The sequence below is a fragment of the Cygnus atratus genome, chromosome 25 (genome assembly GCF_013377495.2).
Source record: "Cygnus atratus isolate AKBS03 ecotype Queensland, Australia chromosome 25, CAtr_DNAZoo_HiC_assembly, whole genome shotgun sequence".
Classification (NCBI taxonomy): domain Eukaryota; kingdom Metazoa; phylum Chordata; class Aves; order Anseriformes; family Anatidae; genus Cygnus; species Cygnus atratus.
Window position 1 is genome coordinate 3,087,410 of NC_066386.1, and position 224,775 is coordinate 3,312,184.

Consider the following 224,775-nt stretch of genomic DNA (forward strand, 5'->3'; position numbering starts at 1 on the left):
GGGCAAGAGCCCACGTCTGGCGTGTTGCTAACTCCGTTTCAGTTGACTCAATGATTGTAAGCATCTGTATTTAAGTCCGTGACTCCCTTTGTATCGCTATGGGATGTAGGCGCTGCTGCGGCTTTTTTGTCCTATGTAAAAGTGAGCGAGTGGGCGACATCCCCACCCAAGCCATCACCTCTTCCACCCCTCTGGCTGCAGCACCACAGCTGTGCTTGACCATCCCAGCCCCTTACCTCTGGCCCTCTCCATGTGGTTCCCGAGGGACACTAGTGCCAGGAGCCAGCCCTTACCTGCAGCTCCAGCGAGCGGCCCCTGCCCCGGGTCCATCGGGGGTGCAGGGGGCCTGGACAGCCCCGTTCCCCCCCCCCAGCACCTCCCGCTGCCCCCCTCCAGCAGCCCGAGCCACGGCCCCAGCCCCGACCCGCCTTCAGACCTGGGCCTGGGGGTTTCCGCGAGCAGCTGGACAGACCGACCCACGGCTTTCCCTTTACTCCACACACATCTTGGTCTGAAAAGGGTTGAAACCGGCACGGATTCAAAAACCATGTTTCTGCACTCAAAAGTATGCTTGTTAAGTGAACTGCCAGTGTCAGACTGCCGTGGCGGTGGCAGTCCCGCGTCCCCTTCGTGCGCTGGGGAGGAGGGCAGGTTTGATCTCAGTGTATCATTCTAGCTTAGCTTCCTGTCTGTGAATGTCCATAGTGTATTGTGCGTTTTAACAAACTGGTTTACACTGTTGCCGTAAAAGTGAATTTGGAAATAAAGTCATTACTACAAGAAATGCCGCCTCTTTCGCATGGGGCGGGAGCATGGAAACGCCTGGGGAGCGGCAGGGAGCTGGTGATGGGCCCACATGGGGACTCTGGAACATTGGGGCTGGGTTTTGGCTGCACTGCGGGGAGCTGAGGGTGGCAAGCACACGTTGTCCATGGTCCATGACAAACCCCACCATGGCCAGCAGCATCCCCGGGGTGCCATGGACCGGGACTGACTACAGCTCTGCCCATGGGTAGTGGTGAACACTGGGGTTTTTCAGAGCCCACTTCAAATCCGCAGTGACACCCTTTTTACCAATTTCAGCCCGTATCCAGGGCCTTGCCCATCGTGTTTCTAGCTTTTGCTGCCCAGGACCCTCCAGCTGCCGGTACTTCGGAGGCCATAAAGCAGCCCCAAAGGGCCTTCAACCGCTGCAAACCTTCCCAAGGGCACCGCCGCTTCGTGCGGGTCAGAAACCCCGAGTTTAATGCCTGCAACCAGCACGGCTGCCAGTGCAACTGCCGGCTGCCACCATTTGCTTTTCAGATTGGATTTTTCCTCCTCCATTACTTGTAAATAAACGGGTAATGCACAGGTCGCTGCCTCCTACTCCTTTGATCATCTGGTGAACAATCACCCCGCAGCTTCCTGTTTCCCAGCCACACGGGTGACCAGGAACAAAGAATGGTCTCTTAGCTTGGAAATTTAAGAGCATCCAAGGAAGTCGCCTCCCACCTCTTGCCGACATTCGAGTGTCGCAGTAACAGCCTGATTTCTACAAACCCTACCTGGGCATGACTTAACACCAGCCAGTTAACCCTAAACACAAAATAAAAGCCTCACCCAGCCCCAGGCGTTTACTGGCAGCCGCGGGGCAGACCTCGGTTCTCCTGGGCTCTCTCAGGGAAACGCCACCAAGCCCTGGTCCTGCTTGATCTGATAACAGCGCAACGCCTAAATCCAGAGATCGCACGGAACAATTCCTCTTTTCACTCCTTGACAATAACTGCTGGGAAATAATGGTGTAAAAGAAAAAAGAGGCCATTCACCCAGGCCGTGGGAGGGAAGCGGCTGATCGGCCCAGGGCTGGGCTGAGCGCACCGAAGGCTCCCTTCCACCCCCCCAAGCCAGCGTTTCACAAACACACTTTGCATAGAATATTCTGTTTTAATTTTTTTTTTAATCTTTTTTTTTTTTTTTTTATAAGCACATTTGTGCTTTGCCAACAGAATCAAGACATTAACAAAGATCAGCTTCTCGGAAGAAAAGCATTTCTATATAACAAGGACATTACACAGCTCAAAGCAGGAAAAGAAAATATTTACAAAATACAAGGTGTTTTTTGTGGTTTTTATAATGCTAAAAGGGTTATTCAGAATTTTCAACCTTATAAATAGAAAAGCACTTATGCGGAGGGATATGGTAGCATTGTTTTTTGTTTTTTTTTTTTAAAGAAACGATGACGTATCCTTTAAACTAGAACAGAACCAAAAACACTAGATAATGTTGAAAATTGTGAAAACCCCAACCATTAAGCAGTTTAGCTACTATTTCTTTACGATTACAAAATGGAAAAAAAAATATGTCCTTTGTATTTTTTTTCCTTTTTTTGGTGATGTGATTATACATAAGACAGGCACAATGCTAGCAACAGGACAGGGACCAATAGCCACACCGTCGGGATCAGAAAGCGTTACAGATGGGAACGGTGTGCGGGATCCGGGAGTCGCTGCGGGTGCAAAGGGCCGGGGAGGGAGGGACGGGAGGAACAACAGCGAAGTTGGTTCCAAAATAAAATACCTGTCAGGAGGTGGCGTGTCAGACCAGACTCGGAAATGAAACAGAATCGACACGTTTCTCGGACCGTGCGTGGAAGTGGAGCGAAGCAGTGGTGACGGATCCCCATCCCTCCCAGCACGTCAGCACCGGCGGGAGCTGCCCACCCACCCGATAAAGCGCCGCTCTTCCCTCTCTTTTTTCCCCTTCTCTCTGAGACCAAACCCACCGAAAGGAACCATCCCAGCGCCTCGGCCTTGCAACCCAGACTTGCCCAGCCCCGCTCCTGCCATGGGACGCTCCCTCGACCCGCAGCTCTCAGCGGCTCCTCAGGGCCGCAGCCCAGAGCTGCCCTGACCCAACCTTCCCAACCCTGCAGGGGACACAAAGGCAGAGCTCATAGCGACAGCCACAGACCCGCATCTCCCAGCCGAGAGCTGCTGCTGGCCTCGGCCAGCGACCACATCCCCGAAGGGAGTCCGTAAGTGCATGGCGCGTCCTGCCTCTACTCGCAGCACCCGGCCGCACCATGCGGGGGGCTCTCCCCTCCCCACCTTCCACCCCGGGTAACAACGCGAGGTGTGAACAGGGCTGTGCCCGAAATCCCTCTCCTCCCACGTGGAGCTGTGCGTCAAGCAGCTAAAAGGGTCCTTCCTTTTCCCCGGCTGAGGCAGCGGCCAGGGCTCGGCACAGCCGGCGGCTGCTCCGGGACCAGGAGAAGGAAGGAAGCGGTGGGGGGCAGCCAGGGGCAGAGGGGGGGTCGGGGGCTGTCACCGCCCCGGGACACCTGGAACCACAACCTGTGGTAGGGCAGCGCCGGAGGGTAGCACTGCAGGGTGGGCACGCTGCACGTGAGGACAGACAGACAGCTAGTGAAGGTTGCAATCCCAAGACATCACTTTTTCACCACTAATTTCACTCCACTAAAACCTTTCAGGGAGGGGGAGCGGGTTAAGAGAAAAAGACACCCTTTTGCTTGAGAAAAACTATCCCCGAAGTCCGCTAGTCAGCTAAATCCTGTGCTCTAGTTTTATACACCTAAGAGGGGAGGGGAGGAAAGAGGGAGGGGGACTGGTGGGCTGCTCCCCTCCCGAGGCTTCACTCCGCTGGGAGGAATCTGGGGGCTCTCATTTGTGTGACAAGGAAACATGGAAAAAAAACAAAAACAAAAAACAGTTTCTAAACTCCTTAAATTCACTAAAAACTGTGAAAATTCCCGGCAGGATGTTTGAATATCAAACGCAGATTTTGGAAGCTTTAATGCCAAGAGTTAGTTCTGTGTGTTGGTTTTGCTCATGTCTTCCCGTATGTCTCTATCTGTGCGCTGGCCGCTGAACTGCTGCGGAGGAAGAGGAGGAGGGTGTCGCCAGGGGGGTTCGGCTCTTGAGGCTGGCCAGGTTGGGCAAAGCAGAAGTGCCATCGGTCTCCCGGGAGGATTTACTGCCCGATGTGCGCCGGGTGCAGCGCGACGACCGGTCTTGGGGGTCGGATTGGTCCTCGCACTCTGTCCTGGGATCGTACGACAGTGGGAAGGTGCGCCGCTCCCAGGGCAGCACGGCCTAAAGGGAAGAGACACCAGGCTATGGAAAATCCTCCGGACAAACTCTTCTGCTCCCCCTCTGTGCGTGACTCCGGCTGCCCGCAGCGGCGGTTGAGGTGGGCAGCTCTATGGGGCAGGCTTAGTCTCGCCCCGTTAGCAGAGCACGGAGAGCAGGACCTTCAGCACCCGTGGTGAGGACGCAGCAGCCGCCAAACCGAACCCACCGCTGGTGGGCAGCGGGACGTGTTCCAGCACGGGACGGCACTACGCTCTACCTCCCGTCCAGCCGAGCCTTCGGGCCGAATTCCCCACATGCAGCTTTCCAAGCTGTTGCCCCACAGCGAGGGGAATTAACCAGCCAAGTCTGAGCACCGGATTTACCTCCACGCCTCTGCAGCAGTCGCTGCAGTGCCACCGTGAGCAGCACGGCGCTAGCGCCAGCAGCCACGGCCGGGACCTGCACCCACCTGCTCGTCGAGGCCGGCCTCGGGCGTGGAGCAGCGCGTGTCCTCGCTGGACAGAAGCCGCATGGAGTCGCGGGACAGGGGCGTGAGGGGGGCAGAGAGCAGTTCGGGACTGATGGGACTGCGCGGGGAGTGGGTGTGGGACAGCTCCGAGTGGGAGTGGCAGCTGCCCACGTCGGGGGATGCCGGCTGGGGAGTCGAGGGGTTCCCCAGCTGGGGGGTCGTCCGTCCGTCTGTCGATCTGTAGGACCTGAGGGAGGAACAGATCCCAGAGTTCGATTTCGGTCCCGTTACAGGCACCCAGCCCACTCTCTGCCACCCAATGCCACCCTTTGGTCCCTTCCACCATCCCCGCCTCGGGAAGGCCCGTACAACAGGGAATGCTGCAGGAATTCGGTGCGTGCACCAAGAGGGAACGTCACAGCCCCGAGGTTGAATCCTCCAGGCCCATCCGCACCCCGTCTCCACTGCCTCGATGTGGCACTGCAGCGCTGATGCTGCTCTCCTAAGGAAACTTGTCCCACACAGCTCCTACGCCGCGAGTGCTGCTTAAATGCCAAAGTGAGAAGGCCCCTATGAAATCAGGTGTGTTTTTAGCAGCCCCTCCAAGTGTTTCCAACATCATCCACACGCCACCTGACACCTCACAGGTAGTTCAAGAACCAACTGTAGTGAATTGGTAACGCTGAAAACGCACCACATTCAACTGGTGGGCACGGGAGGAGCACGGTAAAAGCCCTAGACTTCAGAAGATTTAAACCAAGAGGTAAGAAAGCTTGAGCAGCTACAGAGATTCCCTGATAAGAGACCCAAAGGCTGCAAACAGAAAAGCCCATCTCACGCCTCCCTATCTGTAGGTATCTTACCAAGATGAATTCCAACAGCAAGTGGATCAATCAAGGATGGCTAAGGATCATACTTCAAAATTTATCTGGGCTAAAATGTTCATCAGAACACAGAAACCCAGCCCAAGTTGCACTAACAGCATAGCTACACCTGCAGCAGGCTATATGGAAACACGATGTGCTGAGTCAAGATGCCATTAGAAGCTGCTACACAAAGAAAAACAAACCGATCTGTTACGTACACGAGGCAGGAAGACCACAAGATGCTCAGCAGATCTGCTAGAGCGGGTCACTTCAGAGAACGACATTTCAGAGAAACCGACTTCACCCCAATGTGTACTGCCGTTACCTGGCCCAGGAGGCCACAGGTGAGGAGGAAGAACAGGCCGAAGCACAGCAGCACAAGTTCCTGGGCCGTGAGGAGGAGGCCCTCAGCAGTTTCTAAGGACCGAAGCAGCTGCAGCAAACAGCCCCAGCATCAGCCCAGGCTGGCCACGGAGGACCAAGCAAGGATCCTGCCGAGGAGCAGCTCGGGATGTGGTGAACGCCAAGCTGAGCTCAGCACAACTCACCACCAAAGCAGCAAACCACATCCTCGGCTGCACCGAGGAACGCGGCCAGCGGAACAGGGGCACCTACATCCCCATCCCACCCTGCGGGGTCCTGGGGACGCCTGAGAGGGTCCCAGGATGGTCACGGGAAGCAGAGGGAGCTGGGCTGGCTCGTTTTGGCAGAGAGGTGAAAGCAGGATCCAACTGCTGCCTTCTGTAGCAGCAGCAAAACCTGCTTCCCAAGTGGGGGCAGCCCTGCTCCAGCCACCACACAGGTGGGGGAACTTCCATCCTCGGAAACATTCACGCCATGTTAGCCAAACCCACGGCCAACCTGATTTTCAGCCCTGCTTCAAGACAGAGGCTGGACCAGAGACCTCCAGAGGGCCCTTTTCACAAGCATTTCTACACCTGCACGATGAATTCATTTCAGTGACCTAGTCAGGACACCACCTTGCACCAACATCCCTACAAGAGGTTTTTAGAGAAGAAGAAAGTTAGGGTGAAGTACTAACAGATGTGAGAAACTGGCTGAAGAAGTTTGCAGACAAACACCAAAATGTCCCACGCTCAACCAGCGCCGGGAAATGCAGCTGCAGATGAAGCGCAGCAGCAGCAGAAATGGAGCTTGACAGACGCAACCTTTGCATTTGCTGAAGTCCTGCACGACCACACACCCCCGACGGGGCTGATCTGAAACCACAGCTATACCAAGAAGACCAGTGCATGTCGCAGTTGCACTTCGGCAAGAATTTCTGCCCAAGAGCAGAGTGGTTCAAGGCCAAGGCATCGGAAACCAAATGGAAAGGAGCGAATGTCATCGTAAAGCTGCGTAAGAGATCAACAGCTGGAAACTGCGTGCAGTTTTAGACACCCACTCACAAAAAGAGACTGCAGCACAGCAACAAAGCGTGAAGTGATCAGAGGATTGGAAGGACACGTATAAATGGAACACCAAAACAAAGTTGCCGAAGCTATCGAGCAGCGATGTGATACGCAGCACAATGCTAAGCACAACTGCTCCGTGTTCCTGTTTAAGGATGCCCAGCTCAGCCCGTTTGTTTTTCTCAGGATTCCTGAGCTGGCACTCAAGCCTCCACTCTTCTGGAGCCGTGAAAGCAAAATCCAAACACACGATGCAAGAGTTGCTTGTCTGCAACTTCACCGGTGGGTAACTTACCCCTGAGCTGAGCCAGACCCTGTCCCACTCCTACAGGGGCTCCTCCAGCTGCTCTTGAACATGGCGAGCAACCTTTCTGATGCCAGCACAAACTTTCAACCATTTTTATCCACCAGCCAGTTTAACAAAGCCTGATCTGTTGGAACAATGCCTGGGCCGAGGGAAGCACACTGCGCCCTCTGCCCGAGCGCTGCTGACCCCGGGACACCCGTGCCAGTGCCCCGCAGGGACAGCATGCCGACAGCGTACCTGCTGCCCCGCCGCTGCGGGGGCATGCTCGTGCTCCAAAGCCACCGGGCCCGCTCCATCTCTTCGCATTTGCCATGCCGAGCAGCGAAGGCCGAATCAGACAAGTCCTCGATCTGGAAAGGGAATGGTACAGGGCTTGGTCAGGGCTTGCTTATGTTAAACACACAGCTACGTGCAGTTCTTCCAGCATTAGCTACAGCATGAGCTTAAGTGTTGATGTCTGGAGGGAGGCAGGTGCCTCAGTGAGTGAGCAAGCACCTTGTTAAACTGAGTCTGCATTGCTAAGGAAGGGATTAAGAACTGAAAACCAAAGGAAAGCCATTTATCCCAGAGCGAGCGCACTCACACAGAGGTTTAAGGAAATACCATCGTAGCAGTTTAGCTAAAATAATAACTACAGCAGCGTGACTGGTCATGATTTCTTGATTAGACTATCTCCATAAAAGATTGCTGCCCAGAAAGGTCTCCTGACAGCAATTAGACCTCAAATTCCGCTGTGCCCAGCCAGCTAATCCAAGTTCTGCCCTATCACCCCATTTCCAAAAAGAAACCAACACCAGAAGGGCTTCTGCAAAGTTAGTTGTGCCCTTTTGTTGCCAAAAAGTAAAAGATTGCACCTCTCGGCTGACGTCCCTGGGTCTGTACCCTTCCGGTACCCACCACCGACACAGTTAGCTGCCCTCAACCCCATCCCAAGCTAAGTGGGACATAAAGCAGCTCTCACCTCCTCGTTGTCTTCATCAGGGCTCGCCTTCAGAGTGCCGATATCCACTTCACGCCAGCTGCAACACACAAAGTCAGACTGCAGTCAGTCACGGGCACGGCCGAGCACATGCCCAGCACACCCCACCACCACCTTTTGTGGGAGAAGAAACACAAGCCTGGCACAATGAGAGAGACATCCTGACTCAGCTTTAGCCACATTTATCTACCAAAATCCCCCCCCGTGGTACCAGACAACAGTTTCTCCGCTTCCTGCGTTAGCCTGACCCATTTTGAGCACATTTTTTCCATAGGAAGCAGGCGGTTTGTGCGCACTGAGTGCCCACGCAGGAGATTTGTCCTTCCTCACTTGGCTGAGGAATGGGCAACGCAGCTCCTGGCCTCCTCCCGCTGCAGCCCTTCCTCACTGCCCCTGCCCAGCTCCCGGCGCTGCTCTGGCAGCACGGCCGGAGCCTGCGGGGGCAGAGGAAGCAGAGCAGATGCTGCAGCGTTTCCTCCTCTTCCTCTGGCCCAGCAACAGGCTCCCTCCCTGCCCTGCACTGAAGCGGGCCTGGGAAGAGGAGGGAGACCCAGAAAAAGGCTGCAGGAAGGAAGCAAGCTGGGAAAGAGAACTGGAAAACTCGAAGGGAAAAGAGGGACTAGAAGCCAGGCAGCTTGGCTGAAGAAGCTGCACCAGCTGCAGCCAAGTCAGCACACCCCACAGAACGCTCAGGTGCACAAAACTGCGACCCAACTCACCCACGGCGTTCGTCCAGGATCATGTGAACAAGGGCTGATAGCTCACCTCCTCGCACTTAGCTCGGGCAGAGACTCCCAATTCCCACGGCTGCCTCTGCTCCTGGCCACAGCCACCCTCAAGACCAGCCCCCCCAGCCCAGGGGACCTGGGCACACCCGGGTGTGTGCAGGGCCGGGAAGCACCCAAACCTTCAGCTCACTGCGCTCAGCAGCTTCGTAGCGGGGCAGAAAACAACCAGAATGACTTCGGGTTGCTCGGGGAGACGTGAGCAGGGCAGGCGGCTTTCATGCACCACGGACGCTGAGACAACATAGTCCCTAACTCAGCCCAAAGTCTCTTTCAGTGATATGATCCAAATTTTCTCTTACTCTCAAGGAGGAAGGAAGCCCCTTTCCTCACCAGCCACTGGAACAAGCCCTAGGCTTAATTTGAGGCCTAAGAGGTGCGCGGTGAAAGCAGGCGGCCCCCCCTCGAGCTGGGGCTGGGGCACGTACCTGGGTGTGAGGATCTCTTTGTACTGCAGCTTCTCCACGCGCGTTGTTGCAGCGACAGACATCGGGATGACAATGTTGTTAATATCGAAGGAGCTCTCCCCTCTCCTCCTCCTTGGCTGCTGGAACGTAAGGACAAGAACAACGTGAGGAAGGGTTGCAGGTTTTGCCGTGTTGAACCATTGACACAAAAAGGACGTGGCCTCACGAGACATGGTCTCCTGCGACCGACAGACCCCAAAGCCAACAGCAATTTGTGTGGGCACAGAATTTGCCTACCGCCTGCTGGAAGCCCTCTTCCCCCACGGGCGCAGGGCAACCAAAGCCCTTGGTTTGGAAGGCACGAACAAGGACGAGGCTGCGGTGGCCCTGCGGGCACTGCGGCGAGGTGAGCAGGGGCTGCTGAGCTTCAGCCGCCATCTCCACCCTGCCGCCACCATTCCCCCTCCTGCCACAGCCATGACATTGATCCGGCTGAAAAGCCAAGCCAGCAAAAGATGAAGAAAAGCCTCCTTTACTACCATCTTACTGCTTTAACACGATCCTATTCCCTCCTACCAGTGTGAAGGGGGTGCTGAGACCACGGGGACAGTGAAGGACCACGCGTCTGGATCACAGCCCCATTCCTTGGGGCACTGCAGGGACCTGCCACACGATGCTGTGGCAAAGCAGGAACGGGAAACAGCCAGCCAGCAGTTCATCCTGGGTTTTGACAGCTGTACTGAGAACCTAACAGCTTCCATCTGCATCTTACTTCTGACTGGAATAGATTCTCCAAGACAGAAATAAGCTACACACTTCTCTATTTAAACCGGGCTGAACGCTGGGTGCCCTCCTACCATCTGTCTATCCCAAAACCTCCCCCAGACCTGTGACAGCAGCGCTGCCGGCACGGCGACGTGAATCTTCCCGGATCAGCTCGGCGTGCTGCCTCCCTGACAAAGTTACCTGCACCTCCACCGATCCCCGCGGCTTTTTGGGCAAAAACACGCGGGAGCCCAAGCGCAAGGGACCCGCCGCGGGAGCTGGATGAGGATGCGAGTGGGTGGGCAGCTGCCATCGCCACGGTTCAGGTTCCTCGCCCTGTTTTTCAGCACATTCCTGGTATTAGGGTGGTATTTGGGGGTGCTCTGAGCTGTGTGCACAGCCCCTGGGAGCCGAAGCACGAAGCTGGGTGCACCCCAGCAGGCTGGGCACGCTGTGCTGCACCGGGGGGCTCTGGTAGGGCCAGCACACCCAGATGGGGTGAGGACGTCCTTTTTTACATCTGTTCCCTGATCCAAGAAGAACAGCAGACCCTTCCCCATGTGGAATCGTATTACCAGATGCTTTTACGTCCCCAAGCAGCAGTGTTCCTGTATTACACTCGGAGCTCAACCCACACTCGCTGACAGCACTTTGCTTAGTTGCCTCAATCAAATTTGTATTGAATTTGGTAAAACACAACAAGGAGCATCATTTCTGAAGCAAAATCTGCTGGGGAGCCATAGAAGAAAATGAAGACTGCGGGCGAGACTGCACAGCCCAGCTGCCCCACGGAGCGTTAGGGTGCAGCACGCTGCGCCTCCCCTCACGCACACACCTCTCCGTTCAATCCAGCCCATTCCACCTCCCCTAAGGAACAAATCTGGGGGCACTGATTTCGTGGCAAGGTTCTGCACGCTGGTAGTTACTGCAAAACCACTAAACCAGACCCAAACCTTGGCCTGCCTTACAGTAACTCATGCATACACCAATAGCTTCGGGCTTTTGGAACGGCACAGGAGGCTTTTTGGGGCTGGGAAGAGTTGCTGGACTTTTGTGATCAGCAGATTTGTTTAATTTGTCATCTGTTTTCAGAATCGACACTCCACTGAGATTGAATGGGGAAGCCTGTAACTCAAAGCTGCAGCCTCAGCTCGTCTGCAGACTGCAGAAGACAGACTTTATAAATCCTAATTTCAACACGAACAGGCACAACCATGAATGCAAAAAAATAGCACCAACAACCGCTTCTCCAAAACAAATATAGATTCTGCTTATCACACTTGTTCAATTCTCCAATCTATACTACAGTGTCAAAATCTGCCAGTGCTACGAACCGAGAAGAGTCTCCGGAAGGAAGCGAAGGAGTTTTAGAAACCAGCTGCAAGGACGCAACGTTAACAGCCTGCCCAGTCCGCTCGGGCAGTGAGGGGTGGCACAGGACTACCTGGCAGGGCTTCCCCTCGCCCTTCAGTGGACATTTCTGAGGGCATCATTCCAGCTGCGAGGCTGTCAGTACCGCTCAGTAACCTCACTTTTCAGAACGGGTTTATGAAAAAGCAGCAAGAGAAGCGGAAAGCAAGCCCGAGAGAAGCGCACGAAGCACAACGAGATGGCATCCTGAGACACTACAGCTGCGGAGAAGAGCTGTCCTCTTCTCCAGAACACCTAGAGCGTTCTAGCAAAGCTACCATGGCTGGCTGGGTTCTTCGGCCACCCCGAGCTGGCATCACTGATGACACAGCTGATGACGCAACAGCAAACGTGTGTTGGGCAGGAACCCAGCTGGGAGCTGGCAGAGCTCGGAGCAAGGACCAGGGCACGCGGTGGACTCTGAGCCCGCATGGACAGATGCCTCCTACCCGCCCCATGTCCAGCCTAGGCTGTGCCACAGAGAGGGGCCAGGAGCTTTCCTGAGCCACCTTCAGAGCTCAGAGCAGGGTGGAGCTGGGGTCCTGCTCACTGATGACTTTCAGACACCGCTCCATAAAGGTCCCAAATCCCGTCATCCTTCTGGGAGGCTGAGCAGATCTCGGAGGACAATACGAGTTAAGCAACTGCTGAAGCTTGTGTCCAAGTGCAAGCTGAGGTCCCAGCCACCACTGATCTGCCCCCAGCCCCATTTCCAACCCAGCACACACACAACAGGCTGTGAAGGGGAAGACATCCCAGTGGAAGCACTGCTGTAGCAGCAGCAACACGCTGCTGGTGCTCAGCTCTTCTACTCTATTTTTTCCTGGCATCCACAGACAACTTCAGAAACCAAAATCCGGATGTGGAGCAAAGCCAGGGGACTACTGGGAACAGCAACATTTACCAGCAGCTACTGAACTAGCAGTGAACCTATAATTGCAGCTGACTGGCTCTCTGCACAGCCAAAGTCAATCCAGGAGTGCAGCAAACCCAAAGCCAGAGCAGAAAAAGCGCCAGCGACCCCACCATCAGCTGAACCAGCGGGTCCAGCGAGGTAAGAGCAACACCGAGCCCTCAAGTCTAGTTGGAACAGCTCGAAAGCTGAGCCATGCCGTGGCGGAGAGGAGCTCAGAAGCCTCTCCAGATGGGCAGCGGATACTTACGGCTGCGTTGGAGGTGCCCTGTGAGCTCGTACTGGCAGGGGCAGAGCCTTCCGAGGAGGTGGACAGTTGCCGTGCTATAGGGCTGTGAGGGGCAGGGGTTGCAGCCGCCGACAAGTAGCTCGGGCCACCGACGTCCGCATGATGCTTCAACACTGCACGGGGAGGGAAGGAGAAAACAGAGAGAGACGTTAGCAACAAAAGGCTGGGGGGGCTGGGGGCAGAGAAAAGGACCATCTGCACCAGAAATGGCCAGTGCTGAGGAGCACTGCAGGAAAGAGAAGCGTCTTCTGACCGCAGCTGCCAGCCTGCCAGGCCCTGCGGGAAGAAGCAGTTAGAGCACACGAGGCGTCGCTGCGGTGGTGACAAGGCCCAGAAGCAGTGCGTTCCCCCCTTCTCCGAGGCCGAAGGGGGAGAGAGGCTGGGTATGCAGCAAAGCCCAAGCTCCCCCCGAGAGACCTGGCCGTGGGAGCCTACCTTCACTCCTCTCAGATGAGCAGTCTCGCAATCGCTTTTTGTCATAGGCAGGAGGCTGGACAAGCGAGCGCTCTGGCGCTCTCTCGGCCTTGGACACGGCCGTAAAATCGTCTAAAGCCGGCCTGTGTGCCTTGTCTGGTTGGATTTTTTGATGTGAGCGCTCTGAGGAGGGGAACAGAGAAAGAGCTATGAAACGCCTGTTTTCACCTCTCTTTCTGTCGGCACAGGAGGCTCGGGCAGGACGTAGCAGCTCCGTGAATCCAGCCGGGTCGGGCTCAACGCCGTCCCGGCCCCGGGCAGCCGCGCTGAGCTGAGCGGTGGCACTGCCCGCGCCGGGAGAGCTGCGTGAGCACAGCCTCGGGCTGGGCGAGGAGGGGTCCCTACGAACCGGGACCACCTCACCATCCTGCACACGTTTCACCTTCAGCCCTGGCCTCATCCCCGAGGGCTCAGTTTGAAGGGCATCCTCCTCTCTCCTGCCAGACTGCACTGCTTTTGGGTATGAGACCGGGGCGATGTTTCTGCACGCGGCGGGGACGAGGGGGGGACACTTACTGGCTGCAGTGAAGAACGAGTTCACCAGCTTGTGGCGGTCCTTGCGAATAGGGTCGTGCAGGCTGCTGGTAGGCATGGGGGCTCTGTGCTTGAGCGAGAGCTTTTTGGGAGCTTTGATTTTCTCGTAGGGTTTGTTCTGCCACTGAGATTTCAACATGCTCTGGAAGTGCAGGCTTGTCGGCACGTCTGCAGGAGGACACAAAACACAGCGCTCACGTTAGCTGAACGATGCCCCAGAAATACCACGATTGTCCCCCAGTCCCCAACAAACACGGCAGGCTTTCACTGCACAGCCCGGGTTTGCCTTCCTCGTGCTCACGGAGGACCTGCAACGTTAGGAGCCAGCTTTTCCAACCTGCAGCTCTGTGGGAGAAGCACGTTATCACAGACTTCACAGCCCAAGTACATCCTGGCAGGGGAACGAAACCTTTGTCAGGAAAGCCACGTGTCTCTACCACTAGCAGGTATCTCGTGTTGCCATGTTCTGTTCTGCTCAGATCTGACTTCCAAGAAGCCCAGTTATCTCAGCACATCAAATCTAGAGAAGTACAGGCTGGAAGAGAGAAATTCAGCTTAAATCCTCCATTTCAGGTCAGCCCAAAAGCCAGCCAAGCACCGTGGAAGTTAATCTGCCTGATGTGGCATCTCAAGCACCTAGCGAAAGCTGCGCTAAGCGAGCACACTCCAGAGGCTCCGGGTGAAAGCAGCCACGCCGGGGCTCTCCCCAGGCAGGGCTGGGTCACTCAGCCACCCACGAGCACGGCAGGCTCCACTCGTCCTCAGCACACCCCCACGGCCCCATCTTTGCCCCTAACCCTCTTGCCCAGCACCCGGAGTACCTGGCCCCATGTAATCCTGCCTTCTCACAGCCAGCACGTGCGTGCTGTCCGGCTGCGCAGCCGGCAGACGCTGCTTTTGCCCACATTCCTCAAGCTTTGTTTCACCCCAATCCCACGCACATGTGCACCGCTGACCTTAGCTGAAGGATGGAAGCTAATGAGATTATTCAGTGCTGTGCTTGGGCGGACAGCCTGAGCCATACGGTAGTCTATAAACACCACTAGCTGGACCAGGAGGCTCCCCCAGGCTCAGGAGTGCCACAAATAAAACCTTCCTTTCACACCCAGAGCTTCAAACCTCCCATCTGATCACCAAACGCTGGTGTTGTGCATCTCTCTGCCGAGCCCCAGCTCTCTTCTGTGCGCCCAAGGGGCCAAAATCCCAGCTTGGAAAAGCATTAAAACCTTTCAGGTTAACAAATTCACGTCTCGGTAGTTCTCTTATCTTCTCCAACTACCCCATAAGATCGCTGTAGACCAGCACGAGGTTTGGCATCCCACCCATCCCTCTCCTTCCTCAGCACAGACCAGGACAGCTCGGTGCTGGCTAACGCTGCTGAAAGCAGGAGCGAGAAGCACGAAGACGAACACAAGCAGTACAAACATCCCTCCCCCAGGTCTCACGCGACGTTTTCATGGGGATTTTGAAGGAACCCTGCTCGGAGATGAACTTTCCCGGGCCCCACAGCAGCAATAAAGCTCCCTGCGAGGCCTGCAGAGGGGACACCGCAGCGATCACGAGCTGCCCTGGGATTTGGAACTCCATCTCGATAACCTCAGAGGGCAACCTGAAGGGATTGAAGCCCTGCCGATAGGTTCGATGGCTGATACTTGAACCCCTTCACAATTTCCCAATAGTTCCAGGGACTGGAAAGCCCCAGCAGAGCTGGGACAGGCAAACAGGACAGCGGGAGCTGGCAGAGCTCGGGCTGGAGCCTGCTGTTATTAATAGGGGGAACTTGACTCTCAGGAAAAAGCCAGGACAGCTGCGTTTAGAAGGCTTGGACAGCTAAAGCTCTGGTTTGGCCCCATTTGTTTGGGAAGGAGAGGTGATCACGGTGCGACGACAGCTCTTTGGCCACCACCACTGTTTGCAGAGACACGTCCCGAAGAGAAGAGAGGGTTCAAACCCCCTGATTATGCAGCTAGCAAGGTTCAAGAGCAGGATGCTGCAGCCTCTGGGAAAATGGCCTCTTTGCTAATCTTTTGCTTTCTTCTGGAAACCCATTCCCTGCACAGCAGCTCACACGTCTGCGGAAGGACGGGCCAGGTTGGGAGGGAGGAGAAAAAGGAAGACAAACCGAGAGCAGAAAAACGAGTTATCTGCCGCGTTTTCTCTCTGTCCTGCCGTCAGCGCTGGTTGCAGCGGAGCCCGCGCAGCGCCGGCGCCGCTCCTCCTGCAGCGCGCTGCAGGCTGCCCGGGGACCGGCAGATGGCAACCGCGCCGAGCCCGCGCGCCGCGGCTCCCATCCTTCCCACCAAGGTTATTACATCATCTGAAAATTCCCAGCTAGAAATCAGCCGAAGCAGAAAAAAAGAAAGCAAAGGGAAGGGGACAAAGCGGGTTAAGAGCCACCCGAGCCTCCCCGCCCGCCCGCCAGGAGAATTAAAGGAGCTTTTTCCTCCTGCAGCGCCCGGTGGTTTTGCCCTTGGCAAACTGCACCCGAGAGCTCCGGCTGCTGGAGGAGCCCCGGGGACACTCAAAGTGAAAGCCAGCACATGCTCCCGGCTCGGAGGCCAGCCTCCGGCTCGCAGCCTCCGCCCTGGCGGAGTCGAACCGATCGCTCTCGGGGTGAGCCCCCAAAATCCGCAGGGGGGAGCGCCAGCAGCAACCGGCGCTGCCACTCGGCGGGGAGACACCGTGACGACTTCAGGCTGAGCGCTTCCCCTGCCTCGCTGGGAAGGTAGCCCCAGCCCCAAAAAGGAACCCTAGCAAAACTCTATTAGGCACTAGGGAATAATCCAAGTGACTCCGTCCCCGGCTCTGAGAGGGAGGCAGTGAAGGCACTTCTGTGCAGACCTTTGAAGCTTTGAACGCTCTGGTTTTAAACACAAAGTTTTTAATCTCATGCAGCCAGAAGAGATCTTTCATCATGTGAGCTGGCTGCGGCTGACCCTAATAAAATGGATGAGGATCTCCTGGTGGCCGTGATGCAATGGTTTGTAACAGAGCTTCTCAGCGCCTCCCGGGGTGTCACAGCCAGCACTACAGGCAGAGGATTACCGGTGCTGCGCTGCAGGAGTTCAGCACATTCAATTCCTTGAGCATTCCTTAACACAGGGATGTTTCTTAGGGGTGGGTGGGGACTTAGTTTTTAAAAATAGCCCAAATTTATTTATTTTTTTCAAGTCTGCTTTAAACACAGGGCTCCTGAAAGATGCCAGATTAATTGTTCCCAGACACGCCATGCATTTCCTACTGTTGCACAAAGTTTGCACAAAGCTGGAATTTAGCTCTACACACACCAACCCTGTGTCTTAACCCAGACCAAGCACTTCTCATCACCAGCAGCAGGAGCGTGCAGCTCCCTCTGTGCGGTACCAGTGGTGTCTTACACCCCGAGCAGCCAGCCTCTCCTAGCAAGCAAAGCGACTGCTGTGATCTGTTTAATTCCTGGCTCTCCTGATAGAAGTGCCAGTTCGTGGCCCTGTATTCTGTGATCAGAGGGAAAAGATGACAGGAGGACACCAGTTTCCTGCAGGGCAGTCATTTTTGGTCAAAGCAGCAGCTTGTTTTTAAGGTGGCAACTTAGGAAGAAGACAACTCTGGAAACTACAACTACCACATGCAGGGAGAAGTCCCTGCGCAACGCGTGTGAATGCCCCACAGCCAGGGTTGGCGAACTACTCCTCTTAACGATGACTAACCTTGAAACCATAAAGCAGGGAAATGAGCATCCTAATGGGAACATCCCTTCTTGTACCCTCTGACCCAGCTCAGCTCGTTTACGATTCCATACAAGGTCAAAGAAGTTTTCTGTGACTTCAACCAATCCACAAGTAATTTTACAGAGATGAATAAATTCTGCAGAAGCCAATATTTCTCAACTGGTTTGTAATGACACCAGCCCGAGGGCCAGTTCCCAGCGTGGACTCGCAGGCTCCAGTAAGCGCTCTGCTCCTAAAACCACTTGCAGATGAATGAGCTCGGTCTTAACGACTGCGCCCAGCAGCTCTGCGATTCCTCTGGGTGAAGGGCAGCGGCGCAGGCTGGAAGAGCAGCCTCCAGGGCCCTGCACATCCCTCGTCTCCCATTTCAGGCCCCAGTCCTACCGTGGGTGCTGTGCTTACCATCTGGGAATGATAGAACAGGATGGATGCAGGAGTCCAGCTGGGAGAGGCGCTCCAGCAGCGGGGCATCGTACTGGATTTCCAGAGTCGTCGAGCTTCGGGTGCCGCACAGAGCGCACGAGGGGTTCACATCGCAGCTACATCGCACCAGGCTGTTACGGTGGACCTGGGAAGGGCACAGAGAAGTTCAGCATATCAGAGGTCATGTTTCTAAGGGCTCTGTTCACATGCTCCCCTTTGACAGCTCATGAAAAAAGTCCTCAAGGCTCAGTTTTTTTTGTAATACCCGGCAGAAAATCCACTGACTTAGCCCAGACTCAAAGACGGATGCTTTTACCCCATGTAAACAAACCTGAGAACTACAACTCGCCTGCGCAGCTGAACATCTACTAGGTTTGACTAAAAGAGTTTATCTAGGTTGAAAAACGCATTTATAAAACCATGAGGCAGCACAATTTCGTTGTCAGAGAGGAAAACCGCCTTTTTCTAGTTCAGACAAGTCAGAGAGCCATCATTACGCCAAGAGCTGGCACCTATAGGGATGTCTTTACAGAGTGAAGAGTGTTTTTCCTTTTGTTTTTTAACGAGGACAGACTTCCGATTCACAGATTTATAGACTTCAGACTTCCCTTACATGAAACCACCGTGGCACGGAGGCACAACTGGATGTAAAACCCATACAGAGACAGCAACCAGTGAATCCCTGTCAGAAGGTAAGGATGCATCAAATTAGATCCTGTAAAAGCCTGGTCTGAGTCTAGCGTTATTCAAATAATTTCCACTAATGACTTGAATGATGGAAGAGAGAATACCCTGAAGGCTCAGCAAACAACACCAGAACTGGGAAGGGCTGCGAGCACCTTGAAGGAAAGAGCTGCAATCCCAGGCACGGTTACAAATTAGAGAAGTGATCTCAAATAAATCAAACCCAACTCACTACGGGCAAAAGCACCAGGCAGGCACTGCTGCGACCCGTGACGAGGAGGAAGAGCCAAGTGAGCAGCAGCTCTGCCCAGAGGATCTTGTGGTGGTTATGGATCAGAAAACGAGCATGAATCAGCAGTGTCGTACCATTACTGAGAATTAACACCCCACGGGGCTTTATAAACAGGATGGCTCTGCGAAGTGAGGTAATCCTGCCTCTACTCGGCGTTACTCATGTGCGGGCTGGAGGGCTGCGCCCAGTTCTGGGTGCACATTTCAAGAAATGCATGCACCAAACGGAGGGAAACCAGAAAAAAAACAACAACAAAAAGACAAAAAAATCCAAGAACCACGTCCTGTGTGGAGGAACAGAGAGACCTGTGTTTGTGTAGTGCACAGATGACAACATTAAGAATTACCACAATAATTTGCTATGAGGAAAACTATGAGGAAAACTGCTGGAACAAGGCTTGGAGCTGACCAGTTTACACCAGGATTTGGACTACTGGTAATATCTTTATCCAGTCCTGTTCCACAAGACCGATCCCGTTCCCAATCCATGCAGGCTACAGAGCCTCTCCCCCTTTAAGCCTCTTTTCTTTTCTACAAGCCATCTCCTAACTTGAAGAATATTTTATCTTGAGTATCTGGAAGAGTCCACACAAATCCTTTGCTATCTGGCACTTCTTCCACTCCTTGGAGTTGCTCTTATGAACCAGCTCTGATAATCAAATGTACTTGAGGAATGCGGTCAAGAGCTAACTTAGAATTAACAGACCTTCCTCAAACAGCAAGTGCACAGTCAGCACGACCTAAGGGATGGCAGATAGTTCGTCAGCTTCAAAACATTGAAAATCTCACAAGCAGTCGGTGCAGAGGTCCACCAGAAATACCCCACGTTAACTGGTTACTCCTTTGCTGTTTTAAGCTAACTCAGCTGGCCAAGAATCTCTTTTGCTCAGCAGAAGGATGCTTTTTGGGCTTTCTCTCTTAAACTCTAGCTCCTGCAGAGTGAAAACCCCTGAAACTTCATGGTAATGAAGTTTGACTTGAAACACTGACTCAAAGGTAAGTGAATTTGAGCCATCTATGGTTCTGCAATCATAAGAGCACAAATGCACAAAAAAAAGTCCTCATTCCCTCAATTTCTTACCATCTATCCTCCAACTGACAGTTTATGACATTCCTAAGGGAGGTCAAAAATGAATGAAGCGTGGCCTTTCCTCACACAGGGTGCTCAGGGAATAAACTGTATTTCCACTGAACTGAATCCTGCATATGGGCAAGGGAGGACTATGCAGAGAAGAGTACAAATTTAAAAAAAAAAAGAAAAAAAAAAACAACAAAAAACAAAACCAGGAAAGGAACAGAGTCACAGCATTCAGCGATTGCCAACCCTAAGTAGCAGAAGAGAGCAGGGTCACTTCTGCAGGCCTTTGCAAGACATCCCCCGTACATCTGGACAGACAGCTACGGTTTTCCTCTAAGCGAGCAGCAGCACGTTCTTGGGTCTGTGTTAATTCCTGTTCTCAAGGTAAAGGTTTCCTGATACCTGACTTTCCAAAGGTTCACTTAACTGCTCAAGCTTTACCACGTTAAACTACCCAGCCTGAAGTTTACCTTAGGCTGGTTGGTTTTAGAAAAGAAAACCTCGTGTCAGAATTCGGCATCTCCCCTCCACAGTGACAGCTAAGAGAAGTCTCCATCAATTAAGAGCTTCTCCTTCATTTCTCCTTTACTTTTCAGCCTTTGAAGCCTCACTGACTTGTTTTTCCTCTCCATTTTTTCCCCTCTCCATAACCACAAACATTCCCAAAGCAGGGAGACCTCTTTGTGGAAATAGTAAAAGCAGGGGGCCAACACATCAGGAGCTCACCAGGCCCTTGTGTGTGGAGCTTGTGCTACATGCTGCAGCAAAGGAGGAAAAAAAAAAAAAAGGACAGTACTAACCTTTTTGGAAAGGGGCATAATGCTGCTAGGCCGAACAAGCCGTCGCTTCTTACAGCTCAGTACTGGGCGAGTGCGAGCTGCTACACACGTTCCATCAGAAGATGAAGAAACCATGTTCAGTCGTTGCTTTTTATGCAAGAGCTCCTCAGCTTCCTGGCCATCTCCCTGAGCGTGTTCTGCCAGGCCAGGCTGAAGACTGCCCAGGAAGAGAAGAGAGTAAGAAAGACGAGCGTTATTCATTCAGCCATTCCGCATGACCCAGCAGTACCAGACAGGGTCGAGATTCAGACGTTAGCAGGGTTAAAAGCACTGCAGTTTCACAAGGCAGGAGTCTTATTAAGCCAGCTCAAATTTCTGCTTTTGCTTCGGTCACTTTCCACATTCTCTCCCACCTCTTAACCTTTGACCAAAAAGCTTTGGAAGTTCTGAACAAAAAACAGTTCTTAAAGCCAGGCACAGAGCAAGCTCCCCAAAAGCCACTCTTGCCACAAACAGCTTTAATCCTAGAATTCATCCTTCCCCAGAATTACAGTTCAGGGTATCTTAAGCCTATAGGTCCTCGTGAGTTTAAGTGCTAGAGAGCGCAAGGCAGAGACCTTGCAATTTTCTAGTAAAAATAATAAGCCTAGATGTAAACTCGATTCTGATGCATACTCAGGAACTGTACCTCTAACAATTCTCTGCACCTTTTCAGTGTCACTGCCATGCTACTCTTCACCTTTCTGTTCCACACACAAAGGAGTTTCCTGTCCGCATGTGGTAACCCTACCCTGCCGTGGCATCAATACACCATGCCACGCACGAAATACCAGTGCAGCTCCCCAGCTACAGAGCCTTTTCATGTATATTCTACAAGTGCTTCATTTCTAAAAATGCAAAACATTAAAGCCCTGCAGTCTAATGCTCTGTAGTTCAAAGGCTACAGGCATATAAAGGGCCCTGTCGTAGCCTGCAGCGTTTCAGCTGTAGCGATGAGTTGGTCAATCAGTATTTCTGCGCTGGCTCACGCTGCAGCATCCTGCCCAAGGTACTAAGCAAGGGCAATGGTGCTGGCAGCACTTCTCTAGCCAGTACAGAACTTAGGGTTCAACCCTGAAATCATCCTGTAGCACAGAAGTTCTTTCGCTTGTTTGTATTTACGCACTTAAAAGATTTTCTTAACAAAAACAACCTGGAGAAACAAAGGATTTCGAGAATCCTATTCCCAAGGAAATCAATGGGATTTGGGCTCCTCTGCATCTTCAGAAAAGCAGGCCAATGGTTTACAGATTTCTGCAAGCTAATTGCAAGCAGGCCTCGAGTATCTTTGAATCACACAATTTGCAAGTGTATTAAAAATACCCATAAAGGAACAGTTTTGAACATGCTCACTGCACAGTTGCCTGCAGGGCTTGCTCATGTAAACACAGCTCTGTTCAATACCATTTTCAGAAAAACAATGCAGCATAAAACCTCAAGCAAGAGATCTCCTCCAACGCTGTTTCCGAGCACGATCTAGTACCAAACATTTTTTTTTTTTCCAAAAAGAAACCATTTATACCATTACCCACCCAATTACTACCAACCAGCACATTACAGGCTGGCTTGCAATCATAAAAATCAGACTCTATCCGTAACACACGAGCAGCTTACGTGTTAATAACTCCATTGACAGGTCTTGGTGCTCCACAGGGCTTGGCGGGATGGGATTCAGGAGTACTTGAAGCAGAAATCCCCAAGTTCTCTAGTGGCTGGGATCCAGAAACACTCTACAGAAGGATGAGAAAAATGATAAATAAATGTTTAGAAATATTCTGAAGTAGCTACCACTCTTTAATTCCTAGTTTCTAGCTGAGGTTTCTGCACTGTAGCTACGGGCTTCCGAGCAGAACTTCAAACCAAGGATTTAGGAGTCAGTGTGAACAGGAGACCGGGGATGTAAGGACTTTGTGGGGAGCAGCTCTGGCAAGAGGATGGATACACAACAGCGCTTTCCATGTGAGAAACAAAGGCTTGCAATTCCCCTCGGGCGACCGCTAAGGAGCATGAAAGACTTCGGCTGAGTTCCTTAGGGAGATTTTAGGATTTTGTCTCAAAGTGCAGAGAAGTTCCTAACCACCTGCACAGCTCGCAGGCTGCTTCTCGCGTCGGACGGCGTGCTGCAAGCCACGGAGCTGCAAGCGCCTGCCTCAGCACTTTGGGGGAAAACGGGCGGCAAGGAGAGTGGACTTGCACAAGTCAATTTGCATTTTAACTAAATACCTGTGCCAGCACGGTCCAAACAGCACTTTGCAAGATCTTTTAAATTAAAATGCACCCAGGCTGTGGTTTTGGGGTGTACGTGGGCCAACTCTTTAAAAGTGCCGGATACACACAAAGCTGGAAACACCTTTGTGAAGAGGAAAGCAAGTACGAACTAAGCTGAAGGCACAGCCCTCTCCCTCCTGCCTTGGGTGTGAAAAGCAGACAAACCCTCCCAAGCTACAATGAGAGGCAGCTACTGCACGGCTCCAGCATGGAAATATCGAATATGGCAAAGCTCGTGCTGGCCTGCAAGTGGCAAAAGAGGGGGGACAGTCACTGTCACCTCCCTGCACACGCTGGCTTTGTGCCTCCTGCCGTAGCATCCCCGCTCTCCACCCCGGCTGGTGCCAGTGAGGTCTGGCACATCCTTGCCCTGCCACGAGGCTCCCCCAGACACATCCTTGCAGCCCCGTCTTTGCTTTCAGACACGCTCCTCCTCTTCCCCAGGGTCGAACTTGCTTTCTTCCCTCGTGTAGCACTTCCTACACTCGCTGCCAGTGTCTCTCTAGCTGGGCTTTCCCCTTTGTGCACCCAAGGGCGGTGGTGCATTTCAGGCACTAATAAAAAAGACAAAAGAAAAAGGGCTGACATCTATCCAGGTGTCCGGGCAGCCACCCTGCCCGTCCCAGGCTCCTTCTCAGAAGCATCGGTACTGGCCTCGATTAAGTAAACCTTCCCTGCAATCACTCCTCAACCCCACAAACAACCTGCATCAAGCTACAGAGGTGCTGGGCCACGCACAGCGTAGCAGAGACCTGGTTCAGCCAGGGCAGAGCCATTTCTGACGAGGCAGAGAACTTCTGCCCGCTGCCTGTTTGAGGAACTTGGCTGGCTTTTCTGCACTTCTGCTAACAAAAAACACATTTCTCCTGTCCGGGCTGATGGGCTCGTCTGGTATTCGGCCGCCCCAGGCACGGGTCGGACGGGGCTGGAAGCCTTACGCAAGCTGAACGCTGCGCCCCGAGGAGGTGAAGCAGGGCGAGAGCCGTTCCCCTCGGCTCGCAGAGCCTTGGCGAGCCCGTGCCATCACCCGACACCTCCGCTGGAGGCAGGGACGGCGCGGGAGGGCGGGTGCACATGACTCATGAGCTCTTTTGAAACAAGGCTATTTATTTTCTCCTCCAGGAAGGGCCTTAAAGGAGGAAGCTCTTCTCTGGAGTGGTCTCTGGCTTGGTTACTCGAGATAGGAATACGGGGTGAGCCGCCTTCTGCAGAGGAGCTGCAAAGTGTCAGTCCAAAGTCCCTTTTATCAGTCACACCGCAGGCTCTCCCTATCGCACTGGACATGGGCGTTCCCTAACCGGGCTCTTGCACGACCAGCTCCAAGCACGGAGATCTCCAGCCTTCAGACTCTGTCCCCAGCTATCCCTGGCCGCACCTCCCCGTGCCACGCGCTTCTCCAGGGCTGGCAGGGCAGCCAGGCTGGGATCTTCGCAGCAGGACCACGGCGATGCTCCACGCCGAGCTCTTCTCCAGGTTCTGGGGCTGGAAGTCCAGGTCTTCGGGATGCCTGGAGCTTTTAGGCTGGTCAGATAGAGCTTTACGCTCCTGCTGGCTGCACGTGAAATCAGGAGCCTGCAGAGCACCTCTCCCAGCAGCACAGGATCCACTCCGTGAGCATGTGCTGGGAGGTGGGTAGTCATGACCCAGGACCAGAAATGTCCCTCGCATTCCCAAAAACACAGGTTCAGACCCTCACCTACTACTAGACAACTCCCCAGTGCATGGCAAAGTCCTAACAAGACATCCACCAATATCTTCTCTCATGTATTATTAAAATTTCAACTGCGTCCCCTCGCTAGCAAGTCCAGCAATGAACAGATATCAACGCTGAGTTATTTCTTCAGGGCTTCACGTTATTCCCATCTTCAGGCAAAAACATTTAGTGACCTCCTGGGCTTCCAGTTCCGAAGTGGAAGTTGACAATGGACCCTTCCAAGCCTGCTCTGTAAAGCCTTTCCCTCCACTGCTGGTATGATTAATTCCTCCTAGGGATTATCAGTCATATCCTACATATCGAGCTGATGCCCAAGGACACACATCCTGGATTCACGTTGGCCAAAGGAGTCCCAGGGGTGGATGAGACCCAAAGGTGAAGAGCTGGGCATGAGATGGAAGGTATTCCCTCCCCTCACCCTGCGCTGCAGACCGCTTCCGCTCTCCGAGCCTGAACAAAAGAAAAATCTAATTGTAAGCAGCCCGAGGAGTGCCAAAACGATAAGCACCTCTCCAGCAGAGGCCTGAGCTACCCTTCCAGTAAAGTGTCCTAATGCACCAGGAATGGTCTCTGGGCTAATCGCCGGCTCTGAGCAGATCAAGGCTCTGACTCAACACCCCACCCTTATGAGCAAGTCTAATTAGGCACAAATCCTCCTGCAGGAGGGCGTAAAAGCTGGGTGCCTGCAGGCAGCCTTTCTGCTGGCTGACGCCTCCAGCCCCGCTGGAGAAGCGGGCAGCTCGGTGCCACGCACACCCACCAGCAGCCACGTGTGCAGGGGAAGAAAGAGTCCATTTCGGGAGGAGGCACCCTCCAAGGAGCAAGGACAGCTGCAGAAGGAGCTGCAAGAAGGTGCCAAGCATTAGCTACTACTGCTTTACTTCGTAGTAACTAAGCCTGCTTCACGCAGACGTTCTTTGCTGCTCTTGGTACCTGTTACTTGTGTCACTGCTACCTCCAAGACCTGCAAGAGACCGGATCTCTGTAGTGCTAGTGCTCCAGCAATAAAAATCCCTGTCTAAAGAGCTTCTGTCCCAGGGAAAGGGATGAGAAAGGGGGCAAAGCAGGAAATGAGTAAACACAGCAACAGTGAGGTGGCTGTGAGCAGGAAAAACAGCGCTGCCCGAACAAGCATTTTCTTTCCTCTTCACCAAACCTGTGGACATTTTCTATTCTATACATACAGAGATGTACATCTCTGGACAGTTCCTGTTCTATACATACAGAGATGTCTAAGACAACCTGAAAAAGGACAGCGTGGTGATTTTAAGTATAAGGAAAATGTCTTGAATCTGTAGGGACAAAGTCAGAAGGGACACAGTGCTTCCATCTACAGATTCCAGGCTGAAAATATACCCGTATCATTGGATAAACATCCTGATTTAGACAGATAAGGAAGAAAATTTTCTACCTTATCATTGTTAAATTTGATTATTCGTCTCCGTTATCAGCCTATTTACAGGTCAGCTCCCAAACAGCAGCCAATCCACCAGCGCAGGAGCGTGCTATTTCCGAAGAGAACCGGAGCACGCTGTCCCAGCCTTTGTTTATTATTCACTGAGTGCTTTTTGGGTTAAAGCATGGACGGGGGGGGGGGGATGACAGACGGACATCACTGTTCAAAACCAGACACTGCGTAATGCTTCTGTTTCAATCATGATCTGTGGCGGCCCTGCCATCGTCGCTCTGCAGCCTCCTGTTGCTCTTGCGGCGCGGCTCTGTTTCCATCTGAAGCACCATCGGTCCTGAGCACAACCTGCTCGTTGTACCAATTACACTGAGCTTTTTGGGGCTGAGCTAATCTGCTAATTAAAGACTTAAATTCCAAACACACATCTGAAAGGCAACGTTAAGCAAGGGGACGTTTCATTACAGTCACTTGTAATAACCCCTCACGGTGCGCTGTTAATCAAAAATTTCACAGCATTTCGTGTTATCGCTCAGTATCAGAAAAACCCCGACAAAGTCTCACCAGCGACAGGAGGAAATACTTGAAGTACAATTTTACGGTCGCTTTCAGTTAATTTTTTTCTCTGTATCAACTACATTGAATACTGGGCTGTGAAACCCAAGCACTCCCATCGCAGTGAGGTGTTGCTTCTCCCCATCAGGGCAGGGAAGAAGGAGCTCTGCAGCCTGGCAGCAGGAGCTGGAGCCAGGCAGGGACCACCCTTCTTCTCATACTACACCGCGACTTCAAAATCCTCCATTTTAATACGTCGGTGTGTCCCGCAGGATCAAAAGTAATCACAGCCAGAGCAAACGGTACGATCAAGCCTTTACTCTGTGGCCTACATTTCTGCATTAAATAATAAATACCTGGCACTCCACATAGTTTCCAGTGCATCTCCCTGCAATCATTAGTTCCCTTTCTAAGGGGTAAAGCTCAGGCAGATTATTAATAGTCACATCTTCAGAAGCCTTTGCTAATTGTGCTGCTCTCAGTTTGAGGTACTGTTGCTAGAGGGAAAGGATTAGTTAGGATTTTTAAGTTTCATAAAATGCTAATGCATGTTACAAAGGTACCCCAAGGAACTCTGGGCTAAAAGGTGTTTAAATCGTATCGTTCATTAACCCCGAAATAAGCCGGGAGGGGGCAGGACCAACAGAGGGGGCAGGACCAACAGAGGGGCCATGGCCACGTGAAGCCCTGCAGGGGCTCCTGCAGGAGTCCTGTGGTTCGAGCATCCCTCCCGGCTCCAGGAACGCGGAGCGCCAGGCCCCCAGCATCACCCTGCTGCTGGCACTTACCAGCCGGTCAGCCCCGGGCTCCAGCTTCACTTCAGCACTAACGGGACGGGACGCATCATCTACTGCAGGATCGGGGGGTGATGCTTCACCGAGAACTATCAGCCCCTGAAAGAGAGGGAATGGAACAGGAATTAACTGCGGATCCTTCGGGTTCAGCAGGGAAGCTGCGCATCCTTCCATCCCCCAGAAAAAAAAAACACAAACTAAAACCACTGCAAAGCGAGGTTTGCATTCCCCCATTTTTCAGACGTGATGCCAAACCGAGTGCCCTGCTGGATTTTCCTGACATCGGAGCTGGACTCGGATGGGGAAGGAGGGTGGCAGAGGACAGATTGCACGCCTCCAGCCCATTAGGAGCAGACACCGAGCTCCCTTCTCGCCCTTCCCCTCCTCCTGCACGCTCGCCGGCTGGAGGTTGAGCGAGCTGCACGCCAGCAAAACCAGCGAGAACCTTTTGCTGTAGCACAGAGCAGGAAACGGCTGCTTTAACAGCACCGAGTGGAACTCGCCGCTGCAGCCGAGCAAACCATTGTGAGCGGGTGCCAGAAATCTACAGGCAGACTCGTAACTCAGAGCAGATTTTTTCAAAGAAGTGATATTCACAAAATTCAATAAGGGAAGAACAACACTGATAAACAAGCCCCTGCCATAAAGCTAGCGGGACAAAGCGCGGTGGCAGAGCACTGTTTTATCGGGCCTCACATATGCTGTCCTGTTTGTGTTTCACTCCAAGCGAAGCTCACTCCAGCGGCAGGAGGACTGCTTTCTCACCCAGCGACACAAAGGAAAATAAAATCATTACAATTATGCCTATTCCCAGCTATACCATACCAAAGCAGGCTAAAATGTGCGAGGGATGACAGTCAGGAGAACCTAAAGGCCATGAATATGGCTGGGGACAAGCCATGCCGGAGTTGGACAGAGCAGTCATTTGGGAACCTCAGAGGTTGCCCCGTGTGTCCAAGGAAAGTCAGCCTGAAAGCAGACCCAGGCACATTATCTGGAGAGGAAAGGGCTGCAAGTCATCCCTCAAAGTCCTCAAAACCAAATCTTGCATGTAACAATGACCGAAGCCACAGCACGTGGCCACTCAAATCTCTTGTAAGGTTGATCCTATGCCTTGACACCATCTTCTGTACAACACGTCCGTAGCTTTCCAGAGACACCGTGGTGGCTCATCATTCAGGGATCATTTATTTAAAAATAGATCATTCATAAACTAAATACAACTCTTCATGGCCTCGGCAATCAGGAAGCAGCCAGCTTCTAGATAAACATGACAACAATTTTCTATAGTTTTCTGAGATCCCAGAAGGCTGTTTAGTAGATGAGAGAGGCTGGAAGACTAAAATCAATTAAATGCTGCTGTGCTGTTCTTGTATTCCTGGAAAAATCCCTCTCGGAAGCACCCATCACACTCTGCTACCGCTTCTCGAACCATCCTCAGGTGTGCTGCAGAGGTCGGTCGTCCCCGCGTGTCCAGTGTAGGAGACAAGGGACACAAAAAGGGGAGGAACCGGGACTAAATGCAAAATTGGCAGCGAGGGAACCGCTTCCCTTTGACGCTCCGGAAAGCGCTCGGGCTGCGTGTTTGCTCAGAGAGAGAATGAGATGGGGAAGCGTGCGCATCGGGAACAGGAACAGCCACCAGGGACTTCTGCCTTCAGACAAAAGGCAAGAGGACGAAGCAAGGCGCCCGGGGGCTCAGGATAATACAGGTAGATGTTGAGAGGCATGTCCCTGTGCTGGGGATTTGGCTGCACTCTCCTGCACGATGCCCACGGTGTGCACAGCTTTGGTCCCCGTCCAGCGCCTGCCTTGCACGAGCCCACCGCCCCGCAGGCTGGACGGGCTCTCCGCTGAGGAGCCGGGCTCTCTGCTTTGAAGATAACTAAATCTCCGTTATTTGCACCCGTCTGAATAACAGACAGGAGTCAGAAGGGCAACATCAAACTTTCAACTCCCTTTCAGGCCAGGGAAAGCCACGGTGCTTGGCGAGTTATTCCGAGCTCACGCAATGCTTGCTTTTTACCAGCATCCTCCAAAATAAACAGGAATAATGAAGAATTCATTCGCGCAGCTCTCGGATGCAGTTTCAGCTGAGGCTGGCAGCTTCTGCCAAGGGACCAGGGGGGAAGGAAGGGGGCTGACCCACAGCAGGACCCTTCGGAAGAGATGGAGAGTCCCCAGCAATGTTGCTCGTCATGCTCTGAGCCCGACACCACCGCACTGACGTGGCAAGCTCGTGTGAGCACCGCCGGCTGCTGCTCCTGCTCGTGCCCCCCTTCCCAGCACACGTTCCTCTGCTATCAGCGGCTCCAGCCCCAGCACGGCCCCACGGGGCTGAAGGCTTGGAGGGAGCAGAGTGAAACCTTCCTGGTTGGGCTGGGAGAGAGTCGAAGCGGGGTCTTCTGCAGGGGCGACGAGCAAAACAAATCGTTGAAGGTCTTCAAGGAGTCCTGGTCATCGTATTCCAGCCAACTCCTGCTACACAAAACTCCTGCAAGAGCCCTTCATCTTCATGTACCTCATATTCTGTGTAAGAGGGAAACTCACGAGAAAAGAGACATGGGAGAGGGCAATTGCTCTCCGTTCCTTCTCCAACAGCGAGCACTTGCCACCCACACATGCGGGGAGGTGCGCAGACTTGATGGGGGAACTGGCATCATCCTGCACCCCCTCCAAAAACAGCCCAAGGAGGCACATCAGTGAACGGAGACAAAAACACCCCGTTACCTTCGTGGACATCCAGTCCCTTCAATTAACCGCACGCACGCTTCAAAACCAACACAAAATCGAAGGCAGTAAGCCCGCTCTTTGTAAGCAGCCAAAAAAGACAGCACTTGACGCCGAACTGTGCACACATGCCCCTGATTTCTTGTTTTCCTCCACACCCCGTCAGGCTCTGACCAAAGTGCTCCCAATGTGCTGAAAACACAATTAGTGCCGAGACGCCGGGCAGCGACGTACCCTCAAAACAGAAGGTTGTTTTCCACTGCCGTGTCCTTCCCTTGCTTTGACAAAGCAACGCGCCCTGCTTGCAAGGGTACACCAGGATGGAAATTTTAACATACAGATGCAATAAAACCAGAAAACGAATAAAAAGGAATAGCAAGTGTGAATGTTTACAGAGGCTACATCTTAACCTCCTTATGTTTTAGGCCAAAATGGCTTCGGTTAAGTTATGCTGACCAAAAAAAGACGGTGTCTCCAAATTCTTTAACTCTTGCCCTTGTACAGTCTGAAGTCAAGCCCATTCAAAGACTCCTGCGTTACTGAAGTGTGTGTTTATTTCCTCATCTTCTCTACTTGCTGCAAGCTGATTTATAAGTCTTACTCCAAGCTCCTCGTTGACAAAACCTGAACACATTTGCCAAGGCATCCTTGAGCTCAATGACACCGACACAACGACAGCTGGGTGCAAGCGGTGATCTCCATGAAGACAGGGCGTGTGATTTCTGCTTTCCTGTGCAGGCAGGACAGCCACCATCAGATCCTGAATATCTGAACTCTTTTGCCACAGTAACTGGCAGGCTTAATCTTGAATTCACCCATCAGGTTACCGCAGTTGAGGAGTTTTCGTTTGAGCAAACGAAAAGATGACGACAAGCTGTTTTCCAAAGCCTCAGATGTACTTTTCAACTTTGACACAATACTGTGATGTTCTCCTTTCAGACCCAGAGACTGCAACCTTAGATAAAAACATATGGGGTGCTTGTAGCCATTATCAGGCCACTTCACGAGTCTGTCAAATTGTCAGAACCTGGGGAAAGCACCGAATCTTCTACTTCATTAGATGAGCTTCCCCATTTCCTCCACTATTCAACTTTTAGTAAATAAATGTTTAGCCATTTTGTATTTGATACTTCAAAACCACCTTGCAAGCCTGCTTTCTTAAGACAGAAGGGATAAGGATTCGTTCTGATGCTGCTTTGTTGATTTGACGTCCCAAGTGCTTCCCAGAGCCTTCTCCTCTCCTCTCCTCTCCCTGATGTATTCCCTTCAGCCAGCCGGGCTCCTCCACCTAGTCATTTACAGCCCTCACTCACCCCATCAGCCTGTTCTTCTGCATAGCTGCATAAAAGACCACAGTTTTCCTCTCCTGCCCGTGCCTCTCTACCCCTCTGGAAGTCTCCCTCCCAGCCATCCCCAGACCACCGTAAATCTCGGGAAAAGAGTTCACCAGACACTGAATTCCTGAGGATCTCTAAGTTGATGCAATACCCAGATCCTTCTTGCCACAAACTCCAGACATTCCTCCCTCCAAGGCCTGACATTTAGACGTGCGCGCCTGGACAAGTCTTGATAACGATTCCTTCCTCATCCCCTTCTCTGCTCTCCCCCGCTCTCCTGCCATCTGAGAGCAAGTCTGAAAAAAAATTCTTTGCACAGAGAAAGGTCAGCACCTACAGTCTTTTTTTTTTTTTTTCTGACTCAATTTTAAGCCTGTGCTCTGTGATAGCATCTGAAGCTAACTTCCTCCAGAGTCCCCTCCCTTCCCCAGTAAGCCTCTGGTCGAGCTGTTCCTTATCCCCAACTTCAGATACTCCCAAAGACAAAGAAAGGTTAAATGAATCGAATAAAAAACAAAGACTGGAGTGGTGGGCGAGTGCAACACACGTGCAAAAGCAGTAGTTTTGTTCGGAGCCCAAAGACTGGCTTTTAGGTGAGGAATTGCTCTCTTCATGTTACTGTATGGAACCAGGGAAAAGAATTGCACTCAGCCCATGCCAAATTGCATCACCATTAGTCACAGCCGTGCAATGTGCTTTTTGAGATGCGGGGGGGGGGGGGGGGGGGGGGGGGGCGGAACTGCATCACACTCTGCATACACACTCCCCACTGCGGTGAAAGGGAGAGCCGTTAGGAGACAGGGCAAAAATCACACGTATCCAAACAGTCCTCACCTTGTTGGCTCTAATCTGCTTGTAAATATCCGTTTGCTGCCGGATTCGGTATTCCAGGTCCGAGACGTGGGCTTGGAGCCAATTCCAGCGACTGACGATGGCTGCACGGTCTGCTGCCCATCTCCACTCTGCCCTTCGTCTCCTGGAAAAACAGACAGGGGAAGGGGGGATTACTTTGAGTGAGATTTTAATTCTACAGCCCACAGAAAACCCAGCAGAACTGACAGCCAGATCAAAAGCTACATGCTGAATGGCACGACTGATACCATCTAGCCACCACTAATAATTATCAGCCCAACTACAGACGTGCTGGAAAAGCCATGCCTCCGCAGAGCGATATTAAAACAACTTTTGGTACCCAGTGATTGAAGTTCTGCCTATGCAAGCGTTAAGGTTTTATTCCATGCTCAGCTGAACCAGCAGCTCCAGTCCTACCTGGCCGCATCAGCCAGACCCACTTTGCCAAGTCTCGAAGAAATAACACCCACCTGCCCTCCCTCCCTAAGCTTATCCCCTTTCAAAGCACCTCTGGCATCAGTCACAGAATAGGCTCGAACACCAGCACAAACCGCACGCCCACAATTAAAGCACTGCGGCCAGTCTCACAACGCATCATCGTTCAGTTTTAAGAGAGCATCTACTATTTGGAGGCGAGCAGCAGAGCTCACAGCGCCTTGCACAAGCTGCTCCCCTGCACGGAGGTGTTGCACAGGAAAGGGGGCAACGGCAAACTTGCTTTCTGCCTCTGATGGCTCGACCGAGCAAACGAAGCCAGGAAGAAAAACAGAAATTACCAAGTGAGCTGCACCTCCCGATCTCACGGCTGCACGGGGGAACCCACATGCTTTGCAACCCTTGGCTGATTGCCCACCTTCTTTATCTCTGCTGCGACCACAAAATACGGTTCAGCAGGAGCATAAATATGCTTTCGCTAGCATGTGGACTACAGCGTCGCATTTTAGAGTCAACTGCTACAAAAACGCCCTTGCTCCCTGCTACCGAGCTCCAGGCAGAAATAAACACAAAGAGGCAAGGGACACATAAATCCACGGCTCCGCTCTCCTACATTAGAAGCCATAATATCATGAAAATGGATCACAAGCATCCTGATTCTGGTGGATAAATACTAAAACTACCCAAAAAGAAAGAAAACCACAATATGATGCAGAAACAAGGCAATGGCAGAAGCGCATGCATGAATCCAGTGTTGCCGCACAAAGCCTTTGCCACATCTGGATGTCTTAGAATAAGGAATTAGTGACCAAATAATTCCCTTTTCCCCCCATCCCTTCCTCCTACAGCATTTTTGGCCCTGAGCATCTTGTCTAGGCTGGAGCACAGCCACCCGACCGCCCTCCCACCAGGCAGAGGAGCTCCAGCGAGGTCCAGGTTTTTCTTCCCAAACTACCCCAAGTCGCCTGCTGCTGAGATTGACCTGTTTGGAAGCTGAGACCAGCCATGAGAGCGAAAGCAATACGTGGTAAATGAGATTTATTACCGAAGCACTGCAGAGACTGTACGCAACAGCAATAATCAAGTTCTTAGAAAAATCTGCACCTCTGACACATCTGCCCTTGTTCAGGCGTGCTGCTACCAAACGTGTCCCCAAGAAAAGCACCGGGGTGACTACGAGTTTCACATCAGCTAAGCAAAATACCCTGAAACGAAGGAGTTGGCTCCTTCGACCTGCAGGCGAAACCCACAAATTCAGAGCAAGACGCGTTCTCCGTATTCTTGCTGGGCTGGTGGAGCATGCGGAGGGCTCAGCGGTCGCCGGCATCACCCCATCACAGAGCTCGAATCCAGATCCCCATCCCAGTCAGGCTTTATTCTGTTCCACGAGGGATAACACTGCAGGAAAGGCAGGAAAGGGGTGGCTGGGCACCAGACCTTCTCCCTCCTCCTGCAGGGAGCTGTCTCCAAGCATTGCTGGGAAGGCAGCGCCGCTCCGACTCCGTCGCCCACGAGACCGATGTCATTTTTGGAGCGTCGTTTCCCACAAGACTTTCCAGAGCACGTTACTTCTCCGCCAGTGACGTTTCAGTGAAATTCTACCACACTCTCATTTCAGAAGCAGAGGCCAATTTGACTGGAGAAGAGTTCTTTTTTTTGACAAAAGGCATCCTCAGCATCTGCAGGTAAAACCGACTGCACCAACATCCCCAAAGTTTGGGGTTCTAAGCCCGATCTCCGCAGGACTGTGCTTGCTCGCTGGGGATCCACCTTGGGAGTATTTTTTTAAAAATCAGGTAGAAGAAAGGTTGAAAGCTGCTGAGAGCACCTCCGAACTGCTTCCTCCCCTGGCTTTCCTCTGCAAGGCTATGTAGCATTGTACAGGTGCTTTAAAGCCCCCGTGCCTGCTGGAACAACGTTGTCCTGCTCCGTTAAGTCTCGCTCTTATTTCCATTACACAGAAATCAAGATTAAGGGTGAAAACCACCCAGCGCCCATTTCGGTTCCTAGGCGGCACGGCGGTGTGAGCAGTGGCAGAGCCACTCTTTGTTTCACCTTAAAAGCAGGACACATCCTACCCCAGAAAAACCCACTGGATTTAAACCAAAAATAAACCGAGAAAGCGAAACGCGGGAACGTCTGCTTCATCCTCTGCCACCCCGCAGCACAGGTGGAGGAGGGGAAGACCCGTAACGACGGCTCAGCCACACTTTCCAAAACAGTGCCGGGCGTAGCGTGGTCCCTCTATATTTAGAGTCGCGCCTTTTCAGAGCCTGCTCCATTACTCCCTCTGCTGCAGTGTAGATCTTTTCCTCCTGTAGATCAGCTTTTGGGTACGCGGTTTGTAGCTTCTTTAGTTTGAATCTCTATACAAACGCCTTGCAAAGCAGTATTTTCTCGGCTAGCACTAGAAAGTAGCAACCGAGCACAGAACAGAGTGCTGGAAGAAGTCACGGGCAGTCACCCCAAACCTCAGCCGGACACCCAGCTACTGGGGGCAGGGAAACCCACTTCCTTTCTTTCGAAACATCAGGGGCTTTGAAATGATGACTAGTAGAAGGGTTCGCTCCACCTGCCCCAAAATGGGGCTGAATGAAGCTGAAAATGAAGGGAGAAGAGAGGCAGATGGCTCTGACCGTGCTGCGTGGCTTGTCCTGGGGGTAGACGGTGCCGGTGAAGGTGGTGCGGGCAGCGCCGTGAGCAGCTCCTGCATCCTCCAGGACAAACTCCTCCTCGTGCTGCTGCGTGGGCACTGCTTTGGGCGAGAGCACGTGCAAAGCTGGCTACAGAGGACGACGCAGGACAGCCGTGCAGCCTCTCCAGCTCAGGACACGGCCACGGGACAGAAAAATGATTTAGGGGCTTGATTCTTTAAAAATAAATACGTTCCCAGGTAGGCTTGTTCCCCTGGTGGAGGCCGTGACGTGTGCAGGGCTGCAGCCGTCTGACGGCGCGCACGCAGCTGGCGTGGCACTCAGCTTGACCGACAAGGACAGCGCGGGGTGAGCCGAAGCAGGTGGCGCCGCCGGTAAATTGCGTGTGCCGAGCTGGCAGCCGGGAGCCGACACGTGCCCGGGTGGCGCAGGCAGAGGTGGAGGAGGAGGAAGAGTGGCGGAGGAGGAGGAGGAGCGGCAGAGCCAAGCTAGAAAAATGCTTAGAAATGCTACGCCGTGTCCATGGGAGGCTGGGGGCCTTCGCCCATGGACAAAGGCCTCCGACCCTGCCCATCTGGGGTAACAACGACTCAAAGCCCCGACAAGGTGGCAGCAGCCCCCCCTGGGTGGCACCGCGCTGCTGGACGTGCGGGGATGGGCACGGCCTCTGCCTTCCCTGCGGAAAGGCTTTGGAGAGCTGCAGGAAGCAAGTTCTTCAACATGCCGAGTCCTCAGATTGCTCTGATTAAAGCACGGGGAGCAGCTGAGGGATGGAGGGAGGTAAACATTTCATCTTAAAAAAAAAAAAAACACAGCAGTTAAATATGACTGAAGAAAGGCAGCGGGGGGAAAAATCCCGTGTTACATCAGCGCAAGTCCTTGGGATGGGCTCCAGTCCTTCCCCAAGCACACAACAGGCAGTTGTGGGTTCAATTCAGTGTCCTGAACAGCAAAGAAAAGCTCCCGAAAGCAAACACACACACACACCCCTGGGGGCAGGTGCTGCTGCCCTGTATTAGGGTCCCCAGATCCAAACCGTGGTGCTCGCGGCCAGCCCCGCTCGCTGCCGCCCGGGGTTTCGGCCATTTCAGACCAGGGCGTGAGCCCTGCTTTGTTTGGTTTTTAAACAGGCGGGATAAATACAGCCCTGCCAACGAACACAGCCAACACCTAGGTCAGCGCGCTGCCGTCGGTACGACCTGTGCTAGGTTCAGTTGTCTCAGCAGCTGCGGTGCCGTAAAAGCCGGACGAGCCCCGTGGAGATAAGCACCAAGGAGCACAGCCTCCGCCTGTAGGGCTTAAACCGAGGTAACCGACACAAATTGAGCTGCAGCCGTGCACGAGGCAGTTCTGGGTGAATTTGCACAGGGATCTCCCCCACAAAAGGCACATCCATGCCCTCTTCCCCCAAGCAGGAGGCTTCACGCGCTGCCTTAGAGGAAATTAAGGCCCCGTGAGAGTTCCCTGGTTCCCCACAAGTCTGATGAGATGTGTTTGCTCTGCTCCTCCTAGACCTGGGAGAAGCTGTGCTGCTCCACCTGCCCAGCCACCGGCCGTCCATCAGTCCGGCTTTCCTTCGGACGGACCCACGCTGCCAAATGCCACCGGAGCGCAGGGCAAGCCCCACAAACCTCAGGAATTAGGGATGAACGGAATTTTCTTCACCAGGAGATGCCCTGCAAAAGGCCCGGCTGCAAAGTGACCAGAGCAGAGCCGCCAGCTGCTGCTAAACCGTCCCGGCGACACAGAAAAGTGAAGTAAAAGGATTTTGGACGGAAAAGTTTCCTGCTGGAGGGGAACCACAGCTAACAACCGCTTACAGGAGGCAGCATCCATGACGGAGAAGCAGCCACGAGGGTCTGGAGGGAGATTGCTTCACCACCTCGAGCCCAAATCATCCCGGTGCTCCGTGAGGGATGTGTGGAAATGCTGAAAAACCTTCACACAGCCCAGGGGGGGTGAACCAGCCCTGCTGGGACCGAGGGCAGACCAGGGAGAGCTTTCTGCCAGCAGGCACCGGGCCCGTGCCGCGGGCACGCGGTGGGTCGGGCCGGGTCGGGTCGGGCAGCACCATGCCGGCCTCCCCCTGCAGCTCCCCGTGTGGCTGCTCCCCTCCTCCACTTCCCCCTGGCAAACACCCAGGGGTTTTCTGTCCCGAGCTGCAGTTGTTCCCGAGGCGGAGGCCACGCTGTATTTGCTCTCCCCCTTCCCACGCAGCTTTCGGTGGAAAAAAATCGCCGAAGACAAGGCCTGGGTCAAAGCCCCGGAGTCCGAGGCCTTCTCCCGACGCCGGCGCAGCCTCCTCCTCCTCCTCCTCCTCCTCCCGCCAGCACACGCTGGCAAAGGTGTGAGCTGCTTTCACGTAGCACGGGCATTTCCTGAGTAAGACGGTGAAATATCTGCCCACCGAATGAGGCCTCGGTACCGGGAATCGAGACCTTTGTGAGACATTTGCCAAACCCACGCTGGGGGCCCCGCTCTGCCAGCCCTGAAGGTGCTCCCAAAGCCCTGCACGCGCGGCCTGCCTGCTCCCAGCTCCGCATCCCCCTGCCAAAATGCTCCAAGGAGCACTCGGTGCCTCCCCGAGCACCAGCAGTTGATGCAATTCCCTGCTCCTAACAGAGGCCGGGTCCTGCTGCCAGCCACGACGACAGCAAACAAGCAGGGACGCACCAGGACCACGTTCCTATATCCACCTGGGCTCGTCAGCGAGGACAAACCCTGCCAGCAGACCACAAAAAGCAGCTTCAAATATGACAGTTGAAGACACTCAGCTGTCAGCTCTATTAAAGGGCAAATTATCCGTATTAATTCTGCGTGCTTTCCCTGCGTTACCTACCACAAGGCAGCAGCCCCAAGGCAGAATTCAGCAGTGCGAAGGCAGCGCAGCGCTTCGTGTCCGTACTGGTGCAACGTCTGCTCCTGAACAATAGCAGGGTGCCTCCAGAAACCTCGTGGTTAAATCAACTCATTGCTTCACAGCATTAAAATCTGGTTAAGAACAATGTTTTACCATCCACTTTTTTGCTTTTTGAGAGGCTCAGCTGCCAGTACTGACAATGCTGTAAAATATGGGGACATTTGTTGTAGGGCTCCAAGCTATGGACACCGTTACTGACGAAAAGACAGGACGAGGCCAGGTAAAAAGGCCAGCGCTCTGCTCACGTACGTTTCAGACAGGAGCCATCCAAGCACCATCCTCCAAGCACTGTAAACAACTTTTTCACGTGCTCTCCGGATCTTCATTTGTGCCTCACTGAAGGGAAGAGATTTGCACCCAACTGGGGTGCCGCTTTCCAGCTTGCTCCCGTCCCCGTATACTCCCCACGTCCACTCCATCCCCCCCTAACAGACCACTGGGCTTTTATACTTTCCTAGACTGATACTAAACAAGATCTATGGGTGGAGCAAGAGTTAAGCTCTGCCAAATGCACCCGCACAACAGCTCCAGGGGAGGAAGAGAAAAACCCACCAGCTCCCCAGAACAATCTCCTGAGCCCACCCTAACGTCTCTGCCTGCGAAGGAGCCAAAGCGAACAATTTGTTCAGCTCAACGCCCGCCCCCGCCCCATGGACAGAACCACGGGCTCTTCTATTCACAGCGTGCGCTCGGCTCTCAGCTAAATCCAGCTCAACCCTCAGCCCGCTTCATTCATTCCCGGATTCTGAAAAACCCGAGAGGCTGGGAGCAGAGAGTTATTTCCACTGGTCCTTGCCGGAAAAAACCCCGCCGCTCGGAGGACGTTTGCGAGCACAAATCCTACGGCGTTTTGCGCAGGGATGCCAGGCTGCTGCCCCAGGGAGAGGGCAGCCCTGGGCGGCCGCCAGCAACCCGGGGCCGTGCATTATTTGCATTCGAGCACAGCCGATCCCAACCGCCCCGCTTTCTGGTGCCGAGGAACCATCCAAAGAGCTCCAGCAGCCGCAACATGCGACGCTTTGTCTGCAGGGCAACCAGCGCCCCGATCAGGATATGAAAGGTTTGTTTTGGCATCTCCGGTCCGGTTCTACTAAAAAGAGGAGAAAAAAAAACTGGCCCAGGCCAGCCATTAAAAGATGCTTGAAGTCCTGCATAGGAATTACGGCGGGACAAGCCCGCACAGCCTGCAGCAATTAGGCACAGCAGAATCCAGATTTCTAACACCCCACTTGAGGTCTCCGGTACGGAGCTGCTGGGCTCAGTGGCACCGTGCTGGAGCTGGTGCCCCGTGCTGGAGTTCAAAGCCCAAGCCTTTGCCCCTGGGCCACTCTCTCCTGGCACTTTCTCTCCCCCAAATCCCTTCCTAGCAGAAGTGCAGTGCAGCCCGCGGATCTAAGGAAACCCTCAGAGGGTACAAAACTCAGTCCACAAACAGCTCTACAGAGGGGAGAACAAAGGAGGGAAATTAAAAATACCAGAGTGAAGCAGCTGCCGGGGGGGGGGACGACAACCTTCCCAGCCCTTCCTGCTGCTTACTACCACGTTTTACTGAGATTCAGGACAATTTTAACTGCTTTAGAAGCTGTGGAACAAAAATATGCTCAAATCCACTCTTCAGGAATTCGGTTCTCCCTAACATAAGAAGTCACAGGATTATTTATCTTGTTGAACATCATAACCGTCTGCATTCCTCAGTATCACGCTTACCTTAACAAGTTTTATACCTCTGAAGTGCAAATGGCTTCAAAAACAGAAGCAAAAAAGCACCTATTGAACTATCCTTCCCTTAAAAGTAAGACTTTGAGAAAAGAACATGCCATGTAAGAGACATCCCAGCGAGCTGGCAGGGAACGAGCCAGTAAATTCGATGGAGATGCACACACACGGAACAAACACCGCACTCAGTTTCTCTCCAAGAACCTGAAAATCATCACTTTCTTTACCTCCTGGTTCAGAGCAACGCTGCTGGCTGGTGAAACGCCACCCGCATCGCTCTTAATTTCAGCTCACACACACCTGTGCCGCAGGAAACGCAGCCAACACCTCTCGGGTCCGAGGCCAGCAAGATGACAGGGCGCAGGGTCGGTGGTGCCAAGTCGCTGCCACGTCTGCGTGAGCCCCTCTCTCGGCCCCATGAGCAATCCCAAACGGGAAGCACGAACCCAGCGGGGAGCACGCGGAGGCTTTTGCCGAAGCCTGGGCACGGGAGGCTGGGTGCCTCCAAAGGGCAGAGCGCATCCCTTAGCAGGGGCTGGTTTTAAGAGCTGGAAGGATGCAATAAACCTCTTCTGTTTGGGTGGTGACCCTAATTTTAGGGTCATTAAAGCCACGCTGGCAGAAGGATCTGTGGGATTTCAGACGCCAGCTCCCGAGGTGGGTCTGTGCGTGGTGTCAATGTGTTCTGGCAACAGGACAGCAGCTCCGTCGCGCCCAGCTCACCTACAGCTGAGCCAACAGGAACCAAACCACGGCCGGGCATTGGTGGGCAAAAGAATGGACCAGGTCCCAAGGCAAGAAATATTACAACAGCCTTGTCCCCCGTGCCATCCCAGCAGCGTGACCAGCACACAATGGGGTGCCCCAAGGAGGACGCCTTCCAAATACAGACACGGGAGCCTGGTGCCGGTGCTCCTCTTAGCAACCCTACCTCATCCCTTCCCCAAAGATCACTGCAGAGAGGATCTTCCCAAAGTCCTTGACCCCCCAAACCATCGCACACACACAGGTGTGACCCCAACAAGCTCGTTCCGGTTCCTCTGAAGCTCCTGCTGCTCCATCACCCCCCAGATTTGCTCAATTTCTTCAGCTGTCTCAAGGTGTCACCTGCTTAAAATTAGAAATAACGCCCTAATTCTCAATTAAGAAAATCCCAGTAAGACCCCTAATCGTAAAGGGCTCTGATGTAGCATATTGGGTAAACTATAAAAAGATTTCAACTAAACGACCGTCATACCCTCATGATTTTATTTTCCGTCGGGTTCACAACCAAGGCATCAGTTTGGCGGCGTGCCGATCAGAAGTGAAACAGCACGGCCCAGCAGAAGGCTCTGCCTAGACTCAGAACTGGAGTTCAGATCTTTTTTTTTGTCTGTCTCAGTCTCCTGAATGCTTTAAGATCTTTGCTGAAATTCCTCACGCCGGTTGCCAGGGCTAGGTTTGAACTTCGGCGATATTTCCGATCCAAGCGCCCCAGATCTTTACGCTATGACATTTATGTAATGCCCCAAGCATTTATTCAGCTGACTGTCTGAAAAACATCCACTGCAAGCTTTAGCTGCTCTTCAGCCCTTAGCAGCAACAATTGTTCTGTGACAATAGCCTCAAACTCCCAGTTTATTCCTCTAGGCCAATGCAAGGACTTGGGCTCCTGGCTGAAAGCTGCTTCGGCTCCCGCTCGCTACGGGGCAAGATGGGGGGGAGAAGGGGAAGGTGGTAGGGGAGCAGCCTGGGGACAGGGGGGCAGCCAGAAAAGCGTGGACGTGAAGGGCTGGCTGGGCTCACCAGCAAAAACCGACTCTCCAGCTGCACAGCAGAGCAGCCAGCTGGAAAATACCATGTTTGTAAGAGAATTTATTGGAGCGCTTTTCCAATATAGCTCTCCCCATGCTCACGGGCAGCTACGCAGGCACAGCGGCCAGGAGAACAGCCAGCTCGGTCAGCGCACAGAATGTGCCTGATCATCATCGCACCAGAAAACGCAAGGCAGTTCGTTACCCCCGGCGGCTAAAGCCAGGAACGAGGAGGTAAGAACACACCGCATGTGAAAGTCTGTGCTGGTATTTTTTTTTAATAACTGGAAAAGTTTTCTCCGACTGCAGCGCGCTGCTAAGTTCATTGGTAATTTTTCCTTTTTAGCTCTAATTAATACACCAGTCCCAGTCATACCGACTAAGCACCGCAATGCCTAAATACCTAACATAACAGGATGAGCAAGCTCACAACATGCTTCTTCCAGGAACGTATGCTCCTTTTTGGTAAGCGTGGCCCTTTATCAGCGCTGTAATTTTGCTTACGACAGCTTCCCAGCAGGTCTGGATCACCCAGGAAAGCACAATCGTTACCTTTTTAGACCCGTATTTTAGTTGTATTTCTTCCATTGGAAAGCAGAGAGTGACAGAAGCTCTATCCCCATGCAAATCTGGCCCTTGTTTTTCCTCCTTCAGGTTACGAGTGCCGTTTCACTACGAGATTCACAACCTGCCTGTTGGGAAACGCAGCAGCGAGGGACTGGCACCTCCTGCTCCTGAAGCAGAGGATACAGTAAGTGGTAACGGAGGCGCTTTTACCATCTTCGCTGATGTATCACGAGCACGACCAGCAACAACTGCAAAAATTCAAGACAATGGGTTAGATTGCTTTCAAGTAAGAGGTCCTGAACTACTCGGCCAATTGCAAAGATTGCAGTTCCATCCTAAAACTGCTCGCTGCCGAAGAGCACCAGCGCAGCACGCGCAGGCAGACGTACTGGTGAAGAGCACAAGCCAAGCATCCCCCAACACATCCCCGGACAAAACCGGTGTCTTCTCCAGGGAACACGAAGAAACGAAAAGCTGCACAGGATGGATCTGACTTTTTGGACCTCTGTCAGCTAAGCTTCCCCGAAATTAATGCAGTCACAACTCCAAAGAGAAGGAAGGGGGTGCTCAGAGCCTGAAATTCTCCTAACGAGAGTAAGTGCATAACAGAGAGGAGACAATCACAGCCCAGAGTAAACCGTTTGAAAAGTTACTACACTTGTTCAACAGCACAGCCCTTTGTGTGTGTGCAAATAGAGTAGTTTGGTGTCAAAATGGGGGAGCGCTCACGATAGACCATTAGTGGCACAATCCCTGGGGAAAGGAGAATAGAGACTATGCAAATCAGGAGCTATTGTTAAAAGGGAAAATTTATTTCACATTCCTGAGCAGCAGTGTTCCTGGAGCATAACAATTGGTGAGGCCCTTCTGCTGAGTACTGCACATTTTTATGCTCCACAGTAAATCAATATTCCATAATACAGAAACTATGTTAAATTATTGCCAGTGCGAGGCCGGCAGCTCCGAGCTCCAGTTGGTGAACAGCCTTAATACAACGCTCTATCAAAACAGGACTTATCTGGGACATGCTCTTCATTGATTAGAAGAGTTTACTCAAGGCAGAAGTGATGGAGTTGTTCTCCAGGATGCTCAAACCTTCCAGCGCACCGTAGTGAGAACAGCACAGGCAGAGACAACTCCATCCGAGCACGTGGGACTGCCTGCCGTCACCTCGGGGTTGCAAAGCCTTCCAGTTGAGCAGCACCAGCACAACCATTTTGCAATCAGGCACCTACAAAGAACTCTAATCTTGATGTGGGAGCTCCCTGGACGCCCACGCCCCAGCTCTCCTTGCAAGACGAGGGGACCGCGGGGACCGCTCCTTCAGCAGCTGCCACGAAGGGTGCCGCAGCACGGGCTGCAGCCACCTGCCCGAACTGCTTCCAAGGAAGCAACTTCTGATCCTTGTCTTTCCAAGGAAGCTATTCCTGATCCCTGCCCTTCCAAAAAGGACTGCTGGGAGCAGTCCAACCAAAACGTGTTTGTGTTTTCCTCTTGGCAGAGCCAGCAGACGGCGCAGAGTCTTCCTCTTCACCTCCTCTCCCCCATCCACGGCACTTTGCAAAAACCAGAGAGTGACGGAGAGAAGGGAACGAATGGCAGGGTGCACACCGCTTCCAGCTCTTTCCTTTTTATTATGCAGCCGTAGGACCAAAGGTCAAAGGGTGTTTTGTCATGGATTGAGGGGAGGGGGGTGTCTTTGTTCAGCTCCACAGGTTGTGGCCCAAGATCAAAACGGGACTTGGAAATAAGCGCCGGCGCTGAAGCCGGCCTCTGCTGCAGGCCTGGGAAACTCCTGCACTCCCGGGATGAGCTCCCCGTCCTGAGCAGGAGGAAAAGGAGAGAGCTTGGCAAGTAAATCTCAAAATGCAGAAGCCTAACGTGAAGCCTGAGTTCACAAACGCAGCTCTGAGCATCACAGACGTAAGCTCTGCTCTGCACCTGAAGCACAAAAGCCCTGAACCCTTTTCACAAAAGCCTGTTAAGAAGCTTTCCCAGTCCTTCCTCGTTGCCCATTAAAGCAAGCAGGCTTTGAAATTCAGCAGCAGAAATCTAGAAAAGATTTGTTTGGACCATGCAGTGACATTAGAACAATACAGGTAGAAGCCAAGAAGGATTTCCAGCCAAAGCAGAAGCAACGAGAAATGCAGCTCAAACGGGGCGGCTGGGCAGGGACTAACGGCAAACCAGGAGATTTGGGGGCACGTGGGAGCAGCAAACAGAGGCAGCACGGCTGTGGAACAGCCTCAGGGGGTGAATTCACACGTGGGGTGCAGCCCCCAGGCCCCCACCTTCCAGGGGTGATGCACGAGGCAATCTGCTCAGCACCCACGGGGGGCGAGCTCTGCCGCAGGCGTGCGGCTGCAGCTCATGCCCGCTCACTTGGGGGCTTGCCCCGATTTCCAGGCCTTCAACCTAAGCAACAAGACTTCAAATATGTATTTCTGGAAGGTCATCCCTCCAAAGCACGAGAAATAGCAGGCCTGTTAGGAGAAGAGGACACCCGCCGAACGCAGCTTCTGACACCCCGTGGTAGTCGCGGTGCTCTGCCCCAACCTGCACAGGCGCGGCCAGAGGCGGCCCCCAGCAGACCAAGACGGCCTCTTTGGTCTAAAATAGAGCAAGGGTACAGCTACACGTCAATATCAAATCTGAAGGTCATTTAGCCAAGGGAAGGGGCAAACGTGCTACTTCTGGCACAAAACCAAGAGAAGTTTCCTCCCTCAACCCCTCCGCGTTAACGCAGGAATAACACAACACACTTCTGGCCTCCCGTCCTTTACCTTAGGAACAGAGTAAAATAATCCTGGCTAAAGGTCTCATGGACAGTACGGGAGCATGAAAAAGTCCAGAGAGAAATGGAAAGAGAAAAAAGGAGAGGGAATGATGGGAGGCTGATGTGAATCACGCTGTGTTGGGTTTTGCCTGAGCCACAGGGAAACGTGGCACAGAGCATTTAGGGGTAGGGGCAGGGGGGCTGCTGCTGACTACGGCCCCGTGGCAAACGGCACTAGAAACGGAACATCAGGAGGCACGAATTAAGGCATTATGAATTAAGGAATTAGCAATTACGGTCCACAGAAAGGTTTTGCGGCAGCGGATCAAATCCGAGAGCGATGACGTGGGGGCAGGTGCTGGGGCTGGGGCAGAGAAACTGGGGACAGGGAGCTTTGTGCAGAGCCGCCTGTCCCGGGGTAACTGAGGATGGCCAAACTGCAGCACGCTCAGGCTGTGAAAATCGCGTTTTATTCCCATTAGGAGAAGAAAGGCACAATCTGCATTGTTCGACCATGTTAAACGCCTTTTGTAGCAGACGCTGCGGCGTACAAAGAACTGAAGGAACAGGATTCGCACTCAGGCGGGGGACACAAAGAGCATCTCCGCTTTCCAAGGAAGGACTGAGCTCCAACCAGGTCCAAGAACCTTCCAGAATGGCAACTGGCCACTAACGAAGGTCACTAATGAAGGGTTTTCAGGGGACTTCCCAGCTCAGCTCTGTGCAAACCGACACATCACGTCAGTTCCCTCCGCTAGCACTTGTCCCCCTTTTGGCACCAGCAGGCGTCTGCCAACACCCCTGAATTTCTCAGGCATTCCTGGCTCCTTTTTTGCAGTTTTTCCACCCAAGAGCTCAGTTAATGAAGCTAAAAGTCACCCTGCACGGTCCCACGAAGCACAGCTAAGAGCCCCTATTTCAGCCCTTACCATCTTCCGAACCCCTCCGCCAGCAGCAATTAAAAAGCCAGCAATTTCTGCACTTCCAACAACTCACCGACTCACCCAGCACAAAAATCTGCCCCGTGCCGGACCCAAAATCAGGAGCTCCCTGCAGCTGTCCTGTGCCTCCTACACCAGCCGCCCTACCCCGGGACGAGGAGTCACTGCTGTGACGTGCCTTTTCCCCATAACACCTACAACACAGATTCATCACCGGCTTCAGTGGAAGCTGGCGAGTCCAGGCGGACAAGCTAAGCAGTAACGTCTGCACTCTGCGCTGGGGCAGCCTTGGGTTTGGCTTTTGAAGGCGTTTGGGATGTCCTCGCTCGGCCAGGCAGCAATGAGAGCGGGTACGGTGCTGCCTGCAGCCCCGAGCACGGGATCAGAGCCCTTCTTCTGCACGTCCTTGGAGAGCAGCAAGGCACAGCGGCGATCAGAGGTGGCGAAGGATGCAGCTGAAAATGCCTGCGTGAGCTGCTAGGAAGGAACTGAGACAAAAAGGGCCGAATGCTCCACTTGGCGAGCGAGCTGAAGGCTGCGAAGCGAGTCGTATCGGTCGGCATCCTCTCCTCCACCCCTGCTGTACGCGCTGCCCTTTGGTACAAGGACAAAACACGCTCGGCACCAGCGGTTTGGAGGGAAAAGGGTGGGGGGAAGACTCGGTGCCTGTGCTCCACCTGTCCCCCGGACAGAGGACTTCAGTCTCGGTGCTGTCAGGGCTCCGTCCTTCAACAGGACTCAATGCAGTGTAAAACAAGTTCCTCCCCCCAAACATAGTTTTATCCACAGGAGGCCTCTGCTACTCGCTGTGGGCTGACAAAGGCCTTAATGTTCAAACTTACAGATACCCTATTTATTTTCCTGAAAAGAGCATGGGGTAATTCAAACCCTGGGAGAGCGTGCATGCCTTGGAGGGAGAAGGAAGCGGGAGCTGAATGAGCCTGCAGAACTCTTTTCTGCGGCGCTAAGAGCTGGCGATGCTAACAAACGGTGGAATTCCTATGCACGCCGTCCAAACTGCAAATCCCTCTGTGCCCAACGAGGCCAGGGCTTGCACCGATCGCCCTGGGAGCCGCAGACTGGAAGCCTGTCACGGCTCCGCGGTGCCGCCTTCCCCAGGGCTCGGCGGCGCGGGCTCCAGCGGTGGCAGCTCACCGGTCTGCTGCTGGCAGCCAGCACCACGTCCCCCCGATGAAAGGAGCACAGCTGGGGCGTGCTGAGCGCCCGCAGCCACAAGGGACCAGTGGGCATGGACGTGGCAGGGCAGCTCAGCAAGCCCAGGTTGCTCTTTAACCAGGTTGCTATTTAGATTGCTGCGATAACGAGCTTCAAAAGTAACATCCCGCTAAAAGCCGCCCGAGGACGGGCAGCTTGCACATCACGAGGTTCCCGTTTTTGCTTGATGGCAGATTTCCCCCAGAGGTTCCTTAAAAGGTTTCAGATGCAAAATTTCCTTTGGGTGTCCCTCTAAGGGCCAACTTGGTGGGCGCTCCTCTGCTCAGAGCAAGTTCTCGACACCAGAGGTTCTCATGAGCGCAATAAATTCTTAACTGCGGCATTCCTGCAATCACCGTTTATAGCGTGTTTGCATCTTCAACACAGCAACAACCATTCTGCAAAGCTGATAAAAAACTGGCTGCACTAGTTTCCAGGTGTCCAAGTCCACTCCGAGTGTCCCCAAGGGGGAGGTGGGCACCAGGGCAGGCTTACGCAGGTGTGGCACCGCCCGCTCCCTCCCTGAACTTTCCTGTCTCAGTGGTCAGAAAACCCACTTCGCTTCAGCCCAGTAGTTCAGCCAAAGAACACCAGCTTCAGATCGGCACCTAGCACAGAAATTCCCTCCATCCTCCAGTTCAGACCGTCCACAGGGTTACGCGGCCAGACTGAAGCAGACCACCAGCACATCTCAAACCCCAAATACAAAAGCAGAGTCCTCTTACGTTTCTCCTAACCTTGCTACGGCTTTTCATAAGACAACGCTGCCAAAAAAAGCCTATGGAGGTTTTAGTTCAGTACATAACAAAAGTTTATAACGTTTTTTATTTCAACTGCTCGCACACATCCTGGTCTGCACGTAACGGATCCTTAACTGACTTCCATTCTGGACTGCAATGAATGGCACAGAAATAAGCGATGTGATTTCCGAGCACTCACTGAAAACTTCTCCGGCTGGAGAAGCAACTCCTGCGTTTCCTCTGCAGCTCTTCTGGTAAGGCATCAACATCCCACGGCGTCCCGCTAAACGCCGTACGTATTTGTGCTGCCACCTCCTTCGCTGCTCTTGCTGTGCCGGGCAAGACGCTGCCTCCCTCCCCTCTCCCTGCCCCGGCTGCTCAGACCACAAACCACTCTCCGCTTCCACCGACGAGTACAAACCCCTTGCTGATGTGCGAGTGAGATCCAAACTCGTTAGCTGTCACTCCCTCTATCCACGACCTATTTACATCTCTAAACCACATTTTGCTGGTACTGAATGGTTATCGGGTCCCACCAATGCCTGGGACAGGCTTCAGAGGGTAAAATCGGGGTAGTGCAGATCCAACTACGTGAAGTCACAACTGCGCGGCCACGTTTCCTCTGCAGAGCCAAAATGCACCAGCCCAGAAGGTTTAGAGAAGAGAATAACCGAGGAGAGATACAGAATTAACTCCAAGTAGGAGGAGATCCACATCTGACCAGGAATAAAAGCGAACGCACAAGATCAGGGCAAGAAGCTGACTGCTGTGCGTGCAGCTGTAAGTCCACGGTGAATTATGGGGGTCCTTGTATATGAAGCTATTACTGCTTCCCACAGGAAAGCCCTTCCTTACGGAGCAGGACATTACAGCTGTCCCACCACAGAATCCCAACCGATGGCCGAATCCTGGTGGCTGCAGCGTGGCCGAGGTGGTGGGGAGGAACCCACGGACACACTTTGTTCAGCGGTTTTTTGTCTCCTTGCGCTCCATTTTCTTTCCTCAACGTCTCAAAAAAAAAAAAAAAAAGGCTACAACCATCCCTCTCCTTTAGTAATCTTGAATATATTTGTTAGCACACCTGATGTACAAGAGGAAGCGTATGATCCGACCTACAGCCTACATCCAGCCTACATCCAGCTGTTTTTGCCCCCTTTTTTTTTTTTTTCTTTTTAAATACACCTCTCCCTTCCCCCAGAGCTCTCATTCCACAGCGACCTTGCCAGCGCCTGCATCAGAGACCGGCCAGTAATTAGGGTCAGAGGAAGCGGCACCGTTTCATGGATGCATTTACTGAGAAAGCCCCCAGGCAGCGGGGGCAAGGAAGCCCAGGAAGTTCTCAAAATCCTGCCATCCCTTCACAGCCAACCTCTGCCTGCGTAACGTTCAATTATCAGGAAAAATAAATGACACAATTTGGAAGCAAAGGAACGGAGATCCTTGCCCCCAGATCCATGACGTGCAGGACAGATCTCTTCCCCGCCGCAGGCAGGATGCTGGAAGCTCTGTGCCCTCCTCCCTCCCCTGTTTTTTTCCTTTTCCACCCCAAAGAGGAAAGAGTGGAAGATAGCACGTGCTCTCCTGAACCAATCCTGCCACACTGCATTCTTCCCCTATGTGCACGCCACCGTCCGGCCCTGATTGCGTTGAGCATTTTCCAACGATTCAGACAAGGCATGAGATTATTCAGGCTCAGCAGCACTCTCTCCCTGCTGGATGGGATGCTCGGTGGGGCCTACGGTCCTGTACCAGAGCACACCGACTGTGTCGAGCTCCCTCCTTTACCAGGTTCACTTAGAGGGAAATTTGGGGAATTTATGGCTATTTACTGTTCTTCTGGATACAAGAGAATGGTGGCACTGTCGTGTGCTCGACGCTTACCCCTCCCAGAGGCTGCTGCTGGCCTTCTGCAGAGCTCGACGCCAACTGCAGCAGATGCAAGCCCTAATCCCGATGTGAGAAAGGCGAGAGCCCGACGGCACGGGGCTGGCTGCTGCGGCCAGCCGACAGGTGTGGATTCGGGAACCTGGCCTGGTGACAGCGCCTCAATGCTCCCCTTCATACCGGGCATTTCTGGGACAATGAAGTCCCTGTCCGCCGCTGCGTAAATCAAGTTCCTCTTTGTGAAAGTTCAGTTCCAGCAAGTCGCAACCCCGCTGCAACCCCAACCCCACCCCAGGACTTGGAGGGACAAACCCAAGCTCCAGCGCCTCCGCTGCCCTCGAATCCTGTCTCGTTGCTGCTGGAAAATTCTCTGTACGGCCCTGGCTTAACCAAATCCTTGCAAATTCAGAGCTTTATACGAGATCCAAGATCCCCGGCGATCCTCAAGGGCAGTTGCCAGGCCTGACAAAGTGGGCAAAAAGGAAGAGGAAATAAGTCTGGGCACAATTCAAACATTCGTGCGCAGCCATCGCGTGAAGAGGTTGTGCAAACGTGTTTCAGAAATAGGTCAGAGAAACGGGAAAGCAAATGGAAGACAGATGGCACCGCAAAAGGGGAGGCAGGAGGAAGAGGGCAACGGCATCGAAGCCAAGAAAGAAGCAACCGAAGAATTCTTCAATGAAGTCCCTGTTTGGTTTCACAGCCCCGTGCTCCGGAGTTGACAAGTAGTAGAGATGAAGCAGGAAGCCCATTTTGCTTCATGTCGGGGGGGGGGGGGACAGGAAAAAAAAAAAATCAAACCACATCTCTGAGCACAAGGCACTGTTCACCTCCCAGAATCTCAAACTCGGAGGTGTCAACGTCTTCCCGGGAACGGAGCCAAAGTGCGCTCATAATTACGGACTAAAGGACGGCATAGATTTAGGGCACACCACCCTCCATCGCCAGCAAAATCCCGCTGGTGTCAATATAACCTTTGTGCAAACTTCACGAGCCAACTGCGACCTGCGTGCGGTGCAGGAAATTATGAGGGCGGCGTCTGTTAGCTATCTGTCAGAGAGGGGGAGGCCTCAGCGCTTAATCTCATCTTCTGCCCTAATCCAAATATATCCCTTTGCACTGAGCATGGCAGAACTGCGACACGATTTCAGTAATTTAGCTCTTTTGTTCTTCCGTTAAGTTGTTTTTACAAGTCTAAAGCTCCGTGTATGTAAAAAAAATATATATATATCTCTTCTTAATGTTTAATTTTTTAAAGGTAACTCTTGCTAAGCAATCAGAACAGTTCGTACACACAGGAGACAAACCACATCCCGGCTGATTAGCAACTGAAAGGGAAGACTGAGAACAGGAGGCATTTTGAGTAATTCCTGCAGAAACACGAATCTAAATAAACCTTGATTGAAGGAACAAAAAGTGGTAGGACATGGCGCTGACAGAAGATGGCTTACTGCACCAGCAGCGGGTGAAGGCTGAACACGCTTAGCGCTTCTGTCCTGATTTAGCGGAAACAAAAGAACATAAACCAGAATTACAGAATTGGGATTTTTTTTTAAACAAGGGGAAAAAAAACGCTTTTGAAGGACTTTCTGATCGTTCAGGATGAAGACCGCTCTGTTAGAAGAAATAACCAGCGATCCACCCACAAGCAAGACTAAGTCGAGTCTCGGTGTTAACAGAAACTGCCAAAAGCCACCGCATCTCGATTTCAAATCCGAGCTCTGCTCAGATGGCACGGGACAACAAGATCCCATCCACGAGCACTTCGGCTTGCCACACGGCTTCCCAACTCAACAGGCAAGGGAGGAAACAAGAACCGACGGCCAAGAGATCAAACTAAGCAAGTTCAAGCCAGAAGAAACGAGTAAATCATCACTCCTACAATTCCTTCCTTCTCTATGTGACGTGAGCAATCCCATTGGGCCTTATAATTTAAGTATACGGGGGAAAAATACTAAAAAAATGTTTATGACATCGTTTCTCTGAGCTTACTTTCCTATACCACCGTTCTCTCCCAGTCCTTTCGTCTCCCTGCAGCAGCTCCTGTCCCGACACACGGCACCGCTGCGTTCGTCTCAGCCTCGTCTGCTCCCGGGACACGGCTCTCCTCTGCCTTTTAAGACCAGTCACCGGAATATCAGGCAGCGCTGTCCATACACGCTGCGTGCTCACGGAGGGAGCAGTCAAGCTGAAAATATTTTCAGTCCTAGCAGTGTGTCCCAGCAAGTACAAGAAGTATTAAAACATTCGGCCGCGCTAGCTTTGATGTGGTATTCCTGGGAGAGCGAGCCAAGTGTTTGGATCATTTCATGGAATCATCTTCGTCGTGGAGGCTTTAATCCAAGGATTTCATTCTAGTTTCCATTAAATTCAGCCCCCAAAGGTACAGAGCGCAGCTCAGCAGTCACCATCCATGCATCTGGCAGCATGTAGGGCTGCTACCGAAAAAAACCACTCTAAGCAAGAGATGGTCAGGAGCAAGCAGTCCTCCAGCAGCTGATTGCTTAACAAGATCTTCCTGGAAACATCTCTTAAGAGACCGAGGTCACAGAACCTGAGGGTGTCTGATCTCCTCCAGGTGGTCTCAGCAGGGAGATTTCAACATGAAGCCAGAGAAGAGGGAGGTGCAGACTTGGAGAAGCATTTCTTCCTGCAGCCGCTTCTAACGAACAATCCCGGTGCTGCACCAGAGTAGCAGGCGTCCTCCCCAAGTCACAGCCAAAACTAAATGAATCATAAACCAAGAAAAGGAGCAAACAAAGTGTCCCAGCTCCAACTCAACGGAGGATCTGATTCCTCCATGTCCGTGGTTAACGGCAACATGGCCGCGGTGCGCCAGAGGGCTGCTTCCTACACCCAGCGGTCAGTTGGAACCCACGTACACACAGCAGCCACCACGAGCACCGCGCAGATCCTTCACCCCGGGCTGCAGAAATCAGCCAAGAGCAGAATTTCACTGCCTCCTCCTGGGAGCCAGGTTTTGGGGGCCAGCTTCGCTGGGAAGAGCTTCTCGAGGCAGTCCCAGCTTCCACAGGATATCCCCCAGGAGAGGAAGGAGATGACACGGTTTGAACTTTTAGACAAGAGTAAACATGCTGGAAACGTAACCCAAGACGATTTTGGAAACCAGAACAAACAACAAGTACCCGAGGCAGAGGTCGCTCGCATCCTGCCTGGGGCTCAGCCGAGACGGGCAGCGAGGGATGAGCGGGCAGCCCACCAGCTGGGAACGGCTCCGGCTCTGCTCCCTCCTTCACTTTCCCCTTCCCCTCCCAACAGGGAGCTTTTCCCTTTAAAAAAAAACTAAAATTAAGCACCTCTCTCATCATTTCACGTAGCAGGAAAAGAACAGGCTGCGCCCATTTTCAGCTGTTATTACAAAAAACACAGAAAACCAGAAAAAGTTCCAGCAGCGAACCTTCCTACATCTGCTCCCCAGGCACTTCGGGCCAGACTTGGCTCAAAGGTACAGAAAGTAGGATGAAAAGGTGGGGGGGAAGGAGAGGGTTAACAAATGTCAAACTTCGTTATGCAGCGGTTCTGTTCAGCCACCTACTACTCAGAGATGAGGAGTGCTGACCCTGTTTATTTTCATCTTTCCAAGTCTTCACAAGCTCCTGCAAAACCTCTGCATGTCTTGAGACAAAGTGGGCAAATCCCGGGGCAGCGAACAAAGCCTCCGATCCTCCTTTCTCCATTTCAATGCTTCTCCTCGCCACATTCTTCTTTTGTAGGACAACGTCCCCCACTTCAAGATCGAGGAACCATGATTGCTTCAAAGCAGCCAAGAATCCTGGAGGAACTATTCCGGGCTTCACAACGCTGGTGGGAATACGGTCCGTAGTGAATGAGGCTTCAAAAAGCACCCCGTGCCCTCTTCCTCTTTCAACTCCCTGAAATAAGGCTTAAGAGGAAATCTGCCAAGGCACCGAAAAATAAGGCCACCTGTTCTGCTAAGTGAACGAAAGGAAGCAACAATAACCCGCTAGCAAAAGCACAATGACGAAGGTTTTTCAAGCTCTGCTGCAATGCCGAGGGAGCCAGGAATGTTTCAAGGACTTGCACCCACGTCAGGTCCTCCCTTCCCGGGAAGGAAGCGTCCCGATGCCGTCCCCTTCCCCAAGCACAGAAGAGCGGGGCAGCCTCCGGAGCTCTCCCCAGAGGTGCTTTCAGAGTAATTTTGTTTATTTCGTTTATTTTGCTTACCGCGTTCAGTCCTTTGGCTGGCTGAGATTAAGTAGTCATCGGTGGGAGGGCAACACAGGTAGGGCAGCTTCACCATTTCTGGTGGTCCCTGAGCAGAACAGGGTGGCAGAGGAGCTCGTTGCTACCTCAGCCATTTCACCAGGAACACCACCGGTGCCATCGGCCCCGCTACCACCCAGGTGAAGACTCACCAGATGAACTAATTCGGCGCTCCCCCAAAGCAGAGGCTGCGATGTGGTCGCTGGGTTTCTGCTCACATCACTAACGTGGGTCATATCCAAAAGCGACTGGAGTTCTACGCTACCCAGAGGAACCCTCAACTGCAATTTTTGGCCCCCTTTGCGAGCCCTCCCTGCAACTTGCTCGCAGTCGACGTAACGCCACAGCCGGCCAGGAGCCTGCAGGGAGCAGTGCAGCCAGCAGCCTGCTCTCAAACCCCAGCAAATACTAGCTAGAAGAAAGTTTTAGGCTTCACTGCTAGGTTAGTTCATGATTGTGGGGTGCTTTCAGGATGAAAACACTACACGTGCTAAGCGTTCTCATCAAGCCTAAGGAGAGCAGACTTCGCTCCAGAAGAGATACTAGAATCACATCTACACGAATTAAAAGGCTTGGAGTCCTTCCAGAGCAGCTCATTCTGAGTTTGTCTTTCTACTTGCTGGTACACAGCTACACGGATATCTGATTTTTGTAGGCATGGCACAGAAATCCAGAAAGCTGAGTTCCAACCCTAAAACTAGATAAATAACACCAAAAATATTCCTGCATGGCAGAAGATCATCCTGAAAGCCGATTTTTTCCTGTAGGATACCTGCAGATCTCCAAGAGCCTCAACTTCACCGCCTATGAAGTTTCTATGAAGTTTCTCTGACCTCCATGCTCAGACACCACAAACCAACCATGAGAAACTTCAGGGGGAAAAAAATGCCCTATAGAAGGCTGGAAAAGCTCTAGAAAGTTTAAACAGGAATATATTGATATCAATATTAAATATTTATATACTATTTATATGTGTAACAAGTTTCAAAATGAGATTCAGACAAGGAATTTCCAAGCTTAGCCAAACAGCATTGCAGCTTGATGGAGAGCTACAGTAAGGTGGTTTTCTTTAATGGGATATCTGAGCCCAGGTCTCGCTCCCTCTACCTGAGAAAGCTTTTAGGGGAATTTCTGGAATTGAGTTTATTCTTTAATCAAAAGTTTATTTTCTTTCGGATCTCGTAGTACATCACGTGGTCCTCGTGTGTCAGAAGTGAAGACAACGCTCCTAGGACTTTACATTTTTCTTCCCTTAATGCAAAGCAGCCTGGCTGGGCTGCAGCTCTCATCCTTCCTGCTGCTGTTTCTTGGTCTCCAGATGCTGGTGCACTGCTCCTAGCACCTCGGAGCGATGGAGCACAGGCCACTTGGGCAGTGACACCTCCCTGCCCCCCTCCTGCGTGTTTCATGGTGGGGATGAATGCCAGTGCTACCCCAGGCGCAGGTGGAGAAGGCAGAAGGCATCGTGGGAGGCTGAGCACACCCCGCAACACGCACGGTGGCTACAGAGCTCCCCAAATAACAGACGGCACTGTCCACCCTATAGCTCACCTTGGTCTACCAGTACAACAGTCAGAGCGCAAATCCTAGGAGCAACACGCTAAGTAAGACAAGGGAATCCCGCAGCATGCTTCCAGCGCTAGTCGGATGAGAACCTGGAGCAGAGGAACGTGACCCCAGAGGGAAAATTTCTTACTCAATGCTATCAGTCAGAGCGTGCCTTCAATTTAACACGGGGGGACATTGTCCAGTGACCTCCCTTTAGCTCTCACACCATATTATAATACATATTACATATACTAGAACACCAGGTACGCTAGCTTTGCTGGTGTGCATCAACATTCCCAAAACAACAGCCCCTTAAGTTTCAACTTAAAATACCCTACCACAGAAAGCATAAGCCTTATTTTAGCTGACAAGCATTTTGTTGGTTACAGAACCTTTCAGCGTACACCCAGTTCTCAGACAGCGCCCAGGAAGGCAGCTTGGAGCCCTTCCAGCCCCTGCCAGTGCCTCGCACTGCAAAAGGAGAAACGTGTGCACCGCAGGCACCTCTCGAGCAGAAGCTGAGCTTTCTCGGAACAGCAGAGGACAAAATCCACCAGCAGGATTTTATCTGTGCCAGGAAGACAAGAGGCAGATGTGTGCGATTGCCCAACGCTTTTATTTGTTAATCCGTTCAAGAGAAGGATTATATTTAACGTAAGAAAACAGCGATACCTGCACATCACCACCTCAACTTGAAAGTCTGAAATCCCGTGGCACGGGCTGGAGCTGCCTAGCGGAGTCAGGACAGCTCACACCCTTCAACAAGTCAGCACAGATCGAGCAGGGCAGAGCACGAACGGCGTTCCCTGACGCACAGTGCTTGCCTCCTGCCCTCTCCCATCCCAAAGCGACGGAGACTTCATCCTGAAATCAAAAATGCACCAGGGCACAAACATGCACGGCTACTGCAGAGCAGCTGGCAGGCTGCAAGCTTGGTGGGAGATAAATCAGAATACAAATGTTTCACGTCTGAATCCCAAGTCCGTAATTCAAGCCTTTGCTACTGACAGAGGGAGTCATCCTTAGCCTAATGAGAACAAGAAGATGCTCAAATATTTACAATTACAACAAAAATAAGCAGGCACTGAGGCTACAAACCACAGCTGCAATTGTTACCAAGACACTACCACCAATTTTCCTGGAAAGGAGGAAAGGGCGTGTACTAGTAAAAAAAAAATACACTACAGCTTTTATACGTTTTCATACGTACTTCGCTATGAACGGCAGACTTAATCCAGGTGCTCACAAGACTAGTCAGGCACAAGCCCCTACAAAACAGCTTCATGAGACTCTGGTGTTTTAAAGAAGAGCTGTGAAGCCAAGTCTTTTCCAAACAGGACGAACACAAGTAGCATGAAGTCTTTCCCATCTAGATTCTCAGTGGTCTAATAAGGGAATGAAAAGACTCCCATGAAGGTTTTCCTTCCGCAGCACGCTGGGAGTCTCTTTCCCCTGAGTTGCTGAGTTGTTTTCATTTGTTTTGTTTTTAAAATCTATTTATTCTGCTTTTTGAAGCCCCTGTGTGCACAAAGTAACTGCAGCAGAAGAAGTAGGGGGCTGGCTCTACCCAACAGGTTCCATTCCTGCTGGAGAAAGCGAACGCATCGCTTTAGGGTATTTTGGCAAGGCGCAAGCAGGAAATAAAAGCAATTTTAAGAATGATCGCAAGCACTTTCAGCCATATGAAATCATCTTCCCAATGGCAGCGTCCAAACCACGTGCTTTGTGCTTCCTGCAGAAGACAAATTCACGCCGTATGCACGAGCACGCTCTTCCACACAGAAATCACACACTACAAGTTTAAGGGGTGTTTTAAATTAGCCACGTACGCTTGATTTAAGACTCACTTGAGAGGTTTTCCTACAAGAGCACAAACCACGGAGTTCATGACACTCTCAGAAAGCAGCACGAGCACCAGAGGAGGGGAGCAGCACCGGGACGGGCTCGCTGCTGCTCTACAATTCCCTGCTCTTTGCACATAATTGGACTCCAAGGGCCTCCAGCCCCAAGTTTGGGGAGGAAACCCACTTCTGATCAACCCCGACATTAACCCCCCCCACACACGCACACCCTCACCCACACGCTTTCCTTTCCAACACTGGCTCAAAGAAATGTCTTTTGGTACGTTCAGCTGTGCCGTCTGCCGCACACAAGAAAGCCATCGCGAAGGGAAAGGAAGGACAAAAGAAGCTAAAACTTGACAAAGATTTCATAAACGTACCCAAGTTGTTTCAATGACCAAACAGACCAAGAATTTGGACTGCAAGACGGTAAATGAAAAGGTGTCACCTGAAAGCACAACGGGAAAGCCGCGTGCTCAGCTGTGCAAGGAGCTGGCAGCAAGAGCGTGTTTGGACCGAGCATCCTCAGCTGTAGCGACCTTCCCTTCTTTCTTCTTCAGGAGGAGAGAAATCAGAGACAACAACTGTCATAGCACTGACATCAAGGAGTCTACTCCATGCTGTGAATTCTTTGGAGGTTTGGGTCTTGGGGAAGGGGGCTGTTAAAACAAAATGCATTGCCACCGATTTCCAGCAGCCCAGCACACCGCATACTTCCCAGCTGCGTGGGAAACTCCCGTTGTAAAAAAGGGAGCTGGGGAGGATACACATGCACAAACCCCCACATGGAAACTCAACTGCTGCAGAAGGACCGGGTGTTTTGTTACACCTTCCAGGAATTCTGTCTCCAAGGACCTGTAATAAAAACTTCACGAAACCGCTCCACTGACAGCCTCCTCCCACAAATTCCCACGCACAGAACACCCTGGGCTTTCACAACCACCGACTGCACCAGATTTGGTGATTCCCAGGCAAAGCAATGGGTAAATCATCAACCCCAGCTGAATGCCCTCCAGAAAACACCAGCCACGCAGCAGTTTTATTAACTCCGATTTTGACAGGGAACATTTCTTTTCGTTGACATCTTTGCTTCGGTCTCCCAGGAATTTAAGAAAGGTCCAGTCTCGAAGCGCCTTTTTCCCAAAATTAGGGCACAGATATTTGGCGGAGATGGCACCTGAGACTGAGAAGAGCAACGACTAGATCATTTTTTGATTGGTATGGCTCCCAGGAGGATGCAGAGAAACAAAAAACCTAGTTCCTTCAAAAGCATCAGAGCAGTAACAGAAAAGGGATTCGGAAAATAGACAATTTTAGCAGAAGAACGTGTTATTAACTGGCACATAGCTTAGCGATCGCAATAAAAAAGATGAGAGCTGCAGTTTAGGTGATCTGTTTTAAACTGTACACAGCTTCTGAGCAAGGAGGTATGTTGTGCCATGTAGCAGCACTGAACTTGGCTGGCTTCCCTTCTCTCCAAACAGCAACACAGGAATACTGCTCCTCACCAGAAGACGGAAAACACTGGCACATATTTTCGGAGACACCTGCTAAGACCGGAGAAACTCGCACCGAGGGCAGCCGAGGTGGCCACGCGAGCCTCGCCCAGCGTCACGAGGCCAAGGGAAGGTGACAACACCGTGACTGACGCTCCAGATGCCACCACGCTCGCTGCTTTCTCATCCCAACAGCTGCCTGCACTTTCTCAACCTGGTATAAACACAGTTACACAACCAGCAGAGATGCTTCGTGTTCACCGGGGACGAGTTACAAGAGGGTGGTTAGCTACGTTCTGTAGATGAAGCCTACCTCCCAGAGCAGCATTTTCCCTTTATTTCTCCATGGAAAGAATAAAACACCGCAAAGCCCACTTGGGCTTCGGTCAGGAGTTATCGATACTTATTTCACTTCAAAAAGAAACCTCTGCAAGTAAACCACACCAACTATTCCTGCTAACTGGCTGCTAAAGCCTCACCCTGGAGGAGGAGTTCAGGCAACTGGCATGCTTGTTACGACTGCAGAGACATACCGACTATGTACCCTCTTCTGTTTTGAAGTACACCACCAAATACTTCAGGCTCCAATCTGGAGGGGAGGAGGTGAGAAAAAAAAAAGAATAAGGCCCACAGAATGGGGAAAAAGCAGCAGTTAGAGGCTTTGAGAAAAGCTTTCCCCTCCAAGCCAGCCAGACTGATACAGAGTGCTCCAGACTTCTTCGACCTTCACAAGAAGACAAAGAACTCATGATTTACGTCCCTCGAGATACAACCAGAATTCACAAAGGAGCTGCAAGAAGTGTTCTGCGTTATAAATGAAGTCCTAGACAAGCTGGTAACTGCAGTCAGTTTGGTTTAATAAGAATCTGCAACCGCTTAATTCCACCTGAAGCAAAGCCTATAGGCTGTCCTCTGCTCATTGACAAGTTTCATCTATAAAAGCTACTTATAAAGCAGCTCTACGCTTTTGCCACAGCAAGGTATAAAATTCAGATGAAATACTTGCAGTGCAGAAGCGGAATGCTGCGTTACATGCTGCAGTGTCCCCAAAAGCACGGTAACACGCTCTGACACTTGGAGCTACGCGATCCAATATCCAAAGGCTGTAGGAATGGAAAGGACGAGTCTGACAATAAGACAGTAAAAGAGGTCTTAAGTGATTCCATCTCCCGCTTTGTTATGAATTTGACCAACAGTCAAACAGCACCTACCCCAAACACACTGACCGCAGAGCAGCTTCTAGGAGACATCCCTATTAAAGGCTGTATTCGGCTACTACCAGGATTTCCAGACAGCACGAAATACCGCTCCACCAGCGGCTTCCTGTAGAGATTGCAAGTTCCCAAGAACTTCTCAGACCCGGGCAAATGATCTCCAGGCCTGTGTGCAAAGTGCTGCTGAAAACAAATTCACGCAGATGCACCACTTGCTAGGCGAGTTTTGGGGAAGCTCGGCTGCGTGGCTGGGTTTTTTTTTTGTACTTTGAGGGGTGGGGGCTCACAGGTCTGTCTTCGACTTCAGGTAGAGGCGAGGTGAAATGGAAGGTGGCTCAGGTGAGATGCAAACAGAACGGGCTACGGCAGGGCTGTGCTTTGCACCACACCGGATCTGATAGCAGCACTTACCAAAAAGTGATGGTGAAGGGAAACCTCCGCATTTCTGAAAGCTGCGAGTTACAAATAAGGAACACTTGCCAGAACTTCACACGAGACAGCGTAACTCCTCCAGCAGGCTCCCAAACAAACCAAGAATTCAGCCACATTTAAATATTTTGCTTACTCTTACCCACAAAGTTCTGACAAGTTTTAGAAGAGATGTTAAACCTCGCGACTGAAAATTTAAAGCAACCCCTAACAAACATGAATGAAACCTACCACAAAGAGCACATCTTCCTCATCAGCTTTCCTCTGGTCTTTTAAAGCACAAGGAAGGCTACAGGAGCACGGCCACAGTCCAACACAACCCCCTCCTCTGAGCAATAAAGTTATGGACATGTAGAGAACAAGACCAGACTGTGGATGTGAAGAAATAAAACAGGTGGTATTTTTGGTGCCGTGGCTGTACTATGAGGAAGTATCCATGCACACAAAGATTTTGTGTTCAAATCCTCAAAATACTCCTGCTTTTACCTATTACAAATACCTCGCTTCCTGCCCTTCCCCAAACCTGCTTTAATAAAGTTATATTCTCACGGAATTAGAAGAGACTTCGGATCCCCTCCTTTCTGGCACTGAACTATTTCTGTAAGTAAGGAGATCGGGGCAAGGGCCTCAAGAGTAAACTGCTGGGATAATAGTAAACACAGAAACTTTTTAACAAAGTTGCTGGTATACCACACACGCTGTGTGCATACACACGCTGTAAGACGCCCAGACATCTTTCAAGGTTTTCATAGGTCACTATAAATCCCCATACAAGTTGTTCAGAATTCCCTACGGTTGAAAAAAAACCATACAAACAGCTAAAAAAAGGACTGTGTGTAAACATGTGCAGGAGAAAACAGGACTATTTTACTTTCCAACAGTCCGACTCAACTGCTGTTCGGTAAGCTTACTGCCTGTCGCATTTTTTTCCTATGGCTCCGGGTTCCTGCAGCCCATTTCTGACTCCAGCGCTACCTGAATTCTCCGTCAGCCTCTCAGCTCTTTGTTGGTCTATTTACACATCTCCGCGTGGCTACAGCACTTCAACTCATTAAGCTGCTAATGATTAACACAATCCTGCAAAAAGGCAGAAGGCTTCTGATACTACATAAAAAAAGATACACAGAAGTATTAATTTCATCTCATTTAGACACAAAGATTCACCGTCTCACTCGGCAAAGGCAAGATGCTTTCCACTGCATCTAGGCAGCCAGAAAGAGCCCAAAATAATGAGTTCACAGCCATATTTCTGGTTTTCAAGTAGACAAATTCCACGGCCTGAAAGAATAAATTGCCGTCTTAAGCAATTAAGCAGCACTTCCCATCCACAAAGTGCATTCTCCTCTGGCGTCACTGAACTGTGCGCTGCTTTCAAACAACTCAGCTGCTCTTAGTAAAAAAAAAAAAAAAAAAAGCAAACAGCTTCCTTGCTGGCAAGGTGAACGGCTGGAAGGATCTTCCCTCCTCAAGGACAATGCGGGTCGGTATCACGCAGACGTGGCAGGTTTGCCGCTGCTCCCTGTTGTTAATGCAAACAGGGGAGGCCCTGCCTCCAGCGCCGGAGCGAGGGCTGCCCGTGGAGGACAGGGAGCTGCAGCCACGCTGGAGGTGGCCGCGGCACCAAAGCTGGGAAGGACGGAGCGCAGCCGGTGGGGGAAGCTCCCCTCGTTGCCACAGGCATGGTTCTAGGCTCACCGACCCCTTCTCCCTCACTCATCCAAGCCCTGCGAGCAGTACCTCTCCGAAGCAGCAGGCTCTCACAGCCTCCCAAAGGCTGGCCTCCCCCCGAGGATGGGTGTCCGCACCTCACAGCCTCCCAAAGGCTGGCCGGGTGTCCCCATCTCACAGCCTCCCCAAGGCTGGCCTCCCCCGAGGATGGGTGTCCGCACCTCACAGCCTCCCAAAGGCTGGCCGGGTGTCCCCATCTCACAGCCTCCCCAAGGCTGGCCTCCCCCGAGGATGGGTGTCCGCACCTCACAGCCTCCCAAAGGCTGGCCGGGTGTCCCCATCTCACAGCCTCCCCAAGGCTGGCCTCCCCCGAGGATGGGTGTCCGCACCTCACAGCCTCCCAAAGGCTGGCCGGGTGTCCCCATCTCACAGCCTCCCCAAGGCTGGCCTCCCCCGAGGACGGGCGCCCGCATCGCGCCGGGCGCAGCGATGCCCACGGCCGAGCTCGTAGGGACACGGCTCTGCTGCCCGCCGCATCCCACGCCATCGTCAGGGGAGTACGAAACACAGAGCACGAGGTGGAAAGGGAAGGCACAGGAACAAGAAGTGGTGAGAACACACCAAGGACCATCTTTTGGCCAGAAATAATTCAGTCCTTTCTTATCTGTAACGGTTTGAAGACGAGAGGCTGTTATCCTGCCATTCCACCCGCGTTTCTCAGAGCCACCCTGGGAAATGAGCGGCTATGGGCACAACATATTTGCACCCCCCTGTCACTCTCCCCCCCCAAAAAAGTGGTTTAAGTCACACATGCTGTTGGCAGCTCCACTAGAAATTTGTTTTGCTTGGATAGCTTTTGCCCAACCCTTTCAACCAGGTTCAGCCAAGACACACTCCCTGCTTCGGGACTTTAGAAAGACGAGATAATGTTTACTCCATGCTAAAACACCAGGCACGAAGCAAATGTTTCGGTACAGAAAAAGCCTGGTTCCACCTCCTGAGCAAACCCCCTTGCAGTCCAAGTCCTTGCTGAGTTTTTTGAAGGATCTCAAGTTCAGACTAATTTTATTTGTATCCTGTGTGAAGTCTGTAGGAAATATCCAGCGAGTTAGTAGTTAGAAGAGGAGTAAAAGCAAGCCGTGCATTCACACACACCTACTTTAGCCCTGAGTATTGGCCTGTTGCTTTAACGTGGATCTCCTGCAATCAACACAACGTTATTTAATATCGGGCTCCGATTCGCAAGAAGAGATTCTTCTCGAAGACAGGATATTTATAGACGATGTTGTGATTGGCAGCATTGAAACATCTAGTAAGAGAGGCAGAGCCCCCATCATTACCCCAGCCCTCCCCAGTTTTTCAAAAGAAAAAAAAGCCAGATCAATCTGATCAGAAGAGTTTTGAAGGAGAGCTTCGAAGATGTGTTTGGTTCAGGAGGGTTCAGTTTGGTTTTCGAGGCTTTTGGGGAAGAGGGAGCGAATGGAGCACTACGTACCTTCTAGACACTACCTTACAAGAGTTGTACTTTTCAATAAGAGTGAAGGCTCCACACTTTTTAATTTCTTTCCAAGCAAAAGCAAAGCATGTCACATTCACATGCCTAGAAGCCAGGACAAGAGCCAAAAAATTAAGCTGCGGCAACATTCAGCCGAGCAATCTACGAGCAAAGGCAGCACATGAAAATAGTTTGCATTACTGTCATCTTCCAGATCTTAACGCTAGACAAAAATTTAAAGAGCTTCACACAAAACAGAAAAGAATACAGATTCTCCTTCTATTGAGACTTCCAAAATCTGCTGCAAACAATGCTGTCGGGCTGACGGCAAATTCAGTCCAAGGCCCGATGCACGATCGCGCTACGAAGAGGCTCGTTGGCCATCACGGCGAGTTACGGGGCCGAACCTGAGCCTCGCTGCTTCAGGACACCGCTCCCCTGACTCACGTCAACGTTATTTGGACATGTCAGAAGAAAGCCTGACACACATGGTCCTTTTTCAAATGCATTCAAGAACTCTGAAGCCAAGCATTTCACAACAAAAGCCAACACAAAACTAATTGTGTCAGAAACAAAGAGCAATCGCTGCAAGATGACTACACAGCCTCCAAGGGTCCAAAGGGCCACGCGGTCTGAAAGCCAAACTATTACGCATTTTCCCCTCCCCAGACCTCGAGGACTCCCAGCTCTGGAAGACACACGACGATGCTTTTTTTGTGAGTGTAGCTGGAGCAGACCGGAGCAGGAACCAGAGCGGCCGTGCGGTCTGTGTGTGCGCGCCTCGGTCAAGGGCTACGGCGCTACAGCAAACGCTAGCAGCAGTGGGGTGTTTTAACCTAAAGAGAGACAGATCTTGGTACAAAGGGAAATTTTCCCTACAAAATTGTCATCCCATCTCCTGCCATAAATGTAAGGAGGTTAAAACTGATAGCAGCCAGTGCTAAGCTAACAGGCAGTTACAAAGATGCGCTCCTTTTTTTTAATTGAAGCAAGATCATTACTTGTTTTTCTTACATTCTCTAAGACATTTCTGGGAGGCAAGAGGAGACCCTTCTCTGCACAGCTCTCCGCCCCCATGCGTGTCAAAAACCGATCACAGGTACGACGGAGACGACAATCCTGGAGGAAATCGGGCACCTGCTGCTCTTCGCGGCACAAAGAGGAGGGGTGCTGCCCACTTGCTCCTCTGCACTGGGGAAGACAACAGCATAAGTAAACCCTGCTAAGTCGATAATCGCGAATTCGCGAATTCTCAGAACCTCCTTTATCTAGGCGGGCATCAGCTCGATAAACAGAGAGAGGTGCTTTTGGACGAGTTACGCTCAGAAATGAAGTGAGACGCACGGGAGCTCCATTACTTCAATTAACGCTCCCGTTTGTACCAGGTCAGCAGTTCTCAAGGGCAGCCCGGACAGGCACAGACACATCCCCGTATTTCCTGTCTGACCAAAATCCCCAATCTCCAGACAATAAGCATCAAACTCACTTTACAACTCCAGGCAATCTCTTACACCACCACAGGGAAAAACAAAAAAACAAAAAAAAACACAGTTTATGGGAGGAGAGGCTTCACCAGGATAGGTATTCTTAGAAATTTTGTTTTCAGTCTCCCAAAATGGGAGGGAGATTACACAGTTTCCTCCCGAGCCTAATAAATTTCAGCAAAAACAAATATTTTTCCAGTAAGCAAGCCCCAGAACAGGAAAATTACTTTATACGCTAGTTTGACGAGTTGAGAAATTCAAACACCTACATCAGAGCTGCTCAGAGCAGGAAAAAATCCTCCTAGAAAACTCCAAAGGGAGGAGGGCAAAAAGTTTCCATTATATAAGGCAAGCATTTAACGTAGCCAAGTGCTCTGGGTGCAGATGGCTGGTAACGAGCAGACAAGAACGAGATGAAAGTGATTTTGAGGAATGCCGCAACATCAGAGCAAGACAATAACGAGAGGATTCCTGGGGTGGATTCACCGAGTAGCGCTGAGCAGCAGCAACGCACTCTCATTAGCGGGGAGCATTTTGTCGGTGCTACGAGATTTGGTGCTACAAGACTGCAGAGGTGACCTTCCCGGTGCTGAAGTCTTGCAGCCGTTCCTCGATGCACCCATCACCACTAAAAGCTTTGGGGAATTTATACCAGAGCCTTTGCACGCACAGCAGCACTCAAGAAACCAAAGTCTTCCATGCGTTTTATCATCTTTAGGAGGTGGGTCGCTGAGAAGCTGTCGGATCCCATCGCTCTGAGCTGTGGGAAGGGTGGGAAGAGGAGGGAACCCCGAGGACTGCGCTGCTTCCATCACTCGGCCACCAGCTCCAGCAGGGGGGACGCCCGCCCCGATGAAGCGGCTGCAGGGGCTACCCAAGGGCGAAGAGGAGGAGGCAGCAAACACGCAGCTGCTGCCCACGGGGAGAGGGAAAGAAGGCCATAGACACTCGGTATTCCAGCAAGAACAACTGAGCACTTTCAGTAGTTCTTCATACAACCACCAGAAAGCTTAACCAAGTCGTTTGCCTTTAATTCATCGCGGAAGAGCGCCGCCGTCCTAGCACACAGCTCACTCGCTCTAACGCGAGAAGGCAGAGTAAGCGAGTCCATTTGCAGAGCAGCTTCATCTGCTCGGGGCTTACCTGTTGCCAGCCTGGCCGGGCATTTGGTTTCAGGCGTTTAACATAACCAGAGCACGCCTGGTGACAGCGCGCCGACGGGGGAAAATACAGCGGGTCTGTGCCATGACAACTCGGCCGGGTTACAAAAGCTTTCCCCCCGCAGAGGACACTATTCTGAAAATCGATGCTGCTTTGGCAGCCACGACACGGGAGGATTACCTGCACAAATAACCAGAACGCCTTATACCAAGGGAAGGTGGGTGTTAATGCAAGAGGACAGCTCATTCAGGAGCGAGAGGAGGGGCACGAGGGCACGTTTGCCAAGTCAGATATTCACACAAAAGAGCAAACACGTACCTAAGTGCTGCAAGCTGGAGACATCTCACCGCAGCCCGTAAGAGTTGGGAGAAGTGGGAATGTTCACAAAAAAGCAGCTTTAAAGACAGTCAAGTTACATACTTGGTAAGCCTGTTTAAGATCCAATACACAAGCCCGTGTCAATCAAGGCTGTCAGGTAAGATTTTCTACAAGAATCACTTAATGAAAATAGGTTTAAGTAACAAGGAGTTAAGTTGGTTTGGGCTTCCTGCCCATTTCCAGAGGCAGGGAGAGGGGGGTGGTGCAGGGGAGTGAGCTGGAGGGCTGGATATGGAAAGCTGTCCTCAGGCTCAATCTGAATCATCACACTGAAGGATTTTCTTTAAGTGGCTGGCTACAACTCAAACAGATTGAGTTATTTCATTTAAAAGGCAAGGCTTTGACCGATGCCTGAATGACAAACCTTTGAAAAAAATCAAAAAGATGGCACTCACGTGCGTGCATTGAAATAATACTCAAAAATTAACCTGTATCAGCTTTATCTGCTTTGAAATAGGAAAAGCAGCTAATGCCTTGAAAGACCTCCTAATGATGCTGTAGTTTCTTCAAATTATTTTCTGCTGTGTCAGTAGAAGCAGCATCTTCCCTTTGACATTCAGCGAACCCTGCAAATGGCAGAAGAGCTACCCACAACAGAGCAGGAGCAGAGAGAATTCTTTTCTTGTTTTCGTCTGACACAGTAAAGAGCCAACGCCACAAAACGTTGCATACATGGAGCAAGAGCCCCGCAAGTGTTCTGCATTCAAAATGCACACCCACAGAAGGCTAATTGTCTCTTTTTTCTTTTTTTCTGAAATAGCCAGCGCTGGAATAGCAGAAGTCACATGGAGCAGGGCTCCAATTCACACAAAAATAGGCAGACTTCGCTGCTGCAGTTTTTATTTACGCTACTGTCCCAGCCTACAAATGGAAGCGGCTGCTAAAAACAAATATTCTCCCCCTGGATGCGGGATGCGAGCCTCTAGCAGAGCTGGAAAACAGTGGGCACAGAGAGCCACCGCATCAGACACCCAATATATGATCTGCATTAAAGCTTCGTTAATACCCCCAAAACAAGGCACGCCAGGATCGTGCCTCCCCTACCAGCACCACGGAGGGAGCGCAGAGCTTAGCCATGCCCCTCACCAACCACGCTTCCATGCTTTTTGTTTTTCCAGTCCATTTTATTTAAAAAAAAAAACCAACAAATCTAAAGGGCAGTGACAACTCCCAAGCACCCACACCATCACCTCCGTAAAGACGTGCGGGCACGGAGCAGGAACCCGAGCAGCCGGGCAGGATGCGACCCGCAGCAGCGGGGCCGGGGAGGCTGCAGGGGAAGAAGCAGCAGCGGCTCCAGCTGCGGGGCGGCTGCACCCGGCCTCCTTGGCGGGTGCAGGACCAGCACCCGAGGCAGGGCAGCGCGGAGGCCGTACCCAGACCGCGTTACCTCCTCCTGCAGCACCCGCCGGGGCTCACGGTGTCACAGAGGGGTTTTCCGTCCAGCCTGCAGATGCAAGCTGGAGAGAAGGGGGGGGGGGGGGGGGGGAAGCAGCCAAGGTGCACAGAGTTTATTGATAATTTGATGTGGGTTTTTCCTGCAAGGCAATGCAGCTTTGCTCGGCCTCCCGTCGTGGAGCCCAGGGAGGGCTGCGTGCCACCGCTGCCAGCAGTATCCCAGGCACACAAACCATCACCGGGACCGGCTCGCGGCAGCTTCCCCATCACAAGCCACCCGAGCAAGGCCAGAGGCTCGGAAGACTTAATGCCTAACTTAATAGAAAGGTTAAATATCTAACTCGATAACAGAAAGCCACAGATAAGATACACGGAAGTGCGACATTCGTGCACTGGTGTTTAAGCTAACCTGGACGGCAGGAATTGCTTCTTGCTGGGTTCCTACAGGTGATTTAACTGCAAGGTCACCTGAACCGCAGCGCCTTTGGCTGCTCTCCGCTGCTGCTGCTTGCCAAAGTGGGCAGAAACGCTGGGCTGGGACAGCTGCTGAGGCTGAAACGCACAGCTCAGATCCACAGCCCCTCAAATGCATGCACAACCCCCCTTCTCTGAACCCTTTTTCCTCCAAGAATCCATTTTTGTGACTTCCATCTATTAAATCTACATAAAAAAAACACCTCACTTCTTACTCAAGAGTGGATTGGATTTGATAATGCAGTGTACCATCACCAGCCCTGAAGCAGCAAAAGCTCAATATTGGTCATTAAGTAGGAGCCACCAGGGAATTCGCTAAATGAAGATTGCCTGGAAAGCCATATGAGCTCCGCTGTCACAAAGCCTTCTGAAGGGAGCCGTCCCATTTTTAACCCAACCGAGCTCACAGAGAACTCCGGGCACACAAAGGGGCCAACAGCTCCCAGTATTTAACCAAGTATCATAAAAAGAAAACGAGTTCCAACTGCACATGGGCTGGGTTGAGAACTACTCGCGAGATAAGATTTTTTCGCCCGGGCTTGGAAAATGATTGACAGCAGAACGCTTCCAAAGCTTCACCTCCAGTATCAGAGAGGAAAGACTTCATGGCAAACACTCCCAAGACGACCTAAACTCTCTTATTTTCTGTTCTCTAGCCCAGGAAAGTTCGATCTACAGAAGGCTGTTCGCTCGGGACAATATGTTAAATCAGTGTCTCCTACCTAGCATCGTTTTTCCTGCTCCCACCAGAAAACACAACCAGACTCCCCTCCGATTCACGCCGCCTCCCACTAATATTTTAAAGTCCTGCCTTATAGAAATAAAAATCCTGCAACACCTCTTACAACATCATTGTGTGTTACTATGGCAACTGCAAAAATGTCACAAATACAAGCCTAAATCTCTGCTGCGTGAGGACTACCTTGCTCCTCCCCATTTCCCCCCCTTTGTTAAGTCGGTGACCAAATGTTTTGGGCCTCATTAAAAAAGTCACCATCAGAGCACAGACGCTCTGTTGCTGGTTTTGCACCGCTTTAAGTTACTGAATGTTTCATTAAGCGAGCAGCCAAGCGACGTGACGTTTCACAGGTCACCCCCGGCGTCTGCCCAGCCTGCTGGGAGGCACTTTTTAAGTTCAGCGAGTCCCAAAAGCATCTGAGAAACTCCGCGCCGTACGGGGACACCTGGAGCTGCAGGGACATCTGCAGCGAGGCGCCAAGGGCTGCTCCCTGCCTGCCCCCGCGCCATCAGCGAGAGACAACACAGACCGTGTATTTATGCTGCAGGGATGCACGCGTTGAGCAGATACGGAGCTCTAACACCTTAAAATAAGCAAAATATTTCAGAGAATTAAACGCTTCGCAACAGAGGACGCTCGTACCCAGTCATTCGCAGGGAGGCACGAATTAATCCGCTCCGCAAGCGTCACGAGGTGTGCCGGCCCAACTCCGCCACCATTATCCCAGGGAACATCTCGCATTGCAGCTGAGGCAGCACGGCTGCACGAGAGTACGGCGGGGAGAGAGCCCGCTGCCGAGCCGCTCACCTTCGGCGGCTCGATGGATCGCAGCTACGGACCAGCACCCCCGCGGGGGCACGAGGGCCAGCCGCCGCGACATGTGGGGTTTGGCACAAAAGCTGCTGGCTTTTTCGGGGGGCTACGGGCTGTAGGCACCTGCAACGTGACCCGTTAGCAGCGGAGGCTGAGGCAGCCCAGCTTCCCAAGAAAACCGGGCAATCGAAGCTCTCAGCAGCACAGGTTTCCAGCAGCTCCTTTTCAAGTGTTTTTTCCACCAGGGCATCCCCTCTGCTGCTTTTGCGGTGCTGCGTAAGGAAAAAGCGTGCTCTGCAAACGCATCCCAGGCACCAAAACCCTCGGCTCCGCGTGGCCGTGCCAGGTACCCTGCCCAGAAATAGCTTGTTCAGCGCGGGGGCAGAGCTGGAGCGGGCGTCCCAAAAAGCAGCCTCGCCACAGAGAAGGTCAGGGGGGAAAGAAGGGCTGGATGTTACTCGAGCAAACCATGTAACCGGTGGCCAGCACATCAGCAAGTCTTCCGAACGCACAGAGCTGCGATCAGAGGGCGTTAGGGACAACTCTGGGGGCAGAAGTGACCCATCTCCAGCTCAGGACCCACCTGGCTCTGGGGGCAGAAAGGGCGACTCCGGCACTCGACTGCAATTCAAGTGTGTTTCTGCTTCCCGGCTGAATTACAGGTCAATGCAGGTGCCTTCACCCATTTGTATTTTTAAGTCCCTTCTTTCATTCAGCAGCTAATACCTAAGTCAATTTTTTTTTTTCAAGTTCCCTTTCGCCTCCAGCGGTTTCTCCACGGATGGCCCAGCAAAGCCATCCAGTTCTCCGAGCCTTTGAAACGAGACACTTGCAAAACGCACCATAGCCAGGGTGTGCCCAAAACACGCTCTGTGGAAAAATCTGTTGGGGTAGTGCCAGTGCAGCAAGGAAAACATTTTTCCCCCAGCTGGAAGCCGAGCGCAGCGCTGCTGCCGAGCGAGCGCAACCAGAACGTATCTGCTGGAACGGAGAACAAAGGAGGGGGGAGGAAAAAAAAAAAAGGCAACGTTACTGCATAATGAAAACCAAAATCTTTCAGGAAGAAAAGCACATCTGCGAAGCGCACCTTTCCAAGCTCCTTAAGGAAGCCCACGTTTGCCGTTCCTCCACTTTTCCTGTCAGGCAGAGTCACTTTGCAGCTTGTATCGGCATCAGCGGGAACAAAAACGCGGCTCTGAGCCGCAGCCGCTTAGAGATGCCGGGGTAACAACACAAGAGCCTTTTCCCCATCCCCCAGACCGGTGCGTTAGGCTTCAGTATCAGAGATCAGCTCTAAGCAGGGCCCCTTTCCTTGCTCAAATGCTAACTACAATTCTGCGTGAGACTGCAGGGAAGCAGGCAAGCTACCGCACCCGTCCCGAAACACCAGTTCACGTTGAGAAGTCTTTCTGCTTTTCGGACGCTGTGACAAACTTTTCCCAATTAAAAGGCAAGTAAATATTTATCCAAACCCATCCGAAGCATCACCCGCAAGTCCTAAAATACCCGAGCGAGAGCCCATTCCTCCTGGCTGCCCCACTGGGGCAGGGCTGTAAGGCCAAGGTGTGACTTCCAGGTAGCGCCAGACCCCAAATCATTCCCAGCCCTCCACGTTACCCTTCAAACACAAACCCAGCCCAGCCCTAAAGCCTAAAAACAGGCAGGGAAGACGCGACCCAGCAAGGGGAAAAGAGCTGAAGGAGACGGGTGATGTAGGAGACGGGTGAGGCGCACCCACGTGCTGCTGCTCCGCGCAGCCACCCAGCAGAACCCAGGGCAAGCACCCACGGGAGAGGCAGACGAGGGTTTGTAGAGCAGGCAGCGGCAGCACAACCTCTGGAAGAAGCAGCTCTGTCGGCACTCAGCTGCCTGCATGTGAACGTTTTCCTGCAGCACAGCACCGCTACTGTTCGCTGGGGTGACCCCGCACGGAGCGCCGGTACCCTCCTGGTTGGGACCCCCCTGACACAACCACGACTTCAGCCCAGAAAGACGGATTTAAACAAACTCACTGTAGGGTGAGAGCCAACACGACCTTAACGGAGCTCTGCGGATGGCAACGCGAGTACCTGGTAGGACACCCAACCTCCCGTGTGTACTCCAGGGAGGTCCGCGTGGGGACCACGCTTGAACAAAAAGCCCGGAGCAGCTCACTGGGCATCCCCTGCACCTCTACACGGCGTGCTCTGACCATATTTCTAGCAGCAGTAACAGACTCCTTTTCCTTAAGATCTTCTTCAAGCAGCGTTCTCCTTTGCCCTCTTTTCTTAAAAGCAAGAGGGACTCGCACGGTGTCCTACTTACTGGGGATACCTGATTAAGCATTTTCGAACAGCGAACTGCTCCCTGCTATTCTGCTTTCACACGCAAGGCAAGCACGTGCTCAGGATTTGCTCTTTCGCTCCCTTCCCAAGCGAAAGACGTTTGAGGGGCATCACCCTTGACCAGCAGCAGGCGGGTCACAAGCAATTCAGGTGTGATATATGCAGATGTTCATAAACTGCTGAGAACCAGAAGGTCAGGAACTGTGCTGCAGTCCGTACCTACAAACACAATGAAGTCAAGAACAAGAAAAACACCACAAAAACATGAGCAGGTAACTGAAAAAAATCATAAAGAGGAGAGAGAGATTTTTGTGATTGCTCTGCATAGATCAGAGCAAGTGAAACACGTTGGAGACCAGCAGGAAAAGCGTCCTTGGTCTCTGCAGTGGGGGATCGGCCACCTGAATTGCTGCTCCGTGAAGTCACTGACATGAGAAACGTTATTTAATAGCCCTCGAGGCTACCTTCTTGCACTCTCACTTGAAAAATAAAATCAAGGGAGAAAAATCCGAATTTCTAAATTCTAATTCCTCAGTCCACTGACGCACCGCCTGCACCTGCCCCTCGAACAACCCCTAATGCAGGCGCCACAAGCACTCCTCTCCAACACGGGGCTTTGAAATCAGTGCTGACAAAAGCATTTATTAGCGAAAAACCTTCATTACTACTCCGGGTCCAGCAATCCCGAGATGCAGGCAGCGTGACGCGACGCAGCACAGGGAGGAGCCAGCACACAAGCTCCCAGGCTGGGGAATGATTCACTGCAACACTGCAGTGCAGAAGGTGCTCGGATTTCCCACCAGTAAACGGGATAATTACAAAGCGTGCTACGGCATCGCGGCCAGAGGCGTCGGAACAGCCCCGACCGAAGGCACGGCACTGCCTGGCCCTTGGAGGAGGTGGCGTGAGAAGTCAGTCCCTAAAACTTGGCTTCGCTCTCAGCAGACACTCCAGGTAAGAAATCGGAACCAAAAAAAGCCAAGTTCCCATTAAATATTTGTTTCCGGTACCTTTTCAGAAAGTTCCTGTGATTCTCAGACCGAAGCTGGGGAGCAGAGGCTAACTCCCACATCACTTCCCGGCTGATGACCGCATCGCTGCTCGGCGTAGGTAACTCATCAGCCAGAAATAGCTGTCGGCTCCTGAGGAAACCACTCCACAGCCAAATGCAAGGCAAAGAAACCAGCCAGACTGAGGAAGGCAGCTCCTACAGACACACATGCACGTGAAACATTTCCCACTTTTACAGCCATTAGCATGGGGCCACAGAAATACCAGTGCTTGCTTGGGTAACTCCCTAAACCCTCACTCGATTGCACAAGCCAGAGCCCCCACCAGCAGCACTCCAGCACCGGGAGGAATCCGTGCGCCGGGCTCCAAGGCACCTTTCACAATCAGCAGCCCCCGATCCTATCACACCGACAGCAGTTTGGGCCCTTTCAAAGCCCCGTGGGTTTCAAAGAGGCAGGAGGCTGCTGCCCACGGTCAAATATGAGAGCAGTTGTCGACAGGGGAGGCTCCAACCTGGCCATCACGAAGCCGAGGCACAGCGCCCGCTGCTCCCAGCCCCGCCACCAAGCACGCTTCTGAAGTGACACCTCCGAGGCTCTTAGCTGTGAAGCAAATCGTTGCTTCTCGTTAAGCTGAGCGCAGCGTGGTGGTCCTTGATCCACGTAAGTCTACAGGCGTGCACCAAGAGCCAGCCCAGCCCGAGCGCACTTCGTTCCGCGTTAGCCGCATGGGAGTCAAGAGCAGCTTATTAAACCAAGCCCATAGCTGGCAGGGCTTCCCAAAAAAGAAGGTGTAACGAATACCTCCCTGCTTTGTTTATGCATTACACGCTGGCCTGGTTATCTGCTCGAATGGCAGCGCCTTCCCGGGCAGCGGGCGCAGGACGCTTTAGGAGGACCTACCAAGTCCTGACGCGTGCCTACTGCTACGGGAAGACGCGATTCCCCGGGGAGACGCTGCCTCTATAGCCAAGACCAGGCGGGCCTGAGCAGCGCGAATGCTTCAAGTCTGTCCTTGACCAGATACTGATTCTGGAATGCCACCATGCCTGAAAAACTCAAAGGTCAGCTCTTATCTAAGCATGATGTAAACAGGTCTTTGTTTCTTTCGCATGCTTCTACTTCAGTCCCAGAGGCGGTCGGCGACACGGCCACTTACTGCCAGCCAGCCACGAGACGCAGAATTTGAAGAGTCACTCTCGCTAGAGAGCGAGAAGCCAGCAAGCAAGTCCTTGGGGGAAGGAAGGAGCGGCCAGAAACAATACATAACCACGGGAACCTGGCTGGGGGATCAGGCAAAGTTTTCGCACTCATTAACATACTCCGTCTCCCTACTGAAATTATGAATAAATATAGTAAAAGTCTTCCCCCCCCAATAAATAAATTCTTCAAGCAGCAAAACCCAGCCATACTTGAGCGAGCCTGCAACAAGCCTCTGCCCTTCTGCGCTCGCACAAACACAGAACAATGCTTCTGTACAAGCAGCTGGCCCAAGGCGGCTTCCCAGTGGAAAAGGCAGCTCTTCCTCTTCCTGCTCGCCGCGCTGCTCACGGACGGCATTTAGCTGCGCTCGCTGCGCGCACCAGCTCTTGAGGTTGACTCCAGGAGTTTCGGTAATGAGCACAAATGTGCATTCAGCCTCAACAGCACCAGAGCTCCTGAGACCCGACGTCAAAGCGCTCGTGCCAACAGGACAGTCGATGGTGGAAAGAGCAGTTACTAAATACCCACAGGCATAAACTTTAAACTAGGCTTGGTGGGCCTGGCCTAGACGCCAGTACACGTACACACCAGCTTCTGAAACGGCGGACAACAGAAGGATCATTCTTTTTACTGGCTTTAAAAACCCTTGGCTTTTAAAGAGTACTCGGGAGGCCGGGGAACGTAAAGGCATGACTAACATAAAGGGCAGAAAAGTCAGCAAAGAATTTCACGCATCGTGTCTCTGAATACCGCACTTCCTCTTGGGATTACGACGAGCGGCAAAGAGATTTCGCTTTGCTAGACGACACGTGAATCTACGAAACCCGCAATATGGAAAATTTAATATTACTTTGGACAGACAATATTGTCAAGTGCCGCCTCCATTAAGAGCTACAATACTTAGGAATTCAATTTCACTACTAATCCCAACAGAGCAAGTTTGACGATGTTATAAAACAGGAGTAAAGTTACTCAACTCTTTGCCACCAGCACCAGGGCCAAAAGCCTGTGTCCAGCCTGCACAGATCACACGCTCAGCTGCTAGCTTTGTGCCAAAATCATCTAGAGTTTAAGACTTCACATACAGAAATTCATCTTACGCTAACATCCCAGAAAATAATGTGAAATTCTGCTGGAGTTTAATGCTTGAGAGCTGCAATATAGATGTTTATTAGCTCTTATCATGTGAGCATGTTTTCTGGAGGACGCTCCAAGGTACCAAGTACGCACGCTGTCCGTGTCCACCTGCCTAGTTTAGTGAAATTTATGTCACGGTACTTGTCCGGCCATAAACATGACTTTGGACAACAGGTATCAAAATACATTCAGCTATTTCTCCACGGCTATCTGCGCAAACCCAGAATAGCGCAGGTATGCCAACAACGTCCCCAGCCAGGGAGGACCACCGTGGCCGCGCAGAGCTTCAGACTGAGGTTCAACCAGGATGGAACAGATCTGCTGAGGCGAGCAACATTTTACACAGCCCAAACACACAACACGGCCTTTTAAGTGATTTGTTCAAAACTACTGTGATAAGCGTTCCTAGGACAAACGCTTTTCTTTGGAAGAAAAGTTTCCCTTGTTCCTTGACCCGTCTCAAGACCTTTTTCCTTGATGCGGGTTTTCCTCCTCCACACACAAGTTGACAGCTAATACTCTGGCAAACAGGATCCAGTTAACAACCTATTAGCTGCTGTCATCATCTAATGCAACTCATCACAAATAATAAGAAAATTCCCAACACTGACTTCCCAGAGATTAAGGAAGACGACACGCTCACTTCACACTTCCACCGCCACTCAGCCCAAATCCTTTAAGAGATTTTTTTTTTTACCCCCAGGCAGCTTAACCAAAAACATAAAAATTAAATAAAAAAAACATCACCACTCTGCAGTCAGTGAAGATTCAGACTGGCCTTACTTTACATAACTGGTTTACAACAAAGATCCCCATTGTAAAAAGCCAAATATTTCATTTCAGGGGACAGGGCCAACACATAAGCAAGACAGTGGAGAGAACTGCTTATAGTATTTCGAGTTCATATCCGCAGCATGCCTGAGCGGCTCCAGCCAGGCACCATTTCCAGGACTTGCTGCTCTGAAGGAACACCAATGACTACTGAACACATGGAGGATTTTAACTTCAGTGCTCCACGCGCTGCCTGAACTAGGAAGTGTGCCACAGATCACACCACACTAGTTTTAACAATTATTTCTTTGATCTAAGCCCATCAGAAGAGAAAGGCGTTCCTACAAAATCCAGATTCTCCATCTGCCACCCTTCCCCTTACTCTCCCCCCTACCAGCAGTAAGACAAAGCATGACTGCTACTTACAGCGGTACGTGGGGTTGTTCTGGGTCTGCTTTGGTCAGTTCCTCCTCTTCAACGTCAGACTCTCCTCCCGAGCTGCTGTCAGTGACATCCGAGTCAAACGCTTGTTCGCTGGATCTCAAGTTGGCCATACCACTGGCCGTGAATCTCTCCAGTTCTTCCGATATCGAATCGCTCTTCAAGAAGCTGCTTAGGCCTTCTGAAGTAACTGTCTCGCTCGCAGCTCTCCTCAAAGCTGCTTCTGCTTTTCTGGTCAACATCAACTGGCTCCGATGCCTCAGGGGGTCCAAAGTTGGAAGCTTGCTCAGAGTTTTCTCCAAGAAGCCACCCAACTGCTGCTGGATGTGTCTCTCCACCTGCTTCGCCTGCACCACTTGCAAGCGTTTCTGCAGCCTGCGAGCCCGGCTCTCGATGTCTGCCTGCCGTCGCAGCAATGCCCTCGTCCTCATCTCGGAGTCAAGAGCACTGTGGTGACTGGCCAACAGAGAAGGCTTCTGCTCCTCCGACTTACCGCTCCCGAAGTCCGAGTGACCAGCAGCACCAGGCAACCTGGGCTCTCCACTGCCACCCTCGAGCACCCGCTGCTGCTCCATGGAATTAAGGGAAGATTTGTTTGCAGTGCTATTATTGCTAAACGGAGTCATGTGCTCTGCATCAAGGCTTCTATGTGGAAGAGTGCAATTGGTCAACCCGGTCTTCAAATCCCCTAATTCGGAACCCCCTGCGTTATAGTCAACGCCCTGGAGGGCAGCAGCAGGAGGAGCACACTTCCCACCATTCAGAGCACTAGAATTTTCATGGTCTGAATTGGTACTTTTGGCCAATTTCTTGGCCAAGCCGTTTACAGGCGCTTGTGGGAGAGGTGCCTGGCTATTAGTACTCATTGTTTTTAGATTCTCCAAAGTAAATTCCAACACCGGTTGCCTCCCCAACAGATCACTTGTTTTCAAGAAGGACTGAGATAATAGAGAGTGAGATTTAAGGACTGTCTGCTTGTTGAAGACTCCTTGCAGCTTCAGAGGCTCTTTTGAAGAAACAGATGTTACATCCGAGCAGAGATAAGAGGCCACTAGCGGCTGCAGCTTGCCCAGCTCTTCCTTCGTAGGGTTGTTTCGGAAATCTAAACTGGGATCCTCCGGAGCAATGGCTTTCCTTTTGGTGCCGTTGGCAGCCAGGAGGATGTTGTTGGCGTTGCCGTTGCTCTCGGCACTGCCAGGCGACAAGGTGGAGGACGGGGGAGCCAGCTTGAATCGGATGTGGTGAGCTTCAGCTGCTGCGTCAGTGAGAGCGGGCGCCATCGCAGCCATTCAGCACAGAGAGACGGGAAGTCCAGCCTCTCCCGGTGCCGAGGCCAGCTCCACTGCCTCCCACTGCCTCTCCTGAGGACAGCCTGCAGAAGAGAAGGAAAAGGAGAAAGTGAGGCATTGCACTTACATAAAATGCAATAAGCAAGACAGCAGCAACCAGAGGTATTGACTCGACGCTCCGGTAAAAGCCACGGGCACGCCATCCTCCCCCTGCCACCATCAGCCTCGTGCCGAGCGGAGCCACCCGGGCGCCAGGAGGGTTAGGACAGAAGCAGCAACACGCGAGCTGGCCCCGAGGATCTTCCAGAGCTGGTGCCTCTAACTATTGCCCTCATCTTTCAGACCATCCACCGAGCACACCCACATCCTTCCAGGCCTTTGTGAAAGGTTTGGCTCTGCGTACCCACAGCCCGTTGCTCAGTGCCACCAGTTTGCCAACTTTATCTTGAAAATCCCTGAGCTATGCCTATAAAACACTTTTCACTACTTCTACTGCCCATTCAGGTGTAAGAAGTGACAATGTAGAACTGGAACATGCAACAGAGACGGGGCCCGAGGGGAAAAAAAACTCCATATGCTCCAAATCCCAGTAGCTAAAGAAACCCTACAATCCCACATGGGCTGGGAACCCCATCGCTTCCCTGAAAGAAAGCCCTGGACTTCAAGGAAGCCAGTTCCCTGGTGTGTATGAAAGCTACTTTCCCAGAAGCTCATTTCCAAATAAGCCAGGTGATTTCCAGCGTTAGCTGTTTCCACTTCTCTTTCAAAAAGATGGATAAAGATTAACTCACACGCACCATGACGGAGCACTTCTATACTGACCGTAATAGCAAGCCGCTGGCTTAACTCAACTAGATCGAACAAGAAAAATAACCAAAGGCATTTTATTCATACCTACTGCAGCCTTTTTTCCCCCCAGATGCCAAGTTTCTAAAAATTTACCTATTTTCTTTACCATTAAGCATCAGCAATTTTAATGCCTTTTTTTTTTTTTTGTTCGAACTGCCTTCACATAGCCCACAGGACAGGTTGTGCTAACAGTACAAGATACTTTACTCTCCTTGTGCTGCAGAAGTTGTGCAGTACCTTCACAAGCTATTTCAATGTCAAGTTAATAATAAGAAATTGCCCTGATGTCTTGCCTGATATGCCAATCCTCTAATTTCACATAAATTTGCATAAGCTTGTTGTAGCTGTTCATTAACACACCCCAATGACCAAATTAATATACCATTAGAGAGTCCTCACTTATCCTATAAGAAGTTTGAAGACGTTGAACGAGCAAAATTCAGCAGGCAGTTTTGGTTTGGGCCTTGTTCAGCCGCACCGAGGTTGCTCCCCCGTGTCAGACCAAGCACCTAATGCAACCTACAGAACCGCGTTTAATTCCCACTCGTGTCTGCTCTCAGAGCTCTGCCCTCCTCCTCGTGGACCTTCAAGCACTCAGAGATGAGCATCTCAACTTCCTTCTCCAACTGGGAATCGAGCGGGGCGCTCAGGTCAGACCAGGAGCAACCCGAGAACAATCCCAGCTCTCCCCCATGCAGGTCAGGGCTCTACTTCCCAAAAATAAAACAGAGCACCACTAAGTGCTGGTTTCTGGCAGTATGCAAGACCAGTAGTGATGAAACCTTTTCCAATCGTATCAGTAAGATTCTCACCAGGTCCACAACTCAGACCACCTCCAGTCCCGCTCAAGCTTGCCCAGCCTGCAGAAAGGTGGCACAGAGGAAGACAACAGGGAAAAAGGACACACTCATGGGGGAACTGATTAAAAAACAAGCACAGAGCTACCAGGGACGAGTTCAGCCTTCAGAAGTCCCCTGCTGACAGAATTTCGCCTCTTTTGTAATCAACTATACTTGGTCCTCACTGAAAAGAAAGTACACTGCACGCCTAAAAATTTAATGTACATTACACTGAAAATAGTTTTTAAGTCATCACTTGGGTCCATAAATAATGACGATGACTCTTTGGGGCAGAAACAAAAAAAAGGAACCTGCAGGGAACTTTCCACTTGTAGCTAAGATGCCCTTGGGAGAGGAGGGAGGAAGAGTGCCAGAATAAAGGACTTCCCCCACTCCAGCCTCCTACCAAGACCTCCAACCAGATGTGTACACCAGGAGGGACTGTTCCCAGAGCAGCTGCCACTTCTGCAGGATCACGCTGGTCTGCCTTGCAAAGGGAGGCTCTGGATCAGTGCTTTTCACCACGACTGCCACCGTAACATCACAAGGCAGTGAGAGCAGCTTTGTGCACACTCTTACCGCAAAAGAGCGGAAAAATCCACGCTTGGTGCAGAGCGCAATGATTCATTGTGAACACGTTCACACTGCGCTGTAGCCATTTAAGTTTACCGAGGCTGAAAAGCATTTCAGAGTAAGTTTGTATGTCATCAACTTCAGTTAAATTAAGAGAAGTAGAAAACGGAAGCAAAACTTTCATGCTGCCTCTTCCTCCAGGTTAGCAAACTCGCTTTAAAAAGAAAACCCTCCTCCCAAGCTAGAGCAACCCTCCCTGCCTTCACTTTTAGTTGGGCGGACAACATTTCAACACTTCTGAAGCCCGGGAAGACACCCTTAAGAACGAGGCTTTGTTCCAGTAGCTTAAAGATGACCTCCAAAGTATTGGGTGTATGGCTTTTTATTTAAGTCCTTAAAAACTGTGTGCCAGACAGCGCTGGTTTCCCTAACACTGAATTAGATCTCTACTGCTCTGAACAGCCTTGGGAAGAAGCGCTAAGGAATGTTTGTGAACGTGCTTCCCCCTTGGCTCCGTTCGTAGGCTTTGCTTGTTATTAAAGCCCCATCACAACATCTCTAACTCCTTCCTACGAGAGCCGGGGGAGAGGGCACTAGGCACCTCTGAGGTGAGCGTGGGGACGAGGAGCAGAGGTCACGGACACACAGACACAGCCTGCGGAACTCTGAGCGGGTCCGGGAGCGTTCTGGCAGTAATTCTAAGAACTACCCACCCCACTGGCCTGAACCTTGTCTGCCCCTGGGACTCGAACCACGCTGGCAAGTTCTCCCCGAGCTGCTATCACCCACCAGCACCATCAGATCAACACCAGCACCCACAGGTCCCTTTTTTTGGCGTTCCTCCGCCAAGGGCCTGCGACTCCAAGCACCGGAGCTGGCAGGAACATGGCCCTCAGGAGAAGCCCGCTCCAAGTCCCGCTGTGGACACTGCAGATCACCACGACGAGCCTGCAGCAGCACAAACTCCACACCTGCCCTCAGCAGCCACAGCACGACCCTCATGCATGCCTTGGTCCGGATTTTGCTTCAAAACACCCAAAAGGAGCTTCTTCTGGAAGGGCGACGTACAGCCAGCCTGAAAGCAATGCTCCGAATCCACAAGCACATCCTTGATTTTTTACTTCAAAACTAGAGCACTGGCAAAGCAGTTAGCGTTAATTAACAGAGGAAAGATGAAAGGCTGTAGCACGCAGTTAAAAACAGGGTAACCGTAGCTCGCCCAGCTTCCCTCACTTCCTGAGGAGTGCGAGCAAGGCCACCGAGGGAGGAAAGTCACTGGGCCGACTCGGTCAGGTGGCTCCAGCCACAGTTCCACGTGAACTACGCTTGCATTCAAATTCTTACCCGCCTTTCAAAATCAGAGCAAAGGGAAAAGCGTCAGTAAGGCCAAGGAAACGATGGGAGGTTAGGAGAAGCACGAGGACGGCCAGTCACGCTACCCTCCGCAGCGGCCGTCGGGTCACAACGCCCCTGAAAACGATCTTCCTTCAGCACGCCGACTTCTCCAGGACCATCTGGTTTTGAAACTCAATTTTAGAACCAGCCCTTGAAAGGAGAACTGGCTTTCCAAGCACACCAGTTTGTGCAACGCCTCACAATATAAGCCCGAAACGGACACGCTAAGTTTTTGTTCTCTGAAAAGTTGTGACAGGAGTTTCGGGATGGGGGAGAAACCGAGCACCTGCGCTCGCAGGAAGGTTCACGAGAAGAACCGGAGGGCTCCAAGGACCAGAGGCCTTGCCACCCATCCGCCCCCACAGGGGCACGGCTGCCCCCAGGCCTTGGCCACCCCACGCAGACCACCAGCCCCACAGGCGGTCTGCCTCCCCCTGGCACCGCTCACATCCACCTCCCGTAGTTCTGAATTCCCCGGATTGCCATTTAAACCCTCACACGGAGGGAATTTTGCGTGCGAACGTCACCGTCTCATTTCATCACGCGCCAAAGCAGGCCGGGGCTGCTCTCTGTGAGGGCTTCGAGGCCCCCTCGCACCCCCAGATCTCCTCCCACAACGCTCTCATCCAAACCCACTTCGGGACATGCCCTTTTCCTACTCCTTGTGCTAGGAAGGGAGACAGAAGAGGTTACGGGTACCCACACAGAGTCAAGCTCAACGCGTGCACGAAGGGCCAACAAAGCAGCGAAGCCTCCCCGCGCCTGGTGCTGCGACCACCTCCCAGCCCCCCCAGCCCTGGCACCAGGTCCCGGCAGCGGGGACCGCGCATGGGGGCTCAGCACCTCAGGCCGGGTGCTGAGGGAGGGTCCCTCCGAGCCGAAGGCCACGCAGGCCAAGCGAGCCCGAAGGAAGCGAGCACCAGGCCAGCTCCCACTTCCCCCCCCCCCCCTCGCCTCCTCCACGCCCAGGCATCTCCTCAGCCTGCGGGGTCACAACCGACTTTCGGAAGAAACTTGGTGAGAATTAAATCCCTTTACACCTCATTCTGCGGCCGAAAGGCTGCACCTGAGCTCCTAACCCCACAGAGCAACTTAAAATGCAGGCACTCGACACAAAGCCAACACCCTGAGCCTAGAAATACTTCCCGCATCCACAACGTGCATCCACCAGAAGTCATATACAATATGCATAACAGATCCTCTACATGCCTTTTGTATCACCCGTCAGTGTTTTATAGTTGTCAGACAGATGTTTACCAATTTAGGGAGAGATTTACATGAGAAGCAACTCTCAAAAGCTTTAATTAAGAAAATGTGACAGGCAAGTACAGGACGATAAAGTTATCGATAACCCAGTGGTCACATGCAGTTTGGCAGCCAGTGCACTTATAACGACCTACATTTGGGAAACAGGCCCTTTTTCCTCTTTTCTTTTTTTTACAGAAAGAATGAAAAAGGTTAAGAACTGCAGATTTTTAAAGCATATCCATAAGTACCTTCCGTATATATTAACGCAACAGACTGGCTCCTAGTCACTCAGGGAAAAATATTTTAATATTAAGAACTTCCCAGGGAATTGTACTTCTGCTCTAGAGCAAAGAAGAAAGAATTACTAAGCTCCAGTTTTATAGCCTTTGTTTCCAATCAGAAGCTCTCAAGATTAAAATAGAAGCTGCTGCTCTTTACTTGCTGGTCCACAGAAGTGGCAGGGTCTTTTCTCGACCAGCAACCTGAGATCTCCTTCTTCAAGTGCAATTTTCTGTTACGCCTGAGTTCTTACCGGATATAAATAAAACTCCCTACGCTTTGCATAATTTAAGGTAGAGGAGTTCTTATTAATACCATGTCAGAAAAAAAAAATCCACAAAGCCAAATTAACTGTCATCTCCCTAATCAAAAGTATGGAAAAATCAAATAATTTTAAGCACGAATGACTTCACCAGGTAAATGAAGCATCTGGAGATAAAAATACCCATTGCTTTTAGGTTACTCTTCAGAGCAAAGTTGTTTTCTACAGTCAAATATAAAGCAGCATGGTTTAAAAAACAATAGTGGGGCATTTGCAGAAAGCAGCAGTCTGACAGAGTACTAACAAAGACAAAAAACAAGCTTTAATTATTAAATCCAGGTCTCCCCCCTCATCCAGTATCAGAGAGATTTTGTTTTTCTTTCGCATAATCTGGGCAAGTTGCCCAGGAAATATGAAAACCTGAACTCAGGACTCAGAGAGCAAGTTAAACAAAAAACAGAATTGCCTCTTCAGTTTAAAGACACGTTTCCATTCAGGAGGTGCTGTTATAACCACCTCTGGGCAAAAGCATACAAGGATTTTTACCAAAACTTAAAACCCCTGCCCTGTAAACGGTACCACCTTGATCCTTTGTGCTTTAAACACTGCGTAAGGACTGTCACTACAAGAAGCTTCATGTTAACTGGTGTCTGGCACGAAGCAACAGGCCAGAGGAGCAGAATTAAGCATCCCCAACCACTCGATCCCTGCCCAATCTGGCAGGCCAGCCTCCCGCTGAGTTTAAATACCTTATTTCGAATGGAGATCATGAGAGCTCTCCTGCATATGTATGCTCAGCTAACTGCAGATCTCAGCTTTTATTGCTCCTCAGATCTCACAGCAGAGAGAACAAATCCACCAGGACTGCCATGGCAGCAACTAAAGCCAAGACAACACGAACTCCAGAACAGAGATGCTCACTGAATGGAAGATGATGCTCAATCACACAGCACATGTTCCTTTCTACGGGCCACGATTACAGCCTGAACTCGGTTTGCTGTTTCTCATTCAGCGTAAGGCAACTCGATGGTAACCTTTCCCATCGTATCCTGTCACTGCAGACCTCGACAGGAAGTTATGAAGATTTCAGCGAGGAGAATCGCGAGGTTTGACAGAGCTGAAAATGAGAAGTCTTTAAGGTCCATCTTCTGCTAACATCTCCAAGGTCCAAAAAAGCTCTCCATATCACACTAGGTATTTCAATTAAACTTTTTTTTTTTTTTAATAGCTAGGTTTTTTAAATGCTTGGCTCTCCACTAAAAAAAAAGTTTGCAGCCAAAGATTAAGTAACAGATGAAGATGTGGCCTGTTGGGGCTGACAGCTACTCCCATTTCCTCTCTTCAGATGCAATTGTTATCCTTTTTCCTTGTTCTGTTAGATAAACAGCACAGCTCCACCACTAAATTCAGACAGCGTGCTCTCAAAACTCTGTTCCCTGGAATTAAGTCTCCATGCCTATTAGCATATCCCATTTTGCTGCAGTCATCTAGTAACAAGAGTCGAAAATATGGGGGTTGGGGGGGGAACCAACTTATTTTTCTTATTTTCTAACTTTCTTTGAAACCTGAACAGTAACTTATCCACAGCCCTCTTCCAAAAGCAGCGGTCTGAACTCAGGCTGGGGGGACACACGCGGGGTTTAATGGAATTGCGTTTACCGAAGTCCCGCAGCACCAGGGCTCTCGCAGGTTTGAGTACGACAACTCTGTGCCCAGTGAGAAGCAGCAGAAAGCCTTTCTTCCAGCTTAAATTATTTGTTATAGAAAGCTGCATCCTTGAAGATGCGGCTAAACCGCTACTTACAGGGCAGGAAAGGATTCTCAAAGCAAGCGGCATTCTGGAGCAGTCTCTGCTTGTCATTCCAGACAGACGTTGTATTCCTGGAAGTTTTGAGCTGGGACGTGGTATTTATAAAATGCAGCAGCGGAAACGGTGCTCCTCAGATCACCTGCCATTCCGGCTGTCCCGATACTAAGCAGCTCCTTGTAACGAAACTATAACCGCTCCGAACACGCGTGCAGAAGTCACACATTATTCGGTCTCAGCACTACGTGATCCAACGGAGCCACTTCCGCTGAATTAAACTCCCATTTTTGCTTAAGCTGGCCCACCTGTTTCCCACACAGCCCAGTAAAAAGCAAACGAGAAAGACAAAATCAGCTGCTGATAAATGGGGACAGGCAGGGATATCACTGACTTACACTCACCAAAGAAAAAAAAAAAAAAAAGTAGTTCCAGAGAAATATTAAGACCCTCCCATCGGAAGAGGAAAAATAGATGAAGTTTTGTGGGCGGGGTGGGGGGGCACCGTGCTGCCCGTCCTTTCTCCCCCGTCCCAAACCTTTACCCTTGCCCTCAGCCCGCGTCTTCACCCCGCTATGGGTTTAGTGCTCCCCTGCCCGGAAAAGCCTTTTGAGGCTCCTGAGGACACGCACCGCTCGCTGCCTGAGCAGAAGGAGGGTGGAGTGCTGAAACTCCAGAGACATTCTTTGTTCGGAGCGTTCATTAGATAATGGCAGTTGCGCTCTCACACACACACACAAAAAAAAAAAAAAAAACAGTTATAAACAGGGCAAAAGGAAGTGACTTTGGTCGAAGAACTGCTCAGCTTTCCCCCCTGGCTTTTTTGATGTCAGAATTTCACCAGTTCTCCAGTTACCGAATGAGCTCCGAGAGCAGATGAGACTCGAATTCGGCATGACAAAAAAAATTTAAAAAAAAAAAAAAAAAAAAAAACAACGCAAGGAATCAACCCAACCGCGTCTGCCTGGTCATCTGCTGCTTTATCATTTCTGAAGAGGGAACACAAGCCATCCCCCGTCGCTAAACCACCACGGCTCGGCTCCAGCGCTATCGCAGCCGGGTCCCACGACGAGCCGGCCCCGCGGCCACCACGCCAAGCCCCGGGGTGGCCGTGCCACCCTGGCAGCGCTGTGGCGGAGCACGCACCCGGCCCTCCCGCGCCAAAAGCACGCCGCCCCGAGCTCGGCCCCGACGGTGGCCGGCAGCGGACAGCCGGAGCCGTGCGCGGGGCTTTCCCCACCTCCTCCGGCCCTTCTCCGTCTCCCCCCTCGTTAACTGAGGCTTCTTAATTAAAGAAATAACCGCGGCTCGAAGCGATTCCGCCGCGCCGCTCTTACCCGCGCGCCAGCGAGCGGTCGGGGAGGAGGAAGAGGCTGAAGCAGGGGGAGAGAACCGGAGGTTCCTCCATGAAAACAAAGGCTATAAAAAGGACAAATGTGGTTTAAAGGGAAGACGCTTTCCGCGTTCGGGACGGGCCGTGCGGGGCTCGTAACGCCCTGGAGGACCCCCCCCCGGAGCGATCCAGGGCCCCCCCCAGGCAGCGGGACCCCCTCGAGTCCTCGCCGGCACCCAGCAGCGGGGCTTTTACCTCGCCTTATTTTTAGCGGCACAAATCACACTGTACGCAACACATGACATGATGTAACCGCTAACACCGAAACGGCCCAAAGCGGCGCAAAACGTACTGGTCAGCCCGAACAAATAAAAAAAAAAAAAACAAAAAACCTGCAGTTCCTCCCAGAGCCTGACCGGTTTTTATGGAAAACTACAGTTTTGTCACCCGAGTGCATTTTACATAACAGGCGGCGTGGAGCCCGCGCTCTGATCCACCTGTACACAAATTTAATTAGCAGGGAGATCGCAGCTCGGTTTGCGAGAAGGAGCTGCCTTTTTTTTTTTTTTTTTGTAGAAAATAATCTTAGTTTTTTTTTTAGTAATTTTGGCCGCCCTATTTCGCCTTTTCCAAGACCTTCGCTGACGGCCCAAAGGAGGGGAATTTCTCCGTAATCAGGCACCGAGAGATGCTAATCCCGTGATGAAAGTAAACACCCGTGCCGGTCACCGAGAGCCTTTCGGGAGAGCCGCGCTCTCTTGTTTGGAGAAAAATACATTTCGGGTTGGCAGGGCCGCTCCGGCGGGGGGGGGGGGGGAAGAGAGAGAGAAGAAAAAAAAAAAAGAAAAAAAAAAAAGAAAGAAGCAGCCGGAAAGTAAATACAGGAAAATGGCTTAGCAGATCAAACCCAGATGAAAAATTACGCTATTGTACAGCCCGGGAGCAGGGGCAGGCGCCCGTGACACAGCCCCGGCCCCGCTGACAGCCCCGGAGCCCCCCCGGCGGCGCTGGGAGCCCCCCCCCCCCCGGGCTCCTTTTCCACGCGGGGCCGGGGCGAGCGTGCACGCGTGTTGCAAGCTGGAGGTTATGCAATTTTTTTTTCCTTTCTTTTTTTTTTTTTTTTAAAGCTTATTTTCTGTTTACTTTGAAAACTTCGCGTGTCCTCCCCCCCTTCGGCCCCCCGTTAACCCCCCCTAGGGGTAAAAACGGACACCCCCCCCCCCTTCCCCCCACCCAAACCACCCCCCCCCCCGCACCTCCCGGGGCTACACGAGGTGCCGCCGGGACCCCCCCCCCCCTCCCCGTACCCCCCCCTCGTGCTCCCCCCTTCCCGTTCAACCCCCCCCTTTCCCGTCCACCCCCCCCCCCCCGTGCCCCCCACCCCCACCGCAGCCCCCCCGGTAATACTTTACCCAACGGCGGCACCGGGAAAACGGGGGGGGGGGAGGGGGAAATGGAAAGGGGGGGGGGTGAAACGGGGGGGGGGGGTGAAACGGAGTGGGGGGGGCCGCCTCCCGCCGGGTGGAGAAGTTGGGGCGGGGGCGGCCGCGGAGCTGCCGGTGCCCGGCGGGGCGCGGCGGCGCTAACAAAGGGGCAGCGGCGGCGGCGGCGGCGGCGGGAGGGGGGGGGGGGAAGAACGGGGGGGCGGGGGAAGGGAAGAAAGGGGGGAAGAGGGGGGGAAGGAAGGGGAAAGGAAAGGAGGGGGAAAAAAGGGGGGGGAAAGGGGAAGGGGGGGAAAGGGGGGGGGGGGGGGGAAAAGGGGGAGAAAAGGGAAAGGGAAAAAGAAAAAAAAGGGGGGGGGGGGAAGGGGGGGGAAAGGAAAGGAAAGGGGGGGGAAAAAAAGAAAGGGGGGAAAAGGAAAGGAAAGGGAGGGGAAAGGGAAGGGAAAAAAGAAAGGGGAAAAAAAAGGAAAAAAAAGGGGGGGAAGGGGGGGGGAAAGGTAAAAAAAAAAGGGGAAGGGGGGAGGAGAGGAAGGGTGGGGGGAAGGAGAAAGGGAGAGGGTGAAGGGGGAAGGGAAAGGGGGAGAGGATGGAGGGGGAAGGGAAGGGAAGGAGGGAAAGGAAGGGAGGGAAGGGGGGAGAAGAGGGGGAGAAAAAGGGGGGAAGGCGGGGAGGGAAGGGGGGGAGGGAAGGGAGGGAACGCATGAAGGGGAAGGAAGGGAAGTTTTTAGAAGGGAGGGAAGAAGGGGGGCAAGGGGACAGGGACAAGGAATGGTCGCAGGGAAGGGTAGGGCAGTGGAAGGTGCGGGAGGGAATGAGGCGGGGGGAAGGAAGACAGATGGATAGGGAGGTGCGGAGTGAGGAAGGAGAAGGTGATAGGAGCTGGAAGTAAGGAAGGTGCGGGAAAGGAGAGAGGTGGGGAAGGATAAGGGGAATTAAAAGCATAAGTATTGAGGGGCTAGGCATAAAAAGGGGAGGTGAGGAAGTTGCGGGAAGGTGCCGGGAAGGGAAGCTGCGCCCCGAAGGGACGGTGCGCGAAGGGGAAAGATGGGATGCGTGGAAGTATTCGGGATCGGGCAGGAGCGGTGAAGCGAATGCGCAGAAGGCAACGCGCGAAGTTGCGGGAAGGGAAGGTCGAGGATCAGTGCGGGAAGAGGCGGGAAGAAGGAAGGGAGCGAAGGGCGGGAGGGAAGAGATGTAGGTACAGGGACAGCGTGACGGAATGGAACCTACGGGAATGGGACCCAGGTGCGCGGAAGAATCACGTGCGGCGGAGAGGGGGAAGGGAGCGCGAAGGGGTAAGGGAGAGGGGAACCTCCCCGGACCCCGCCGCAGGAACTTTCAGCATTGGTTAAAAGCGTTTTTCCTCCCTCCCCAAACACACGCTCCTCAGCCGTCTCTGCCCACCACGCTTCCCCACCCCCCCACAAGCGCCGCCAGGCGTTATTTCCAAAAATTCGCCTCTGGTGCTGCTTGTACAGTCCCCGAAGCCTGAGCAGCACACCTAACTGACCCCCAAACATGAACCCATGGTCTCGTGGGTGGCCATCAGCCGGCCTCCCAGGCCGTCCTGCACCGGATCCACAGCCCCCACTGGGGGTCCCTCGCGCCTGCAGCCAGCCCCCGATGCCGAGGGTCGGGCCCGACCCTGCAGCAACCACCACAAACACTTCGTGGCTGACAGTACAATCGCTGGCGAGCGCTTTCCGCAGCCCAGCCAGAAAGCAAATTTTCTGCACGTGATCAGACAATACCTCCCCTTCCACTTCATCCCCGCACACCAGGCCCCTCCGGGACAAGCCGGCTGCAGGACCCACCCGGCCGTGCCCAACGAAGCCAGGACCGGGGCGTGGCGCGCGCCTTGCGCCTCTTTACGCTTTCAGTTTTGTCACGGGTAACAAGGGTGACAGCCAAACCATGTCCCCATCAACAGCCAGAGCCATGAACGCTCGCTCGCCTGCTGCTCTCTGAGGGCCCCCAAGCTGCTGAATAATTGTCTGCTGGCAAGTCCACCGGCGCCCCCCTCAGTCAGGTCTACGTGCCGGTTGATCCCGTACCCGTTCCCGTACCCGTTTAGGTTAATCGCACTACTTTCCCCCCTTGCTCCTGCATGCTGGCCCCTACGTTGGATTGCAGTTATGCCAGTAGAAAGGTGGCTTTGTGATTCTCATCAATCTGTCCTGCAAAAGGGAAGGACCCACAGCAGGGCACGCTGCTGTACACCCGGCAGAGAGGTGGGTCCCCTCACCCTAAGAAGTACAGCTTTAAAGGCAAAAAATAAAAATCTCCAAGTTATTACTGTTTTTCTGACTGCAGAATTTAGGTAAAGACCCTGCAAGTTATTGTAAATCCACAGCCAGTGGGGGGTCAACTGGACCATTAGCCAGACCTGGAAGAAGCAATCTTCAATCCAGGCAAGTTTTCCTGCCCCCCCGTTGCCTCAAAATTCCAACCACCACACAAGGGGAAAACGGCGGCGGCAGGATGCTGTCTTCCCTGCCCAGCCACAGAAACTCGCTCCACAAGCCTTATCACAACGTCTTCGTGGTTTTTTTCCAGGAAGAACCGGCCAGCGCAGGACGGCAGAAGACCAGTGGTGGTTGTTGACTGCCCCTGGCATCGCGAGCTGTCAGGCAACTCGCCCTGGCTCCTGTGCTTGCCCTTGTCCCTCCCTCGCTGTCGTCCCTCCCTCGATGACGCTTCGATGGTCTCTGTCCCAAACGGAGCATTTTCCTCCTCTCTCTCAGCAATTCCATGCAGAAACCATTGAAAAATTACTCCAGAGATCTCAATTCTGGTTCTCTAAGTGATGCTGAAAACAAGTGCCCAAGGAGGACTATGTGGGACAAAGGGTGTTCGCAGCAGCCCTGTGCCAGTGCAGAAAGCCAGAGCACGCAGAATTGTGCTCCCCCTTCTGACGGGTTACAGAAGTACTATTTTTGAAAGGCTGCCCCATGATGAACTCAGCAGCTTCTTGCTTTCTCCTGACCTGTTTCTCCCCACCACATTTGGGTAACTCTTTAGGAAGCCAAGATACCAGCCCCCTACAAGAACATAAATACCTCTGATTTTTTTTTTTTTTAAAGTCTACCTAGAATTCGATTCAGCTGAAAACCAGTAGCAATCAGTTGTGGAGGAAGTTTAAAATAAATAAATAAATAAAATTCTGTGCAATGAAGTTTCTCATCTTTTACTCGTTCTGCACTGCAGAATTCTGCTAATCGAGGCAAGCCCAACCAAGAGTGAGATCTCCAGCCTGGCAGTCTGCTGCAGATCTGGACTCCCTTGCAGCACAGCCATACCTACGGCTTTCATCAGTCACCCTGAGCTGGAGATGATGAAGCAAAAATTTCTGTGCAGTCCAAGATAACACAACTTTGGCCTTTGCCACGTACCTTTTTATAGCCTTTCCATTCAGAAGAGCACTGCAACATCCTCATGGTCACCCAGCTGCTCCCATCGGGCACAAGCCCACACCTCGAGACACAGCTCAGATGGAAATGTCCCCGGGGGCTCCCAGCCAACAGCCCCATCCCTGCTGTACCAGCACAACCAACTGCCCCGTCCACGAGTCCCCCAGACGGGCTCACTGCTGCTGCTGATACCCTACATGAACAGGAGGTGATCTCAGTGCCGAACCCACAGGTTTTACAGCATCAGCCTAGAAACCTTTCTTTGAAATCCTCCTCTCCTACAAAGCATCAAGAACACACAAGCCACAGGGCTCCATACACAGTGTACCCAACTGCTGCCTTATTTCCACCCCCACACACACCCTTTACCTATTAATCCTCATGATTTACTTTGACTGCTACATTTAGAAATGAAGGTACAAGCTTTGTGTGCATATACAACTATTAGTACAACAAAACATATACCAACAAATATGCTGGGGCACATGGAGGGAGACTTCAGAGCATGCAAAGACACCAGATCAGTTTGAGAAGCATCTTATCAAAGCAGAGAAAGCAGTGGCCACCCAGGGACACGGTGACACGACTCCCTACAGACACTGCCCCTGGATACAACTGCATTTTTTCCACATCCTGGTTTGCAACTTGGCCGTTTTTTGTTAAAACATCTAATGATCTCAAACGTCAGTGGCCACTGAGGCTTCAGGAGATGCAAGACTCATCTATATTTAGCTTCAAACCTGACGAGCTGCAGCAACAACACAAGAAGAGACCTCTGCAGCGATCGCTGCGCTTCCAGTATCCTTCTTGAACATTAGGGAAAGTGTCCAGTCACGGCACCAAAGGCACTCAGCTGTGACAGACAGCACTCCCCAGCTGGCTCTTCTGAAAACACTCGCCAGAAAGGACAGAAAGAGAGCAGAGCCCCTAAAGAGAGCCACATGCAGATAGAGCAGAGGCTGGTGGGGCTCTGGGGGTTATCTGTCCTGCTGAAATACCCCAAGGTCGAGCTACAGACCTGCGTCTTTTGTCAGTGGCTATTCCAATTTGCTTGATACAAACAAGAAGGGAACACAGTACTCCCTTAACAAGCTGGCTGATCCACAGAAGTAACATCACTTGTCTGAAAGCCACGTTAATGATTTGGACTGAGTCATTTGATGTAGACATCCCTAACTGCAAGGACAACACGTGCTGTTTGTTCTCACATCGGAGAGCTTGCTCTGGAAAGCACCGCGACTCCCGAGGTCGCAGTCCTATTGCCACCCAGGCTGGGGGGTTGTTTTAATCTGTTGTGAAGGTAAGGGGCAGTCAGTGCTAGTGACGGGGTAATAAACTATCTTGAATCAATTACAGTCACAGCTGCAAAATGTGTTAATATGGTTTCCACGAGGATGAGAGGCTGGGAATATAAGGCTCCTTAGCGAAGGTAACAAACTAACTTGGCCACTGTATTTCTGAGTCCCTGCCAAAGATGTTGGTGTCATCCTGCCAAAAACTACTCAAATACTCCACACTGTTGCATCAGACCAACGCATGTTGTACAGAAAAGCCTCGCTTCTTAAAGTCCTCACGGGAAGCTCTATTTTCACCAGTTTGGGGAAAACAGTGGAGTATTTTCCAAAGAACAGCAGGCCGAGTACTCACAGAAGAGCACCCCGGATTTAGGTTGTTAGTCCAGCTGGGGTCCGATAGCCAGGTTTTATCAGCTTGCAGAGGGTAAAGCATCCAGTTCTACGTTTAGTTGTAACCCTGTACCATTTATGTCCCTGTAAGTTACCAACGATATTATCAGGTTGGCTTAGATCCATCCAAAACATGCACGTAAAACTGCACAAAAGGTGCAAGAATAAGCCTCGGATCTCATCAGTTTTCTTGGATATTTAAGAAACACTGTGATGGCTGGAGTTAAGGTGATGTTTCATTATGGGAATCATGATGTTTTGTGCAGCCTGCAGTACGTGATCCCATGATATCATTCTGCTATTCATCTGTAAGTAAGGCAATAGCACACTTCTAACACGTTGCATCCCTTCCATTTCTGTTTACACGTACTTTATATCGGAGAAAAAGGAGGAAGAAATAGGACAAGGAAATGCCATCCTGCTCTACCCACGGAGAAGCCCATGTCTTACCAAACCAGGAGAGAAAGGCTAACAGCGTCGGGGACAGCGCATTGCAAATCCCAATACTCACGTGTGTGTCCCCACTACTAGGGGCAACATTCTGTTCCACTGGCTGATGGGCAAAGACTTGGGAGGTTTCATGTAGAAGTTCAGAAGAACTAGCGAGGTCCGGTTAGGAATTCCAGCAATTCGTAGCAAGCGGGGTTCCTGCTGCCAGAAGGCTGGGGCTGAGGGGAAGACCAGATCTGTACCTGCTGTGCAGCTCAGCCCTTCTTCCTTCCACTTGCAAAGTCTCGATGTATTTCCCTTTATCCTAGGCAAGGAAGTCCACAAGCCACACCTACGGCTCGCAGAATGCCTTCACCAACTTGTCCTGCACCAAACCCTGCACTCACACGTCCTCCTGTGAGTCAACGGCTGATCTGAGAACCAAGCCAGCCTCCAGCCTCGGACACTGCTGGAAGCTGGCTGGGGAAGTTTGAAGTCTCCATTTGTAATTCTCAGCCTCTTCCCCTCCACCACATTGTCTTTCCCAGCCTTTTTAACAGCAGAATTAGTTTCTGTTTCTATTGCTGTTTAGATTTCCAGACTCAGGGAAAAGCATACCTTGCTATTGACCCATGACTGCTGCAGCAGTTTAACCAGACAGAAACGTAATCAAATATGCTGGTTATTGACTAGTTACTCCTTTGGTCACAGTCAAGGCTCACCTAGCTATGCTCTGAGCGCTTCTGTTCCAGAGATAACAGTCCTCAAGTCTTCGAGCCCTAGGTTTTGGTGCTTCACACAAATTCCTCAGTCTACGCCAAATCCACCTGCCTCCAGCCCGCAGCAATGCAGGAAAACATCAGACATCATCGGTGGAAAGAGTCAAGTCCCTACACGCTTTCCTTATTAACGATACTTCCTATAACAAGGCAGGCACAGCAGAACAACTGCAGGGGAACAGCAGCAAGACCAAGGCAGCGAGTTCTGCTACCCAGTTCTGCTACCACCACGGGGAAGCAGAGGAGCACTTTGCAGATTTCCACCTGCGGCTGTTAGACATGAAGGCAGAACACACGGTGCTCCTGTTCCTCTGCTCCAAAACACCCTCCCACCCCGCTGAGGAGCTGCAGGTAAAGAGTTTTATAAGACTTAAGGGCTATAATGGAGCTGCTTTCTTTATGACTACCAAAAAAAAAAAAAAACGCAGGCTATGACAACAATATTGGTGCCACGGTTTGAGCACAAGTCAGGAGTGCAGGACACAAAAGGATTCAAATACTTACTAGTCAAAGGTTTAAAGCTATTGGCACAGGAACAGAAGACATACTCAAGCGCTCAAATAAAATAAAACCAAGGTCCACCTAGCTCCTCCTGAATGCCTCCAAGCAAAACTGCCGAGCGGACGTGACAGCCTGACACAGCGGCTGTCTGCACATCCTCCTCGGGACGCTCTCCAGCAGGCTTTGGCTAGTTCTACGTGACCCGCCGCCACGGGCACACCTCCTTCCCCTCAGCTCCTGCCACAGCTTGCGGAGAGCATCCCACGTTATCCTCCCGTGCGCCCGCTTCCGAGCCGCTCTGCTGGAAGAAGCGGGTGCCTCCCGCACCCCTCCGGCACCCGGAGCCGAGGTTCTCCCTGGGGCCACCAGACACGGGTCCAGGCGCTACCTGCAGCTTTTGCAGCCACCAGCACGAGATGGATGTCGCCGCTCAGGCTCACCACAGCTTAAGGACTCCTAAATTTCACTTGGCTGCCCCCCATCTGCCTTTTCCAGCCTGGAGCACGAGGGTAATTAGCTCACGTTTGGAATCCTGACGTTTTGTTATACGGATCAGCACCGCCTCCGGCTGCCACAGACCCTCACCCATTGACAGGCATACGAAAATCACCGGGCTGACAACATCCTAGGGCCACGCGAACACCAAACCCCATACGATGCGCGATAAACTGCTGCTCAGCCAACACGTCGCCGTGCAGAAGTGAGGACTGATTTCCAGAGAAGCCACTTACTGGCTCCCCATCATTCCAGCAGGAGTTGTAGGAACTGAGATTTCTGGGAAATTCAGCAATAACCTCCAAAACTTGTAACAGAGCCTTATTTTCCTTTTTAAAGCCCACACAACGATTTGCTGTTATTATGGATACACAGAATAAGAGCCTTTGCTTGTTTTGTCAGCCAACTGGAAATCAGATACAAATCAGAGCAGATTTGTCCAATGTTAGCGTGAAAGGACTGAGTAAAGATTTTTGGTTTTCCCACTACAAAAGAATGTCTAAATTCAGCCCTTCGTAACTGGGCTAAAGTCAGCCTGTTTTGGCTTACAGATTTACGTGAGGAGGAAAACATCCTCCCCTTCAGCATTCCACTTTAGGCTTTACTCAGATTCGCATAACTTAATTGCTGTACCTAAGCGTTTGCCCCGTAATAAGAGTTGCAAGATAACAGGTGACTTTTCAAAGCAAGCATCAGCAAGTCCTCACGGCCCTCCTCTCGAGACCCAGAAGCTCTTCGGTCGCTTCGCAGAGGCATGGAAAGGTGATCAGACTTGTCCATGCAAAAAAAAAAAAAAAAGCTGAGTTAAGACCCTCAGTTTTCATGGGAGCAAGCCAGGTCCCTTAGACTGCTCTGACAGGTGCGCACAAAACTCTCGATATTACAGACACGCACATAAACCAGGCTACAGCAGCAAACAAGGAGGATCTGACAGGTGTAAGCCTGGGTTTTAAGGACGCACATGGTACGAGGAGTAGATCTTCCTTTTTCTAGGCAAGTCCCACCTTGATGCCTAGGTGCTGTTGTGTACGCGGACAGGTAGCACCAGGAAACACGCTCCCAAGAGGAGGCTGCACATCTCCTCCCTACGTGTGGGCACACGGGTCCAGGCTGCACGGACCACTTTTGAGCGAAACACCCCTTAGACACGGAACGCACCCACGTTTTGTCCTGCACCTCCATCTTAAAGTTCGACATTTGCCAAGAAACTACTGCGGGGGTCCAGACTCACCCCGCACCACCAGAAACCAAACCGAAGCCCAAAACCCCAACGCAGCCCACCCAGCTCGGGTAGGTTTGCAGTTGGTGAAACCGAAATTCCTGCTGTCAGGCGGGATGAGGGGGGGGGCCCTACCTGGCTGGCCGTGCCGGTGAGCCCCATCCTCACCACCTGCGGCCGTGGGGGTGACCAGCAGCGCTGGCGGGGGGATCCCAAATTCCAGGGGGTGACCAGCAGCGTAGGCGGGGGGGGTCCTGAATCCCCCCAGCCCCGACGGATCCCCGGCGGCTCCGCAAGTTTCTGATTCCTCAGGAGGCGGTGAAAGATCCGGGACCTGCGGGAAGAAGAGGCTGCGGTGAGAGGCGCGGGGGGGGGGGGGGGGGGGGGGGGGGGGCCACCAGCACCACTTCCCCCCCCCCCCCCAGCCCCCCAGCCCCATCCCACACCGGACCCCAACGGGGCCAGGCCGTGAAGCCGGGGGGGGCACCACGGGCTCACCGCCCCCCCCCCGCTCCCTCCAACCCCCCCCCGCCCCCTCCCCGGGCCCGGGATGCGCCGGGGCTAAAATGGAGGCCCGGGATGGGCAGGGGGGGGGCGGGAGGTTTCTGAGGGGGGGGTCCCCGCCCCGCGCGCAGCCCCCCCCGGGGAGCGCTGCCCCCCCCCAGTACCGCGCCCCCCACCCCGCCGCGGCCCGGCCCCCGCAGCCAAGTTGCGGGAGGCCGGTGTGGAGAAGGGGGAGGGCGAGGCGGGGGGGGGGGGGGGGGGGGGGGGGGCGAGGCCGTGAGGCTCCCCGACCCCGGGGGGGCTCCGTCCCGCGCCGCCCCCTCCCCGCATCCCGGCCCCCCCCCCCCCTCGCCCCGCACCGGCGGCGCCTCGCCCCGCACCTACCTGCGCCGCTCAACCAGCCTTGAAGTGGGGACCTTCCGCCCTCCCCCGCCCCCATTGGCTGAACGCGGGGCATGCGCCCACCCCATTGGCCGCCGCCGCGTCAATCAGTGCCGGGGGGGCGGGGCCCGGCCGGTGATTGATGCGGGGCCGCCGCTCGCCCCCCGCCGCGGGGGCCGGGACCCCCCCCCTCAGTGCCCCCCCCCCCTCCAGCGCGCCCCCCCCCCCCCCCCTCCCTCCGGGCGCGCCCCCTCGGCGCGCCCCCGTGGGATGGGGAGCGGGGGGCGGAGGGGGCCGCGGAGCGGGTCCCGGCCTTGCCCCGCCGAGGGGAGGCAGCGGCTGGGGAGGGGGAGGCGGGGGGAGGGGGGTGGCCCGGGGGGGTCGCCATACGCGGCCCCCAGCCCCGTCCCGCAGCCCCGGGGGCGGCCCGGGGCCGGGCCGGGTGTCCCGCGGCTGGCGGGGTGCTCGAGGCCCCGGGGGACAGCGGTGGTGCGCGGGGAGCGGCAGGGTGCTGCTGCCCCGCCGGTGGCACAGCCCCGGGGCCCGTGGGTGCCACCAGGGCCCGGAGCCGTGGGTGACACAGCGCCGTGTCCCGCGGGTGACACCAGGCCCCTGTCCCGTGGGCGACATGGCTTCCTGGATGAGCAGTGACACCAGGCCCCTGGCCCAGAAGGGACACAGCTCCGTGTGCCGTGGGTGACACCAGGCCCCTGTTCCATTGGTGACACAGCCCCATGTCCCATGGGTGACACCAGGCCCTTGTCCTGTAGGTGACACAGCTTCCCAGATGACCAGTGACACCAGGTCCGTGTCCCATGGGTGACACGGTTTCCTCTCTGAACAGTGACTCCAGGCCCTTGTCCCGTGGGTGACACCAGGCTGATGTCCCACAGGTGACACGAGGCTAATGTCCCACAGGTGACAGAAGGCCCCTGTCCCATGGGTGACACCAGGCCCGTGTCCTGTAGGTGACATGGCTTCCTGGCTGAGCAGTGACACCCAGGTCCATGTCCCACGGGTGACATGGTCAGGAAGTCTGAACAGTGACTCCAGGCCTTTGTCCCATGGGTGACACCACGCTGATGTCCCACAGGTGACAGGAGGCTAATGTCCCACAGGTGACACAGCCCCCTGTCCCACAGGTGACACCAGGCCTGTGTCCTGTAGGTGACATGGCTTTCTGGCTGAGCAGTGAAACCAGGCCCTTGTCCCACGGGTGACATGGTTTCCTGTTTGGCCAGTGACTCCAGGCCCTTGTCCACAAATGACACCAGGCTGATGTCCCACAGGTGACAGAAGGCCCCTGTCCCACATGTGACACCAGGCCCCTGTCCCACAGGCGACATCTTTTCCTGCCTGACCAGCGACACCAGGCCCACATTCCACAGGTGACACCAGGCCCGTCCCCTCGGTGCCTGTGCCCTGCACCCATGGGATGCAGGAGGGGCGAAGCAGGGAGGAAAGAGCTGAGAGAGGGACCTGGGGACAGAGCGGGGACACAGGTGTGACAAAGGCACGCGGTGCAGACGTTACTGGGGCCTTCATCCTAAGCAGCCCCCCAGGACCGCCAGCCCCCGCACCTCCTGCTGGCCAGGACAGCCCGGCCACCGCACTCCTCCTGCCTGCCCCTGCAGGCCGGCACAACCTGCCTGGGTTCCTTCCACTCTTTCTTTTAGCTTTTATCCATGTGAGGGGCTGGGTTTAACCCAAAGAAACGGTGGACGCCACACCCAGCAGGCTGAGGATGAGGTGAGCCCCTCAGCTTTTATCTGACAGATCGGGGTTTCCTAGTCCTGGCTCAGCGAGAGGACACCCGGATCATCTGCGGCTTCTCGGGGACCTTTACATTTCGTGCCATTTTTCAGGAGACAAAAGCCGGTATACCCACATATGAGACGCCTTTCAGGATTATCAAAATGCAAACATAAAAAAGGGGCAGGCGGCAGTGGGGTGCTGCAGTCTGTGCCCGGTGCAACAATTCTCAGATTGCACCGCGCAGGGAGGCTCAAAACGACGGCAGTCACAAACGTACGGCACTGCCGAGCCACGGGCTGAGCCTCTGGTCCCCTGCAAGGAGAATTCCTGCTTGTTTGGGGCAGCCAGCAACGCAGCCGCAGCACATTTAAAAGCCAGCATTCTTCCAGAAAACAGAGCAGGGGATGCACTCCCACCCAGCTTGGGGCAGAGAAGCTGCCATCAGACCCCAGCAGGTTCCATTTCTAAATCTGTGTAGAGACACACGAGAAACCAAAAGAGGAAGAAATTAGCAGACTAATCCTCTTGTCTTATTAAGGTTGCTTTCCAAATGTCCCAACAACAAGGAATTTCTGTTGTTCCTCGTGTATGAGCCACGGGATTTTTTTAAAAAAGGAGATTTTTAACCAATAAATCATCTGAATGTGAAGATTGGCAGAAAGGAACTTGCGGCTCCTTCTTGGACATGGCTTTCCAAGGTATTTTTGCTGGAATAGACCTTTGGAAGTGTTTTTTGTTTGGTTTGGTTTGGTTCTTTTTATGATCTGGGAGGTGTTTCTGTTTATTGGTACTGTTAGGGTTCTCGAAAACCTCCTCATCCTTTAAGGCCAAATAAGATTGTCTGGGCCAGGAGAGCGGGTCCCAGATGAGAAGTGGTGACAGCATCACGAGAGCAGGGGCCAGGATGCCCAGACCCCAGTGGAGCAATAAGGATCATAGCCAGAGCCACAGATGGGACACCCCCATTCTGTGATTTGGGCACCAGCGGACATGGGGGTGACCCTGCTGAGCGCTGTGCTTGAGAAACCCAAAAAATCCCCAAACCAACCCAATCCTGCTGAACACAACAGCCGGTGCTGCGGGGCTGAGCTGTCCCCGAGCGGGCAGGGCTGGTGCAGGGGCTGTTGGTTTGGACAGGGATTGCCAGTTTCCATTGGAGCTGTGACATTTGGGTGGCCTGTCACCCCGTGTGTGTGTTTCGGGGGGATCCTTTGGTCTCCCCCTGGAGCAGGGGCTGCGGTCAGGTTTACCTTTCTCACGGAGGGGCTCCAGCAAGGGCGATGCCGAGGCGAGGCGCAGGATCTGGTCCCACTCTGCGGCCAGGGCAGCATCCACAGGGCTGGGACATGCCAGCCCTCCCCGGCTGGGGGCTTGGGACTTCTCTGGGTCCATCTGGGTGCAGCCCCAGCCTTCCTCGTGCCCAGCCGGCCACACACTCCTCGTCCCAAGCCATCCAGGCCGGGCTCACTGGAAACTTCCACAGCCAACTGCCACGGAACCCACCGCCCGCTCCCAGCAGGACAGGTGCCAGTGGGTGCCGCACCGACAGCCCCGCATTCCCCAACCTAGGACACCCCACCAGTGACACTGCCACCCCGAACGAGGGACCGGGTCCCCTCACTGTCCCCATTCCCCAGGCTGCCACTGCAGGCAAGGAACATCTCCCTGAGTTCATGCAACAGCAGGAACCAAACTGAGACATCACGGGCCGCACAAATACCATTTTGAGAAGCAGATAGACAAAGCAAGCGGAGGAAGTCTGATTCTCTGCATTAATTTTAAGCCCTGTTCCTCTGAGGATCAGGAACTCTTCCTGCCTTAGAAACCTAGTTCTTCACACCATGCACAGCCAGGTCTTACAACCCCTCTCAAACCAGCTCAGCTCAGCTGGGAAACGAATAACATGTTTCAAACAACGCGAGCCCTGCTCCTCTACCGAGTCTCGCTCAAATCAAGTCCCTAATGCTGACCGAGGGGCAGGGAACAGGGAGATGCTGCAGCAGCAAAGAACCACAGAGCAAAGCCCAACGTACCTGTACGAAGCTGTACACACTCAAATACCGAGTGCCAAAAACATTCCCAAGCTGGAAAGTCCTGAGATGCTACCAAGCCCTAATACGCGCTGCATTGCTACCATTCAGTATCGCAGCTGACAAGTCAAATCTCAGTTATAAAAGAAAAAGCTTTGCTTTTCTCCGGAGGCACCTAAAGCTCAGCCAACCATCGACAAAGCTTCGCTTCACCGCTAGGAAGCGTGCAGCCCGACTCACCCTGACTTGCCCAGAAGAGCTGCACAGGAAGAGCAACTCGGCTCTCGCTGCTGCGCGCAACGCGGGGCAGGAGGTCGGCTGCAGGAGCCAGCGCGTAGCTGCGCGGCCGTGCCTGTGCGCGCAGTCATGGAAGGCCGGGGTCAAAAGGCACGGAAGCAAGAAAGGGAGAAGGAGTAGGAGAGGGTTAATTTCAGTGCAACTTTTACAGCCAAACCCGGCTCTCAAAAAGTCACCGGATTAGGGTGATACAACAGACCCGGCGCTAAAAGCTTTAATCCAAGGCTACCGTGCATGCAGGAGGGATTCCCGTGGAGCCCGCAGCTTTTTGCACGTACTGGCGAGCGCGCCTTCCTGACAAGCCGAGGCTGTGACCATTTCTCTGGTGTACATCATTGTAATTTTCTTTACCAAGGAGGAATAAGCTCTTGTTGGGGTAATTAATAAAAAATGGTGCTACCTGTGAATCCGGGTGGCAGGCTTCCAGCAAAGGGGGCTGCAGGAACAGCCCCGGGGCACCCAGTGGCTGCATCGCTGCGCCCGCAGAGCTCTCCCCATCGCGCTCTGAAGGCTGCATCCCAACACCAAGCCAAAGCACCTGCTGCTGAGCCTGCTTTTAAAAGTAGTTTATTTGGATTTTCCACATCCTTTAATGAATCGCAAATATATTAACAGAAAAGACTTTTTTCCCCTAAGACTGTACAATTTCTGAAATAAAAAGTCAAGAAAGCAAAAAAAAAAAGACAAATTACATTGTTTCAATGCAAATAGTACACACCACACCCACACTTTGCATTTTTCCATATTTTTGTTGTAAGAAAATGACAGTTCCCTAATTCTTTTCAGTGAACACCCTTGCCCAAACCTGGCTGTCAGAGTGCCTTCGTGCTCACCGCCCTTCTCCTCACCCCTCTTCAAAGAGTAGCAAAACTTTATTGATTCAATACTAATTTTGTGCATCTATTTAGAAGGTAAAATAGCAGCATGGTCCAAATGTTACTTGATATTCTTGGAGAGAAAAAAAAAAAAAAGCAACCATTTAAGATATGATGTACATGTAAAGCAGCAGGACAGTTTTTAAGTATTAAATCTTCAAGGTAGAATGAGTATCCTTTTAATACCCCAGCTGAGTTAAGAACTCTTGCCAGGGTGTTGGAAATCTTAGTACAGTTGTTCACAATTTTCAGAGAAGGGAAAAAGCCACCTAGTTTCCTAAACCTCTGGTCCCCAGTTAAACAAGCAGCAAGTCTTCTGGAAAAGTCACAAGAGCAGCACCTGTTTTTTCAGATCTGAAAAGGATGAAAAAAAAAAAGAAGTGTGCAATTTTGGGAGCTAGAAGCGCCCAGCATTTCTTTAGATCTAAAGACAAAAGGCCCCTGGCTTCAGCTGAGAGTCTTCTAGCTCCCAGGGAGCGGGAAGAAACTCATGCTTTTTGCTTAAGAAAACATCGGGAACCAAAAGGAAGGCAATTCACGCATCAAGTGGTGGCACTCACACAAGTACTGCCTCCAGACCTTCTGCTGAGGTGTGGGGTGCTCTCAGACTCCTTGAGGAAACCTCACAAGGAACATGCACCGAAGCCGTAGGCGCATTGCATCTGGATGGCAAAACGATGTCGTGACAGAGCCAGGGAACCCAAGAGCCCCGCGAGAGCTTTACCGTTGGCACAGAACAGCCCTTGGGAAATGCAAACCCTGCGTTTTCCTCAGGGAAGATGCATCAGGAAGGGAATCGCACCAGAACATTGATCACCACGGGAAGCCGTGCAGGATTCAGCACACAAGTCAGCCGAAACACGTCGTGATTTCAGTTCATCCCCCATCCAGACACAAGCTGAACTGCACGGCTGAGGCACAAGACTCCTTTCATAAACTACCATTCCTCATTTTTTTCAGATTTCATTTCACACTGTTAGGGGAGTTCTGGCCTATTTCTCTCTGCTTGTCCTCCTGCTTCCAAAAAAAAAAAAAAAAGTATTTCTGCACAGCACTTGTGGATTATTTTTGTTTGATGAAGGCATCCCAGTGGCTCACAGCCAGCAAGGAGCCATGACAGGGCACGGGCCTGGCGTAAGACAAGGTCGCAGTTTTAAAAGCTTAAGTTCTAAAGGTAACTACATAACCCCTAAGAGAGATATATATTTTAAAAAAATTAAGATTGATGACAAATATGTTGACATGAAATTTATATCACTCCCAATTTATTATGCATAAATTGCTCTTTAAAACTGCTTGTATCGTACACTTTCTTTATCGCCACTGCATAAAGGGCACCAAGTGTTGCTGCAAAATGCTACAGAGAAAGATTGTTTTGGACTCATTACTGTGGCATAGTTTTCTTCTCACAGCAGCAGCCTCAGGGGAGGAGGAAGGGGGTCTACGTTCCTACAGTGAGAAAGTACTCTAAGAGTCTTAAAGAACAGCTTAAAGAAAGAATTGCACATGTTTGCACACTGCTTGGACCACACTTTAGAAAACAGTTTTAACAAGGACACTATCTTAGGCAATTACTCGATGCATTTGACTGTAAGGTTCTGATTGTATTAAGGCTTCCACGGTCTTCCCAGTTTATTTGTTCAGAAAGACACAGGCGCTGTTGGTTAAGGGTTTGACATTTCCACATTAAGTTGTATCTACATTGCTCTTTGATTTCGCCCTTTATTAATTTTTATTCTCACACTGGGAAGAACAAGTCAAGGGGTAGATGAAAAAATGAAGCAAGGTGTTGCCGACTTCTTTCTCTGAAGTACAAAGTAAAACATTGACATTTTAGAAACTAGGTGAATAAATTAATTCTTAGTTAGAACATGAAAGCATTCTGTGAAAGCTACGATTCTGCAATGTGATTCTCCTGCTACGTTTTCACTCCTGCAAGTTTGCACTCTAAGTAGGGACACGGAACATTTTATGCAGTCTGACACTCCCAGTCCTGAGCACGTGCATTGTATTTGTTCACGGGAAACACTGCAGCTTTAAGGTCATGTACATTCCCTGGCATTTAAGTTACACTACAATATGCAAAAGTCTTTAACAGCCTGCATTTGTCAACACTGTCCTCGAAGAACTTGGAAATGAAGTTCAGCACTCTGCTTACCAAGAAAGAACCAAACTAAGACACATTTCTGGAAAAAGAACAAGACACTGCTTCATTAGTACTATCCCCGCATCTACTGGCTTCGTTACAGCAAACCACAAGTCTTTCTTCCGTGATATTTTTCCAGCAAAGGGGAGTCCAAAAATAGTATTTCCTCCTCAGTCATTTTCATAAATGTCTAAGAGCCAACTAGTCAGACTCAGTAGCAGCTGAATATTGCACTGCCATTAATTCTGCATACAGTTTTAAGTCTGAGTGGTGTACTCATGGTGTCAGTGGAGAATAATGACAATGCTGGCTCAGTGATGTGAAGACCCAGGATGCGAAGGAAGGGGAGAACACAACAGTACCAGTCACACACTCAAGCCCAGATACTGGCTTTTGGAGGTTAAAATTCATCGCTTTCAACTGCATGGAGCTGTGTGTCATCCGCATCTGTCATGCTGCTCTCTTGGGATTCATCTGTGCCAACTTTGAAAGAAAAACAACAAAACACACAAAGTAGTCAAACAGTACTAGGCTGCTTCACTACAAAAATTCTTATACAACCAACTCCAGCATGTTAAAAACACAGTAGCAACGTGCTTGTACTTCATTAACAACGTGGAACAGACTTCCTGCCTTTGCCCCCTTCCCCCAAAATGCTTTTAGGCCATATGGCTTTTTCCTTGCAATAAGTCAACCCCTGTCAACTTAATGAAGTCTAAATAAATGCATTTAGAAAGGAATTAACATAATGTACTATAAAAACATGCAGCCTAATTTAATGTCTGTTTAGATACCTTCTGTTAAATATCTGGAATTCCCAATGCCTGGCTAGGTAGGGATGGGTATGGAGGGTTCCAGAACCGCCTTAGAAGAATTTTAACCCTCCCAACTCTTTCAAATCATACCAGATACTTGAATATGCTCACATCGGTTACCCACTGCATCAGTGCATCATGTCTGCTCAATTCACAATCAAATAATATTAAATTAGAAGCATTAAGCAGTCTCCAGTTGCTCCCTGCTTTCATGACAAAGACTACTGCATAAAATATGGGGGAAAAAATTGCTTTGAGTAAATGCACACAAGTTTCTCACACTCAATTACTCTGCTCACTCAGCTCAGATGATGGCTGGCCTACAACTTCCAGGCAAGCTACTCAAAAAACAGCAGAAATCTAAAGACTGCATGCTATGCACAGCATAAGAGAAATACTTATATATGAGAAGCTACCTTTAAATATTTAACTTCTATACTAGTTTAAATTAGTACCAAGGTAAATATCTAATCATGGTTGTTCTTCACACACAGGAAGTGCAACTTGAGTCTTTCTATAGTAGAATTTAGCATATTATCATTTCCCAAATGACTAAGAGGTTTCATGTAGAGAAACAATGATTTTGCTGCTTTAAGGCAAACACTTTACAGGTTTCCTGCACAATAGGCTCATCAAGTTCTATGCTACGGAACTTAAAGCACAAAATGGCTTATACTAGCCAACATATTGTAAAGCAACTCTCCACTTATCTCATGTATCCTAAAAATGTTATTCAGCCGACACTGAAACTCATCTACATTATCTGAAGAGCCAAGGAAACCAAACTGTCTACACACAGCTTAAACATGGACATTGGGACATTGTTTTATTTCAGTTATGTTTATTGGACAGATTTTTATTTTTTTTTTAATGCTCTGTGACTGAAGTGTTGCTCAGAAGTTCAAGTACTCTGTCTCCATCTTCTGGTCAGAAACACATTCAGCCCCCAGTAAGCCAGTGTTCTAGGTTAGTCCAACTACAACAGCAGGGAGAAAAGTTTGATACTTCAGGAAACACAGCACAGGATAGTTCCATTATTAAAAAACACACTGTACACAGGATCAATAAAAATGAATATGATATACAGTTACCATAACTTTTTCAGATGAAGATTTTGGATTGTAGAACATAGCATACATTATCATCTTTTTCAGAATTTCTTTTTGTTCTTCTTTGGAGGGAAAGAACTAAGTTGTTTATTAGTATTTATTCTTCACCACTATTTCAGTTTGTATCAGAGAGCTCAATATTTATGGCTTAACATTACTCTGTGCTTCGCTGGAACTTAAGCTCACAACATCTTAAAAAGAAGGGAGACATCTGGGACATCCTTTTCTGTGGATTATTCTCAAATAGTGCATTTGGGAGCATTTTATTTACTCTCGATTCAAGTGAAACTTTTATTGACTTCCTTCTTCAAAAGCTACCTTTGTTTTCCAGACAAAGATGTTTACCTAACATCCAGTTTATTTAATTTCTCCTAAAGCATCTATAGATAATTTTAGCTACCATTCAGTTACATCGCATGATTTGATGCTTCTATGGGGGAAGAGTGGAGGCTGTAGGAACATCGTGTTCTTTCCTAAGATGGTATTAACCAACCATGAGTTCTGTGACTTTACAGCATTATTTTTGTCCTACTCCATCTACATATCCTAAAGAAAAGTCATAATCCTTTCTCATAGTAAACCTAAAATAAGACGTACCTTCTTCTGAATCAAGAACTTTGAGTTTTTACTTGCTGAGCAGCAAGGTTGAGCAGTGTGCTTTACTTATTAAGCCTGGAATTCTTCCTACTTACAGACACTAGGTGACACCCAAGCAGAAATACCTCCCTGAATGACAAAGGGTTGGAAACACAAACCTGATTCATAGGGGTAACATTCATTGATTTGCTCTTCTTGAGTTATTGGTTCCTCATCATCTGGAAGGTAACGTTTATCAATAGCCTCTTTAATCTGGTTGTTGGCTCCTTTGGGATCTAGGTCCATCGCCCATGAGAAATTCATTAGGGCCAAATGAGTTTGACCCAGTTTTTTATAAACCTAAAATAAAAGCATAAAATGTTACATTTACAAAAAGTTGCTACTTGAAAGTTTGGAGAAACATACTAAGCCAGTTAACTAATATTTTATGAAAAGCAATGCAGAGTACACACAAAATTTATTACACAAGTCAAAAGTAAAGAGAAAAGATGTGTAGAAAGAGCATGCAAGTGTTCCTACTTAAGTGGCCAAAAGGATTAAAAGAAATTAGCAGCTGACAGATTCAAGAACATAAGGAAGTGGCTCTTCAGATATAATTTATGCTTTGCAACTGTGGCAGCAGGGTTGTGTAAAAGCTTTTAGCATGTTTTGTGTTGCCTCCCTCCTCTTTTCCAATTTTTACAGTCATTGTAACCCCAAGTCTACTACTTGCTCAGGAAAAGCCCAAAGTCTCAGCCTTCTATTGTCAGAGACAGAGAGAATAGTCTTGTGAACCATTAACCACATGCGTAGAGTAACCTTATATTCTTCCCTACAGCAGGTTTGGGGGGGGGGGGGGGGGGGGGGGGGGAGAGGGCCAATATTAAACATCACCTAGCTTGTCCTGATAAACTGATTGGGAACATTTTCACAACAGTGCATTACCAAATCTAGAATATATTTTAATATATTTTACCTTCAGAGCAAGTTGATGGTGACAAAGAATTGCTCCTTATCATTAAGGATAGGCAAACATGTAATTTATCTGTATTAAGATTTAAGCAGCAAAAGTTCTCAAGTTTGTCAAGACATGGCAACTAACACCAATTTAGAGGTCCAGCTACTACTGGATAAACACCAGTCAACAAATTTCAGCACAAATCCTTTTACTTCTCTAATTCAAAAAAAGTCTCGTTGATTAAGAGTTACCCAGTCTTGTGAAAGAGACAAGTTTGCCTTGTTGCTTCCTAATGACTACCCACAGAATTTAAAACTGCAAAACTTAAAGCATATTAGCCAAGAAGATTGCCAAGGAAGGACTTCTATTACCAGATTACTTTTCTCTGGCATTAAACAAAAAAAAGTTGGAATGTGAACACATCTGATGGACTAGAAACATCTTTTCGTGTGCTCATCTAGTCTATTAGCCTGAATAAAGGCTTCTTGCTTTCCAAACCTATATAGAAAGAATTTTCTACAATTCTTCTGGGAAGGCCATCAACTGAATGAGACATTGAGGCTACTGATGGAGACTTAAACGTACTCCAAAAATACTAATTCAACATTTCTGATATGACATATTGGAGTGTGATTCAATATTTGAATAGCTCCATGTCCATATAACCAACATGTCTGGCTGATAGAAATTCTTAATTTTGAGGGATAGACCATTTCCATCATTACTATAATACTGGATCAAGCCTTCATGAAGTTCAGTTTTCAAGGAAAAATATACAACTATGCATAACCACTGCATCTATTTTCAGTGAATGATCTCAATAGAGATTTATTTCGCAGTTTCTAAAATTAATTATTTCAGGTTGACAGTAGTGAAAACAAAGGCACAGAACAACAGGGGCCCGAGTTATTTTTTCTTGGTTTTAAAAATACCTTGAGGCTGCTCCTGTCTTCTGCATTTAAAAGCTGATAAAGCTGTGAGTTTATATGCAGTACGCCTTATTTAAAGGTTTGGGAATTTTTAGAATACTGCCCCAAATGGAAGCAGCTTAGTGACAGGCATCAAATTTGCTCATTAGGCATACATTTCTGCAATGAAGGAAAGCAAAGTACTTACAAACACAGTTAAGTTCCACCTACCTTTCCTATTAAAAAGTAAACAAGGGACTCTTTGGGAACAATCTGTTTCAGTTCTTCAAGTTCTTGTAAAGCAGACTGAAAAGGAAGAGAAAAGATTCAGTACAAGCTAGCAGTCTGCAACCAGTTACATCACTAAACTGCATTTTAGTGCTGACGAGAACCCTGGCATTTACATACAGTATACTCCACCAAGAACAACAGTACAGACTCAAAAGAACCTAAAGCTTCTTTTACGTTAGTTCCTCATGTAAAGATTGTAGGTTATTATAGCACAGTTATTATAGAAACAGAGAAAGTCTGTTGGGCTTTGGTCTCCCAGAAAAACATTTAACATTCTTCTGCTCTTGTATTTATCCTCTGCTTTTGATTTTTAGAAATCAGTCTACAAATTGAACTTCAGTAAGTCCTTAACCTTAATACTACTTATGTTTAACTGGTTACATTATGAATTTTCAAAACAAGTTCTAAGTAAAGTTTTCCCTTTACATATGTACACACATTTCTGAAGCAAGGTTTCAGAAGCCAGACTGCAGCTTGTATTCTGTGGCCAAGAAAAACAGGCCAGAGGACGGAGTCACTGGAAAGACAGACTGTGGGAAGATCAACTCCACTCATAAATAGGGTACAAGTCAGCGAGGGATCAGACTGAAATTATTTGGCTTCCTATTTTTTAGTTGATAATACAGCCTTTGAAATGGCTAGTTCTTATTGCTGTAATCTGTTGTGGGGCTGTTTGCTGAGCCAATTTTTAGTAGTTTAATAGAAATTCACAATAACACAGCCCCATCTTGGTGACAGCTGCAATAACGTCCCCTTCTTTCTTTTTCCAGGGTCAGACTAAAATATTAATTAAAAAGGTACCTTTTGGCTTCAGATTTTATGACAATCAAAAAATTTAACATAATGCAAAAGTGGCACTTGCCAAAACAAATGCTTTATGTTAGACTCCACAGGATAGGTCAATCTTCCTGCTCATGCTGCAAGCCTTGACGCTACCAGTGCTTACCAGTTAACATTCAGCCACCAGTGCATCCCCATTCATAGCTATAACAATTTAAAGATAATTTAAGGTTGTCTACGTGTACCAAATCTTACCTTGTACTTTTCATTTGCAAATAATACAGAAGCTCTATGGAATTTGCATAGCGGGTTCTTGGGGTCAATGTTAATAGCTTTGTTTAAAGTATCCAAAGCCTTTTCAGATTTTTTCAGTGCATGCTGGACCTATTACAGAAAAGAAGGAAAACCTTAAAGAGGGAAAATGGCCAAATAGACTTGTCTGGCAGATAAGCTGCTATATTTGCTTACAATATGTTTCAAAAAAAGTAGTCCAATTCTAGACCAAGTCTTAAGAAAGCAAGTTTGCTTACAGGAAGAAAGCTTCACCTCTCCCCATCGCCACTTCAAAACACCCTCCATCCACTGGCTGATAGAAATCATCTAGCCTTTGGCCAGGAGTAAGCTCAATGCCATTCTCAGCACTTAAGTGGCAAGAATCCTACTGTTCCTACAGACCCTGACAACTTTGCTGCTGCATAACAGGTAAGTGAATGCCAGCAGGTTACCACCATTCATGCTTGCACAGTCTTTAGTTGCCATCACTAACATCCGAAAACTGCTTCACCACACTGTGAGCAAGCATTTGCTGGAGTGAGACTTATGGCTGAGGTACTGCGTTATGTACCACAGTGGCAGATGGACAAATGACCAGCTTTCCAGATAGCCCTGCAAATTCAATATGCTATTCCCATGAATAACTGCACATGGGCTTGATTTTCATACCACTAGTAACTTGGCTTACTCGCATACACAACCTGATAGTATATTTCATTACTGGCTAAAAACGATTGTGGGTGAGGAGAGAGGAGTGTTTATTTTCCTGACACATTAATCCCATGGCTATTGATTCATATGGCACTTAAGATCCTCTAACAGGTACTCTGAGCTTTTACTTTTGTGCTTAAAACAAGTTCAGTAGGACTACTGCAAGCAAAGTACAGAGGCAGATTAAAACCTAAGGAGAGAGCCGAGTACAGACTACTTACTACTCCAATGTGGCACAGTAAGACTGAGCTCTGAGGATTGATATCAAGTGCTTTCTGGAAATGCATTTCTGCTAGGCTGAATTTTTCCTGTTTGTAATAAATCATTCCCAACCCATACCTGCAAACAGAAAAATAATGTTGTTAAGTAAGACTGCATTTTGAGTAAACTAACCTTTGTCAGTGAATATGGTAGAAGTGGCATATAGACTGGCCACTCCATCAAGGGTAAGAAGTGACTCTTTATAGGAGAAAGCTATGACTAAAGTTACTTTTCTCTTGATTGCATAGGTTGAAGAATTCATATCCAGTGCACAAAAAAACTAGCTGAAGAGCTACAAAAGTAGAAAGCATACAGAAGCCTCTAAAAGATTAGAGGACTTACATAAAGTAGTAAAACTCAGGTTTGTTAATGTATTTTTTCCCCCTCAAGAAAAGCTACAAGAAGCAGATTATATCCTAAGGTATAAGGGGACAGATCTCACCTGTCCAGCTGCAAGTGAAGAACAAACAACTAGATGCACAAGGAGTGTTGCACAGAGAACAGAATAGTTGGAACAACACAGCCCAAAAGATCAATGGAAACCAGAAAAGTTCTAATTTCTTGCACTCCCTGTGTAGTGTATTTAACGATAAGATGAGGTCCACATCTTCTGCAGGAATGGCTTTGCTCTCTTCTTAGTGAGAACAGTGCTAAGAAAACATTGCCAGTGGCAGCACGTTTAGCTTTTCTCCAAAAGGTGTTCCACATCACACGCAACACAAAAGGGTTGAAGCATGACTTACCATGCATTATAGTGTCTAGGGTTGACTCTGATTGCATTCCTAAAACAAGCTAATGCTTTGTCTAGTTCTTCTGTTAACACAAATTCATGTCCCAAAAGGGTGTAGGCATAAGCATAGTTTGGATCAACTTGAATGGCTCTCTGGAAGAACTTGATTGCAATGTCATGCTCTCGTTGCAAGCTGAAACAGTTTCCTGCAGCACACCACGCCTAGTGAAAACAGCATTCCAAAGTTAGCAGTTTCCTTTTACAACCAGTTTGAGATGAACAGATTTTCCAATACTGACTTACAGTTTTCACTTCCTACTAGATTATAAATAGTCCTAATAATAATAATACAAGACTTAGTTAAGCCTCTGAGGAAGACACGGCTAAATATCCCTTTGAGCTAGACAAGCTGAAGTACAGAAATCAAGCATCTAGACAGCCATCAGATCTGTGCCAATTCGATACTTTGATGACTAAAGCTTTTGAAGCTGTTGAAAGGCTAGAAATAAAACATCTTGGATATCCATGAATAATGATGGAGAGTACATCCACACTCTTCTCACATTCCAGGATTCTGGAAGCTGCAGAGTAACAATTTTAGCAACCTCCTCTCCCCCTCCTGCTCGACACCCATCATCAAGACAGTGAAGTATCATAGACAAGGCCCCTTGCTTTCCCAAACTGTTAGCATCACTGCCAAATTCTCTAACTGTTCTCCATTATTTGCATCAGAGTTATTATCTGTTATTATCACCTGCATTTTCTCCTTTCCAGGCTATCTTACTACAACATACTGACCTGCTGCTTCATTGTTTTTTTCCCCCCTACTGTTAGACAAGCTACTAGGAAGACACAAACAGGATTCTCCCCTCCAACAATAAGAAAAAAAACTCTACAGCTTTCTCAACTCTGTTAAGAGCACATTTATAAACACACACACATTACTGGTACTGCGACAAATATTAAGACAGGTCTTTTTGCATATCATGCCCGTACTACTGTACACTCTGCAGGTTCAATGGACCTTAGCATACAAACGTGCAATATTCTGTTGGAAAATAAGCTCTAGAGCAAATATATTTTGTGTGCCAGTGAATTAGAGCAATTAAGAAGTGGTACAGGAAAAGATATTCTTTATCTTCACATACTGGCATTAATAGGCATGACTGACTAATCCATGATCTTCCTGGATGAATGGTGCCAATGCAAATTTAAATAACCATTAACAGATAAAAGGTTTCGACCTGCTCCATGTAAGCTTATATTCTAATGCCAAGAAGCCATTTCAGGCATCATCAGTTCAGGAGGCAATACTGCCACCTCCCTCTCCAGTTTCCCATGCAGTTCTCACATGAGAATACACTCGAGCTAGATTAGAATTCAGAGTTTTGTTCTGAATCATTGATTTTGTCACAGTTACTCTTCTCATTTAACACCACAGCGTTTTATACCTCTGGTGAGTTTTTATCCATGTCTGTCAAATCCTTTGAAAGGACAGAGAGCGCAACATCTTTCTGCAGATGCCACAGCGTAGTTGAATAGATCTCCATGCCTTCTACTCTGTAGTTTTCAATCCTCCTTACTTCTGAAAATATCCTCTCAGCCTAAGAACAGAAGTCAGAAATCAAACTTAAAACAAGATTACACCCACCAAAGCAGAGCACACAGGTCAAGGTTAGAAACCTCCTATGTCCAGACTGAGGATCCTCTTTGCTTTGCAGGTGTATTATGCAGAGCTACCAGTCCTGTTGTATTTTTAACATCACCTCCAAGTAAAGGAAATAGCTATATCCCAATATAGTTAGGCCAAGCAGAAACCCAGCCAGCCCTCCCTGCTGCTGTCTCTGATTACGTGACTGTTCTATCGCAGTGCACATGTGAAGTAAACATCACCAGCAAAAGATCTGTATGTCAGTCCTGATTATTAGCTGTTCTAACAGATGGCAGGTATTGCATTCATACGGAGTGCCATACCCCTCCAAACACTGTGTGTATTAATTATGAGGCAAAAGGCAACGTGAGAATTCCTGCACTGAACATGGCTGATGCAGGGATGGGGCGTGGGTAAGAATGTGACAGCACATACAGGCACTTTATTTTCATTTGAAACTGGTACACTTCTTATGAACACTTGACTAATGAAGTCCTTCTGATGTAGACTTCTATTTCAGAAACATAATTTCCAAGTTACAACACTCAAAGTAGCAACAAGGGAAGAACACTAGTTCTAGGAAACTCACCAAGGTCTGTAGCCTCAGTTTTCAAAATTAACTATTAAGTTGTGCAGTAACATACAGCCTGAGTAGAGACAGCACAATCTAGAAACTGCTTCTGAAACCTGTTTGTCTCCTGCACACAACATATCAGAAATGTTTGAAAAGCTTCTCCTAAGGAAATGAGCACCTCAACTATCAGGACAACAGTGATAAGGAGAGTTTTACTGCTGGATTACCCTCAGCTGCTCACTTCTGTTTCTGAAGCAGTTTGGCATCACCTCAGCTGTACAAACGCAGTCATTTCTGAGGCTGCAAAGGAAACTAGGTCACTGATGTGATCTGCAATAACTAAAAAGGGGGCGAGACGTCTGGTTTTAGAACCCAAATAGTTTCAGTGATCTTATTTACAACACCGCAGTACAAACAGTTACATCGGCACAGCTGTGGGTGAAGACAGGAAGAGGCAGGGGAGACTCCAATGACTGGATGCAAGAGAAAATAACTCGAGCATTAAAATAAGTCTAAAGCATTCTCAGCGTCTTCAGGAAGGCTGAAGGTGATGCAGCTTCAAGATCTAAATCCACTCTAGATATAGCTTTACCATTCATACCTTGTTTATACAGCTATATCAACCGTAAACTTCCCATAGCTTTCACAGGAAGTCAGCAGGTTTTCTGCAAAGCTTCCAAAACAGAAGTGAAAATACTAAGAACCAACCACACAGTTCCTACCTGCATGTATTCTGCCAGCTCGAAGTAAGCTCTCCCAATTTGGCACAGCACCCAACCAGTGTTGTAGTGGTGAGATGGTAAATGGCTTAAAATATTTATCGCTTCTTTGCAGTTGTATGAACACAAGGCTAAATAACCTTTCCCCATGTCCCGAAGAAGGCTCATCAAACCTTCTAGGAGAAAAATACAATAAATAAAAATGGAAAAAGGATTGCCGAAACTACTAATCCCTTAAGCTCTTCAATTGTGCAGGCACTGCTCGTGATTTTACTTATTAAAATCTGCCAAGAGTTCCCATACAGGCCTATACACTCTTAATTCAGGCATAACATTCCGAACAGCAACCCTTGTAACGGAAGTCAGATACCAACAACTTCTTAAGTCAGCAACAGAACACCCAGGAACAGAGAAACTGAAGTTCAGGACAGGTGGATTTTTTTGCATTTACAGCAGCAATTCAAACATTTTTTCAGGTCTGAAGCAGAGTTTCCACGTCTGGTATCCATGGATACCTCTGCTTGCTGCCCGGAAACTCTATCGAGCCAAAAGAGTAATTCAACAGTTTGTCTAGGATTTTCTGACAATCTGGATAAAGACAAGCTTTTAAACAAATGGGAAATAAGGAGGGAGAATAGACTACATAAACCCAATTTTGAGGGAAAATGATTGGATTACTTATAGTTCCTTTGAATAAGTTTCCAAGAGTCTTGCCTCAAAATATTTTAATCCCTAATAAGGACCAGAGCTGATGAATAGATTTGCTTACAAATAGACACTTTTTTTACTACTACTTCACCTGTTCTCTTTACATTAACTAGAATATACTGAATTCAATCAATCTTTATAATTATACAAAGGTCATAGGTGCAGGCTAAGAACAGGAAACAAAACTAGAGCATTTTTTCCCCACTAAACCATAAAAAGGTGGATTTACTAAGTTTGACAGCATTCAAACAGACCTGCTGCTGCTTTTTGTAGCGTAAAAGCCTGGATCTGTGGTGCAACAGTAGAGATTTTCCCTTCTGAAATGATGGAAGAGTCTAGTTTGGTAATTTCCAAAGTATCATTTATGTTTGGTTGAGTTATTCCTCCCTTATTTGTTTTACTTTTTGTTTTTCTGTTTGGAATCTTAGGTGGAAACTTCATTTTCAATTTTTTGCTATTTTCCTGCAAGTAAGAACAAGAGTTACACGTATAAGAAACTTTTGAATTCAGATTACTAAACCTGCAAGTGAACTGTGTAAGAATGTATGTATGCCCAGCCATTTTACTTTTAAACTTAAGTATACAGACACCTTGTAACTTCATTAAATGCTTAGCTGTCCTTTTTTTAAACAGCAAACATTCACATATGGTAACTACAGTTCATGAGTATTTGCATTTTGGTGTCCTTCTCCATTGTTTATGGAGCAGAAAACTGGTATGAAAAATATAGCTTGCTTTTAGAAAAGCAAAGCATCCACCCAAAATGAATTTTTCAATAAATATGAACACGACGCCTTACCAAATAGGCTGAGAGCTAACAGAACCATTGCATTTGTCATCCCAGCACACATCTTTGGTTTTGTTTATGATATTCTTGTTCTCAGTCTTAGTTAAGCATTCTCAAGACTGAAAATTTACATGTTACAGCATCATGATGTGTTTCACAGTCAGATATTTTGTAAGTTCTACTCATTAGAGAACCTGTTCTTAAGCTGCTACAATTGCTATGCATATGGAGAAATTATTAGTCAGTGCAGTGGCATGTACAAGGGAAAAACCCCACAAGTCTGAAAAAACTGCATGAAGTTTGTTACCTTTGTTGTAGAGCTATCGCTAGTAAACAGGCGAGAGCTTCTTCGAGGCAGTGCATTTGGTGGAGCAGCAATTGTTGGGCTCAATACCTGAGGTGTTGTACTGAAAACAAACAACACATTATATTAAAGTTCTCAGTTCCATTCTGAGCAAGTTTTAACACCGTTTTATCGTTGTGTTAAAGAAAATTGCTCAGGTACAACAGTGCAGGTATTCCCATCTCAAAGGGATGGAAAAAACAATCTACCTGTCGCATATTAAGAACGTGAGCAGATCTTCAACTACCTTAATGTTTATTGAAGAAACTGTTTAACTGCCCAAAGAGATTTAGAACAAGACTACCCACCACGCACAAGCTTCCTATCCAATGAAGTTCTTTTCCCCTAACAAAAAATAAGCTTCTTCCTTATCTAAAGGAGAACTCTGCAGAAACACCCAAACAGGCTGTGGAAAGTAAATTTAAAAATCCCCAAAACTTTCAGAAAGGAGAAGCAAAAGATAGTTCTAAGTTGAATTATTTTTATTTTCCTACCTTGTCTGTGGGCCAGAGCTCTGTGTTTGTGCAACAAGAATTGGAGTGACTTCTCGGCTATTTCCGCTCTGAGAGAAGACAGATTTTGTTCCAGCTTGGCTTATCCTGGTGACAGCCTGCATAACACAAAGTTTCTACAGGTTTGTTATTATGTCACTAAGAAGCCTCAATCTGTTATATCAGACCAAATCCCTTCTGCCTATTGAACGCTGCACAAAGGAGGAGAAATACAAATTACTTCCACAAAGGCTTCCCCCATCCACACGGGGAGCACACAAAGTATTTCTCATGCTACCTGAAAAAATGCCAGTAGCACTGAGTTTACCAAAAATTCACACACAGTATTTGAAAGATTTGAAAACTCCATCTAGTGGCAAGAAACTATGTTAAAACTTTGTGCAAGAATAAAAGAGAATTAGCAGATGTCATATTTTAAGTTCCTTCTCAACAGGGAGAAAGTTGTTCAAAAAACTCCCAATGACCAGGGAATGAGAGAGATTTTGAAGCCTTACACTACACTCACATTCAGAAGCCATCCCCATTAACATCTCATTGTGGTGCTTACTGTACAACATCTGAGCCTGCCACTCCCCTGAAGATTCTACTATAATTTCAAGTGCCTGTTTAACATACCTGTTCCCAGCATGAATCAGTACCTTCAATTACACCATTACTGTGTGAACCTTTGGGGCAGATACAGAAGAAACCTTTTTGATCAAAAGGGGGTCTGCAAGATGCCACGTAGAAGAAAGACTTGCAAGGTACTGCATGCCAGCTCAGCGATGCTTCGTGTCCACGTGCGCATATTTGTACTTTTTATTTGCTTTTTATTTATTTTATTTATTATTTTCTAAACAAAGCCTGAGTTGTATTTTTCTGCTCCCTCCAAGGGCACTAACATTCAAGTCAATGATAGCCATTTGGAAAAGATGCGCTTTATGACACCAAAAATCTGCAATAGGACTAATGACTGACAGCACAAGCAACACCAGATTACGGATTACCAGACTTGTAAACGTTCCATCCTTCCCTTCCTTCTCAATTTCTTTGTTATCAGAGGACAGTTTAGGCAGCCAGCAAGCACGCTTGCCCACTCAGATAGGAAGCCTCTGGATCCATCCTAATGTTTCATTCATTTAGGTAAGCGTCTCCAAGGTAACTGCCTCCGTTAAGTCATGCACATTCAAGCCACAGCTACACTAAGCTTTTTCAAACTTGGTGATTTGAAGAGCAGAAGTGAAACTGGCCAAGTAATTATTTACATTGGACAAAGCAGGCATCAGAATTCTAAGATATTTATTAAAATTTATTAAGTGTTTGTGTTTAGGCACTAGCACAGGTGCTTCCGGGCAGAAAGCACATCCATGAATTAGTGAAATTTACACCATGATGCCGTTGTGCCATACCTAGCAAAGCAACAATGAAGGAACAAGTAGGACTTGATTTCCTGAAGCTTCACATCCATCATGTAGCGCATGTGTGAGATCAATCACAGATGAGGATTACAGTTAGTAGACTGCAGCTCTTTGCTATTTCAGTTGTACAGACTTGTGACAGCTTACCTTCCTACACACACACGATCCACCACAAAGCAGTGCTTTCAGCTATACTGGGGAAAACTGGTTGCTCCTCAGCAACTAAGGGCAGGAATTGGACTCGCCATACAAAGCATGCTTCTAGCAGACTGTTCGAGCACAGCCCATCCCAAGAGAAGAAAGGCAAAAAAAGGGCAGGACTAAGACAAGTGATAGAAAAGGTTGCAGTAAGGAGGTGTCTAGAGACCATAATGGCTTGTGCAAAAAAAATCTCGAGTTCCCAGTAATGGGTTTCAGAAGAACACCCAAAGAAGAAGGAAAAGAGATACATACATAGTTACCTGCTTACTGCCTTTTATTCTTATAGGGATTAGGCTATTGAGAGAAGAGAAACGCAGCTTTTAAGAGTTCCCAAATCTCTTACAGAAAGGCACAGTAAGCTAGGCATCACCTGATTTGTCCGTACCATCAGATGCAGAAATCTAAGTGTTACTTTTTTTTTTTTAGGAGATCAGAACTTTTGCACTGAACTTTTATTTTAAAAGGTGTCCATCTATAAAACACTACCATCCCTCATGCAACTTCTAGATTTACTAAAAATACATGGAAATATCCTCTGGTTTTTGTTTTTAGAAATGAACAAATGGTTCCTCAACTGTCATCAACATTCCACCTCTCATTTATCACTATGGCAACTGTGGCAATTTCTTACTGAGTAAAGAAAAGAATTTTTAGCTTCTTCTACACAAGACCTAGCCAAGTGAAACACCACTGTTCAGTCAGCCCTCCACGGACCACCAGCAGCATTTTGATTTGACCTGCCTGTAAACTAGTATTCAAGAACTGCTTGCAAGAAAGCAGTATTTTCAGCTGACTTGAAGCTTCTAGAATTCTTTGAAGTTACCCCTGAAAACACCTGCGTTAAACAACATTAATGTGAAAACTCCAAGTTCTGACTGTTCTCAGACTCTGGCTTGCACACAGAAGTTTTGAATTCTTCACAGTTTAGAGTCATTGTTTGTACATTCCTCTCTAATTGCAGGTGGACAGGAGTCAGAGCATCTGCCCCAGGTTGCCTCTTAGGCCTGCCAAGCAATGCCACTGAGGCAGCTTGCACGTGCCTGGGCATTTGGGGGCAGGAGAGGTGGTTTGTTTTTATTTGAAAGAAAGAACTATTGCCTATCTTTATAAAACTTGGGAAAACAAAAGTCTGTTTCACTGTCCAATGGAAGTGACATGATAAACTGAAAACCATTTACAACACAAACATCATTGCTTGAGATAAGACAGTAAAGAAAAAAATCTGTATTTGCTTAGCTGAAAAGAAGATTTTCAAAACAAAATGCTTTTTGTTGAGGCTTTAGAAACTGTTGTTACTTTGAAACAGACTATTCCAGAGCAGATTTCATTTCAATTGATACTTTCTAGAAGTCCAAAAGGTTTTGTGCAGGGAGATAGCCGACCAGTTGTAGTCAAATTGAAAATGAACTCCTCCTCCACAATGCCTTTTTAAAAAAAAATGAAGACAATATGCGGATTTCAAGTACACTGGAACGTAAAACACATACAGAACAGCAATTCCATTCTAGAACACAAAGTACCTTCTTTGAAGGTGCTCCTGTGGATGGCACATCAATTACAGAAGAGGAGTTAGTGTAGTTTTGCAAATATGATCCGTCTCCAGGGCTGGGGGTTTCTAGTGGCAAAATTCCAAAGCTGAGAATAAAATGAAGAGAAAGTGTCAAAGTCCAAATATTAGACCATGAGTATCAGACCAATTCTGTGGGCAAAGCACAGACCCAGGTTACCTGCTTTATTTCAGAAATACTTGAGATTTATGTTAACCCCCCAAAAACTTACTATCCATTCTCATCTGTAAAAGATGCTTCAAAACATATTCTCATTCCTGAAGTTTCACACAGAACTTTCTTTGCCTCCTGCAGAACTAATAGACACAGACTGCCTGAGTATTAATGGCTTGTAACATACTACTGTAACACTTCTTTAACCAAGATGGTATAGAGGAAAGAATATTTACACGCTCTTTAGAAGAGAGATTTTTCAATGCAAGCACTTAAGAATAGCTTTTCAAAACAGTTTATTCCAGAGTAGAAGCATATTCTTTTAAAGACTTTTCCAGTGTGAATACAGCAATAAGCAACATGGTGAATCAACAGCTCCTCTCTTCTAAACAAAAACACCAGCTGCTTGTTTAAAAAAAACAGAAGAGATGAACACTAGGACCAAGAGCAGTTACTGAAGTGGTTTAGCTTTTGTTTCTGCATGAATTCTGTATGCATCATAACCCACTATCAGCAAGTCCTGTGCTGCACGACACACAAATTATCAGAGCAGTTAACTACAGAAGTGGTCCACCTCAAAGACTTACCTTGGAGTTAGTGGGCTCAAAGCCGCAGGACCCCCTAGTAAACTCCGCCCAGTTTTTGGTTTATTTTGAGCCTGTTTAGACAATATGGCAGATCCTGACCCAAGAGGGACAGCATCTGGTGAAATTACAGCCGAGTCAATGTAAGACATAGAGGAATCCGTGTTCAAGGAAGGATATTTTGAATTGGAGGATTCTAGGTTGAGCCTGTTCAACTCCTGAAAAATGGAAGGCTGCTTTTAGTTACCCATGCAGTGTAGTTTCTAATTAGTATTTTTCAGTCAAGCTGGAAAGACTGCTTCAAATACAATGATTTTAGCAAAACTCACAATTGTGTCTTGTGGAGTTTCCATCAGGACAGAGTCAGGCTGTCTATGCGATATGTTGTGATTAGATACCAATGTTGTGCAAGTGTTAGGCAGACAGCTGCTGAAGTTCTGTAAAGATGTTAATTTAAATGTTTGGTCAGGGTCTGGTTTTTCACCTGTAAGATTGGAAGGAGATTTAAATAGAGTTATTCCTGAGTCAGTATGCTGAAGATTTGGGCTGAAACAAGGAGGGCAGGGGACAGTATTTTAGAGGGGTGCATTCTTATTTCATTATTTTAAAACTCCTTACACTAAATTGGAAGTGTTCTTCCACTGCAAAACCCTGGACAATCTGTTTTATCGTTTTATTTAACTTGCTTAAGTTATTCTCAGAAGCATGGTTTCTAAGGGTCTCCTCAGAAAACACATGGTAGAAAAACACATGGTATTGCTAAATCCAAAATGTAGTAGTGAAAAATAAGAAAATGAGAAAAGCTCTGAACACTGGTAAAGTATTTTAAATCCATTATTACTCACAAAAACACACAGGAAGAATCCTGCTGGCATTTTACTTACAATGTTTTGGACACAACGTAAAAAGTTGCCACATGGGGATGGCAAATGGGAAAACTTGACATAACCAAAAAAATGTAGAAAATATCTTCACTGGGAAGACAGTTCTGCAGACCTACCTATTTCACAGAGCGATTCAAAAGGGGACCAGAGGAAAGGATTTAAACTAAGGCTCTTTTGGTAACATTCTGATCCTTTGGCAAGCCGATCTGTCTTGCTGCAAGAAGAATGCAACAGTTTATAAGGAAACTTAAAAACAGTACTTTTGTTCAAGATAGCTTTCCAGGAGAGGAGTTGAAAAGCAAAAACATGTTGAGAACCACAGCAACATTCCTCATTTTTCAATGAGGAACAGAAACAGAGCAATATTGAGTTATTTGGCATATTTATACACAGAAGATAGTTACTTAAACACAGTTCTTAAAGAAAAAAAGCCCCAAGCACCAAAGTTTTCATGTTTAGAAAGGTGCTGTTCTCGGCAACCGTTTATTTTATTTTCTCCAAACTGACTGCTAGCCCTTCAGCCATTTTAAATATCTATGGGTAATATTTTTGCATATAAATTAGAGGTAAGCAGGATACTTAGATGGACACAAAAACAAGCTGCTTCTGATTTTTTTTTTTTTGAGAACAGGTATACTAGGGAAGAAACCAAGAACTCCACTATTCCCATTTACTCATTTCTCCACATTTACTAAAACGTTTCTTGTATCTGAGCAAAAGCTTAACACTTAAATTTGCAGTTATTCTGAAAGGTATTGCTCACCGCTTTCATTTGAAGATTACAGCTATACCTCTATAAACCAGACAGAAAAATTGAAGTGGTAACACTGAGAAACAGGCTTTGAGAGTTTCTCTTCAGGAAGAATACAGATCAAACCCTAAGTTATAAGAAAATGACTCCTGGGCACATGCTTAACCTGGAAGAGGAATTAAGTATTTTGAGGCAGTCAAAAGCTCTGGGTAAAAGAAATCACGCTCACATCCCTAAGCTAGATGGTTTCCACAACCATCTATCTGGATTTAGCATATTCTTTTGCACAGACCACATGGCCTGGCCATAGAACCCAGAGACAGGTAAATAAATAAAAATCACCAAAAGATTAATTTTTTTTCTTTTTGACTAAAATTTGTTTGGTCAAAAAATGAAAAAACACATACATGAAAAACCCACCTGCCAAAAACCAAAATCCAACAACAAAACCCCCCTAAGCTTTAAAAAAAGCAAAATAAAAAAGTAACATTACCAGTAGACATGTCCTAGTAAGGAGAGTGTAAAGCATGCAGAGTCACCAAACTCCGTAACAATGTCATCATGGCTTTTCTGTTTATTCAACACTCCACCAGATAAGATCTGCTCTCCTTCTGCAAGCCTTTTTAAAAAACAAGAGGTTTAAAGGGGTTACAAGGCTCACAGTATTGGTAGTCCAGTGTTCTCACCCTGCTGCAAACAAAAACAGAAATCCACTGTCAGTGTTCACAAGTTTCAAATCCCACACATACCAGCTCCTGCAAATGAATGTTAAATAAATGACTGATTCCTCTAGCAACATGGAGGTACAAAATACTTTGAACATCTCTACTGGGGGAAGAAGAAATGAATGAAAAAAAACAAACAAAAAAACCACGCCACTCCAAAACCAGAAATACATACTACAGCATGATTTTTCCAAAAAGGGCCTGATCTTGGGTAGAATACAAAGGGGAGAGAAGTCTTTCAAGCGCTTTATTTTTTGGTAGTGTTCAAAACATGTCTTCTAAAATACCACTTCAGTTTGGCTTCATTTCCCAGCTATGAGAAACAACCTGTAAGGCTCCATGCACTCAGTTCTTAAGATCCAGTACTGGGATGTGGTAGATTTGCATTTTAATGCCTTTGTTTCTTTCATAATCTCCTCTTGCTTCCACATGATGTTACGCTTCTGTGTAGATGCTCCTATCAGTACAGGCCATTCCCACAAGCAAATAAGGTACATCTCTATAAAAGAGCTCATGTAAATGTAACAGTGCCAACGACAGTTAAATTTAACAAGTTCTGAAGAATGTTTAAGAAATCCCACCTACCTAACTGAAATCAGCTCAGAAGCTGATGTATCATACACATACAGACTTCGTAAAAGCAAGGGAGAAAACAATCAGCTTCAAATTTATTCTACTGGGACCTTTCCAAGTAGAGCATTAACATGATTTCCCTTTCAACAGAAGACACGGTAAAGGGACTGGTATCCTAGTAGCTCCCAAAGTGCTAAAATAGTGTCAAAAGAAATGCAACAAGTCAAGACTTCCCTACTACTCTAAGGATGTCAGAAGATTTGCCTACTAAAAAGAGCATCAAAGAAGAAAGAGGTTCCCCAAGAGACCTGCATTCTGGTTACACGTTGTGGGTAGGATCACGAGTACTGCAACACAACCACATCACACCATGTCGAACTACAGACTTCACTTCCTATTGTCTAAAGAAATGAACCTTTTTTTGGTCATTGAAAGAGGGCCACTCAAAAAGGGAAAAAACACAAACAAAACACACCCCAAATCCTACACAATACAACCACAAGCTGTTTTGTAGAAAGACATTTGGACTATTGCAAAGCATCCTGCAGTACTTGAAGTTTCTTGAACTAAGGTTTTTACCTCCCTTGGTGTCTTTTATTCTCTCCATTCAACATCTCCACCAGATATTATTTCCTACATTTGAGTTGTAACAATCTGAAAGATCTACACAGAAGCAAAATACCCTCATTACAAAGTCTCTGGGCATTGGTCAGGCTACAGTCCCTAATCTCATTTACGTGCTCTTGCAATGAAACTCCAGAAATCTACCACAATACCTTGATATTATGTCCCTGTTAAGGTTAATTTTTAATGTCAAAGCCAGCATTCGTTGGTGTGGATTCAAGCTAGTTTGTTTTCTAAAGAGATGTTTGTCCGACATCTTTTCCCCTCATCCACCCATAGCACTAACTGGGTAAGCGGAGCAAGCTTACTGTTCGAGGGAAGTGGCCTGTCCATTAAATTCATACTGGAAACACTTAATGAAATAAGCAAGAGTATCAGAGAAATGCAAAAGCGAAACAAACACTTCCCAGCCTGGTCTCCTTGAGTCATCTCAGCAGTCAATGCTCTTTTTCCCCCTATGCAGTTTGACAACTCCTTTGCAAGTTATTCAATACCTTTTAGAGGTTTGTGCAATATGGGCTAATGTTTGTTAGGTCCACCTCTGAAAGCAAAATGAATTGAACTTATAGTAATCTTTAGAGTTGAAGGGCCAATGAACCACTAGTTTATGCAATATGACAGCTTTCAAGGCAAAACTCCAACAAAAAAAATGCATTTGTAACCCTGGAACAGAACATAGAGGGTTCACTTACTTGCTGAGGTCAACACAACATTTTGCAAGCAGGTATTTACATTGTGGGGTAGTACAGCTGTGTCCCTTTAGGAGCCTGTATGCTTTATATGCCTTTCCTGAGCGGTAGTAACACGTTGCCAGTAAAAACAGTGCTTCTTCTGAATGTACTAAGAGAAATAAAACAAAAACCATCAGTCAGTTGCTTACCATTTTGATGCAATAAACTGGTGGGAGCAGACAGTTAGAAACAAGATACAAGAAAACAAGTACTGATATTAGACAGTCATTACCCACTGAGGTGTATTTCTTCATTCATTAGCATAAAACTAGCTTTAACGTGCTGCTTTCTTGTACAGTCAGAGCAATTCTTAACATCTACTGTTAGAAGGGATCTTTGATCCTTCTGGCTACCCAACGTAAATAAGCAATTAGCCAGCTTGTTGTTAAAATACCAGCAAGTCAAGCAATGCAGTCATTCCTAGCAGAGCTGAACTGCTTTAACAACTTGTTGGCCATACCACGACTTGGCTCAGGGTGTTGTCAGGGAACACCTGCGAGTAACACTTCGCACACATTTCAGCTGTGCATAAGCACAACAACAGCTTATGTAAAAGAACTTCTAGTAGGAAAGACCAATTTCAGCCTAAGTAGCCTAATTAACAGTTTTCATGCTAACATCAAATGTTTTTCTCCCCCATTTGCAATTTTATTTCTGTTATTTTTCTAAAGCATTTGATTCTGTACCTTCACGTGACTTAGCAAAGCAGGTTTTCTGATTTTAGTGGCCATTAAAGCAGATCAGCTACCAGTCACCTCTACCCCGAAATAAATTTTTGTCCTTTTTGCTGCCCACAGTTATTTACTTCATCAGGAATATGGCTTAAAACTACCATTCAGATGCTTTATTTATTTTATGGTAGGAAGTAATAACAGGGACAAGCTCTCCTGTAAATCTTCCCAAGCAGAGTTGTCACAGGTTTCCAAATTCTGAATTAATTAGCCAAGCTTCAGGAAAAATAACCTGTCTGAACAGAAAGTGAGATTAATTGAGACAAAAAATCCAACTCTTTCTCTGACAGAAACTAGAAGTTTTTAGCCTGAATCATGTCTGCTTCACCACTTCTTTCACCGCCGAGCTGTATTATGGACTGCACTGAGAATGCTCTATTCAAACAACTGGAGTTGGCATCCAGATTGAAGACTGAGGTCAGACTTGCTGATTTTACTTGCGATTACAGTGTAAAGGACAGGGCACCTAATCCCAAAAGTAACTTTAGAACCCTACTGTGTAATTGTCAGCTGAAACTTGAAACAGAGAACACACATTTGAAAGGCAACAGCAAGCATTACCATGCTGTGATGTTGATTTGAGTGTTAAGCTATGATTGTGTGGAGTGTCTGTGTCTTCATTTTTCACTCTTTTCACCAGTTTCTAAGCCAGAGTAGAGATCTCCAGATATACTCGTGAATTATTTAGCCTTATTCTTTGTACTTCCCCAAAAGTTTCACTCAAGCCACCATTAAGCAAAATTTTTACCTCAAAGAAGGCTGTCTGTAACGACAAGCCTCTCAAACCTCCAAACAATTAGAAAAACAATACCACTTTATACTTTTCACAACACACTACCAAGCAGATCGAAGTCAGCACTAAAAGAAAAACAAGTTATGGTGTTTCCTTGTCTGCCTACATGGAACTCTTCAGAAAAAATCAATGCAAGCAACGTGCAAAAACCTCCCTGGGCAACTTACTCAGATCCTTTGCTGCACTGAACACTATTTTAAGCTTGTGTCATCACTCAGATGATGGCAATGGAAACCGAAGACCCAAAGAAAGGACATTTTATTATCCTTCTGCTAAAAACTCCAGAAGATCTTTTTGAAAGTTAAAGTTAAATCAATTATTTTATCCACTAATTTAACAACACTTCAATCCAAGCATCCTGGGAAACTGCCACGCCACAGATGTCCCCACAGAGACAGTAACTGCGGGGGGACTTAGAATTCTTCTTGGGGTCAGATTCTTACTGTCATTATGGAATCCGTGTATTTGAGCTCAGCAGCTTCTACCCTACAACATAACTACTCATTTTAACCAGGAGTGAGATGTTTTATCAACAGTTAACTGTTTGAACCAAGGGACAGCATGCTGTTCTCTCTCAGCACTGTTGGTCACTGAAAAAAGCTGTCTGAAATATTCTTGTAGAGTGTTATTCCGCAGAGATAGCATCATTACATCATCATATATTTTCTCCTGGCTGCTGCACAGAGTGGATTCTCCTCATTTCTACAATATCCTTGGCAATTACTTTCAATCTAGCATGTTCCAGCATCTCAGAATGTGCTGTGTTCAGGGGAGATGAGCCATCCCTAAGAATTCTTTCCTTCATGTACACCTTCATTATAATCTGAAGGTTCCCACAATATTCTATATAACGCTTGTCATTTCAACACTAGATGGAAGACTCCAGATTTCATGGGTAACCCTAACAAAAGGGAAAACCCTCCAGTTCTCAAAAGTTAGGTTTGTGCTTCCAGCATCAAGTACATGGTAGGCACATCGAGCAGAACATCAAAAGCAAAACATTTCATTATAAAACCCGGATCATGAAATAGATTACCCAGTTTAATTCATGTTAGAAACCTGAGTTTTGCTTAGCCTGAAATTAAAACATTTTTTTTCTTTTAGCTTAATGGTGGTGGTTTTATTTTTGTTTTCATGTCAGCGATTAAGGGACAATATATTTCAAAAACAGAAAAAGTGAACACCAGTGTCAAGGAGAAAGAAGCAGACAAGAACAAAAAGCTTGTCTGGGGTCACGTAGTTAAAGATAAGGAAGAAAAAGGACTACAGTACACGGAAGTGGTCTTTGAAGGACCCAGAACAGTACAGATTTGTGTTACTGCTGCCTGCTGAGTGCACAACGCAGGCTAGAATTAATGGCATTACAATGAAGTAACAGCTAACAAGAATTCCACAGGAGATGCATATTCCGTATGTTCTGATGCTCATTGCCTCAATTTCTCTCTGTTCTTCTCTCTTTATTACAAAATTACTTCTTTCAGCTAAGTCACCAATCAACATATCTGAACAGGATTATTGGCAAAGACAGCTTTCAATATCGAGACAATTTGTAGAATGCATCTCTCCAAGTCAACCTGAAGAATTGTGTGTCTTCCGAGGGATTTAAAACCTCCCTCCCGTTTGACACCATGCAAGATACCACTGGAAACATTACACTTAAACACCCAACTCTGAATTTAATTTTAAGGAGGTTTTACTGTACAACAACAACAAAAACACATTGCTGTTACATGATTTGATTTCCCAACTTAACTGCAAAGCATTCTTCTGTTTTCCCCAAGCAGACAGTTAAGCTTTATTATCACAATGACTGCAGTAAGACAAAACAGGACCAGAGGCTCAAAATCCTACACCAAAACTGAAAAGACCATCAATTTCATGTTTGCAAAGTACATACCTTCTGCATATAACCTTTCTGCGAGGAACACTGCATCACGGTAAGCGTAGTGGTTAAGTGCTTGCCATATAGCAGCCTACAAGACAAGAAAATAAATAGTCTAGGTTTAGAGAGAAGCTTTAAAACTACAGAACTCATTAGGCTCTTGCTATCAAAAAGCAAAGCTGTTTTGTTGTCCTGGAGCGACAAGAAGAAAGGACATGGATAAATATGATGTTTTAGTTGTTTCTACTAGTAGTAAGGAGGTTAAAAGCAAAACCATCTTTGCACTGATACCACAAACCGATCTGCGACAACTGTTTCTCACTGGTTACCATACACAGCCGTCTATAAACCTCAGCCAGCGCGCGCTTCCACTCATGACAGTGTTTTACCCTTGTGCCCGAGCAGGGATTATCACCAACTATCAAATAATAATGTTTTTATTCTTAATGCATCCCCAACTGTTTAGCAGAGTACCATCTTGCTCTTGGCTCTTCACGGTGCCTAAGGAAGGAAAAAAAAAGGCAAGCATACCCAACGCATTTTAATGTGGTTTCCATTTAAACCATCTCACCTCAAGACAGGACAAACTGAAAACCGACAAGACTAGGAATCGCATCTGGGTCTGAGGTTGTCAGTGTAAGCCTGCTGTTTCTTAAGCATATGAAATACACAGAATTTTCCTTGATGAGGCATTGGCGTCCCTTTAAGAACCAAGATTAAAGTGATCCACTGCTTTTTGTCATGGTTTTGTTCGGGTCTTTGCTCACCAGCCACCGCTTCACCACGGCGGATTAGGGTTGGGAGGTCTCACAAGAACATATGCGATGCAATGGGATGGACAAACTGATCCCTACACACATACGAAGGCTACTTTTTGCTCGTACACCCACATTCGGCCAAAGCCAGCCACCTGCTTAAGGGCACCAATCTTCCTTTTTCAAAGTTTAGTGTCTGGGGCTGTCGGTATTCAAGCAACCTCTCAAGATGGCATTACTCCAGGGAAATGCAAATCCAACACACATATAGGCGCATAAACCTCATGCACGTTGGAGTAGCTGTTGTAATTACCTGCCCGGTATCCTTATTAGCAGAGTTAAAAGCAAGAGCTGTCCAGCAAAAGGAAGAACAGGGCTGGGGGATGCAAGTTTTGTTACACTATGAAGCGATTTTCTTTGGATCCGATTAAAATAACTCTAAGTAAAGGGGTGGGAGGGAAAAAAGAATCCCTTTTAACATCTGCTCAGTCCTTCCTCCCCATCCATTAAAAGCTGTGGTATGCATGCTTATCAGGGGTTGTTTTCTGAGGTTCGATGGGCTGGGACAAGGACGGCAGTTCCTTCCCATCTGGCAGCCTCGCTCCAGTTCCCGAGCCGTTTCCCACAGGCCAGCACACAGCCATTTTGCAGGAGTTGTGCTATAACTGATCCAAACTAGGTCTGAACTCATGAACTCAAGGCTCTGTGCCCTAATACTTCTCCAATATTTATCAGCAACAGAAAACACGAACAGAATCTAGCTTCTGACACCCCATCAGACGCTGCAAAACTAAAACGAGACTTCCAGAACTAAAGCAGCAAGCACCCTGTAATGCCATCTCCAGTAGGCAAAGCAAGTGCCAATTCCAATTAAAAAACCCCAAACGTCACAGGCAGTTACACGGACCATATGCTACTTCTTCCAACACAAACTTGACAAAGTCAGGGTGTGAAAAATGTGCGAGTTCTCCTCACGGGAAGCCTACACAGCCCTTATGAACAGTACACACCAGAGCTTCCAGTTACTACAGAGAATATTTGATGCACCATCTCTACAGAGATGCTGTTTTCCTCTACCAGTAGGCCCCAGCAGTACATTTTAAAAAAATCAACAGGTCCTTTTAAGCCTGTATGAAAAGTATTTAACCATGGATTCTCTCGGTTTGATTATAATAATATAAACACATTATTTCTCTCTGGCTGTATTCCACACTTCAGATAACTTCAGCCTCAGCATCTGCCTGCAGCGATTACTCTGTTTTTACCTTGAAAAGCTCCAAGGCTGTTTATTGTTCTGTGCCCCTCGGACAGCATGGTACAAGAAGTACAAAACAGGAGGGTGTTAAAACCTTTCGGGCTAAATCCAGGTTAGAGCAGCCTAACATCTCCTTTTCCTCCTGCTCTCAGAAACAGCTCTTCCTTTACCAAGCCACAAGTGACATTCAGATGAATGTATTCGAGTTGTGCTGTTACGGTTAAAAACACTGTCTTTACAGGGACATAACTCACCATGCTTACAAAACAGAGGGGTATGGGGGCGGTGGTGGTGAAACCAACGCCATTTCACTTCTCAAGCAGGAGCAAATTGCCAGAAACAACCTTGCCAAAGGCCAAGAGGGGACCCAAGTCGTTTTTGGCTACATCGCAGCCACACGATAAAAGGCACGCTGCAGACTGGCTCAAGCGACGATCCTTGCTGAGCCGAGTCCTGGAGCAAGCAAAAAGCCAGCTGGTAATATGCAATAATTATCGTTTAGCAACTGAAATGGTGCAAGTTGGAATCCTGCCTTCAACTGAAGAAGTCTGAAGACCGGATCCTTGCACGCGCTGTCCTGCAAGAGCAGGATGAGGGAAGGAAGGTGGCAGGGCGGCAGCCGGACCTACACCAGGATTTTCTACGAAGACAGCAGATGTCTGAGCTACAACTTGGTTTCAAGCTGCCAAAAGCGAGCATTTCTACAGTGCCCTTTAGGAAGCAAGCCTGGGACAGGAACATCAATCTCCTCGCAGAGCAGCAGCTCGGTTTGTTCTAGCGGAGGGTCGCTGCATCTCCCCAGCGTTAGCGGCACACAACTGCTGACCCACGCTGTGGTGGTTTGGAACAGGAAACTTCGGAGGCATTTATCCAATAAAAACTATTTAATCCCGAGGACGCTGGAGGAGGACAATCCAGTACAGCCACAAATACAATCCAAACGCAGCCTTAGTTTCTTCCCCATGGTAGTGATCAAAGTTTAGATGGAACCTGCCAGCTGAGATTTAAAAAGCCACCTCCTCAGGGGTGTGCAAGGCAGTTAAAACACTTCGGTTGTCACGTCTGTTCTCAGGGCTACAAGCAAATATGGACAGGAGGGGAGCCTGAAGCATTTCATGGTTTTATCATGCTTCCAGGATAAAAACCTCCAGGTCCTAGTCAGCTGTTCTACTGATTACATACAGTAATTCGCAAATAAAGAGAACAGAGAATCCCCAAACTACCACACCAACTACAGCTCCATGGCAAGGCATCCTCAGAAAGCAAAGCAAGAAAATAAAAGCTGGCTCACACATTCATCTGTGATCCAGCAAATCCTGTGCGTCGTCCAAGTATCACCCTACATCTAATCCCGAGATCTCTTAAAGGATAAGGGGACACCTCTGACAGTTACGTGGCCCTGGAAATTATTTTCAAAGCTTTACAGCCTATTGTCACGTTAATCAATCCGTTCCTATCGTGTTTTAGGATTTGTTCGGGGCGAGCAGAAAGTTTTCAGAGACAAACTTTGCTACATTTACTAGTTAGGAAAACTTTCTCCATTAAATAATCAGACACTTAGTGGTATTGCAGGCTTTCAGCCATGACAGCAATCTTGGAGTTCAAGCACTATTCGAGTGGGTCACAGCAGATGATCACCTTGAAAAGCCAAATTCCAAGGAAAGCGTTCATTTGTTTCCAAGATGTTTTTCAGAAATATTTGGAAGGCATCCAAATGTGCATGGGATACAAGGCTTCATGTCTGAGCTGAAGGGTTTTAAGTTGACCACGTCAGGAAGTACAATAACGGTCTGTTGTCTACATAAAGCGAGTAAAAGTACCAGAGTTTGAGGAATTAAAAGAAAAACTAACCAATGAACTGGATGCCTTTAGCGACATTAGTTTTGTATAATTAAGGTGTTCCACTTACAGGACAAGATACACATTATTTATCTGTCATACTTTGTATATCATGACCATAAAGATGACAGTTCTTGCCTAGAATACCAAGCCCTGTAGATGTCTGAAAGGAGAAAACAGACAAACGGAAGAAATTTCTGCAATGACAAAAAAAAAAGGAGAAGCAGCGTCAACTTTTTCAGACATACTGCCAATAAATAAATAAATAGAAAGCCAGAGACAAGTACTCAGACTCCAGCCAAAGTCAGCTTCATCCAAATGTGTGCTGCAAGATGGAGACTGATTGTTGGACACGACACGAGTGAGAAAACAAGCGGGAGCTGGTTTGGAAGTACAGATCCAAGCCCTACATCGCTACTCACAGCCATGGCACAGAGAGGACTCCAGCTTGCAACAGCAGATCCAGGCAAAACCAAAATGTCAACTTTGTTTTGGGTGATGCACTGGCAACTTTTTTTGTCTTTAAAATCAAAGATATGACCTAAGCTTCAGCAAGTAACAAATCCTAAACTTCCCAGTATTGCTGTCAGCAAAGAACAGCAGCGAACGGCAGTCGAATCACCAACTAAAAGTGATTTGGCATTCGAAGTAGACAGAATCTAACTAGATATACTCAACGTAGTGAAGCCCCATCAAAACTTCCAAGCTGATAAGAGCTTGAGAATTGCACGAGATAGGTCATTATCTCTCTGAAAAATTAAAATAAGACTGCGCATTTCTATTGGGGAACTCTCAGAATAGCAAACATTTTCCACTTGGTTAGTCTAATTAGCACAGCACTGGAAACATTAAATATTGTTTCCTGTCATTCACTCTGAAATGCATTCTTGCTTCCTTTTTGACTGTAACCCCATGTTTTCCTAGAATACCCAAGTGCTGCAAAACACCAGCCCAGCTCCAAGGGTAACGACAATGGCATCACTACGGCCACAGCAGAAAATGGAGCGGGTGGCCAAAAGCATTTCCAGGAGCACACTGACCCTTGCTCTCCAAGTGGACCAGCAGAACAGTGGCATCGAGAACGCAAACCCTGAGTCTACCAGAGTGTCATCGTTGCCACTATCTTGCACAGGCAGGGTCAAGTCAGCAGTGCGGTCTTCCAGGCAAGAAGTCCTTCTTTCCTCTCCCCATCCTCTTTTCCTTAAAAGGAGAGCAGAGAGCCAAACACGAGGATTTTCACAACGCGCATTACAGAGCACAATTCCTGTACGACCAAGGCATATTTAGTAAGACGTTTCCGACATAACTAGAAAAAAAAAAATCTGTTAAGATATAAAAATAATTTAAAAAAAGGAATGTGAATGAGGTTATGGTATCATTAACAGAAAATTTTAGAAGAGTTAGAGTACAGAGGACAGGTGGAAAGAAACAGCCAACTTATCCTGTGAATAACGCCTTTTGGATGGGAAGACTGCAAAAAAGAGCAGGAAGCCCATCAGGGCAACTGCAGCAAGACTGAAATACGGCAGAACCTCACAATTTACGTTATTTTCTCCCCTAGATCTCCCGTGGCTCTGAAAATACGAACTCCTTGGGAATAAGGCACGTCCTCCGTCTGCACTGCGAGCTTTCCAGACGAGCCAGCAGCAGAGGTAGGAAGGTGAGCACGGAGAGGCATCAACAGGTCCCCCGAGGGGCAGCACAAGCGGCCTGCTCTGCACGCAGCCCGCCACCTCCCGAGGGGAGGCCGCCTGCCCGGGGCCGGGGCAGCCGAAGAAGAGGCAGAAAGGCCGCAGGAAGCTCCCCCCCGGCCGCTCGGGGGATGGCGAAGGGACGCCCGGAGGCCAGCCGCAGCCCGGCAGCCCCCCGGGACGGCCGGAGGAACCGGCGAGGAGCTGCCGGAGCGCCCCGAGGCCCGGCCGAGACAGGGCAGCGCCGCGAGCCCCAGGCCCGAGCGGCTCCCCCCGGCCCTCGGGACAGGCCCCGGCTCCCCCCCCGCTAGGCCCGGCCGGGCCTCGGGGCCTGGAGCGAGGCGGCGAAGCCCGAGCCGGAGCTCGGCCCGCAGGGGGTCGGTACCTGGACGGGTTCCTGCAGCACCGTCATCCTGCTCCCCCGGCCTCCTCCGCCTCCTCCTCCGCCGCCGCCGCCTCCTCCTCGTCGTCGTCGTCGCCGAGCCCGGAGCGGGGCGGCCGCGGCCCCGGCCCCGCCTCAGTGCGCGGCCCGGCGCGGCACGGCCCGGCCCCTGCTCATTTGAACTCCCAGCGACCGTTACCGGGAACGAGGTGGGCCGAGGCCGCCCGAAGCTGGCGGCGGAAGCAGCCGAAGCTGGCGGCGGAAACAGCCGAAGTTGCTGACGGAAATAGCCGAACCTGCTGGAGGAGCACACGGAGCGCCCCGCGGAAAGAGCCGAAGCTCCTCGGCGGAAAGAGCCGAAGCGCCCCGCGGAAACAGCCGAAGCTGCTGGCGGAACACACGAAGGGCTCCGCGGAAAGAGCCGAGTGCTGGCGGAACGGCCTCGCTTAGCGGAGCCGCTCGAGTGGTTCCGGAGATTGCCGAGCTCTGTGGCGGGGCGCGGGGGGCGCTGACCCCCTCAGAGCCGGGCGGTTTTTGCCCCTCACAGCCAGCAGGGCGGCGGGTGCCTCCGGTCCTCTTCCCTCGAAATGCCACCACAGGAGATTAAAGCTTGCGTTTTGTACCAAAAGATGGGGTTCTTGGGGTGTCTTGTCTGTCAGGAAGCCTCGGCAACCCTCACCAGCGGCCTGGGGTCTCCCTCACACCATGTCCACAGGGGCAAGGGGGGTAACTTGACAACGGACATTTCAATCTGTGTGAAGGTGCCAGTTTGCCTCCAATCACCAGGTACAGGGAGGGCTCTCTTCCTTTCCCAAAATAATGGAATAAAGATGCACAGCTACACTTCAGTTTATTAAAAATATTCACCTATCTTTAGCCACCTGCAGCTCACAGAGACCGTCCTCCAACACCCTTCACAGGCTTCCTGTAATAAAACAGCCACACACCACCAACATACACACACCCCACTGTTCACAGGCTCTCTGCTCCCTCCTTCCTCTTACACTCACGCTCAACTCCTTGAAGGACAGATCCTGGCACCCGCCGATGCGCTGCTGAGCACGGCAGAGCAGCTGTGGGAGCAGGAGGTTGCTCCTTTACACAAGAATAAAGCTCTGTGCACGTTGCTTATGTTGAGAAGTTGTGTGGAGAGCAGGAAGGCTTGGTCTGCCTGCTTCCCCAGTCCCTTTGCAGGTCTCTGCATTTCTGAAAAGCGTATTTACAGGTTTGCTATCGCTCCAGCAAATCTGCAGGTGTTTGCTTTCAGGGTGTGGGCAGGCTGGCACAGAAAGAAAAAGCTTGCTTCAGTCCACGACCTGGAACAAATAAAACGAAGCAGTGCTCTCCCCAAGGACAGATACCTGGCTCCCTACCAGGGTGATTTGAGCCATTTTGCCCCAAACACGGTGAAGTGTTTCCCTCCCCGAAGGGCCTTTGGCATCACCAGCCGTGATGATGGTGACGGTGGTGTGTGCATACGTGGGTGTGCGTGCGCGAGGCTGCATTTTGAGGCATGCAGTCCATCCTCATCACCCTTATCACAATCTCTGCCCTGCCATGTGCAGCTGATAACTCCCCAGGAGGAAAGCTGGCTCCATCTGTCTCTCCCGTTTCACGGAGGCAGCGCTGACTTTCCTGACATCCAGACCGTCTTTGGTATGAGTCTGCCTTATCACAGGCTGAGGAGATAGAGCCACAGTCTCTCCTTTGAGTGGGGGAGTATTTTTACTTCTTGGAGTCTCCTGGACTCCAAGTAAAGCATCTGAAATATGAAAGAGCACAGCACGTGACCATTGTCTTGGGACATCTCAATTTATAGGGATGCCTCTAGCCCTGAAGTGCAGTTCTGCATATAAGGTCACTCGCTGGTGTCAACAGATGCTTTGTGTAAATGTCCATGGGACTAAAACTGTCTGTTCCTCGGCATCCTCTTCTTTTCCAAAGGAGGCAGGGCACAAAGGCACATGCAGAGGTACACAGCTGTACAGATCCAGAGCTATATGCTGCACCTGTTCAAGTGCATCGTTCCAACCTGCTTCAGCACAAATCAGCTTTGTTTTACCCTAAAGAGACAGAACAGGTCCCCAGAGGGAAGCATGGTTGACTTACCCCAGGAGTGCTTCAAAGGCTGGATTTCTCAGCCCTTGCATTTTTATCTAGTTCTTCCCATCATTTTCCACTGCTCCCTTTCTGTCTGTCTGCAGGAGTCTCTGTTTTTCATTTAGTGTCATCCCTATCTGCACAGAAGCTGGGGGCTTGAATGCAAGGCGTGCACTCTGCATACGGGAGCAAGAGCAGGGCCTCCTGACTTGCCAGGGCAGGCACATCACAGCTAGCGGGGTCACCGGCCTCTGTTGTGCATTTCCCCTGCAGGTTGGGGCAGGTCCCTCGCCTCTGCGCCGTTCCTGTCTGTAACAGCACGTTCCTCTGCAGGAGCCAACGCCACGGTGGTGGCAAGGGCAAATGTGACCCCAGCGTAAGTGCAGCAAGCAGTGTCCCTTCTCGCCCTGTCACCACGGTCCTTTACCAGGTTAGAACACATGTAGTACGCTAAAGGCATGAAATGCCCCGATTCTCCCTAGTGGGAGCTGTAGAAATACCACGGACAGGAGCTAAAAATCTAATCTCACACCTATAAACAGCTTATGTTGCTTTTTACAAGCATTTCTATCAAGCAGTGGGAATTGAAAGCAGCTGTTACTCAGTCACTGCACAGAAATGAGCAAGTGGCAGCTGAAGGCAGCCACGGCAAAGCAAAACACCTCCAATTTCTAGTCCAAGCCATGGCGTGAGGACAGGGGAATATGGAGCAAATCAAAGGAAAGCATTATCTGCTCCCAGGTGCTCTGCTGATGGGGGGCTGAGTTATCTGTCATGAATTATTCACCACTTCTAAGGACACTAGGATGATTTTCTGCAGGTAGGAAAAGAGCTGGCAGCTCACGTCACACAGCCCCCAGGGAGCTTCTGGCTGCGGACATGCTGTCCGCCTGTACAGGACCATACAGAAAAGAAATAATGTTGTTAATGCTTTCTCTGTTTAAAAAAAAATAAACAAAGAAATAAATTGAAAAGAGCCTCTGGGCTCCTCTGTCCCTTTTCTGGCTGGGACAGGCGGATCAAGGAGAAGGTGCCCGCTGCTCTCTCCTGTGATGGGGGACAGCAGCAGGACCAAGCAGGTCCCTCCTCTCTTCGTGGTATGGTTCAGCCTGGACCTGGACAGAGTGCTCATGGAGCACCGTGCTGTAGGGTGGATGGGCTACAGGTCCAAAAAAAGGCCTGGTTTTAACACAGAGAGGTGTGTCCTAAGAACAGGGGGTCATTGCATGCAGCCTGTCCCTCACTCTCACTTTGCTCTGAGCCTTCAAACCCCTAGTAGCAAGACACGGCCAGCTGCTGGCCCCACGTTGAGGGTGGGTGATGAGCAAAGACCCTCACGCCTGGTCTGAATTCCTCCCTCACTTCTAGAGGTCACGAAGCCTTCCCATGCTGCGAGAACATCCCACCAGCTCCAACCACGGGTACCCCCAGTCTCCCCATCCACTGCTCCACTGACCAGACCAAAGCCACAGGTAAGGAAGGATGGAATGAGATTTAATGAGATAAATGTCACAGGAAAAACCTGAAAAGAATAATTTAGAGTTTAAAACCAAGTCGTGGACTTATCCCGTTGTATACCGAGGCTTGGGCAGATGCACGGAGGCTAAATCTGCGCTGGGGCTCGTGTGGAATGTTCTGCCAACAGGGGACATCTGGGGAAGAGGGGATGCGGACGCAGGAATCTCACAGTTCGTGGTGCTCAGGTGGGTTCCAACATTTCCGAGAACCTGGGAGACAATCATGAGAGGGCTTAATGCAACGAATCCGTGCAACGAGAGCGCCGCTTCCCAGATAAACCCCAAATGTCAATAACCATAATTCCATGCCATTAAAAAAAAAAAAAAGTTTCATGCAAATAGTTTTGGGTAGAATTGCATCTCCCTGGCAGCATTTGCCACCCAGCTGCCCGTATTGCTGAGCTGATGAACAGGAGCCGGAGAGAAAGGGATTGAAAACAAGATAAAATGGGCATCGAACATTCAAAGTTCAGACTTCTGTCTGCCTTGGCTTTAACCTTCTGATGCTTAAAGAGATTTGCAAAGGGAAGAAATAAAAGAGATCTTTAAATGTTTAATTTGTGTATTTAGCAGTTTCTGAAGGTCTTTTTTTTTTTTTTTTTTTCCCTGCTGCCCTCTGCACAGCTGAGGAGAGGAAAAATGCTTAAGAAAAAAAAAAAAAGCGAGATAAAAGCATAAGAAACTGGCAGGGGTGAGTGGGGCCAGCTCTTAGTAATTTGGATTTTCTTTTAAACTGAATACATTTCAGAGGAAAAGTTCATCCTGAAAGACACTTGTTTATCTGTTTTCCTCAGGCAGCCTTAGAGGAATGCAAAAAGCTTAACAAGCAGCAAGGGTACGTTTTCCATATTCTTTCTAATGTTAATGGGAATGTTGGTATTTTTTTAAGCATTAACAAGGAAACTTCTGAACTACTGTGCTAAGTAGTTAATATTTTAATATTTTCTTAGCATCTAGTCAGTCACAATTTTTAAAATATTTATGTCCACCAGCATGAGTTACACGTGCAGGTTTTTTAGGCAGGGCTTCCAATGTCAGAGCAAAGAGGGGAGACCCTGATGGACTCACCTGAAGTTGGACTCAGCCAGACATGATGTGCTTGACAAAAGCTGAGGAGGAAAGGAGAAGTGAGAGCACAACCCTGCTGGGAGCTGGGGGGCAGAGGTCCCCAGGGCACCCAGGGACAAAGGGGACTTGCCTTGGCAGAGATGCTCTGCCAAGACCACGATATCTCCTTCTATTCCCACTTTCCACCCCAAACCCATCTGGAGAGACACCAAACCCCTCTTGGAGACAAGCCAGTCCCACTATTCCCAGTTTTCTGAGGCCGTGGGGAATGGATACCCTCTTTTCCTCAATGCTCTCCAATTTTAGGGGTTCCCAGAGTTCATGCCAGACTTTCGCCCTCTTGGAGCCACGAGCAACCTGCGTCTCCAAATGTTCCCAATTAGTTTCTGCTGTGAAAGATGCTGGCTTTGTTTATTTTTGATGGCTTGCAGCAAAACAGTGCCAGCACTGGGGATAAATCTGTCCCGAAGCCCTTCGAAACATGCTGTCTTCAGCAGCCTTTGCTGGAAATCACTGGCACAACCGCTGTGTTCCCACCCAAGTTGGGATCCCATCTCACATCTCTCCTTGAAGAGGCTTTCGAGGGTGGTCCACACCTTCCTCTCAGTGATCCCCAATGTCCTCACACATTTTGTGCCCTAGGACAAGATCGCTGTGTCTGGGACAACCCCAGCAGGAACCTCTTGCTCCTACCTTCATAGTTGATACAGCCATTGGCATCTTCTTGCCCTGCCATGAGCTGCTCCACCTCGCTTTCTGTCATCTTCTCCCCTGGAGGAGGAGGATGGAGAGGTGAGGGGACGGCTGTGGCCCTGCTGTGACCCTCCTGTCCTTCCAGAGAGCCAAAGCCACCAGTAAAGGAAAAGGGGGTTAAATAGGTGGGAGATTGTGCAGAGAAGACCAAGGTGTGGCCATTGTCTGACAGTCGAGGAAGATGTGGACTCTCCAGCTCACTTGGGTCACGCATGAAGCTACGGCTTCAGATGGAAAAGCCACGACTTTGGGAGCCATCAACTCCTACAGAAGCCTACAAGCAGCAGGGTCTCTCCAGCCAACAAACCCAAGCTATTTGCCCCAGAAGAGCTCCCGGGTGGCCCGTGGCCTGCTCCCCTCCCCAGGCAGCCCGTACCCAGCGTGACCAGCACGTGGCGCAGCTCTGCCCCCATCACCATCCCGTTGCCCTCCTTGTCGAAGACGCGCAGCCCTTCCACAAAGTCCTCGAAGGTGCCCTGCTCCCTGTTGCGGGTGAAGTGCTGCAGGATGGGGAGGAAGGTCTCAAAGTCCAGCACCTTTGTGTTCATTTCTGAAAGGGGAGGAGGAGAAGAGGTCAGAGATGAACCCTATTAGGCTGAACTCACCCTCTGAGGACCTCCTGCTTAACCTTTCTGGGTGTCATTTCCATCTGAGAAGACCCACAAGGTGATGGGACTGTTAGGACGTTATACTCAAGACGGGAAGATACAAGGACTAACTATCAGCTGGGGACTGCACACGGGTTGCTGGTATTAGCCCAAAATTCAAACCAGGGGGTAAGTCCTCAGCCACCAAAGCAGCGTGGCTGCAGTGGGACTGGCTGGGTTGCACTGCTTTGCAGTTTTCCAGCTCAGGATCCAGTCTGCTTGCATCAGCTGCCACCGTCCCCAATGCGGACAGCCTGTCCCTTAGGTCAGTCATGGTACAGGGCTGGGTGGGAAGAAATTACGCAGGAATGAAGCCTCTCTGCATCATTTTCTTTCTAATTTCTTCGTCTTGCAGGGTTCCAGGGGCTATGTCCCTCCACTGTCTGTCTGGGTTTGCGTATCCCACCCTGTCCCATGGCCCCGGTGTGCTGTTACCTTCTGGTTTGGGCTTGCCCAGCACCTTCAGCACCTCTGCATTGGTGGGGTTGTGACCGAGCGCCCGCAGGACGTCCCCGCACTGCGCGTAGCTGATCTGCATGGCCCCCGTGGGCGTGCGGTCGAACAGGCTGAAGGCTTCCTTGAACTCTGCAGGGAGGAAGAGCTCAGCTGCCCCCTGCCTGTGCCGGCCCCGTGTCCCACCCTACCAGGAGCAGGGTGGCCAGGAGAGGGTGGGACACGCGGGAGTCCCCATACGGAGCTGGATGGATGAATCCTGCCGGGGTTCCTGCACCACCTTGTGCTGGCAGCACCAGCTGCAGGCTGCTGTCCTCGCTGCAGATCATCCCCTTTGCTCTTCCCCTTCTTGACTCAGGCCTCCTGGGGACCCCACGACCCTCCCTCCGCACCCCCACCATGCCCACAGCGCCCCATCTGCTCCAGACCCAGCCATGCAGGCACCGCAAGGCACTGCTCGTGTTCAGGTAGGGTCACCACGTCCACCCAGCCTTGCACCTTACACCAGCCCTGCTTGGGAAGACACAGGAGATCCATTTCTGAGCTCAAATTATCACCCCTTTGAGCGTTACCTTTTACCTGCAGGAAGAAGGCCTAAATTAGGAAGAATTAGGGTCTCCCTCCTCCTTTACACGATGCTTTTTACCTTCCTAACCTACTGCTGGATTCTCTCTTTGGTCCCCATGTTGCCTACATGGCCACCAGATGTTGACTGCATGGCCAACCATGCTCCTCTGCAGCTCAGAGCCTCATCACTGCCTCCCCCAGAAGGCTTCTCCCCTCCAGCAGGCTCCTTGCTGGCATTGAGGTGCAAAACGTGGAGAACCCAATTCTCCAGGAACCCCCCAGCTCCTTACCCTCCTGGGGCGAGCCAAGGGTCCTGAGCCTGGCGGCTGGTACCTGCCTCTCCATCTGCCCCTCATGGGCAGCGAGACGCTGGTTTTCCAGCACCAGATGCTCCACCAACTCCTGGCTTTCATCCTGCTGCCTCTAGACCCATGAGCCCACCTGAGCAGCTGACACTCCCAAGTGGGCAGTCGGCCTTTCCAGCCAGTCCACGTGGATGCTCAGAGCTGTGAGTTTAACGTCCATGGCTCTAACAAGCTCCAGATTCTGGTCCATCTTCTTCATGATGCCCAGCACTAGCTCGCTGGAAGCGGAGCAGCCGCTCCTCCCACTGGCGTGCGGGACGAGACGGTCGCGGTCTCCATGTGGGATCGGAGACGCGATGGTTTGGGATATATTGCTTTGGATTTGGTGGTTATCATTGCCTGGGGCTTTGAGTTTGCTACTTGGCATTTTTATATCTTCTGCTGAACTTCACCGTCCCCTGGATGTGTCCCCGTGGTGCCCATGGCATGGATCTGTGTCCCTGTAGGGCTGCCCAGCACCTTGGGGTGCTGCTGTTTGCCCATTTGACCTCACAATGGCTCTGCCTCTGCAGGTGGCATCTGGGGGGACCCAGGGAGGGCCAACACCACCTGCAAGCCCCTGGGCCAAGAGGACACTCGGTGATGTCCCCTCTTGCCCCAGCACCAAGGCCTGATAACCTGGAGCACATCACACGCTTGGGGACATTGCTGCAGCTTAAATCCAAATATCTTCCAAATCTCTCTCTTTCCTCCTTTCAAAACCCGGCCTGGGGGCTGAGCCTGCACAGCACTCGTCTGCTCCTCCCAGTACTCCCAGCAGGACGTGCCCTCAGATCTCGTCCCTCCCCTGGCCTACACCGAGGCACTGGAACTTCCCATGAGAGATGAGAACACCCAAGCCCCGCGCAGATCGGGCACGGGGCTGTCTCTGTGTCCCAAAGGCTGCTCCTGCAGTACAAACCCCAGACTGTGCACCAGGCTGCATCTCTCCCCATGAACAGAAAACACCTTTTCCCTTGCCGGGCTGTGAAGCTGGGATTATCCCGTTCATTTGGGGCGCCCTCAGTGCAGAGCAAGGAGCCAGGGGCTGCTCACTGCTCCCTGGTGTCTCAATCCCAGCCACATCCCTGAGCCAGCTCCTGGTCACCTCCTCTCCTGCCTCCTTTCCCATCTCCTGCTGCAGAAAAATCTGGAGGAGGGACTCCCCGTGTCTAATGCCATCTGAGGGGGGGGCGGTGCCCGCACTTACCTTCGATCTGCTCTGCCGTGAATTCGATCTGTCGGGAGAAGAGAACAAGCAGGGCATGAGGATGGTGCTGGGGGCAGTGAAGGGGCTCAGCCCTGCCTTTGGGCATCTCCCCGGGCTCTGCAGCCTGCTCAGGGTGGTGGCCATGCCCGTGCCGTGCCCATGCTGTGCCTGTGCCATGCCCGTGCCCGTGCCGTGCCCATGCCATACCCAGGAACACTCCCACCCTCATCACAGAACCAAAAACCCCATGGAAAGCACAGCCAGCAGCGGTGCAGCGGGCACAGGGAGGATGCTCAGACCACGGTAGGGTAGCACGGATGTCATTTCGAGGCTTGACCCCGAGTTCAAGTGATTAAGCAGCCTCTGTGCTGAGCCTGCTCTTAACAACCCCCCTGCCGCAGCTTGGGCTTAAAAATGTAACCGTAACCTGGGGAATCGCGGCAAAAATGAGCTCCCGTTGTGGGGACTTGGATAAAAGGTGCCATCCCATGGAGGAGGCGATGAGGGGGCAAAGTGCTTTAGGATGCAGGCAGCGGGTGGCAGAGATGCTTTTAGAGCTGTGGGGGCCCCGGAGCTGCTGCAGGGCATTCAGCTCCGCAGCCCGAGCCAGCGCGATTTCCTCGGCTCCGGGGCACGCAGGGCTGGATGGGGGAGGATTAAACCCCCCCGGCGAGGAGAGCATCGCTGCCAGCTCGCTGCATCAATGCAGTGGGATCGTTTTCCCCTCCCAACCCCAGCTCCTAGATGGAAGGGCTGACGCCAACTCGCGTGGTGCCTCGCATCGCCCGCGCCTGGCGGGCGACAGCACGATGGAGGCACGCGATGCCTCCATCCCTCGCTCACCTTCACGCTCCTGGGATCGAAGGCGAGCTCCCTGGGCACCTCCGGGGCTGCAGCCGCTTTGGCTGCATCCTTTTTGGGGTCGGGTTTTTTGAGCGGCATCTCGCTGGGAGCTTTGCAGAGGTTCAAGGCTGAGTCCTCCGGGCTGGCGAAGCAACGGAGCGGAGGGCTGAGAGGCAGGGGCTGCTCCTTCCCTTATAAACCCAGCCCTGTCCTCACCCCGCAGGGGCAGGCCAGCTGCTGGAGCAACTGCTACTTACTATAAAAGGAAGAAAACTCAAACGAGAGGGGCCCCAACTCGACAATTGCCCATTGTCATCGGCTCCCGCGCGGCAAAGCCACCAGCCGTGAGAGGGGGGATGTCCCCCCCAGCACCTGCGCCGGGTGGGCTGCACGGGGGCCGCTCGCTAAAACAGCTCCAGAAACCTAAATACAGACAGCTCTGGGTGCCTAGCAAGGAAAAAGCAACGTGGAGAAGGTGCTGGAGGGGCTACGTGGCCGTGCTGTGGGTAGAGGACACGTTCGCCTGCACCAGGGTGGCTAACAAGGGCGATGCAAACAGTGTGACCCTTAATTCATCAGCTCAGGATCTTTCCCCCTGCACTCCTGCACATCCCCATCGCAGCCTGCGGTGCTGGATGTGCTGCTTTGGGCGCTACCTGGACAGGGGAGATTTCCAAAAGTGGCCTTGCTTTTTTTGGGAGGGGAATAAAAATGAAAAGTCCCACCCCTATAGCGAGGGATAATTCTGGCAGCTGGGAAGTTCCTGCAAAAAGAGCCAGAAGAAACCATCGAGGTTCAGCATCCTGGCAAACGGTGCTGGAGGGGCAAACCGAGAGATCCTAAACCACCACCTTAAATGCAGCCAGGCTGCAGCAGAGCGTGGGGTTGCACCGAGAGCAAAGTGAGACCTGTTTTTTTTTTTTTTTTTTTTTTGGTAACAGGAATGGGGAGAAGCTATTTACAAGAGATGGGAGCACAACCCTGCTCGGGAGATGCTGCACGGCCTCGTTGCTCCCACGCCCGCCTGGGCTGGGCTGCAGGGACGGCTGCGAGCCGCTGGGTGGAACAGGATCCTGCGGGATGGATCCTGCAGGATGCGCACAGGGTGCGAGCCATCGCACTGATGCATATACCCCTGTGTGTGTGTACGTAGGTATACAGAATGCAGCTGTGTGCGTGCTCTCGGGAGGTATTTTCTAGGCTCGAGGCTCTGTCTCACCCCCAGGCTGTGCAGGAGCCGGGCAGCTCCTCCGCTTTGTGCCATTTCTCTGATCCCTGCGGAAAATGAAGGGCTCAGGGAAGATGCACACATGAGCAGGGAGGTCTCCGGCTGTAAATACTGAATCCCCTTCTTCCCATAAGGCAGAAAATTACCCTAGAAATTAAATTCTGAGCATGGCAGCTTTCAACTCCACTTTAATTCCTAGGGTAATTTTCCATCTTCTGTAAAGATGGGGGGGTCCTCACCCTGCACCCAGAGCCCCCACTTTGGCCTCTTTTTTGCCAAAACGCTGCTCAATGCTGAGCTGCTGCCAGCCGGGTCATGGAGGTCTTTTGGCAGGAGGGAGCAGCTGAAAACTGCTGGGAAATTTGCTGTCTGCCATCGTCTCATGACTGCTGGAACGGATTTGGGGTCTGACCGGGCTGCGTGATGGGGCTGAGTGGGTGTCATTTGCGATGATTGCTTTCCCGATCTCTGCATAATAGAGTGAGCAATTTAGCAGAAAACAACATGTTTTGCTCGTTGCAAACTCTGAGTCTGGGTCAGGTTTCGCCTGCGGTGGGAATCAAATCGCCCCGGAGCTTTGCTGCCTCCCCCTCAGGCAGCATCGATCCCGATGCTCTGCGAAACACGGAGCCCGTTCCAAAATAACCTCACCTGAACCCCATCTGCACTCCCCGGGAGCTTCTTGGCCAGAAATCGGCACCCAGAAGAGCCTCCAGAAAACATTGCTCCTGCAATTTAACTACTTAGCCCTTTTCTTGCCCTAAAACCCAGGCAACATCCAGATGAGCCCCTTGGTGAGGGAGACACCAAGCTGGGGTCAGCACCCACGCAGCGCTTGGGCTGGGGGCTAAATAGGGCTGGGGTGATGGGCAGCTGCCAAACCTGCCCCGATCCCTCCATTACAGCTGCTCGACGAGGCAGGGGAAGCGACCCAGAGGCTTGCTTTCCTCTCCGATTTAATCCGAGCCAGCAGCAGCACCTCCCGAGCCCTGTCACTGGGATTTGCTTTGCTCTCCCAACTCTCTGCTCCGGTTTTGCTTGCTGCAGGAGCCGGGCAAAGCCTGACCTCCTCCAAGCAGCGGGGAGGCTCCTGGTTAGGACCAGAGCGAGCCCCCCCCCGCCTGGAAAACCCAGAGGGAGGCCCCAGGGGGCTCTGCCCCGTGCGGGATTTTGCCATTTACGGAGGCAGCGATAGCTGCACCCAGCCATGGATTGCATGGGTGAAGCACTGGGCTGGGATCTTGAAATTCCCAGGGTTTTGCGCCGGGGTTTTGAATTTCAGCCTCATCCCACTGAGGACAACCTGCTCAGGAGTTGGACTTGATGATCCTTGTGGGTCCCTTCCAACTCGGGATATTCTATGATTCTATGCTCAGGGAGGGAGGACTCCCCGCTTTGTGCCCCCATTTCCCCAGGGGGATGCTGGGGGGACACGAGGTGTCCAAACCAGTGGGGTGGTGGGAACAAGCCGGGTGTATGCACGGTCCCAAAATGCAGGGGCCAGCCCTAGGGCCTCCCCATGGGGATACAGGTGACGAGGGAGCTGCAGCTCCTCCACCCCACAGCTCCCCTGGGCACGGCCACGCAGCGAGGTCCTGCACAAGCACCACGGGCGCGTGTCCTGTGGGGCACGGGACCGATGCCGACGCACCTCCCCAGTGTACGCCCCAACACCAGGAGAAGGAAAAGGGTTAAACTGGCGTCTGCCTCAAAGACATCCCAGCTCCAGCACCGGCAGCAAAGCAGTGAGGATGCTCACGTGTGGCACCCTCTGCCTCCCCACCTCCAGGCGCACTTACTGGGATTTTCCCAGTCTGTCGGCTCCTCGGGACCAGTCTGCTGCTGGAGGCGGCAGGGGGATGCCGTGACAGCTGAAAAATGAGCCACCGGGCAGCGAGAGGAGTTCTGAAAGGAGGAATCTGCCTTGACTGAGGAGGATTTTAGCACCTAGGGCTAAGCCAATAAAGCTCGGCCGTCCCCATCCCGACGGGAATTGTTTGCTCACGCTCCGGGAGCTGCTTAAAGCAGCGGAGACGCGGAGAACGAACAGGAGCAAGTGAGGTGGGGGGAGACCCCCCATGCGTGGCAAGCCTGCGAGCATCCCATAGTGCTGCCGGGACCGGGGCTCGCCCCGAGCCCCCAGGGACACGCTGTGCCCCTGCTGCCACCTCGCCTCGATGGGGACCGCAACCGGGAAGGCGCTCGCAGAAGATGCTCTGCCTCGCCGACCGCTCCAGCTCTCTTTGTAGCCCGTGGGCTGGCGGAGATTGGTGGTGCCCGGACGGCTGCGCCCAGGCGAAGGCTTTGCTCTCTCCACCCCTCAGTCCCTGAGGACCCCGGCGGGACCATGGTGGCATCGGGCTCCGGGGGAGGCGTTGTGGTGGCCCTGCTCTGCTGCTGCCTCCTGAGCTCTGCCTGGGCTCTGGTAAGTCCGCGCGGCCCCGGGCTCCTCCAGGCCCGCCGCTCTGCTGCCTTCAGGTATCGCTGATCGCCTCCGGGCAACCCACACCTCCTGCATCTGCACTCCCGCTAAAAGCTTTTCAGCAGCCATGGGGACACCGTGATGGGATTTTTTTAATTTATTTTTTTCATTTCTTGTACGTGCCCAGGGCAGGGCTCGCAAGGGACCGGAGGGACCCAGGCGAGTTCCCGTTAGCGCTGGTGAGGCTGCAGGGCTGGCAGCAAGGGCAGAGCTGGAGGCACCCATGGCAGCGCCTGTCCCCAAAGCGCCCCCCCTTGCTGATGCACCCCCCTCTGTGCCTCCCCAGCCCCATTCTGCCAGCGCCCAGCATCCCAGCTCCTTTTCCTTTCCAAAGCTGCTGGTTTGCCCATCCCCTCTCCGAATCGCTCCCCTTATGGCTCTGCTCTTCCCATATCACTTAGCTCTACCCCCAGCCACCCACACCCAGCTCACCGGGGACAGCACGGTGCTGCGAGGCTGCGGCACCTTCGTTTCCAGCCTGGCTGCCCCGTTGTCTCTGCCCACCTCCTCCAGACGCACTCCGGGCCTCCCTGCTTGTCTCTTGCTCCGGCTTTGGCTCATTTCCCACCCGAGGACGCTCCTGCTTCGTGCAGGAGGGTGCAAAGAGTGCTCAGAGCAGAATTGAGCCAAGTTGCCATTAGGCACCGCTGGCCAAAGCCCCCCTGTGATGGGGGGGGTCCTCACCCCAGTTTTGTCTGGGCAGGTGGACCCCGACGACGTGCTCACGAAAGAAGAGCAGATTTACCTCCTGGTGGAAGCCAAGGAGAAATGTCAGAGGGACATAAAAACCCAGCTGGAGAAGATCAAAGGTAGCATCCTGACCCTGCGCATGGGGGGGCAAGCCTGGGGATCTGGCTATGTCACGGAAAACGCTGTCCCCTCCGATGGCAGCAGGACGGGGCCAAGGGGACCTGCAGCTCCTGGGGACCACAGGGTCCTGGAATGGATTTGTGCAGTTCCTGGGTGTAATTAGGGGATAATCAAACCCTTACACTGATGAACCAGCACTGGCTGCACTGCGCAGCCCCATGTGCAGCACAAACAAGAGCTCTGGGATGGGGATGGGGATGGGGATGGGGGTGGGTCCCCCTGCTCTGCAGATGAGGGGTGATGGCATGGCAGCACACTTCCTCGTCTTGGTTTGGGGCCCGGGGGGTCAGAGGCAGGATGAGGTGCTGTTTGGACACGGGGTGCGATGCGCCTTTGCTCCCTGGCCAGATACCAGCTGCCTTCCAGAGTGGGACGGGATTATCTGCTGGCCGGAGGGCTCCCCCAGCCAGGAGGTGGCCGTGCCCTGCCCCGACTACATCTACGACTTCAACCACAAAGGTGAGCGCTCGCGTCCGGACAGGACGTGAGCTCACCTCGGGGAGCCGCCTGCACCAAGCGGGGGTGCAGATGGGTTTCCTGTGGGTTCTGCTGCTGTCACAGCACCCACCGCGTTCCCAGGTCATGCCTACAGGTACTGCAGTGCCTATGGGACGTGGGAGATGGCTCTCAGCCTCAACAAGACCTGGGCCAATTACACTGAATGCGCTGTGCTCTTCTCCTCTGAGAGCCGGAGCCGTGAGAAGGTGACCTTGCTTGTCGGAGGCGCTGGGAAAGGGACTGGGCTGGGGACCAGGGGAATGGCTGGGACTGGGGGCTCCCCAGAACAAGCTCTGCTCCTCCCGTGCTCTCGGCCTGAAGGCAGAAAGGGTCCTGGGCCGTGGGAGAGGCGTGGAGCAGAGCCCTTCTCTTCCAGGAGGTGTTTGAGCGCCTGCACCTGATGTACACCATCGGCTACTCCATCTCCCTGGCCTCCCTCATCGTCGCCGTCTGCATCCTCTCCTACTTCAAGTAAGGAGGAGCTGAACCCCATCCCCACGGGGGGAACAACCACGTCCCCATCTCCGGCACGCAGCACCTGGGGGGAGCAGCCCTGTGGGGCACCAGCACCACCCCAACCCCAGCACAAACCTCAGAGCATTTCCCAGAGCCCTCAGACACGTACTGGTGACCAGTACAACCAGCTCCTCGCTCCTGAAGGGGGATGAAACCCCACTCGTCCCCCGAGCTGCCTTTTGTGCCCACGGGGGGCTGGCATCTTGGGGCTGGCCTTCTCCAGGCCCCCCCCCTTGCCTGGTAGCCCACATGCGCTGAGCTTTTTGGGCAGCCAGGGCTGGGCTCGTGTCACCCCCTTCTCCGTAGGCGCCTGCACTGCACACGCAACTACATCCACGTCCACCTCTTCACCTCCTTCATCTGCCGGGCGGTGAGCATCTTCGTGAAGGACATGGTGCTCTACTCGGCCAGCGAGACGGAGAAGCTGCGGGAGGACGACTTCAAGGCAGAAATGGGCTCCTCGCCAGGCCAACGGAGCCACCTGGCAAGTGGTGCATGGAGACCAGGGGCAGGAGCAGGGCAAAGGGGGATTTAGGAGCCCTGGTGCAAGGAGATGTAGGGCTGTGACACTCTGTGATGCCACTAGAGAGGGGAGGGAAAAACCCCGAGGAGATGCAGCTCTGGTGGCCGGCAGCTTTCAGGGAAGGGTCTGACATGGGCACCTCTCTGCCCGCAGGTCGGCTGCAAGGTGGTGGTGACGCTCTTCCTCTATTTTCTGGCCACCAACCACTACTGGATCCTGGTGGAAGGTCTCTACCTGCACAGCCTGATCTTCATGGCCTTCCTCTCCAACAAGAGCTACCTGTGGGTCCTCATCATCATCGGCTGGGGTAAGCTTGGACCCCAACCCAACCCTGCGAGGAGCTGGGGCGCTGAGCAGCACCGATTGCCAAGATAAGGGCAATGGGATGCAGAGCAGCTGCCAGAAACCGATTCAGGCTGCAAACGTGGTGTCTCAGCTGTGCTCCTCACCCCGGTTTGTGTCCCTCCAGGTCTCCCTGCTGTCTTTGTGTCTGTCTGGGCCAGCGTGCGGGCCTCCCTGGCAGATACGCAGTACGTAGCTCCTCCTTCACCAGCAGTCCTTTGGGGAGGGAAAGCTTGGTTGCAAATGCTAGCAAGAAATCTGTGAGCACCAGAGCTTCTGGAAATGAAAAAATTCCAAAAAGAACAAGAGGAGTCAACAAGTATACAAGGCTTGTTTATAAAACTGTCAGTAATCTAGTCCAGTGATATCTTTGTTCTGCATGTGGAAGGAAGATGGATGCAGCTTTACATCATAAATTGATTGATAAATTGTGCCAAGATGAACACTAAGGGTATGTTCTAAAGTTAAGATTTTAAAAAGAGGAAGACCACTCCTCCACCAAGAGGAGGACTTACAGCAGGAGGTTTAGACAAGGAGCTCTCAGCAGGATTCAGGTTAATTAAAAACTGAATTGCCACAGAAAGATGTTTGGAGGTGTTTGTAACAGGGCTGCTGCTGGGTCAGGATTTACCCAAACTCCAGATTTCTCCCAGCCAGGCTCACTCAGAGATGGCAAAGAGGTGAAGGGTGGGAGGACAGGAGATGGGGATGGTGGCTGGTGGGGACAGGGACCATCAGCCAGAAGTTCTCCTCACCAGTGGCTGCAGGCGTCTCCAAAGGTTCTTCACCGGTCTCTTCAGGTGCTGGGACCTCAGCGCGGGAAACATGAAGTGGATTTATCAGGTCCCCATCTTGGCTGCCATCGTGGTAAGAGCCCCGTGGCTCCATTTCCCAACCCTTTCCAGGGAAAGGGGACTGGGAGCAACCCAGGGCTGATTGCTTGTGGTTGCTGGGCTGGGTCGCTGCAGGCAACAAACCCACGGTGGGCGTTTGTTGGCAGGTGAACTTCTTCCTCTTCCTCAACATCGTCCGGGTGCTGGCCTCCAAGCTCTGGGAGACGAACACGGGGAAGCTGGACCCCCGGCAGCAGTACAGGCAAGTGCTGGCAGCAGCAGGACCATGCCCCAGCCCTGGGCTGGCTCATTTAGGCGTGACGGTTCCCCAGAGGGCTGGGAACGAAGAGCAGAGATGCTGGAGTAGCTGCAGGAGCGAGGGAGGGTGGCAGCCAGCACTTTTGGCAGCTCGGTTTGCTTGAAACAGGAGGCTCGGGGTTCAAACCTTGCCTGGTCCCTTCCCTGAGCCGGGTGATGTGCGATAGCCTGCACAAACCAGGGCAGCAGCAGAAACTCCAGCGCCTGCCCTTCGCTGGGACGCTCCCCAACACCGGCAGCTCCGGGCTGGCTGGCAGGTCCCAGCTCACCGCCCCGAGTGTTTCTCCTCTCAGGAAGCTGCTCAAGTCCACGCTGGTGCTGATGCCGCTTTTCGGAGTCCACTACGTGGTGTTCATGGCCATGCCCTACACCGAAGTCTCTGGGGTGCTGTGGCAGATCCAGATGCATTACGAGATGCTCTTTAACTCCTCTCAGGTACGTTGCTGTGGGGCTGCCCTCCCTGCTCCCAGCACCGAGCGATGTCCACCCGGGCACGCACACGGCATCCCGGCTCAGGACTCAAACCCCACGTCCGTCTCTTTTGGCAGGGTTTCTTCGTGGCTTTCATCTACTGCTTTTGCAACGGGGAGGTAAGTGAGAAGTGCGAGCAGCTGAGCTCTGGGTCAAGCCCGTTTAGGGTCAGGGACCTTAACCCGCAGCCCCCGGCTTGGGATAACTGGAGGGAAAACTGATTCATCACTCTCTGTAGGCTTTGGATGGGAAAAATCTCTAGGAGTGAAAATGAAGGGAAGGGAAGGGAAGGGAAGGGAAGGGAAGGGAAGGGAAGGGAAGGGAAGGGAAGGGAAGGGAAGGGAAGGGAAGGGAAGGGAAGGGAAGGGAAGGGAAGGGAAGGGAAGGGAAGGGAAGGGAAGGGAAGGGCTGCCTGTTTTGCTCACTCTGCGCACCAGCAGCCATCTCTGATCCCTCCTTTAGGTGCAGGCAGAGATTAAAAAAGCCCATTTTCGGAGAAGCCTGGCACTGGACTTCAAGCAGAAGGCACGCGCCACCAGTGCGGTGGGGAGCTGCTACTACGGCGGGCTGGCCTCCCACGCCACCACCAGCTTCAGCATGAGCCTCGCGGGGCGAGCGGCAGGGAGCACGCAGCAGCGTGGGCTGCTGCTCCCTGCCCGTGCCAGCCTGCCAGGCTACATCCCCGGCTCCTTTGCCTTGGACTTTTTGCCCTGTCCGACCCAGGAGATGAGCCAGAAAGCCTGCGGGGAAACCACCGGGGACTTAGATGTGGATCGGAGTCACCCCAACCTGAACAAAGAGCTGGAGACGATGCTGTGAAGTTAACGGTGCATCTCCCAGCTGGACTGATCCTCACGCTCTGGGCTCCTTTTGTGCTTGCGTGGAGAGCTGGGGCAGGGGTCAGCAGCTGAATCAACACAAATCCCTCTGCCTCCCAGCCAGCATGCAAAGGGACCACGTGCTCCTGTTCCTTCTTGTACCTACCCAGCCTAAAAACGAGCTGGTTCAAAACCTCCTTTCCTTCCACGCGCAGATGAGTGGTGTAAGTGATGTCTGTGCATGCAAAGCCTTGAATTGTCACCAGGACACAGTCCTCCAGGCCCAATCTGACAGACTCTGACAGCCTGGAAGGCTACTTCAGCTCCAGCGCGTACAAAGCTGTGCCAACGACACCGCAGCCCTAAAGTCTGCCTCCCCTCCTTGGCACTAACTCCTGCGGTGTGCAGCCCGGGGCTGGCAGGGAGCGGTGCCTGCGGAGCTGCTCTGCGGCTCACCCTGCCCTCACCTGCATCCTTGCGTAGCTCCGCGGTGCTGTGAACGCCTACAGGCACTGCTCGGATACAAACAGGGGCACGGAGTCACCGGGACATGACGGGCTGAGGGAGGCAGACCATGCATTACAGCCTGGGAAGGGCGCAGCAAAATGCCTCAGTCCCCCACGCTTTCCAGCACGATCGCGTGGAAATGCAGAGACCACAGCATGCCAGAGCCTTGGCCCTGGGGTCTTTCTGCAAGCTAGTTAATAAAGAGACAGGCTGCAAGGCTTGCTTCCATCCACAAACTTCTTTACGGTCTCAGCAAATGGTTACAGGAGGAAGCAGAGGGGGTGAAGGGCTGGAAACCCAGCCAGATCTACCCTCGCTGCTCGCTGTTGGAGTGCAGTGACGCCTCCCAGCTCCCTCCTGCCCCCTTCGGTGACACACACAGTGCCTGGAAAACCTCAGCACCCAGCTGGGAAAAGGCATTCCTGAGGATATTGCGATGCCCTGCACAGACAATTCTCTCGGATGGTGAGGGAGCGGGGTGGGGGGTGATGATTACAATGTTGTTGGGAGAGGGGGTACGTACACCAGTTGAAGTTACATGGCATGTCGGTGTTTTTTTCCTACTTGAGACACATTCCAAGGCAGTAATTTCATAATAAAGCTAGCGACAGAGAACACGTAAATAATTCTGTGCATTTGCAGAGCTTTCCGGTGAAAGTCTAAGGTGCAAACTGAGCCACAAGGATTAGAAATCACTAGAGGAACCACCAGGCAGAGGGCCAGGAGGCCTGTCAGGGCAGGGACGAGGTTTCCTGGTCTAGAAGAAGATGGCACATCTGCATCACCCCCAGCCAAGAAAGCAAGTGCCCCGCTCTGGGGGACGAGAGGCAGAGGGGGCGACCGATGCTCGAGCAGAGGCAGGAGCAGGGTTGTACTTCCCAAACCTGAGCTTCCTGTCATTGATTTGCTCAGCTGAGTTGTGCTCCCGTCTGTTCAGAAGAAAGCACAGCCAGCCCCTGCAAGGAGAGAGGTTCTCTTTCAGGGTAGTTGGCATGCAGCTCACACTGCTACCTTGTTCTGTGGAAAAGGAATCAACCCCCCTTATGTACCTAACGGGGACCTGCGAACTGACATTTATAGCGCTCTGTCACCGATCAATATTTACTCACTCAATTCTCCAGAGGCTCCTGGTAGCTGAGAGAGGGGTGAGGAATTTCAGTAATCCTATCAGGACAGCAGAGGGATGCATTAAAAAGAAGGAGAAACCCACGCATATGCCACATACAGGCCAGTTCCCCATGGCAGCGACCTGAGACCAAGACAGGGAGGGAGCAGAGGGCAGCTTCAGACCACCAAGCTATTTTTTGGTTTTAAAACTCAAATCTTTAGTTATGCTGAGTGATAAACACTACGTGTGATAAGGAAAAAGGAACCCAGCAGTGGCTCCTAATCCCCTGCCGCATCTGCCCTAGAACAAGACATCATCCTCATCTTAATACTAAATATGCTGAAGTCTTCAGTTTTGCAGAGCTCAAACCAGTGCAAAGAGGTTTCTGCCTGGACTGTGATTAGGTAATTCAAGTGGAAGCCATTCTAAAACCTGTATTAGAGCTAGATAGCGAGGAGGCCCAAATAATCACATTGCTGTCTTCACTGAAACCAGGACATGTGCGAGTCAGATGACAGGACTGTGGCTGAGTTCCCTTTCCAGCTCTACAATGACTCCATGAAAGGCTGGGAGAAGCAATGTGTCCTGGACTGCACACTTCCACACTTGTAAAATGGAGAGAAATCTATTCCCCAGTAGGCTTTGAAGCTAAAATACGGCTTTCAAAACTGTGAGCGATGCTGAGAAAAACCACAGGAATTATTTTCTAAACTACAATCCAAAACTTCTGTTCAAAGAAAGGGATGCAGTCAGATCTCCGGCCACACAAATCGCTATCCAAATGCCAGAACAGCCAAAGGAAGAAGTGGAGAACAAAAAGCACATGCTAGATATTTTGTCCCAGTAATAAAACATTTACTAGAGCAAGCAGAAAGTAAATGCACAGCTGATAAAGAAAACATCACAATGTCACAAAAAACTGACAGTTTCTGATACTTCTCTCAGTAGAAACAAGACAGAGGTGGGTGCTGACATGTTTCAACAAAAGAGTTCTTCCTTACCTTTACGGTGCAAAAAAAAAAAAAAAAGTTAAAAAACAGGTAATACACACAATGAGTTAAAAACAGTCAAGCAAGATTTTACAGTTTTAACTACATGTGTCCAATATGGGGCGATATTTGAGCTGTTCCACTCCTTCAATTGCTTTTCAGGTTCTCCCTAAAGGCTTCTGAGCAGCAGGTCCCTGAATTTCTGAATGAAGCCTCTTCATTTGGCTTCACTTCATGAGGGGGAGGTGCCAGCCTTTGATTGCTGTGGCATATCTACATTTTGTTTCCCTTTTTTGTTTTTACTTTGAAGAAAGCAATCAGCCCTCTCAGAACAGAGGGTGCATAGGCACAGCAGAGAGACACGTTTGCTATGCAGGCGTCCACCAAAATGAAGGTTATTAGGAAAGAAGAGTTTTGTGGTTTGTTTGTTTTTTTTTACAAGAAAAGAAAAATACCTGGGGCAATGGGATTGGTGTACTGACCACAAAAAAAAAACCAGGGAGTTCATCCTTCACTGTGTGTGATGTCGTGGTTAACTGGGCTGGAGAAGGATCCCTTGAACAGCTTCGTAAGAAATTAAAGAAAAATCAACTTGCTCCATCCCCCCTTCCGCAATGTAAATTAATACATTCTTAATTGATGAGGAGAGACAGACGGGCCAATCTGGAGGCCAAATTATTTGGGGATAGAAGAATATGGGAAAAGAAGAGACTGGAGAAGAACTCACCATACTGAACAAACTGCTGAAAGATTAAAGTTAAACAGGTGGGTCCTGAGCATCTCCAGATGAACTTTGTTGTTGTTGTGTTTCTTATTTTTATTTTTATTTTTTTTTTTAAGTGTGAATGCTGGTTAAGAAAAGACTACCTTCAACAGTTTCTTAATGTTCCAAGGACATGAAACAGCTTCTTTCTTGTCAAGAAGATCTGTTTAAATCCAGCAGAGTCACTTGAGCACTGAATGTTTAAAAGCAGAACCCAGGGAGCTTTATCAAAATGATTTCTCTTTGACTAAGCATTGCATTTACACATCATTAGATTGAATCTGTCCGCAGATGTACTGGTGCAGACTTGCACGGGGAGTTCACATGGTTTCCTTCTCCTCCCCCAGCTGCTCAACAACCAGTTACCAAAAAACCCAAGAAATCCTCTGGAAAAAGACAACACTACCTGCACAGATTCCACCAGGCTGTGAAGCACCAGCCTTTAACTGTCCCATCGACTCTTCTTACGTTTTGGGGGCTCTGGGACAGCAAAACCATCTGTCTTGTTGTCCCGGCTGTTGGCATCCTTCCTGTTCTCACCATTCCTGTTCTCGTTGTTCCTACCCTCGCCGATATTCCTGCTCTCACCATTATTGCGATTGCCACTGCTCACGTCAGCGAAATGCCGGCTTTCACCGTGGCGATGGTTGTCGCTGTGCCGGCCCTCTCCGTGCCGGTAAGCGTCACTGTGGCGGCCACCTCCTTCCCCGTGGCGCTGCACGTCGTTGTAGCGACCGCCACCGCCCTCTCCCCGGCGTGGGACCTCATTGTGCCGACTGTTCCTGTTGTTGTCGTTGTATCGTTCTCTGACAGTGCCACCGCCGCCGCCACCACCAGCAGGAGCGACGCCGGTGCTGGTGCTGCCGATGCCTTCTCGATTATTAGTGCTGGCAGTCGTGGTGTTGTTGTAGCCCTGTACTCCGACGCTTGGGAAGGTGGGAACGCTACTCAGATTCCCGGTGCTGGTGAAACCTGGAACACCCTTTGCTGCTGCGGCAGCTGCAATCGGGCTGTCAGGATTTGCAGAATTTTGCTGTGCTGAACTTGTTGGTACTGAGTTCAAGCTCCCAGCACTAGTCCAGCCACTAGCACCCGCAGCAGAGCTTCCAGTCTTTTGATTATTTAAGCTTGCAGCAACAAAGTGGCTCTTATACTGAGACTGCCAGAAGAGATGGAAAGAAAAAAAAAGAGAGCACGTTTGCCTCTACACTGCACCACAAAACACACAGTCATCATGCATACACAAGCCCGTCTTGAACTCAGGGGAACCCCTAGTAAAAAGGGTTCCTATAAAAAGTCAGTCTTGGAGCGATTACATTCCTGCCGTGCTTATGAACACAGAATTAGTAACGGACATCTGCTACCAGACCACAGAAACAACGGAACTCCTATACTGTGGGGTTAATTTTCACACTCAAAAGAAAGGGTTTCTCTGTTCCCTGCTTCTTTTGTCTGCAATTACACTATCGCTGCTAAGCAACTTAAGTAGGATCAAGCCTAGGAGCAGAATCCAAAAGGGAAAAAGAGCAAATAGGCAGCAGAAAACAAAATAAGTTTGGCACAGAAAACAAAATAAGTTTGGCACATTCATGTTGTGCAGCTATGTTCAGTCCAGCCTGCATGCTATTCTTCCACTTTGGACTGCAACATTGAGTGCTCCAGTTGGATGAGACACGGCTGCAACTACCAAACTTAACTCCCCTGAAGTCAGCAGGGTTTCTGCACTCTTGAGGGAGGAAACAAAGAACATTTTGAACCATCAGTAGTAAAATTTTTCCACGCTATTTCCTTTTCCCTTGAGGTAGAACTTGGGATACAAGTGCCTGAGTTGGAACTTGGGATACAAGTGACGGAACCAACCTGAAAAGCTGCTTTCATTGCTGTAAGTCTGTCGCCCATTGCCCCAGAGGATGGCTTATATGCTTCATAGTTGCTCATCACACTGTTGTTGTTTCCACGGTCCTAAGCAGAAAGACAAAGGACAACTGGAGAGATTTATTCAACTCAGATACTTTCAATTCAACACTTCTCCAAACCTATCTTCCCTCTGCACTCAGGGAAAATGCCCACTAAGGACCACAAGCCTCCGGGAGCACTGAGCAGTAGCACAGTTTGGCTCATGATCTTGAGGATGACAGAAAGGTAAAGCTGCAGGAGCTCTAAGCAACTCACTATTCAGCAGTATAACCACATTTCCCAGCTCCCTACAGTATGAGCAAAACCAAAGTGCAATCAGATGATAAAACCAAGGTGAAATCAGATAGTTTGCAAAAAAAAAAAAAAAAAAAAAAAAAGAGCAAGCTACAAGCTGGTCAATCCTGAGTTTAAAAGTTCCAAGAACCTGTAAAGAACTTCTTCAGCATCTCTACTTACAGAACTTTCTGATCCCAGACCAGGACGCTCACGATATCCTAAGCCACCACCACCAATGTTCAGCTTCTTGCCTTTTCCTCCTTTGAAACGGGATTTCCGGAACCATGGGTTCTGTACAAAAGAAAACCAAATGCTTTTCAACGCAGGGAATGAGAAGACTGGTAAACACTGGTAATGAGGCTCAGAAAAGAGGGATTTTGCTCATTTCAAAAAACAAAACAAAAACAGTCTCCCAATCCACAACACAGCTGTTGCAAGGGGATGGGACACTTCAGACTACACTGCTTTATAATTAAGTTGGAGACAGTCCTGTCATGTGGGTCTGAAGCTTTTCCTACAAATGCTCCTTATGATAACTGATTTTATGTCCTGAGCTCTCAGACATGCTAAAGTTTTGGGGGGTTGTATTCTAATAAACCCAGGAATAAGTGCAATCTCTAATGCCATTCGCTTGAGAGCTCTGAATTTGCTCATGTTTGGCTTTTATTGATTTAGTCCATTGCCTGGCTAAGAAGAAATGAAGTTCTGTCAGCAAAACTTACTGCAACGAGCAGTGGCTCGGAAAGGGCAGTCCAACCAGACCTCCTGTTACTAGGTTTTTAGATAATGGTTAGCTGCACCTCTCCTTATATCCTGTAGTTTGTTCAAACCTGAAGAAGCCAGTAAGCCAAGCCATTCAGCTTCTGTTCTCTCCTCTCATACACAGCCTTGGAGCTGTGCCTCACAAACTCTGTCACTTGTGAAAATGCTGCCTCTGTACATCAGAAAAAATATTTACTTCTAACAGCTAGTGTCTAAGCTGCTGGGTGAAGTCACAAGCATGCTAATCCATACCTGAAATTGGAAATTACCAAAAAGCTTTTGCTCCTTTGCAGCTACAAGGGCAGCAAAAGACAAGAACTTAATGAGCTGACAAGTACAGCGGCATAAACACAATTGTTTGAGCAATCCATCAGACCTATATATAGTAAGCCTGCCAGACAGCACTGCCAAGCAGGTAAAACGATCAAGCCACAACCAGTTCACAAAGTGAAAGTTTCTGTAATCAGCTTCTAGTTCAGCTTACAACTAAGCTGCATCTTCTAGGTACCTGCTATTAATGCGTATCAAAAATCTGATGGTAAGGAGATACCAGAGTTGGGAGTGCTCTGCTGACATCAGGCAGGTTATAGTTCCTAACTTCCTAGGCAATGTTTTACCCCTGAATAGATTACATGTTGCAGTCCCAAATCATCATGTCTTCTGCATTCTTTCAAAGGCCATAACAAAAAAAACACTAGAAAGCCTACTTAAAAACAATACAGGTTCCCAAAAGGTCACTGAGAATATATGTTGGAGCCAGAAACAAGACTCTGAACTCCTTATTTGCTCACTGTGCTACTCATGAAAGTAACCTTCCTCTACTCAAAAAGTTTTGCTTTGTACCTGCATTGCTAGATCCAACAGCTCTTTGGAAACATGCTGATTAGCACCTTCCAGATTTCGGACGAGATCACCAGCGAAGTTACTGTCTTTGGGAGTCAACAGAGTGTAGGCAACTCCCTTCTCGCCTGCTCTGCCAGTGCGACCAATTCTGTGGGTGTGCGTGTCTATGTCCCGAGCCACATCGTAATTGATCACAGTCTTAATGGAAGGAATATCTAACCCACGAGCTGTAACAAAGAGCAATACAGTGGTAAGTGTGATTGGTCTGAAGGAACTCAAAGCAATCCCGTTCATACCAGCACATCATTCTGCTCCAGCATAGGAAAGGAGTTTTCACAGGAAAAGATCCCTGTTAAGACACCCTTCACACACTACGACTCTTTGCTATCTTAGGTACAGCAATATCGCTCATCTCCAAGTTCACAGCACTGGAGATGGAAGATCTCTCTTCAAATGGCGTTTATTTCAAGTGAGAAAGATACATTGAAATCCATTCTTTGTTCAGCTAAACATCTGGGTACGAAAGGTTTTCTAGAGAAGGCTTCAAGTGCAACCATCTCCTCATATAAGCATGCATAATTTGTCAGCTGACTGATGAATAGCAACTACATCCTTAAGAAGCAGTTTATTTTCTTTTTGTATATTAAATAATACACCTGTCACTGTAACTCAGATATCACTATAGACTTTAAAAATGTAATCCTTTGCTAACACTACTTCTGAAAAACATCTGGAAAACTGTGTCCAGCAGGTGTAGAAGCCAACCTTGTTGCTTTCCACTGAAGTGCATTAACCTTTCTGCTGATATCCACAGCTTGTACGCGCTGCTGTTTCTTAAAAAGCCACATACCTGCTACATCAGTAGCCACCAGTATTGGGATCCCTTTTTTCTTAAATTCTGAAATTACTTTATTCCTCTCACTCTGGTCCATGTCACCATGAAGCAGCCCTAGATTATGATCCTCCTGCTTGAGGTTATTAGCCAGCTCTTCTGCATTTGCCTTCTTGGTGACAAACAGGAGAACGCTCCCAGAAGATGTGAACTCCACAAGGCGTCGAGTCAGCCAGTTCCATTTGCTAGGGCCAGAAGGGAAAATCTCCACAATTTGAGTAACATCTTCATTTGCCTGAGGAGAGAAATAAGACAAGCCACAATGCAGTACACGAAAGGCACTATTGCAAACAAACACAGCAGAATAAAATCAGGAATTTAAACTAAGTGTGAGAATAAAATGTACAGAAGCAGGGGACTGACATCCTCCTCTGAACGAGGTTTCAGTTATCCCCTGCTTGACTAATTGCTGACCGCTTTATCTTCACTACACAGAAAAGGCAGGGGTTAAGCGAGCTACTCTCTGATAAATCTGAGAGGCAAACTGCAGTCTTTGACACAAACAGAAACTGACTGAGCAAGGACAGCTGCTTTTTTCCTTAAGCAAAGTTTAGAAGAACGAGTCTCCTAGAAAGGCAAGGCCGCAGGTAGCCGTTCATTTTTTGTTATTAAGGGATACCTCACAATCCTGATTAAAAAAAATAAAAATGCAGGGAACTGGCTGAAAGAAGAATGTTCTGAAGGCAGTTTGTGAAACTTCTCAACAGTTTGCATGTATTCTGTGCAAAGTTTCTTCACAGCAAGCGTACATCCGCCCACTTCATTGACTTATTACCAAAGCGTGCTGATAGTTCACCTGCTACTGTCAAGCAAGTACAGATCAACATTCCCACATAAACCAGCTGAGAGGCATTACAGTCTAAGTTGCAAATCCTCCATTGCAAAAGCTGTAATCGCCATATTTATATTTCTGAGACAAAGCAAAAGGATACACCTATTGATTCAGCCTAATAAACAAATCAATCACTGCCTTAAATGTTGCTTCACTCCTAGATGAAACCCTCCCATCACTACAAGATTATTTCCTGGCAGAAAGCTCAATAAAATAAAATAAAACAAAAACAAAACTCCAAAACAATTTTTTTAAACACAAGATATTTACTCTTAAATATATGTGATGAATACTGCAGTTTAACATAAATTTCAGACAACAGAATGATTCATTTCTATGACTGTATCAGAAGTAAGGTGGAATTACCTCTCCAATGTCTCCCTGCACAACTCGAATTGGGTCAATCAGAATATCTCGGGCCAATTTCTCAATCTTTTTACGGAAAGTGGCACTGAACAAGAGGGCTGAAAGAAAAAAAACAGTATTTGAGCTTCATGAAAAATCTTTTTTCAGAATTATGAGAACACTGCACAGATATTGTGAACCTGTACGACTGTACTGTATGTCAGGGATCTAAAGCTACAGTCTGTTTTAGTGGTTCTAATGAAAATTACCAATCGCAGTGACTATTAGAATATCTCAAAGTAGAAATATGTTTCATGGTATTTGAAATAGGATATGAATAATAGGTGGCACTGCTGTGAGCCTTCTTTTCTGCCACTTTAGAACACAGAGTCTCAAAGCATATGAATATTAATTCAGCTAATCATCTTTTCTCCGAGTAAAGTCTGTGGAGGGATTACAGAGTGATGAACAGCCTGGTTAAATGCTCACACTTCACAAGCAATCCCTCCCACCAGCCCCCACAGAGAATAACACCACCGGGGTCCTGCGGAAGTCTCACTGCACGGCTGTGTCAAGAACAAGAAATCCAAGCTCTGCTTCAGATTCTTAACTGGCAGCCCACCATATAGCCTCCTTCATCTCCCAGTAGTGTATTTTGAAACCTGCTTATACTTACTCTGTCTGTCAGGACGTACGTGGCTTGCAATTGATCTGACCTGATATTCTGGAAAAGAGAGAAAATGCTCTAATGAACACTGTATGCTCATTAGGTAGTGGACTAACTCAGAAACACAACTGGACTGCTTTAACAAATAACCACAGAATCAATGAGTGCCTCTCCCTTGATATTTAATTTTACTGGGACTTCCTGGTGCTCTTTGCTGCACAACGAAAGTTCATTGAAATTTCCTTACGGAACGTTCTTAAGGTTCCTTGAACTTCATCAAAAGTTCCTTTAAGCAAAGATCCTAGCTGAATCTGTGCACACTCTGTATGTCTCACAAGTGTCTCTCACATTGGGGTATCATAGCACCGCCAAATTTTTATTGTGTCCCATGATTCCTGGGCACATATTCGAAGTCATATAGATCCGAATGACTAAACCTGATCCAAAAAAGCAGAAAGTTCTTCTAACACCACTAGTTTGTACACACAGAATCAAAGCACAGAAGCGACTTGCCCAAAAGTTATTCACCAATTCTAAGATGAAAATCAGGCTTTTGGGAATTTGTTCATCAACAGGGCTTTGCTAATCTCTTTATACCAACAGATAATAGACCTTTAAATATGAGCTTTGTATAGAAAACATTTCCATAATGCATTAAGTATAGGAAGCTACTGGAGCTATAAACAGTCATATTAAGCTGGGAATCACACACTGCCGCTTTCCAAGACGGTGACCTTTGGTCAGTACATACCAAAACCCATATCAAACATTCTGTCTGCTTCATCAAACACAAGGTAAGTGACTCTTTGAAGGTTTGTAGCTTTCTTTTTCACATGGTCAATCAAACGACCCTGTGGAGAAAAAAAAAGCCATTTTTTTAAAAGCATTTAAAAAAAATAAAAATATATGCAACCTTCAATCACCTAACTGCTTTTTATCCTCACTTACCAGAGACATAGAACAAAAACATGTCAGGGCTTCAGTCTGGAAATAAGTGTTAATATTCAAGTCATAGAAACAGATTCCTAAATCTCTCATGAAGTATACTTGACAAGATCAATTTTATGACTAGTTTTTGAAGGATAACAGTGCTGAGACCCTAAAATTGCCCATTCTTCATCCTGACTTAACTTTAACTGTGAACTATTTAATTCCAAAATTGTTGGTGCAGGAGTTCTTCACACTTTGCTTTTTTTGCCCAGTACCCCAATAAACAGCCACAATAAAACTTCCTCCAACCATTACTTGCTCAGTTTTGCTCAAATTTGTAACTAGTTTTTGCAGTAAGCAAAAATCAGTTGAGAATAGCGCTCATTTAAATCACTGGCTCAGCATCAACATCCAGTCAATGTCTCAGCCTTTAAATATAACTGCTACAGGCTCTACACTGATTCAGGAAGATGTCACTCAAGTTCAAGACATTCTGGGAATTTTCCTCACAAATCTAAGACTCAGCAATCAGAAGCTGGTGTTGCACACAACTGACACTGATTCAAGCAGGTCTTGCTTGCTACTATGTCTTCTGATGGAAGATCATACCTAACCTCTTTCAATTTCTCTTGAGACAGGAATAATCCCAGTTTATTTGTCTTTAACATCTGATAACCTGCGAAGAACCTGGATTTCAGCGATCAGAGAACAAAATCTACATCACCAATGATACTGAGAGATCTGCCTCAGCTTCAGTTACACAACAAAACACATACTGTGTGCAGACAGGTACTTACCGGTGTACAAACAACTATCTCTGCCCCCTCCTGGAGGGCTTTGGCTTGTTCCCACATGCTTCCTCCTCCATACACAGCTACGGAGCGCAGATTATACGCCTTACCAAAGCGCTTACATTCAGAATGGATCTGAGAATTTTAAACAGAACACATCTCAGTTCAGGTTAGAAGGATTTGAGAAGATACACTTACCTTGGCAATGGAGCCCAGCTCCTGAAATCCACTTTTCAGTTATCAGTTTAATTAAATTATTCAGAAATCCTCAGGACTGAATGCTCCAATACTTGTGGATAACTTCCATTCACTTATCTGGGAAAGCTATTTAGGCATTCAACTGCAATTTAAGCTATTCTTTTATACATACAATTTGTGGCAATGGATCCACAGTACTCCCAATACTTAAGAATAACATGGGAGAACCGTGTAAAAGTAACAATTTAAAGTTTGTCATGATCCTTAGACTAAAATTAGTGTGAGGATTGTGAACTTACAATGGAGGCAGGTGCAGAGCAATTTTTTCAAATAGGTTGCTGAGGTTCTCTGGTAACTTCTGCACAGAATTTTGCCTTCTTTCTGCAGGAACACTGTATGGTACACATATTTTCTAGACACCTACCTGTTGGCAAAGCTCTCTGGTTGGGCATACAATCACTGCAATGGGACCGTCCCCTGGTTCAAGCTCCTTTTGATCCATGATGTGAATCAACATTGGCCAGATGAAGGCTGCTGTTTTTCCACTTCCAGTCTTAGCTATCCCAATCATATCTCTGCCACTTAGTGCAACTGGAACACCCTAAAAATAAGGAGATTCTAAACCCATATTATGCCCAACTTAGCATGTTACTGTCCTAGATATTAAATGAAAACCCAGATAAAAAAGGAAGGCATGTTGCAGGGGACTCAGAGCAGCATACATAGATACATACACAGTTTTATTGCCAAGTCAGATTTGAGTTAGTTTGGTTTAAGGGCTGGAAGTAATTGCAGTATTATGTTAGTGTTCTATATGAAGTCAGTGTTTGGGCACAGTACAACATCCCCAGGATATATTTACATGGCCATAAATGCATCCTGTCCAGCTGTAAGAATGCTAAAATCAAGAAAAATAACAAAGCTATTTACCTAGAAAAATCCAAATTATTCTTCTCTGTGACAGCTCTATATAGGAAACTAGAATTGTATACGCCCTCATACACACCAGGGACCTCTGCGTGCATTCTGTTAGCTGCATTTAGATGTAAGAGAGTAACAACACTCACCTGGCACTGTATAGGAGTGGGCTGGGTATACTCAGATTTCCTAATTTGATGCATAAGTTGCTCATCAAATCCAAAATGAGCAAAGCTACTGCCAGGTCTTGGAGGAGCAGCACCGGAGACCTTAGAAATAAAAACATATCTTCGTTCACGGAAAGCAGTAAGAGAAAACCAAAGAAATCTATAAAAAAAAATGACCAAAGCTATTTCTACCTCAGAAAACTGCTTTTTATTTTTTTTAACAGACCTAAGTATAACTCAGTGCAAACTCCATATGTGCTGTGTAACTAGGTCTTTCAGATATAAAAAAAAATTACATAAGTTGTCAATCAACACAAGCTACTAAAAATCGTACCTACTTCCTTGTAAAATTTATCTCCTTCCTCTCCCAAATAGTTCCCTTCACAGGAAGTCACCACACTAACATGTCTCAAATGGCAAAAGAAATAATTCTTGCATATAGGATTTCCAGTTTCAATTCTTAGCTCTGTGGTTCTTTAGTACAATTGCAACTTTAGTACAACTGGCAATTTTGGGTGCCCAATTTGAAAAGCCCAGAGATGACTTTCAAAAACTGCTGAGCAAAATCAACCTCCTTTAAACCAAAGTCACTGAAGGTGTCCAAGAGGCTTGGTATTCGAAACATGGAATTCCCTGTCAAAATCTTCATTAAAACTACTAAGGCAGTTAGAAAGAATGAGAGGAAAAAAAAATACAATGAAGATAGTTCTGTGACCTGCTTACCCGGAGATTTAGCTTATGACGTAACTCCACCACTTGCTGTGGGGTGAGACTGGTGATCTCCTCATGCTCATCATAGAAATTTTTCTCAAAAGGTGGATATTCAATCTGCAAGGGTAATTACTCAGTTAGTCCAAGACTCAAGATTCTCTCTGTACATCTAATTTTGGAGGGAAAGTTTTCAGAAAACAGTTCTTAGCTGTCTGTGATAACGTTAACTTAATAGGGAGCAATTTTAAGGATCTTCAGTATGACTCAAGTGGCACAGCAGTGAAATATTACAACACTGATTCACAGGGAAGGAAGCATATTTCAATCTACTTCCTAGCTCCTGCTTTCTACAGTCCCTCAGAAAGAATAGAATAGAATAAGCTTCCTACCTCTGAATGGTCAATAGGTGGAAGGGGATCAATGATTTTTTTGGACGGTGCAATTGGGTTCCCATCGCTGTCATACTCGAGGTTATCCTCTTCCTCTTCTTGTACCACACCAGCAGTAGGGTTTTCAGCCATGTAGCGAAAATAAGCTTCCTGCAGCAAAACATATCAGTAAAATTGTATACAATAGGATGCAAAAATAGTACCACATTTGTTTAATGATGTACAAAGCTAGGTGGTAGTTTGCTTTCACACACAGCATTGAGAAACAGAATGTTCACTAGAACTGGTTCTTCTAACAAATACCAACAGTTATGCCCAGAGAAAGGACAGTAAGAAGACATGAAGAAAACAACTACAATGTTCAGGTAGACCACAAATGCTTTTTTTTTTTTTAAAAAAAAAAAAAAAAACAAAACAAAACCACAAACTTTTCCTCTTACAGATCTGCTTAAGAAATCCTTCCATCAAGACTTGTAATGCTTTAACAATATAAAATTCTATTCTTATTTCCACACAAACACAATACAAACACTGCAGGTTTTTAAACACAGAACACAATGTTACTAAGCATATGCTGTTCTTTTTTTTGTTAAGCAAACTATGCCAAAGATAGTTTCTCCACTTCTAACTACACTCAGGAAATGAAAAGTCAACAGCAAATGGGAAAGAAACTATTTCAAGAGTCCTTCAACACAAGCCCAAGTTAGAAATCACTGTCACATGCTATCCTTACAGCTCACAAGGAAGTATGCATCTCACAGAATCCCATTTAGGTCTCACTGGCACATCACGACATTCTCATGCAGAAACGCCAGTCTCAATTGATTTTTAAGCAAAGATTTAAGACAAGATTTTTAAAGCAAGGTTCAATTTCAAAGAAATGTGTATACCCATCTGTTTTTTTTCCATTCACATGGCCAATTATTGCTCAGTCATTTAGATATGCATGCAATATACTTTCTGAACAACTGTCTGCAAGCGTAAGTTAGCTGTGCTCAGACTTTAGCATGGCTACACTCACCAAACTGGAAGCAAAGCCCTACAGGCCAGAGAACCTTTCCATGCTCTGCTTTACTACAAGTACCACGATAATTCTTAATTATAATCTGGTAGAGAGACATTCTGAAATTAAGCCTTTCCTCTTTGCTTAATATTCCATTATGGCGATGCCTACAATCATCAGTCAGAACTGGAGCTCCTCTGAAAACTAAGAGCAAAAAGCCAGATTCTTGCCCTTAGCAGACAAACTGCGGAGGCTATTTGCAGTGAAATTTCAACAGCCTCTCAGTGCTGTTCCATATTAGTTGCTTCAGTTAATCTCAAATTTGATGAGACCCTCAGATACTGAAAAACCTGTAGTACAGGAAGTTGAAATTCAAATTGACAAAAAAATCGTCTCAAACAGGGTAAAAAAAGAAAGAAATTGTCTCCTAATAATCTTTTCTTTTTTTCTTTTGGTGAAACACCTAGAAGGGTGGAGACAGCAGGGTAACCACTAGAGCTTCCTGCTGAATTGTCCGGGTACTGTGCATGACACTGGAGTTTTATTTGTACCTAGTAGATATATATTTGGGGAGGGAAGATAAAAAAAACAAAAAAAGAAGATAGAAAGACTGCATAAGAACTCACTTGGTCATCTTCCTCTTCAATGTCATCTCGAATACCCCTGGAAAAACAAGCGGAGAAAAAAAAAACTTCCCTGCAAGTGTTCCACATACTCAGCTCCACACTTTGATTTGATTAGTGCTGATACTTTGCGGAAGATACAACGCTAACAACTCAGTAACATTCATAATCCCAACCCATGGATTTTTCATATTTGGTGCCAACCATAACAGCGACCCTGCAAAGACTTCATTTTACTTCTATTAATGAGACTGAAAGATTAGGATTCCGTCTTCCCAGTAGAAGCCACATCAAAGATCATCCTGGTCTAAGCTCTCGATGCTACCAGATGTCCCATAAGTGAAGAGCAATATGAGCCAGGAAGTGCAAATCCAGTTCAGGACTTCCCCAGGTGGTCATTGGATCCGGTGTTCTGTTTCAGGACCATGTATAATCTGATCAACCCCATGCAATGCAATGCAAGTTCTATCAATGTTTCTGACACATCAAGAAGCACAACTATTTCCCTTGGTCAAAACAGACAGACAAGCTGCAAAAACGTAAACTGCTTGAACTCCAAATTTAGTAATCCCAATTGTCACCCACTACCTAATGTGTCAGCTTTACAGGGAATGTCTTAAAACCTAGTTCAAGTTTGGAAAAGCCTCCAGTATCTCCAGTACTACAGGTGCAGCAGCACTGTTTCATGTTATCTACAGAACAATGAACATCAACAAAATACATCAGAATTTTCTTAGCACCATACAAGACACAGGTAGGAATGGGAATTACAAGAGAGAACTTACTTAGCATTCTTTTTTTCCTTGTCTTTATCTTCAAGTCGCTTCATGTCTCGAGCAGCTTGATCCTAGCAGGTCATAAAATTGTGGCACGTTAGAAAACATAAAAAGATGATAAAATGTGGAAAGGAAAAATTGCTCCTAACTAGACCATCATGCTGCAGCGATGATAACTTCTGGACTAAGCCTTTTCTTGTTCCATGCCCTATTAACATTAAACAAATTCTAATTCCTTTGAAATCTATATATTGTAACTTTGTGGCAGCGTTGTTGAAAAAATATATTCTCTGCATTCTTCTTGCAAATGCTGTGATAGAATCCAGCTAACTACAGAATTGCAGCTAAGGAACTGCTGATAAATCTAAAACATTCCCATTCAGGTTGTGAAAAAACACACAAAACGTTAGCTTAGTATTTAGAGACACACAAAGCTCTTTGTGGCATTGCCTTGGAAAACCCAAAGCACTTAAATAGTTAAGCGACTGTAAAGTATATCCGCTACATCCCCATTTAATTCACATTTAAGTTCTAATTAACATACTGTCTTAACTAAAAACCAAAAGCTAAGTGACATTCCGAATGCAACTGCCAAAGCCATGAGGGGCATTTGCTGCTCCTGACCGGAGAGGAGCACTGCCACAGAAGTTAATAAACATTTCACAAGCCGGGTCTTGCCTCCACTTCAGCCATGAACGCCTCCAGAGGATCATCGTCGCTGTCAGAGTCTGCCGATTTGGAATGAAACTGCTGGCGAGTGGGGGAATTCTCCGCTGGAATGTATGGCAAGTCGACATTGCTGTTATCTTCCTCTTCGTCCTCAAAGTACCTGAAAAGAAACAAACATTGGCCCAGTCAGGACGGAGCCTACAGCAGCACACCGTCCTTCACGGTTTTCGAGCTGAGTCAAGTTTCCCATGCAGAGATGGATAATAAAAGTCAGTGCGTATACAGGACCTGCCGCTAAAATGCTTTCCTTGTGAAAGGCACACAAATTTATCCTAACTGGCCCCAACTCTGAACACAACACCTCACGCAAAGTCTCGGTCGTACCAGAGCATGAGATTTGAACGGTCTGAGGCTCAGCTGAGGGATGTTCTTAGGGAGAAGGAAAGCTAGAGGAGGAAGGGAGCTCTCCAAGAGCTCCTGTAGGATCTCACTGTCTTCTAAATGTATTTAAAGGCAAGGAAGCTTTGCTATTCTTGTTTTATAGGTGATGGGCTGAGACAGAGAAAGGGTAAATAAGTCCAGGGACACACCAAACATCTACCCCTGAGCAGGGCTGGGCACTCCTGCAGGCAATCAGCTCAGTATTTTTGATACTATGGCAGTAAAGCCACCAGGGTTTTGCTACACCATCATGAAGCGCTGGGGTATTTTATTTAGGGTATTTATTAGGCTGTTCTAAATAACTGAACCTCGCAAACATCACAGGTACTTCCCCTGACCTTGAAAAGTATAAAACACGACAATCTAGAACTAGAGAGACAAGAAATAACCCTACTTACGCGTTCTCTTCATCGAAATTTGCTCGCTTTGACCCAATTTTGTAGAAAGAAGGCAGCTGTGGAGGTCCCGATTTCGCAAATGCAGCAGAAGAACCGGCTGTTCCAAAAGCACTGTGAGACTGTTGAGAAAGCTTAGGCTCCTCTTTCTTTCCAGGCGTTATGGCAAATCCACCAAAACCAAAGCCTCTCTTTGTACCAGGTCCACCTTTATTCCAATTCATGATGCCCTCAATACACCTGTTAAAACCAGAACAGAGAAATTAATGCCCTTCCTGCTTTAGGCAGGTATAAACAATAGTGATCTTTCTTGAAAGCAGGTTCCTTTATTCATGATAAAGAGACGTGAGAAATATAACCAGAAAATTTTGATCTGTTTCCCAAAAAGGATTTGCAAGTATGAGCGAATCCACAACTTGGAAAAAGAATAAATCAAAGAAGTTGTCTCCGAAAATAGATCACATCCCTCAAACCCTACTTAAACATATGTTGACGGTCTTGTTTGTTTTACATTTTACATTTTTACAACGTAAGACAAACAAACCCAAAGTCAGAACCTGGCACAGCAGGAGGAACGAGAGACGAAAAGTCAGCTCAGTAAATATTTCTGCATGCCCATACAGCGTTTCCCATCCCCGAGCGTTTGATGGCTCTGTAAATACCACGCTACAATCCGGACATTTCTAGAAAAACAGGCCCAAAGCAGCACACAGCTCACCACTTTGTCGTGAGACAAGACCCACTTCTGCCAAAAAGTTAGCTCCCTCTTCTTCTCAAGCAAGTGTCTCTAGCCATCGATACGTGTTCTCCATTCCAGCCTTCTAAGTTAGATGAAGACCAAACTGATATACTAACATTTACACTTTTCATTCCAAGTAACTTAATTATTTCATCTTCACAGTCAAGTCATACCTTTAAGGCTGCCAAAAAGAACACGACCCCCACTGCTTCCAAGTGTTTTGTAATTTGACAGCCCAATGGCTACAAGACTTATCGAAGGAATCCCTGCATTCAGCGAGAGCCCTCCAACGAGATCAGAATTCACTGGCAAGGGGAACAACTTCAAAATAACCTCAGAGCAAGCGCTGCCGCTGCGCCCTGTGCAGGACGTTTACCAGCCTGGGGCTTGCTCGGTAAGGCTCAAGCCTAGAGCTCACGAGGAGGCTCTGGGGAAGCGTTTTTCCTTTCTCTGTGGCAGAGGCTGGCTGCGACACGCTGCTCTTGCACAGACACACGGTGCAGCTTTCACACCTGACACGGATACGAGGCCAAAACGTACAAGAAACGGATAAAAGGGGGAATTTCGCACCCCTGGTGCCGACAGCACAGCAGGCATCCCTCCGAGTGACAACGCCTGTATCTAAGGATCCATCCTCACACACTTAACGGCCTCCCTTTCCCCCCACCGCTCCAGGACCAAAAAAGAAACGTTCCCTTGTTCCGTTTTGTGCCTAAACCCCCTCAAACCGCGTCAATTCGCCCACGGAGCGGTGACGGGCCGCGGAACGAGCCCCTACGGCCCCTGCGAGGCTCTGAGGCCGCTGGGAGGGGGGAGGCAGCGGCGGGGCTCGGAGCCCCCTCACGGCTTCCCCGGGCTCGGGGCTCCCCTCACGGCGCTTCGGGGTCCCCCTCACGGCGCTTCCCGCCCGCCGCGGGCCCTTTGTGCGGGCCGGGCCGGGCCGAGGCCTCCCTCAGCGGCGCTGGGTGGTGGCCCCGCGGCTCCCTCGGCTCCCTCAGCCCCTTCCTGTAAGGGGAGACCGGGCAGGAGCCGCCCCCGCCGTCCCCACACCCCCCCCGCCGTCCCCACACCCCCCCCGCCCCCCGCTCACCGCCCGGCCCCGCGGCCGCCGCTCCCCCGGTTACCGGGCCGGGGGCGTGGAGACGGGACGCGACGTGCCGACGTGCGTGCGTGACGCGCTGACGTCAGCGCGCCCTGCTGAGCATGCGCGGTAGCGGAGGTGAAGCCGCCGAAGGGGAGGAGGGAAGGGTTTGGGCAGAGAGGGGCCTACGGGGTCTGAGCTGGCAGCAGTAGGGCTGTGTAAGGAGGAGACGGGCTCCGGCTGCTGTCCCGGGCTCCGGCTGCTGTCCCGGGCTCGAGGCGGGGGCTGTCGGGCCCGCTGCCCCCTCACGTACGCGTGTGGGCAGCCCGCAGGGAGCATGCTCCCCTCGCGCTACGCAAAGTACGCAGGCTGCGCAAAACACGTAGGCTCCGCAAAGCACTCAGGTTCCGCAAAGCGCGCAGGCTCTGCAGAGCGCTCGGGCTACGCAAAGCACGCAGGGTGCGCCGCTTGCGGCCGCGGCGGGCGCTGGGTGCGGGCCGGGCCGGGCCGAAGCGGTGGCGGCGCCGCGTGCCTCAGGTAACGCGGCCGGGCCGGGCCGGGCCCTGCGGGCACCGTGCTGCACCCCCCCCCCCGGGCCGCTGGGGCTGGGTTTTGGCCCTCTCCTTGTCCCCGTTACCGGCAGCCCTCGGCCTTACGGTGCCCCCCGGGACGGGTGGTCTCGGCTCTGAGGGCTGCGGGGCCGGGAGCTGCGGCCTCCCTGGGGGGCTGAGGTGAGGGGTCGGGGGGCTGAGGTGAGGGGCCGGGGGGGCTGAGGTGGGGGGCCGGGGGGCTGAGGTGGGGGGCCGGGGGGCTGAGGTGGGGGGCCGGGGGGCTGAGGTGGGGGGCCGGGGGGCTGAGGTGGGGGGCCGGGGGGCTGAGGTGAGGGGTTGGGGGGCTGAGGTGGGGTGCCGGGGGGCTGAGGTGAGGGGCCGGGGGGCTGAGAAGCAGGGGATAAGGGTGAGAAGGGGGCGTGGGGTGGCATAGGGTGGCCCGCAGCCAGTTTTAGCCTGGCTCACCTTGACTCGTGTCCCTGCCAGCAGCCCCCGGGCGCTGTCAGGGGTCTGTTGATTTCCACACGTTTCATTTTGCATAAGACTGTATGGAGCGTATAGGGTTTTTTGGAACTGGGTGTGCTCAGGGTCTCAAAATTTATCCTGTGAAACCCTTGTGGGTTTGTAGAGCAGGTGGTTCTGTTGTCCAGGTGTTCCATGCAAATTCTGTGGCATGTAAACAGTGTTCTGTTTTCATGTTTGAATTCACCTAAAGCTGTGATATAAGCAAGCAGCGTGCTAAAATCCTGGGGTCTGCCTTGCTGTACTTCCCGTCTGGATTAATGTTCTTGTGACTGATCTGTGCGGGTTTTTGCTAGAACGAAAAGTCTTGAACGTAAGCGTTTATTTTAGCTGTCCTTGTCACTCACAGCAGTGAGTTCCCTGCATGCATTACTCAGAGGAGTGCTGGTCGAATTTAGAAACAAATTGCTTCTATTTCAAGTTCTTCAGAGAACAGTCTCATTAACATTGAAGTTCCCACTCAGATCTGGGTGTGAGAGGGAGTAAAGGGAGTACTGCCAAGTCTTTTGCAGCTGATCATCCCCAGACATTTGTGAAATGCACAAAATGCATTTTACATTATTACTGCTGTCTGAGACCTTAGTTTGGACCTCAGTAATCTGCAGTTGTCAGTGCTGTACAGTCTGAATGACAGACCGTGACTGCGTCAAGATTAAGCAAAAAGTCATAAGAAGTCGAGAGGGAGAAAAATAAAGGTGAACTATCAGATCATCTCTGCAGGTTTCTGGCAGATCTGGGGAGAGAACTCCAGGCTCATAAGCCAGTTTACTCTGTTATTTTGGGGACCAGCGCAATATCCATCCTCTTTATGCTTTCTTTTTTTGTGGACCTTATAACAAAAGGTCTCCATCTGTAAACAGAAATAGTGGAGGGATGCTGTAGGACCCGATTCTGAGAACTGGTCTAGAAAGATCAAAGCTGATCTGTTTTAAATAAACGGAGGCTATCAGAGCATTGCTGTTTAAAGTAAACGAATTAAGCACATTTTAAGATTTACTGCTTTTGTAAAACATTCCTGGATCTGACTGTGTCTAATTGCTAATTAATGAGAACTGTAGGCACCATGTGTGTCGAAATGAGTTGGCAACTCTGAGAGTTGCTACTGAAGAGTCAGTTTTATAGCAGGACATCGCTGTTTCTAGAAATTGGTCACCTGAACAGCTTGGCCAGATGTGAACTTGCTGCTGCCTCAGCTGCTCCTGCTACGAGCAGAAAGTCTAGTACCTCGCCATTCACGTTATTTTTATTTCTTGTTAGAGTGTTCACTTTATGTGGAAGATGGCAAGATGAGGCAGAGCTTTATTTCTCTCGTGCTGACCTGACCCCAATAGTGTTTTGAAATTGTTCGTGGAAGTTGGGCATAACTGGAGGTGGGATGGAGCAGGCTTTGTATCTCCTAACGTAAGGATTTGTTGCAATGTTTTGGATTTTCGTGCAGTGAAAATGAAGAATTTATATATTTTCGTTGCTGTCCTGTTCATCCCGTGGAGTTTGTCTTTGGCAAAGTACGATGAATTTGAGGACGGAGATGACATTATGGAATATGATGATAATGACTTTGCTGAATTTGAAGATGTTAATGAAGATGCAGCCACAGAGTCTCCTCAGAGGATCATCACGACAGAAGATGACGAAGAAGAAGCCACTGTAGAGCTTGAAGGTCAGGATGAGAATCAGGAGGACTTTGATGACACAGATACACAGGTAATGCCTCATCTCCTTCCCCTGTGTGTTTCCTAATGGTGTCTCTGAACCTTACCTTCTCACCCTATCTTTTTGGATTTTGACTACCCAGCTTTGGATTTTCATAATGCTTGTGATTTTCTTCTTTAGGAAGGTGATACTGAGAGTGAACCGTATGATGATGAGGAATTTGAAGGCTATGAAGAGAAACCAGATGCGTCTCCTAGCAAAAATAAAGACCCCATAACAATAGTTAATGTAGGTACAAATTTTGATCCTTTTTCTATTTGGAATTTCATCACTTGTTTATGGCAGTATGCCAGTAACGTCCGTGTTGTACAAAGAGAGAATCTGTCCTAAAAAATTTGCTATTTCAATTAACAAGATACAGAGAAGAAATGGGAAGAAGTTTGGAGACAAGAAATACCTAAAATAATACAACGGGATAGCAGCAGAATAGGATCTGTCAGCTCTCAATTCCATGCTCTTGGAATTCTTCATGCATTGGTTTATGTTACTTCAGATAGCAACTTCAGATAGCAACTCCTGAAGTAAAACTTCCAGGGCAGGTATGTTGTTGGTCTGTTGATGTCTCTTTTAAGATGCTAGAACTGCTGTCCTTGGATCTGTGCTGGATTCAAGCTGAGAACTGCAATTGGAATATAGACCAGTAAATTCTTCATTAAAACACATGCTTTGATGCATAGGTTTGGCCAAACATTTTATGACTTAGGTTCTGTTACCTATATGAAAAAGGTGGAGATATGGAGGAGCTATAGGGATAAACTCCTTTTAATCCAGAGAAAAACCATACATCCCAGAAATGTCTGGGTGCTCTCTTAACACAACGAGGAAGTTACAGTGATGATAGGCTTGCAGTAAACATAGTGTACTTTTAGCTTGTCTCTGGCTAAAGGTTCAGGTTGGCTGGGGTTTTGAGCAACCTAATCTAGTGGAAGATATCCCTGCCCGTGGCAGCGGGGTTGGAACCTAGATCACCTTTAAAAATCTCTTCTGATCCAAACCACTCTGTGATTCCAGAAGTTGACTTCTCAGATGGTTTTTGAAACTAATGTCTCTGTCCACACTGCTTCACCTTCTTTGTTGCCTCCCAGAAGGATCTTTTATAGAATGATCAGGTGCTTAAGGCCTACACTTTTATTATCTGTAAGATCTCTTTTTCAAATATGGTGGCTGACCTTGGCAGTGAAAATGAAGGTTTGGATTGCTTTATGACTGTAGGGTGACGTGGTGGTAAGCAGAACTGCTGATTATTCTCTGAAATTAAAAGATCAGGCAGGCTTCCATGCTTCCCCCACAGTCCATGGCTCTTGGTGCCATCCTGAAAATGTTCCTGGACGTTTAGATTTCAACAGAAGTTAAATGACGATCAAATAATGCTGTGATGGGCAGGGCATCGAGCCCAGATAACCATTGGGTTGAAATGCTGGGCAGTTGACTACTCTGAAGGATAAATGTTAGCACAGGCTCACTTGGAGAAGATTTTTTTTTTTTTTGGTGTGTGGTAGCCAGGTATTTTGGGAATGTTGTTATCAGTTGTTCGCTGTAGGACGTCTGTGTCCCAGGAGAGCTAAATGCGTTATGTGTAGGCTTACTTGTGTCTTGTTGCCATTGTGGAGCTTGCTGCTGTATTCGGGAGGAAACCTCTTCAGTACTCTGCATTTTTTCAAGTTGTTTGTGCATGCCTAATCCACTTAGTAAGGAAAAAAAAAAAAAAAGATTTCCATTTACTTCCCATAGGTCCCTGCTCACCTTCAAAACAGCTGGGAGAGTTATTACATGGAGATCCTGATGGTAACAGGTCTTCTTGCTTACATCATGAATTACATCATTGGGAAGAACAAAAACAACCGTCTGGCTCACGCGTGGTTCAATACCCACAGGGAGCTGCTAGAAAGCAACTTTGCTCTTGTTGGTAAGTCCTGTAATAATTAGGATGCGTTTTTGGTTTATTTGAATAGAGATTGTTTTAGACCTGCTTGTAAGCTCCAGAGAAGGAAAACCTTTTCTATGCATATGTGTGATAGCACTGAGGGCAGCTCTGGAGGTAGATAAATAGTACGCTAGTCTTTAAGTGTTGAAATTAGATTATGGTGTGGTATAAATTATTCGGAAACATCAAGGTGAGTCTGAAGGAATCCAGGGACAACAGATTTATAAACCTACTGATGCTGCCCTGGCGTATAAATTTGTGCTTTTTAGACTGCAGTTCTTTTTCATTGTCATTTTCTCCAGGGGACGATGGTACCAATAAAGAAGCCACAAGCACTGGGAAACTAAATCAAGAAAATGAACACATATATAACTTGTGGTGCTCTGGAAGGGTGTGCTGTGAAGGAATGCTTATCCAGCTAAAGGTAAGGATGAGCGAGTTTGTAACACTGCTTTCCTGCTGCCCACGTTCGGGAAGTCCTGCACCTGGGATGGACAGTCTCACATGTTAGTTCAGCTCATAACTTGAGGGAGCAAGGCCCTGAACAACTCGATCAAACCCAGAAAGTCAACCTGCTTTTTGAGCAGTATAGGTGACTTCTAAAGGGCCCTTCAAAGTTAAATTATCCAATGAAAAACATCTGCTTACATCTGCCTTGTTTTTCCTTAAGTTGCACGGCTATCTGCCAATGAAGTCCCTCACTCTAGGTATATTTATTAATGTTCTGTGTTTACAATCTTGTGTTTTTAGTTTCTCAAGAGACAAGACCTACTGAATGTTCTTGCACGCATGATGAGGCCAGCTTGTGACCAAGTGGTATGTACTCAACCCTTTAGATCAGCTGTGAGAAGTTGTTGCATTCCTTTTGTGCTTCTCTGCTGCTTTTGGCTGTATTTATAACCCACACTTGAAGTGCTGGGTATCCTTTAACGGTGTTCAGTATCTGTTGAAATAATCTGCAAGAATCATTCATATTTTTTTTTCTGCGCGTGAAATGCAAACTGATGACTAGGAAATGTTTTATCTCTAGGGGTTTTATTATTTGGGTGGTTTTGTGAACAGTTCATTGTGCTTCAAGACCTCATCTTGATTAAGACGTATTTTTACAATCTAAAATACTGTAATTGTTCTTTTATCTGTACAGTCAGACTGAACAGAGCTGCTTAATGCATATGCTGGCCTGCGTGTTCTTTCTTGTAATGTCACTATTTGCCTAGCCACTTTCTCTTAGAGTTGAGGGGAATCTCTGATCACATAAATGTCAAGAGAGGTTATATTTTGGAAGAACAGTGACTTAGAAAAAGTATTCACGATACACAATGTGTCTATAATTGTATTTATAATATTCATTAAAATACTTAATTTAGATGTGGGCAGATAATCTTATCAATGGATATCTGTGCAGCAAAGGCTTATTATAGCCCTTCTATTGAGGAGTCGCTGTCATTACACGGTAGCATTATACCAGAATGCTGAATTGAGTGCTCCAGGAAAGGCGTTTTTTAACTTTAAGACACACTGAGAAGCTTTAATTTAACAACCTTTATCTCAGCTGTGTACAGCCTCGCTTGGGCTTTGTTCTTTGAGGTTATGAAAGATGAATCAAAATGTCAGATAAGCACTGAGGCAGCAGAAACTCTTCTTCATGGAAGACACAGGTCTCCATTTGGCTGCTGGTCTGAAGATGGAGTGCATCGTAGAAATCTGATCAATGCTAATAACTTTCTGTCCCACAGCAAATAAAAGTAACAATGAATGATGAAGATATGGACACCTATGTGTTTGCTGTTGGAACGAGAAAAGCATTGGTGCGACTTCAGAAAGAGATGCAGGACCTGGTATGTGTGCTCACAAGGGAATAATAACAAGATAAAACCAGTGGGATGTAAGAACCTCTAATCAATAGGTCATTTATTGTCTTGGGAACAGCTGAACACTTGTGACTGACCTGTTGGAATTACTGTGGGGGGAAAAAGATATTTTCATCTAATAGATGGACGTTTAATGCCATCAACCATCCGAAGCACTATCCAGCTGTTGTCAGAACTGCAGAAGAGGCAACTGAAAGCAGCTCACCTCCTTTTTTTGATGTATAGTTAGCTTAGGAGGAGGTTGAAGTACATTTGGGATACACGCGAGTCTCATTTTCTCCTAATCTAATTTGCGCAAATGACTTTGTAAAGGATTGAAAAATGAAGTTAAGTGATGTGCGATGTGGAAAAATTTGGGTCATGTTTTTACCTAGTGTGAAAGAAAGAAAACTTCCCATACATTCAAGCCCTGAAGTTTGCGAAGAATCCAGCAATAACGAGCAGTGGTTTGCAAATCTTTTCTTTCATAACATCTCAAACAGCGCTCAAATGCGGTTGGCAGGATGCCAGTTGGTCTTGCTGATTTAGCAAACAAAATAAGCAGAATACATTAACCTTTATCAGGTGTGCCAGCATGGATGTATTATACTTTTTTCTTTAAAGTACTCGCTATTGAGGGGAGATGCTAACTTAAAGGCTACAGGCATTGGTGTTTAATGCTTTACTTTATGCTTGAACTGTCCCCAGCGAGACTGAGTGACTGAGTTAATGCATTCTTATTGTTTCTTATCTGGTACTTTTAGGGGTGCCATTGTACCGAAACAGTTTAGTTGGTAAGCTATGCGCATGCTTATGCTATTTTTAATTTTTTTTCCTCTTCCTCTCTTTGCAACAGAGTGAGTTCTGCAGCGATAAACCCAAGTCTGGTGCAAAATATGGGCTTCCAGATTCGCTGGCTATCTTGTCGGAGATGGGGGAGGTTACAGAGGGAATGATGGACGCAAAGGTGATCTTGAGTGACTTAGTACAAATACTCCTTGGTGTCCCTGGTACTTGCAGCCTGTGCAAAAGTTCTAATCTTTGTCTCCTGTAAAAATCACAAGAGAGCTGAATGGCCCTAGTGAGATCTGGGAGAATCAAGAGGAATGTAAGGGCTAGAAGAAGGGAGTAATTGCCACTTCTTTATTCCTTTTATGTGGCAACTGTTAGTCTAACATATGATCTGAGGACTTAGAACTGCCTTTCAAAGCCTCAAAGCTAGCTCCAGCACCTGGCTTGATGGAGGGTGTTGGTCTCTCTGCAGGTCCTCAGTGTTGATGTTTGTTATCAAATGAAATGGCAAATCCCAAATGAGAGCAACTCAAGAGTTATTAGATGTGTTAATTCCATGCATTGAGGCCCCTTCTAGCAAAAGCTAAAAAATCCAGCGGTTTAAATTGCAGTGTTACTGTGGCAAACTGAGCACAACAATTTTCTGAGTGGTGTATGGCCACGCTGGCAAACCAATCCGGAGTGCGTAGGCTGATGTCGCTGTTGGTGATAGGAGAAACTAACCCCTGTTTCTCTTTTAGATGATACATTTCCTCACGCACTATGCTGACAAGATTGAGTCCGTCCAATTCTCGGACCAGTTCTCCGGTCCAAAACTTATGCAAGAGTACGTACGTATAAAGCTAGATCTCTCCTTGCAGTAGCTGCTGTAACAGTAAGCAAAGTAGAGGCTGACAAACCTGTTTGCAGTGTGGAGCTGGCTGGAATGCACATAAAGAGAAATTGGGAGCAAAGGTGAAACAGCTGAATAAATACGCTCCCAATACTTAGAAATGCTGCATCAGTGTAGATGATCAAGGTGCTGCATTGCCTTAATGTTTATTTTTGGGTGCTGGTTACTCTTTAGTTTGGGCAACTCCAAATCTCAGATAACACCTGGCTGTTACAGTGTACACAGCTCATGGGAAACAACTGAGTAATCCCACTAAAAGGATACCGCATGTTAGAGTTCAAGAGCCAAGAAATAATGCTCCAGGAGTGGTTGAAAAAGCACATTAATGCGTTCCAATAGCATCTGAAATAAGAACTAGGTTTGAGCAAAGTCTGAAGCGTTTTAAAAAAAAAGTGCTTTTAGCTGCTGCCTCAGAATTGCCAAGCAGTGGGTGCTTTATCTTATCATCTGAGTTACTATGTAGGCTTTTGCAAGGGTGTATTATGCTTGCAGGCATATAAAAAAATGATCCGTATCAAAACTTGAAACTGCCCTTCAAAAGGATCGTGCTTTCTTTTAATTATAAGACAGCAGCATGTGTGCCTTGTACTGAAATTGCTAGGCTTTGGAGGCTCTGTGGAATGTAGGTCTGACTTTGTTGAATGAGCCTGTGGTTTTTTGGGCAGTCAAGTCTTGAATTCTTAAGAATTTTTTTACTTTCTTAATAATACTTTAAGCTTTATGTCTCAAGTAGTAGTATAAACTTTAGGGCATATGTAAAACTGAATGCCTTTAAAAATACACAAGCTTTTCTAGGGGTCAGATGACTTCTGACAATCAGCTTGGATGATGTTATTTGTATGGTTTTACATTATTGTCTTCTCACTTCTTTTTTTTTGCGTGGAACAGTTCAGGAACCTGAATAGTTTGAAACTTAAATCTTGTTTATTTTATTCTTGTGAGTAGTTTGCAACTGTCTCTTGGTTCTTGATGAGATTCCCCCTAACAACGCTTAGTATTTTATATGCCCATGTTTTTCTTCACCGATTCCAGCCCCTTTTTTCTTTCTTACCAGGGAGGGTCAGCTTACCAAACTGCCCGAAACTAAAAAGACACTTTTGTTTACATTTAATGGTAAGAGAACTGGCGTATGTGTGTAAATGTATCTGGGGGGGTGTTGTTTTACCTGTGCAAGGTATGCTCAAGTTATGTCACCTATGGAAGACAATATTATGACGAATGACTGGTGCATGTAAACAGGATCGCTGACTGATGAACCTGTAAACAGAAGGCAGTAATAACAAGGAGGACTCAGCAGCATATTGTGATGATAAAAGGAAACTGAACCTTGCTATTGTGGGTCTTAGTTCACAATCATATCTCTGCTGGTGGTTGTATTAGGTCTGCATTGAAAGGTGACTTGTTTTAAGCCACACTGCTTGTGGTGTGAGCTTGCACAGAGTTCCTTGGTTATCCATGCTTTGGAAGAAAAGCAGTCTATTCCAGAAAAAGACCACAGTTCTCTTAAGAATTCACAGCCATAGCTCCAAGTAAAGTTAATGTCAGAGCCAGAACTCGGTTTACTTTTTTTTTCATTCTGTACTAACAAAAAGAAGGATCGTGTGAAGGAAATGTCACTGTGAAGAATCTACGTGCAATCTCCAAAGCAAAATGCCTCTGTTAGTAAAGTCGTTTCTAAAGAGGATGATAAGAATATCGTTGATGATGATGTGAGCAATAAGGAAGGAGCATTACAGCTAATAGGAAAATCTTGCCAACCTCCCTGAATTAACAAGAAACTCTCTGTTTCAGTGCCTGGTTCAGGCAATACTTCCCCAAAGGATATGGAGTCTTTGCTGCCTCTGATGAGCATGGTTATCTACTCCATAGACAAAGCAAAGAAGTTCCGTCTGAACAGAGAAGTAAGTAGTATATGTTTTGTGCCTTCTGATTATTACTTGAAATTGCAAATGTTAACCTTTGATCCTTGATCTTAATGCTGGGAGCCTTTGGTTTCCAGTATAACTACTACAGGTACTCCATCCTGCTCATAGGGAATCTGTATTAACTGCCTTTGCTTTTATCTAAAAAGGGCAAACAAAAAGCTGATAAGAACAGGGCTCGCGTGGAAGAGAACTTCCTTAAGCTGACTCACGTGCAAAGACAGGAGGCTGCCCAGTCCCGTCGAGAGGAGAAAAAACGGGCAGAGAAGGAGCGAATCATGAACGAGGAGGATCCAGAAAAACAGCGACGGCTGGAGGTGAGATGGATTTTCAGCTTGTTCCAAGCTACAGGCGAATTTCTGCTACAGTATCTCCAGGGCTGCTTGTAGGCATACAACCAGCAGCAGCCAGCTTTGATTTCTTATTTTGCCAGAAGGCAGCACACGCTTCCCGTGTATGCTCTCTTGCTTTCCCAAACATGTGAGGGCTCTCAGTGGGGAGCCAGCTCATGTGGTTAGGGATGCGAACCCATGTATAGTACTGGGGGTTGCCGCCTTTGTTCTCTTCTGAAATGATGAGCTTGTTCTTTGAAGGGACCGCTGATGTTCATTTAGCTCTCTGTATCCTTTCCTACAGGAAGCTGCTTTGCGGCGTGAGCAGAAGAAACTTGAGAAGAAGCAGATGAAGATGAAGCAAATCAAAGTGAAAGCTATGTGACTCCATTGTGAGACGCCTGTCTCAGTGCCACCTGCAGAATTTTAATTCACAGGGTACAAAGACGTACTTAACTCCATAATCCTACACTTTTTTGAACACTACTAGCCATTAAGGGAAATGCTCCTTGCATCGGTGTTACTTATTTAAGTATTACAGCAACATTGCAGGTGTATGTAGAGAGCTTTGTCTCAGCAGTTTTATTCCAGGTGGTATAAATTTTTGCTACTTGTCTGTTTAAAAAAATTTGCAATATTCTTGAATGCCCATTGTCATTTGTTCTTCAAAAACATATGATTGTAAACCTGTCCATGTGTGCTGGTAACATATTAATGCTTTGGTTTTAAACTTTGGTTTTAGTTTTTGGGAGGGAAGGGGGAAATCCTTAATTTAAGTGGGGGAAAACTGCACAATAAGCATTTACCGTGCATTTATTTGCATCAGGCTTTTAAAGGCACAAAACTTAGCCTTCCATACACAGTATGGATACTTCAGGGATTTAAGTCCAGTAGAACAGAAGTGTTTTTTTAACAGACAAGGGTCTGAAACAGTATTAGGTCACCTGTAGGCATGATTGGCATACGTGTAAAACATATAGGTGGGTTAGATACCAGGGAACAGAATACATGAGCATTACTTCTTACCTGTGGTTTTGAGTGCTGCAAGCTTAGTAAGATGTCAAGTCTGTGATGTCAGCGTGGTGTTTCTTCAGGAGTTGAGTGCATGGTGAGTTAGCAGCTTCAGCTAGTTTTTCCTTGAATATTTTAACTGTACAAATTTGCCTCAAAAACATTTTTCCTAGTCTTAGCAGCTGCTGCCTAATTCACTCCAGCAAGAAGCTAGATTCAGTGAAGTATCTGCTATTGCCAATTTCCCCAAGCTAGTAAAATTTTCAGAGGCTGTGTATCCTCTTCACCTGATAAGTGGTCACTTCAGGTTTTTGAGTATAAATGAGGGGAAGGAAGTGAGCGTCCTTGTGCAAGCACTTGGCTAACTGAGAGCTCTGCATTTTATAAATGCTTCCTGTCTCGAAGGCATTATATTGTTGCTGAAACAGACTTTTTACAGTTTTGTGGGGAAACAATGTCTTGCATTTTCTCGTTCAATAATATGTGCAAATTTTGTTCCGAGGCAATAAGAGTGAGCTGCTGTTGAAACAGCAATTGCTTAAAATTCTTGTTCCAGCATGGGATACTTCAAGCTGATTTAAATGCAGAAGTCTGTAACCTGATACATGCAAATACATTAATTTTATAATGGTTGGTAAAATTAATTTAAAACCAAAACTAATATAGGTTATGTGAAATTTTAGCACTATTTAGCTTTAAAGATTAATGTGGTCTTGTTTCATGAAGTTCTTGCAAAGGAAATAGTAGTTTGTGCTCTTTTTGAGTAAGCCGACAGTGTTCCTGAAGTCCTATGGCAGCTAATTTTGTAATATGAACATTCAAATGAACTACCTAATGAAGAGTAAAATATAATTGAAACACTCCGCCTGCCTAGTTTACTGGACTCTGTGTTCCTTTCAGCTACTCCCCCTGCTTACTTTAACGTTCCTCTCAGCTATTAGCATCTCAACACTTTATTTGTCCTGTTTAGGGTATAAAAGTGTATTTTATGTGAGGGACACGGATGCTGTAGCCAGAGGAGCGCCGTTCTGGTGGGAAGGGCTGGGGCTGGAGGACGGCACCCTGACGGGAGCCAACATGGCGCCCGCTGCTCCCCCCCACCTCAGGTGCGCGGGGCTGCGAGCCGCCATTAGGCGCGGCGGTAGCGGTGCGCTGACGTCACGCGCAGCGACGTGCTGGCGTCACACGCAGCGTCTCCTGCCGGTGCGCGGTGGCCGCGGCGCTGAGGTGAGGCCGGGCCGGGGCTGAGGGGACCGGGGGGGGTCGGGACCGGGGCCGGGGCCGGGGCCGGGCCGGGCCGGGGCTGAGCCGCTCTCGTCCCCCCAGGTTGCCTTCAGCAGCGTGTGGCGACGCACCCGCGGCCTCCATGTCTTTCCTTGTAAGTAAACCCGAGCGCCTGAGGGTGAGTGTTACCCCCCGTCGGGAGCGCCACGGCCCGCCCGGCTCCTTCGGGGCTCCTTCGGGAACCGCGCTTGGACGCTGCCTGCTTGCCCACCTGCTGCTTGAGCGCTTGCTCCCTGCACACTTGCTGCTTGTACCTTTGCTCCTTGCACACTTGCTCGCTTGCTGCTTGCACACTTGCACCCAGAACACTTGCTCCTTGCACACTCGCTCCCCGCACGCGTGCATCCCCTCCGTGTGCGGCACCCAGCATTTACAACAAATGTTGTATTTAAGGGAAAGCCGAGTCTCTCCGACCTTTCCTCACGAAGCGACTGCTCTCGTCGCACCGCGTACAGCTCTGCTTTTTCTGAACGTAGCCAAGTTTGGGAAGTTGAACCTCAGTGTTGCTTAATTCTGCGTTTTTGAGTGTCAAAGTGATTTGTTTTACACAAGAGAAGAGCTGCTAGTGGCTTAAACCGAAAGGGTTATGCTGTGCTGTGTGTTTTGAGTCACTGTCACCAGAGACTGGCGCTTTCCAGGACCGGCCTCGCTCACGCTAAGCGACATAACCTCTTTTCTCACTGCTTTTACTGAGCTGACAGGCTCTAATGTGCTACTGCTCCTGACTGTTTAATGCCAACTTAATCAACGCTCTGCAAGCCTGAAACTGCATATTCTATTGCCTATTACATATGTAGCCCTATTTTTTTTCAAATCGCAAAGCCAAATAGAATGGTAGAAACGTTTCTATGGACAAGCTAATGCTTGCTCTGAATTTTAGGCATGAATTCTGGAAGAGAATTACAGCTTTACAACACTTGGGTTTTAATTTTACTTCTAGTTAATGGATATACTGCCAAAATAGTTCTCAGATTTTTAAGATATCATCTCGTTATAAAAAGTCGAATCTTTTTCACACCTGTTACACCCAAGGAAACTTTTATTTGCCTGTATAAGGGTGCATAGCATGCTTGCTATTTTCACGTGCGTGTATGAAGACTCTTGTCTGAATAATTTAAAATGAACTTTATTGCAAGTACATGCTATCCAGGAGAGGCGGCAGCACCTAGGTGCTTGCTGGGTGCATGCCAGCATAGTGGCAGAGGAGGGTAATGTTCTTGTCCAAAGTAAGGATGTAGCTCTGATGTTGCAGCTTTTAGATCACAGTAAAATTGTAGAAGTGTTAGGATTGTGTTTTAGTTTTTGTTTTGGGGGGTGAGGAGGGAAGAGGGAGTAGATTGTCTCTAAAGGAAATAACTAATTTTTCTTTTTTTTTTTTTTTTTTTTTTTCTTTTAGCGGTGGGTGTCGGAAAAGTTCATTGTTGAGGGCTTAAGAGAGTTTGAACTGTTTGGAGGTAAGTTTTCCTCTCGTTAGATGACATTGGGAAGGTTAATTATGATTCTTGAGTGAAAATGGGTTTGGAAACTCTGATGATAGCTCCCCAGCGTGCCTGTAGGAGAGCTGGTTCGTTTCTGGTCTGCTTTGTGTGGAACAAGCAAAATCATCCACCACGATGCAGAAATCTTGGTCAGTGACTTAGAAAGCAATCAGAACATAGGAAATCAAGATCTCATCTAGATTTTGAGCTTCTAGAGGGAGTGAAAAAACTTTCACTACTTTAAATCAATAACCTTTAGACAGTTTCTTCCGTATTTAGGCTAAGTATGTATGTCATTTGTCAATGTCAGTTTACATTTATGTTGAATATCTGAACAGTAGCACTGTTTGAATCTTTTTAATTCCCATTCTTGTGCTACGTTTGATTATTTTTAATGTAATTATCTGTAAATTAAACCTTTGTCTACAATATATGTGTATATATGTGCTATCAGTAAGTATCACGTAGGGTTATTTACTTAGTTTTCATCAGTAAGTTCCAACTATATTTTTAATGGGTATCTGTTGAACACAATTTGGTGAACAATTAATTTCTTTACTCCAGAGCAGCCTCCGGGTGACTCTCGGAGAAAAGTAAGTGGCTTTTGCAGGCTGTGGTGCTGTGGTTCATTGCATGGAGATTATCCTTGTGAAAGTTTGATTTTTCTTTTTACCTTAGTTATATATTTCATCTCTATATTTAGCTCTACGAGTGTGGAGACAGGTTTCACCCTGGAGTGGAGGTTTTGGTGTGTGGTTTTAAAACTGTACGTGACTAGTCAAAACTTTAACCTTAATCCCTCAGATTTGAGGGTCTCTCTTTTGAGGTGATTTAGATCTGATTCTTCAGAGATGTTAATCTCTTTGAACTCTTTTAGAATCGAGGGAAGACGTTAGCATATGAGACTTCTGAAAACGGCCCCCACATTTTTATTTTGGCCGTTCTAAGCCAGCGTTCCCCTCTGAACTCATTGATTCTGGTTTCCTTACTTTTCCCTGCAGAGCAGTCACGTCAGAGGCCCCAACATCAGGAGCAAACATCATGTAATTTGCAGTTTGAGGTGACTTCATGTCCTGTTGGCTGCTCTTCTTCAGAGCCAATTCTGAGAGCTTTGCCTCTTAAGAACTAAAGTCACTTACGAACGAGGAATGTCTGTTCAAAAACATACAGCCAAAATGGGGCTGTTGAGAACTTTACCTTTGCTTTTTGTTCTGCAGGCCCTGACTACACGCTGCGTGGTGCTTTATGAATAATGCCCACAGAATAACACAATTTATAGCAGAATATAGTGGTCTAAATGATTTCCTACCTGCCCGCACCATACTGAAACATTCTGTGTGCAGGTGTTGCTTTAGTTTAAGGCAATTACAACCAGGAATTAAGTGTGATTTGTTTATAACTGTGTCGGTTTAAGCTGTTATAATTGATTTTGTGTTACTGTCTGTAATTTGCTGGCACAAACAAAGCTGAAAACATGAGATATATACAGAATGTTTTGTATAAAGTCAAGTGAATTCACACCTTATTTAATTGCTGAGCTTCCAGCATATGCTGTTCTGGAAGTAAATGGAGATTAGCATCTGTATCGTTTTTGTTCAAATATTCCCTTGTGTTTTTGGACATGACAGTGATATTGGTGACTCTATTTTTACATCTAAATAAAAGCTTACTTTTTCGATCATGGCTATACAAAAAGGCAAATAATTGGGGGAAGGGGCAGGAGGAAAATTTGTCTTGCTCATGCTGAAAGGGAGTGAAGGAGTGAGGAGGTGGTGAGGAAGGCAGCAGAACAAAAACAACTTTCCCTCTTTCTAATTCAGACGGATGTGATTTGGCAGAGGCAGATTCTTGCTAGCATTATATAACTGATTTTCTTATGGCATTTATAACAGCAGTTATCTTTCAAAGATTAATTTCCTTAAACCTATTTCCAATTAAAATCTGATCACCAAGCCTGAAGGCTAGCTCCTAATGAATGCCAGGCCATAAAGCCAGTCGTACGTGACTTCATTTCGCAGCTGCTTTTGCTTTTGACCATACACCAAAAGTTGTCCCGTGTGAAACCGCAGAGGAGCTTTTTTGCAGTATTTCATGAGTGACATTTCAGTTTAACTTTTTTTTTTTTTAAAAAAACTCTCGTATGATGTTGGTAAATTTCTGGTAGAGCTCCTTGTGCATTAACTTAGTTATTGGTCACTGCTAACACGAAGACAGGTGAGTGAAGACCTCTGATGTTCTGGAAAACTTTTAAATAGGGATTTTACAGCGTTTTTCCATTCCTGTTGAAACAGCCTACGCCATTCATAAGATTAAATTTATTTAACTTTTCGCATCTGTTTTGTTGGCTTACGCTATATTTGGAGTGGAGTTTATTAAAGCAAACCACTTACGTACTGCTCCGTGTTTCACCAGCTGTCACTGCTGCACAACGCTGCTTACCAGAGCTTTCCTTTCCTTGGTGGTGCCTTTCTGCTTCAGAGGTTTCCATCTGCCTGTGTGTCTCAGTGTGAAATTGATGGCAGAAGTAATGAGTGATGCAATCCAAGTCAGAATTGACAAGGATCTTTAACACGAGTTTGAAATAGCGAGTAGAAGGTTGCTGCCTGTTTCAGCCAAGCCACAGCACGCTGTAGTGCTAGGACTGGAAGTAAAGGTTTTGAGATCTGGGGGGTTAGTTACCCTGAAACAGATGCCAGCTAAGTTGCTGTGCTGGAGTTGTTTGAGCTGGAGTTGTGTCCTAGCACTGTTCACAAAGCAAAGTTTCACCTTTTCCCATAACTGAAAAATAAACCTATTTTTAAGGTAGACAGAGAGAGGTAAAACGTGTCCTGGTCAGAGTCAGTCAAAAAGCTGAGCTTAGGAAGCCTGAACAGCAACTTACTCCCAAGGTATACTTAGAGCTGAAAGCTTCTCAGGAGCTGAACCCTCAAACAGAACCAAAGGCAATTAATTTATGGTGAATTCATGTCTGCCCTTGTTGCACTACGTTTACCCTTGGCTGAGCGTAGAACAGTGCCTTGTTTTTCAGCTGTCACTGTGTCATTTCCATCTTTCAGCAGTGGAAAAAAAGAGTATTCACTGTCACTGCAGGAAAAGGGACAAGCTTTTTCTACCTCATGAATCATGAGGAAAGGTCTCATAAAGGGCACTTGCAGTTGATGAGGAATGAGTTGGCAAAAATGAGCTGGGGTTCCAAATGTCAGGAGGAGTTAATGTGCTAGAAATTTGACATAACGAAGTCTGGACTTAGACACCAAATAAATTTGGATTCCCATTAGGATGCGCTCCTTGTGACTTTGGAGACTTTAAGCGAGTTGCAAGGTATAAAGGAACTTGCAAGAAGTTCCTGCTTGGAAAGATTTTTGTGATCGTAAATAAAGCAGATAGCTTTGTGTCAGATGTGTCAGGGTAGCGTAGTTGGTAGGCTTAGGAGCGCTGCTTCCCTGCGTGGTGTGAGTTTTTTTTCTATTCTTTTTCTTTTCTCCCTGTAAGCACAAATGCATCGCAGCTAAATTTTTGCTTTCATTTGGAGCTTTTCTTTTCATGTGTCTGACCTTCATACCTTTGCTAAGGTGGGTTCATCACTTTTATGTTCGGCTGAGCAGCTTCAGCTGCCCTGCTCTTCTCACAGATGAGCGGCTGAAAACCAGAAGCCCCAGCTTCATCAGGCAGGAACGCTGACTGCCACGGTGCAGGGAGGTGCTGTGAACGAGCTTTCCTTTGGCCTTTGCTCAGGCAAGAAGAGGGTGACACAGAAGTTTGTAAATAATAGGAGAAAGACAGTTACTATAAAACAGTGCTCAGGCTGTCCTGGGGAATAGTAATTGGCTTTATCCAAGTATTTCTAAATAAATTTTAGCCTAACCTGAGTGAGAATATTGCCTTTTATGGTTATATGTTTAAAACACAGATGTCTGGATCTTCTGAAATGAGGCATCTCCTGGATTTTGATTGATATTTAACTATTAATTGTTTTAACAGCAGTTAAATTGTCTCTTCTATAATTTTTTCATATTCAGTGTGTATGATAATGAACAGATGACTTTTCTACCGCGTGATCTTTATTTCTTTTGACCTGACTTTATTTTTTCCCTAGACAAATGAGGCGAGCTCCGAGTCGATAGCTTCTTCCCCTAAAAGGGACACCATGAGCAACTTCCTACCAGACAGCAGCTGCTACGAGTTGCTCACTATCATAGGTAAGATTACTCGTGGGCTGGAGGATCGGAAGTCTGCTCTGCAAAGAGAATAATTTCTGCAGACTTGTTGGCCTTTTCTTGATTAATTACTTATTTTTTGACATTAGATGCCCTTCTTCTTTGATTTTAAAATCACTTTAATGAAAACTGAGATGCTTATCCTAAAGGCTTGCAACTCAAAGAGGCATGTGGTGCGTTAACAATACTGAGTATAAAGTACGAAGTCAGCAGAAGGACTCTTGAAGCCCTGTCCTTGGAGGGGCTGTGGCCAAATCATTTTACTTCTGGCTCAGTTTTGAACTTGAAAGACTGGATAATACCAACTTACCGTCTAGGATAATTCCTCTCAATGGGATACGTGCTAGGGGAAATGGTATCTGATGGAACAATTACTTTCTTTCACAAGGCTGTAAATAGTTTAAGTAAATGAGTATAAGGATTATTTAAGGGTCAAGGACTGGAGGAGTTCTTTAGAAGTGTGTGCTTCCAGAAATATTGCTGAAGCTTTATTGCCTTTTCTTTCAGGCAGAGGCTTTGAAGACTTGATGGTTGTGAACCTGGCCAGGTATAAACCCTCAGGGGAGTATGTCACTGTCAGAAGAGTTAACTTGGAAGCCTGCACCAATGAAATGGTCACGTTCTTGCAGGTAACTTGAATCCACTAATACAGTAGTGCAAGTTTAGGAGAGAACAGATGGCAAGAACAGTGCTTATCAATCCTGTATTCATATTTCTGCATTTACTAAAATGAATCAAAATATCTTTTTTGTTTTTTAGGGGGAACTTCATGTTTCCAAGCTGTTCAACCACCCTAACATTGTGCCATACAAAGCAACTTTCATAGCAGACAATGAGCTGTGGGTGGTGACATCTTTCATGGCCTATGGTAGGTGGAGAGGGAACACCTTGACTGGCCATCATATCCTGTTAGATCGGGTTTAAGAGGTGTTGCATCTTTTTTGAAGCATCCTTGTTTTGCTGACCACCGAAGAGGTGTTTTGTTTCTTTTCAGGTTCTGCAAAAGATTTAATCTGTACCCATTTTATGGATGGGATGAGTGAATTGGCGATTGCATATATCCTCCAAGGAGTACTAAAAGCACTTGACTACATCCACCATATGGGCTATGTACATAGGTAAAATAATAATAATTTTTAAAAAATGTCACTATGCAATAAACTTACCTCTGTACCGTGAAGACCAGTGTCTGAAGTCACGACAAGCCACGTCAGCAGGCAGACTTAAGGCTCTGTTCAGGTGCTCTGTAGAGTCTCTGAATTGAGACTGACAGTGAGGGGAAATTTGTCCTGTTGCTGCAGAAGGTCCTGAGTCCATAACCTCCAGTCCTGCATTTCTCCTTGCCGCGGAAACTTTCTTTGGGAAAATGCAAAGTGGGTGAATCGAGTCCTGTTAGTGCTTGTATGCGTAGTTTTGCACAGCATTCAGGATGGCCATCAGGACTCTCAGCCTCCTGGTATGCTTTTATCCTTTCCACAGGTGCTTGCTGAGGTTGATCTTTCTCTTCAGTGCTGCAACGTCTTTTAATCTCTTCCTAAATCATCGTGTCCATCCTTTAGCATGTTTTTCCTTTCCTCTGGTATATCCTGTTGTGAAAGTAAATTTTAAACACAGAACGTCCTAGGTTATTAGTGGTCACTACGTTTATTGTACGTACTGTAAAAGTTGTTTAGCTCAAGTGTTCCTGCCTTAAATCCTCTGTAGTGCACCTCCGCACTAGCGGTGTTACTGGGGATGCTGTAAGGAACATAAATCCTCGGAGGGCAGAAAACCGGACTTCTTTTTTTGTTGTTTAAGGAGTGTGAAAGCCAGCCATATCCTGATTTCCGTAGATGGGAAGGTGTACCTCTCTGGCCTGCGAAGTAATCTGAGTATGATTAACCACGGGCAGCGACTCAAAGTTGTTCATGACTTCCCCAAATACAGCATCAAAGTCCTACCTTGGCTCAGTCCTGAAGTCTTGCAGCAGGTGTGTTATAAAAACAAAACTACTGCTTGTACTCGGTGATACATAGCATCTCTGCATAATTTTCTGAGGTTTCAGGGCCTGTTCTGGGAGAAGAAAAACAGCCACGGTGTTGCTTTTTCTCATGATGGGCATCTTGCTTTATACTTCTTAGCTTAAAACTACCACCACCACCACCAAACCATCCTGTATGAACCATCCTGTATGCGGTTGTGCCATTTCTGTTCTAATCATTTGGGTTTTTTCTTCTGCATGGCGAGTCATGAGCATTGCCTGTCCACATTGCAAGTCCACAATTTTTATTTTCCTTTTCTTTTAGAATCTCCAGGGTTACGATGCAAAGTCTGACATTTACAGCATAGGGATAACAGCCTGCGAGCTGGCAAACGGACACGTACCATTTAAAGACATGCCTTCCACTCAGGTAAGGTTTAAAGGTTCTTCCGTTCTCTCTTTCGTCCGAGCACGTGGAAGTGTCTTGCAGCAGTGGGTTGTGAAGATAGGAGGGTGCTGAGCCTCCCTGAATTCCCTTCTCATTGCTGCTTTTTCCGTAGAACTGCTGTGCTTCTCTATTAAACCTTTGGTGTCCAAACGCTGAGGACGTAAGAAATCTACTGAGAAATGTTAACTGTCGTGTTTGCATGCATGGGATGTTGATGTCCCTTCACTTCCAGATGCTCTTGGAAAAGTTGAACGGAACTGTTCCCTGCCTGCTAGACACCACCACTATTCCTGCTGACGAGCTGACCATGAAAACCTCGCGTTCAAGTGCTAACTATGGGCTGGGCGAGAGCATGGCCATTAGCAACGTGAGAGCAGCCAACGGCGAGTCAGCCCTGCACCCTTACCTGCGGACCTTCTCCGCCTGCTTCCACAACTTTGTAGGGCAGTGCCTGCAGCGGAACCCGGACTTCAGGTAAAGCCAGGACAAAGCTGCTCTTCGCAGCCATGCCACAAGCGCCGTTCTAGGGCCTGACTGAACCAGGAGAGCCAGCAAAGGTTGTTTGAAGTTTTTTTCCAAAATTATAGCTGCGTGAGGATGTGCTCTACATTGAGAAGAGTATGCAAAGTATGCAGAACAAAAGCAGGTTAAAATATTCTTTAAGAGAGCCTGAAGAACTTCAGAGTTCATAGCTCTGCTTTGCACCCTTCTCTGGGGAGCTCAGAGGTCCTGCCCTGTCTTTCTGGTGCTCATCAGACCACTCGACGAGGTGTGAAGAGCAGGAATAGCTTTCTGCTGTGTTAGTGGGTTCAGTCTTCACAGACAGTGTGAGTGGCAGAGCTGGTGTGAGGGAGGGGATGGGACACGGTTGTGACAGTGAACTGCCCGCAGAACTACACTTGAACATCTTGAAAGGACAGTGTCACTGACTAATTTTTCTTGTGTGCTTGCTTTATTCTAACTCCTACAGGCCCAGCGCAGGCGCTCTCCTTAATCATCCCTTTTTCAAACAGGTAAGGAACTCGTTTAATATGCAGAGAACAGCGGCTTTTTTGCAGTCATTAGCTTACTGTGTCACTGAAACTGAGGGTGGGAGCGTTGAGTTGCTTAATCCTTTCAGATCACAGAAAAATTAAGTTAGCTTGGTGCAGCTTGGTGATCGTCAGCTTCTCCAGGAAGGTGGATGAGGGATGAGGTGAATGTTCTCTGGGAGTAAGGTAGCTCTTGAAGCAGCTGCCTGTTCTGTGGTGCTGCAACTTCTTTTCCTTGCTGAGGCACACAAGTGCTGCTGGAAGGACTGTATGCGAAGCGCTTTCCTGTTACAAGATGCAGAGCGGAAATCCTTTGCACCTCTTGATGCGGGCAGGAGGATAGCACTGTCTGTGTGGGGAGGCATTTCGGCAGCTGAGTTCTCTCCTTTTTGTGCAGATCAAGCGCCGTGCTTCTGAAGCACTCCCTGAACTTCTGCGCCCCGTCACCCCAATCACCAATTTTGAAGGAACACGGCCCCAGGATCCCAGTGGCATTTTTGGGCTGGTGTCAAACCTGGAGCAGCTAGACGTGGATGACTGGGAGTTCTAGAACAAACAGGGACTATACGTGGTTCTGGAGGAGCTTCCTGGACATTGTAATTTATTGGTCCTGTTCATAAAAGGTGATGAATGTTACATGTAGAAGAGTTTACAGGTCCTTGGGAAGGAACTTCAGCTGCCTGTTTACTTGGAAAGTAGCCTGGAAACAAATGGACAGACCTGAGCTGGAAAAGGCTCAACCCCAAGGAACTGTGCAACATCCTGGTTGGTACAGTGCCCCAGCAAGCCTCAGTCCTTGCAGCTGAGAACACTAGAGTGGGTTGAGCGAATCTGTTTAGTTATGGTCTCTGTTTCTGTTTCTAAAAATCACTGGCTTCCTTGTATCACAGTCAGAGGCTGTACGTCCCTGTCCTCTTGTTCTTTCATTTTTAAGGGTGCCTTAGAGTTAAGAAGGGGAAGGAGGCAGCTCTTAGCTTTGGGCATGTTCTTAGAGCTGGTCAGATTAGTTACAGCGTTGTCACCAGGTAACTTTTGATAGTTGGGCGGGGGGGGGGAGAAAGGAGTGTCCTCTTAGTCACTGCTTTGGGGTGGAAAATTCGAAATAGAGGATGACCTGATTCCATTTTGGGCACATCCGCTGCATTGGATGTTCCTCTGCAGCACTGAGTTCTTCTCCAGTTTGGGAGGAGCCCTTGAAGAGACTCCTGAGTCAATGCTGAGTACTCTGAACTCCAGGTCAGACAGGGCAGGGCTGGAGACAGGGCAGGGCATTCCAGCCTCTTCTCCCGTGGCTGCCTGGGTCAACAAATGCAGTGTGTAATTCTGTGCAACGTACCAGCATTTTTACTCCCCACAGCGTATCTAGTTCAGCCTTCTGTTAGCTGAGCTGGTTTGACAGCATGAAACATTCACACCAGCTTGTTCTCACTGACTTAACTTGGCATAGAGGGAAAGTAATTTGATTTTCATGCAAAAACCTCTTATTCACAACTCCTCTTTCAACATCATGTACAGAATTATCTTAAGCCTTCTCTTACCATTGCTGTTCCACCTTCCCTGACTGAATGCCAGGTTAAAAAAAAAAAAATCCTCTGCTTGCTTTTCACATGGCTTCCCTCGATTCATGGCTGTGGCAGCTCTCCCCCATTCCATGGTATTTGTTTTTGGAGGTGTGTTTAAGGCTTTTAGTTTGACCTTTCCAAGGACCGCGAGTGCTGGAGGTCTTTCTACTCTTTAGTGAAGCACTGAGAATCCAGTCCTGCAGGTGTGGTTGATGGGAGTAGTGGTGCTGGCAACAGGTCCTTCTTGTGTTTATAAACTGTACTTGAACCCAGATAAAGTTTGTTACTCTAGTTTTTTGCCAAAACAAATAAAATATTTCTGAAGTTTTTAAGCCTGCTGTTTCTGCAAGGTGATGGAGTAGATCACAGCAGTGATGACAAGCTAGCTCTGCAAACTGACGGCCTTCCCTGCTCCTTACTTAAGAGGCTTTATCTTGTACCTCAGCTCATGAAGTCTGCATCTTGCCAAAAATCTACATCCCTCTCGCCCAAGCTTGCACGGGGATGGGGTTAGTGGTACTTGCAGCAAGAAAAAAATCAAACTGGCACTTCCAGCATAAAAGCTTTGGGGTGGTGTTAGTGACATGCTTCCTCTCAGAGGGATGGTTCCCCAGACCTCTCCTGTTGCCCACTTAAGTCCTAAAGCCTGCTTGACTTACCTCTTGAACTCCCCTGGGAACCAGGAGGCAAGCAGAAAAGACAGGAGGAATGCACTCCTGTGAGCTGTAATAAACCACACATACCTGCAGAAGTCTAGCTTACTTTCTGATGTCTAGGGTGATGGATGAACCTAGCACAAGCTAATTCTTCTCCTTCCTCTCCCTGCTTTCAGCTTACTACACAATTAAAGGTTACGGACTTAAAGTTTAGGGTCGGGATTGCTCCCTGTAACTTAGGGATGGTTTTATGCTTCCACAGCTAGCAGTCAGACACAAGCAGGATCAGTGCAAAGTTAGGCCTGAAACAGCAGTACCTTGTCAAAAAAGTTGTTACGAAATAACTCAACAGTCTTTAACCCTTCCCCAGGTCCGCTGCTGCACTCAGCCAGGCCATCATGCGGTCCTGCTAGCAGCACAGTGGTACTTAGCCACAACTCTGAGCTTACCTCTTCTTGTGCCTTCACAGAGCAGCAAACAAAGCCCCTGGCACCAGTCATGATGGCATTTTAGTAACAGCTGGCTGGATAAACACGCACTGGCTACAGCTGCTGGTCCCAAGGCAACTGCTGTGATCAGTATTTTTTTTTTCCCCCCACAAAAACTTTATTCAGCTAGATACAAAACAGCGCTTTGCTAGTGTGGATCCTCTCCGTGGTCTGAATGCTCTGATTCCTCCTCCTCCTCCGCCTTGTGTTTTTCCAATTTTGCCATGAGCTCTGAAACACAGGAAGAGGCAGGATGAGACTCCGGGTATGGGAGATGTCCAGCAGCGAAGCTGGGGGCCCACGACCCGTAAACATCCCTCTCCCCAGGAACCCAGGGAGCTACCAGAAGTCACTCGCCTACACAGAGGCTGAGCTAGGAGCTACCACCCTTTGCTGAGGCCAGGGCATCTGATGCTGCAGTCAGGGCAGCACTGACCTGCCGCTGAGAGCCTCAGACAAGCCACTGCTCCCCAGCACCCTCCCCCTGCCCTCAGCAGTCACCTCCCCGAGTTCCTCATCTGGGCAAGCACAAGATGCTCTTTTCACACCCAGAGCCACCCAGGCCCTGACCCGGTGTCTCCAGGCACTAAAGGAAGTTCTGCCTGCAGCCAAAAGCTGCGAGCCCCAGCTTAGGGCCAGGGCAAGCACCACAAACACACATCGGGAACTGGTGCTGTGCAGACGCTCCAGGTGCAAGCCCTCTCCCCCAGGCTGAAGCCCTCTTTCCCTCACCTTTTGCTGGGTTGAAGACGCCGTTGGTTTGCTTGTCACACACGTAACAGCGCTGGGATTTCCGATAGTGCTGGAGGGCACAGCTCTCACAGAAGTAATGCCTACACCTGTAAGGGGAGACAGATGCCACTGCCAGTCACCAGACACAGCTGCTGTGTCCAGGAGTTAAAAACAATTGACTCCTGAGCCCTGAGGGATGCAAAAGCAAGCTACGTGCACAGCTTCCTCTGGAACGCTGGCCCCATGTTTCAGCACTGCTTTACTGACACAAAAGTGATTGCAGAGAACCATCCGTGAGCTCTTACAGGGTCACCACGGGTTCGAGCGCTGAATTTAGCAGGTTGTGGTGTTGCCTGTGGGGAAGTGTGGCGGTATCAGGCAGCCAGCACTGTGGGCGAGGGCTGGCAGTGTGCGGTCCCCTCTGTGCCTTATCCTTGGCCTGTTGCCTTCCCTGTGCTTCCGTTTCTCTGCTCACACCCTGCAGTGTCATTCAGTGTTCAGGAGGAAAGAAAAAACAAGACCTCAAGGGGAAGATGATGCAATCGGGCAGCATCTTTTGGGAATCTAGAAGGCGCTTGGACAACAAAGGCTTGGGATCCCTACCAAGGAGATGCTTCTGATGTAGTTATGAGGCTCCTCGGGTACCTGAGGCTTTCCACGCCCACCCGAAGAGCCACAGCAGACAACAGGCAGGTTCCGCCCACCAGCCTGCAGGCAGTGACTGCCTCCAGTGAATGACTAGTGGACTCGATCCACAACAGATGTTTGGCTCCCCCCTGCCAAAATAACCACTTACTTGGTGACCACGGGGTTCTTGAAGGAACTTCTGCAGATGAAGCATTTGAAAGGCATGTCCTCCTCGTCGCTGCTCACCTCGTAGTTTTCTTCGTCTGCACAAGAGAAAGTTAACCAGACTGGAGCAAGAGCAGAGGCAGCCAGGCCAGCTGATGCGTGGGACGCAAAATATTAAACACGGAGAGAGCACAGCAGGTGGGATTGAATCCCTGCTGGAAACAATAGGGTTCTGGCATCTGGGTGTCACCGATGTCAGTAACGCGCGTGGGACTGAGATATAATTAGCCTAATGAGCCAGCGTGCCTGTTGCTCATCTCACAAGAGCAAATTTTTATAGCAGCAAGTGGGCGACGCAGAAGGGACATATCTTCCAGCCCCCTCCTTTTTAGATTTTTTTTCCAAAGCAGCTGCTACCAAACGCTTCAGCTCCAACTGAGCAGAGACTGCACCCATCCCCGCAACTGCACAGGGGTTCATGAGCAACACTCAGCAGCAGTCCTGGGCCACAGGTATGGATGCTGAGTGAGAAATAATGATGTAGCATGGAAACACTCCAGCTTCGGGGCATCCGTGGGGCAGGAAATGGTTGCACCTCCCCAGCTCCACAGGGCTCACTGCTGGCACTCATACAATAGCCTGCTACACTCTGTACAGACAGGGCAAATAACTCTCCCTGGTGTCAGTCGGTGGTTATCTGAAAGCAGCAGATTTGCTCAGCACTGTCAGTGGTTCCTGGCACTAAGCTTATCCCATAGCAGGGAGTTCCACAGCTTTGTGGAACAGAGTCCTTTCTGTCCAGTATTAATTCAACCCATGGCCTATGCAATGAGACAACGCAGTCCCTGAGTCATGTTCACTCCAGAGTATGAGGGAAGGCAGGACCGTGTAGCCACCACCACGATCAGCTTTGGGAGAGGCAGAGCAGAGGGGTGGTGCCGTACCATTGACTCCGTAGCGGCCTTCATCCAGCTCCCGTTCAATCTGCCAGCCGTGTTTGTAGTCCGAGCGGTCGTGGAGGAATTTGCAGCTGTCTGAGGAGCACAAAGAAAGACAGATCAACACTCTTCGTCCCGCTGCCTAGCTGCCCACAGGACACCTCCTTCAGGGGCAGCGTGAGCTGTGCCCAGGACAAAGTGAAACTTGATTGTTTCCCCACCCAGCCCTGCTCTTCCTCCCAGGGCAGTGCCAAGCAGGCCGATTTCCTCCTCAGGACTGACAGGCCACAAGCACTGTGCTCTGTACGCCACAGCGACAGATCCAGCACTGACCCACGTGGGAAGTGGGATATGGATCAGGAAATCCCATCCCTCCCACAGCCTCAAGTGAGATGAACATTATATCAAACAATTTTGCAACAGCACCACATCCTAGCTCTGCAAACAAGTGCCTGTAAAGCAGTAAGTGCACATCTGCGTGCCACAAACATGGGATCACCAGCTGGACTAGATCCCTTTGGATCCCTCTGCAGACTGGTGCAGCACACATTCAGCTGCAGGCAAGGCCCACTCACCTCCGAAGCCGCAGAACCCCGTTTCTTTGTAATCCTTACAGATGTCAGGCTGGTAGTCCCATCGCACCGTGGCCCGCAAGTGCTCTGGAGCACGGATGGGTCCTTTTCTGAAAGGGTGGGAGAAGGCTCAGGCCAGCTGCGCCGCTGCGGTGGAGAAGGCCCCTGGGGGCCTGGTCAGAACCAGACACCGGACTCATTAGACAGGAACAAGTCGGCAGGATCAGCAAAGTTCAAGCCCCAAACAAGTGCCTTTGGGGACAGCGCCTGAACTCCTCTGTGATCCCACTCCTCCAAGGCTCATCCCAACCTACCTGACCATTCCTGAAGAGGCATTTCCCATGGACGTGTCCTTGGGCTTCACATACTTCTGATAGTTGTTAATACCACGGTAGATTTTATCATCTTCCTTTCCTCTCAGTTCCTAGGAAAGGGAAAAAAAAAAAAGAAAAAGTTATTAAGGGTCAGAAGAGCTTCACACCTTCACGTCCCGGATAGCTTTTACATCTCTGACAACAGTCTCCCAGCCCAGCCCTGCCTTCAGTCAGCAAGGCTGACTGACCTCCTGGATCTTCTGGCTGCGCTCAAAGATGGCCTGGGCATCTTTCTCCTTCTCCGTGTCCAGCTCATACACTGCTGTGGCCCCCATGTCTTCTGGGCCAACGGGTTTCTGAAAAGCAAGAACAACTTTTGACCACAGTGAAGTGAAAACAGAGCTCCCTGGCTACCTGGAGGGTGGGTCACAGAACTGAGCACGGCCTGCTTCACCGTCCAGCAGTTTGTATCTTCCTCTACCACTTGCCAGAGTGAATCCCCTACAGGCTGGATCCAGTGCTTGCAGAAGCCAGGATGATAATTACTGATTGCTCCTGAGTTTTAGCCTGCAAAGTCAGGACATGCTTGTCCTCACTTTACTCCTCAAGCTTAGCCTTGGCTTAGCTAGAAACTGAGCTCAGGTCTCCTGTGTCCAACACTTCAATCATGAGACAATCCTGCCTACACGCAGGATATTACATCCAAACTTTTAACCCAGCTGTGGGTGTCTTGCACTCAGTTTTAATACAGTGATCTGGTTTAGATTCCTCTTGAATGCACCGAACAGACACCTATTCCAGCTCTCCAGGAACAGCTGCAGAGAAACTGAAGAATAATTATAACCAGCCTAAACTGAAAACAAATCCAACTTATACGCCAAAAGCTTCTGGAGCCCGAAGGCTGTCACCTTCTCCTCCTCCTCCTCCTCTCTTCCCATCTTCCTGCAGCAAGTAGCACTAACAATATGCAGCCTCCCCTTTGCAGCAGTGGTGAATAATTACAGCACGAGTTTTCATATTAGTCTCTAATGGGATAAGGAGACCCAAGTCTGATCCCACATCTTTGACTGGGGACAGCTGGACATTATTCCCATTTTATACAGAACAAATGGAGGCACAGAGACTAAGGAAATCAGTCTGAAAAAGAATAAAAAGAATCAATACACCAAACGTTGGTACTTGCTTTTAATACTACTTATATCCTGACCAGACTCTTACTAATGGGCACAATTTCACTGCATAAAGAGGAGAGTTAAGAGAAAAATCCAGTGGGAAGAGCTCCAAACCTTCACAACTGACTTCTCTCCACTGCGGCTGTTAAGAGGACCCTCAGGTGTCCCCTGTCAATCCCAATTAAAAACTGACCTCTCTCGGTAGCTTTTGCCCCATCACTAGTCACAAGAACAAAGATGGGAGCACCTTCTAAATTACTTGAATTCCTTGGGGACGAAGCTGTTCTAAAGCTGTAAACATGAACCTAACAATTAGGTAAACCTGATTCAAGTGCTCCGTCTCCTGAAAACTTTGCGTGACGTTGGGCAAGTTCGATGCCGTCTTGAGGTTTTAACTCCCACCTCTAAGAGAGGACGACCAACCTTATGTGGCCTCCCAGTAACGCAGGGGGCATCGAGAGAATAAACCCAGCATGAGGTGTTTGTGTATGAAGAGGCAAAGGACACGGAAACGCATCTCTAGGTAAAAAGCAAGAGCAGCTGATCCCACATCCACGGAGCCTCTCTGGCCAGCCGAAGCTGCCCTCGCGCCCCGGGACCACCGCCGCGCTCCGTCCTTACCGCGGACCTGGTGGATTTGTACGTGACGCCGATCTCCTTTGAGGGATCCTCGTCCTCGCTGCTGCTCGCTGCGTACGCAGGCCTCTCCTTCGCGCACCGCCTGGTCTGGGGGGCGAGGAGGCAGCGGGGTGAGGGCGGGCAGGACCCTCAGGACCCCCAGGGCGCTGCGCCCCGCCCGGATCAGCGCCCCCCCTCCCCCCTTTACCTTCTGGATCATGGGGTTGGGGGTCTCCCGCCGCCTCTCCTTGCGCACCACCGTGCTGCCCTCCTCGCCGCTGCTCTCTGGGGGAGGAAACCCGGGGCTGAGGGGGGAGCCCGAGGGCCGAGCCCCCCTCCCCCGTCCCAGGACACGGCCACAGGGCGGGCACCGCGACCGCCCCCTCACACCCCTCGGCTCCCCCCGCGCCGTAACAGCCCGGCTCCGGTCCCAGAGCCCCCGCCCCCGGTGACCCTCACCCCCTTCCTGGTCGCTGCTGGGCCGCTTGCGCCGCCCCCGGCCCGCCGCCGGGCCCCGCTTCTTGAAGACGAAGCCGCACACCGGGGCCCCGTCCGCCATCTTGCGGCCTCGCGGCGGGCCGGGCCGGGCGGCCCCGCGCCATGGCGCCCCCTGCGGGACGGGAGGGGCGGGGCAGGGGGCGGGGCCCGGAGGGAGGCCACGCCCCCCTCCTCCTCCCCCTGCCGGCTGCCGGGGGGCCTCGCGCGTCGCCATGGCAACCGGCAGCGCCGCGGGGCTGGGGGGGGTGGGGAGTGTGCAAGGGTGTGTGTGCACGGGGGGGGGTACAAGGGTGTGTGTGCATAGCTGAGTGTGTGCATAGCTGTGTGTGCACATGGGGTGTGGGTGTGCATGGGTGTGGTGTACAAGGGTGTGCATATGTGCATAGCCGTGTGTGTGCATACGGTGTGTGTGTGCATGGGTGTGCATGAGTGTGTGTGTGTGCACATGGGGTGTGGTTGTGGGTGTGCAAGGGGTGTGGGTGTGGGTGTGCGCGCGCATACCTGTGTGTGCATGAGTGTGTGTGCACATAGTGTGTGCGTGCACATGTGTGGGTGTGCAAAGGGTGTGGGTGTGCAAGGGGTGTGGGTGTGCACCGGTGTGTGTGTGCATAGCTGTGTGTGTGCGGGGGGGGGGGGGGGGGGGGGTGCACCGGGGTGTGTGCACAGTGTTGTGCACAGGGTTGTGCATGGGTGTGTGTGTATACGGGGGGGTGTGTGTGCACAGAGCTGTGTGTGCACAGGCATGCAGCCACATGCTTGTGCCTTCACGCACATGCATGTACAGGCGCACACTAGCATGCATGTGCTTCCATGGGTGTGCACGCGTGGCTGTGTGCAAGAGCAGGGGAGCACGTGGCCATGTGCACGTGCATGTGTGGGCTCATAGGTGTGTGTGCGCGTGTGGGAGCATGCACGTGTGTGTGCACGTGTCCATGCATGTGTGCACAAGCATGCTAGCATGCGTGTGCTTTTGTGCAAGTACCTGTGTGCACATGAGTGTGTGTGTGTGTGTGCACATATTTGCACGCTGCCCCCACTGCCGGGCCTGGCAGCAGCGGATTTTATCCAGTTCCTCTTTCCTTTGCCCCCGGTGGCAGCAGGCCCGTTCACCGCAGATGCTGCTCGGGGGACAGAGGTGATGAACGGCATCGCTGCTGCCTCCTCGGCCGGTGAACACCACCTTAAATCCTGTAAACAGATTTTTTTTTGCACAGATTTTTTTTTGCTTTTGTACGGGGATCGATCGCCTGCCTCTGCAGCTGGGAGCAGGCACCGTGCTCGGACCCGGAGCCGTCCCCAGCCCCAGGCTGCACCGAGGAGCCTGAGTGCACCCCAAAGCTCTTCCCACCAGCACTTTTCAAGCTTTGCCTCCATTTCCCCCACACCAGAGGGGTTTGGGAGGTTAAGAAGAAGTCCTTGTGTGCACCAGGGGGTACCCCAAACCCCAGCCCACCTTCCCATCCCCAATTCCCTGCTCCCAGCTTGCTTCTGAGTTCCCTGCAGATTTAACCATTAGTGCTTACCCTCACCATTCCTGCCCCTCTGCCCTATTTCTGGGGAACCCCCAGCCCCCAAACCACAATCAGCAGCAGCAGGGGGGATGCTCAGTTGTGATTCTGCTCACCCCAAATACCCACCCTGGCCACAAAATGCCCGCCGCACGCTCCACCACCCCACGCACGCTCCTAAACCCTCCCGGGGGTAAAACCCAGGTTTCCAAAACCATCAGGAGGCTGGGGGGGGGGGGGAACTGCGGCGGGTCAGATCCTGCAGGATCCTCGAGGGTCAGATCCTGTAGGATCCCTGTAGGATGCCTCGCGTGGCTTCGTGCCAAGCCCAGCGAGCCCACGGCCTCGAGCGAAGCTCACCCGCGCATCGTGGCAGGGAGCCGGGGGGGGGGGAGAGGCTGGGCAAGAGCCGATTTCGGGGGCACCTTCGGAGGGCCGGGGGCTTCGGCATCGCTCTGCCGGCCTGGGGAGGCCGCGGGGAGAGGGCTGGGGGAGGCTGGGGTTAGAGGTTGGCTTCACACAAAGGAGCCAGCGGCTCGAAGCCGGCACGAAGCCGGGAACCAATCACCGCGGCGGCCGAGCGATAAAAGGGCTCGCGAGGCGGCCGTGGGAGCTCGCAGGAAACGCTCCCGCGCCCACAGCCCCGGCCTCTGCAGCGCAGAGAAAGGCACGGCCAAAAGGCACGGCCAAAAGGCACGGCCAAAAGGGACGGCCGGACAGACAGACGGCCAGACCCCACTGGGGCCAAGCCCTCCCGCTCGGCACCTCCGCCGCGGAGCCCAGGCGTATGGTGGGTCTCGCTCTGCCGGGGAGAACGGGGCCGCTGGGTGGGAGACAAAGCTTGGGTGGGCGCCCCGAAATCTGGGGAGCGTTGGGGCTCGCCCAGCGTGGGGATGGCGGCTGGGTTGGGGAGGTGGGGAGGGGGGAAAATGGGGGGGGAGAGGGAAAATGTGAGGGGGGGGAGAGAGGCAGGCACCCAGGGAGAAAGGGATGGGGAGAAAGGAGGGATGTGAAGATGGGGGAGCCCCAAAAGCAGCGCCGCTGGCCAGGGCCACTCAGCAGGTGGGGGTTTCCACCCCCCTTATGCACGGCCCCCCCCCCGGAGGTCAGACCCCCAGGCAGGAGATGCGCCGGGAACTTTTGCTTTGGGAGGAGGCTCAGCCAAGGGGGGGCGCGGGAAGCAGATTTGGGGTGGGGGGAGCACAAGGGGGGCTCTGCTCCCTGAAGGCAGGTGGGGAAAAGGGGTTGCTGCCGGAGCTCCAGGCACCTTTTTTGGGGGGGGGGGGCCGATGCTGCTGGGGAGGGGCAGGGGGCGAGCACCCCAGACCCTGCGTGGGCTGGGGGGGTGCAGGACCTGCACCTGGTGCTTTGTGGGGTGAGCAGGGGCTTGGGGGCGCTGGCACGGCTGCAGCGGGGTCGGGGTTCGCAGCGTTTCGGGGTTCGTGTCCCCGCACTGGGCTGAGCTCCCGCTTTGTTGTGCGCTGCAGTGTGTGCTGGAGGGGGGCTGGACAGATCCATTTTATTAAGCCGATCGGAAGGAGCAGATATGGAAGGGAACCTGTTAGATCCCAAGTCCCTTATCCCCCTCGGCTGATGCCTTCTAATTCCCGGTGATGTGTCTCCCAGCGCCCCATCCTGCCTGGCCCTGAACCTTTCCAGCGACAGGTCTTTCATCACTTCCCTGGGGAGGCTGTTGCACGACTGTGAGATTTAATTACAACACAAATACCCCGAGCTCTGACACAGCCCCGAACAGCCAGGGATCTCCCAGGGCTTCACAAAGGAGAGCAGCTCTGTTTTCAGCCTGGGGAGGGGAAAGGGAACAGAAAAAAAATGCAATGATGTGCCCAGCATCACCCCGAAATTAGCAGCAGAGCTGGGAGCAGCCCCAGGTCTCCTAGGTCGCAGTCCTGCACCGTAACCACCGGCTTTCTCTCTGCAATCCCCTTGGATCACTTGAGACCAGCTAAGCTACCTCGCAGGTCACATTTTTGATCAATTTTTCCACCGGTTTCTGTTCGCGGGGTGGGCAGCAGTTCTGGAAAAGCAGGCTAATTCAGCAGCCTGGATCATGCCTTGGAAGCTGGGCTTTGTCCACCGAAGACATTGCGCGAGGGCTCTCCCAGGGAAGACATCTGGTGCCCCAGCTGAGCTGCCACGTATTTAAGGCCAGGAAGAGCATGTCTGCAGCATTGTTAATGCAGATTAAAAAATAATAATTGCAGGGTAACTGATTGAGCGTAGTCTGAAACTGCCCCCGCGTTAATGCCCTTCCTCAGTGGGAGCCCCGCAAGAATCAAATCCCCGTTAGGAAGCGAGGGTCTGCAGGGACCCCCGTGGGCCAGCGCAGCACAGGGTGCGAAGTGACGGGATGCATCTTCGTTTTCACCAGGCTCAAAACAAGGCTGCTGACCTTTTTTGGTCAACAGAAGTCCCACGAGACTTCTCGTTAGGGAAGGGAGTTCCACTTCTGGTTTCCTTCGGCGTGTCAGCTCTGCGAGCCTACAGATACCCCCTTCAGGCCCAGCTGCGGTGGGGTTTTTCCTCTCCTTTTTGCCCATCCTCAGCTTTCAGAGCGTTGCCCATTGTCAGGCAGCTGCCATGTTCCCAGAGGTGTCCGCCTTTCACTTTCCAGCTAAGTCATTTCTATCTGCCGTCTGGGGGTGTTGCAGAGCTTACCTAGCTGCTAGCACAGCGCTGGGATGGAAAACATTAAAGCTGGGTGAAGGGATTATTGCAAACACTACTAAACACAAGTTAGATGTGTTTTTCACTCCTCTGGTGTGCCCATAACCCTCTCCATATGGCCGGCTCAAGGGTTTTCAGACACAAGAGCCTCAACAAGCCCTGGTGTGCCCTGGCACAGCCTCTCCAGGGCTCGCTTTGCCCGGCGCGCTCTTTCTTCGCTCCGCTGCAATCCCATTGCTTTGCAGAGCCCCAGCCCACGCCGGGCTGTATGGCATCTTGAATCCTACAAGAGGGGACAGAGGTGAAGGCTGAACGGAGAATAGACGGGTCAGCTCAAAAAGAAAGAGCTTTTTTGAAACTTGACATGTGAATGCCATTTTTGGTGGCTTGAGTTTTTGGATGCAATCCGTGTGTTGGGCAGCAAACGCGGGAGAGCACAGCAGCACTCAGGGCTGGTGTGGAGGGACCATGGGAAGAGGTTGTGCTGTGGTTTCGGTTTCTGGAGCAGAACTCACCCCTGCTCTTGCTGCAGGTGGTGGAGCAGCACCAGCTCCCAGGCTGATGGGGCTCTCAGAGTTCTGTTCAAGATATGAGCTAACCCACGTAGGAAGTGCAAGTACAAAGTCCGGTGATATTCCAAGGGAGGAGATCAGCCAACATAACACTTACAGGTTATGTTTGGGGAAAGGGGAAATTATGGGAAGTTACAAGTCCATTGGTTGGAATACAATAAAAAGCAAGTTTCTAGGATAGGTTTTGGAAGAGGAATTAAAGGTTGGGAAGCAGAATGAAATGCAGCGTGGTTTCAACACAGATCATGTCAAGTTGCCTCAGTATCTTCTTTGGATGTGATAACCAGCTTCCAAAACAACGTGGGCTAATGGGTCCACAGTTAAGGAAAGCCCTCGGTACACTGCCCCAGGGAAATGACTTCAGGTGGAGATAGGAAAGAGGATAAAGACGAGCCAGCAAAATGGAAAGAGGACATTTGGATCCTACCCCAAGGAGAGGTCTAAAAATTGAACATGTTAGCAGTCCCTTTAGTGCTCAGGTGAGTTGGAGCAATGCTGGCAGGACACAGGAGGTCTGCTTATGGGGAGGAAAAACAGATCAGCAGAGAGGAAGGTGAGCCAGATTCCTAGAAATGGCTCAAGGAGAGCTGAGCTGAGAGCTGAGCCCGGGGAGCTGCAACAAGAAGCTGCTGTAGGCAGGGGGACCTCAGCAAGTGGAGGGCACTTGCCTGTGAAGAAGTGAAGAACAATGAGCATCTAGGATCACTGGCAGAGGTGAGAGAAGAAAACATAAGGCCAGATGTTTTCTGTGGTGCCAGAGAAGTATTCGTACCAAGAGATAAAGGTCTGACATTTCCTCCAGTGCGGGGCATCCGCCCGCCTGCAGCAAGCCACCAAAGTAGCTGGAGGACTGGAGAACAGAGTAAAAGGGGTTGGCTTCTCCTGGTGAAAGAGGAGGCCGATAGGCACAGCCTTTACAAATACTTTTGGGAAGCAAACATTAGGGTGGGCAAACTGGGAGCATAATGCCAGGAAACGGATAAACATTTAGGCAGGAAACCAGAAGGTGAGGTTTCCAGGTGGAACATGATGAGGCTGTAGAAGGGATTATGGAAAAACGAGAAGGGAAGGGAGGGAGCATGGCCTGCTGTTTGCCTCCCATGCCTCTTTGCACCAGGTTTATATGGCACTTGATTAGTACCATGCTGCAGAGCTTCCAGGCCTTTCTCCCTGTGACGTGTTCTTGCCTAATGTCCAATCTGAACCTCGCAACCTGCAATTTTGGCCATTGCTGCTTGCTCTATCATTAATGAGAAAGGTTCGTCTCTGCCTGGAAAAGAGGCTCATCCCAGCCTCCCAGCGCGCTTTCTGCTGCATTTGTCCACTCAATCTTGACTCATAGCAAGACAGGAGATCCCAGGGCGCAGAGACTCTCTTCAGACCTTAATCTTTCAGGGATGCCATAAAACATGGCCACGGGCCAAGGAATGGGCTGCTCCATGCTTCAGTTTCCACTCCTGGAAAATGGATGGATCCCAGCAGCATCCTCCTGCCTCAGCTGCCCCCTCCAAGCAAGGCAGGGGCTGGACCAGCCTGGATCCCCTTGCCCTGGTCCTTCCAGGGCTGTGACCTCCTCTGGGAGGCAGAGCCGGGCAGGGCTGAAGGTGGGAGAGCAGAAGGGGTGGGCAGGGGCTCCCCTTGGGCTTGCTCCTCGCGTGCGTGGGTCCCCCTGTCGGTGCCCTGACAAAGGCAGCCCTGTTCGTCCCCACAAGTATTCCTTGTCAGCATCCCTCAGCACTTCGGCTGCAGATTTCCTGCCCACTGGCAGCCTTTCAGGAGGCAGCCCAGGCGCGGGACGTGGATGGAAAGGGGATTAGTGGGGCAGGCTGGTGGAAGGTAGTGCGGGGCTGTGGGGTGCGGGCAGGAGCAGCTCGGGGTGGCGGGGCTGAGCCGGGCAGGGCTGTCTGCACCAGTGGCACTGTTGGTCCTCCCTGGAGTGCTTTGTCCTGAGTCAAAGCATCCCGAAGCTGATACTGGTGAGGTCAAGTGGTTGGCTTGAAGCCACACAAGGAGCCAAGATCTGAAGCTGACAAAGTCTTCCATGGCCAAGGCTGGAGTCACGACCACTGGGCTCACTCCACCGTCCCCCCACAAATGCAGCTCGCTCTCTCCTTCCATGCTTGAGAAGCTGAATCAGCACCGGAGGTGCTGAGCCCCCTGGTCAGGTGCTGGCCCGTTTGATGCTGGCTCTTCATGGTGTAGTTTGGCTGTGATGCCCCAGGGCCGTAGGAACAGGGCCCAGCTGTGCAGCGAGTTGGTGACCCCCAGGCTTGGGGTTGGCCTCATCCAGCTCCTTCCCTGCAGCCCTGCCACAAAGCCAGGCGCTGAGCTGGTCAGTGGCTGGCCTGCGTGTGTAAGCTGCACTGATCCTGCACACGATCGTGGGGACATTTGTGGTGCTCATTTTCATGGGGAAGAGGCTTGACAGCCTCTCCGAGGTGTTGAGCCCCTGCCCGTGCCTTGCCGTGCTGCCCGGGACGCTCAGCATCCTCCTGGGACACGGGGAAGGAAGGGGCCCGGATCCCCTGTGCTGCGTTTGGTTTTTGGGAAAGCCTCTTGCCGTGGCCCAGCGATCCCAGCAGTAAACATTCACTTCACAGGGCTGCTAATGGGAACCATATGGCAGAGAGGGGCCTCTCGCCCTCTGCAGTCACGTTGCTTTCCTGTAGCGGAAACCCTTCGGCTTTCGGAGAGGCGTTCAGCCAGCAGCGGGCTGCTCCGCGCTGGGGGCCCCGTGGGACCAGGCTGGCAAGGCACTGAGGGCAGCCTGGGCGGCCCTGCTGGTTTAGGAGAAGGGGGGAAAAACCCCACGCCTGGCCTGGCTGCTTTGGAGGCAGGTTGTGGTCGGGGGGATGCCGCCATCCTCCAGTCGGTTGGGGAATTTCCTGGAGGGGCCACTCCAAACGCTTCCCTGTCCTTAACGTCTGTCCCCAGGGGCCAAGCAGGAAGGTGAGCGGGGACGGAAGAGGCTGCAGGACAAACGCTGCTGTGAGCAGGCCGCTTCTGGGCTGAGCACTGCCTTCCTCAGCCCAAAGAGCTCCTTGGTCAGTGCCAAAAGGCAGAGCTGCGGCGCTTCTCCGGCTGTTTTCACAGGGCGGCAGGCACATGTCCCCTGCAGGTGCCACACGAGCTCCAACCCTGAGGTCCTGAGCTAAAAACGAGCTTGCTGAGAGCACCAAGAAAGCCCCCAGAGCCAGGCTGGGCACTGCTGGCAGTGAGCTGTGAGCAGGTGGAGCTGGCAGCTTGGGTGCTGAGCGCATCCTGCTGGCCCCAGTGCCACCGAGACCCAAACCCCTGTGAGACCCAAACCCCTGTGAGACCCAAACCTCTCTGAGACCCAAGCCCCTCTGTGCTCGCCACACTGTGGCCACCAGCGCTGCTGCCAGGCTGCTCCATCCCCCTGGGCGGAGGGCACAAGCCCAGTCTGGAGGGTCATCAGACGCAGGAAGAGCAGCATGTGTAGGGTGAAGGTGTTCTCATGCCATCCTGAGCCCAAAATTGCTGGCTGCATGATTAGGAGAAGTCAGTACTGTGTCCTGCTCTTCCTGGGCCGGGTAGGTGGCTAAGAGGCTTGGGGCACAAAGGTTTGGAGAAGTCAGATCTAGCAGTTATAGTGCCAGCCTTCAGCACAGCCTTGGCCGTGACTTCCTTGCCTTGCCACAGATGCTGTCCTGTGGTCCTCAGAAAATCGGTGAGCCCCTCCAGCGCGCTGGGCGATTGCCCTGGCAATGTGAAGACTTCCCAACACCTATGTGGCAATGTGTCCTTAGGCAAAGCCTGTGCCACTGGGGTTCCTCTGCGTGTGTTTACTGCCTGGGGCTCAAATCCCCCCCTGTACAGACCAACCCCTCCCTGAAACAGCGATGACAGCAGCTGGGAGCCTCTGAGAATCCCTCCTGTGGTCTCGAACTCGTTGTGTTTCCCTTATCGCTTCAGCACACCCTTCCCCTGCAAGATTTGTACTCCTGCCTCCTGCCCCGCGGCAGGAAGGACGTTTAGCAACTTCTGCTCGTGTCCGCGGGGCTGCTACGCCACAGGGATCAAAACAAAGCCTGGGAGAGCGTGGGTACGGGGCTGGGAGCAGGGTGTGCGGGGAGGGATGGGGGCAGAGGGATGGAGGGCATGGAGGGTGGGTCTGGGGGGGAGAGCATCAAACCGCGGGTCAGGTTAACTGCGACGGTGTGGAAAGGAACAGGGTTTGGGGCCTGGGGGGAGGCTGCATGTGGGAAAAGAGGTGAAGGGAAAAACAGGAGGTGGAAGGAGCCAGGGAGTGTGTGCGTGTGGGGGAGAGGGGTGGAGAGGGGGGAAAATGGGGAGGAGGCAGCTGGGGTAGGGGAGGGAGATGAGCTGTGAGGGGAAGGGGAAGGGAAGCTGGGGGTGGAGATGTGTTTGTAGGGGAGAGGGCGAAAGGCAGGTGAGAAGGGCGAGGGTTGTGCATCTGTGCTCGAGGCACGTGGTGGGTGCAAACCAGCAGGGTTTTCTGGGTTCCTCAGGCTCCTCTTAGGGTCTGTGCTGTGCTTTAGGCACCGTGCACACCCCCGAGGTGTCAGAGTGGAGGTGCTGCACCAGGACACGGTGGGCAGAGAGGGGCCGTGGGCTCGGACTGCACCCCCAGCCCCGTTTGCCCAGCCCACGGTGCGCATGGGCCATGGCAGCCGCCTGTGTGCACCAACACCCGCCCTGCTCGTGAGCAGGAAATAACAAGTGAACCGCAGAGGAGACGGGAAATGATTTAGGTAAAATCGGAGTCGTGTTCTCAGCCGGAGCTCTGAAACATTTGCAGCAGGGGCTGCCCAGCCCCTTGGCCTGCGAGGGTGAGCCTGGCTCCTCTGCTGCTGCCCAGGACCCGGAGCAAAGCTGAACTCTGAAAGCAGACACTAATTTTGGGTGCTCAGCTGGGCGCTGCTCACGCCTGAAACCAGCTGAGGAGTGTTGGGACTTTCTGGGGACCAAAGAGCCCTCCAAACCCCAAACCCAAGATCAGCAAGAGCGTGGAGTGCTGGCTTGCCAGCCCCCAGCACCTCTCTGTCCCTGCAGAGCCACCCCTTTGCTCCCATTTGCACCCAGGACAACATGGGGGGGTCGGGGGTTAAGGCCACGGGTTCAGCATCCGGTGCTCTGCTCCTCCCTCTGCACCTCGTGGTGCTCAGCTCCGCATGTGCAGAACAGGGCTCATCAACCCTGACCTTTTTTGGGTGTTTTGAAGTTAAGGTGCAACGGGGAAACCCCCGTGAGGATGTCAGTGCCTTTTTGTCTTGTACCAAAGGAGGTAGTTTGCAATGCTTGTGGCTTTTTTTGTTTTGTTTTGTTCTGTGCTGCATTAAAAGCGGTCAGAGGCGCGTTGAACTCAGCCTCCTGGACGCTCAGCACATCACCTGGAGGCCACGGCCTCTAAGGGAACTGCTCTCAGCCTCAAGGCAACGTGGGCACCCCGAAAGGACAAAGTCCCCGTCACCCACTCCGCTGAGCTGTGATCTCTGTTCAGCGAGGCTTTTCTGGGCCACATTTAGACTAAAATCACTATCTTTGTGATTTTAGCATCGCCAATCCTTTGGTGGCTGCATCAGTGAAACTCCGGGCTCTAGTTTCACTGCCTGGGCAGGACAGCAGCTCTGGCTGGAAGCTGCATCCTTTATCCTCGCTGCCAACAGCTTGGCCATTGCCTGGTAATCGCCTTCTACGCGTGGTTTGGAGGCTGTTTGCAGAAGCTGTCACATTTACACGTCTCCCTCTGCCATCCTAGCCCAATATCTTTGCATAGGAAAGGGGACTAGAGGTACTGAGCTGCATGCTAGGCTCAGCTCAGCACCCAAAATCGCCTGCCAGGTTCCTAACCCAGCCGTACCCCAGACCTGCACCTCCTGCCGGGTGTGCCCCAGGAATCCCGTACCCCAGAGGCTGCCCCGACCCCACAGAGCAAGCTTTGAGCAGGAAGCGGCTCCTGCAGAGCCGAGCAGCTGCTGGGTTTGGGGTGACGAAACCGGCCTCATCCTGCTGACATTTCCTTTCCAGGTGTTGCAAGAGGCCGCCTTGCACCACTCAGCCACCTCCCCAGGGACCGTCGGGCCACAGGCTTCAAGCTCAGGATCAAGCGGACGGAGGAGGGCAAGGGACCATGTTCCAGGCCACGGAAGCCACCAGCAACCCCCCGGCTCATGTACGTCGCGTCCCCTGTGGTTTGTATGCGAATTTCCAGACCAGCTGGGTTTGTTCTCGGGGTGGAAGGTTGGGCATGGAAGCTGTGTGCAGGACTTGGCATTTTAGAGCCATCAAAGGCGCAGTCGCTGCTACTGAGACATGAGGACCAGGGGCAGGGATGTTCCAGCAGAAGGTGCTGTTTGCTGAGCACGTTGCGGAGCCAGCATCCCGGCGCTGGCCCAGCCCGTTCCTCACCCTGCTCTTGTCTTGAGTTGCCGGCTGTTTGTTTGTGTTTCCATGGCTTTCGGCGATCACAATTGAGAGCATGCGAGCTGCTTAGGGTTGGAGCGATCGAAGATGGAAAAACATAAAAGCTCAAGAACATCCCCTGCTGGGACAGGATACGGCCCTTCCCCGGGGGAGGATGGATCAGATACGAAATAGATAGTGAGCCTGATCGGAGCCAGGAGGCTGCCGAGAAGTGACGAGCGGCAGTGGATTGCCTGTAGCCTTGGGAACGGATGCGATCCAGCTCCAAAGCAGCAGCGCTTTCCTTCGCTCTGGTCAGCTGAGCCTAGGAAGAGTACATCAAACCCTAACCTCCGGAGAGCACCGGGGGTTGCTTTAGCAGTGCCGAGGGACGCAACCGGTTTTACGCGGCCCGAGTCTCCCCGCTGCCTGTGTCCCTCTGTTGATTTTGGCTTTCTCCTCCAGCCTTGTGCAAGCAGGAGGGAGAAAAATCACGGCGCAGACCTCAGTCAGTGCGAGCAGCTGGGAAACGTCTGAAGAGGCAGCTTAGCGAAGTGAGAGCTTCCTGTGTGTCTCTTAGACAAACCGCTTCCAAAAATACAAAGGAGAAATGGAGGAAGGGCAGAGCAGGGGGAATGGGGGTGGGAGATCACGCTGGGGGCAGAGAGCTGGGGCGCGTTGCCTAAGCAGAGCTAAGGCAGTGGCAAGGGAAGGACGAGGAGGCAGTGGGGTGATGCTCCCAGGTCACTGCCCTGGGAACGAGGAGTGCAGAGGATGAAGGAAGCTGTCGCAAAGCAGCCCCGGCTGGCTCACACCGCCTAAAAAACGCACTAAAAAATGCACCCTTTGTTCCCGACTGAAAGAAGAAGGGGGTGTTTTCGTCAGTGCAAAGGGAGGCTGAAATACTTGCAGGTGACTGAGCCAGGGGGCAAGCGAGGAGGAGGAGGAGAGGGAGGTGATGGGCTGTTGCAGCTGCAGACCAGAGGGACTTCACGATGGGACCCCTGTGGATGTGCAGAGACCACGCTTGGAGGTGCTGGGGGCAGAGGTTTGGGCACCTCAGTGCCTGCATCTGCCCTGCTGCTCCCCCCACAGCTGCAGGGGCTGAGCAACGTCCCCCCGCCAAGCAGCTGAAGGCAGCAGAGCACATCTTTAGCCCTGCCTGTGCCCCGTTCCCCCTCCTGCCCCATACACGTGGAGTCTGCGGGGGTTTTTGAAAGCTTTTCGGTCTCAGCCACGGCGCTGGCGTTTCCTGCGCAGCGCAGCAGCGCCTGGCTGATAGCAGCGCCAGCAGGGGAGCTCAGACACAAAACATCCGGCGAGGGGCACCCAGCACAACGCACTTTGTGAGGGCGAGGGGCACCCTGGATGTGCCACGGGGACACGGCCAGCCTGGCACCCTCCCACTGCAGGAAAAAACCTGGCTGAGCCCGGTGCACCTCCAGCACGAGAAGCGTTAATTATCGCTCTGCAGCCCCGTGGGGTAAATAGTTGTTGGGCAGAAGGGACACGAGCAGCATCTCACACCCAAACACAGCTGTTGTTAGCTAAGGGGCTTACCAGGCAGCACGTGATGCTTCCCAGTGCGGGTCAGAGAGGGGTTTTGCTACAGGGCCTGCTGCAGCCCCTCTGCAAAGCCCTTTCCCCCTCTCTGTCCAAGGGATCTTGAAGCAGGGTTGCTTCAGCTGCACTCCTCTGCTTCGCTGAGGGGCTAATGCCAGCCCTGTGGGCCTGAGATGTGCATGGTAGGTAGCCAAGGACAGTGATTGCCTGCAGATGGGGAGAGCTGCACGATCCCGGGGCTGTGCTCTGCAGTGCCAACAGCGTGGCACCCCCTGGGTCTGTGCTCATGTGCTGCCTCTGCTAAAAAAAAGCAGCTGGTGTGTTTGCTACGTCTTGGTCCCAGACGAAACAAAGCCGTGGCATGTGCTGTATCCAAGCCTCAGTGAGCAGTGCTGGATGGCAGAGCTGGCCGCTCTGTGCCCACGGCCCCAGGGAAGTCCCACGGCCTCCTGGTGCGAGTTCGCTCTCTGCAATATATAAATGACTTTCCCTCTTTTTCTATTTTCCTTTCCTCCTTCTTGTCACTTCAGGAAAAGCAGCACAGTGCAAGCAGTCACTTGCACACTGGGACCTGATTGAGGTCACGGCCTCTGGGCAAATGAGTTCAGAGACTGTCACCAGGTGCTGTGATGGCCAGGCAGAGGCTGCTGGCATGCCCCAAGATCCTGCTGCTCAGCTGCCCTTACAAATCCTCTGCTGCTCCTCCTTTAGCACAGCTCAGCACCGAGCCCCTTAGTCCAGGCTCTCATTTTGATTTCTCTGCTCCATCTCTCCTTAGGAGGCAAAGAACAACTCAGGAGGCAGCACGGTGCAGCGCTCCAAGGTACCTACAGCTTTACTGTGCTCTTCTGCTTCATGGCGAGGGGGAGAGGATGGAAACCTAAAGCCTGAGCACCAATCCAGCCCAGCGTCAGCGGAGGCGACGGTGGGCTGTTTCAGGCTTACCGGTGCTCCAGCAAATGGTAGCAGGGATGATGTGGAAGGTGGCTGCACGGTGAGATGGGCACCAGACCACCAAACCCCCTTCCTCACCCTCTTTCCCTTTGCTCTCCCCTTGCCCAGTCCTTCAGCCTGAAGGCGCAGGTGAAAGAGATGTGCACTGCCTGCCAGAAGACCGTCTATCCCATGGAGCGGCTGGTGGCGGATAAATTTGTCTTCCACAACGCCTGCTTCTGCTGCAAGCACTGCCACGCCAAGCTCAGGTGAGCCGTGCCGGGTATCGCCGAGCCGGGGCAGGGGAGGCTCTTCCAAAAAGTGCACCCGCCTGCCCACCGCAGCCCCTCCTCTTGTAGGGAAGGGATAGGCCCTCGATCTCCCGATCACAGCATGAAGGGCTGTGGTCCCATCTGGTCCCAAGTCCCAGTTTAATCCCACCTGGTACGGGAGAAGAGTTTTTCCCCTCGAGAGCAGGGATAGAGCCCCACGGGGATGCCAGAGCTTCCTCCTAGGTGACACAGGGCAAAGCCTGAGCCGCCCTGCAGGACCCCTCTTTGCAGCCCCTTCAGGCTGCTCACAGCAGCCCCAAGACCCCAAGCAGCCCGGAGCAGGCAGCTGGCCCTTCCTGCTAAGGGGCAGCATGTTCCCTCCTCCTTCTTCCCCTCTCTGAGCCTCCCAGCCCCCCGGCACCCCCAGCTGTGCCCCGCTGCCCACCCAACCCCTTCTCCTTCCCCAGCCTGGGCAGCTACGCGGCGCTCCACGGGGAATTCTACTGCAAGCCCCACTTCCAGCAGCTCTTCAAGAGCAAAGGCAACTACGACGAGGGCTTCGGGCGCAAGCAGCACAAAGAGCTGTGGGTGCACAAGGAAGTGGAGAGCGGGACCAAGACGGCGTGAGTGGGACCCAGCCCAGCCTTCCCTGGATGGAGCCCAGCAGAGACGGCGCGGAGCACTGCTGAGCCGGCAGCTAACTGAGCTGATGTAAAGCAAAGGGGACCCCAAGCACCCGTGGGCGGTAAGGGAAGGGAGGCAGCCCGATTTTGAGGCCTCTGGAGGATGTCTAGAAGGGTCATGCAGACCCTAAGGACAGGGCGGAGGTGAGTGGGGTGTAGCCCCCAAACCTGAAGCCCTCTCTCCCTGATGAGATCAGACCAGAAGCACTTGCCCCCATGGGAATGCCCCAGCCCTGTTCACACATTTCAGGCCTGCTACAATGGAAAAGGAGACCTGGGGGCTAAGAGCCAGCCCCAACCTAGCCTGTAAGTTAGAGCAGAGCTCCCAGCTCCTGCCACACCGATTCTGCCTTGTTGGGGCTCTGAATAAGGAGGGTCTTTGGTTTACATCAGCTCCGTTCAGCTGGGATTGTTCAGCCTTAAGGATGTTGCCCTGCGACTGTTTAACAGTGTCTGTCTTTTTTATATTTGCCTTTCTTTGGTACGTTCTGCGTTGGAGCCCAGCAGGGCTTCACGTGTGACACTGCGCCATGCGCTCTTTTATTTTTGTAATACAAGGTTTCCAAGCCTTCCCTGTCTTGTCCTGTGTTCCCAGGGACACGGGGAGGTGGGAGCAGCGGTCAGGTCTGGGCAGCTGCTGTGGAAAGAGCTCCTGCCCATAAAGTCCCAAGAAACTATTCCTGGGTGTGGAAATCCTGAGTGATGTGAAATCCTGAGCAGCATCACTACCCTGCGAGCTACAAGCCCCAACCCGAAGCTGCAGCTGTAACCACATCAGCTTCCACATGGAGCCCAGACCACCCTCAAAGGGAATTCACTGCCACGTGAATTATATCTGCCCTTTTGCCCTGCGTACACTTTGTGGCTTGCTTGCTTCCCCTGGCAAGATCTGTCAGGCTGGAGATCTAGTGCAATGGAATTAGGGAAAGCAGGTGGGTTTGCATTTAATTATAATTTACCTGCTGCCTCCACACACACGGATTTACAAGGCTAGCTTGAAAGAGAAAGCAGTGAGGAACCTCATGGCTTTAAATACTGCGGGAGTTGGGCCTTTCAGGGCCTGATCAGAGCCCAACACCAGCTCCTGCTGAGGTCCTGTCCACCACCAAATGCTGCTGGAGAACCCAGACCCAGCCAAGAAACCACCGAAGAGGGGAAGAGATGGGGATGGGCCGGGAAACCGACGGTGCCTCTTCAGATGTGTCTTAGCCCAGGTAACTGTGGTGCTCCTCCCGGGGGAGCTGGAGGCCTCAATACTTCACCCTCAGTCCTTTTGGGCCCGGGGTATGTGCAGATGGCCAGGCTCTTCCACGGCTCTCCTTCACTGGCGAAGCAGGCTGCAGTCATAGAATCATTAGGGTTGGAAAAGACCTCCAGGGTCATCTTGCCCAACCGTCCCCCTACCACCAATGTCACCCACTAAACCATGTCCCTAAGCACCACGTCCAACCGTTCTTTGAACATCCCCAGGGACGGTGACTCCACCACCTCCCTGGGCAACCCGTCCCAATGCCTGACTGCACTTTCTGAGAAGAAATTTCTCCTAATTTCATGCCTGACCACTCTTCCTGAGAAGAAATGTCTCCTAATTTCCAACCTGAACCTCCTCTGGCGCAATGTGAGGCCGTTCCCTCTAGGCCTCTCACAGTCCCACCTGATCTCGGAGGAGAGGCCTGCTGGATGACCCCAGGAGCTCATCCTGGTGGAGGAGTCATTTCTCCTCATTAGTTCAAAGGTTTTGCAGGCAGGTCTGTGGGGTGGGCACTGCTTGGGGATTTCCAGTGCCAGCACAGCAAGGACTAGACACACAGACCCTGGAGCCTGAGCCTCACAAAGTGCTTCTAACCACCGCCATCGCACGGGAGCTGTTGACTCCTCTTTACACCAAAAGCCATGCAGCACACACCACGCTTACACCATAACAAAAGCCACTTCCTGACCAACCCTGTAGGATTCACTGTAACACAAACGAAAGCACCAAGAGCCTGCTGCTCTGTGCAGGGGGCCTCATGACCCTGTCAGGTTCTGGTCCCTTCCTTCAGCAACCCCGGCTTAGAAAATGAAAGCAGACTCCTCGATTTCGTTTCCTGTTTCGTGCTGGCTTCACTTCCCCATTCTCTCACGTTGGCAGGCTGCTGCTCTTTTCCACACAGCAGGGAAATTATATACAAAGAATTTTAAACTATACTAGATGATTTTTGGGTAGGGGAGGGAGAAAAAAAGCTTCCAAGTGTTAGGCTTTCAGTTAAAAAAAAAAAACAAAAACCACATCAAACAGGAAGAACAATGATGTCCCGTTTCTCTCCCTCCCTTCACTCTAAAAACTGAAATTTGGGATTTTGTCTAAAGACAGTAGCAATCCCCAGTCTTTACAATCACACCTTTCCATACTCCTTTCTCATACAGGCACAGCAAACTCTTGGCAATACAGCAGAAACAGAGGGAACAGATAAAACACTGCGAGGTGCGAGGTCTTTTGAATATAGATCAAAAAGATACAGTATCTCCTGTATCACTGCTTTCTGCACAGTTCCTTTTTCTCATTTGAAGAACACAAACCAACATCCCATGTATCACCAAAATGGGCTGCAGCAAGCTGACCCAGGCACAGTTCAGGGGACGGAAGGAAATCTGATTAATATCAAATTCACACACGGGTACAGCCAAAATCGACCCAGCCACCCTTCACAGAACGGCTGCTGCACATAAAGCAGCTAAAGGCAAACTCCTGCCTCCCTGATGAACATGCCCAGCTCTGTACACAGGGAAATCCTAGTGGTAATATACATGGGAAGACGTTTTAAACAATGCTTTGTGCTCATCTGATCTGCCTGATAAGTCTGAAGGCGGGTACACTGCACAGATGACAATGCACACTTTACATTCCCAGGGAGTACCAAGAAGCAGCAGTACAGAAACCCCAGCTTGAAATTTCTCATCAAAGAGGTTTTTATAAGACAAAGATTAAAGATTCACTTCTCACCGTGATGCCCTTGCTTCAAATCTCTGTCTTTAAGCACAAAAGCCATCTTCCCTCCTCCCAGCTGCCACCAGCCTCCCTTGAACAGCAGTCCAGCCCGGCGATCTGCTGGTGCTGTGTGCCTGCAGTTCCTAGGATCCAGCGTGCTCAGGCCCCACGTAAGTGTAAGATTTAACAGCTTAAGTACCACGAAGGAGAGAAAGACCACAGCTTCCCAGCGTACACAGCTGCCAAACACTACGACAGCTTTTTAGTTGGAGCGGCCAGAAGCCAGCCATCAACTTGGAGAAGCTGAGCGAGGGGGAAAGCACCCTGTGCTCCCCCTGGAGCAGCTCAGCAGCACCGCACAGCGGCACCCCACGCCCGCCTGGGACAAAGATGCTCCAGAGCGACAAGGAGCATCAGCTGGGTTCAGAAAGCAGCCAGCACTATTCGGTAAGTGAAGCAAGAGCTAGGGGGACGATGTTGCACACAGACCTACTCGAGGAAGCTGCACAGGACCTGCACCCACTCGTGCAGAGATGAACTACCTGGAATTCTTTTCAAGTCGTGTCCTTGTCCCTGTTGGGGCTGCTTTTTGTTGCTCTGGCACAGTGAAAGCAGCTTAACCCCAGCACAGGAGCGAGGGAAGCAGCGAGAGCTGCAGTGAAAGCGTGACACGCTGGGCTACAAGGCAACAGAGAGCTTGAGAACAGCACCTTTAATAGCAGCAAAAGGCTATTCCAGGGGATACTGACGACTCCTGCAACACTGGCTTCATCTGAATCATAGACAATGGCAGACTGCCACCTGCATTTCCTTCCCTCCACAGCACAGATCTGGTCTTGTCACTGACAATACGAAACTGACAGGCGCCCAAAAACCTTTATTTGTATTGCACACACCACAGCTTTCTCTTTCCTTTTCCATACAAGCTCAAGGCTTCCCTGTTAGCCAGCTTGCCTTTCAGCTCAAGAAAGGACCTTTTACAGAGCCTAAGAATTCAAGCCAATAAATTCATGTAATAAAAAAAATGTTTTTTGGAGGGGTACAAAAAAATCAGTAAAAATCCTTTTTATATCTGTACCATCCAGATGTCCAATTTTGGATACGACACAGAGCACTAGGCAGAGATCAGCACCAGAAGAACAAGTGACATGACAGCTAACCGTGCCAGCATTTCCTGGATATAATGCAATACACCCACACCCAAGCGATATTAAATCCAGAAGACGTTGTTCCTAGTTGAGACTTTACTATCCTCACAGAAATAGCCACAGCAGAGTAGTATAACCAATCTCTTCAGAGATTCAAAATTACATTTGCTTCAGAACTGTTTAGCTCTGGCTTTAAAGAGGAAACTTACCTTAAGTCACCTTCCCTTGAGCCATGCTATACATGTAACACAAATTACCACGAAAACATAAAGGCAGTGGAGGTTTTTAGCTGCATTTCTTTTGTGCATTGATCAGTGTTTTGGGGCTGATCGTATCCACCTTCAACCCAAGCTTGGAGTCATTTTCCTCTCCCAGCTCTGGCTCCAACACCACCCAAGGACAGGCATGGTGAAGATTCAAGTCAGGAGCACACGCTGTATTTATGGAAATAAGCTAGCTACCTCCTAGAGGGGCGAGTGGGAGGGGAGTCCAGGGGAAAACATGCCATCCTACAGGCCTGAGGTGTGCATCTCTTGTTCACAAAGCAAATGTTAGAATCACAGAATCATGGAATATCCTGAGTTGGAAGGGACCCATAAAGATCATCGAGTCCAACTCCTGGCACCACACAGGTCTACCCAAAAATTCAGACCATGTGACTAAGTGCACAGTCCAAACAATTCTTAAAATCTGACAGGCTTGGTGCAGTGACTATGTCCCTGGGGAGCCTGTTCCAGTGTGCGACCACCCTCCCGGTGAAGAACCTCTTCCTGATGTCTAGCCTAAACCTCCCCTGCTGCAGCCTGACACCATTCCCGCTGGTCCTATCACTGGTCACTAAGGAGAACAGATCGGCGCCTGCCCCTCCACTCGCCCTCGTGAGGAAGCTGTAGGCCGCGATGAGGTCTCCCCTCAGCCTCCTCTTCTCCAGGCTGAACAGGCCCAGTGACCTCAGCCGCTCCGCATACGTCTTCTCCTCTAGGCCTTTCACCATCTTCGTCGCCCTCCTCTGGACACTCTCCAACAGTTTAATGTGCTCCTTGTACTGTGGTGCCCAGAACCGCACACAGTACTCGAGGTGAGGCCGCACCAGCGCAGAGTAGAGTGGGAAAATGTTACTGCTGAACAAACCAAGTGGGGAGGAGAACAAAGGCATCGGCTCTGAGAAGGATCTCTTGCAGTAACAGTGGTTTTCAGGGCCTGCAGGTTTCTAAGTTTCTCCTTCAGTACAGGTTCTAACACACAGAGAGGGTGTCAGGAAGCAGCGGGAGATGGTTATTTCTAATTCCACATGACATTTTTATTCTGGGACAGCTTCAATTGTCTGGTTCTCATCTGTTCTGGAAGAGCACACAAGTGCCACGCATGTACTTGTTTCATGTACCGGGGCTTTTATTGCATCAGCTTGTTAACCTATTTATTCTTATCTGTTCATAATTTACATTAACAAATATTGCAGTATTTAATTGGCATAGCAACTAGCTATAGCCTGGCCTGGGAAAAGGCGACTACAGGGAAGGTTGTGGTTAGGGCCTGGGGAGGCCAGCATCCCAAGGGACCCCGGTGGCATTCAAACCACTGTGCTCAAGTGGCAGCGACAATGAAGACTAGGAGACACATAAACAGAGAGAACAGTACCAGGAAAAAATGAGTATCTGAGCAAGTAGTGTAGATGAATTTTATAGGAGCACTATTTCTGTCCTTTCCTAAGATAGTATGCTGGAAAAAAATAAAGCCTGAAAATAGTTGGAAATGTGGTCACCCACTCCCTTGTCCTACTCCAGGACAGCTAAGCTTACCCTGTCCCAAATTCCTAGCACACCAAATGCGAGGCTACTCAGATTCCCCCACTTTTGCTGGGAGGCTTCAGTTCTGGCAGAGGACCTCGTGACATTTGCCTGAAGCCCAGAGGCCACACTCCTCCAAATTTTTGCTTTCTAAAATGGCAACACAAAGGAGGAACAATTCAGGAACTGTTTCCAGATACGTAGAATAAACACATTTCCAAGCAGGCTGAGCTTCACGAGCTAGAACTGGAGTTACCCACTTAACCTTACCTCCTCAGGGGCACTCCCAAGTAAAACACTCCACGGCAGACACTGCCACACAAACCATCTCCTCACAGTCTTGTTGTGAACTGCCTAGGTCCCTCTCCCACACCTGATGACAATCTGCCCTCGTAGGCACCAATGAATTAGGGCCATTTACAGACCCAGGCCTGGACTAAAGAACTCAACACCACAGCACAATCCAAACGCAAGCCTCAGCTTCTGCTCTCCATCACTAGGATCTCCAAATGAAGCGCTAATGAACCAGCCCAGCTACTCTCCTGCAAGGTGAAACGAAGACAGC

General features: G+C 49.8%; 9 protein-coding genes across 38 annotated transcripts; 4 read left to right on the forward strand and 5 right to left on the reverse strand.

The window, feature by feature from the left end:
- Positions 1 to 1,960: 1,960 nt before the first annotated feature.
- KANSL1 (KAT8 regulatory NSL complex subunit 1) lies at positions 1,961 to 98,027 on the reverse strand. Of its 7 annotated transcripts, XM_050715486.1 has the most exons (17): positions 88,539 to 88,739; positions 80,206 to 80,253; positions 79,793 to 80,100; positions 77,241 to 78,627; positions 32,328 to 32,469; positions 27,421 to 27,525; positions 22,302 to 22,417; positions 20,670 to 20,865; positions 17,796 to 17,961; positions 13,666 to 13,851; positions 13,111 to 13,272; positions 12,637 to 12,788; positions 9,320 to 9,438; positions 8,089 to 8,146; positions 7,365 to 7,477; positions 4,543 to 4,789; positions 1,968 to 4,094 (listed from the first exon to the last, which is right to left on the reverse strand). In XM_050715486.1, exons 4-17 carry the CDS (start codon positions 78,542 to 78,544, stop codon positions 3,849 to 3,851), a joined length of 3,312 nt encoding a protein of 1,103 aa, XP_050571443.1. In that variant the 5' UTR covers positions 78,545 to 78,627; positions 79,793 to 80,100; positions 80,206 to 80,253; positions 88,539 to 88,739; the 3' UTR covers positions 1,968 to 3,848. The 7 variants fall into 7 exon arrangements, with proteins under 7 accessions (XP_050571440.1, XP_050571442.1, XP_050571441.1 ...); XM_050715483.1 differs by lacking the exons at positions 79,793 to 80,100; positions 80,206 to 80,253; positions 88,539 to 88,739 and adding exons at positions 97,222 to 97,420; positions 97,975 to 98,011 and having other exon boundaries at positions 1,961 to 4,094; XM_050715484.1 differs by lacking the exons at positions 79,793 to 80,100; positions 80,206 to 80,253; positions 88,539 to 88,739 and adding exons at positions 97,222 to 97,420; positions 97,975 to 98,011 and having other exon boundaries at positions 1,962 to 4,094; positions 9,320 to 9,435.
- Positions 98,028 to 102,603: 4,576 nt separating this feature from the next.
- On the reverse strand, positions 102,604 to 135,619 carry CDC27 (cell division cycle 27). Of its 13 annotated transcripts, none has more exons than XM_035567997.2 (19): positions 135,303 to 135,619; positions 129,393 to 129,468; positions 125,933 to 126,080; positions 123,812 to 123,937; positions 122,684 to 122,781; positions 122,013 to 122,167; positions 121,687 to 121,901; positions 120,899 to 121,013; positions 117,763 to 117,896; positions 117,233 to 117,332; positions 116,393 to 116,600; positions 115,434 to 115,603; positions 113,938 to 114,090; positions 112,500 to 112,708; positions 111,717 to 111,834; positions 110,767 to 110,895; positions 109,672 to 109,746; positions 107,754 to 107,934; positions 102,604 to 105,557 (listed from the first exon to the last, which is right to left on the reverse strand). In XM_035567997.2, the coding sequence occupies exons 1-19, from the start codon at positions 135,327 to 135,329 to the stop codon at positions 105,475 to 105,477; spliced, it is 2,520 nt and encodes an 839-aa protein (XP_035423890.1). In that variant the 5' UTR covers positions 135,330 to 135,619; the 3' UTR covers positions 102,604 to 105,474. The 13 variants fall into 13 exon arrangements, with proteins under 13 accessions (XP_035423890.1, XP_035423889.1, XP_035423893.1 ...); XM_035567996.2 differs by having other exon boundaries at positions 115,434 to 115,606; XM_035568000.2 differs by having other exon boundaries at positions 117,763 to 117,878; positions 135,303 to 135,592.
- Positions 135,620 to 139,099: 3,480 nt separating this feature from the next.
- MYL4 (myosin light chain 4) lies at positions 139,100 to 144,900 on the reverse strand. Its single transcript, XM_035568013.2, has 7 exons — positions 144,802 to 144,900; positions 143,959 to 143,986; positions 141,820 to 141,969; positions 141,114 to 141,287; positions 140,678 to 140,755; positions 139,985 to 140,025; positions 139,100 to 139,126 (listed from the first exon to the last, which is right to left on the reverse strand). Exons 1-6 carry the CDS (start codon positions 144,898 to 144,900, stop codon positions 139,997 to 139,999), a joined length of 558 nt encoding a protein of 185 aa, XP_035423906.1. The 3' UTR covers positions 139,100 to 139,126; positions 139,985 to 139,996.
- Positions 144,901 to 148,376: 3,476 nt separating this feature from the next.
- Positions 148,377 to 153,701, forward strand: LOC118258932 (parathyroid hormone/parathyroid hormone-related peptide receptor-like). Its single transcript, XM_035568034.1, has 13 exons — positions 148,377 to 148,454; positions 149,215 to 149,320; positions 149,730 to 149,840; positions 149,961 to 150,085; positions 150,256 to 150,350; positions 150,702 to 150,879; positions 151,072 to 151,225; positions 151,388 to 151,448; positions 152,061 to 152,127; positions 152,261 to 152,359; positions 152,709 to 152,846; positions 152,960 to 153,001; positions 153,345 to 153,701. The coding sequence occupies exons 1-13, from the start codon at positions 148,377 to 148,379 to the stop codon at positions 153,699 to 153,701; spliced, it is 1,611 nt and encodes a 536-aa protein (XP_035423927.1).
- Positions 153,702 to 156,979: 3,278 nt separating this feature from the next.
- DDX42 (DEAD-box helicase 42) lies at positions 156,980 to 173,910 on the reverse strand. 4 transcript variants are annotated; one of them, XM_035567987.2, is made up of 19 exons: positions 172,525 to 173,185; positions 172,331 to 172,433; positions 171,616 to 171,852; positions 170,786 to 170,936; positions 170,117 to 170,178; positions 169,335 to 169,371; positions 167,706 to 167,855; positions 167,329 to 167,433; positions 166,588 to 166,707; positions 165,945 to 166,121; positions 165,329 to 165,457; positions 164,353 to 164,452; positions 163,611 to 163,658; positions 162,956 to 163,053; positions 161,716 to 161,992; positions 160,866 to 161,092; positions 159,441 to 159,551; positions 158,928 to 159,029; positions 156,980 to 158,226 (listed from the first exon to the last, which is right to left on the reverse strand). In XM_035567987.2, the coding sequence occupies exons 3-19, from the start codon at positions 171,834 to 171,836 to the stop codon at positions 157,510 to 157,512; spliced, it is 2,832 nt and encodes a 943-aa protein (XP_035423880.1). In that variant the 5' UTR covers positions 171,837 to 171,852; positions 172,331 to 172,433; positions 172,525 to 173,185; the 3' UTR covers positions 156,980 to 157,509. The 4 variants fall into 4 exon arrangements, with proteins under 4 accessions (XP_035423880.1, XP_035423878.1, XP_035423879.1 ...); XM_035567985.2 differs by lacking the exons at positions 172,331 to 172,433; positions 172,525 to 173,185 and adding an exon at positions 173,476 to 173,910; XM_035567986.2 differs by lacking the exons at positions 172,331 to 172,433; positions 172,525 to 173,185 and adding an exon at positions 173,442 to 173,534.
- CCDC47 (coiled-coil domain containing 47) lies at positions 173,536 to 185,804 on the forward strand. Of its 3 annotated transcripts, none has more exons than XM_050715446.1 (13): positions 173,536 to 173,570; positions 175,944 to 176,209; positions 176,339 to 176,446; positions 177,950 to 178,124; positions 178,445 to 178,566; positions 178,893 to 178,958; positions 179,879 to 179,980; positions 180,849 to 180,959; positions 181,525 to 181,610; positions 182,731 to 182,789; positions 183,468 to 183,577; positions 183,748 to 183,915; positions 184,235 to 185,804. In XM_050715446.1, exons 1-13 carry the CDS (start codon positions 173,555 to 173,557, stop codon positions 184,313 to 184,315), a joined length of 1,470 nt encoding a protein of 489 aa, XP_050571403.1. In that variant the 5' UTR covers positions 173,536 to 173,554; the 3' UTR covers positions 184,316 to 185,804. The 3 variants fall into 3 exon arrangements, with proteins under 3 accessions (XP_050571403.1, XP_035423882.1, XP_035423883.1); XM_035567989.2 differs by lacking the exon at positions 173,536 to 173,570 and adding an exon at positions 173,836 to 173,969; XM_035567990.2 differs by lacking the exon at positions 173,536 to 173,570 and adding an exon at positions 174,028 to 174,163.
- A 282-nt stretch (positions 185,805 to 186,086) lies between these two features.
- STRADA (STE20 related adaptor alpha) lies at positions 186,087 to 197,251 on the forward strand. Of its 4 annotated transcripts, none has more exons than XM_050715415.1 (13): positions 186,087 to 186,168; positions 186,268 to 186,319; positions 187,622 to 187,679; positions 188,268 to 188,296; positions 191,800 to 191,902; positions 192,428 to 192,549; positions 192,680 to 192,788; positions 192,915 to 193,038; positions 193,718 to 193,889; positions 194,206 to 194,310; positions 194,561 to 194,802; positions 195,299 to 195,341; positions 195,757 to 197,251. In XM_050715415.1, exons 2-13 carry the CDS (start codon positions 186,308 to 186,310, stop codon positions 195,907 to 195,909), a joined length of 1,272 nt encoding a protein of 423 aa, XP_050571372.1. In that variant the 5' UTR covers positions 186,087 to 186,168; positions 186,268 to 186,307; the 3' UTR covers positions 195,910 to 197,251. The 4 variants fall into 4 exon arrangements, with proteins under 4 accessions (XP_050571372.1, XP_035423876.1, XP_050571374.1 ...); XM_035567983.2 differs by having other exon boundaries at positions 186,099 to 186,168; positions 186,268 to 186,343; XM_050715417.1 differs by lacking the exons at positions 186,087 to 186,168; positions 188,268 to 188,296.
- Positions 197,252 to 198,158: 907 nt separating this feature from the next.
- LOC118258881 (E3 ubiquitin-protein ligase RNF113A-like) lies at positions 198,159 to 203,820 on the reverse strand. Its single transcript, XM_035567984.2, has 10 exons — positions 203,663 to 203,820; positions 203,412 to 203,488; positions 203,207 to 203,311; positions 201,662 to 201,769; positions 201,414 to 201,523; positions 201,103 to 201,209; positions 200,534 to 200,623; positions 199,594 to 199,687; positions 198,798 to 198,904; positions 198,159 to 198,296 (listed from the first exon to the last, which is right to left on the reverse strand). The coding sequence occupies exons 1-10, from the start codon at positions 203,760 to 203,762 to the stop codon at positions 198,214 to 198,216; spliced, it is 981 nt and encodes a 326-aa protein (XP_035423877.1). The 5' UTR covers positions 203,763 to 203,820; the 3' UTR covers positions 198,159 to 198,213.
- Positions 203,821 to 205,798: 1,978 nt separating this feature from the next.
- On the forward strand, positions 205,799 to 218,879 carry LIMD2 (LIM domain containing 2). Of its 4 annotated transcripts, XM_050715419.1 has the most exons (6): positions 212,489 to 212,535; positions 212,993 to 213,205; positions 214,482 to 214,626; positions 217,198 to 217,242; positions 217,482 to 217,621; positions 218,092 to 218,879. In XM_050715419.1, exons 3-6 carry the CDS (start codon positions 214,585 to 214,587, stop codon positions 218,249 to 218,251), a joined length of 387 nt encoding a protein of 128 aa, XP_050571376.1. In that variant the 5' UTR covers positions 212,489 to 212,535; positions 212,993 to 213,205; positions 214,482 to 214,584; the 3' UTR covers positions 218,252 to 218,879. The 4 variants fall into 4 exon arrangements, with proteins under 4 accessions (XP_035423872.1, XP_050571378.1, XP_050571377.1 ...); XM_035567979.1 differs by lacking the exons at positions 212,489 to 212,535; positions 212,993 to 213,205 and adding an exon at positions 205,799 to 205,999; XM_050715421.1 differs by lacking the exon at positions 212,993 to 213,205 and having other exon boundaries at positions 212,462 to 212,531.
- Positions 218,880 to 224,775: the final 5,896 nt, after the last annotated feature.

Bases quoted from the DNA above. Each gene is read 5' to 3' on its own strand.
- LOC118258881 (XM_035567984.2), bottom strand. From the start codon at position 203,762: ATGGCGGACGGGGCCCCGGTGTGCGGCTTCGTCTTCAAGAAGCGGGGC. The intron at 201,524-201,661 runs GTCAGTCAGCCT...TCCCTTTCCTAG, and splicing joins GCAGCCAGAAGATCCAGGAG to GAACTGAGAGGAAAGGAAGA. The intron at 198,905-199,593 runs GTAAGTGGTTAT...CTCCCCTTACAG, and splicing joins AAGAACCCCGTGGTCACCAA to GTGTAGGCATTACTTCTGTG.
- LOC118258932 (XM_035568034.1), top strand. From the start codon at position 148,377: ATGGTGGCATCGGGCTCCGGGGGAGGCGTTGTGGTGGCCCTGCTCTGC. The intron at 148,455-149,214 runs GTAAGTCCGCGC...TTGTCTGGGCAG, and splicing joins TGAGCTCTGCCTGGGCTCTG to GTGGACCCCGACGACGTGCT. The intron at 149,841-149,960 runs GTGAGCGCTCGC...CCGCGTTCCCAG, and splicing joins CTACGACTTCAACCACAAAG to GTCATGCCTACAGGTACTGC.
- KANSL1 (XM_050715481.1), bottom strand. From the start codon at position 78,544: ATGGCTGCGATGGCGCCCGCTCTCACTGACGCAGCAGCTGAAGCTCAC. The intron at 13,852-17,795 runs GTAAGCACAGCA...GTCCTCCTGCAG, and splicing joins TGTTCTATCATTCCCAGATG to ACGTGCCGACAAGCCTGCAC. The intron at 4,095-4,542 runs GTGGGTGCAGGT...TCTTCCCTTTAG, and splicing joins AGGCCGGCCTCGACGAGCAG to GCCGTGCTGCCCTGGGAGCG.
- LIMD2 (XM_035567979.1), top strand. From the start codon at position 214,585: ATGTTCCAGGCCACGGAAGCCACCAGCAACCCCCCGGCTCAT. The intron at 217,243-217,481 runs GTACCTACAGCT...CCCCTTGCCCAG, and splicing joins GCACGGTGCAGCGCTCCAAG to TCCTTCAGCCTGAAGGCGCA. The intron at 217,622-218,091 runs GTGAGCCGTGCC...CTCCTTCCCCAG, and splicing joins CACTGCCACGCCAAGCTCAG to CCTGGGCAGCTACGCGGCGC.
- DDX42 (XM_035567985.2), bottom strand. From the start codon at position 173,771: ATGCTCCCTGCGGGCTGCCCACACGCGTACGTGAGGGGGCAGCGGGCC. The intron at 167,856-169,334 runs GTGAGTTCTTAT...GTTTTGCTGCAG, and splicing joins TTGAAGAGGAAGATGACCAA to GAAGCTTATTTTCGCTACAT. The intron at 164,453-165,328 runs GTAAGTACCTGT...TTTTCTCCACAG, and splicing joins AGATAGTTGTTTGTACACCG to GGTCGTTTGATTGACCATGT.
- CDC27 (XM_050715453.1), bottom strand. From the start codon at position 134,302: ATGCCACTGTTCTGCTGGTCCACTTGGAGAGCAAGG. The intron at 126,081-129,392 runs GTATGTACTTTG...TATTTCTCTTAG, and splicing joins AGAAAGGTTATATGCAGAAG to TACATTCAGAAGAAGCACTG. The intron at 123,938-125,932 runs GTAAGTGAACCC...TTTTTTAAAAAG, and splicing joins TGTTGTGTTGACCTCAGCAA to GCTTGCAGAAGGAGAGCAGA.
- MYL4 (XM_035568013.2), bottom strand. From the start codon at position 144,900: ATGCCGCTCAAAAAACCCGACCCCAAAAAGGATGCAGCCAAAGCGGCT. The intron at 141,970-143,958 runs GTAAGTGCGGGC...TCCTCCCTGCAG, and splicing joins CACGGCAGAGCAGATCGAAG to AGTTCAAGGAAGCCTTCAGC. The intron at 140,026-140,677 runs GTAGGAGCAAGA...TTTCCTCCTCAG, and splicing joins TGGCTGTATCAACTATGAAG to CTTTTGTCAAGCACATCATG.
- CCDC47 (XM_050715446.1), top strand. The intron at 180,960-181,524 runs GTGATCTTGAGT...TTTCTCTTTTAG, and splicing joins AGGGAATGATGGACGCAAAG to ATGATACATTTCCTCACGCA. The intron at 183,916-184,234 runs GTGAGATGGATT...CCTTTCCTACAG, and splicing joins AAAAACAGCGACGGCTGGAG to GAAGCTGCTTTGCGGCGTGA.
- STRADA (XM_035567983.2), top strand. From the start codon at position 186,308: ATGTCTTTCCTTGTAAGTAAACCCGAGCGCCTGAGG. The intron at 192,789-192,914 runs GTAGGTGGAGAG...GTTTCTTTTCAG, and splicing joins GACATCTTTCATGGCCTATG to GTTCTGCAAAAGATTTAATC. The intron at 194,803-195,298 runs GTAAAGCCAGGA...TAACTCCTACAG, and splicing joins CAGCGGAACCCGGACTTCAG to GCCCAGCGCAGGCGCTCTCC.